The sequence below is a fragment of the Spea bombifrons genome, chromosome 7, assembly GCF_027358695.1.
Source record: "Spea bombifrons isolate aSpeBom1 chromosome 7, aSpeBom1.2.pri, whole genome shotgun sequence".
Classification (NCBI taxonomy): Eukaryota; Metazoa; Chordata; class Amphibia; order Anura; family Pelobatidae; genus Spea; species Spea bombifrons.
The window spans coordinates 13790423-14059384 of NC_071093.1; the positions used below are offsets into that span (position 1 = coordinate 13790423).

The 268962-nt window shown below is 38.3% G+C and overlaps 2 protein-coding genes and 2 long non-coding RNA genes across 6 annotated transcripts; 1 reads left to right on the forward strand and 3 right to left on the reverse strand.

Annotated features, from left to right (window-relative positions):
• Positions 1-1913: 1913 nt before the first annotated feature.
• SESTD1 (SEC14 and spectrin domain containing 1) lies at positions 1914-63873 on the reverse strand. Of its 2 annotated transcripts, none has more exons than XM_053470967.1 (18): positions 63800-63873; positions 51817-51893; positions 38026-38134; positions 34209-34299; positions 28734-28847; positions 17923-18036; positions 17263-17360; positions 15539-15594; positions 12503-12705; positions 11551-11673; positions 9814-10008; positions 8826-8940; positions 8493-8652; positions 8088-8169; positions 7068-7190; positions 6298-6489; positions 3418-3539; positions 1914-2713 (listed from the first exon to the last, which is right to left on the reverse strand). In XM_053470967.1, the coding sequence occupies exons 2-18, from the start codon at positions 51878-51880 to the stop codon at positions 2584-2586; spliced, it is 2091 nt and encodes a 696-aa protein (XP_053326942.1). In that variant the 5' UTR covers positions 51881-51893; positions 63800-63873; the 3' UTR covers positions 1914-2583. The 2 variants fall into 2 exon arrangements, with proteins under 2 accessions (XP_053326942.1, XP_053326941.1); XM_053470966.1 differs by having other exon boundaries at positions 12494-12705.
• A 19338-nt stretch (positions 63874-83211) lies between these two features.
• Positions 83212-239019, reverse strand: ZNF385B (zinc finger protein 385B). Of its 2 annotated transcripts, XM_053471017.1 has the most exons (9): positions 238911-239019; positions 190766-191062; positions 128531-128673; positions 119651-119761; positions 100390-100531; positions 89267-89506; positions 87246-87424; positions 86498-86599; positions 83212-84585 (listed from the first exon to the last, which is right to left on the reverse strand). In XM_053471017.1, the coding sequence occupies exons 2-9, from the start codon at positions 191058-191060 to the stop codon at positions 84373-84375; spliced, it is 1425 nt and encodes a 474-aa protein (XP_053326992.1). In that variant the 5' UTR covers positions 191061-191062; positions 238911-239019; the 3' UTR covers positions 83212-84372. The 2 variants fall into 2 exon arrangements, with proteins under 2 accessions (XP_053326992.1, XP_053326994.1); XM_053471019.1 differs by lacking the exons at positions 190766-191062; positions 238911-239019 and adding an exon at positions 183312-183618.
• LOC128501515 (uncharacterized) lies at positions 145594-146294 on the forward strand. Its single transcript, XR_008355042.1, has 2 exons — positions 145594-145986; positions 146240-146294. It is a non-coding gene; the product is annotated as an uncharacterized LOC128501515 (long non-coding RNA).
• Positions 239020-259870: 20851 nt separating the features above from the next.
• LOC128501107 (uncharacterized) lies at positions 259871-261208 on the reverse strand. The gene is made up of 4 exons (XR_008355021.1): positions 261158-261208; positions 260988-261069; positions 260379-260407; positions 259871-259951 (listed from the first exon to the last, which is right to left on the reverse strand). It is a non-coding gene; the product is annotated as an uncharacterized LOC128501107 (long non-coding RNA).
• Positions 261209-268962: the final 7754 nt, after the last annotated feature.

Genomic DNA, 268962 nt, shown 5'->3' on the forward strand with positions numbered 1-268962 from the left:
AGACAATTTGTTAATGATGAAAACACCAATTACACATATACATTCATGCTTACCCTATACACTTACCCACACACACTCATGCTATCACCATACAGTACCAAGCTCACACATCTCTCTCCCTGCCCTGGAATAAGCCAAAGGGTCAGGCCAGTAATGGTACCTTTTTGTTTTTCCCCAATAATTTGAAGACTTTTGTCAATGCTTTTGACTAGCTTCTTACATTTTCTTAATTGAAATACTGTTCGTTCAATAATTATATGGACGTGTTAAAACATTTCAATGGAACCAGATCCTCCAATAATCCACGACTCAAAATCCTAACCATTTCCCTGGACTTTTAGCCAAAAAGCTAGGGGTAGTGGGCCAGTTGAACAAGGGCCCACGGAGCCAAAGCTACTCATGGGAAAGTTATACCTACAATGTTTATTAGACCTCACCTAGTTTGGCACAACCACAATTTATTAAAGTTGCATAGTTTACATATCCGTGTTTATTTTAACTCCTTCAGTCCCAGGGGTTTCTGGCAACATCCCCTGTTTATAGACATACCCCACATACATTTTTATTTTTTTTATGTAACATAGTTCCCTATAGGGTAGTCATACCTTTTTTTAGTTATGGCTTAATGGGTTTAGGTAGTGAATGGAGACTGGAGGTTATACTTTTTACATGTAGAGCTATGGCAATTGGATGTAAAGTTTTTTTAATTTTCGCACCGTTATCGTCACTTAGCTCACTTTATTTTGCATTTATTTTATTATTTTTAGTGATTCTACAAGGTATTGAATCATAAGGTGTACTTAGTTCTTCACACATGGCTTCTTCATTCCGGCTTTATTTTTGTTGAATAAACCATGACATGGCGTAAAATGTCATGTGTTGTTGTTCATCTGATGCTGTATTTACCTAATTTTTAGACCTGCTAAGGAACAGATTGTTATTATGTCCTGATATGTAAAACCATAGAGGGTGTACTTTCTTCTTCACACTACTGTATGTCCATAGGGGACTGAACGACAAAAAAGTCCTAGTGTGTCCATAACCGTGGAAGAGCATCCTGACCCTCTTCTCCATCCCGAAGAGAAAAATGGAGCCTGGAAGATGCGAGTAGTTAGTCCACCAAAGGGCTGTAAAAAATGCCAGCGTTCTCCCCAACAATACTGCCCCTAGTGCCTGGTGGTTGTCTGGTCCATAAACTTCTCAGAGTGGGGTACTTAGCCAGGGAACACAGTTCTCCCATGAGCTCTACAAAACAAAACAAAAAAAAAACCAGGAAGATAACTCACCTAGCCATGATAGGGCAAGATCAAAACACAGAGGGTAAGAGGGAGGTTTCATAATTTTCTGCCCTATCTGGATAGGTGGCGCTTTCTTTCCTCTATTCAATGACATAGACATCTTGGTTCTACTGCAAGACTGGCTTAAATGACAAATGTCAACTTTTGAATAAAGTAGCTTGCCTTATGGTCACTGAAGAAGATGGATCCATTTGGGCACCATGGCCATTTATGATGCATCTGTATCTAGCTAGTGGTTTAAATACATTTCTCAGTTGTTGTATGCATGCCTATATTGTTTTTGCTAGCAATTTTGTAAAGTAATCTCAGAATTTATATTTGTGCTCTCCTCATTGTCTGAGTTTAGTATACAATAGTTGATGTTGCCCTAAGAGCAAAACATTATATTTGCAGTATGAGCTCCAGAGAAGATGCTTCAAAGGAGTTTGTGACACATTTGACTGGACCAATGTTTATACAGTAAGATGTAGGTCACATAAGCTTCAAAGAGCTCAAGGGTATCATAAACCTATTTGAACTACATAAGAGCAGAAACTGACAAGTTTGAGCTGATGGGGTTTCATTATATTTACAATTTAATTGCAAGTCATCGTGACATTTGACACACACACAATGTCCAGCTTTACAAAGATGGTTTTATTCAGCACAAACAGATTTAAATACATTGTCCCATACAAGTAAGAAAACATCTGCGCATGGACCATGATATATCAGATTTCTAATGGACAGGTTGCATAATGCCACAATAAAAAAAAATGAATATCATCAGATAAGACAGAAGTAGGAGTACACTACAGCCTAAAAACAGGTAGTTTACCCACGTCCTAAAAATACTACAGCACTTGTCAAATTCCTTTTCTTCATATTATGTTTTATTATTATTATGGACACCTCCTTCACTTTTGGTAGCACCATTAAAAGCGTTTGTCAACTAAGAAATACCGCCGTGTAGGGTAAAGCTTTTCACCCATCTGCTATGAGAGGCACTTGTAACACATTATCCTGCCATGTGTTGAAGTTACCTTATGACTGCTAATGGGCTAAGAAAGGCTTCAGTGCAACGATTACACTTTTATGATATTTTGAGTTTATGTTTTCACAGCACAGTATATAAGTAAGGCTCTTAATCGGAAGTGTTACAATACACAGAGAACATTTAGCTTGAGAAGATGCAGCTTGGGCTGGTTGTGAAATGCGTTTCAATGGATTATACTGAACGATGTATTATGCCGATGACATGTCGTCCTAAAACCGCAGCCTTTAAAAGGGGCGAACCCACAGTCTATTAGCTTTCCCTTGTGGATCCATTGGTTTCCAGTAGCTGCTGTTTTTTTAGGCAAATCATCCTGATTCGTTCCCTTATGTGTTCTGCTGAAGAGGCCATATCACTAGGGGTTCCAAAATACTGCTCGGTTCTGTGAATGGAAATAGACAAAAGACGCATCAGAACAATAATCCCCACAGCTCCTAATGTGGAGTCGTAATTCTCAGTGGTGCAAATTCATCACAATACTATTATTTAACACAGGAGAAACAGGGGAAATGCAAGTAATTGCACGCAAAGCTCAAAGTGAAAAAATGTAAAAAATTAAGGAACTACGGTATTTAACTGGAGTATTAACTGCATAGGAATAATTATGTACCATCCAGTGTGTCTTGTTAAACTGAGAGTATAGTAAATTATGAAATAGTGTTTTATAGGTAAAGATTTAACCCTCGATACAGATACTGTAAACTTCTTCAAGCAGCAAAGACTGGATGATGTCTGTTTAATGTGCTAGTTAGCTCTGTGTGTTGTTGAGGTTTGTGTAACAATTGTGTATAAATACACAATCGTAACTAAATGGTGTTTTAGAGCGGGCATTAGCCTTGCTCCAAGGTAGTATATCAGCAAAGGCTGATTTGTAACAGTAAAATTATTGGCGCTCGGATTTTTTTTTAGTTTGCCTGGTCCTGTGTGAATCACTGATGGCTACTTCTCTGATGAGCTGTGTTCCTACAGCCAGTGAAGAATGAGCAGGCAGGGTCTGTAGGGCATGAGAGGATGGGGGGCATTTTCCATCATCATTGTGGGTATAATGGTACCACTGACTACCTTGTACACAAAAGAGGGACATACCCATCGGGATAAATAACAGGCACTGTTAATCTGTCCAGAAGCGATTTCCCAACTGCTTCGACTTCATCAAACTGTTCAAAATCCATAACAGATTCTGCGAGGTCTGGACATTCCTGTAAAATCTGTTAAGAGAAAAATAAAACACATGCACTTGCGGTGGGGGGTCGTATTTCACTGCCCTCACTATGAACAAATTACTTGTGTGCCCTAACAGAAATGGAAGCAATCTACTAAACACATATAATACAAATTATAATCACTATAGCCCAGTATTTTAGTAATTCAGCCTAAATATTTTAGTCTAGATACAAATTTGCATTTTTACACTTTATACATTATCACATTGCTGGCTCATTTCACCTTTTAAGTAAATTTGTATATTTTACCAGCTTTTCAATATTATTTTAAATGAAAAATGTAATGTCCCATGTTTTTTTTTGTCTATGTGAAGTCCAGGTTTACAAGCCCTTATTATAATTTCATCTCAAGGAAGACAAACACAGTTAATGATCTAAAATAGCAGTCTAGTTGCCGGTCACCATGGATGTGAATGTTCGGCACTCTATTATGTGTAGTTAGATTAATTATCAGAGCCGGTAATAAGTTCACAAATGCTGGCTTTTGTTTTTATGAGACTGTAGCAAAGGTATTGGCAAAGAGATTAATGGGACTTTGAATGAGAATTCCACATTGCCTATTGCAGCCTGAATGATGCTAATCATTAAAAGAGGAGGCAGACGTTAGGTCCAATGCAGCCATAATTATTGTGAAAACCAGGTAACATGAAGCGGCAAACCTTCACCAAGTTAATAAACATTTTATTTCCTTCTCTTTTAAGGCTGAAATAGTTATTACAAATAATGAAAGGCTAATTCTAGGTGTGTTTTAGCAAATCAAGTATGGACATTTAAAAAACAACATTATTTAAAATCTACATACACTGAAGAGGCTAGGGACCGAAGTTTTAAAAAGATGGAATTATGGACAATTTGGACAGTCTATGAAACAGGAAGTTGCAGGAGAGCTGGAGTTTCAACCCACTGACTTCACCATGCATTTTGGATGGGTAAACATAGGTGAGTTTCTCCAGCAAGAAGAAGACTTTCAAGAAATATCACTAATTTTACTATGGATTGCACACAACCAAGCAAGTTTTTATAAGAAATACTCACAGGGGTTTGGCTTCATAGTGAAGTCAGGGAGCTGAATCAACAACTTTTCTGCAAAATTGTAGACAGACCCTCTAGTCACACAATAGAATCTGATGTCATGTTGTGACCTAGCTTAAAACAAACTTAAGCAAAACATGTTGCTATCTTTTCTTAATTAGCATATTGAAGATGTTTTTCTAATATGTTTTTAATCAAAACATAGACTGCTTAAGCATCCAAAACTTGCTGCCAAACTGCCATTGTGCTACTATAAAAAAAAACATCAGGAGTAGTGTGTAAATTCACAGGCTATGATACTATTGTGAAGACTATTAAGATAGTACACCCTTACTAAAGTTACTAATGACCTACTCACTGCTAAATCCAAGAGCCACTACTCCATGCCAATCCTACCGGACCTTTCTGCTGCTTTTGACACTGTCGACCACCCTCTTCTCCTTCAAACTCCTCATGCTCTTGGTCTCTGTGACACTGCTCTCTCCTGGTTCACTTCCTACCTCTCTGATCGTACATTCAGTGTACTCTGTCTGTATTGGCTTTCGATACCACCTGTATACTGATGACACCCAGATCTATCTATCCTCTCCTGATCTCTCTCCTTCTGTCTTCGTGTAACTAACGGTCTCGCTTCTGTCTCTACCTGGATGTCTGCACGTTTCCTGAAACTCAATCTCTCCAAAACCGAACTGCTCATCTTCCCTCCCTCTAATGCGAACAACCCCCATCAGTTTCCCTCATTTCCCGCCTTGATTATTGTAACTCTGTCTTAGCTGGTCTTCCTCTTACCCGTCTCACCCCTCTACAATCCACCATGAATGCTGCTGCCAGACTTATCTTCCTCCCCCATCGCTTCACTAATGTCTCTCCCCTCTGTCAGTCTCTTCTCTGGCTGCCTGTGTGCTTCAGGATTCATTTCAAAATCCTCACTCTTACTTTCAAAGCCCTTCACAGCGGTTCCCCTCCCTAGATCTCCTCACTCATCTCTAAATACACTCCTAACCGGTCTCTCCGCTCATCCAATGATCTCCTTCGATCCTCTCCTCTGATTTCTAGCTCTAATGCACATTTACAAGATTTCTCAAGGGCTGCCCCAATCCTCTGGAATGCTCTCCCCCGGCCTATCCGCCTTCCCCTGGCCTTTCAAAAAATCCCTCAAGACCCACTTCTTTAAGGACGCTTACAGCATAGCATATTAACGCCCTCCCATATTCCTTTAGCTCATCTTTCCTAGTTCCTCTCCTGCAATACTTACACTAGTGTGGCTGGTCCATCCCTTACTTTTACCCTTTACCTATTGTGTAATACACCCTAACTCCCTGTAGATTGTAAGCTCCTTTGAGCAGGGCCCTCCTCACCTGTTGTTTCTGTAAGTCAAATTGTTATACGCTACTTGTTACGTCCTGTCGACCTATTGTACAGCGCTACTGAATTTGATGGTGCTATATAAAACAAGTAATAATAATAGTATGGTGCTATTATTAAGCTTTTTAAGAATGTCCTGTCAGAGAAAGTCTAGAAATATTATTAAATATCCAAATTACATTTAGTATGCAATTTACATTAAATTATATTTAGAAGAAATAATAAAAAGGGAAAAGTATTGCATTTTATTGTGACACATGCCCTAGAAATTCTATACAAAAATATGGACGTGACCTTTTAGAAGAATAGAATTATTTGGTGTGGGTTATATGCTAATATATCTAACCTTTTCTGCATTTGAGTGAAAGGCAAGAGCCATTTCTAGCCGTTGAACTCTCTCTTCTGAGGTTATCGTAAACTGTTTCCATACTCTGTTGAGTTTTGGAAGCGTGTCCCCTGATGACCTCGATGTACATCTCAGCGACTGACACAATACAACCGTGGCTTGCAGCAGCTGTCGACCGTAATCATACGTACTCTGTAATAAAGAAATCAAGAATGAATAGAAAGGAAATTATGCAGCGAGACTGTTAAATTGTAAACCAAGCCTAGTAAAGAGTCCCTGACCCTGCTTATTTTGTTTTCAATAACAATAATATAATGCAAAAGTAAAAAACACACACACAAAAAAAAAGAAATAATGTGTTAAGTAAAACGTTTTACAAACTATGGAATTTCATCAACTTGGAACATAGAGATAAATATTCTGTGTTAAATATGATAATTCACTGACCGATTTTTTTCATAATAATAATTTCTTTAAATCACAGACATTACATGAAAAATGTTAATGATTCTTCTCTAGTTAGCACAGATACGCGCTGGTGTTTCTGGGTATTATATATAAAATACACCCTTTTATTCAAACTAAATGACATCTATTGGTGAGATCCCATCTGGGGTTATTGTTTAACTCATTTGAACGTAACACTGCTTCGAAGTGGTCATCATGCAGTGTATGACAAGTTTTATAATAACTTATAACATTACACCAGCCACTTTTAATATAGAGGATGCCTATATGACAGACATATATGATGCTAAAAAACACATTACCTGGGCAACATCAACAAACTTTCTGTGCTTTTCTAACAATATTTTGGTTTCTTGAGTATCATCGCCTAATCGGATGTGCGTCTTCAGCAAGGCATCTAATAGTTCATTCAACCAATCTACTGCCTGGAAAACCATATAAACATGAGATACACCGTAAATAAAATGAGTAAATATTATGTATGAATTAAAGCAAATGCTACGAGTTGGTATTTATTAATGTTCAGAACGTAGGATACTTGTGTTAAACCTGATTTATGCTTTTGTATGCTTTTGTTCAATGTAACTTGATCCAAGTTTACCAATGTATTTTCATCTGTATACAAATAGGGCATTACTGGTAATTTTGGGTGTACTTACTATCATACATAGGTTTTAGTCTATATTCCAATGCTAGACGCACCTTTTTTAGAAACATTTGGGGTCTAAAAATTGTCTTACACAGCGGTGGTAGATGTTTTTTTTTTTTTTAATTTTTTTTTTTTACTAGAAAGGGGACCTGCTGCTTTCCTGTGTTGCTCAGCAGCGTCTCTTGATCCGTTGCAGCGACGCAGGAACACAGTGGAGTCACGTGAATGCACATCGCATCACATGACTCCGCTCAGTTCCTGTTCCTGCTCGAGCAACGTAGAGGGAAACAGCGGCCCCCACAGAAGTCTGTGAGCAGCACCAGAAGATCTGCAGTTCAGGTAAGGTGGGGGAGTAAGTGTGTGTGTGTTAGCATGGATCCGTGGGTAGGGGCACAGGGAGGCTGAAAGTGATGTGCATGTACTGGCTGCCTGAGCATGATAGGAGTGCGATTGCTAACAATTGCTAGCAGCTAACATCAATCACCCTCATATCATGCCCAGGCAGCCAGTACAATAACTACGTAATATATATTTTTTACAATTTCGGCCCCCAAAATTAAGGTGCGTCTCACACAAGGGAGCGTCTTATACTTGGGGAAATATGGTATTTGCTGCGAGAAGGACTGAGGTGGCCCTGTCTCATGCATAGATAAATGAATGGGATGACTTTCACCTGAGCTGCATCTTCTTCACACTTAAATAGCTGAACCATCTGAAGCATTTTTAACCTTCGGACATCTACCATGTCTTCACACCTAGGAGGACAATGCAAGTTATAAATATGTATTTACAGAAGCTCAAATGAAAGGCTACATATACTTGTGTAGGTTAACAGAATAGATCATCTTTATCTCAGGATACATTACACATCTATCAATTCCTCCATAAGGGTTCTCTAACTAGGTCACCAGCTTTTTCTTTAGACTTATGATATCAGAATTTACCCTTATAATTATATATGGGTATTGTGTTAGGACATTGTCACACAATGGAGGCAGCCTCTTGTTTGGCTCTTACAAGGACCTACAGCTTTCCATATGTTGTATGTATATTAGCAGAGTATAGCAAAATAACGTACCGCTGCTTCCTAAGCTGCATGTCCTCCATTACTCCTTGAACGTGGTCTACATTATCTTTGTTTTCACTGGATACATCTTTTCCGTAAGCCCAAGATGCCTGGTTTGAAATTTGATCCAACAGACTTTGACCTTTTTCACGTAAACCTTGGAGGCCTGTGTCTACGCGCATGTTGAAAAAAAAAATAGAGGGATGTTACACTGTCCCAAGCATTTCTGTTTTGTACAAAAAAAATTAGCATGTAATTACAGCTGTAGGCAGAAGAGAAATTCACATCAAGTGTTGTTTCATTGGTTTTGTTATAATCGTTAGTTTGTGGACATGTGCTTCTTACCAACACTTTTTAGCTTATCTTCTAGAAGTTTTAATGTTTGCTGGATTGCAGCTCCATCTGTAGGTGGCACATCTACACAAAGCATCCCTAGTAAGCCATCCAATTGCTGTGATAACTGGGGAAAAAATAAATTTAAAAAAAAATGTAATTGCATCAAAATTTTAAATATATCATTATTAGCATACTTGTAGTCACCTGCATTTAAGCAGGGATATCAATACTGGTAGCAAGAGCACCAATTGGGAGATTTACATAAGATTGCAGCAGCATAGAATAGGAAGGAGTCCGTTCCAGGCTGTAACCCTAAGAATCTGCCCCATCACCCTGATCTTGGGGCAAAAGCCCTAAGACACAGGGTCAAACCATGAGAGTTCCCTTGTTATGCTTATGTTTTTTATATATCAGTATATCAGAAATTTGTAACTGAAAGAAAGGTGATTTAATTTTGCTGTTCGGGTTTCATGCACATTTTATGCCCAGGCATTACACAAAGAGACCTATTCTCAATATATTAGAGATGGAACTCCTACTCCCATAATTGAAGGCTTCATCACAAGTGATGCCTGGGGAGCCGTAGTTCTCGCTTAGTCTTCTATTAAGTAGTCTTAATAAGTATTTCTTTAAAAACCCAGGGCAAATTGTTTAGCAAGATATTATTCATTGAATTAAAAAATAAATTATATATAAGAAACATCTTAAAGGTTGAAGGTGTATTCGGGACATAAGTGAACTTCCCATCAACGTGGTAGAAGTGAATTACTCCAGAATTGTGCCACATGGAACAGTTTACAAAAGACTCTGCAAGCCAGTAGGGCCTCATTGTGCCAAATTTAGGTGTAAACTCAGGTTTACTTTACTTATCACCCAACATGACAGCTCTTGTTTAATGGGAATCTATCACCTTGCAAGAGGCTTTGTATTTGGACATCAAAGTCCAAAATATATTAAGTTTTATATTATTGTACCATCCTTGCAGTGAAACACTCACGTCTTGGGCAATCCCGTGAAATTCTAGAGCGGTCTGAAGCAGATTTTGCCTGAATTCCAACTGACTGGCCTGCCGGTAGCAAACGTCACTCAGTCTCTGCTGTAGTGTTTTGAGTTCTACCAGGTCTTCTTCATCACCAGCATTCAACAGCGCAGCAATCTGCTGATTCAGTTCAACATACACAGCAAACCATTCCTATCAATACAGAATTAAATCTCATGTAAGTATTCTATGCTTTAATCTGCATGCAGCACTGTATGATTGGGCTAATCACAATTCAGAGGAGGACTGACAGCCGCTGGCATGGGGGCAATCACAAGACAGGGTGCCTTTGGGGGGGCAGAGTGGCATATAGGGGGTATAAGGCATATCTGGGGGGCAGATGTGCATACCTGGGTGGCAGGTTGGCAAATAAAAGGAATTAAAAACAAAAAATGCACTTTTCTCAGTTTTTATTAAATATGAAAAAAAAGTTTACATGTGAATTAATATTTACTAATAAAACTTTCTTCTTATATGGTAGTCTTATATTCAGGATGATTCTTTTTTTCTAAATTCATATTAAAATTTTGGGGGTCGTCTTATAAACGAGACTCTCACACACCGCACTTACGCTGCAGGAAGCCTGAAGCCATCTTAAATACAGCTCGAACTAAGCGAGCTACAGCACTACTACAACAGAGTCATGTAAGGCGATGTTACGAGACTCCGCTGAACCCGCAAGCCCAGCTGTTTGTGGGACATAAAGATATTGTCCCCAGTCAACACGGGGCAAATGGCAACCCTAATGCACACACAAATATACCTTTATCCAGTTCATATGGTGGATATTTGATATAATATGAATATGCATGTGTCCTGGATTATTTATTTTACGTATTAACACATACATACAAAATATACACACACATTCAGAGGTACTAACATATACACACGCACATCTACATTTAAGACCATCTTCGAGCTTGCCCACCATTGTAGGTAATTGCCCCCTTGGCCTAGTTCGTCCCTACTCACATTTCAACCTAAAAATAAATCTGGTACTGTTCACATTGCCAAATCTACATGTAGTCTTATGTGGTTGGGGTATAGTATTCAGGTTTATATAAATGTTTACATCCTATAAAATCAATAAAATTGTTGGTCGTCAAGCATTGCGACGTGAAACGTTTTAACCATGAACTACTAGAGGTGAAATGTTCAAGAAATGTTTGAGTGTATTTGTTTTTTGGAACAGTGGAAAGGAACTTAAAAAGAAACGACATACATAAAGTAAGGGGTACAACTACCACATATACCACAATTCTACATGTAACGTAACATTTGAATACATGACAACGTATAAGCAACACTTACAAAGTAAATACATACATTACAAATAACATGGTTTGAGATTGTGTATAGCGTAAACTACTTCAAAACTGTAAGTTCAAGTCGAAATGTTCTCCGGTTTTTCTTTTTTTTTTTTTTTTAATTCTGACGAGACTCATATTTTAAAATACCACTTTAATTTATAGATTCACATCAATAAAAGAAAAGTAAGGAAATAGTTTAATGTTAAATCCGCAGTAGAATACAGCTGCATAGTGAACTACTGAGTCAGTCGACGTTCAAAAAGCTCAATGAGGCACCAGGCGATTGTTCAGACAGATGTTGATATGTCTCGGAGATATAAATTACACAATAGGTACTACTAATTCTAAGTAAATTAGAAAACGATTGGCAATATGATCTTACGCTGTGTTGACTTTCCACCTCTTCATGCTTCTGTTGCAAGGCCTGAGAAGCCCTGATGGAATCTCCAATTCCCCACTGGGTTCTCAACTGTTCAGACCCCGGTCCTTCCAACCAATTTACTACCTATGTTTAAGAGGTAGATAGAGAAATTCATATAGCTATATAGATAATTAACAGCCGATATTCTATAGTACAAAAGACAAACAATGATATTTGCATTTCATATTAATTTACAGTTAAAAATTGAATAGTGAATAGTAGTATTGAATAGTATATATATATAAACACACACACATATATATATATATATATATATATATATATATATATATATATATATATGTATAGCTCCACTGACTGCTATAGTCACTTATATGCTTCAAAGGCTGTTTTTTTTTTCTGTGGAACATTTTCAGCTAAACCTTTGTCTGAATTGACAGACCTTGCGCTCCCTAATGCTCGGCCAGTTAGAGGGGGATTGTGATCTCCCCAACCAGCCATGCTCATCGGACAGCTCCTCCCCAGACCAGTGCTGATGGTTCCTGGGTGCGCACTGCCCACGGGGGGCGCCTGATGAGCAGGGCTGGCTGGGAAGAGCACAATCGTGCCGCTGCCTCAGCAGTCCCCTGAAGACAGGCCCAGGGGAGGTGGCCTTTCCGCTCGCCCCCTCCCCTATAGAATCGCTTCTGTTTTTAAGGGGCTTCGTGGTAAATCACATTGCTGGCAGCAATGTGATTCACCACGGGGCCCGGTTGAGCTGGTTAGGGAGATCCGTAATCTCCCCAACCAGTCCTGGAGGCTGCAGCTGCCGGTCCGGCGGCTGTGCGCACTCTCGTAGCTGCGCCCTTCCTACGGCCCTGGGAGTAAATACAAAAGTCAGTTTCTCGTGATTTTCTAAGTGATATGGCGTATTACTATGGGATTACATCAAGTTACATTTTACCTGCATCACCTTCTGTTGAATCTCATCAAGTTGCGTGCGTTTGCTTCGCTGTCGGCACACTTCTTGGTATCGGGTGTACTGTTCTCGTAGGGAATCAAGAAGCTTCATCACCTGAGGTTGTGCCAGAAGTTCATCATCCATTGGAGACCATGAAACCCCTCCATCTGATCCATTAAACCGCCGTTGCTGAAGTTCAGAAAGCAACTCATGTCCTTAAAAAAATGTATGGTTAAAAATAACTGAGTTTCTGGAAGATTAATATGTTACTCCTGCTCTGAAATAGCTAATGCTACTTACATTAAGCTGTGTTTTTGACTAGAAATATAGCACTGCAATATCCATCTTTGATAAACCATAGTGCCGAAAATCCAAGCATACGATTTAATAATCACCAACGATAAAAGAGAAATTGTTGACATTGAAATACATTAAATTATTCAGATCTGTTGACCCATATGATTTGCAGTAGGTGGTTATATCAGGCAACAGTTGACAAGGGAAATGCTACATATAGCCATAACATGTCCAGAATAAAACTATGTACCGTATTTGCTCGATTATAAGACGACCCTGATTATAAGACGACCCCCCAAAATCTGAATATTAACTTAGGAAAAAAAGAAAAAGCCTGAATATAAGACGACCCTAAAGGAAAAAAGTTTTACCAGTAAATGTTAATTCATGTAAACTATTTTTTTTAATAAAAGCTATGATTGAGAAAAATATTTTTTTTGTTTTTATTTCCTTGTATTTTCCAACCTGCCCCCAGTTACGCACATCTGCCCCCAGGCTTGCCACACCAATATGGCACTGTGGCCCATGATATGCCTTTTAACCCTCTATATGCCACTGTGCCCCATGGTATGCCTTTTGACCCCCTATGTGCCACTCTGCCTCCAGAAATGCCTTATACCCCTATATCCCATTCTGGCATTTAGGGGGTTAAAATGCATATTATGGGGCAGAGTGGCATATAGGGAGGTATAAGGCATTCCAGGAGGCAGAGTGGCATTAAGGGAGTTAAAAGGCATTATATAGAGCACTCTGCTTCCAGAAATGCCTTATACCCCTATATGCCACTCTGGCATTTAGGGGGTTAAAAGGCATATTATGGGGCAGAGTGGCATATAGGGAGGTATAAGGCATTTCAGGAGGCAGAGTGCTCTATTAAATGCCCCCTTAACGCCACTCTGCCTCCTGAAATGCCTTATACCTCCCTATATGCCACTCTGCCCCATAATATGCCTTTTAACCCCCTAAGTGCCAGAGTGGCATATAGGGGTGTAAGGCATTCCAGAAATGCCCTACACACACACACACACACACACACACACACACACACACACACACTTACTTACTTACCGGTGCTTCCAATTTCCTGCTGTATTGCCGGGGCAGCGGGTTGACGTCTCATTCCGCGGCAGCCGGAAGGAGGTGGAGTTGGCAGCGGGGGTTTGTATGCGTCCGTCGCAAATACCTTCCCCGGCTGTCAGCGATCAGGAACTCTGGAACTCTGATCTCTGACAGTCGGGGAAGGTATTTGCGACGGACGCATACAAACCCCCGCTGCCAACTTCACCTCCGGAAGCACCGGTAAGTGCGTGCGTGCGTGCGGGGGGGGGCGACGATAGGAGGATCCAGGTCCCCTGCAGCGGTGCGGGGGATCTGGATCTTAGTCTCCTAATCAGACCTCTATTTGAGGTCTGATTAGAAGACGACCCCGATTATAAGACGAGGGGTATTTTTCAGAGCATTTGCTCTGAAAAAAACCTCGTCTTATAATCGAGCAAATACGGTATTACAATATTAGCTCTATTTCCATTTTCAGTTTTAAATATGAAGCTCCTTGAGTGTTCTTGTATAGTACTAGTCAGTATACGTTCATTATACATGGTTTATGACCAATGCAGTCTGTATATTGGCTTTCTTTGTTTGTATATTGGCTTAGACTTTGCACTAGGTTACACTCTGCCACCACTTAACTGACTATATATACATATGTAATTAGAAAGGTATATACTCATATACACACATACTACACACGATTGTTTTTGAAAGACCAACAGCTGTACCATTATCAGTAAACACAGAATATTTATATAGAATTTAAAACTTCTTTAGAAAGGTCACAACAAGCATCATCACCTAGATCATCCTAAGCAGTTAATTTATTTTAAGGTTTTCCACACAAAAAATAGATCTGGTGCAAGATGGTTATAGTAATCATTGGAACGTGGAGTTCATAACACAGTATGCTTCAGTTGGCGACTGGCCCTTTGTAGCAGACGCATAAACAATCGTTTGTTGGGTGGTTAGAGGAAACGCAGCACGCAAGCCTGGTGTTGGTTTCACATCCAAAGACATTCTGTGTAGAACAGACATCCATACACAGTGCTGCATCTGTCTTTCCTGCCTTCTGCCAAATCCAGAAAACCATCGCCTTCCAGGCAACTGACATCACCGTAAAACAAATATGGCCATCCACCAAGATATATATCGTTAAGGAGATGCATTCAGAGCATTCAATAAACATATTTAACATTTATACAGATGAAAAGGAATAACAATTATTTCTTCACAAAACTGTTTTCTTGATGTGAGAGACCTTACCACAAAGATCAATACCATCTATATTACATTGCACGCGCACACAAATGGTAAATTGTTTTTCAGTCGGTCATGGATTGTCACAGTATGTGTTGGATGGTAAACAAACAACTGCCCAGGACCATGAAGGAGAATACAAAGAATCTGCTTTTTCAGGCTGTGATTTCTCATTATTTATTAAATTGAGAAATCAATGTGTAAACAGTGAAAAAGGCATCTGTTACATTTACATACAAATATTTGTATGTAAATCTAATACGTTTTTGTAAATATTTGTAAAAAAAGAAAAAGTGTATTAACTGTTGAAATGAAATTTTAGGCTGGATACCTCTAAATTAACAGGCTGTGCCACCAAGGATTTTTAGGAACTTTATTTACCAAGACGGCTTTACGATCCCTAAAAATGCCTCAATATTACAAAAGATTAAAAAAAATTACCTGTTTGTAGAACAGTTTCTGGATCGACAGAAGGAAGGAAGTTAAAATCCATAGACCTTGAAATGAAAATAAAATGCATGTTTAATTTTAATTATTTAAAAAAAAAGAAAGCTGCTCCAAACCGAGGTATTTCCTAAGAATTAAACATATTTAAAACCCACGTCTCTTGATGACTTTTTTGAAATTTAGGGAACCGTGATGATATGAGGCATTTTTTTTTTTAATAACCTAAACCTGTCAATTTTCTATAATTAAATGGGAGTTTTGTCAACTTGGACAGATGAGTCAATATCAAAGACGACAACATTTTATAGACAGAAGTGCCGTTAAAGAGCTTTTCCAAGAGGATTTTAAATGTCATGTGAATGTTAATATACAATGAGAAGAATTATATTTTACAAAAATATAAAATTCAAGCCTAAAGAGTGAAGGTGCACATGTGAAAGATAAAATGCGCCCAGGGAAAATATTAACCAATATATCCAAATATTAACCAATATATGACAATATTAACCAATAATAAGGTGAATCAAATTAGTTGCTACGCTCCTTGTGTTAAGAGCAAATCTCACGTAAAATAAACTCCAATGTTTTTACTTTAACTGGAAGGTATTACAAACTCGAGTGCACGCCTGTCACATAATATCTTTAACATGGTAACAGGTGTGCCGAGGGATTGGTATTCATCGCTGCTCAGTGTTGACGGCTAATTAGAGACAATGGAAGTGAGAATCCATATACAAGGTGTTGGGCGACGTGATAATAAAGACACCGCAGCATTTTATTTAGGACGGAGAGGACAATGTATTTTCTTGTATTGTTTCTAGGGTAGATTTCAGTTAACCTCTCAACAAAAGTTCTATATCTGTTTGGCATCCTCACTAAATTAAATAAATAATCCCTAACATTCTAAAAAGACTTTTCACGTGACTTTGTAAAATACTGGCATTGATGGACTTTTGTAGAATATTTTTTTTTTAAAGTATGTATTTGTGACACTTCAAAACATACAAAAGAGGGACATTAGAGGAGGAGAGAGGGTTTTAAGTCCTATAAAGGAACCCTTGATGTTAATAAACCCAGCTTGGCAGCTATTACAGGTGACGGCAAATTCTGATGCCACTGGAAATGGATGTTCGGCCTTTAAAGTATCTGGTATACGTCTTCTGGCACCAGCTTGTACGGCGTAAACCAGAAAGCATTGGTACATAAGCTTCAAGCGCTCCAGTTGAAGTCACGGAAACGCAGCCAAACGTATGTTTGCTCACAAAACATTAGCGTTCAGATCCACAACTAGAGAATGTCGGCACTGGTTCATGCATACTGGTTCGGCATGCAGTAAAATGGCCCCAATATGCATTCAACATGAAAATGGCCCTTGTTTAAATAATTTACTTGATGACAAAAATTGCTATTATTTGTTCATGAAAAAAGTAAACAGTAAAATGAAAAATGTCAAACAAAAATATGCCTCTTTGGCTTAGCATCTGGAGGCTATTAAGATTAGAAAAGTGTTGGTTAATCATGAAATGGCCCAATATACAAGAATCCGGTGGCATATTTTTAACGAAGCAAATTTGCTTGTAACTACTGTTGGTTTTAGACCTCCTCTTCTTTCAGCTACAGGGAAAGGCAGCACAAAAGGAGCTGCATAATAGAACTGCAATTTACAGCTAGTGAGGCCGGCAGAGGCAAAAATCAGGTAATTTCCCCAAATCACATACCTCTCCTTGTCATTCTGGTTTCCCTTATCGCATCCATTGTTGATAACAGCCAGCTCATCCAGCAACGATGTTGATTCTTTTGTGAATTTTTCAAATACCTAGGATCCAGAAGCAAAAACATTATTACTAGTCCATGCCAAAGAGTGACAAAGTGTACTAGACAGCACAGAGGGAATACTATTTTTTTTAAATGGTATATATATATATATATATATATATATATATATATATATATATATACATATATATATATATATATATACATATATATATATATATATATATACATATATATATATATATATATATATATATATATGGAATGGGAAGCTGTTGGGAAAAAGCAGTATGTGTTGTCATATTAGACAAAGGAGAAACTGGCAGACCCTTGAGCTATGACCCATTTGTAATGCATTGTGTGTTTTCATACATGTTTAACCTCTTAATGACAAAGCTCGTACATATACGTGCTCAAAATGCAATGTTTTATGAATCTTAACTTAACCCCTTAAGGACTGCCCATTGTCCTTAAGGGGTTAAGTTAAGATTCATAAAAACAGGACACAGGTCTGGAAGATGTATTAACATTTAAGGATATCATGTGTAACACCAAGAGTTAAGCGCAAAGGCTTAATACAAACCAGAATAAGTAATACTTACTAGTCTTTTATTCAGCCAGTCCATGTGATCGTAGGTGAGACTGCCACCAAACTCTTCTGTCAGTTGGTTTGGTTCTATGTATCTTGTTAGTTTGTTTCCAGAAACTAATATAACCTATAAGGAGAGACCCATTATCATCACCGCTCATTTAAACAACACACATATTCCTACAATGCTTGAAACACTACATGCAACGTACACCATGTTCACAGTTCACCATGAAAATGTTTCAAAAAGAGCAGACCAAACTATCGGGTCTGGAACCTGCAGAGTCTTGGCAGAATTAGTGGAACAGTAAAGATGGATCAAAAAAGATAGCAGATGACGTGACTTTAATTCAGGCAACAGCTAACGGGTTAGAGTTAACCAACAGGCCATCTTGATGTGACCATATATAGATTCTGCTTGGCATCAACCTCCAAGACAATTGTATATATTTTTGTATATTCTTATGCTAACAGATATACTTAGTGCTTTACAGTATCATAAAGGGACGGGACAACAAAAGTAGTCAAAAGTACAGTATTCATACAGGTATTTTCTTTAGGGTACAATCGCACAAAGCAAGCCCTTGACTCCTAGAGCTCTCTATGTTCAGTAAATAAATTAATCCTTAATGTAGCTGTGGCCTCCCATAACTATTAAAAACTGACAAGAGCCAAGACAAAATAAGGAGGGAAAAAAATAGAAAAAAACACAGCGGTAATGAAATAACAGCTCCACAGTATGTAACGTTTCACTAAAAAAAAAAAATAACTGGTAATTAAAGCAAACAACTTTATTGTGTACGGGTGTAAAAATCCAAAATAAAGTCCCGCCGATTGGCATGGCTTCCTTTGTATGATAAGCACAAAGCGAACACAACATGATTAGCTTCTCTAAAAGCAAATCAACACACAAGCAATCATGTTGGGCCTGACAGATTTGCTCTTCTCTTATAATGATCGAGCAACGCTTTGCCAAAGCCTACGGCATCCCCAGGAATTCTGACAGGTGACAATAGGTGCTACAAAATCACAAAATTATTATGATTTTTTCGGCAACACACGGTGTTCCATGGACAGCAAAAGTAAGAACACCCCTTGCATTTTTGTAAATATTTTATTATATCTTTCCATGTGACAACACTGAAAAAAATGACACTCTGCTACAATGTAAAGTAGTGAGTGTACAGCCTGTATAATGGTGTAAATTTGCTGTCCCCTCAAAATAACACACAGCCATTATTGTCTAAACCTTGGCAACAAAAGTGAGTACACCCTTAAGTGGAAAGGTCCAAATTAGCCCCAATTAGCCATTATCCATCCCCGTTGCCTTGTGACAAGGTCTCAGGTGTGATTGGGGAGCAGGTGTGTTAAATTTGGAGTTATCGCTCTCACACTCTCTCATACTGGTCACTGGAGGTTCAACATGGCACCGCATGGCAAAGAATTCTCTGAGGATCTGAAAAAAGGAATTGTTGCTCTACACAAAGATGGCCTAGGCTATAAGAAGATTGCCAAGACCCTGAAACTGAGCTGCAGAACGGTGGGCAAGACCATACAGCGGTTTCACGGGACAGGTTCCACTCAGAACACGTGCTCAGCGTCATATCCAGAGGTTGTCTTTCGGAAATAGACGTATGAGTGCTGCCAGCATTGCTTCAGAGTTTGAAGGGGTGGGGGGTCAGCCTGTCAGTGATCAGACCATACGCCGCACACTGCATCAAATTTGTCTGCATGGCTGTCGTCCCAGAAGGAAGCCTCTTCTAAAGATTATGCACAAGAAAGCCCGCAAACCAGCACACACAAGGGTTAAAGGCCAACATCTAGGGTTGCCAAGCTGTCAGCATTTGACTGGCTTGACCGCAAATGGTTAAGTTTTAATGGAACTCAAGAAACAGGCAGCCTTGGCCTCCCCTCAGTCAGCCAACTGGACAGTTAAACACTAGCCACTGCCTTTTCAGTCTGCTCTTGGATATGGTTAAAAAATGTATGTATATAGTTATATATTTATGTGAATTTGTCACCCTAGCAATTCCTGCATGTCTTGAAGCTATGAGAGTAGCGACAAGATTTTAGGTCACTTGCATGTTTATTACTCTCTGTATTTTTGTTGTTTGGGTGGTGGATTCAACTTGTTTTTTTTCCCCCCAGGAGTCCTCTTGCTCGGCATCAATAATTTTGATTTAAAGTAAACTGAATCATTAGTAAGGTGACTCAAGGTTAACCATACCCCAAGACAAGTATTTGTCAGGCCTAGTGTCATGAAAACAGCCAATGCAATGTGAATAGTAGTAAGAAAAAGAATGAAGTCCTTGCGAAAGGTTTGTGGTCACCCTGTCACTACTGGTATAGTAGTTCTACCACAAATAGAATGAGAATGGTAATAAACTAATAACATAACTATAAATATGATCAAGGCTGCACCTTGACAAGCAACATGTACAGTGAAGAGATCCAGCTGCTTTAAAAAAAAAAAAATGAGGGAATATATACTGCTTAGTACACAAAGATTTTTAAAAGAGCTAGCGTACTTTCAAATCCCAATCAAGGATTTATGTCTACAATTTTTCTGCTTCTTAGTGCCATGAAAATCAAAAGCAATTACTGTCAATTTTGTTTTATAACTGATTTGCGAGCAGGGCTCTCTCCACTTAATGTATCGGTTTGTCTTAGTCTGTCAATTCTAGTCTTGTCATACCGCTTGAATATATGTATTGCAAGAAGCGCTGCGTAAATTGTTGGCGTTATATAAATAAAAGATACTAATAAATAATAAAGTTAATAATCATTTATTAAATATATATATATACACATACACATATACTGTATACATATACACTCACATGGGTTAGTGTCTCAAATCACTTCACAAGGCCGATCCACTTCAGCACTTTTTACTTTAGAGTCAAGGAGCGATTAAGACCTGAGTCTTTAAATCAGGAAAAAGGGGGAGCCTAGATAGGCCGAATGGTCTGTCATTAAATTCTATGTTTCTATTTAGATCTATGTGTGTCTTTAAATATCTGCACGTTATTAAAAAGGAAAAAAGGAAAACTCTTGGGGGAAATGGCTGGAGGCTTACCTACAGGGTTACTAATGTAAACAAGTAAGGAATTGAAATACTATATTTTTTTATACAATTAACTTATAAACACACTTTTGGTAATTTATATACAAAGAAGTTGTTTAGGGCTGTAGAACATGGCGATGCACTGAAACCCACCAACAATTCAGATCTCCTAAAATTGGATTGTCCCTCTTAAGCACAAAAACCAATATGGATGTATTGGTCCAAAAAGTCATTGGGTCTTCAGTCAAGGCTTTTTTAATTGGACCAGCAGAAAAAGTTGTAGTCACATAAGAACCTCAAATAGAAAACCTCATCTCAAAAGAGAGGCCTCTGAAGTCCTGAAAGCATCTTCTTTGTGTTGACCTAATAAAACGTGATATTCCATCCCTTCTAAACAGACACACTTGGGAGCTATGTTTTGAATTAAAACAACTTTTCATTTGAGGGCTATAGTTGTGCAGGCCAGACAAGCGAGTGCTGGCAAGGGAGGGTATGCTGGCAATTGTCCCCTTATATTCTTTAGTATTCTCTGCCATTGGGGCACTGCCTGAAGCTTTGTGTGTTTTACTTGCAATTCCATATATAACTGTGAGTCAAGGGCTCTAACAACGGCCCTATGAAGTATTTACTTATTAACGGAATCCTTCCTATGTTCCCTTTATATATTCCCTTTAGTCTTCCAAATGCTCTTTAGACTGCTGCATTAATGGGCCTGGCTGGGATTATCCTCCAGACGGATTGCTGCCAGCCCTCCCCTGAGGCAAGAGTATCGTACCGCACATGGCTAATAATGACTTGCCAGAACAATGTTAAGGATTAGTCAATATAATTTATGTAGAATGTATAAATATTTCATAAACATGCATATTCAGAAGAGCAATGCATAAAGTGTGATATAAGAAATTTCTATCCATAAAACGATGGATTTTGATTACTACAAAAATATTGGATATGCCTAGAAAGTTCATGATTTCTGCACAGACACATTATCTATATTCTAATCAATTTCACACTTTAGTAAGTTTACCTTATTTTTAAGTCACACTTAACTGATAATGTCATTTATCCATGAAGAACCATTTACATGTCTGATAGGCATATGCATTTTAATAAAATTACTCTCCCCCAAAAAATAAATTATAAATAAACTAAATAATTAGTACTTGCAGGGTGCTTGTGATAAAGTAAAGCTGCTTGTGGCAAAATAATATTATTAGAGTGTGTTTTACTTGATCAGTGCTTTAGTGCGAGGAAGAAGATCACAATTGACACGGAGCCACAATAGTTTATTATAGGACAGTGCATTCAGGTTGCTGTATTTGGTGCTCATAACCGGTAAGGCAAACATTCTGTATTGAGAAACCCTGCTAAACGGAACATAACAATCAGAAAAGGAAATGAAAGGATCCCACAGAGGGAAATAAAGGTTAATATCACAGTCCTACATTCATTTCATTGTCCTGACTAGAGCAGCACTGCTGGACTAGGGCCAGCAATATCCGTATTCAACATATTGCTTTTTCCAGCTATGTATCTCTTCTAAATTCCCTTTAAACTAACAACAGCCAGCACCAAAAAGTAAAGGATTAGTGCAGTATGTTGTCAATGCCAAACATGTATTTGGCTCCTCACTATGTATTTGGCAGATAAGAGTATAGTGTTAAATTGTAAGGACTAAACATGTGAAAACCATAGGCAGGTCCACCATGTTTGTTTTTGAGGCAGGAGGAAGCAGGCAAGAACCAGCGAAGCATGGCTAAATTGCACCTGGGGCAGGGTAGCCCAAAATAGAAAAGAAAGAGGAAAAAAGAAGAGCCAATAGAGGTTCGGTAATTTGTTGTTTCTTCTCCTTTGTGGAGAATTTCTGTATATAAGGTTACAGGGGATTTTAGTCGCATGCTAAGGATTGATATAGAGTTGAAAGGCAGAATTTTGGATTAGAGAGTAAAGATGTAAAAAACAGACATACACAAAACACTTTATTCTATTAAAGTCCAGAATTATTTTAAAAACAGACCTTACTAGCATATGAGCAGCATGCCATCTGGTACTGGTTACAAAAACCAATAGGTAGGACTGGTGATTAATGTCTAGAGAAATTCCTCTGAATGCATAATTTTCCAATGGAAAAAAAAAAAGTCTATAAAATGTATTCTGCAAAGCTGCAGTTCAGAAAACTTGGAATCCAAGTAAAATGAAACCATTACTCAGGCACAAAAACTTGAGACAATTTCTTCTCCCAAGAGCAAATGACAAAGTTAATTTTATAATGCCGCAAACTATTACAGATACATTAAAGGGATACTCCAGTTTACAGAGCACCCTCAAACATAAATGCATATAAAAGTAGATTGTAAGTCATTTTATAAAACACCAGCTCCTGTTTCACCTGTGATGGGAATGGCCAAACTCCTAAAGCATTATAGACATTGCAGTACTTTGCCACTTACTTAGAGAGCCTTTGGTATTGTCACATTGTGATAAATGGTCTTTTATCCATTTCATTCTAGACACATAATATTACTGCATTTTTTTCCTACAGCAGTATATGACTGGGCAGTAAACTTTCATGGTTTCTGGGAATTTTCTGTCCTGCACAATTCCACATTACGAGATAATGTTAAGGAATACATTTTGTCCATTAATATCATTAGTAAGAGTAAAATGATCATGTTTTACCATGTCAGACCAACATAAATTCCTTCTATGAAGATGTGAGTAAAAATGTGTCAGCGTGATTAATTTAGATTTTCGTAAAAGCATGTGATATAGCTTCACATAAAAACTTACTGTTCAAATTGAAAGAGAAAGGCTTATGCTATATTGCTTACACTTGGATTGATAACCGCCTGAAAGATAAAGTTCTGAGAGCAGTAGTTAATGAAAAATTCTGTCCTACACCTCCTCTTATTTAATGTTTTAATTAAAGATGTTGCAGTGGGTTATTAAAAGCCATGCATCTCTGCTGGCAGATTACACACAATTTGGTAAGGTAACTAGATGAACTAGATGTTACTTCCCTGTAAGGAGATTTGGTCAATTTGGAGGACTGGACAGCCAAGTGGCAGATGAGACTTAATGTTGGCAAACTCAATATTATCCAATCTGGGAAAATTATACCTTATATGGAGGGTTGTGTTAGAAATCTTTAAATGAGAAGGATTTGGGAACAACTGGACAATCCAGCAGTTGCAAAGAAGATATTGTTATGTTTAAAAGGGGGTATTGAGTAGACTTGTGCATTCTCTGAAAACAAGGCAAGACCCCCATGAAAGAACAAAAACAAAGCAAAAAAGCTCAGACTTTTTGTTGGAATTTCATGGACTCATTCACTCACACGCTATGTTCTCTTATTCTCTCATTCACTCTCTGAATTTCACCATACCTTCTCCACCCACCATCTTCCTTCTTCGTCTGCATCTCTGAGGACATCCCTGTGAAATTCCGCAAAAATGGCGGTGTTTCCGGGGAGGTCATGTCTGCAGAGATGCTGACAAACAAAGAAGAGGGAAGATAGAAGAGAGAAGAACAAGAAGATGAAGAACAACAAGAGAATGTTAGAGAAGAAGTAGAGCTGCGAGACACGGAACCAGTCAGCGCATAAGGTAGGGAGACATTCAGAGTGTGTGAGAGAGTGAATGAGAGCGAGTTACTGAGAATGTGAGAAAGTAATAGTGAACAAGTGTCAGACAACAGATTTCGTTTCAGAATTTAAAAAGCCAGATTTTTGTCTGAAACAAATGAGCAAAAACAGAATTCCTTGGCTGAAAATGAATGGGCCAACAAAAAAAACCTGAAACATTTGCCTGAATTGTTTTTGGCCCATTTGAACAGGTCTAGTATTGAGTCACATGAAGGAAATATCATTTTGCCCGGTATAAGAACTCACTTTGAATATGCAGTGCAAGTCTGTTCTTAAAAATAAAAAAGTGCAGAGGTGGCTACAAACTTAATATAAGGACATGATTAGTTATAGTATATGATCTAGTGTCACTTTGAAGTCAAGAAGGCATTTTCACCATTTTGATGGATGTAGGATTATAAATATATATATATATATATATATATTATACACACACACACAAAAGGAGAATGTACTTTGATTTAAGAAAGCGTGAGTTAAGTGGTAGACTGACCCAAAAAAAATAACAAACCACAAAACACATTTTTAAAAGCAGTTGCTAGAACGTGTGACAGTAGGAGCGGAAATCTTGTGGACTATAGATCATCATTTCATCCAGATAGCTCTATTACTTCTAATATTACTCATCACACTGGGTTATAAACTATATTTCTGAAATTGGACTGATCACACGTAGCTAGAAGAGGATTACACTTTGAATTAAGCTTAAACATGTTTTATTTACAGCATGAAGAACAGGAACATATATTGAGAAGTATTTTAATTTTAAGCTCAGCCGATGTCGTTCCTGGCATCATGCGGGTTGTCAAAATTCACAATATATGCCAGAAGCTTTTCCCAGACATGCTCGCATTAGTGTGTTGGTTCTTATTCGTTTACACTGTTGTAACTGTGATCCTTGTGAAAACACAGATCAGTCACAGGATGAGTTATTAAAGCTCTGGAGAATGTATTTCCAATTTGTGTTTCTTTGCTGCTGGTAACAAACGTTATTAAAAGACCATCCCTGCTACTTCGGCAAGCAGAGATGACATTAAAATCAGCTCAACGGCACAACACAAGATTGGACTTTAAAGCTAAGTAGAGCTGAAACAACGAATCGATAAAATCGATAATAATCGATAACGGAAATCATCGATAACGATTTCCGTTATCGATTAATCGAGTGATCAATTCGTTGTTGGAGCACTCGGCTCCTTTTACTTACCTCCGCGAGCGTTCCCCGCTTCTGCTACACGCTCTGCAGTCTCCGCCTTCTAGCTACGTGACGGATGTGACGCGTTCCGGAGGTAAGTATTCTTCGTGTCTATGTGCACGGATCGCACAGAGCCACTCGCACAGAGCGAATCGCTCTGTGCGAATGGAGCCACTCGCACAGAGCGGTTCGCTCTGTGCGAGTGGCTCCACTCGCACAGAGCGGTTCGCTCTGTGCGAGTGGCTCCACTCGCACAGAGCGGTTCGCTCTGTGCGAGTGGCTCCACTCGCACAGAGCGGTTCGCTCTGTGCGAGTGGCTCCATTCGCACAGAGCGGTTCGCTCTGTGCGAGTGGCTCCACTCGCACAGAGCGGTTCGCTCTGTGCGAGTGGCTCCATTCGCACAGAGCGGTTCGCTCTGTGCGAGTGGCTCCATTCGCACAGAGCGGTTCGCTCTGTGCGAGTGGCTCCATTCGCACAGAGCGGTTCGCTCTGTGCGAGTGGCTCCATTCGCACAGAGCGGTTCGCTCTGTGCGAGTGGCTCCATTCGCACAGAGCGGTTCGCTCTGTGCGAGTGGCTCCATTCGCACAGAGCGGTTCGCTCTGTGCGAGTGGCTCCATTCGCACAGAGCGGTTCGCTCTGTGCGAGTGGCTCCATTCGCACAGAGCGGTTCGCTCTGTGCGAGTGGCTCCATTCGCACAGAGCGGTTCGCTCTGTGCGAGTGGCTCCATTCGCACAGAGCGGTTCGCTCTGTGCGAGTGGCTCCATTCGCACAGAGCGGTTCGTGAGTGTGGGTGCAGGGCAGAGTGGGGGTGGGGGTGCAGGGCAGAGTGGGGGTGGGGGTGCAGGGCAGAGTGGGGGTGGGGGTGCAGGGCAGGAGACTGGGTGCAGGGCAGAGTGGGGGTGGGGATGCAGGGTGTGAGTGTGGGTGCAGAGCAGAGTGGGAGACTGGGTGCAGGGCAGAGTGGGGGTGGGGATGCAGGGCAGGGTGTGAGTGTGGGTGCAGGGCAGAGTGGGTGCAGGGCAGAGTGTGAGTGTGGGGGCAGGGCAGAATGTGGGGGCAGGGCTGGGTGCAGGGCAGAGTTAGAGACTGGGTGCAGGGGCACAGTGCAAAGTGCTGGGTGCAAAGTGCCAGTGCTGGGTGCAAAGTGCCAGGGCTGGGTGCAAAGTGCTGGGTGCAAAGTGCCAGGGCTGGGTGCAAAGTGCAAAGTGCTGGTGCAAAGTGCTGAATGCTGGGTGCAAAGTGCTGGATGCAAAGTGCCAGGGCTGGGGCAAAGTGCTGGGTGCAAAGTGCTGGGTGCAAAGTGCCAGGGCTGGGTGCAAAGTGCTGGGTGCAAAGTGCTGGGTGCAAAGTGCTGGGTGCAAAGTGCTGGGTGCAAAGTGCTGGGTGCAAAGTGCAAAGTGCTGGGGCAAAGTTTCTTGAACAGTAATAGTCCACCTCTTTTCAGAATGTTTGGGGTTATTTTGTTTCATAAATATTGTGTTTGGGTTCTTGTACTTTGAAAATATTGTTTTTTATTACATCATAACAAAATAAGAATGTTAATGTAAATTTTAAGTTGTTTTTTAACATCCAGTTCATTAAATTCTTTTAAATAAACGAAAAATTTGCATATTGTTTTTTTTATCCGATTAATCGATTAATCGAAAAAATAATCGGCCGATTAATCGATTATTAAAATAATCGTTAGTTGCAGCCCTAAAGCTAAGCATTTACATTAAACGGTTTCACAAACAACAATACCTTTAATTCAAGATTAAGCTTACTACTTAAACTGGTTGCTTCTATAATTTACATAACAATAATATGATACAAGTTTTCTTAGAACTTGCATCAGCTGAACATACAATACAAGTAGTAATATTAAATAAAGGAACAAAGAGTAATATTATAAATTGGAGTTATCGGAGAACATATCATGTGCTTTCATATCACAGCACATTGGTAATGTGACTCACAGGCTGATACTAATAGGTGTTAAACTGGAACCTATGGACAGGCAGCTTTATGGGCCATTTAGTAGATATGGAATTTGAAACATCATATTTGATGGCACATAAGAACCATTTGGCCCATCTACCCTGCTTATTGTTCCTGATGTAAAGACTCAGACCTTAATCAGTCCTTTGTCTACTCTTCAGGACAGCTTTATGACTATACCAGCATGTTTAAATTCCATCACTTCATTACCCACTACAACTTCTGATGGGAGGCTGCTCCATTTATCTAATGTCCTATTGGTGAAATAAAACTTTCTTACAATAAATGTAAACCTCTTTACAGTTTTAAATTACGACCTCTTGCTGTAAATCTCTGAAATAAACTTCCCTTCCTTAAAGTATTTAAATGTTTCTATCACATTTCTTCACTTTCTTGGTAGTCATCCTCTGAACTCTCTTCAATGTGTCTATATCCTTCTGGAGATGGGGTCTCCATAACTGTCCACAAGTTAACAAGTTAACCTACTGATGTGCTCATCCATTCCATGATGCAAAAACTACCAATTCCAGTTTAGTAAATAACCAAAGGGATTTCAGCTTATGTTTACCACCTTCACCGGTAGTACATTCTTTAGTCAGCCTCATCAGAAGGGTATCAGAAGTGAAGGTATCAGAAGTGAAGAGGGGTAAATATCGTTCCCTGTCTCAGAATATATCATCTGTTACCGGTTCCTTCTGGAATAATGTGGGTGAATAACAAGTTCCTTTACCGATGATGCTAAGGCAAAGACACACGGGTCCAGACTACAGCCCATGGTGGATATGGCTCAAACGTGTTGTGGTATGCCAATTCTAGCATTAACACACAAAGCCATGTATAAACAAACAAGATAATCATGTAACCTACATGTTGTCATACGTCAGCCTGGTGAAGGCCTGCATGAGAAAATAATTAAAACAAAATATTTATCTTGCTTACCTCAAATCCAAGTCTGTCCTTCTCTTTCCAAAAACAAAAATGCGTAACTTTCTTATCCCAAAACTCATCTGGTTTCACTACACAAACCAAAGACACTTCGGCTGGAACAACATTCTGGAAATGAATAAGAAAGAGAGTTAAACTGGTTTAAACACATGCTAGTGCTGAAGAATGGAAAAGGTAGAATGAATTTTAATCAACATATTTTAACATACCCAGTTCTTATCTCAACTGATCCCAAACTACGGCAGATGCACAGGATTTAACAGCAAAAATTACAGGAAAAATACACAAATACCCCTTAGCTATAATGTATCAAAACACAATGTAGCTTCTGCATCAAAACTATTTGTACAAATAAATCTAAGTATATTTTAAAATGTAAAACTGGCTGAAACTTTTTTTCCCCTTTAATGAATGCCCAATCCCTCCATATAAACATAATTTGTAATCTACAAACATAACAGATTTAGAAAGTATGTGAATGTAGGACTAGGAATTGTAATGTGTATATGAACCAGCTGAATTCTTTACTTTCATGGAACCCTGAAAATAGTTGGCTCGCTTTCATAATAACAATTACATGCTGAGGCTACCCACCAGCCAATAGGAACTCTCGGGTCACTGCCGAGAACCAGTAAGAATTTAGAAGAGACTATGTTTCAAAAGGAAACAATTAAAAAACATTATAATTTTATCACATCCACACACATACACATTTAACAAGTCTTGACAGAGCATATAATGGATAATTCAATTTTATCTAAACAAACGAATCGACAATCTGGAGATAATCCATTTAATTGTTAAAACGTCAACTACTTACATAAAGATTATATTATGCAATTGTAATCAAAGAAAGTTTGGCAATTATATGAGAAAGCGAAAGGACTAAGATTTTGTTTCTAGTAAATGAATGTAAAAAAAAGAAAAAGAATGAAAGAAAGAAAGGAAAAATTGGATTAGTAAGAGGCAAACAAAGTTCTGACTGTTCTCAGCAGTTCAAATTTCAGTCCATTATTCAACCCCTCCAGCTGGTAACAAAATACTTAGCTGAACTTTAAACCAACGTGTTTCAATCATTGCTGTACCAAGGAACTGAACCACACGCTGCCAAAAACCATACATTTAGCAGGATTTTTTGCCATTTAAACTTTATCACGGATAAAATGATTATGTAATCAGCCCCTGACAACTGCTTCAATCGTAAAGAAACGAAATATATATTTAATGCCCAGCAGATTACTGCCTTTTTCTACCAGTCCACCTTGTAACTCATTGTGATCAATACCGCTTTTATGTTGCCCCCCACTATGTATTAAGTCAAAAGCATAAGCAATGTTATACAAGGTTTTTCGTTATCACATCAACTAGTGACATGTTGATCCTATTTGACCTTTCTCTAGCCCAACTTGTTTTATGACAAACTTTACTTTGTATAAAATGTAAGATTTTTTGATAAGCAATATAAAATATGTATAATATAGTTTATCTAAGTAGATATTTTTTTTACAATGATATTTATTGTATATATATATATATATATATATATATATATATATAGCGTAGTACATCATTTTAAAAGTAATGTTACTGAACCATTGCTATTCCGTCATAGTCTAACATATTATCATACTAACACTGTAAATACCTTTTCACATCACCTCAATCTATACTAACGTTACCAGTTTCCTGAACTTAAGGTTTATTAAGCTAATAAAAATGAAAACTCAGCATGTTAGTATATTGTACAGTGTTGAGGAATATAAATTAATAATCATAATACGAAATTGAAAAACCAACCCCCAAAGGGTATTCTAGCTCAAACTCTTGTATGGCTCGTTAGTAAAAAGAAAAAGTAAACTGGCATTATTTCCTGGATAACTGTATAGAATGAACTACAACTGAAGCATTTACATGCATTTATCATGTTAACAACCCAATTAAAGCAAGTCTTTAATCTGTTCAACGTAAAAGCATGTTCCTGCTTTTCTCTCTCTAAATGATCATAAATATTTCATAACTGGTAATGAGAATTAATAGCGATCATTAAAAAATATTAAATTGTTTTGTTCATTTTCACTGAAACTGCAAAGTAATCAAAGAACTGTAGAGCATTTTAATATGTTCATACTGGAAGAATTGGGAGAATATGGTTACCAGAAAGTTGGATCTCCTCGTGATTAGAAATCAGTGATTTGCTGTTCAAAAAGACACATTCTTCGAATAAATAAATAGACTTTCATTTGGAAATGGCATCTACTGATCAGTCTAATTTTAACGGTAGGTTTATTTGAGCACTGAGATACAGAATAACACATTTCAAAAAGGTTATAAATTGATTTGCATTTTACTCAATAAGTGAAATAAGTATTTGATCCCCTATCAATCAGCAAGATGTTTGGCTCGCAGGTGACTTTTATACAGGTAACAAGCTGAGATTAGGAGCACTCTCTTAAATGGCTTGTAACCTGTATAAAAGACACCTGTCCACAGAAGCAATAAATCAATCAGATTCCAAACTCTCCACCATGGTCAAGTCCAAAGAGCTGTCCAAGGATGTCAGGGACAAGATTGTAGACCTACACAAGGCTGGAATGGGCTACAAGACCATCGCCAAGCAGCTTGGTGAGAAGGTTGGTGTGATTATTCACAAATGGAAGAAACACAAAATAACTGCCAATCTCCCTCGGTCTGGGGCTCCATGCAAGATCCCACCTCGTGAAGTTTCAATGATCATGAGAACAGTGAGGAATCAGCCCAGAATTACATGGGAGGATCTTGTCAATGATCTCAAGGCACCTGGGACCATAGTGACCAAGAAAACAACTGGTAAAACAGTATGCCATGAAGGACTAAAATCCTGCAGCCTGCAAGGTCCCCTTGCTCAAGAATGCACATGTACAGACCCGTCTGAAGTTTGCCAATGAACATCTGAATGATTTAGAGGAGAACTGGATGCAAGTGTTGTGGTCAGATGAGACCAAAATCTTGTCATCAATGCAACTCGCCGTGTTTGGAGGGGGAGGAATGCTGCCTATGACCCCAAGAACATCTGTGGAAGGAGCTGAAGGTTCGAGTTGCCAAACGTCAGCCTCGAAACCTTAATGACTTGGAGAGGATCTGCTAAGAGGAGTGGGACAAAATCCCTCCTTAGATGTGTGCAAACCTGGTGGCAAACTACAAGAAACGTGTGACCTCTGATACAAATACTTATTTCACTGAGTAAAATGCAAATCTATTTATTTGAAATGCATTATTCTGGATTTTTTGTTGCTTTTCTGTCTCTCACTGTATAAATAAACATATCATTAAAATTATGATCATGTCTTTGTCAGTGGGCAAACAAAATCAGCAGGGGATCAGTTAATTTTTTCCTACACTGTATGTATATAAATATATAGCGAATGCTCATCAGTGGACAGACGGTGGATACACGGTGTACCGTGTATAATTGCAAGGATCTTTGAATGATGAACAGCGGTACGGATGGTAGTTTTCTGGGTCTTGGAAAAGCGACACCAGGCAGCATCAAACGTGGTTCAATCGCACAACACGTTTCGCCAGATGGCTTCTTCAAGGTGTATATTAATGAGTGGGCCTCCTTTTATACGCAATGTTTCTTTTTATCCCAAAAAAAACTTTTTTAACCCTTACAGTGCCCATTTTTAATCCATCAATAAGCCTAGTAAAGTCTTACGTTAAAAAAGTATGTGGTTTGATCGATACTTCAGACAGCCGGCGTACGTTTTACAAATATAGAAGCCACCCTTTGTGATTAGAAGTGGAGCAGGTTTAATACAGTAAAGGGATTTAAACGTGCATGGCAGAGGCATATGACTATCCTGAAGTCAAAGGACTGACACCTAAGGTGCGATTCTTTACATCAGGAAAAACAAGCAGACTGGAAGGGCAGAATGGTTCTTAGCTATCATCAAACTTTATGTTTCTTTGTGGCAAAGAAGTGCCAAAAAACCTCCCTGCAGAGTGTATTCAAAATTCTACGGTAGCTGAGAGGGACCCAAGATCCGAGCTACTTCTAGATTGATGATTACTAGAGTGTTCTGTGGATCTGGTAGATATTTGCTTAACCTCATATGTTTATTAACATATAAATACAGGCTCATGTGGGTCAAACAAGCTGTTACTGATTAAAATCAGTTGTTGAGAAAACACAAATTATATATAATTAGAAAAGAAGATCAAATATCGAGCAGTAAACGGCACATAGAGGGGAACGTTACAGATCATATTAAGGAAGGAGAGGAATAATCACAAATAGCGTGATAAAGTTCTAAGTGCTGCGGGTCTTTGCTTGAAGGATCAGATCAAGGTCAGTTTTAATATAATCTCAAAAAAGAATCCTGCAGTTCCCATAAATCTCCAAATATTAGATAACCGATTGAGAATATTGACTTCTGTAACTTCTTTGAGGTGAGAGACTTTCAAAGCAAGCGTTGGTCCTGGAAACCGAACACTAAAACAGCAGCCTGAGGCCAGGGAAAACGCACTTTATCTTAATTGCTTTTGCTGCTCAAGACTTCTGAGTGGCAGGCATGGTGGGAACAGCAACAGCGCATGCATTACGCCAACTCCATTATTCACCTCTAGCATCACTCAAAGCTTGCAGCTACCCTGGTGGCCGTACTCGTTCATGTTGCCAGGGTGGCTATTAATATAAATACTGATCCTCTTGCAAGAGATGCAGATAATAAAATAAAAGTGGATTACAGCAGGACTACACATACATTTTATCTATAGAAGAAAACAAATGTAGGTAGAAAGCAAATATGCCAAGTAGAGATATGCTGGCATGGGGCATAAGACCTCTATTCCACCCCAATTCCAAATATGTCCACAGGGACTCCCTGAGAGAATATACAGCCATTTCTCTAATATGTATCCTTTCTGAGCTTATTCTACAGGCAATTTAAGTAGACATTTTTTTTACAATGATATTAATTGTGTATATATATATATACACACACACACACACACACACACACACACACACACAAGCAAACAAGGACATTTCTAGATGTACTAACACAATTGCAAAAGGGGTTTTCTAATGATCTAATTTGCCTTTTAAAGTGAACTTGGATTAGCCAACACAACGTGCCACTGGAACACAGGAGTGATGGGAGTGATAAAGAGCCTCTGTACATTTATGAAGATATTCCAATAAAAATACAGCTGCAATAGTCATTAACAACATTAACATTGTCTGCGCTGTATTTCCAATCCCTTTGATGTAATTTTAATGGACACAATTTGCTTTTCTTTCAAAAAAACAAAGGACAATTGTAAGTGACCCCAAACTTTTTAACGGCACTGTGTATGTTTGTATATATGAAGTAGACAGTGCCTTAAGATCTCCTATTTGAGCACATAAGTATTATTCTCATGGGAGGGAAACATCACTAAGACAAAAAAGAAAACAAGGCGTGAAGAGCCGGTAAGGAAAGGGTTTACCTGAAGCATGAGGACCACTGTTTTTACTACATTCCACTGGGATTTCCTCCCATCTACAATCACTGTAAATCCTCTTGCCTTGCATTTCTCACTAAAAAGTAAAAACAGGTCAATCAGTATAATATATAATATACACACACATGCATACTGTACATACACACTACTAGATCTATAAAAACAGAAGCAAGCAAGGGTCTTAAAAAACAAGGGATGCGGTGAAATCTGTAAATAAATTAAAAACATCCACATCAAATATCTATAGTCGATGGATTACAGCATATTTCACCATTATAAATATGAGAAATCTCATTTTATAGAGCATTTACTTATTTGATTGTCTCTGTAGCATATCAGATTTGATTAAGATACATTCTTGTCCTTTCTCTTGATATAGTTAATGGTTAGTTACCACTAAGACATGATTGTTTGGGACATGGTTGCTGGTAACACTATGCACTTTGCAGATACAGTTGGATGTCCCTTTCCAGCGATACATCAAGAATTGATGAATTGATGGACCAAATCAGCCATTGGGAGACACTCGCCATTAATTCATTTCCACTGAGGTTTTTTGAGTTTTTAAGGATTAAACAAATGGAAAACTCATTAAAACTCTGAAGAGGCATACTTACCACTGACCTTAGCTAATGTAAAATATCTAGTTTTATTCTGCTGTTTTAGCTAGTATTTCAGAGTTTTGTAAACATTGAACTTCAAAATAATTTAAAATATAAAGTGTGTAAGTGGCAGGAGACAGACGGTCTTATTAGTGGCGGGTATCTCCCGAATATGTATTATGTCTAATACTTCTTAATATTTCTATTAGTCATATAACAAAAAGATCTTAATGCTAAGTCTATTTGCAAAGGCCTGCAACAGCTGAGACATTTCTGGTGGAACAAAGCGAATCACAAGTGATTAGCAGAATAGTCAAAAGTATGGCAGCTGTGGTTTAATGTTGATAAAAGTAAAATAACGCACTTGGGATGTAAAAATCCCAAGGCAAAGTATAGCATTAGGGGGAACTGTTCTGTCAGTAACAACACAAGAGACATACTTGGCAATAAAGCATCCCAAAAAGCAAACAGGCTGCAGGATTAGTAGTGGTAACATTAGTAGCCAGAAGAGGGGCTTGGTTCTGCCACTTTACAGATCTCTGGTCCATGCCTCACCTACGTTATTGTGTATAGTTCTGGCAACTCTATCTCCAGAAGGATATTGAAATGTTGGAGAGAGTTCAGAAGAGGGCTACCAAAATGATGAAGAGGTCATAATCTGGAGAGTTAGGTTTAGATGTTCACTGGGAGGGTGGTAGATAAATGGAACAGCCTCCTAACAGAAGTGGTGGAGGCTAATAGAATACAAGAATTTAAACATGCATGGGATAGTCATAAAGCTATCATATCAGAACTGATTAAGGCCTGAGTCTTACAACAGGAAAATTGGCAAAATAGATGGACTGAATGGTTCTTATCTGCCATCAAATTTTATGTCTATGACACTAACACATAACAGGCACTTTAATAAAAGTTTTTTATAATGTTTTACGATGTCACTTTCTTTAATGAAAGAGGCTACTTTGCTCAGTGATAGACCAAGTTATGCTATTTTGAGATAATTTGGGCGGGGGGATTAAAAATTACATTATAAATTGTCAATATTGCCTATAGAATTGTGTTATTCTAGTAATACTGCATTCTTTAGTAACATGATGTTCTCTCATTCTTTATATAACCTCTTAACACTCTTTAACCTATTCTTTTTTTCCCTCTCTCTAAGCAACATACATTAAGCTCCATCATTCAATTGAAGCAATGCAAACAGTAGTTGAAAGTTACTGAACAAGCTGTACTTTTTCAAAATGAACATAAACTGCGGGCAGGTACAGGATTACTTAATGTAATGGAGTGATGTTAATGCCAAAACACTCTCCAAACATTACTTTCAAGATTTAGATAAGGCTTAATGGTCTCACATGTTAAGACTTAAAACATCTGGCTGCGTCTCTCACAATGTGAATTATTTCCCCGGCAAAGTAATCCGAAGATCTTTGAGATGTAGTTCTTTTGTTAGATAAAAGCTTAAAAATCCACCTCCAGCATTTGCCATGCATTCAGTTAAAAATATGTATGTGCCAGATCTCATGGTCTTCACATTAACATATATGTCCTTACTAAGGGCAGCTAATGTTAGTTTTTTAAATCTGTAAACCCATTAGATTTTATTAGCACCAGCCTATTGCTTTTACATCAATGTGTGAAGTTAACCAGCTTTTCACTCCGCATTTACATCTGAAATTCAGTCTGATGGGTGTTTTTTTATAAGGCTCTTTAGAGCTCATGCAGGTGTCCTTTCTCCTTTTTGTTTTATCTTTTCCATTCTTTTACTAGGTTTTTGGCGCATGACCATGGTGTTACAGACTGTGGCGCTACTGCCCTAGAGGGTATAAACTGATCTGTTGCTCAGTTAAGTTGAAGCTCTACTGGAACATCTGACTGTGTATTCATGTCCAGCCATTATATATACTTGGCCACAGGCGTTGGCTGAAGCTGACAAGAGGGTTTCCTCCACGCTTATTGCACTAACCCAAGTACTTTGGATATCTTTGGTACAATAAATCACATTTAATTGCATGAACAAGATTCTGGTGTTATGTTATTTCAGGATCTAAATTAGCTTGCTAAAGTAAAAGTATTTTCAGTAGCTTAATCTGAGTGTAACACAATTGGATGCTCTCAATATTTTAGAATGACTTAAGAAAAACGAAGCAAATAACAGAAGACCATGCTGCCGATAAAAGCCATTACCGCCTACCACTGGACTAAACCCTTGACAAGACCATGTACCACAGAAGAGATGGTACAAGGGTCATGCAGACCTGACTATGGGATGCAAGTCATAACTAAATGTTAGACCAACTCAGCTCCAAATCTGGTCTTCCTCATCTTGTATATGCCATTTCCATGGACTTCACGCTTATCTATGCCCCATTCACAGTGTGAATGGAATTTTATGTAAGGATGTCTATAAATCAGGTCCTGGAAGATGGCACTCAATGCCACCTTCACTGAACAAAATCAATATTTCTAAAATCAAATACTTCTGGTACCTGGTCTTTCATTGGCTGCATCTACACAATTACACAAGTGGGGCATATTATCTAGGGTTAATTGACAGTTACTTTAAGGTTGTGAACAGGGAGATCACTGCTTGATTCTGGCTACAAGTAAGTTACAGACCTAAATCTTCCAGTTATTATCCCAGGAACACTTATAATTAAAGGTAGTCAAGCCATTGCACGGAAGGAGGCAGCTACCAGGTAACTCTCTGTTGTGGAATTACAACTCCTATGATAACCGGGCGTTCTAGTTCCAACGAAAGAAAAAAAATATCAGTCCACGGCAATGGTACACATTACACAACAGTGAAAGATTATTCACAATACTGGTGTTAATTTGTGATTTTGCAAATTAGATGTTAAATTTGTTTGCGCCTAATAGGATGTACGGAAAGCTGTCTGTATAAACAAGAATTGGTACAGTTCCATTGTTTTATGGAATGCGTGACTGTATGATTAATTTGGACCCGTAACAGCAGACGAGAGGTTTGTTTTTATTTTATTTTTTTGTAATAAGTAAAACAGAATTTCCGTTTACCGCATAAAACACTAATTTATCAGCATTTCAAATACAAGTTTAACAAAAGAAGACCGGAGCACAATATAGAGAATAAAGAATCTGAGAATGCACCTTTTGAAGAGGTACATATGGCCAAGTGTGGTTCGCATTAGTTTATTCATGCAAGACGTAAAAGTCACCTTGGGATGCTAAGCAAGTAGTCCAGAGTAGCGCTGAGCTCATCCATATTAGTCTGTTCCGAACACAATGGGATTGTCAGAATGAGGCCACTTCTTCTATCCTTTCCTCCTGGACAAAAAAAAGCATGACAAATTATTAATGACAGGGTTGGAGTCCTCTGACATCGCCAAATACATCAAATTATTTTTAACCTTAAGTTTTCTATATACTTCCACATTTAAACACAGGCTTCAGTAGGGTAATTTTGCACACATTTCCGGGTTTACAGCTGTATTTCTGAATTTTCTGAAAGTTTCCGTTTGGCTGAGGTTCTATACCTCTCACACATATATTTATTTATTAGAAAGGATTTTGGGAGACGCTTGGAACTTCAACAGGTGTTTCCCCAGACTGGCAAGTCATTGGGTTTCTTTCCAAAGAGTTCATGAATAATGTCTACTTGAGATTTTATGCCCTGGCTCCAGAAATAGAAAAACGATCTTGTGAAACAAATTGCAGGTGCAATCGGGAAAGTGCAGACAGAAACATGGCATCCAGCCTTGGACAGTGTGAAGTCACGGTCAATGCCAACTCTTGCTCTTTTGTTATGTTGCCAAGTTCAACTTCTAAAGGCAACAGGACTTTTGGATTTGTTTCACAGAGATTTCATTGTTGCCAGTGCTGTATATAAGAGATGAAGGTGTAATAAATGTATGGTAGGCATATCACAACGGGTAGGGGAGCTATGCATTCTACCAGGAGTAACAAGCGCAAAGGGTGTCACTGGTTTCAGCTGTAATTCAATCTATAATTATTGATTTGTATAGAACCATCATGTGAAATGGGTAAATAGAACGTAACAAGTCACGTGTCACACAACATATTGGATTTCCAAAATCAAAATGTGATTAGAGCCCTTGCTCAAGTGAGCTTACACGCTAGAATATTTTAAAAGCATCTTCTTCTTTTGCATGTTGATATGAATGCCACCGGATACCTTCCTAATTTATCTATCCTCCTTGTCTCCTATTAGCAGCAGAATCATATAAAACAAGAACACTAAACTAGGGCTGCAACTAACGATTATTTTAATAATCGATTAGTTGGCCGATTATTTTTTCGATTAATCGATTAATCGGATAAAAAAAATGAATGTAAATTTTTCATTTATTTAAAATAATTTACTAAACAAATGATGTTAAATACAAACAGCAGAATAAAAAAACTTTGATAATACATTTCTTGTCTTTATTTCCCAACCAGCCCCCCAATATATGCACATTTGAGCCCAGGCTTACTACGCTGCCTCCCAGACATGCCATGCTGCCCCCCCACATATGCCACGCTGCCTACCACAGCACTCCACGCTGCCTCCCACATATACCACGCCACGCTGCCTCCCACATCTGCCACGCCACGCTGCCTCCCACATCTGCCACGCCACGCTGCCTCCCACATCTGCCACGCCACTCTACCCCCCACATGCCACTGTGCCTGATACGCCTTATACCCCTGATACACCACTCCATCCTCCCCAGACATGCCACCCTGCCCTCCCCACATATGCCACGCCATGCTGCCTCCCACATCTGCCACTCCACAATGCCTCCCACATATGCCACGCTGCCTCCCACATCTGCCACTCCACGCTGCCTCCCACATCTGCCACTGTGCCTGATACGCCTTATATCCCCACTCCATCCTCCCCAGACATGCCACCCTGCCTCCCAGACATGCCACTTCTCTACCCCCAGATATGCCACTTCTCTACCCCCAGATATGCCTTATACACCCTGATACACCACTCCGTCCTCCCCAGACATGCCACACTGCCCTCCCCACATATGCCTTATATACTGTATATGCCTTATACCCCCAGATATGTCACTTCACTGCCCCCAGGATTTAGATTCCCCTAAATTAACCCTAAACTCCCCATTAACCATAACTGCCCCTAAATTAACCCTTAACACCCCCTTAACCACAGCATCCCCTAAATTAACCCTAAACACACCATTAACCACAACTGCCTCAAATTAACCCCAAACACCCCATTAACCACAGCTGCTCCTAAGTTAACCCTAAACACCCTATTAACATAACTGCCCCTAAATTAACCCTAAACACCCAATTAACCATAACTGCCCCTAAATTAACCCTAAACACCCCACTAACCATAACTGCCCCTAAATTAACCCCCACCTCCCCTAACTTTCAGTAGCCCAAATATATGTACACATTATATGTATATATATATATATATATATATATATATATATATATATATATATATACATATACTTACAGTTAGATGAGTGTCACAGCCATGTGGTTCTGGCCTGGAGAAGGAAGGGGCGGGGCCAGTTGTCACAGTGATTACAGGGAGGGGGAGTAAGTAGGAGCTGCTGCTGTGAGACGGTGAGTCAGACTAAACGGATTATATAATGAGGGGGATTTTTCAGAGCGTTTGGTCTGAAAAAACCCTCATTTTATAATCGATAATAATCGATTCAACTAATCGATAATGAAATTCGTTGCCAACGAATTTCATTATCGATTATTATCGATTTTATCGATTAGTTGTTGCAGCCCTACACTAAACCATATCTATAAAACAGAAATGTTTGGTCAATCAACTAGAACATATACTGACTGACATTATTATAACTTATATTTTGTTGGTAAAGTGCTCAGTTTATATGAGATTACATTTCTAGCCAGTAAGAACTAGTAGAACCAGATATATCAATGTTATATTTGTACTGACACAAAACCAATCGTTTGATACACTTTTTTTTTAATTAACACAATAATTTTTTCAGATAATACAACAGAAACATAGAATTCGACAGTCGATAAGACCCATTCGCTCTATCCAGTCCTTGGTCTTGTCTTAGATTCAAGGTTGCTTTATCTTGTTCTGTTTTCTTTTAAACTGAGCTCAATCAATCTCTACTAAATATACGTATTATAAGTCCTTTATATACTGTCTTTAGCTAAACAATAGAATGTTTTAGTCTTAATCGTCCATAAAAACCTCTGAGTAATAAACGATCCATGGAACAAAGGACTTCATTAACTCTATTGTAAGTCATCATTTCAGTGTGCTTTTTGGGACGATAGGTATAACATAATTGCCTACAATGACAACGTGCAGAGTCTACACATAAAGTATACTGAAACAGTATGAAAAACAAAAACGTATCCCTGCAATGGTACAGCACACTACTGTATAAAACACTTTTATTCTCGGACATTTTGTTTTTCTATTTTGACAATCCAATTTATTATATTCTTGTGAATGTTCCAGGAATATTAACTTTGGATATTTAATATTATACCAAACATGATCCCTTTAAATATATCTGGATATTGTTTTCATGTAGTGGTGACAGGAGCAACTTCAACCTTAATGCTTTACCATTACTGTACTTCAAAGTAGGTCATATTTAGCAGCACATCATTGGTGCCGACATGGAATAAATGGCTTTTTCCATATTAATTAATGATAAAACAGATTGTGTCTTGTTGATTATTCTATATTGAGAGCTGCCTTATTTAAGTTAGACAATCTCACCATCTATGAAGGAGAGCTTTCAGGAATATGAAGTCTCTCTTACAACGATTCGGTGAGAATCCTAGATGCACCCAAAACTTCAGAACTATCAAGTGTTAAACAGCAGCTTCACCTCATCAGTTAAAAGGAAAAATCTAAACACTATCTCATTAATTGTCCTTCAATTACCCTTAATGCAAGTCTCAAGACTTGGAAAAATGAATTATGTATCATTGCTTGTCAGGAAGATATCTTTGGAGCAGAACGGTTTGACTAATAACAGAATATTAATTACTTTAAAGGAAAAAAAAATCCTTGATGAACAGCAAACAGCCTTATCCCCAAAATACATTGTAAAACGGCACTGAAGAACATACTGAATAAACAGTATAAATGGCTTGAAGTGCTCCTATTAAAATAATAAAATTGGAGCGCTTTCTGTGCATGTAGATCTGAAGAGAACCCCGTTGGCAGCGTTCGCCGAGCCGTCTGGTGGAAAGCATGAAATACCCGAAGGTGGTAAATGCACATGGGGAGAGTCAGCAGAATCCCCCATGCATTTCCAAGAGGGGCATCACACAGAAATATATGCATTTAAGTGCATACAATCTCCAGAGTATCTCTTCAACAAGAAAACAGAGGTCAAACAGCCCACCAGCTGCATGCATTTATATAAAAAGTCTGAAATTTGAGTTGACAAGCCATCAGACTTTCCAAGTGAAGCCTTTGCTGAATTCTAAACATATGTACAATGGATAAGGCATTTTCACACACTTACTGCACTTTAATGGAAAGACAGTTTCTGGAAACGCATTCAAAACAATTACAGTAAGTTTCGGGAGACTGTTTGTCCTGGAAAAAGCAACTCAGGAAATGGCTCTGCTTTATAGTCGACAGGGAAAAGCATCAAATCCAATAACTTTCACTGGAGGGGGGGTGTGTAATTTTCTAACAAACATAAAATACAGCGGGGACTTACGCAGCTTGGCTGATGGAAGATAAGACAATAGAGTGTTGGGTTAAAATAACCAATTACCTGGCTAGGACCACCACTGGCCAATCAACTCTGCTAAATCCAGCAAAGCGCCAGGAGATCACTCAATATTTCTCTACTTGATAACATGCCAGAAGCTATTCACACTTATTAACACAAAGCATCGTCTCAGCATTTCTCAGTATTTGTTTAAAAAAAGATAATTATGACTAACAAAATGAGTTAGTTTCAGTGTACCAAGACTTCTGTTCAAAGTTATGGCAATAAGTAGTTATGGTTATTAGTTTTGTACTAATATTAATATCATGTTAACAAAATGATGATGTAACAGAATACAGTAATTCTTAAACATTCAAAATGCTACTAATTTAAAGTATACTTTATCTGTTATGTTATATCAAAGCTATGTCATCGACTTTATCCATATTACATTAGGATACTAGGCTTGATGGTGCTCATGTTAACAGTTAATTTTAAGACTTCGCATTATTTAGACTTCGGCATGTACTTCATAGGTGTCTGTAGAAGCTCAATTTCATATTGGGCCTCATGGAGACATTGAATATGTATGGAACCTAAACAAACATAACATTGTTCTCCAAAAATAAAAATAATACAAAAGAAAAGATGACAAGAATGAAAATATAATAAGTATAAAGAAAGTGGAGAAGCTCTATGATATGTTATGTCACGCCTACTCATATTTATCAACTTTTCTTCAATACACAAAAAGCATATTTTTTGCAATTGTATATCATGTGGCAGGGCACAGGTCCGGCCGAATATATCTGTTGAAGGACAAAAAGCCGGTGGGAACGGGGCAAATGCATAAGGGATGATTCCTACCTGGAAATCATAACTTTACGGAAAATGCTCTGCAGAGGTCTTCCCTACACGGATGACGACTAAAGTCCTCCAATGGAGATTAATTACTCCAAAGCATTAATAAATAAAAAAATCTTGGTCATCTATAAACTACATATTGACAGCTGCTTAGTGAAACATTGTAGGTGATTCTGATAAACGTATACATTTGTCATGTAATCTGGAATTTAATCTATATAAAGAAGTTAAGCAAAAAATCGATCTCTTACGTTCTGTGAATGTGCTTGGCTGTTTTGCTAATTATGCAGCGTCTGGAAAAAAGAACTCTGCTGCTTCATCAACAATCTGGTATTTTCCTTTCTTCGATCTCCTGTAATTCACTGTCTGAACCACCTGAGACACCTAACAGTCTCCATCCAGATGTACAATATTGTCCATCATACACTACCTGTTTTTCCACTTACATATTAATTCCGTCTCCTTATGGTACGTGATGAGAAACTACAGCAAATCCTTGTGTTCTACTTAGTAGAATATACTAAAATAATATATAAAACATATATATATATATATATATATATATTACACCGAAATAACCATGCCATGGCATGCAATTGTAATGTGAATCATTGGCGAGTCAGAAAGTAAAAGGTACATCGCCTCCCAACAAATAAGTCCCCATAGGTGGGTGTATATGGTTAAGCTGATTCAAATAAAAAAATGCTAGCAAAAGGCAGAGATTTAATTTTACCTGCTACAGAGTTCCCAACATATTTCCCCATTCATTTCCAAGGGGCTCTGCTCAAAGTGCGGCCCACGTTCCGGACTGAAAAGGCCCCACAGATAAGTTGCCCAAATATAGATCTGTTTTTTTATATTAAAGGCAGAGTGATTTAACACCTGTTTAGATTTGTCATCCAAGTCACAAAATGAAAAGTATGCCGTTTTTTTAATCTTTGCATAAAATAGTTAATTTTCATTTAATTTTAATGGTTCAAAGAATGTCAGGCAAAATGGTCGGCCCTCGCACATGTTCACTTCATCAAATCTGCCACTCTTCGAGAAAAGTTTGGACATGCCTGGTGTAGGGGGTTGTATGGAGACATGTCCACCCACTGTACAACCTTCCAAATATGGGGAAATAGAAGTATTATATTTCAGGTTTTACACCAAATACAATTCACATGATTGACGATTTCTGGCACCAGTAGGGTAGGGAGAGGGGAGATTATTGTGAAAATCTATTAGATAATGGTTGGCAGATCTAAATATTAATCTGGAGAGCTTTTAAACTAGATCGCTCCACAACAAGCCTACACTTCTAAGTAATGAATATAGTGGCACTAAAAGACGAGACCGTTCTTGAAATGTTTAGTCAGGAGACATGAGCTTTCGACTTGTTCGGACCGAATCAATACATTGAAATGATAGTAGTCTATGTGCTTATATAGTGTTGATTTGAGTAAATGAAACTCCCTCTATTCACTTGTAGAAGGATTTAGGTTCCTGTAATTAAATTTGCTTGTACTGTCAATTCTCATTTTAAGATGAATGCACTTGCTTTCTAACTAAAATAAATAGAATGAAATACAGACATGTCAAACAAAATGATATAATCAACACTGCCTAGTAGTATACAAACTGACATTTCAAAACATGCACAGGCCAAGTTCAGCCTTCCCCACATCCTTATTCTGATTACACGAAAGCTGCCAGAACATTTCCAGATTCTACTGCATCCAGAGATGTATTTTCCTTCTTTTATACCCCTTTTATTAATAAATAAATTCATGTTGAAAATGTAAAGGGAGCTCAAAGTACTCCCAAAGTGAGTGTTTTCATGCCAATGTACAAAATGCACCAAATTGTAGACAGCTGAGACAGCTTATTTATTACAGATAAAGAGTGAGTTATATGAATTATCACTGCACGTAAAGTCATTTCATATTACATTCTTCGTTGACGGGGTTGCAAGGGCTGCTTTTCGGGACAGAGGTAGAGCTCGGCAGGACAGTGAGTTTCTGGACCACGTTCCTGCGGTCCCAATTTCATTCTCCAATATAGTAGGTTTTTTTTGGAATTTTTGAGATACTCTCAATAGGTGTATGCAGCTCTAAATACAGCAAAGTCATCTAATGCCTAATGCCAGAATTCACTCTGGGTAAAATATGACAAAATACAGTAATTGAGTCTCTCTACACAACTCTAAAACTATGTTGTTCAAACCCTGTTTCTTGAGGGTTTCCATATTTCTTTACCAAGGAAATCCAAGTCAACAAACTACGATTTAAAACTTTCTCTAGCAATAACCTGCTGCATGATACAAAAAAATAAAATGCTCTTTCTAAATAAGCACTGATTTCCACATATTGAGCCAATTAAATTGCACTTTAAAGTAATAACAACAGGATGCGTATCTCCTAAAGGAAACATTCTATCAGAAAGGAAATAACACAAAATGAAACTTTACCAAAAAATAAAAATCTAAAGTTTGCTTTAAAAGAACACTCCAGCTAGTATAGGCAATTCAGTAGCCTGAATGGGATATTCTTAGCACCGGTCAGCTCCTGCTCTGGCTTGGTGACTGCTACAGGGGTCATTTTAAGTGCTTTCCGGCCACTGATTGGCTGCTTTAAGCATCCAATCAGTGAGAAAAGTCAAAACATTGAGGTGATGGGGAGCTGCAGCCTCTCCCTAAAAACAGCAGCATCTTAGAGGAGATGTTATAACATTGTATAAATATGTGCAGGTCCAATAGTAAGAGCTCTCCAGTGACCTTTTCTTTAACAGAAATGTACAAAGAACAAGAGGTCCTCCTCTGAGACTGGAAGAGCGATTTATTAGAAGGACAATAAAGGTATGGAATTCAACGCCAAGGTGAGTGGTTTTATCAAATACAATGGATGCCTTCAACCAGGGTATGAATATTTTTTTTTTTTTTTTTTTAGAAAAGAGTTCTAAGTAAAAGAATAAACATTAAGTATTTAGAGCTGCTTGATCCGATGAGAAATCTTATTGCCTTTTGAAGTCTTAAGTGCCTTAAGTGGCAAAATGGGGTGGGTTTTTTGCCTTCTTTTGGATCAAAAGCAGGAACGATAGGTAGAAGGGATGAACATGGTGGACTTAGGTCTTCCGCCTGCCCCATTTGTGAAGGAGTAAGAGTTTACGATTGGTTCCCTGAAACATATAGTTATGGTTGTATAGTGCAGGAGGAGTTGTAGTAGGATGTCATGTGCCTCAGGTAACAAGTTACCCACCAATAAACTAGGGATGACGACTATAGTTTAGGCAAATATAATAAAAAGAAATATAGATAGCTTAAGGTTTATACCATATGTAGAAAATGTTATGCAGCATGCACTTTGTTGGCTCTAGTTTGAGGTGATCAGATGAAGCCTTTAACAAAAGGTGATACCTACGTTGGGCAAACATAGAAAAAGCATAATCTTTTGGGACCTCATAACTCTAAGGTCACGTCTCCATCAGAAGCCCTGAGTTTATGTGAATGCTTCTCTGTTGTGGAACTGGCAGTATTCTTCAACAAATATAGGTCTCCATTTTTGAAAATTAATATTCCTTTCATGGAGAAGCACCTCTACTGAATGAAAATCCACGCTTATAGGACAATATAGGTTCACCCCTTTGGATCTACGTAGATCAGCCTACATTTGCAAAACCCATGACAGGAATTAAATGTAATCACCGTTTACCGAGTGTCTAGTTTCTTCTTATTAGAAACATATCAGAAGAAACAAAGATCTGAGGGCTTCCCTGATGACACCAATAAAGTCACCTGTTGTGAATGGGAGTTCATCAGTGCATTTAAATACATTCATCTTTTATTTTACTGTTCCGTTTTCCTTTAACAATTATTTTAAATGAAAGGAAGCAATGAGACAAAACAATCTTTCCGATTTCTTAGGTCAGCCTTTTTGTAACCAGGAGTCTACTGAAACAATAGTGCTATAAATCAGCAGAGCTGACGGATTAACCGTTTACATGTCCGAGGCGTGTAGAATATTTGTTGACTTCTCTTGTAGGGAAAGATTTAGCTATATTACTCCCTTTTAAGGGAGAAGAGCACTTGAGATTTACAGCTAGGAAGCTTGGCTCCTTGAATAGCTTTTTGTTTGTGGTGTTATGACACAGTGATTTTGGAAGTTGTACAGCATCATAAAATAATGTTTCATTTTTTAGCTATTTTAGGCTATTCCTCGTATACTAAGCTTTCATGGATCCCTTGCCTTAAATGTTATAAACAAAAGTAAAATATGGAGAACGGAGAACAGTACAGTGCATCAAGGTTAATGTCTATCCTGTAACCTCCAATAGTCCTCTCCTGCTATTAAAGAACCCAAGTAACTAGCATTTTTTATTATTTTGGATTTCTGAAATATACATCGCTAGGGCTGCAACAACTAATCGATAAAATCGATAATAATCGATAATGAAATTCGTTGGCAACGAATTTCATTATCGATTAGTTGAATCGATTATTATCGATTATAAAATGAGGGTTTTTTCAGAGCAAACGCTCTGAAAAATCCCCCTCATTATATAATAGTTTAGTCTGACTCACCGTCTCACAGCAGCAGCTCCTACTTACTCCCCCTCCCTGTAATCACTGTGACAACTGGCCCCGCCCCTTCCTTCTCCAGGCCAGAACCACATGGCTGTGACACTCATCTAACTGTAAGTATATGTGTATATATATATATATATATATATATATATATATATATATATATATATATATATATATATATATATGTGTATGTGTGTGTATATATATATATATATATATATATATATATATGTATATATGTATGTAATATATATATATATATATTTGGGCTACTGAAAGTTAGGGGAGGTGGGGGTTAATTTAGGGGCAGTTATGGTTAGTGGGGTGTTTAGGGTTAATTTAGGGGCAGTTATGGTTAATTGGGTGTTTAGGGTTAATTTAGGGGCAGTTATGTTAATAGGGTGTTTAGGGTTAATTTAGGAGCAGCTGTGGTTAATGGGGTGTTTGGGGTTAATTTGAGGCAGTTGTGGTTAATGGTGTGTTTAGGGTTAATTTAGGGGATGCTGTGGTTGATGGGGTCTTTAGGGTTAATTTAGGGGATTCTGTGGTTAAGGGGGTGTTAAGGGTTAATTTAGGGGCAGTTATGGTTAATGGGGAGTTTAGGGTTAATTTAGGGGAATCTAAATCCTGGGGGCAGTGAAGTGACATATCTGGGGGTATAAGGCATATACAGTATATAAGGCATATGTGGGGAGGGCAGTGTGGCATGTCTGGGGAGGACGGAGTGGTGTATCAGGGTGTATAAGGCATATCTGGGGGTAGAGTGGCATATCTGGGGGTAGAGAAGTGGCATGTCTGGGAGGCAGGGTGGCATGTCTGGGGAGGATGGAGTGGGGTATCGGGATATAAGGCGTATCAGGCACAGTGGCAGATGTGGGAGGCAGCGTGGAGTGGCAGATGTGGGAGGCAGCGTGGCATATGTGGGAGGCATTGTGGAGTGGCAGATGTGGGAGGCAGCATGGCGTGGCATATGTGGGGAGGGCAGGGTGGCATGTCTGGGGAGGATGGAGTGGTGTTTCAGGGGGTATAAGGCGTATCAGGCACAGTGGCATGTGGGAGGCAGCATGGAGTGGCATATGTGGGAGGCAGCGTGGAGTGGCAGATGTGGGAGGCAGCGTGGAGTGGCATATGTGGGAGGCAGCGTGGAGTGGCATATGTGGGAGGCAGCGTGGAGTGGCAGATGTGGGAGGCAGCGTGGAGTGGCAGATGTGGGAGGCAGCGTGGAGTGGCAGATGTGGGAGGCAGCGTGGAGTGGCATATGTGGGAGGCAGCGTGGAGTGGCATATGTGGGAGGCAGCGTGGAGTGGCAGATGTGGGAGGCAGCGTGGTGTGGCATATGTGGGAGGCAGCGTGGAGTGCTGTGGTAGGCAGCGTGGCATATGTGGGGAGGCAGCGTTGCATGTCTGGGAGGCAGCGTAGCAAGCCTGGGCTCAAATGTGCATAAATTGGGGGGCTGGTTGGGAAATAAAGACAAGAAATGTATTATCAAAGTTTTTTTATTCTGCTGTTTGTATTTAACATCATTTGTTTAGTAAATTATTTTAAATAAATTAAAAATTTACATTCATTTTTTTTATCCGATTAATCGATTAATCGAAAAAATAATCGGCCAACTAATCGATTATTAAAATAATCGTTAGTTGCAGCCCTATACATCGCACATTTTAACAATCTAGATTAAAAACGTACGTGTCATACCGACAAAGGAAAAAGAGAGGACTAGAAGAAACTGACACCACAGCAGTAATACTGCTCAGGAACAAAAAAGGAGCGTTTAAAACCCACAATGAATGCATCTTAAAAAAATAATATAATAAACAATATTGAGTCATTTATTTCATTTACAACTACACTGGTGGCACAAACAATTGCCGTTAATTTGTTTTAATGTTAAGAAAAAGATGTATCTGCCCAAAAATTGTGTTTCCTCAGCTGCACATCTGGTTCTAATAAAGACCACATGGCGTTACTAAAGTAATATAAGGAAGTTTTACTTTGCTGAGAGGGTGGTGGATACGTGAAGCAGCCTCCTAGCAGAATTTGACAATGTATTTACTGAAAAGAGAATATCATACATCTTATTCTACCTCTCATTGTGGCAGTATATGACCTACACAGTACAACAATTCACATATATTACCAGGTATATTCATATATGGTGTCACAATATTATGGAAACTGATCATTAGATCCAGTGACTAAAGAGCTAAAGCAAGACACCAGATATATTAATTACAAATCGTATTAATACAACATATCTTAATTTAGTTTAGGATATATTTTTAGTGGAGGGGTATATTTACCAAATGTAAACAAAACAGTACATTAAGTTTGAGGCCAATGGTCCAATCTTAGGAAGCTCACAGACATTGGCTCCCACTTGGGTCTGGTTTACCAAGTGACCTAGGGTATGAGCCCCACTAGAGGGGCCATATTAGCGTTTCAAAATAGTTACTTAATAGCCTGAGGATCAAGTGTCCCATAGCGTGTAATGTGAACTCAAGTGTTTCAATCAGACCCATTGCCACAGGTGTATAAAATCAAGCACCTAGCCGTGCACTCTGCATTTGCAAACATTTGTGAAAAAAGCGAAGTACTGTGATAGGATGCCACCTCTGCAATAAGTTCATGAAATTTCATCTCTCCTAGATATTGCACAGTTAATTATAAGTGGTATTACTGGAAAGTGGAAGCGTTTAGGAAAAGCATTAACTTGGTAACGAAGAGGAAGACCACGTAAAGTCACAGAGAGGGATCATCCAGTGCGTAAAGGTTGCCAACGCTCTGTTGATTCCACAGCTGAATATATCGAAACTGTGCGGAGGGAGCTTCATGGAACAGGTTTCCATCGCCAAGCATCTGATCGAGTGGCGTAAAGGAAGCCGCCACTGGACTCTGGAGCAGTGGAAACGTGTTGAATCATGCTTCTCTTTTTGGCGAGTCTGATGGACAAGTCTGGGTTTTGCGGATGCCAGGAGAACGTCACCTGTCTGACTGCATTGTGCCAACTGTAAGATTTGGTGGAGGATGGATAATGATACGGGGCTATTTTTCAGGAGTTGGGGCCCTTACGGGAAATCTTATTGCTTTAGCATACGAAGACAATTGTACCCTTCTAACTTTGTGGGGACAGTTTGGGGAAGGCCCTTTTCCAGCATGACTGTGCCCCAGTGCACAAAGCAAGGTCCATAAAGACATGGTTGGAGGAGTTTGGCGTGGAAGAAGTTGAATGGCCTGCGCAGAGCCCTGACCTCAAACCATCAAACACCATTGGATTGAACTGGAACGGAGATTGTGAGCCTGGCCTTCTCGTCCAAAATCAGTGTCTGATCTCACAAATGTTCTACAGGATGATTAGGCAACTATTCCCAAAGAAAACCCTCCAAAATCTTCCGAAGAGTTCCAAGATTCCCAGAAGAGTGGAAACTGTTATAGCTGCAAAGGGGGGACCAACTACATATTAAAAGCCCCTGTTGGTGTAATGGTCAGGTGTCCCAATACTTCTGGCCATATAGTGTATGTTGTACTTCCACTGCTATTTTTTTGGCTACTAAAATCAGGAAACATCTAATTAAACATTTTTTATCCTAAAATCAGAAAATATAAATACAGGAACAAGTAGAAGAAGATGGCCAGTTACTTTAAGAAGAGAAGGCCAACAAATCAAAATATTACCAATCTGCTTAAAAGAAAGTATCATATTAGTAAAAATCCTTCAAAGCACCTACTTGGTACCTACTAGCTCTGTGTTACAATTCTATAAAGTCCTACAAATAAATCCTTTTACTACTGGAAACACATGATCTGGGGATAAAGTGATGGCTTGGTAATAAAAATTAAAGTGAAAATACCTGAAAGGAAGGCAAGTTTTTTCTTCAGTATCGGCAAAATGACGGTGGCATCCATGTTCTGCATATTTTTAGCTGATCTATAGGAAAGAAAATATTAGGGATAAGCATGTTAATATTTCACGCTTGTGTCGCCAAAGTGCATGCAAGGATTTGACAATTTTATGAAGCAGTGGAGACCCAAATAGGACATTAAAAGTGGACATCCCATGGAACTATTTTTTTTGTACTTAAGAGCATAAAATGTATTGCTATATACGGTGATGTAGATCGGCCATGACAAAAACTAGGGTTTCATTTATTTTGCTCCAATAAACAGACCCGGAGGCTGCCATTGTTGTCAGTCATGATATTTTGGTTGACTTTCCTCTTCAAACACCACACCGAGCTGACTCGTTATGACAATGCTAATGCAATTCAATCGTTTATAGTCTTCCGGGCTGAGTGACTAAGACTGGGTCATTCAATTGTTTACCAGAAGGCAGTATGATAAGGAATCAGGGTGTACAGCAGATTAGACTAAGATAACAGCTAGAACACATACAATAATAATAAATAGTTAATAATGCAATGGGTAATAGAGAGCTGTCTGAAAACACATTATGCAAAAACTTTAAAAAAGAAAAAGGGCACAATACTTTTGAAAAAAAATGATTATTGTGGTTTTAAGGCTTTTTTTAAAGGCTAGGGAATTGTTTTTTGGATAAAGGAAAAAAATCAATCTAGAACACCACAAAAAAGACAGGTGTTAGCAGTGAAATCTTAAGATACACGGCTACCTTGCATCTGGGACCTGCTTAGGACAGCGGTTGACGCACATTTCAACAATTTAGCGGACAAAATAACCATCTGACAATACGTACGTCATTCCCTAATGTGTCTGTTACTAAATCCACCACTTGGCATAGAAACGCACTCCCTAATGCTTTCTGCTTGTAGAGGAGAAGGTTTAGTTTTTAATACATTGATACGACCCTTGTACATTTAGAACTTCAAAGTAATTCGACAGTAAAGCTGCCGTGATGCCAACGCGTTCAAAACTGATTTATCATTGAAAAAGAACCCACGGAATCGAAATATTTGTCAAGTCTAAATTTCATAGCAAGAAGAAAATCTAAAATCCGAGAGCACAGTCTCCATGCTGCAGAGTCCATAAACTGTTCATAGATTTGAGGTTTGTGTTGATGCTTCTTGGCAAATGTGCATTATGTGGTTGCTAACAATCCTATAGAATGTAGATCATAATACTGTTTTGATTCTGTACCAGAGGTACTTTTCCGTAAAGTAAATTGAAAACATCCATCTGGACTCTAATTTTGTTCGTACGCGTAAATAAAACAAAGCACAACTGGCTGAAGGGTGTATTCAGTAACCCAGGCCAAGCCCAATGACATATTCCTTCCAGGGCCCCTCATCATCATACTTGGTGACATCACAATTCTCTCCATCGCAAACTTGAGTGCTTTGGGGTCCAGTATAAAGACGTTTGACACGTAGGATTTAACAAGCTTAAGTGTTTATGATTCTAATCACATGGCTGTATATACAATAATACTTTTTTATTCAGTGCTAACACTCCCTATAATGAAGGAGATATCTCCAGGGATAGTAAACTAGGGATATGAAATATTAATTTAATAAATAGGTCACATTAAATGGTGCCAATTATGCTTAAATCCACTGAAACGCATGTCACTGCCAATAAAAGAAGTCCCGAGAACATAGAGAATTTTATGGCCTGGATCAAGTATCTTCTGCCAGCTCTGCAGATGTCTGCCGTGGTGCAGCAGGACCTCTATCACTTCCAGAGTAACAAAACCTAAAGCGCCGCTCCCATCCTCTGCTTCCGCATGTGTCGGTCTATCATTCAGTACAAACAGCTGAGGGAAACAATTCAATTTAACAATTCAATGCCTTATTGTGTAATTGTTAATGGAGGTGGGGCGGGGGTTACAAGAAACACAATGTTGTTAATCTTGTAATGTGTAAGTAAATCATCATAGGACATTAATTTTTTAGTCTGGACTTGTGATGCGAACGCACTGCATGGTTTCTAAAACGGAAATATTGTCCTCTCCTATACTATAAAATGAATGGTTCTTTATCTGTCACTTTAAAAGATGAACCCAAGCATTTTACACAACATCCCAACCTGAATATATCCTTAGCTCCGGGGCTAACTGCCCGCTTTCAGACCTGTTGGTAAAGGAGGGGTAAACCAAGCTCAATGGAAAACCCAACACCATCTTCCTAATAAACATCCACCAAAAATGATACCAAAGAAACTGTTCTAGTGCATTATACGATTTAATTAATTATATCAGGCCTATTCCTACCAATTCCCTCTATATTAAAAAAAGTTAGACTTTTAACAGCTATGACATAACAGGAAAATGGTTTTCTTAAAGACCATCAAAATGAAATCACTGTAAAAAAAAAAAATAGTAAAAAAAAAAATAATAATGAGATATATATATATATATATATATATATATATATATATATATATATATATATATAACTAAAATTTAATCAGGATTGCCATTTTATGTTGTTTTTCCAATACCAGCTTTTTTAATGTAACTACACCTAAAGTTTAGCTTTATAGAAGCAGCCTGGGGAAGCACAAACTTGTGTTTTGGGGCACTGTATATACAATGCAATCTGATTATGATATATTTTGTTGACATCCCAACCTTTGATGACATACATCCAAATCTATAGAAGCCATGGGAACCGCGCTGCTTATGAAGTAGCACAAATATAACTGTAAAGATCTTAGAGGCTCCTGCACTCCGACAAATAGAAGTTCAACAGCATTTAAATCTATGCTTCAGCATAATTACGGGGCCTTTATCCTGCAAGGCTTTATCAGCTAAATATACCTTTTTTTGTTGTATTATTGTAAAAGATAATTGCGCTGGTAGTAAATCAGCTCAGATACCACCGACTTAGATTAGTTATCTTGCATACTATAAAACATTGACATTTTTTCTTTACTTAGGATATCTTAAAAGTTAAAAATGTATTTCAAACTAGACTTAATTGCATCAGTGACAATAAACCTACTAATAAAGCTACTATGGTTAATACCTGTTTGCTTACACGTAAAATATATGACATCATCATGAGTTGTAATGAGGCTACTACCCCAATACACTCAGCTGACTGGTGGGGTTTAGGGGTCAGAAGGTTTCTCAAAGTCCTGAATGTACTTCAGTGACAGCATTTTGTATCCAAACACTAACCTAGATCTGTAATTAAAAGGAAGGTGCATTTTCCAACAAAGAGACTTCCCCTCCTCAATATTAGTACTTTATCTTTCTAGCATTTAAAAAAAACAAACAATATGGCAAATTTATATACAGGAATATGCAAGAAAAACAGCGCTACGGAATATTATGGCGCTATATAAAACAATAATTAATAATACACGTTCGGGTCCCGAGTTGGTGCAATCAAGGCATGAGGGATGTTTTATTTGTAAGAAATGGCTTCTTTCGTATGTATCAACAAGATGCAATAACAAAACATTTACAAAATACATCAAACTTTTTTCTTCTCTACAATTTGCTACTTTTCTAACGCAATTCAATCGTTTATAGTCTTCCGGGCTGAGTGACTAAGACTGGGTCATTCTATTGTTTACCAGAAGGCAGTATGATAAGGAATCAGGGTGTACAGCAGATTAGACTAAGATAACAGCTAGAACACATACAATAATAATAAATAGTTAATAATGCAATGGGTAATAGAGAGCTGTCTGAAAACATATTATGCAAAAACTTTAAAAAAGAAAAAGGCCACAATACTTTTGAAAAAAATGATTATTGTGGTTTTAAGGCTTTTTTTTAAGGCTAAGGAATTGTGGTTTTAAGGTTTTTTGGATAAAGAAAAAAAATCAATCTAGAACACCACAAAAAAGACAGGTGTTAGCAGTGAAATCTTAAGATACACGGCTACCTTGCATCTGGGACCTGCTTAGGACAGCGGTTGACGCACATTTCAACAATTTAGCGGACAAAATAACCATCTGACAATACGTACGTCATTCCCTAATGTGTCCGTTACTAAATCCACCACTTGGCATAGAAACGCACTCCCTAATGCTTTCTGCTTGTAGAGGAGAAGGTTTCGTTTTTAATACATTGATACGACCCTTGTCCATTTAGAACTTCAAAGTAATTTGACAGTAAAGCTGCCATGATCCTAACACATTCAAAAGTGATTTATCATTGAGAAAACGTATGAAAAAGAACCCACGGAATCTAAATATTTGTCAAGTCTAAATTTCATAGCAAAAAGAAAATCTAAAATCCGAGAGCACAGTCTCCATGCTGCAGAGTCCATAAACTGTTCATAGATTTGAGGTTTGTGTTGATGCTTTTTGGCAAATGTGCATTATGTGGTTGCTAACAATCGTATAGAATGTAGATCATAATACTGTTTTGATTCTGTACCAGAGGTACTTTTCCGTAAAGTAAATTGAAAACATCCATCTGGACTCTAATTTTGTTCGTACGCGTAAATAAAACAAAGCACATCTGGCTGAAGGGTGTATTCAGTAACCCAGGCCAAGCCCAATGACATATTCCTTCCAGGGCCCCTCATCATCATATTTGGTGACATCACAATTCTCTCCATCGCAAACTTGAATGCTTTGGGGTCCGGTATAAAGACGTTTGACACGTAGGATTTAACAAGCTTAAGTGTTTATGATTCTAATCACATGGCTGTATATACAATAATACTTTTTTATTCAGTGCTAACACTCCCTATAATGAAGGAGATATCTCCAGGGATAGTAAACTAGGGATATGAAATATTAATTTAATAAATAGGTCACATTAAATGGTGCCAATTATGCTTAAATCCACTGAAACGCATGTCACTGCCAATAAAAGAAGTCCCGAGAACATAGAGAATTTTATGGCCTGGATCAAGTATCTTCTGCCAGCTCTGCAGATGTCTGCCGTGGTGCAGCAGGACCTCTATCACTTCCAGAGTAACAAAACCCTAAAGCGCCGCTCCCATCCTCTGCTTCCGCATGTGTCGGTCTATCATTCAGTACAAACAGCTGAGGGAAACAATTCAATTTAACAATTCAATGCCTTATTGTGTAATTGTTAATGGAGGTGGGGCGGGGGTTACAAGAAACACAATGATGTTAATCTTGTAATGTGTAAGTAAATCATCATAGGACATTAATTTTTTAGTTTGGACTTGTGATGCGAACGCACTGCATGGTTTCTAAAACGGAAATATTGTCCTCTCCTATACTATAAAATGAATGGTTCTTTATTTGTCACTTTAAAAGATGAACCCAAGCATTTTACACAACCTCCCAACCTGAATATATCCTTAGCTCCGGGGCTAACTGCCCGCTTTCAGACCTGTTGGTAAAGGAGGGGTAAACCAAGCTCAATGGAAAACCCAACACCTTCTTCCTAATAAACATCCACCAAAAATGATACCAAAGAAACTGTTCTAGTGCATTATACGATTTAATTAATTATATCAGGCCTATTCCTACCAATTCCCTCTATATTAAAAAAGTTAGACTTTTAACAGCTATGACATAACAGGAAAATGGTTTTCTTAAAGACCACCAAAATGAAATCACTGTAAAAAAAATAGCACAAAAGAATTATATAACAAAAATTTAATCAGGATTGCCATTTTATGTTGTTTTTCCAATACCAGCTTTTTTAATGTAACTACACCTAAAGTTTAGCTTTATAGAAGCAGCCTGGGGAAGCACAAACTTGTGTTTTGGGGCACTGTATACAATGCAATCTGATTATGATATATATATCTTAGAGGCTCCTGCACTCCGACAAATAGAAGTTCAACAGCATTTAAATCTATGCTTCAGCATAATTACGGGGCCTTTATCCTGCAAGGCTTTATCAGCTAAATATACCTTTTTTAGTTGTATTATTGTAAAAGATAATTGCGCTGGTAGTAAATCAGCTCAGAAACCACCGACATAGATTAGTTATCTTGCATACTATAAAACATTGACATTTTTTCTTTACTTAGGATATCTTAAAAGTTAAAAATGTATTTCAAACTAGACTTAATTGCATCAGTGACAATAAACCTACTAATAAAGCTACTATGCTTAATACCTGTTTGCTTACACGTAAAATATATGACATCATCATGAGTTGTAATGAGGCTACTACCTCAATACACTCAGCTGACTGGTGGGGTTTAGGGGTCAGAAGGTTTCTCAAAGTCCTGAATGTACTTCAGTGACAGCATTTTGTATCCAAACACTAACCTAGATCTGTAATTAAAAGGAAGGTGCATTTTCCAACAAAGAGACTTCCCCTCCTCAATATTAGTACTTTATCTTTCTAGCATTTAAAAAAAACAAACAATATGGCAAATTTATATACAGGAATATGCAAGAAAAACAGCGCTACGGAATATTATGGCGCTATATAAAACAATAATTAATAATACACGTTCGGGTCCCGAGTTGGTGCAATCAAGGCATGAGGGATGTTTTATTTGTAAGAAATGGCTTCTTTCGTATGTATCAACAAGATGCAATAACAAAACATTTACAAAATACATCAAACTTTTTTCTTCTCTACAATTTGCTACTTTTCGAACTTGATCTGAGAATGGCATAAAGCGTCTCTGGCCCTCTTAACAATTCCCGACCACCATGTGTTCAGCCACTATTTCGGATTCCTTCTGGTTAGTTTGCAACTACAGAGCCACGGGGCAAATTATCCACAGAAGAACAAATCGCATGGACTGATACAATTGCTTTGGAGTTTGTTCACTTAAGGAAAGTTTGCAGGCAAGTTGCAGTTTCACTTCAACTGACCTCACTACGTTATCCAGGGCCAGTTGCAGCTTCAGCTGCAGGAATAGTTTGGATGTCGCTGTGTAAAGCAGATTTAAATCAGTAAGATTTCTTAAAAGTCACCTCACTGATTGAACTATGCATTATGCAGGACAGATCGGCCCCTTCTTGCGGATACATTTCTAATGTATCGTGAATACAGGGATTTCAAAACAGCAACCCTCCTGCCAACTCGGCTTTAGTGAACAAATCCCTTTGCCGTACGAGAAAAAGAAGCCTTTGTCTGACTTGTTACAACACTTCTCCACCTTAGCTGAACCCAATTCCAATCATTTATTCAAAGAGCCATATTGCTTGCTTCAATGAAGATGACGGATATAATTGGTGTTGGATTAAAATATGCATGCGGTACAAAACTAGACATTCACCGGTATAATTAGCTGTCATGTTTGCAGATGGTCTAGATAATTTTGCATAGAAACCGAGGCTGGATTTACATTATCATAAATATGTAGCTGCCGACACACAGCGAGGCCTCTGGAGCAACAGTCAGGTCATTTTGACATGAATTTAATTCTAGTATTCACGTGCCCCGGAGAGGGGGTCTGAATGTCTAGGCCTTGCTTCTTCTGGTAGCCCAGTCGCACACATACACATTTTCCATTGCAGCGCAGCATATGTAAAGCGTGTCCAACGTTTAACTAAGGAACCGATTCCCTCCTTATATTCATCATTGGTGACCACATTAATCGACATTTCACAACAAAATCCTTCCTTTACGCCCCACAGACTGCGGGGTGTCCCTGTACTTTTGTGGGGAAGCCATATTGTAAATGTATTGTGTCCAGGCCTATGTGAAGATATTCAGTCATGTATTTACGTTCGGAGACACCCTACTGATGCCTCCTGATGCCTCTCTGCTCCAAATCGCTCAATTTTAGGCCTGGGGGATATGACCTCATATCATGGCGTCCCACTTTTACTGGAAGTGCTGCACGGAGGGAAACTATGCAGGATTGTGCCAATGTGGTGTGCTCACAAATCAACAAAATAAAATCGGAGTAATATGAGGTATTTTGTATTAACAAAATGGGAACAAATAGTCGTGCAGCACACTTAAGTGAAAAAGCTTCCTAGTGCTATTTGAACAATCACTTAGAGCCCTGCGCCGGACTGCTTTTTTAATCCCGCTCCTGCTGATTTTTTGCCCAATCCCGCCCGCTCCCGCAATGTGGGTGTTCCACTCCCACCTGCTCCCGCGACATTTGTGGTCAATCCGGCCTGCTCCTGCCACATGTGTACCAAATCCCGTCCACCTACTTACCTGAACTGCAGATTTCCCGCGCAGTCCCAGAATGCTGCCCTCGAGTTGCTCCCTCACAGCGTCTCTTGTCTTGCTCCGCCCAGGAACAAGGCGGAGTCACGGGAAGTGACGTCACATCACGTGGACGTTTTGTTCCTGGGCGGAGCAAGAGAAGAGACACTGTAAGGGAGCAGCGCGAAGGCAGCCTTGCAGGATTACCGGGACCCGCAGGTACAGTGCCTGACCGCCCGCTCCCACCCGCAATCCCAGCAAGACCGCCCGCTCCCGCATGTTTTTTGGCGGGTCCCGCCTCACAATGCAGTCCTCCTTCTAGTGCGATTGGAAAAATCACTGATTCATTTGGCTGGCATTTTTATAAATGAGTTACTCATAGTAACAAAATGCTTTTGAAAATGTGGTCCAAGAAATGTACTAAAGTCATTAGATTCTAAAACCAACAGAACAAATCAAGTATATCATATAAAGATAGAGAGATAGCAAAAAAGAAAACATGTATGTATAATAGTTATACTTAAAGACACGTATCAGAGAGCGACGCAATCTGTAAATCAATTTACAGTCTTCAAAACTAACTGGTTAGAATTGATAAAATATGACCGTCTCTTTTCATTGTAACATCGATTATTTTAAAGATAACCTTAAATCAACTACAAGTGTGAATAGCATGCTGTTCTACAAAGGGTTAAACCCTCAAATATTAGCGTTATTTAAGGACACCGACCCCCCATAAAATACCAAAATGTTACAGTCTAAAAAGGTACTATGACTCTCTCTAAAAAGCAGTCATTAATCTCAGACGTCTACGTCTTGCTATATAAATACCGTTGATGTCTCGAAGTACGTGCCCCGCTGTGTCTAGACCGTGCGCCCGCGATGGATTTCAGAGGCCATTATATAATTGACTCTCTCCAAAGGACTTTAAGGATCAATATTATCCAATTACGAGTGGACATCACACAACGGAGAGGCAACGTAATTTGGCCATGATTACACCTCGGACAGAGACGCTGCGGGATCTCAACTAAAACAGCTACTCTGAAACCCATACCAATGCTTCAACCGTTCCACCAGGTCCCCCCCCTATCAACATACTATTCATTTAGACTTTAATCACGAAAGGCGAGCAAGCAAGTACGTGGCATCAACCACAACAACACAAGAAATTAATCAAAAAAGGAAATTTCCACCCAATTCATTAGCAATTAATTTAATGGAAGGATCACAATTCTGGCTGGGAAAAAAATAGCTGATGACAGGCAATGTTGGGCTCGGCAGATGATGTAATCCAAAAAGTTACTGCTGACTTTTTTTGGTATTATTATTGTTTTATTTATATAGCACCAAAAATGTACGCAGCGCTCCATGAAACGGAGTAAGGATCCGGCCCCTCTGTGGACCGCTTTTCCAGTTGAACACATATAAGCAGTTATACGGTATATGCGTAATATGCTGCCGTGTGTAATATACCGGCACATTCTAAATGGGTAATAATAAGAGCAACAATGGGTGGCAAAACACAATGAAGCGTCCCAAAAACAGGAAGCACCGCCAACGATGAAAGTAACCGGGAAACAAAGACACCGGCTTTACATTTCAACGCAGACGCTGTGTATCAGTATTAACCTCTCAAACGCTGCTCTGACATAAAGTATCCATTATCCCGGGGAACTTCTCAATCACTTCAACGATACTGGTTACTCTGACACTAATGGCAGCAAAAGTCCGGCCCAAACTGCTGTGTTGACAGCTGGGAGAAGTTTCTATAACTCAGCCTCATTTACCAAACACGTCTCCCAAGCGGGCCCTTCGCCTGTCTCAAAAAGCACATCTATTTCGTCTGGTTTGTTATTGGGGGGGGATTTACAGAAAATGTAAGTTTGCTTCATTTATTCAGATCAATGACAACCTGCGGTCAAGATGAAATAAACAATATTCTCTCATTGAAATATGACATCACTATGACCTAAGCATTATACTAGGTGAATGGAGAGCAAATGTATAGACGTACGTATACACTAACGAACGCTGCACTCATCAGTTAATTTGCATTACAGACCCTTTTCACCAGGAATACAAAGCCTACGGAACTATAATATAAAAATATACTTTGATACATCACTTGAAATGTATAAGTTGGAGGAAAGAAGAGAGGGAGGATATGACAGAAGCATTTAAATACTTAAAGTGATTCAAAAAAGTACAGGAGAGAAGCTTAAGTTCAAGAGGAGAAATGCTAGAATCTAAAACTAGGGTTGGAGGCTTGATAGAGGGTGGTAGATAAGCGAAACAGCCTCCCAGCAGAAGCGGTAGAGGCTAATACAATGAGGAAATTTAAACATGCATGGCGTACGGGCACACTCAATGGGCAAATAGATTATCCATCAAATTCTATGTTTCTATTAACTTGTTTGGGATTCTCTGGAAAAGCATCAAAGTCACAAAGAACCACAGAGTTCAGCGTTAAAGGAGTAGCCTTTATATTATATTTATACAATAAAAAAATATATATAATATATTTATATTAAATATAATATGAAAAAGGACCAAATAAACCTGGCACATACAGACACCACTCATCAAGTTTAATAATGTAGGCCCACGTATTATCATCTTAAATGGGATAGAAGATAAATAATAGTATATCATTTCTGCAAAAACAGAAACACAAAACATAAAAAAGAATTTTGTTTCTTCATTCACAAAAATATGAAAACACGGATTTCGGGAGATAACGTTCAGGAACTCTGTAAATAAAGTTATCAGGGTCCTCTATATGTAACGTATCGACCTGTCAGTCTGTCAGACCCTTCGTAATTAAACATCATATTTACACTTTTCACGTGTCACACGTATGCTCGAAGCATATGCTCAAGCATACCAAATGCCGACGTCTTTGGATCATGCGCTGACAAACATACAACCTCTGCTTCAGCGGGAGCGATGACATAGGAATTAGTGAACCTTGTTAGTGAATTCTTAAGACACCTTAATTCTGTGAATGGTTATTCTACAACAAATCATAGCAGCCTTACATATGAACAGGACATAGTAAACAAACGCAATACTAAATCAGAAAAAAAAAGCCAGTACAAATGTAAACAGAAATCATGTGATGACATCAGTGATGATGTCACTGGAAGACAAGCAATAACAAACAGAATTGGTTACAAAAACAAAAAAACAACTACCAGACATGACAAATTCTGGTTCTAAATATAAGTGCAGCACCCACACTATATTCCATATATTAATATACTGATGATGTCATCACACAGGATCAGCTAACTCATGGTGGGAAATGTGCGGCACAATTCAGATCAGTCATCACGGACGCAGACGGCGACAATTAAAACAGATGTCAACAAGACCCAGAAGCAACATCATGACACATTCTGCCAGACTCATCACACGAACACCCGGTAACGCGATCCCTGCGTGCTTCATTGTCTCAATCAGGGCTGCACGGATTTACGGAGATTTCGGAGCCAGCGTGCTCCTGGAAGGATTATGCCAATGGGAGTCCATGTGAAATAGAACATTTATAAGCCACACATGAAAATCTGAGCCATGGCTACCCAGCTCATGGATTCCCGCAGCCCTCTGCACGGCCAGTGCGCGGCTCGCTCAGCAGGTATTACTATACAAAGGCTGACTGTGAAGAGAGCAATATCCCGATCCCGCAGATCCCATGCCCGATCAGCCGTCCCCGCGGCCCCGATCTATCAGAACCCCTATAGCATGAGCCCCTCTGGCCGTAACGGACCCATCACGGGACCCGTTACTGGACCCGAATATTAACTCTCACACACATACATCCCAACGCAAGCGTCAATATTTACATGATGAGCTACAGCAGCAACCACGGCGCCTCCGGCTCACGCTCCACACTTCCTGTTGCGTCCCCTCCCCACTACACGCCAGCCCCCTCTGCACAAGCCCCGCCCACTACGGGGGGTGTGTGGTGCAGAGTGAAGGCCGATGCCGGAGCGCCGACTGGCTGCTCACTATCCACGTGCGCAATTCTGCTGCGCGTCCGACCCTCCCCGCCGGGCCGCTGGGGACCTCGATTCCTTGGCGACCGCAGACATGGAAACAATGAAAGTGATGCGGTCGGGAGGAAAGAGGGGTGTGTCAGACAGGGCATCATCTAGCGCTGTGTGTGTGTGGCGTGTGTAGTGACAGGCGCAGTGTGCTGGAAAAGCGTGCGGTGTGTGTGTGGATTGTATTGTATTCTGTTGTGTGTGTGGTGTTTGTGTTGTGACAGCGTCAGTGTAAAATGGAAAAGATGCAAATGTCTTGGCATCGAGGCTTCTATAATGTAATGTGATCGGCACCGTGGAAGGGAGGATCCCGGCTCCATGCGGGACACATATCTGACGCAACTGCATCCATAGCTCGGCTCAGAGCTTGCCCGCCGGGACAGACGTTCTATGCACGTGCTGGAATATCTTGGAAACATATAAAAGCGGGACTGTTGGGGAGTGTGACGGGGAGCGTCACGGTTTCCAGATCTAGCTCGTTACTCGCTTACTCTGTCGTGTTTTTCCACGCAAGAATCCTGCGCTAGCCGTGGGGCCCATGGGTGGGGGAGGGAAGCAAATGCCATTATTTATATATTATGGGGATCCGCGCTGCAGTGTGCCAGGAGTCAAATGATACCGCAGAGCAACCAAGAACCCATCGCAGAGCAAAGCGAAATGTGATATAAAATGATATTAATCACACTGTATTATTATTTATTAATAATCACTGACTTCCTAAAGCTATTCATGTGGATCACTGAATGTATACACACTACATGTGTGTAAAGCAATTGTGAATGAAAGGTTGAAAGTAGTCTAGTCACCATAGCAACCAATGGCATGGTCTAATCAGCACTATACCTCCAGTGGTTGCTATGGTGATAAGTGCAACTTTTCTTCAGAATCTCTCTATATATATATATATATAACCGGTATAGCTGCCATACAGTATCTGTGAAATGTGTATAAGGACAGAAGAGCCTAACTGGCCACTAGCCCCATCTGTTAAAAATATATACATATACTCTTATGTATGCTTAACATCCTTAATTTGTTAAAATTCATCTTTGAACAGAATCACAAACAATCCATGGAGTGACATCATACATAGCCAGAAGCACATGACCACATACCTTAACCCTTGTTCCTGTTAGTCGAATTATGTAGTTTTCTAGTTGTTATGTCATGTTTACCCATTGTACAGCGCTGTGGAATGTGATGGCGCTATATAAAACAATAGATGATGATAATTGCCTATGCAGTATCTTGTTCTATTCAAAACCTGTTATCCAGAAGCACACTACAGAAAAACCTAGAAGAAGAGAAAGGAATCGATCATGGTGGACGTGCCGGCCAGGGACTTGTGAACTTTTTCTATCTTTCATGTTTTTTTCCATGAATCAAATCATCTTAAGAATTCCCGTCAGGCAGAGATATGATTGATGTATTGATGCAGGACACTTAAGGATTGCAAAAGAATTGCACACGTGAACCTCACGTGTCCGCATCTCCATTGATTACATGTATTGTATGACTTGCTCCATGGAATATTACGCTTCGACTTATACAGCTTCTCTTGGTTCACCCAAAAAGCACAAGATTATCTTGTTGAACTACTTAACGCTAAGAAAGATCTGTCGAGCTGGCTGTACGGTTTCTGCACACAGGATTTTTTTTTAAACCATTTGTCTCGGCACCGCTTTCTTTACATGACACTCCTTGATCGAGGTCGCACAGATTTGATGGTAACTACTTTGTAAATTGGAATGCTTAATGTGCTTGAGAAAAAATGCTGTTTCTTTCTCACTGCAAGACGCGTGGGCCACATGACATTATCTTATAGGGGTACTTATAGGCTGATGTGGACCCTTGTATCTTTCACAACCTCAAATTGCGTGGTCTTCGAGTTCCATTTTACACGTTGGATAAACAGATGGTCACTCGAGATCCGATTTAATATCTAAACTGTACAGTAAAATAATGCACACCTTAGGAGGTCTAAGCCAATGAATCTAACTAGAGCTGTCATTTTATTCTTTCCATGGTGGATCAATACCAAAGCTAAGAGCCTTTTCCAGATTTCTTAACAGCCACGCTAACCAATCAATGCCCGCTTCTGTGTCATATAACGATTAAGCATTTACTGGTAAAATATCAATTGGTCAATATTTCACATGATTAAAAAAATATTTCATTAAAAGGGTTAATTGTAAATTATGTTTATAGTTCTGTATGTAGGTATAAAAGTGTTAAATGGACCAAAGAATAGAGCATCTAAACATTCTTTAAACATTTTCAAAAAAAGTCCTTCCATAACAGAGAAGCTGCAGTTCCTTGGCCTCCTCCCTAGTCTTTTGCCACCGATTGGCTGAAATCAATTGGAGCGCTTTCCATGCCGCCACACAGGGTGTTAGACCTCCACAATGTTTACCAAGCCGGCACTGACACCGGTGGTAGATAAACCACGTGTCGGGAGAGATGTGTTTAGCTGAACGCATCTCCTGCATGGAAAAAAGCTGGGGATTGGGAAAGTGAGAAATGCATATGGGAAAATTCTGCAGATTTCCCTCCCTCCCATACATTTGCAAGGGGGGTCTCCATGTCAATTTAAGGGGACCTGTCAGCTGCCCCGCATGACAGTTTTATTTGTAAATGATCACAATTAAAGTTGACTGATCAACTGGTGAGTATAATACATTGGGCAAAAACAGAACAAATGAATAATTCTAAAAGCATCCAATTGTCTGGCATTCTTTGAAATATTGAAATACACACTATTTTTAAACAATAGCAAAACCTGGACAATGAGCATCTTTCTAAAACTGCTTATATATTTAAATTATATATATATATATATATATACTAATGAAGATGAAATGTCATATTACTTAATGAAGGAGAGATCATCCCTTGTGGGCAAACAGTTTTTCTTCTTCATTGCCTTCCCTTATGAATGTGATCAGATGCAGAATCGGAAGCATTACTCGGTCCGTTGCTATGGCAGCCGCTACAAACTCCATGTTCCCGGTTCTTTATACGCCTATCAAAGCTGTTACTATTGTACAATGTTACTATTACACTTAGCTCCAGTAATTCTATGATTTGAATTTGCTGCATAAGAAAAGCTTGAACCACGTGCACATATTTTGTATCAACCATTTGTATGGATATAAGAAACATCTCATTGTAATTAGATATGGGATCGAGGGACATAAATCTATCTTGGAATTATTTTATCTATTCTATTTACAGCCCACAATGTATGGGGTGGGGGTACTAGATCTACCCCTATTGTCTCCCATATATTTAACCCTACACGAGTCTGTAAAAAGTGATCAGTGCCATGTTCTTTTTATTGTGACGCAGCATTTTATTTCTCATTAAAATTATTTTAGTTGATATTTTTTCTGGCCAAGACATCATAAATATCTTTGATCCTAGAGCATTTAAATGTAAGTCCTAGAAATCACAACTGCCCATTATTTAAAATAAGGAATATTTTATGAGAATAAAGTTTTTTGCAGATTTACAGATTTGTTGATTAATACACATAGAGAAAAAAATAGTACTGCAATATAGAATTCATCGGACTAACATTCCATTTTAGATTGTAAGCTTGCAAGAGCAGGGCCTGCTTCTCCGTTTGTACATGTTTGTTATTGTGTGTGGTTTTAAATTATTATTGTAACAGCGCTACGAAATCTACTGGCGCTATATAAATAAATGTAATTTTAATGATGAGCTTTTCAGAGCATCAACCCCCCTTTATCAAGTCATAAGCAATACTAACCACAAAACATCTAAGTGAGACATGAGCAGCAGTATAGGGGTAAAGGAGCAAGATAGACACTGATAAGGTACAGGTCACAGCAGTTTAAGGTGGCCGTAAATAAGTTTAGCCAGTGTGAGAAGAATTTGGACAGGTAGAGTGTTAAATGAAGAGAATGTATCAATTAGAATAAAAACCACAGAAATTATAATTATATGTTTAATAAAAAAGGTAAGGACATAGAGATGTTGGATTGATATATATGTTGGTAGGCTATACTTACAGCTATACCCATACTTGGGAACTTGTGGGCCCTGGCTACCCAAAGCCTACCCTTGCGAGATTCGTCCGGGACTGCCTGCTGACGCCAGTTAGCGGTCCTGCTGATATCAGTTAGTGGTTCCAAAGTTAGACAATTCTTGTTCAAGGAAGCAAATATGTAGGAGATGAGGTATTTCCAATGCATGCTTTGGGAGCCCAGAGAGTAGACAGTGAAAATAACTTTCCACCTCTTTGGCACCTTAGAAGGCACAGTCAGTAAAAAAAACTTTTGTTACACGGTCCCTGGTTGGAGTAGTAGTCGTTGTAGGATTCATCATATCCTCTATTGATTGTATTGGAAGTTTACTTAAGGCAGGAGATGACGTTGATAAGGAGTCCCTATGACCCCTGTATTTTAAAAAATATGTATTTTTGAAACGTTCTCAATATCAGCGATTCCGCAACTTTAAGTCTAATTTGCAATTAGAAATTAATTTGCATGAACTTCACTGCAACTCACAAAACAAATCTGTGTCATATGTTGTCAAACAGCTGCATGTTAGCCATTTGTATGTGTTCTAGCTCTGTTATCTGCGAGTCTTCATCATATTGCCTGCAGTAAACAATACAATGGCTAATTGTTAATCACCCAGCTGGACACTAATGAAAGTCTATGGAGGAAAGAACTACTTAGCATTGCCATAAAGAATGAGTTCAGCGTGGTGTTTGAGCAGGGGAATCTCCCAGCCTCCAGTCCACAGAAAAAAAGTCTATTGCTACAAAATGAGAACAGCTACTATACAGTTATGGACTAGGAAAATCAGCCAAAATTCAGCAAAGAAAAAAAAAGGGGTAATTTTATGGTATATCTCAGAGGTCAACTTCACTCAACCTGGAGAGAACACGAGCGTGAGGAAGAGGGGTGCGCAACACAACTGTGGGGTCCTCTGCCAAAGTCCTACTTGACCCTGACTTATTAACTATTATTATAGTTGAACATTTTTGATCTGGGAGCTTTTCCTCTGATTCGAATCATGCCATGAGTGCAAATCTTTACTCTTTAGGTTTGTATAATATTTGTTAATGGAGTGACAGTTAATGGAGAAACAGTGATTTACGCTAATAGTAAGAATCAACTCAAATTTCCAGGATGAGGAACTCTCTCTGAACACTCTTGCTGGAATGGAAAACACATTAGAGGTCTGAAATAATGACAGGGCACTCTCGTGGTTAGCCGTAAGTATGGGTAGACACACATGATGAAATGAGGCTTGAGTCAGAGTTCACAGGAACTTAAAACAGCCAGGAACAGGATATCAGAAGTCCCAGATAACTGTATAAACACCATGGCTCAGGATACCATAAGTCACAGATAAATGTTTAACATGCTGTGAGAGATGCAGGTGCATCCACTAGTGAAACACAGAGCACAGAGCACCGGCATCAATAGCTTCCTGGAGCCATCCTAAGTGTCAATGGTGTGGCCACCTCCTCCGTCACCATAGACACACTGCCGAGTCGATGACGACGTCCGTCTTATAAATATTCAGGCATCGCGTGTTCCTTCACTGCCCAGAGACCGGCGGTGGGTGGAAGAGGCGGATGCCGGCGGGGAACTCCACTTCACGGAGATAGGCACCTTACAATAATGCATTTTGTACTGATTTAATTGAAAACGATTTCAAAACATGTGAGGCATATTCAATACAATTAAGATGTTTGCATATTAAACAATGACATCCATTTCATATCACAGCGTGAGATGATTTGAAATTATAATCGGCCATTTCAATTGCAAGCTCTTATATTTCATTATCATTAATGTATAATTAATGTATTTAATTACCACTTTGTACGGTTCCTCAGTGGTGTAGGTATGCGATGAAAATAATTCATACATTTGAATGCATGTAATTAACATTTGGTGTGGATCATCCATAGAGGATGGATTTCAGTAAATATTGTCCTTATGTGAGCATTGGAAATACATTTAGGAGATACAATTCTAAAAACTATTTAAAACAGATTCTGGGTTATACAGCCTCTCAAAGCATGTAAAACAACATTCATTTTATGATGGAGGACATTAAGTCATTACGCTGATGATGAGCAGGACATTGTTTTACATTAGAGATATTTCAAACTGTTGTCCGTATAAGCAAGATTGGTATAGTCTTCCGATAGTAGCATGTTAAACCACGGTTCGTGGAATGAGTGCTCTACCAAAGCCAGATTACTACAACTTTATTTTATCAAGCAACAAAGTGTTATTTATTTTAACCCAAGTGGCCAGGACTAGACTGGCCTACTGGGATACCCCAAAAATATCTGGTAGGCTGCCTCCCCAGGGCTGGGGGTCAGCCACCGCCTTTGTGTAGCAGGCAGCTTTAGAGATTTATGAGTGGCTGGGGTCTTCTTAAGACACACACACGTCTAGCCGTAGGCAGCATGTGACAGAAACATAGAACATAGAAACATACAATTTCATGGCAGATGAGAACATTTAGCCCATCTATTTTTTCTAGCCTGTTTCTTTCCTGCTGACTTAATCAGTCCTTCTCGTGTCTTAGATTCAGGATAGTGATAGGCCTGGCCCACACATGTTTAAATTCCCTTACTGTAGCTATGGCGGTGCATGCATAGAATTGTCCTGCCACATTTTGATCTATGAACAGTGGCGTCGCTACAGGGGGGCAAGGGGGGGCAATTGCCCCCCCTAGGTTATTCCTTGCCCCCCCTGTTGCCCCCCCGCTGAATTTGTAACCCCTTGACTGCTAACGACGGCATGGTGCCGTCGCTAGCAGTCCCAGTCAGGTGCTAACGACGGCACCATGCCGTCACTAGCACTACCTTACCTTGATGGAGGTCTGTGGGCCTCCATCACCACCTACCCCGGTGATCTGCCCCTCAAACTGAAGGGCATCACCGGAGCCACCCGATCTTCCCGGTGACATCTCGCGCAATGACGCGATGACGTCACCGCGCAACTTTATTAACAACTGACAATTGTCAGTTAAAGAGGTATGGGGGCATGCTGCTTAGATGCCTGTATCTCAGGCATCTAAGCAGCTACATACCCCCAACATATACCATTGGAAAGGTAATCGCCTCGCCTTTCCAACGGTATATAGCTTGTAAAAAAATAATAAAAAATATTAAGTTAAAAAAATAAAAATGAAAAATAAATGATTTGGGGGTCTCTAAAGGCAGATAAAAAAGATCAAAATTGCCTAGAGACCCCCAAATAAAATTATTTAAACAAAGTAGTTTAACTTTAAAAAAAAAAAAAAAGTTTAAGTATTCTAGCTAAATGATCACTGTGGTAGCCAATGTTACCACAGCGATCATATAGCTATAAAAAGTCACATTCCCTTTTTAAAAATGGCCGATACTAATTTTTAATCCTATGATCCCTTTGATCATGGGGTTAAATTTAGCCAACGGTAGAGGGAGGCAATTTTTGAAATCCTGATGAACTGCAAATATTATTAAAATCAGCCATTTAGCCTGTGCGGTACGTGAGTAACCATCTCATCGCTGGAGCGCCTTGCATTTTTACTGCAAAACATATTTTTGCTGTAAAAGTGATTTTTTTTTCTCCCTTTACCATCATTTCTTTGGGATTGTAAGGGGAAAGAATGGTGTGTGCGTCTGTGAGTGAATGTATTTAAAGTATGGTGTGTGCTTCTGCGAGTGAATGGAGATATGAAAGGCGTGTGAATGATCAGTAATTAGGGTTGAAGCCTTGACATAGCATTACTGCTCACGTAGGAAGTTGAATTATGGCACAAAAAGTACACATTTGCAAGAACTACACGCCTTGGCGCATCAAATGAGGGGCTGCATGTGTTTCTAGTACACACCTGGAGTGCGCAAGACACAAATGAACATGTCGCTATGGATAGAAAAAAACATATTTTCTAGCCAAAGCGACATATTCCATCATTATTTGTGCACTCAACTTTTGTCCTAGAAATACATGTAGCCCCTCATTTGAAGCTCCAAGGGGTGTAGTTTCTTAAAATGGATGAATTGTCTGAATGAGGGAGAGCATGCGTTAATATGTGGATGAATTGTCTGAATGAGGGAGAGCATGAGTTAATATGTGGATGATTTGTCTGAATGAGGGAGAGCATGAGTTAATATGTGGATGATTTGTCTGAATGAGGGAGAACATGAGTTAATATGTGGATGAATTGTCTGAATGAGGAAGAGCATGCGTTAATATGTGGATGATTTGTCTGAATGAGGGAGAGCATGAGTTAATGTGATTGTGCGTATCATAGATGTATAATTGTGGAAGGGCAAAGATGGCACTAGCAGGATGTTTGAGCCTTGGGGACCAAGATGGCACAGGCAGGGTGTATATGGGACAGAGATGGCAAATCGTATGTGTGTTATCTGGGTGTGCAACCTGTGATCTATCCCTGTAATTTAGGGGGTTTTAAATATACTATTAATGCCGTGTTTTTATGTGAATTCCAATTGATCTTTACCTGCAAAGCTGGGTTTCTGTGTTATTCTGTAGATCCATATCTGCTATGCTATGTTTCCATACATTATTTATGTATACCTGCAAATACAGGGTTTGTATGTCTTGTTCAGTTGATTAATACCTGCAATGCTGTTTCCATGTATTTATTTGATCTATACCTGCGATGCTACGTTTCATATATTATTATTATTGTATACCTGCAAATACAGCATTTGTATGTCTGATTCTGTTTATTTGATATATACCTTCGGTGCTGAGATCACAAGTGAATTTCAATTGATCTATACATGCAAAGCTGGGTTTGTGTGTTAATGTGTTGATCTATACCTGCTATCAGCAGCAGGGTCTAATATTTATATATATATCGACAGCAGGGACTAATATTAATATATATATCGGCAACTGGGGTAATATTAATATATTTGGGCAGCAGGGGGTAATATATATATATATCTATCGGCAGCAGGGGATAATATATATATACATCGGCAGCAGGATCTAATATTAGGCCCTTAAATCATTTAGTGCAAAAGTTAAGGTATTGTGTTGTTTAAAGGATTTCAAGGATTAGTTGTACTAAATTGTGGCTTCAGGCTTCCCATGTTGAATGATCAAGTATTGTATTGTCCAATAACAAAAGTATCATTCCATAGCACATTACTTTTGGCAATTAATATATATATATATATATATATATATGTATATGTGTGTTTTTTCAGTGGTATGATTTAATGGTGGAAATTATTAATGCCCCCCCAGTTTGACTGTGGTATCTTGTGTGCCCCCCCTATATATTGTTTCTAGAGTCGCCACTGTCTATGAAGGAACTGCCTGTGTGTGCTAAGAGAGTGATATATTTCAAATAAGAAAAGTTGCATTATATCCAGATTTCTCCAACGTAAATATTGTTGGGAATTTTTAATAGGGGGTTTATTGTATGACTTAAGTTTGGGGCCAAAGAAACTAATAAGATAACAGAAGTTAGAACCTGAGATTTTTTTTTTAAAGAAAGCCTGGTTTACAGGCATAAAAGGAAATCCCTGGCATATTCAACATTATATAGAACATGTTATATACAGAAGGGCTTATTTATATATATACCTGGGAAGCACCTCTTCTCCGGGTCAACGCCCTGCCCCCCCTCCATTTTCCCTTTAAATGGGGGTGTTTCCCGCTACCGTCAGTGGGAACGCCCTCGACGTCAGCGGGAACGCCACGATGTCAGCGGGAACTCCCACTGATGTAACCAGGAATGCCCCCGACGTCAGCGAGAACTCTCTAAGTGTGTGCTATTTATATTGCTTTTTATTATTATATCCGAAGAATCCATATTAAGGTATTCACAGAGTACTTTAATATGCATTCTTCTTTAATAGAGCTGCCGAGGTCACTAAACTGTCCTTTTGAACAACTTTCTACTTTGTTGCCCATAATAGGTGAGCACTATATTTATAAAGTCCCAAGTATCAAAGTTTTGCCATAAGGTAAACTCTACTTGTAAAGTAGAATATACATTAAACAATTGTACATATAAGACTAGTAGCTGCATTATTTTATGTATAGTATTTGATTTGTTGAGCATTAATATAAGGGTATGTGGCAAATATACAGTAGAATAGTTAATGTGTTTCTGGTCCTTTCCTGGTCAGCTATTTCTCTCCCACCTTTCAAACTCACATTTGCTTTACACTTAAAGAGCTTGTTCCCCACAGAATTAAAGGATATTTCTTCATGCGCTAAACTAGAGCTTATATACATTAAATAAAGGCAAATGGAAGTTTTGAGAACAACACTTTCTGTACTCAAATAAGTCTCATTTATCTAAATATCTATCTAAATATGTACCTACAATTATACTATATGACCACTCCAGCCACTGTTTGGCTTTACGCATAGTGATTTTTTGGCTTGTGTCAAAGGGGGCGTCCTGAAATGATAGCGGAACATTTAAAGCCCCTGACCTCTTCAGTATGACCATTTTTTGGCTCATAAGTTTTTGGGCAAAGAAATTCATTCCCTGCCCATTCGTTTCAGACGGAAATTGGGGGGCATTTGTAATTCAGGAATGAACTTTGTTGTCTGGTACTCACACGCTCTCACCCTCTCATTCTCGTTTACTCTCTCTCTCTCTCACTCTCTCTCTCTCTCTCTCTCTCTCTCTCACTCTCTCTCTCTCACGTTCTCTAAATGTTTCCCTACCTTCTCTGCAGACCACCTCCACTTCTGCTGACCACTTCTGCATCTTATTGATCTTTCTCTTCTCTCTTCTTCCTTCTGTCTTTTATCTTCTCTTTTTTATCTTTTCTCTTTCATCTTCGTCTGCATCTTTGCGGACATAACCTGGCACAAAATTCCACCAAAACCGCAAAGCTTTACAGATTGGAGGACGGACGGAGATGCCATTTTGCCCTAAGGTGAACTTCCACCTAAATCATTGTGCTTTTGCTGATGTCCTCTCCCCGATTTTGGTGAAAGTTCATCTTATGGCAAAATTTCCATCATGTGTACATTTTGTTAATCCTTTTTTTAATACTTTTCATGAGTATTCCACTAAAGAAAACCCTAAAGAGACTTAGATGCCATTGTGATGTATGGTTGAGATTACCAAGGGGGAAATTCCCCTTTAAATAATGCCAAGACTCCTTAGCATACTTCATTCAATACTTTCATTACATCTTTCTAGCCCCATTAAGAACAGATCACTGTGTTTCCTAATTACAAAAGCAGAGCTAAAATCCCCAAACTACATAGCTAGCAGGTCAATTCACAATATAATATGTTATGATATGAGAACATTTTAATTAAACAGGAGTAGTATAAGCCACATCGAGATTTCTATGCCAATAAATATGTATAATAAAGCTGATTATTTTAACAAAATGAAACACAGCCCCTATCGTTTCTACTATTTTTTTCTTAAGTCACTTTTTATCCCAGAGTTATTATTTTCTTTATCTCCAAGGAAGGAAGATATATAATAAAGAGACAATCATAAAGTATAGGAGAAAAGAAAGATTGGTATGTTCTTTAAGAACAATATCCCTGGCCCGGGTGATAATAAGTAGCTTTGCTCTGTGTAACAAAATGAAGCTGCCTGTATGATAAGGCCAGTGGACATCCAGAAACAACAGTAATGCCTTTAATGTCAATTGGGATTGCAGTACATTTGCTCTGACTATCCTCCCCACAGGAGCAGTAATATATTATTTTGATAGTTATCTCCTTATTAAGATTACATTAGCGCACTGGTGGGCAGCAGTGTTATATAGCTTAAGGGAAGCAGAATATATCGGTTTCCCTTGGCAATAACTCAAATGTCGCTTATGATCAGAGAGGAATAACAGGCAATTCAGAACAGACAGTATTATTCAGGTGAATTGCTACAGAAACGTTAGACGAACACTTCATCCCTATATACATTCCTTTTTGGTGAATTCCAATATATTTTACTGAATTTAAATAACTTAAGTATGCATGTCTGGTGTGTGAATAGTATTTACCCTGTTTATTAAAATTATGTTTTCAACGTATTGATTTGTGGACCATAATTCTTTGTCATTGTCCCATAAACTTATGGAGGAAGAATCAATAAATCCATTCACTTAAATGTTGGTCCCAGTCTGGTTGCAGCTTGCTGTCCAGGGGTTAATGGGGAGGAGGTTTAATTGCACCTCCCCCAACACATTAATAAGGTTTTGGTAGCAGTATAAACTGCTTTGTGTGCCCACTATGTAGGAGGTGAGAGTAGGTTCTCACCCTATTGAGAGTGTGCCTTGACGTGGCGGGTGAGCTTAATTATGCTTTGGCCAATTCATATAACCAAAACCTCTCATTTATATTATGATTATATATTTGTTGCCAACTTTATTAGGGTAAGAAGCGCAGACAGTTTTTGTTTCTTGTATACATTGTACAGCCAATACACTGTTTCTTGCAGCATTCTTACACCTGTTTGGTAGGCCTCGTATTATACATTTGTATTATTTGAGCCTGTGACTAGCTTAGCGCACCAACATTTTTTCTTTTCCATGTAAAATGTTAAGTTCATGACAGTACAATTAGAAAAAGACTTAATACGTATGGTTTATTTGGAAGGATTGCCAGGAGAAAGCCTCTTCTCTCTCAAAAGAACATTGCAGCATGGCTTAGGAAGAATGTCCTTTGGACAAATAAGTTAGAGATGTTTGGCCATAATGCACAGCTGCACGTTTAGCGAAAACCAAACACAACGGATCAGCACCAAACACCTCACCAACTGTCAAACACGGTGGTGGAGGGAGGAAATATATTGGAATCCTTGAGAGATGCCAACAGAAAGTGAAAGAGATGAAGATGTCTTGCCAGAGAAAGTGATCCACAGCAGCAGAGAGATCCAGGAGTAATTGGCAGAGACCAAGTCATTGGATACTTTTGTTACAGCCATTTCAGTAGAGTGAAGGGACTGAAGAAAGGAGGGAATTAGAGGAGAGAAAGTTTCTTAATTGATTGTAAACAATTCACTCTAGCAAGTTAGAGGCAGAAAAGAAGGAGAGAGATATGGCGGCAGATAAGTGGAATCTAAGAAAGGATTTTTTTTTAAATGAATGTGATTAGAGTATTGTTTTCAATGGGTTTAGGGACCACCCATTGTCCTTAAGGGGTTAAATATTGTTAGTACAGTTCCAGAGGATAGGGAAAGGTTGAAGTGCAGGGTGTAAGTAATAGACAAAAGGAGGGGATGAGAGACCTAGCACGGTGTGATAGAATACGATCAAGGAAGCGGATTGCTTGATGGGAGGAAGTAATAAGCGTGGCGAGTTCTTCATTTGTTGAGGAAAAATCATTTAGTGTGGGGTAAGTAGAGAATGTACCAATATCCCTTCATGCAACCATGTAAACTACCCAGACACAATTTCATTTGATACATTGCAGAAAGTTACAGAAAGATGCATTGTAGCCAAAAGATCAACGTGCAGTGCCAGATTACTCATTAGGCACACAAAGCTTTTGTCTAGTGGCCCCCAAGAGTAATGTGTACTAGCATAGCAGCTCCCTACATCTGAAAGGAGGTCACGCACCTGAGAGTTAAGAAAACATTTTTGTGCTTTTGTGTATGCACACAGACAAGCATGCATACTCCTAGGGGCTCCAAACATTCTTAATCTATAACTCCTGCGTGTGCACTGGCGATGACGACTCATTTAAGTATGTAAAACATAATGTAAAAGAGTACCTCATGGCCGTGCAGATCCAGCTGGTGACTGCACGTAAGTCATTTACTCTTCATTCACCATAAAGTGCCAGCGACGCATCTCTTCTCAGTCTGGCCCTGATACCTAATTAGTTGCAACAAACCGTGCTAATCTTACATCAAAATAAAACTTTCAAAATGCTTCAAAATAGCAGACTCTATAAATGTAAAAAATAATTTCACTAAGGCTATTAGCGATCATAAATATAGACGCTACAGGATGCTGTTAAGCTCTTTGTCGGTATAATATTGACTCTGAAATTCGAGCATATTGTAAATCTACAACTATCTGCGTGATCTATGAATTTGAGATGCCTTTATTATAATCATCTTATCATCAGAGTGGATTGAAGATGATTAATGAGCTAAAGTCAACAAAACCAATTTGTAGTATCAGAATTAGATGGAAAGACTAGTATTTATTAGGACATAGTGATGAATCCAGTACTATACTATTGTCAGGCTCATCATATCTCGGCCCTTACTGGATGTTTATCATATATTCTGATATTTTTAAAGTTTTAATAGCGTCATTTGATCTTTTTAGGGGCTAGTTCCCCCAATACATTTGTATTCTATATAAATTTGAAGTCTATATATATTTAATCTGGTTGGAAGAAGCTGCAGTACACTTCTGGAAACCCTACATTGGCAAGACCACTCCTGGACGTCCCTGAATGTCCCTTCCGTGAATGCATTTTGCACATATATGGATCTGCATGGAATCCTGTGAGTGCAATCTGTTTCTCAGCTTACAAGCTTTTACTTTAAAATATTATATATATATTTTCAGCTATAACACATTTTTTAAGAAACACTAAAATAGTTTTGGCACTTCTGGAACAACGGCCTTAATGCACAGCGCCACGTTTGGCGAAAACCAAACACAACATATCAGCACAAACACCTCATACCAACTGTCAAGCACGGTGGTGAAGTGATGATGATTTGGACTTGTTTTGCGGCCACAGAACTTGTGAAACTTGCAGTCATTGAGTGGACCATGAACTCCTCTGTATACTAAAGTATTGTGGAGAGAAATGTGAGGCCATCTCACAAATGTGAGGACTGCAAGTAACACTATTTCGGCAGAAGTTCCCACTGGGTACTCCACTAGACCTCTGAAGGTGTGCTGTGGTATCTGGCACAAAGACGTTAGCAGCAGATTATTTAAGCCCCGTAAATTGTGAGGTGGGGCCTCGATGGATCCATCCTGGTGCCATGTATTCTCCAGGTAAGCAACCTAACGGGCAGCCTTCACCCCCCACACGTGCATCAATCAGCCTTGGCCGCCCGTGACCCTGTCACTAGTTTACCGCTTTTCCTTTCTTGGACCACTTTTGATAGGTCCTGACCACTGCAGACTGGGAACACCACGCAAGAGCTGCAGCTTTGTAGATGCTCTGACCTAGTCGCCATTTTTCCTGCGTCTAACACATCAACTTTGCCCATTTTTCCTGCTTCCAACACATCAACACTTGCTGACTAGTATGTCTCATCCACTGTCATAATGTTATGGCCGATACGTGTATATATATTAAGATTAAATAGTTTTAGTGTTTGTTGAGTCTGGCATGTAACTAACCAGAGGATAAATCTTGTTACTGGGATGAGTTTTTGTGTATCCATAAAACCTTTGAGTTGAGCAATATTAGGGGCATATGTCCTCACTGTATGCTGCAAACAGATTGTGTTATTTATTGGAAACTGGTAGCAAATTAAAGTAATTTTCGGATGTATTCTCTTCTGTTTAGATATTCATTATAATTATTATCTGTGCTTATTATTTACTTGATATTTGGTAGTGAATATATATTAATAGTGCGTGCATGTGTGCGCATGCTCAGATACATGGGGCTCAGACAGGGTTCATTCACTGAGCTTGCGAGACTAGCATTTTTCCCAGAAACACTGCACGACTATCAGAAATACAGTAAAGCATCTGTCCTTTTAATAGGATTATTTAAATCATGCATGAGCTACAATCATCTGAAATTAATAGAGATGGAGCTTTATATATGATGTTTATATATGAAGTCCCTTGAAGTGCTGTTTTCCTATTCACGTGGTATATTATTTTTTGTGGTCTGTGTTAATCATTCACATGTTAAATCTGCAGTCAATAGATTTATAAATATAAATAAGTTGCATAATTAATATTTTACTATGTCCATTCTCCTAGAAAAGCATGGGCGACCTGGAGATATCATGGGGCGGCTTGTTTTTGGAAATGTATTTTTTTAATGCAAGTTTTATTCTTTCAATAGAAAATAATAAAGTACTCTACCACATACAAAGGTATATAATTAGACAAAAGGTGAAGTGAAAAAAAGGTCAGTGAACAAAACAGACTCATGAATTATGTGTTAAATAATAAATACATTAATAATAAATATGAATCATATTCTTTCTTCATATTCTAAAGTAGTATATAATGTATTAATGTAACATTGTATATTAAATAATTAACATTTCTTCACAAAAATATAATGTTATTTCATATTTGAATGAATATGTGTCAAACTCCTAAACAGTTTTATATAAATATTAATTTTCTCTGTTTTGCACATGACATTTCATAAAATATCACTGTGCAACGTTGAGATGACCAAGGCAGTGTTATTCATTTTGTGATGTTTTAGTTAAACATTAGTCCTTTTGTGCAATTAAATCCATGAACTTTAGAACCAGCTGTCTCCATCTCAAGAGAGATTCCTTTGGCAACTGAAGTTCAGTATAATGTAATATTGTGTGTTAATCAAGCACATCTGAATCGGGTTATTGAAATCCAGTTAATAGAATTCAGAATTCTAGTGCCATAAGTGAGGCTTTTGATGATGCAGTCGCCATTTATTATGCAAGCATTACAGACCTACATGTGTGTCTTGCATTTCAATCTAGTACGAGTTGCTACTATAGTTCTTTCTAAAGTGTTCACAACTAACCTTGGCGCAATCTGCCAGACTGATCTGGAGCTAAGGTCTTTAAAGCAAATGTATCTGATGATTGGGAACACAGCGAGCTTGTATCAATCTATTTGTTCCTACTTTGTGTTTGTCTTCCATGATTTAAAAAGTATTCTTTGGCCTCTTACAACATTTAGAACTCAACGTCATTTTAGCAAGCCTCTTGAAGTCTACCAGGATAGAGGGAATTTCTATGCATCTGGAACATCAAATACAATGATTTTTAGGAAGATGACAGGGTATTAATCATTCAGTACATTGGTTTTATGCTTTATAGAGGTAATCGAGGCTCTTTCAGGTTTTTTTTTTAAATGTGATTTTTTTTAATGGGATTTTTTCCTTTTTCATTGTTTTCCATATAGCGTACAATTCAACAATTTCAATTTTGTTGTACAAATTACTCTTTTATATCGATATTTTCCAACATTTACAATTACTGTCATGAAACCTAATAATAGGTCAAAACTAAATTAGGCATTGTTGTTCACAAATAGTCAAAGCAATTGTGAATTAATAGTGACTTTTCAGGAGTGAAACACGAGGAGACTGGAGTTGGTCAGTGACAAAGATAAATTACATATATAAATAAAAAATAAAGAACTCCAATGAGGCCATGGCTCTAGCCCCATACTCTGCTTACTAGAATCATTAAGCTAAAACGCTATATGAAAACCTGAAGCATGAAGTGATACACACATCTTAATCTTTGGAAATATCAGCTGTAGCACACAAACAAGCCTAAAGCAAATATATTTTGAGATCAACATAACCTTCATCATATTCTCAAAATATATTCTCAAAAATGCTATTCTGCTTTTGTGACAAACCAGCTCAAATCTTTAAAGAATTATTTGAGATTATTAAAGATAGTCTTTAAATGTCAGAAGAATATTTGATCTTTAAAAAGACTGAAACGCTCTACAGGAAGTACAAACAACAACTGACAATGTCTTAAATGCCAATTCCAAAAGAACCAACTAAATAGGAATTATATACTGCTTGCATGGCACCAGGACGTTTTGCATAATTAGATATAGAAGCATATACAGATCTGGTGGTGGCACTGGGGCATAGAGTGCGGTGGCACACCCTGAACTGCTTATAAGTGAGGCAATCCATGTAACGATTGTAATTTCTCAGCCTTTGTAAAGTCTTCATTTTTTATTACACAACAAGGCAAAAACCCCATTGTTGAAATATGTTCCAGTTATTGGAAAACAAATCGTACTTCCTGATGTCTCACTGGATAAAAAATCTACAACTAATTCTATCCGTATAGCCAATTATATCCCCGTGTATTGTTTTTTGCCAATAAGTCATCAAACCCATAGTTAAAGGCATCTACACATAAAGGTGCTTATGTGCATAAGTATGTGAGTGTGTGTGTACATGTACAGTATGTACAATTTGTCCAAGAGAATTTGTGTACATGTAATGTGTTTGTGTCTGGGGAGCATATTGAGCAGGACTGTTTGACTGTTCTCATTTGGGACCCTTGTCCCATAATCCTAGTATACTTTTCCTTCTTGATGATTTATTGTAAAACTGAGAAATTAGAAAATGCAGACTTCATGCAATGTATGGAGAGGTACAAACTATTTTCTTGATTTAAATATGCCTACACCACATTGAATCCTGATGCCTATACCACTAAAGCCACAACCACATTAAGGTACACCCTACCTTAAAGGGACTCTTCAGTGCCTAAATTGGAAGTCAACTTGTATGTTTGCAAAATAAGCTGGAATAAGCCCCAGTCGTTAGTAATATTAACTGTGCTTGTGAAATATGACTCTAAAATTAAATGTCAGGTCTAGTATAATCAAGCTTCTAATCTATAGGAACATCCAAATTAGACACATGATCTTCCTGTTCCCTCTACGGCATTACAGTTTTATACTTTATTTATTAGTACCTATAGATTTGTTGAGGAACCTAGAATTGATGACCTACTAGAATTCTTATATTTAACTAGGTGTTTTCATCTGCCATCTGGGTTCTCGTTGAAGCCAGCCATTTATAATACATAGTGAAATTGTTGACCAGATTTTCCCATAACAAAAAACATACAAAAAAACTAGGTCTAATGAATTGGCCTTGCAAAGCACTTCTTTCTATGTCTGTTTCAATGTTAATATGTGTTGCTTGGTGCTTGCAAGCCTGCATATTTTATAGCGTATCCAATTTTAAATCACCTTCAACTGCTCTTCCTCATGGCAACATCATACTATAATACAAATTATTTTTTTAGACCAAAGACAGTTAATATTTTTAGGTCTATTGAATTTTTATGATTTTGAGGCCAATATGGGTCTTTTCTGCAAATTTAAAATAACCGTGTAATTGCACATTTGTAACTACCTATTGATATTTCATTTTGTTGTATTTTGTATTTTTCAGAAGCACATTAAAATGTCTATTAATGGCTAAACTCATGTTTGTGCTATGTCTACTGCCCCCTAGTGGTTATTTCTTTGAACTACCAGCATTACAATAAACACAGAGATATATGGCATTTTTGTGGAGTTTTATTGGAAAGGTACATTACAAAAGTACACAGAAATTGAAACCATGAAACGATTGCAGAATAAAACGATTTAAGTAAATGTGCTTCAAAAAACTTTATTTTGTGCTCCATTGTTTTATGTGCTGTAACAATCAAATATTCAACACTGCAATATGCATCCTTATAAATTAACACATCTTGAGTAAATTGCCAGTGTTATGACTTGTTTTCCCAATTGAAAACACACAAATATTCATATATAAGTATATATACATATATTTTACCTCTGTACATTATTGCATTCAGAGCCACAAAAATAATACTTTGTTAGTGTAAACCAAAAAAACAACCTTTTGTATGAACAATGTTGTCACCTTATCTGGCATATGGTGGTATTTATCTTGTAATAATAAATTAAGTCTTAAGGAAGCTAAAATCAAAGCTATAAGTTAGACAAAAAAAATAAATATATCATGACAATTTGATATTATATGGCTTTTCTATAGGTTTCCCATCTATTAGAACAAAGTCATTGAACAATTCATCAATGCAGAGCTGCTTTTTACCTGTAACACAGCAATTTAATGCCATAACAGCATCTAAATTCTATAACAGTACAAGACAAAAACAATATTTGGGTCTAAAACAATGTTACACAATCTTTGTTAACTATATCACACTTAGGAATACTTCATGTCATCCATAGATTTGGTGTTATCCACAATAAAGCACTTATTAGTCTATATATCCCACGCTTCAAAATGGACATTTGGATTCCAAACATCTATATGTACATCAAAGGTCTAAAGGACCCTTGTTTTCAAGTTGGCCAGTAGTAAAAAAAAAATGAAAGAACTTTCATATTTGTTGTCACCAAGAAATGATGACAAGAAAAACACGGATACAGCGCTATGTGAGCTTATGAAAAGCTTTCTTCACATCCCATGGCCCATAATTATTTGTAGAGTAACGGTTATGGAGCTTTTGATTGCAAATCTGCATGAAAATTATGTTTATGAAGCTTTTGAGAGAAGAACTGAGTGGCAAGATCTATATAATCTTTAGATATAATTCCCAGATAGTCCCATCAAAACAGACCAGGCATTTATGGAACACAAGATCCTATGCATTTGTCTCTTGCTGTCGTTTCCGTCGGATTATAGTCAATAAGGGGCGAAGAGAATGGATGCGGTTGTTGCTCGAATTGAACCGTGCCCTGCTCTTAGAAATGTTGGAGCTAAACTGTGTCCCTGAAACAGAGAACTTGGGGGACGAGGTGGCAAGGAAAATGTAGAAGACATAGCTGCTGCAATAGGCGATGAAAGAAATGTTGGTGCTAGAGGTTTGATCATGTCTTTTTGGAATGCAAGCTTTGCCTAAAAGAAAAGAAAGAAGAAGAAAAAATATTAACTTTGAGAATATTGATATCGTATGCAGTTCAATATGAATCAGCTGACATGTACAAACTCACATAGACACAAATATAATGGGAAAACAAATTTTAAAAACATTAGCTGTGGGTGACCCACGAGTCAATTAATACACCATTAATACACCAAATAATAATTGTTAAACTACAATGTTTAATCACACAGTGTTTGAAGTGAAAGTAATTATCACTTCTACTAAATATTCAACTGAAAATAACACAATCACGGCATTTACTCATAATTCAAATTCACAGCACCGGGTTTGCAGATCCGCATTTTTCTTTCCTTTTAATATGAAGCATTGCATTTTTGCTTGGGACTTGGTTATGCACTTTAAGACTCCAACACTCTCCCGTGTTTTAGAGCTTTACAGCCTGAATCTAAACGGCTGTCCTCTTTTGTTTTTTAAACATATCTGTCCTATCCAACAAGTCTAATGAACATGACAATAGAACGGCCTTGACCAACATTTCAATAATAAGAAATTACATAGCTCTTTCCAATTTTGCACTAACCAGGGAAAAAAATTCCTTCTTGACCCCAAAATGGCAGTCAGATTTCTCCTTGGATCAATAAGCTGTTTCCCCATAATTAAAGATTATATCCCCGAATATTATGTTTTTCCAGGTATCCATCCAGTTGCAGTTTAAACGTCTGTACAGACTCTGATAAAACTACATCTGCAGGCAGAGAAATCCACATCCTTACTGTCCTTACTGTAAAAAACCCTTTCCTCTGCTTTAGTCTAAATCTCCTTTCTTCCAGTCTAAATGCATGACCACGTGTCCTATGCATAGTCCTGTTTATGAACAGATTTCCACACAATGGTTTGTATTGGCCCCGAATATATTTATATAACGTTATCATATCCCCTCTGAGGCGATGATTTTCTAAACTAAACAGATTTAAATTAGTTAACCTTTCTTCATAACTATAGTGCTCCATTCCTTTTATTAATTTTGTAGCCCGCCTCTGCACCCTTTCTAGTGCTATGATATCCTTCTTTAGAAAAGGTGTCCAAAATTGCACAGCATATTCAGGGTGCGGTCTTACCATTGATTTATACAGAGGCAAAATTATATCTTTATCCCGCGACTTGATGCCCCTTTTTATACACGACAATACCTTACTGGCCTTAGCAACCGCAGACTGACATTGCACATTGTTGCCTAGTTTGTTGTCTATAACAATTCCCAAATCCTTCTCATTTGTCGTTACCCCTAAATGTAAAGAATTAAGTATGGGTTGGGTTGCTTGCCTTTAACCTACAATACCTCTAAAACCCAGGATGAGCTTGAAGTTTCCACTTTTTTTTAATTAAAGCAATGAGAGCAGGAGAAAGTCAGCGGAAAGATAAAAGGACTGTTGGATGTAAAACAGGGCTACGGCTGAGCAGAACCTCATTTACATCACCCAAATACTTACCTCCCTTTGCAATGGAATATATATTCTATGCGTGCCTCAGCTCCAAATTTGTTGAAAACCTACCCAAACTATATTTAATTGTATTTGTTGCATTTAATTGTATTAAATTGTCAAAATATTGTCAACATGCTGGAATCTGTGGAATCTACTTTATTTGCATCATCCTTTGTTACCTCTATAAATAGAAAACAGTGAGGAGGAGTATAGGTAAACTCCTTGTGAACATAACTTTCAAATTATTCATATTTTGGTGTAACTCAGGTACATTTAACAAAATAATAGACAGACAGACCACTTAGAGACACTTGGCGAAAATATTTCCTGCAACTTCTTGTCCAAAGCTATAAAAAGTCAGAAGCACTCAATATGTTTGTACAGAAGTAAAGCTACCATTAATTGATATGACCTCATTGAACATTGCATATGTACTCACCGCTAAAATACTAGGACTTCGCTGAAGTTTGTTGTATGGGCTATATTTAGGCTTTGTTGGCTTTCCTGCTACTCTGTCCTTGTGTCTTCTGCTGGAAATGTGCTAAAGTAATCATAAAATACTTTGTTAGTTTCACAAAAAAATTGGCTATTTTTATATCTACAGAAATGTCAAGACACAATAGGCCTTTACATCTTCTGAAAAGCAAGCAGGTATTTTCAACTATGTTTTGTAACTGTGGGTCGTTAGGAACATTTTGCACAAAGTTCTGGACACATAAAGTAGTCATTTTATAAAATAATATAAAATGTGAAGCAAAAGACCATGCAATCAATTTAAATGAATTTTGGAAGTATAATTATTGAGAATCACTTCTGAAGATGTTGTAGAGACTTCTTAAAGAAGATAACAAAATAGTACCAAAAGGATACTTTCACAAAAAAAATGCATATTATATAAACATAGTTCACATACAGTTTATGAATTAATGTTGATGTTTCCAATCAAAATCAAAAGGCTATAAAATGGGCTATTTACCTCAACCAATTCCGACTTTGTTTTCACGTGGAGCAAAACATCATTACACGAAACTCACCTCCCTCATTCAAACTCATTTTTTAAAAGGATATTTTTCAGTAGAAAACCAACCCTGTAATATGTTTTTAATATAGCTGTTCTCACTAACATATTGTGATTATTCCAATCGATTAAAGTCTTGTTTGATCAGAGTCTTATTTGATGACATTACCTGCTTTAGTTGAATTTCCGAGTTCACATGCACATCACAGATCTCACAATGAAATGTTTTGTTCTGTAAACCTGACCCTTTGCTACCGTTTTGAAGTTTTAGTCTGGATCCGGATCTGGGATAGGATTTTATGGGACCTGCACCATTTCGTGCTTCAAGCATTGTCTTGTGTTTAGAACCTTAAGACAAAAACAAAAGAAAGAAAATAAGGATGCACCGATAAAAGATTTTATTCATTTTCCTGCTAATTTAAAATATTGTTTTGTGGTTCCGTTGCATTGATAAATTCAGAGAAGGTAAGATATTTTAAATAACATTGCTGCCCTTTTTGCAACTCTGCATCATGACATCAGAAAAAGTATTTTTCACCATTTTTCCATCAGGGATGCAGTTTTAGATTTTCTACCAGCAGATCCCGAAGTATTATTTTAACCTCTTACGGATCAGATTTTCCACTACTGAACATTATAATATGACATATATATATATATATATATATATATATATATATATACACATACACAGGGCCGGCCCAAGACAAAATGCCTCCTGGGGTGAAGTTTAAAATGCCGCCCCCCCCCATTATCTACCCTGCCGCCCCCCCATTATCTACCCTTCCTCTCCCTCCCTCCCTATTATCTACCCTACCCCCCCTTGTACTTACCTTTCAGCAGTACTGCGACGAGTCCCCCTGCTTGGTCCCGGTGCCGGCTTGCACCGAGACCGAGCTAGATGGCTCGCAGAGGAGAGAGAGAGGGGCACAGAGCGGGTACTGGCAACTGGTAAGTAAAAACCACTTGGTGCCCCTCTCTCTCTCTTCCGCTTAAAAAAAAAAAAGGGCTCTTTGCTGCCCCTTCAAAAGTGCCTGGAGCAGTTGCCCCACTCGGCTCCATTGTCGGGCCGGCTCTGTACATACATATCACACTTTAATCATAACATTTCCCAAAGTTAACTCTTCCAACTTGGAATTGTATCAGGGACTCAATCTTGTTGGGCTGCTCGGGGGGGGGGGGCTGTCATTGCATGTGATCCTTTTAATTGGGTAAGTAACCCCTACCAGATTTCACTTGGGGATTATCACATTCTGGTCCAACTCTGGATTGAGTGGGGGTTTAATGCCTTCCACAAGTTGGATCCCAGGTTAATTTGAACTGCTACTGTTTATTTGTAGAAGTGCCCCCTTCTATGTGATTAAGTCACATTTGTAACATATTTGATTTGAATAGTCAAATACAGCTAGCAGACAAGTAACACAATTACTTTTTAATTACTTTTGCCCATCTTAGTAATTATTATAATCGTTTGCATCAGCAGCAATTTTTAAAGTGTTTTTTTGGATTAAGTAGTAAAATAAGGTACAGCTTAATTAAATGTTTCACGTTTCTAATTTTTGTTGAGAATATGCTGTAATAGTTTGTCCACAGCGTTCTTGAATTCGTTTAAGTGGGTCATATTAAATTAGAGTAATTATTCTGTATTAAATGTTACAGTAATTATTCTTTTCTTGGAAGGTATACCAACTTAATAATAAAACAAACTTTTAAGAAGCCTTATATGTTTCTATAGCAACAAACTATAAGGGTCTGCTTTTGTGTCTCATGACAATGAAGCATTTTCTTTCAAATTTTAACTTTTTACAAGATTAAAGAGATATTTTGAAAATTGTGTGGCCATTCAGTAGTACTAGAATTTGTTCTAATGCTACAATTAATTAACCCCTTAAGGACAATGGGCGGTCCCTAAACCCATTGAAAACAATGCATTTTGAGCCCGTACATGTACGGGCTTTGTCATTAAGGGTTTATAGAAAGTTAAATTTATCAGATTTGGTGGAACAGCACCTTTAATAAATATATATCCATCTTCTGGATCTGCCCTCCTGTTCCGACACATTTAACACACTGTCCCGCCACTAGAAAGTTTATGGGATCCATTGGATCCTTTTTTTCAATGTCAACATTTTTTTTAATGAAAGTTCATTTTCACATAAAAATAGATACTATCTTTTAACAGTGTGTTACCTGTGTTGTGTGCTTCTAGTTGTGACAAGGAATTGACTGCTACTTTGCATAGTGAACAGTACAGTAGCTTCTTGGCTTTTTCCTCTTCAGATTCAGAAACGTTTGTGGTTCCGTTTGCATTCTTGATGAGCGTTGCTGGTATCATCGCAGTTACTGCAACCTCGGACTTGGCAATGAATGTTCGAATCTCTGCCATCCCATGACCTACCAAACTGATGGCTTTTAATTTCTCCTCCTCATCTACAAAAAAAAAAAAAAAAGCAGAGGAGAAATTCACCAAATGTGCAGAAAGTATGACATTTGCATAAAGTTAGTGGCAGAAATAAATTATCTGTAAAGAAGGTTCGGCATCCATGCTTAACGATCAGTCTGTAGAAAATACGTACACCACTATAATTTACTGATTTTCTTTCTTTTGTATTGAAATGTGCAGGCAAGATTGTCAGATAGCTTAGATTTTTTAAATCTTCCTACGCAAAAAGATGTGATGTATTAGGCAGACATCAGAGAACAAGTAGGGACAGACCACATAAATGAGACCATGAGTGTCTTCAAAAGGATAACCAATTGTGTGACACCATTCAAAATCAAAACTAACAAACAAGCCACAAAGCCAGTACAACATGTAGGATCGACTAGTACATTGCACCCAAGAGCAGAGGGTCTGGCTTATAGAACTGCTTCTGAAAGTTTATATGTAATTATGCCAACTAGGTTTACAATTTGTGTAACAAACACTGTTATTGGCATTAGTGAATATACAAGTTGGGCACTTAGTCCAACGCATATAAGTTTGCCCCTGCAAATTAGCCTCCGCTGAAAGGATTCAAATGCCTTTTAGTAAACCGACCGAAAAGTTAAAAAAAAAAAGTCCACTTCAAATATCATCAACGTCCATTAATATCAGGTGCCAAATTATACATGTTTTAATGTCCACTTGAAACCTTTTATCACTTAGGATACAAAATACATATTTTTTTCCCTCAAATTACACTATGATCAAACGTTTGGGGTCACTTTCATGGAAAACAAAGACTTTTCTAGCTGTGCTAACATAATTTGAAAAGATCAATTAGCCTTTTCAACATACACTTGGATTAGCAAATACAACATGCCACTGGAACAGAGGAGAGATGGTTGCCGATAAATATATTCAATTATAAATCAGACATTTCCGCCTACAATAGCCATTTACAACATTAACAATATCTATGCTGTATTTATGATATATTTGATGTTATTTTTTACAAAAGCAAGGAAACTTCAAGTGACTTCAAACTTTTGAATGGTTGTGTTTTTGGAGAATGGTGAGGAGGTCAGGGAGGAGCCTTGCTGCAAGGGATACATTATGTATACTCCATAACGCATGACTGATGATTAGATGGTCCTATGGGCTAAGATTGAGGTCTGAGAACTAAGACAGGGTTGGAACAAGACAGGGCTGAGACAAAACAGGACCGAGACTTTGACCAAACCGGGAGGAGGGGGTCTGAGGCTGGACTGTGAGTAAGAGTGTGACATCAATGAAAGCAACACAATGCAAATAAAAATTCCCTCTGCTTCCCTCCATCCTCGTTTTCGGACATTTGCATGAATTAACGAAATTGGTACATTTTATTAACATTAAAGTTTGCAAAATAGTATTTGGTACCATTATGATAAAGCATACTTGTGGAACATCTTATCTCTACCTGTACTAAAGGTGAGTCTTATTCACAGGGATGGTTTTGTGAAGAACAGATCATGTCAGACCAATCTAATTGCAATTTATGTTGTGAGTAAATGTATAGATCAAGGTGTTGCTGTAGATGTTGTCTATTTAGATTTTGCAAAAGCATTTGACACTGTTCCACACCAGCGGAAATTGCCTTAGTGACAGGGTGCAAAGAGTTGTTGTTAACGGTGAATTCTCAAGCTGGACAACTGTGGTAAGTGGGGTGCCTCAGGGTCCTGTCTTGGGTCCAGTTCTCTTTAACTTATTTATTAATGATCTTGAAATAGATATTGGAAGTCACGTGTCTGTGTTTGCTGATGACACAAAATTAGGTAAGGTTATAAAGTCTGACCAGGTTGTAGCTTCTCTTCAGAATGATTTGGATAAACTAGGGGACTGGTCAAATAAGTGACAGATGAGATTCAATATATATAAGTGTAAGGTAATGCACTTTGGTACCAAAAATAAGCATGCAACTTATACTCTTAAGGGCACTGCACAGGGAAAAGCAGAAAATGAGAAGGACTTAGGTATAATTGCAGACCATAGACTTAGGAACAAAGTGCAGTGCCAGTCAGTGGTTGCAAAAGCCAGAAAGGTATTGGCATGGTATTAAGTCAGGAGATGAAAGTATAATTTTACCTCTTTATAAAGCAATGGTGAGGCCTCACCTTGAATATGCAGTGCAATTTTGGGCACCAGCTTTTAAGAAGGATGTTATAGAGCCGGAGAAAGTGCAGAGGGTGGGCTACAAAGTAATTAGAGGAATGAAGAATTTTACTTATGAAGAAAGACTAGAAAAACGTAACTTGTTTTCACTTGAAAAGAGACGTCTAAGAGGGGATCTGATCACATCGTACAAATACATACAAGGTCAGTATAAACAGCTCTCTAGTGATCTATTCACCAAGAGGTCTCTACAAAAGACACGGGGTCATCAGTTGAGACTTGAGGAAAGGAGATTTCCGCATCAGCATAGGAAAGGGTTCTTCACAGTAAGAACAATAAGAATATGGAATTCTCTGCCTAAGGATGTTGTATTATGTAACTCCGGATGGTCTGGAATCTGGATGCTTTTCTGGTTAAGCATAACATAAAGGACTACAACTGTTAAAAGGACAGTAGTATTAGAAAGTTGATCCAGGGAGTAATCTGATCAAATAACTTTGTAAGCAAAACTCAAAATAATGTGGACATTTGTTTCGCCTTTCTTTAGCCTTTAAACAAACATTATTGTTTTATTTTGAATTAAAATGCACATCAGCCCTCAGTGCATTTTTTATTGCATAAGGGATTGTGGGAACTAAATGAAAATGTACGTATAGTGTCCTGGCTGTGCTGTTAGCTAGCGTAAGCAACTATTATTTCAGCATTAAAATATAAAACGGAACAATTTAAAAGCGAAAATGATAAATGCTTTTTAGTGCTGGATTCAATAAATCTTTTGTTGTTATCTAAGGACAGATAAGTAAATCAGCATTTCCTTTTGGATAATAAACAGTCACATTAATGTTATGGTAAGCACATGCAAAAACTAAAGTAACATCTTATCCTTTTAAAGGAAGAAAAGTCTACTGAAATTCTTTCAAATGCATAAGGGTTAAAAATAAATTCTGTTTAGTTATCACCATGAATTCACAAGAGGGTGTTATCATTTAGACTATTAACTGCTTGAGCTGTGCTATTTCTACCAGAAATGGAGCTTCTTCTAAGCTCAGACAGTAAACTTGTCACTCTTAAATACGTCTCAGGGCTTCATGCATGGATTGTAGTTAACACTATGCTTCCTTTTGCAATAAACTTGCTTTGCTCAAATTAGTTGCTAAGAGCCTATATCGTGACTAATACACGTTTCATTGATACTGATCAATGCTTTAAGGTGGCGTCCAGAATAGTACTAAAATAAAGCTTTTCTTTTTTACTACACATGGACCAAAAAAATGGTCTTTGGTCCACTGGTTTTCAGAAAACCAATTTGGAGGTGAAGTGGATGGTTTGTCCAGCTGCCTTGAACAGCTCGGCTTTCAACAATGATACGCAAGACTGGTAAAGGGAGGGCAGGTGGACTGTACAAGAGGGCTACCCTCAATCATGGAGGAGGACGCACTTCCAGCAGTGATAAGCTGACCAAGCAGTCGTGTTAGCTTCTTTGACTGGCTAGGCTGGTGCAGTGGATGTCTGTGCCCAACCTGTCTCTGGGAATCAGACACACTCCTCGAGAAGGTTGAGGCCTTGTGATAGTAATGGTAGTAGTGCTGGAAGTTCATGAAGGGGAACCTGTGATACAATGCTACTTCACAGTGGAAGGAAGAACATATTTAACAGAGAAATTGGAATATGTGTCGCCTGACTCCTCCATATCTGGCTCATAATGTAAATCAATTATGCAAATAATAGTCATCAACTATGACCATATCCTTTTTCACATGGGCAGAAGGCGGAGTAAGGTCCACTCCGGTTGCAAGAGACACCTGACAGTGCCACTCAAAGTTGAGATTGAGTAAACAGACCCCATAGAGTCAATCACCTTCACACATTCACATTGTATGATTCATAACAATTGGTATGAACAGAAAAATATTTGAAATGTCTGCCCTATAGCTCCAAGACAACGGAACATGGAATTCTTGCTTACTGAGGGTGAGTTGATTGAAAGCTATAAAAACGTACTTATTGAGTGAGAGCAAGTTGTCACGTGGTACATTCAATGATATTAAATACACGCTTGGCAATATAGCATGTCTAAAACATTCCTGATCTCAATCCAATAGGTGCAATGTACCGTACCCATCCTAAGCAAAGATATATAAAAATAAGTACATAGGGTGTTACTTTTGAACCTTATCCATGTGACATGTGCAATGTACATAATAACATAAACCCTCAAAAAATCACCACTATATTGTATATGTAAGAAAAAAAAAAAACTGCTTTTAGCGTAAGCAAAAAAATAAAAGAAAAAGGAAAAAGAAAAAGAATTGTTGTGACTGTAAAATCTCAAATAGGAAATCACTTTTATTTACTGCACTAGGGTTACTTATGTGACCTTGCGAGGATGAATGGAGCTCTATAACCTTCTCTAACCTTTTCATAGGCACAAAACAGGATGCAATTACGCCATAGCAACAGAAACTCCAGAACAAAGTGAAGTACGTGTTTGCTACCCTTTCTGTACTGTCACCTACAATCCATATGAAACGCAATTTCTCATTCTCTTTTCATTTCACACTCTGGATTTAGAAGAAAGCCAGCAAGTTTTTTTTCCAAAAAAACAAAAGATTATGGACAGCTACGTTATTTAAGGCGTTGAACACACTTTTCATTGGTATTTTTGTGCTATTTGAACGACGCATCAGAAAAACATAATAATCTTTAATAGAATTAATTTTATTCTAGTATGGACTCATCATAGTTTGAGAGGAATATCCCTAACTTTTAAATAATTATATGCTTTTTAGGGTGTGCTTCCCCATGGTTGAGATTTTGGGGGAGTATTCCAAACACCAATCCAACCAAAGTGTCACTCAACTTTTAAGAAGAAAGTTATTTCTAGGATTCACATGTACCAGTTTGGTATCAAATTAGTGTTTCTCACTGCAGGAGCAGAAAAAGCAAATTAGATGGCAGGCAAATAAAACGTAAGTAGCCGGGTTGCTAGTTGTTACAGGGATAACATCTGGGTGCAATAATGTTCAGTTAATTAGCTGCTCAGTAGCGCATAGTAGTGTAAGAGTTAGGGTGTGTACACCCTTCTAGCAGGTACATTTTAAGTTGTTTGGACTGCATACAATTAAAAAGGAGATTTAAGTTTTCTGCAAGAAGCTGTAATTGGTTTGGCTTCCAATCTCCTTACATTATACACTCATATATATATATATATATATATATATATACACACCGATCAGCAAGTGAACATTTCATCCTCAAAGTTGATTAGAAGCAGGAAAAATGGGCAACTGTAAGGATCTGAGCGAGTTTGACAAGGGCCAAATTGTGATGGCTAGACGGCTGGGTCAGAGCATCTCCAAAACTGCACCTCTTGTGGGGTGTTCCCAGTCTGCAGTGGTCAGTGCCTATCAAAGGTGGTCCAAGCAAGGAACCAGCGACAGGGTCATGGACAGCCAAGGCTCATTGATGCAAAAGGGGGCGAAGGCTGCTCGTGTGGTCAAATCCAACAGACAAGTTACTGTAGCTGAAACAGACAGACAAGTTACTGTCAAATTGCTGAAAAAGTTAATGCTGGTTCTGATAGAAAGGTGTCAGAACACACAGCACATCACAGTTTGTTGTGTATGAGGCTGTGCAGCCGCAGACCACTCAGACTGCCTATGCTGTGCTTTCAGTGATGTCCTCTCACTGGATCCTTCAATCCATTTAGGGTTCATGCCATGTTATGTTCGCAGAGATGTGGACAAAGATAGAACATAAAAGATAGAAGATTAAGAACAAGAAGATTTGGAAGTGGTCGGCAGAAGCGGAAATAGTCGGCAGAGAAGGTAGGGAAACATTTAGAGAGCGTGAGAGAGTGAATTAGAATAATAGCGTGAGTGTGAGAGAGTGAGAGGGTGAGAATGTAAATGACTGTTGGAACCGGGCAATGAATTTCGCTCCCAAATTAAAAATGCACACCGATTTTTGTCTAAACCGTATGGGCAGGAAAACGAATGGGATAAAACAAAGACAATCTTGTTTATCTATGTTTGATATACTTTATATTATATAATCGTGCCAATGAGATATTAATAAGGTATATCTCAGTTATATATTTTGTCTTTGATCAAATATATTTATATAGTCATCAAGGATTATAAGAATAATTGAGCAAAACAAAGTGAAATAATGGGAAAAGTACTGCACAAACAGGTCAGTTGCTGTCATTGAGAAATTCGGCATAGACCTGCGCCAGTGAAATAATGGAAAAGAAAAAAAGGAGGAAAATAAATAGTGAAAAAGAAAAACGGAGCTGCTATAATCATCAAGGAAAAGGCCGTTCCTAACGAGTGCAGTAAGATAAAGACAAACTGGTGACAGCGTTACTGAAATTAGTAGACTAAGAGACTGGAATTAAATTGATATAAAATGCAGTTTCAATATAAAATATATATAAATAAAAAATAAATATATTATATCGACATCAAATATAAATAAATAAAAAAAATGACCAACTGAGGACTGTTGGAATTTCCAATTTCATTACGGATGGTAATATGTGGAGCCGACTGAATGTCAATGCACATGAATATCCCCTTTTATGGAACAAACATCTCCCCAAAGGTTTTGGGTGTTCACAAAAGGAATAGCCTGCTTTGTTTCATTTTTACCATCAACAAATAACTAATAGAATATAATTCGAAAGATAAAAAATAATTCACAAACGAATGTAATATAAAAAATGTGTATAAGATGTATCTTTTCAAAATGTTCATTTTGTAAGTGAAGCTACAGAAATAAAAGCTTGACTGGAGTCTCAATAAACGGCACACATATAATTTGCCTCCCCCTGTTCAGAAGCAAACTGTTTCCAATTATGCTTAATGGTTTTTGAAGTGCAAAAATTCCTTGCAAAAACACAAATGTTTCCTCCAGAAAACTGCCTTGTTGGATTACATCATTTTTAATGTGGTAGTGCTGGCTGGCCGCTGTCATGAACACTATGTACCAGTAGAACCCAGCGTTAGAAGACCAGCAGCACTGGGTCACTCTGTCTCCAGCAGCTATAGCAGGCCAACTATCGGCTCACGTGCAGAGTAAGGGATTCCTAAAACAGGCAATTTTGGAGTCATGTGTTCTGTCTACTTAAACAGCTAACACCTGTGCTCAGTTGTGCCAGCTCTACAAGAGACAGTCTTTCCTTCAGACCCTTGTCCTGATCCCACTGACTGCCCTCATGTTGCTGAACATTAGCTTGTTTTAACCACAGATTCCTGAGACCTTGTCAGACATATGGCTCGTGATTAGCTTGCATATTGTCTCTGTTCCTGGTTACAGTCCATTTTTACATCGTGTCCAGTAGTTGACCAATCCCGGTTTGATCTATTGGCTTTCCAGACTACACTTCTGTCTCTTGTATGTGATATCAGGTATTTGCCTTTCAATCTTGGTCTGTCTAATGCTGGGTTCTCTCAGTGCTACCCTCTGTCAGGCTATGTGTCCTGCTGTATCTTGTTGCCCATCTGAAGTGTTCATGAACTCTTGCTGTGTTACCAGTTACATTCCTATACACCTGCAGTGTCCCTTTACTCGTCTAGTGTTCTCATTTTCATTAGACCTAGGTGTGCAAGTGCATGGTCGATACAGTTTTCAGAGCCATTTTCTGGACAATCTTTGAAAGGTTGCTCTTGGGGGTGCAATCAGGGCCATGGTTTAATAATTGGCAGCAAAAATATTTTGTGCTTCATTAGAGAAAGAAACAAAAAAATCACAGACAAACGGCAGGAGAGAGGGGGACACGAAAAGTAGAGATAAAAAGAGAGAGAAAAGTAGATGAAAGAAAAGAGGCAAGTGGGGACAAGACAAAGGAGGGAGATAAGAGAAAGGAGGAAGAGATTGAAGAGAAATAAGAAAAGAGAAAAAGAAAAGAAATAAGGGTTTTACACGCTCTCTCACTTTTGTGTTCTGTCTTACTCTCTGCTTCAAGCTCTTCCTTCTCTCTTAATGCCTTTGTCAATCCCACACAAAATAATATATTATACTAACAGGGAATAACCACATTAACCCTCTGTTTCTACAACCAGTATGGGTATGGCATATTTAGCTAAATGTGTATGTGTGTCATACCAACATTATATGAACATACATATAAACACATATATGTTACAGATACAGATAGTAAAGGATCTGTCAGGTTAACATTGAGCAAATTGGGGAGAGTTATCTAAAAGGTATGTTATATGTTCAATAAGAATTATGATTCTGACAAACCGATAAAGAATCTTTGAATATGCTATATACAGTAACACAAACGTACAATCACAAGTTAATTCATTTTGGAAAATCTAGATGCTGCTTTAACTGAGAAACATTGATTATTATTTTTTTTTATAGTGCCATCATATTCTGTAGCGCTGTACAATGGGTAGACAGGACATAACAAGTAGTGCATAACAGACTAATTTGACTTACAGAACAACAGGTGAGGAGGGCTCTGACCAGACAAGCTTACAATCTAGAGATCTAACATATTGCCTGCTGGTGATCAAGTATTGATAGATAAAATCTGCATGTTTGCAATTGTATATTGGTAAATAATAAACATGCACAAATGGGACAAAAAATAATGCAGACAAATTTTTCGGTCCGTATTTGGCCGATTTTCTTTCGGGCAACGCATTTCATTCCTCGATTGGATGATCCGGGAGGACGTCACAGCAGCGGCACCATTTTGGCAGGAAGTTGCTGCCGGGTTATGTCCATGGAGATGCGGATAAAGAAAGAATATAGCAGATAGAAGATAGAATAGAGAAGATGAAAAAGATGCGGAAGTGGTCGGCAGAGAAGGTAGGGAAACATTTAGAGAGCTTGAGAAAGAGTGAACGAGAAGTAGAGTGAGTGCTGCAGGTGGTCACATATGCACCAAAGGGACACATGGGAGAACGGCTACTGGGTAGGGGGATAACTACAACCAACTATATGAATAGACAGTAACTATACATAAAAACATACAGTATCAATAACCTGAACAAAATAGAGAAAATATAATAACACGGGTATCAGAGTAAGCATATATTAACAGGTCTGTGTCGCATTACAGATGGCATTCAACAGTACTACGGATGCTGCATTTAGTTACAAAAGTGTTTTTACCAGAGGAGGTGAAACACCAGTTGAGATGTGTTCCATGTTTATAAAGACATAATTGCTTACAGCTTTGAACTGCATTTCCCAATTTTCTCTAACCAGTACGTGACAAGCAATCACCTACTGATTGAGCTAGGACCTTGTATAGACTGTGCCCATGCCTGGTGGGAAAATAAGCCAGTGCGTGGTGTCATTCTTTGCAAAGACACATTATCCGCACAGGGCAATGTCTAATTTTCTCCAACAGAGAAGAGTAAAGTAATATTTTATTACTTGCTTGATATTCCATTTGGCATTGAAGCATGACAGTAAAATCATGTTGAAATGTTTTTTTCCCCTGGAAACAGATAAACTGTGATGATCTATATGAAATTCATCCACAAAGGATGCTACTGCATCAGCATGTAGCCCTTGAACACTGAATGACAGAAAACATAACATCAGATAAGGAACAGTTTTGGGCTGATATTGTTTTCAATTTAGTAAAAAATGAATATTCCACAACTTTCACATCAATGGGAACTGCACCAAATTCTGCAGCACTACTGTACCAATTACGACAAAAGCCACCTGCTGTCCGACCACTGTGTTATACATACATATATACAAACTATTATTATTATATTTTATTTATATAGTGCCAACAATTTACACACCGCTTAATACAATACATATGTATGACAAGACTAGAATTGACAGACAGACAAACCGATACATTAGGTGGAGAGGGCCCTGCTCGCAAGCTTACAACTAAAACATTGGTGACCTTTTAGTTACTGATCTAAACAGCATTGCTAATGCCACAACACATCCAATTTTTCTTAATCTGAGGTAGCACATTTGTATCTTCACCAGTTCTTCACCACTCATAAATACTGTTAAATATTTACCTTTAGAACATTGCAATGATTAAATTGAGTTGAAATAAAGGATAATTTGCACTTGACATGCCCCTACCCCAGACTGAATTGAGTAAATGTGGTTTTTGCATTTCTGTTAAAATGCTATTTTATGACATATGGTCTAAAATACTAAGTAAACTATGTAATCTCTAAACAACAGTGTTGTGTGCCTAAGAGAGCGAGAGAGGGAGAGAGAGCGAGAGAGGAGAAGAGGAAGAAACAACAAGTAGAAGAGAGAGCTAAAGAGAGTAGCGAGAGTGAGAGATAGGAAAGTAGAAGAGAGTGTAAGGGAGAGGAGGAAGTAGAGAGAATAAGAACAGTGAAAGAGAGTGATAAAAGGAAGACTTGTGAAAGAGAAGAGGAAAAAAGAAGACAGAGAGATGGGAGAAGAAGTAGAAAGAGGGGAAGAGGAACTAGAGAAAGATGAGGAAGAGGAAGCTGATTTTGATTCCAGTTGTCCCCATACTAGGACCTCTAACCAAATGGCTATTGACGTTACATTTTTTACAATATGTTTCCGAAGTGGAGATTACCCATTTTCATGTATTGCATACTAAATCTGCCTGATACGCCTGCAATACATGCATACTGTGTGTAATCATGTTACTCTTGCAGATCATGCTTCTTCATGCATTACAATGGTATGTATGTATTTTCACCAGCATCATGATATCACATTATCAATGAAAAGAACCAAAACTTTTATTGACCTGATTTGTGGTTCGCAGATGAGCTCATAACTGCCTTTGCACTGTCCTTGGAGGAAGCAGTTTTCCGCTTATTTTTTGTTGTCTCTAGTGCTTTGAGCTTCTTGGCATGTTTACTGCCTTTGTAATGGGCCTCGGCTTGGCTCTACAAAGGAAAACAAATCAGGCTTATTCTGGTGTTTTAACACACAAAAAAATGATGGGGTGTATGATAAATGACAATAACACAAAATTCACAATCTACAAAATCAACAATATCTCTGTAGTCTTTTGTACTTTTAATATTCAATGATATATGGAAATATCTGTATCTGAAATACCAACTTAAATCTCTATAAATTATATAATCTATAGGTCATTGACTGTAAATGGAGTAAGTAATGCTTTTGAGTGCCACTCAAATAGTTAAAAAACACAAAAATATCTGTGGTTTCCTGACACACATTAAAGTGTTAGTGTTAGCTCAGGATATATATGTCCCTATTTTGTAAATAATAATTAACCCATATCCCCTTTATATCATTCCTTGTTGGAACTAGAGTTACAGCCCAGAAGCACAATGAGGAGCACTAAGTAGTTGCTAGAGGACTAATTTTGTAAGAATTGCCTCAACCCATGACGGACTATGGGATACTGCATATACATAGATATTATCTGATCATTAATTACTAATTTACAGAACAAAGCTTAATGGAGTCACAATAATATCATGATGCACAAGAGTACAAAAGTGATTATAGGAAACAATGTGTCCTACAAAAGCTGCTACAAGAAATGTGACACTGCTTTTAGAATTCTAAACAAATGTTTATACTATACTAAAAAATGTATGAAAACATTCAAAATATCCAGTGATATCCTTTTGAGAATAGTCACCGACTCCCAGAGGCGTCAGAAAGAAAGTATCACCCATATCACCAATATGCAGGTGTTATATTTAAAACTTAATTTGCGCAAACAGAAGCACATGAACAACTGCTTCTACCATAACAATCTCCTAAGAGTCTCTACATTCATTTAACCCCTTAAGAACTAAGGCTGTCACAGCTTCGGGTCCTGGGAGACGGCTGGCAGAGGAACTGGCAGACAGCAGAGTCTGGACTGAGGACACCGGCAGCGGAGTCTGTGAAGACTGGCAGACGAGTTTAGGCACGCCAAGGTCATACACATCAAGGTCAAACTGTGGTACACTGGGATGAGATGGAGGCATAAACCAAGAAGAGTCCAAGGTCGAATAGCCAGGGATGGGAAACGGAGTCCAGAGCCAGGGGTTGAAAACCAGAATGCATGGATCAGGCAACAACACAAACAATACTGCAGGACCAGGACGTGTAATATTCCAGCAAGGGAAGCTGGGAGGAACACTGGCATATTAAACTGTGATTTTGCTAAGGAACATCCCACATACAGTTTTCTTTTTTTTGTTTTAGAGGACAATAAAAGACCAGAACAATCCCTTACACACAATTTTTTTAATATCTTGGGCTGTGGGCAGAGAAGTAGGCTTCTTAATTTGTTTTTTTTTTATATTTTTTTATTGTCCCTTGGAAGAGGCATGATGTCTTGGCACACTGTACATATACCCCCTTCTGTGAATCAGAACAGTCCCAGAACAACAGGGACACCTGGGAGGTATGCTGTTTTTAAGAGTGCTACAGAACCTGTTGGGAAATTGTAATGTAAGTATAATGTAATAAATCACATATGGGAACAAACCCCAGGCAATTGCGACAAAACTTTATTCTAATTTTAATAATTAAAGATGACAGCTAACTATTCCCTTGCTTACTAACCATTTATAGCATATCAATGTCACAAGCATTACAAGCAAATTTTAAACTCAAATAAAATAAATTATGCCTATGAATAGTGTCGTATTTAACAATGATCAATGCAGTCATGAGTATTTGTGGAATACCAATCGTGCTGTGATATAAAGATCTAATCTAATGAGAGATAAATATAAAAAGTTCAAGGAAAACAAATGTTCAAAATGTACTGTAGTGGTGAGGAGAAGGTAGAGGTTAATAGAACAGGAAAATAACTGGTATAGTTGACAAATAAATAAATATTGGACAACAGGCCATAATCTAAAACCAGGAGGTGAGAGATGCGGTTGGGATGTTTGAAATCATTTCTTTACTGAGAGGATGTGGAAGAAGTGGAAGAGGTTAATACAGTGAGCGGATTTAAGCATGCATGGAATGGACAGAAAGCTGTTGTGAACACAAGATCAAAGATAGACTAAGGTTGGAGGTTTTTGCAGCAGCAAAAATGTGCAGACTGGGTCGAATGGTTCAAATCAGCGCACAAATTCAATGTTTTGCAACAGATCCAGGGTACCCTGAGGTAATAAGGAAACATAAGCTATAGAGTTAAGTTTAAAAAAGTATTTTAGTTATAAGTTAGTTAGTGTAGTTATACTAAAAGCTATGAAAGGGACAGCACTTGGTATTTAAGGAGAATGATTCCAAAACATTTAGGACCAATTTAGGACCAGTAGCGTACCTAGCCAGGGGCGGGCAGTCCGCACCGGGTGCCGCTCATCAGGGGGGTGCCACCAGGGCGGCACCCCACCAGAGGCGGACGGTAGAGGAGCAGGGCTCGGTCTGGGAGATCAAAGATCTCCCTGCAACGGCTTAAAGTCAATCAAGAGAGCGGGAGGTCTGTTAATGCAGACCTCCGATCCTGCTCCCTTGCGACGCGCGCGGCAACTGATGATGTGCGTCGGGATTTGATGTCATATCCCGGCGCACAACACTGAAGCCACGCCCACCGCCTTCCGCACTCACTGCACCGGAAGGACAGGACAGAGAAGAAGAGGAAGAAGAGCCAAGAGGAAGAACGAAGAGCAGGAGGTAAAGTGACAGTGACAGAGAAAAGGTAGGAAAGCATTCAGTGAGAGTGGATTAGTAAGTGTCTGAGAGTGTTATGCTGTAGTTTATGCTGAATGTTTGTGAATGAATGTTTGTGAATGAGTATGTGTGTGATAGCATGGATGTGTAAGTGTGTGTGTTGGGGGGTAGGAAGGCTGTAATCACAGGGGTGTGTCACGCACAGCGTAATGTAGAACCTGTAATCAGGTAGAACAGCGTGTGCAAGTCCCAAAGACAGAACACCAGAGTCCAGTATAGAATAGCCAATGAGCAAGCCAGGGTCAGGAAGCCAGAAGTCAGGATCGTTGCAGGGTAAGCCGAGGTCAGGAAGCCAGAAGTCAGAATAGTCGTAATGTAAGCCGGAGTCAGATGCCAGGAATCAATAACAGGAACGCGTACTGAGATGACACTATACAAGATAGGTACAACCATCAGAAGGCAAGGTGAATGGTTTCTGAGGCTCTTAAATAGAAAGAGGAAGTGCAGACTTCAATTAGCATTTTCCCGCCATAAATTCAAAATGCCGTTACGTCACTTCCGGTCCGCGGCCATCTTGGGGTTGGCGAGACCTCAAATTACTAAAAGGACCGGTAGTACCGGCTGGCGCCACTAGGTGGCGTGCGGAAGAGCGCGTACGCGCGGCAGGACCAGACCAGGATTCAGAAGGCGGCGGCTGCCGTGTGGAGTTGCGGGGTCTTCCCCGTCCTCGCGGCGGCAGAAGCTGTCTTGCGGAGGAGGGGGGGTCTTCCTCTCCTCCGCGGCGGTTGAAGCTGCTGTGGTAGGGCGGGGGGTCTCCCCCTTCTCCTCGGCGGCTGCGGCTGTTGCGGTAAGGTGGGGGGTCTCCCCCTCCTCCGTGGCGGCTGAGGTTGCTGCGGCAAGGTGGGGGGTCTCCCCCTCTTCCGTGGCGGCTGAAGATCCGCGGACCCGGAGGGACCGGCAGCCAGGTACGTTACAGGTGTGATTGCTTTTAGCGATTATATATATAATTATTATTATTGATTTCTTTGTTGTGGATTTCTTTGTCCAATTTTGGTCCAACCATACTTTTTTTAAAAGTAAGTAACACACCAAAATTGGACAGAACAATAAAAAAATATATATATACGTATGTATATATATATATATATATATATATATATATATACATATATATATATATATATATATATATATATATATATATATATATATACATATATAATTGCTAACAGCAATTACACTCCTATCATGCCCAGGCAGCCAGTATTGATTTCAAAGAGAGCATAGATTTTCATAATATATCATTTTCTGTCTGAAAAAATGTAACAATAATGTTATAACACCATGTATATGGAAGTATAAACAAAGGTATGCCTTTGAATGGCACAATTATAGGGAATTAATTGATTTTATTTTAATTATTTTTCCTGTAGAGAATATACTTCATTTTCTACTCTAGCCTTTTTTAAATTTAAAAACAAAGAGCTCTTGCACAGTGAGTCATCATATTATTGTGCATTAAAAGGTTAATTGTGCGCACGAATATCGCTGAAATCAATAGACGTGACAGGCACAACAGCTGTGTTTACACATAAAGCTCTGATGAATCTTTCTCAGACAGCATCACGTTTTGGTGTTTATGTAGCTTACTTGTATATTATTACCCAGAATGCCAAGCAGTTCCGAAAGTACATCATGTTATGCACTAAAGCAGGTGTCAGACCCCCAGATATCACCGCGCCCTTTGCAATCTGTATTGTAATAAGATCTAGCACCATAATCATTTCCTATTATAGCATTCATGTGATATTGCTTTGATAAAATACTTATGCGTAACTTGGTTACGGTAAACATTTTAGTTATCATTACGTCAAAAAGTCACATAAAAAATCTTGATTAAGTACTTACCCTATTCAAGCCTCTAACCACACTCTCTAAAACAAGTATATGTCTTTTGAAATCAATACAACTGTTAATAAAATGTTCACCCACATGAATTGATAGGGGGCAGGATTTATTTCGACCTTGGCCCCCCCTTAAAATAAAGTATTTTATGTACAACTGGCTGCTTTGAGTACTTAGAAAAAACTGCTACATTTATTTATATTTATTATTTAAAATATAAATACTATATATTATGAATTTTCTGCAGGAATGATCTGCACTAAGATTAGTCCCCCTGAGCTCTCATAAGTATAAAAATGGGGGGGTTTACCATTTAGGGTTAAATAAAGCAAAACAAAAAACAACAGGTCGCTGAATAAAGACTGCTGATAACTCTAAAATCGAGCAATCAAGCATCTAAAAATCCAAATTATAAAAAATAAATGTTTTTGTACTCACCCCAGTTGTCTTGCATCCCTCTGTGAAGCAGAGAGAGGCAGTGATCACTGCCAGTGGCAATATTGATAAACATTGGAGTTGGTTATGTGCATGTGATTAGCAACGTGCAGGGAATTGGCTCTTACTGGCTCCTGCTTGTCTGTCTAGGTCCCTATCAGTGACAGTAGTGGAGGACTTAATATTACGCCCTTAGTCTTAAGAAGTTCAAGTGAAACAGCAAAAGCTATAGGTCACTTAAATAAAGGAACTGCACTGTATAGTCTTTAGCAAATGCTGTTTGACACGGAAACTCATACACTATTTAATCATGTGAAGTTGTAGAATTTATGGACGGTCAGTAGCTGTGGCAACCCTAGTCTTAATTAATTTACTAACTTGACCTTTTAGAATAATGAAATTCTATGCAGATGGCATGGCAGAAATTGTAAAATGTTGGCATTGATTTTGAAAATATGACAAAATCATGAAAAAAAAAGCCTCTTTTATTTAAGGCTAGTGATCATATGAAGCCATTTATTATCACATAGCTTGGCTCCTTTTTAAATCATAATGATAACAGATATCACCCAAATGACCCTGATCAAAAGTTTACATACCCTTGAATGTTTGACCTGGTTACAGACACACAAGGTGACACCCACAGGTTAAAATGGCAGTTAAAGGTTAATTTCCCATACCTGTGGCTTTTTAAATTGCAATGTAATTGAACTTTATGGTCACAACCATAAGCGCTATGTTTGGAGAGGGGTCAACAAGGCCTATAGCGAAAAGAATACCATCCCCACTGTGAAGGATGGTGGTGGCTCACTGATGTTTTGGGGTGTGTGAGCTCTAAAGGTATAGGGAACCTTGTGAAAATTGATGTCAAGATGACTGCAGTATGTTATCAGAAAATACTGGCAGACAATTTGCATTCTTCCGCATGAAAGCTGCACATGGGACACTCTAGGACTTTCCAGCACAACAATGACCCCAAGCACAAGGCCACCTTGTCCCTCAAGTAGTTACAGCAGAAAAAGGTGAAGGTTCTGGATTGACCATCACAGTCCCCTCACCTTAATATCATCGAGCCACTCTGGAGAGATCTCAAACGTACGGTTCATGCAAGACGACCAAAGACTTTGCATGACTTGGAGGAATTTTGCCATGATGAATGGGCAGCTATACCACCTGCAAGAATTTGGGGCCTCATAGACAACTATTATAAAGAGAGACTGCACGCTCTCATTGATGCTAAAGGGGGCAATACACAATAGTAAGAACTAAGGGTATGCAGACTTTTGAACGGGGGGTCATTTCATTTTATTCTTGGTTGCCATGTTTTGTTTTATGTACCATTCTGTTATAACCTACAGTTGGATTTAACCCCTTCGAGACAAAGGCTGATTTTACTTTTTGTACCCTTTGTGACAATGGCCTTTTTAACATTTCTGCGCTGCTTGTGTTTAGCTGTAATTTTCTTCTTTCCCGTTTACTGAACCCACACACATTAGATATTGTTTTTTTCAGGACAAGAAGGGCTTTCTTTAGATGACATTGTTTTGATTGTATCATATTATTTACTATTAAAAAAATTATAAAATATGGTGAAAAATTTAGAAAAAAATGACTGTTTCTAACTTTTAGTTGAAAAATCTTTTACTCATCTATAAAAGGTAATGAAAAAACCTGCTAAATAGATTCTACTATTTGTCCTGAGTTTAGAAATACCCAATGTTTTTATGTTTTTTTGCTTTTTTCTACCCATTATGGGGCAATAAGTACAGGTAGCGTTTTGCTATTTCAAAGCCATTTTTTCCAAATCTGGTAATTCTTCCCCCCTTGTGCCATTTCGGGTATCTTTGAACCCGGCCAATGCAATTTACCCCATCAAGTCATATATTTTTGAAAACTAGACAGCCCAGGGTATTCCAAATGCTAGTATTTTAACTCTTTCCATGCACCATATCTACCACCAGTCTTTGTCAAACTTTATGGTAGTCATTTTTTTGCATTTGTTTTGTCATACACATTTTACTTCAGGTATGAATTAAAATGTTCTCGTTTATGTCACTATCACAAAACACCCCAATATGTGTTCAGCAACATCTCCTGAGTACAGAGATACCTCACATGAATGATTTTGCCTGGCTGTTTTGGGGCAAAAGGGCCACATTTGGGGCATGCGCTTTTTTCATTGTTGAACTTTGGCATTTGGATCCACTGCCCATGCCCTATTTGGTACATCTTTGAGCCAGGCCATTTCAGTGTGCCCAACAAAACCATATATTTTTCAAAACTAGACACCACAGGGTATTTTAAATGCTGGTATTTTAACTCTTTGCATGCACACATTTTACCACCAGCATTTTTTCAAAGTTTGCAGTAATATTTTTGTGTGTGTATTTTTCCCCCACACACCTACTTTATGTATGAATTTACAGCTCCTGGTATATGCCGCTGTCACACGACACCCCATAATGTGTTCAGCAACATCTCCTGAGTGCAGTGATACCCCACATGCATGGGTGTGTCATTTTTTGGGGGAACTAAAAGGCCACATTTGGTACGTGTGCATTTTTCTAATTGGAAATTAGATGTGTGGCCATCCTTCCCCCCGTGTTAATTGGGACGTTGTTGAACCTGGCCCATTCAATTTACCCCATCAAATCATACATTTTTTAAAAGTAGACACCCCACGGGCATTTAATATGCCAGTATTTTAACTCTTTCCATGCGAGAATTGTTTTAAGCTAATATGCTAATTTTAGGACTTGCTCACAAAAATATATTTTTTATATATATATATTTTTTTTTTATTATTATTTTTTTTAAAAAAAAATTTTAACATTTTTTTTCAACTTGGAGGTTCCCCTGATAGTGACATCAGTGGGAAATGATTTTTACATTTTACTGTTTTTTTACTATTTTTTTCTAATTATTATTAATTTTATTTTTTAATTTATTTTTACTAATCACACTGTGATTAGAAAGCTGGGCTCCATTGACTTGTATGGTGAATGCAGTACCTGTATTCAACCTGCAAGTGGAGCCAAAGTTCTCTAGATGGTCTGGACCATCTAGCTAAATTTTAAAATTTGTTGGTTCCTGTTACAGGGCAGCGGCCATCTTCCTTGATGGCGAAGATTGCCGGCAGCTGCGGCTGTGACCGCTCTCCGGAGCGGTCACAGCCCATCAAAAGGTTAGTGTTTGGTGTCGCTGGATGCCTCCTGATCGAGGCATTCCAGCGACACCATTTAAGTTTAGGAGGCGATCATCGATCGCCTCCTAAACGCTTTTAAAACGGGCGTCCGCCGCCATACAAAGTATGGCGGATGTTGACGCCCCGTGGAGGGGCCAGAGATGGCCCCTTCGTGCCGATCGCGGCGTTGCTGAATGCCTCGAGGTCGAGGCATTCAGCAACGCTTTTTGGGTGCAGAAAGCGATAGTAGATCGCTTTCTGCACCCGTTTAAAGACGTGCCGGTCCTGGCACGTCAATTGTCGTAAAGCACATGCTTTTCCGTGCCGTGCCAGGACCGGCAATTGTCATTAAGGGGATAAATCCCATAAGAAATAAAAGAAATGCTCTTTGCTTGCTCACTCAAGTTTACGGTACATATATTAGCAGAGATAAAGCAGACACTGTTCACTTGACAGCAGGTAAGAAAACAAGTGTGAAGTGAACACAATGATTTATGTTTTTAACCACCACACAACGCTAGATAACATTTGCGTGTATAATAAAAGCACTGGCTTGTGTATTGACTCAAAGCAGTACATTGTGTATTTTACATTTCACTTTTATTAAATAGTAAGAGGACCTTGCAGCTTATTAGCTTAGTGCAATAATAGGCAGAAATCGACAATTATTAGAAATATATTTCCTAGTTACATGCTACAACTCAGAAGTTCATAAGAAGAATTAGTAGCATAGATGAGCTCTTTCGGACTGCCAACAATTCCACTCGATGTACTTCTAGCTATAAATACACTGCGTACATATAGTGTATACACCAACCTTTCTCTCCTTTGAACACAATGTAACATACTGTGGGTCTATATATATACATATGTATTCACATTTCGCTGCATGCCTTTTTCAATTGCCTCCTGCTTCACATATTAAGCAGCTCTTTATACATCATTAACACAACAATACGCGGCACTGCAGTGGCTCTTCACAATAAAGCCCCTGTGATGTTAAGTTATTTCATGGGGTGAACGCTGTTAGTGTGTAATGTGCCTCGCAAATAACATATGAGCCTAGTGTGTTCTGTTTTATATAGAAATATCCCGCAGTGCCTTTAAGCCTTACACATGCATGTAGCATCCAGTAACAATCTATGGCATGTGACGTTATTTGTTTGAGCAACACAATTACCTGCATTCAAAGCCTTGGATGAAAAAGTCTTGTCAAGGCTGACAGTCAGTAACGCGATTTTAAATTTAAATTGCGGTTCCTAATCAAATGAAAGAACTAAATTCCACAGGGCTCCTGAAATCCGCGTCACTGCAAAGAAGAGCAGGGGCGTGTAATGCCAATCACCATTCTGTCTTTCACAGCCCGTCTTTTCATTACTTCAACTTAACTGTAAAATGCGACACTTCATAAATGAATAACTATAAGGGGGCGCATCTGCTGTGCCCAATACACGTGTCAATAGAAGGGCTCTGATACATTTTGATGTTATTTATTGTGTTTTAAGTGCATTTTATGTAACTGAGTTGTGTGACTAAACTTGACAGGGTGTCGAGCAGAGGACAGATAGCAGTGATCATGATTCTCAATTACATTTTATAGTTGCACACAACAAGGTAATGCTCAGTGCCATCTAATTTAATCCACCATGTTGGGCTCTCACCAACGGGCAAGATATGAAGCTTTGCCTGAACTGAGATGATCAGCTAAAGGCACCGTCCAATGCACCCCTATCAATAAATAATGTACTTTGTGAGTATTTTAACCCCTTAAGGACAATCGGCGCTCCCTAAACCCATTGAAAACAATGCATTTTGTACAGACTTTGTCATTAAGGGGTTAAAATGCATTTTGTTTGCAAAAAATAAATAAATAAACCTTTTACCTTTTAGGGGAAGCTGCAGCACCTGTGCAAGAGTGTACCCTACCCATCGTCTGGCTTTCAGACCATTCTCTGTGCCTGTCAACACTGACAGTAACATGATTTTAAATTTAAATTTCGATTCCTACGAAAATGAAAGAACTAAATTCCAGAGGGTTCCTGAAATTCACATCATTGTAAAGAAAAGCAGGGGCGTGTAATGCCAATCACGATTCTGTCTTTTCCAGCCCGTCTTTTCATTGCTTCAGCTAAACTGTACAGTTCTGTAAAATACGACACTTCAAAAATGAATAACTATAAGGGGGAGCTGTCACATTCCAGATTTCCAATGTTACCTTTTTGACACCTATCTCTGACATATTAATTATGTTAATAAATTATTTTAATTGAGGATACTTTTGGACCCACGACTCTACAGCCCACCATTCCAGCATCAGATAAGGGCAGACAGCCTTGCACAACAGATACAATCAAAAAGGACAGTTTAATGTCCCTGGCACACTCCCCAAAGATGAACACATGTTACACATCACTATATATTCTATAAAATGTAAAAAAAAAAAAGAAAAAAAAAAGCTGCCCACCTCTTCTGCAGTCGGATGATGATTGCCATTTTATTTCAGCGGCCGGAAAGCACAACAACTGAAATCAATGGGGTCACTTTCTGTGCATGAGCAAGGGGGGTGTCTCATTAGACCTCCCAACAACATCACCTTCATGGCAACTAGGAAAGGGATAGGGAATGGGGCAAATGCATAAGGGGGTTTCTGCAGTTCTATAGATGATGACTGGAGTAGAGTGTACCTTTAATTTGTAGATATTACTTGTACTGATGCTAATCACTTGCTAAATAAAACTCTATTTAAAAAAAACCTATTGCCATCTTTTGTTCTGATACTGGTTTGCATCTCTATGCTTTTTTTAATCTGTATTTATTTTGGAAAATATTACTATTTACTAATTCAAAAGCATGTTTCCCTCGTGCTGAAAATGGACGAAACGCGCCAGATACGGACTGAGAGTTGTTTGTGTTTTGTCCATTGTTTTTTTTACTTTTTATAAATATTATGTATGGTCCCGCTCACTGCCTTTTAGCTGGTATAGGCAATACCTAGAAGCCTGCATGAGATTTTTGTTGGTTTTCTTTGATCAGTATGAAAGCTTGAGACATCGTACCCAGGAGGCAAGATAGATGGCAGGAGATGTTACAGTGGAGTTGCAGCACTTTGTGCATTCTTCGTGCTTTCTTCGTGCTGAGTCTGCCACATGACCTCAACAGCCTTCAAAAGTCTTAAGGACTAGGGCTTTTTTACACTACATGTCAGAAGCAATTATTCATATTTTTACTACGTCTCAGTTCCCTTTTCTCAGTTAGTGTGCCCACACAAATTATATATTGTTTTTTTTTTCAGCACAAGTAGGTCATTCTTTAGAAACTATATTCATAAGTATAAAACATTATTTTGATCAAGAAAAAAAGCAAAACGTTTTAGATGTATAGCCAGTTCCAATGAGGAAGTTAATATTCATTAACTTGCCCTGAATATCATCTATTTTGTCCATGATAGGGCATCATCTTTTCCGACATCTTTTCCGACCATTCCGATAATGGTCAAATATCCCCAAACCACTTACAACCCAGGGTATTTAACTAGGGCTATTTTGACACTTTTCAGGAGGCTATAACAAATCTGTTCCAAAGTTGTTGGTAACTAGTTTTTACCAGTTTTCATGCAATATCTCCTTCAAAAGTTACTTCAAAATACACCATTTTGTGTGTTTTTTTTTAAAGTCCAACAGTCTTTGTTGATAACTGGACAACTTTATCTATTGGAATACTTTAATAATCATTGATCAGATAAGTAGGCCACAAGCCAATGCGGTAGGAAAACATTCATTGATTTGCCAACTGATGACAGACATGCCTGGAAGAATACATTTAGGATATAAGTAAGATTATTCAATTACTTTCGAAAGTTTCTTTGTCCCAAATGGGGAAACTTCATTTCCTGAAGAACCATAACTTTCACTAGGCACATTTTAGCTAAAATGTTCTCATAACCTCTGCAAAGTAAGATATCTATATACTTCTGCAAATAGAACTTCAAATAGAGGTTCTACTGTCAACCTTCATCATATTCATTACTGATATATTTTTGCTCCCATACATAGATTATAAGATATTCTTAGAACAGTAAGTGGTCTAGGTAATATACATTTAAGGAATTTTATTTGAGATCTGTTATACATAATAACAGGCTCCGGCCTGTAGTAAAGTTAGAGGATTTTGCTAAAGCAAATGTTATGTGAAGTCGGAATTTTATTAGATAGGTGGCAAGTATATGTTTTTTGTTATTATGGATGTTGGTTTTTTATTCAGGTTGATTTTTTTCACTTTCTTTTTATGTTTCTTGGGTTGTCAGGTTAAAGATACAAGCTGATAACCAGAACCAGGGGTCTACCGGGTTGTCCTTGGTGGTGGTTGCTGCTCTGGAGAAACAAATTACAAACAAACCACCAATGACCAATTGAGTAATGACACAACAGGGAACCAGATGAAAAATGGCTAATGTTTATTGGGGAGGGGGCATGGGTAAATAGACAAGACACAAATAGATTTGGTTATTATTATCTTCAGTCAATGGGCTGTCAAAGGCGACAGGCGAGTGTCCCTTCAAAGTAGTCAATAGACAAAAAGTGGGAAAATAAATATATAGACTCTGTTTCAAGTGGATTAAATTAAAAAAGGGGTTTTGAATGTAATGATAACTATTTAAATTCCTTATGTTCTCAAATGACTGAATGTTTATTTAATACAATAATAAAATAGGAGGGTTAATTTTCCTTTGTCTGTCAATTCTAGTTTTATCATACCCCTTGAATATACTATATCCATGTATATATTGTAAGATGGGCTGCATAATTATTGGAGCTATATAAATAAAACATAATAACAACAACATGAAGGATATTGACAGGTGAAAACTCCACTTCAATGCAGAAATAGTCCCGTGAAATCATGAGATTTCAAGTAATTTAGTTTATTTAAAATTAAAGGGGCATAAATTGAATTCCACTCATCAAAGTGACATCTCTAAGAGCCAACTTGTGTTATCAAATTAGCCATTTGGTATAATAATAAATTGATCTCTGTAGTTCTTCCTCTTTTATTTCCTATGTGATAACTATAACCATTCATCCTCCCATGCCAACTCCTTTTCTTATTGAATCTATTTTATTATTAAAAAAAACTGTATATATATATATATATATATATATATATATATATATATATATATATATATATAAATAGACTTTAAGGTGGATCAAGGAAACTTATTGGCTGTAACATGAATTTGACTGCGATTCTGCTTCAACTGATGTATCTTATACAAAAGTTAGGTTTAACAAATCACAGAAACCTATATGATAAGCCCTTAACATCATTAAAACCTTTATCTGATTGCCTTATGATTGCCTTGTGCACATATAAGGTATTTCCGAAATCTGAACTTATTAGAAGTATTTTCCCCCACACTTTCTATTGCGATGGTAGTTTCGGGTGTAGTTGGAGGTATTGTTGCTATAAACTCTTGAAGAAGATTTCTAAAGTAACCACAGCCAATTAAAAATAACAACGGTTAGGGCAACTTGATACTAGAAACAAAAGCCATTAATATTAATTTACAGGCAATCAGGTAAAAAAAAGCATGTGTTGGCATCCCGCTGTCAATTTACGACGTATGGGCTAATCACACGGAGTTTTATTGTTTTGGATTGATGGTACTTGCGCCTTCCATATTATAACGTAATTCTGGATTATTATTGCAGCTCCTGCGATCACAGTCTGGTTCATGTTAGCAGGTAGCTAATACAACAGAAAGGACATCTCACTATTATTTAACTGAACCCTGGGAATAAATCTTCCATTATGTGATACCCCCAAGGAGTGATTACTGAGTACATTTCCAAGGCTATGTGAGAACTTTTTATCTTGTTGCGTAGATGTGATAATTGCTGAAAAGAGCACAGGGCAATGAACCAAGAGACGTTGCTGTGAAAGACATAGACAAGCTGTAATATCTTTCTGGTGTTAGTTTGCAGATGTGTGGAATCTGACCTGGCTAGTAATTAATTTTCCAGCAAACTCAAATCTGTAACATCACAAAATAAAAATGTTATCTATTATTGCAATAGACCCTGAAGCAAAAAAAAAGCCCCCTTCTATTTATGTGTCCTCGTTAAGATGGTTTTGATTTGTAAACGTAGCACTTATTTAAATGCAGTTATATAATGGAGCAAGTAAGCACAATAATTTCACGCAAAAAAGTCAGTGACATGATAATAAAAAATGACACTGCCAGACCACACACAACCCTGCCACAGATAGGGTTAATAAAAATGGAGCGAAGAGGACAGAATTATGTAAATTGCTTATAATATGATAGCATTTAATATAAACAGGGTGTGACATCACGAAGGAATTTGCAATAAACTCTTTTTTTTGTTTTATTTTGCATTATGTTTTATTTGCATTGACGTGGAATCATAGTTGGGCACAAGAAAAGGGGGGCCTTTTTTGTATAAGTGCCCCAGGGCCCCAAACTCCTTAATCTGGCATTGTCCCATGAAGGCAGGAGTGAAGTGGGGTCACCTAATGCAACCGTAAGGTTGTAAGGGGTGTAATGGAGTATACGTGTACATGTGTGTTATAGTGAATGTGTAAAAACAAACTTGCCCTCTCTTTTGATGAGTGGCTTGTGTTGGTTTTTATAGACTAATTATCCACAAGGCAACCTAGGCTACATTTTGGGGCTGCAGCTCTCACTTTGGCAAAGTTTAATGCAAGCATGGGTACCACCGTACCTACAGTGCCATGGCATCTTGGGTTCTAAGTTTTCTAACCAGCCAGGAGCCACGGGTCTTGCCTGCGTACACATCTGGATGTACTAAAATAAAAAGTGATTCTCGAGCTAGGCACAACTTGAATCGTGCATTATTCTCTAGGATGAATGATCTGATGATTGAAAGCAATCAGTCGGTTTAGCATAAATAATCTCTAGGTGCCAATGTTAAGACCAACGATTTGGAGAGGTTTATGCAGAATAAGAAGTGTTGCATGGCTGCAAATAAAAAAATAAAAAATATCGTACTGCATTGTAATGATCCAATCTGTACTAACAATACAGTAGACAGAACATCACAGGATCAGAAAGGTTCATCATTTTGTCAGCCCATGTCTCCAAGATGGGTATTACCTCCTCGGCCTTGAGAGATTTATGCTTTTAATTACCTTCTGTCTGCCTCACTAGTCACCAAAGCAAACAATCAATATAAATACTCTTATTTACAGGATCTGTGTAAACCCTTTGACAAATGGAAAGCTATTGATTAATGCACTTTTTTTTCCATTTAACCTCTACAATACATATCCAGTGTTTCTTTGCCACCATCAAATCAATAAGGGCTTGATGCCCAGATGATGTGTGGGAGCAGACAACAAATATGGGGATTAATGCATTTTTAGACATAAAATATTTTTAGAGAGGGACAAGTCTTAAAGCAGACATTCTAGTGGGTGTGGAGGCAGGATGGCCACATCAGCCATGTTTTCCAGGATACACAGCATTTTTGCATATCGCTGATCATGACAGTTAAAGGGCTCTGCTACAGTATACATCGCTTTCCTGATGGTCAAATTTATTTTCATCACATTACACAATGTGAAAGTGGTAGGTGCCTCATATATAACTAAATACCAAATGTATACGCACATTTTAACCCCTTTAACCATGTACGGGCTCCAAATGCATTGTTTTCAATGGGTTCAGGGACCGCCCATTGTCCTTAAGGGGTTAAATATTATTTTACTCGAAAAATAAACATGGCCCCATAAGCAATTTACATAATTCTGTCTCTTTTCTTCACCCCTATTTTATTAACTCTATCAGTGTCAGGATTGTGTAGTGGAGGTGTGTTCTGGCTTCTAAAGGGTTAAAGAAGCCAGGTCCGTCATGTGTAAAAGGTGCTTACTACAATCAACCTATCCATGTAATCTTCTCCCTCGGGGAACGTCAACTGAGTCATGCTAGAATTAGCTGTTGCAGTTAACTTTAAGTAACTTTTAAAGTTTGATTTTCTTTATAACCGCAGACAATGTTTCACTTTCTGTCTCTTAATAGTCTCATAATAGTTTTTAATACATATTCATGTTTTGTGTAAGATAACTAGAACTTGTCTCAGAAAATAATGTTGACTGGGGACTTTATGTTAAACCTCCTGAATGTGTTCTTGCAGGTCATCAGATGAAAAAAAGGAATTATTGCATTCTGTACAATGCTAATAAATATTTAATGGCCCCCAACTTTTAATGACAGCAAACTTCAGAGATGATTCATTCAACCTGACATGAGGCGGCGGACAATCTTTCTTAGATTACTTTGCTTCAAGGGGAAAAGAAAAACTATATCTAATTGTGTTTCTTTTCTTGCATGAGCCATACCCTATATTTTATTTATCTTGCTTTAAGTATATGTTATCCTTTATATACTTTGAGTGAGGAACAACCCAGCAAGCAGAGAAGAGGAAATTATTGGTTGACCTTGTTTTGAGGACCTTCAGTACTTGCAGATATTTCTGTAATGTTTACTTACATTTCCATATACATTAGGAATGGAGTGCCTGGAGTAATACCGGCTTTACAACTGTATGCTTTCTGTGCTCCTTTCACTTTGGGCCAGATACTTCTAGAGATGGTGTCACTGCCCCCCCTTTAATCTCCATGCACCCTTATGTGCTAACACAACTTGCAGTGATGTGGTCATCAGCGTAATTAAGTTGCCCTCTTGTAATAAAATGATCCTTGTTGATTGCACACAGCTCTGTCATTACTGTATATACCTGTACCCTCTTAAATATTCATTCACCAATAATCTTTTTTTTTAATGATCTGCTACAAAACTGGTAAAATATATATATATATATATTTTTTTTTTTCACTCAGTATTGCTGTCAACATGATATCAACGTTCATAACCAATGGTTAAAACCAATTTAGACACCTCACATTCCAGCTTTCACAACAATGTTCTGCGTGTCTGTCTTATAACAGAGCAGAGAATAATTCACGGGCTAAATATGCAGGCATCGGTCCATAACCCTTGTCACAACAGAATATTTTCCATGCCCCGCAGATTCCTAATGCCATTAAAAATAATCCTTATGGTCATTTGGTACTAATGACATGATAAAACTGGCACTTATATGAGTGCCGGTCTATAAACTGGCATTAGATAAACAGCTGATAAACCAGGGATAACATGCCATCACAGATTCCTAGATTCTTGCAAAGACTGTTAAACACACTAGGATACTAAGCAATTCCACATGTGCCTTTGTTGTTTTGTTGTTGTACTATTTTTGTTATTATTTTGTCATTTCAAATGTTATTTTTTCTGTTTTATACTGCTTTTAGTACACAGATTTCACACAATGGTTAAAGAACAGCACACAGCATTGCTGAAAGCCAGGACAGAAGACCCATAACAATCATTCTCATGGTGTACTGACTATGTTGTAGTGGATATGTGAAGAAAGGACACGGTTATGAACACAGTGATCAACTAAAGGTGTCATGAAGCCCAGCCACCCTAAACATGGCAGACCATGCACCTAATGGTCTCACCAACAGAGGGTTCCATGGTCCCTAGGATTCCTGTTTCCCGTATGTCACTATCCAGTTGTCAATGGTTCCTGACACACCTGAAACCCATCAGGAAATTAAAGGACTTTATATATCAGGAGTGCTCCCAGGCTTCCTTGCTGGGGCATTGCACTTCCTGGCCCAGCAGAACTGTTAGTGTGTTGATCTCTGTATTCTAGTTGTGAACCTTGGCCTTAGGTTTTGACTATGTTCCTGTTTTTCCCTTTGTACCTCGCTTGGTTGTGATTATTCTAAGTTTATTCAGAAGTTTAGCTGGACTGTGATTATGCTTTGGATTATCATTTGGTACTGTTCTATTGTTTCTTCTGTGTATGACCTCTGCTTGCCTGACCTCGCCTGCCACTCTCCCCAGACTCCGCTGCCGCCTGCCAGTCTCCCCAGACTCCGCTCCCTCCTGGCAGTCTCCCCAGACTCCGCTGCCTCCTGGCAGTCTCCCCAGACTCTGCAGCCACCTGCCAGTCTCCCCAGACTCCGCTGCCGCCTGCCAGTCTCCCCAGACTCCGCAGCCCCCTGCCAGTCTCCCCAGACTCCGCTGCCGCCTGCCAGTCTCCACAGACTACGTTGCGGCCTGGCAGTCTCCCCAGACTCCGCTGCCGCCTGCCACTCTCCCCAGACTCCGCTGCCGCCTGCCAGTCTCCCCAGACTCCGCTCCCTCCTGGCAGTCTCCCCAGACTCCGCTGCCTCCTGGCAGTCTCCCCAGACTCTGCAGCCACCTGCCAGTCTCCCCAGACTCCGCTGCCGCCTGCCAGTCTCCCCAGACTCCGCAGCCCCCTGCCAGTCTCCCCAGACTCCGCTGCCGCCTGCCAGTCTCCACAGACTACGTTGCCGCCTGGCAGTCTCCACAGACTCCGCTGCCGCCTGGCAGTCTCCACAGACTACGCTGCCGCCTGGCAGTCTCCACAGACTCCCCTGCCGCCTGGCAGTCTTCCCAGACTCTGCTGCTGGCTGACAGCAGTTTTTAGCCATCTGCATCCAGGTGCATCTGTACCTGCCTGCCCCACGCACGGTCCCTGCACAAAGACTCCTACCAGACCAGTTTCCCACAGTCATGACAAAAGGTATTGCTAACTAATACAAGTGCTGCCTGTTCCTTGACCAACATGATATCCCCACACATATAAATTAAGTCAGAAATATCTAGGGCATCAAATTTCCCAGGCAGGGTGAGAAAACCTCTAGAATTTATTAGATACCCATTGAAATGATGCATGAGAAATGGAAAACAGGCAGTATACCAATTCCAGTAAAAAATGTAAATAGTAAAAATAGGAAATATACTCACATCAGAATTAAAGCGCAGTTGGCAGACATTGCAAGAGATAACCTGTTTTTTCTTTGGTGGTATAGATACGCCAAATGTGTGGTTTATTACTGCTTTCTGTACAGGGTCCATCTAAAACACAATAACGATACATTAGTTAAAAAAAATCAAAAAAACTTATAATCTTATAATACTAACATGCACAATTAAGTTACTTGATAATATATTTGTGATTCCCAGCAGGCAGCGATCTGATGATATCTTCGGAACATAGAACATGAAAATGGTTCTCCTGCACGGTTGGAAATTTCAATACAACTTAATGCTCTTATGTTTTGTCGTATTAAAACATTTAAGCAAGCATGTTACACTCACATTACCCTTTCAAAAAAGCTATGACATTGGGGGGGATGTAAGAGTGGCAGTACCTGGGCAAGGCATTACTATGACAATTAGCCATAGCTACTAGCTCCAAAGATGCCCCATAGTTCCATAATTAGAAATAACTAAATAGGATAATATAGCTGAAACTGCAAACACCGCATACGTTAAGATTCACCATAAAATCAGTACTTGGACTTTTTGTCTTGTGTAATCAAAGAGGTCTGTGATCCCTTTTAGTGGACCAAAATTCATAGATGTAGAGTGATGTAAGATATTACAACTTCAATGGTCCCTTCTCCTTCATCTGTAGAAAGAACCTCTGAGGTCTGAAACCCTTTTACTCTGAGGACATTATAAACTGAATGATATCATGGACATCTTTCATATTTCTTCACTTCCACTAATATACTGTAGCCGTATCCATTTTTTGATGTGTAATATAGAAATTCAGCAATCCAGTGTGTTTCAGCTTCCTGATTTCACTGTGTATATTAAAGGTCCAATTCACTATCCTCCACATAATAAACATAATAAAGTAGGGATATTACTAATTACAATACAATAAACTGCCTGGCTGTCTCACTTTACATCTCATGAAAAGGCAAGAACTATTTTCTACACAGATCACAATACTAATAAAAGACTATGTATGACACAACACACTAAACAATATCACTATGACTCAAACAATATACTATTAAGCTAATAATAATAATAATACCGTAATAATAATAATAATGTATTAACAATACAATTTTAACAATATTATAGCGTAACCACAAATTACTTTTGTCATAATTGCTATTCAATGCTATTTCTGATACAACACTATCCAGTGCAAGACTAAATGTAATTTAAGTGAAATGTATAACTATTTTACATTTTAAATATATAATGTATATTTATTGTTTTAACATGTAAACATGACATTTACGGTTCTAGTGTTTAAATCTAAAAAAGTATAACCTTGGTAAAATACTACAAACAAATGAAAAAGAAATAAAGAACTTAAAGAGAGGCCAATCACATTTGAAAATATGCGTGGAGAATTGAGTCTTACAGCTGCTGGAAGTGAGTGAGCCGCTGGTAGCCTCGACTATTCGCAAGAAAGAAATAAAACTGCATGGATAAATGTTCGTGTATCGTGCTAGCAGAGAACCTGGGACGATTCCCCTTCGTTGTTCAGATAATAATCCATTATATGGTCTTGAGCAATTGGCAGGTGATGGGTTTCGAACAGTCAAAGCACAATTGTACTGTTCCTGTGAGCAGATGCAAGACAGCAATGACAACACACAGCGAACAATGCTCAGTAAGCCTCCTGGGGGTTAAAGTGTAAGATCCCCTTCCAAACAAATGACAACGTTTCCTAAACAAGCAATCTAAAGTAAACCATTGGTCATTATCAGAATCCGGGGAGTTGCAGCATTAACAATTAATTGGATTTTTTCGAAACTCAGGTGGATTACACGTTTTGGAATAGAAGGTGTGTGACTCATGTAACCTGATCGCCGAAACAATATTAAATACAGATATCGGCTTAGCCAATGAGCATAGTGCTCATTACACGTTTTATAACATATTCCATGATTTAATATAGGACCAACGTTACATTAATATGTTGAGCACATATTTGTTTTGCAGTTTTTCTGTGCAGTCAACTAATTGTCCTTAAACTAATCTAGCTAGGTTTCCAGAACCAAAATAAATTAAATAAAATAATAATAATAATAATAATAATAATAATAATATATGTAGACAAATAAACAATGCAGTCTTTTAATTTACCCTCTTTTATTCCCCTCTTCATACTTCTTCTTTCTCTTAAAGACTAAACATTTAAAGTTCTTTCCTCCCAAGTGATATATATATATATATATATATATATATATATATATATATATACGGTATATATAATTGATAATAAAATGTTTATGAACTTACATATCTCATTGAATAATTAATATTAGATTATAAATAAATCAAATTTAACTATATCAACATGACTTAAAGCACATGACTTAAATTATCTTTATAATAAATTAATCATGAATTTTGTATGTGACAATACTAAAAACGATATCACTGAGGGGATAGAATGACAGCCCCAGTATGTAGGCCTAGTTAACCAGGGGCAAACTTATGTCCGGTGTTCAAAGAGTTAATAGTTTAAGCATCAAGGCAAAAGCAGAGTCCACCAGAACCTGTCTGTTTGTATTATTATACATATCGCATTAAAAACATTTACAGTGCCTGTTAAATGTGGCATTATATGGTATATACTCTTAAAACATCACAAGATAAAGAATGCTAAATATATCAATATTATTGTATAACTTTTTCTATGTTGGATAACGTGTAGGACTGCAACAGGCCAGAATCCAAGAAATGCTACTCAACTGTATGCCTGCTAGGATATGACTTATACTTTCTCCTTTTCATGTATGTAAAATCACAAAAATATTGATAAATCTTATATTTATGTCCATTGCAAAACATGCATGCAAACAATCTCAATATAACTTAACAAAGATGATTTAATTCTACAACCCAAATGACAGTAAGCAGCATCAAATGGGATAACATGTTAATTTTAGGAATAGGATAATTCTTCTAAGATGATGACATTAGAGGTAAAATGCTAGAGCACTAATTCTTTATTAAAAACTTAACTTATATGACTTCATATGCTTTAGTTAAATTATTAAGTGTGTGTCCAGCTGGAAAGGAGGTGGTGTATGGTCCACAAAGCAGAAGCAGGAATGCAATACATTTGGGTATAATGCAAGAAAAGTATTGGAAAGGCGATACTCCATTGTCTCAGTTGACTGCTAAATATGAGATCTTGAGGCTTTACGTCACTAAGGTCCCTCCTTGAAACAAACATCCAAAGAGTACAACAGACTGATCTTTAGGGTATTATGTCTAAAGGAGAAACATAAGCATTTTAAGAAGTATACTCTATCTTCCTACCTACAGGTAACTGTCTCAAAGTGTCTTAGTATTCACCAATAAAGAAAAGAATCAACTTTGATACAAGAGAGGAGATTAGATAATTAGCTATTTTTTAAAGGTCAATGATGAATGGGCATACTATTTTAAGACACACGTACAACTATGCCAAATATTGTCATATGAGTGCTATATGATGTCATATAATTCCTTGATTGTTTCAATGTCATTAGGAAACAAGGGGACTTTTCTATCCATCTGTTGTTACTTTGATCACTCAACCATTTAGTCTTTCAACGCCCGCTCTTTGTGTTACATGAAGATAAAATATGAATAGATCAATAATTAACATTATGAATAAGGAATTGGGCATTAAATGGTAATTATAATACTTGATGTAACACTATATTTAGTTGTAAAGGTGCTGTGTTCGGCAGAGTAAACAGAATGGGATATCAACTTGAAAAAACTTTAAGTAACTTTTCATGGATGTAAAAAAAAATCATAAATGTATGAGGTCCCACAAGCGCTTCTATGGGAGTTATCACTGAGTAATCAAAGCAGAAAACCTGAGAAAAATCTTAAAATTCTATACAAAGAATATGGTATTCTTGTTTAGATCATGTTCTACTTTCTTTCTGGAATGAAATACTCCCTCTGTATTATTTTATCTCCCTGTCCAACAACAACCTCTTCAACCTCTTTCACAGACCTTATCTGACTATGCTGCAAACAAAACTCATGTAAGAATATAAAGCTCACAAAAACACAATTTATACTGCAGAGAATGTATCTGAGTAAAATATATATCGCCAACCATTGGCTAAGTATAGTGCTTTCATGATGATGGAGAAGAGTACAATTTAGATATATAAATATATATATATATATATATCTTGGCTATGCTACATTGAGACACATTTGTGGGTAAAAAACATCAGCAAGCCTCTGTAAATGTCAAAAATATCACAGCATCCATTATAAATACATCCACTGTCAGAAACTAAACTGAAAAAATAAAAACACACATTTCAGGAATATATTACCGGTATCAGCAGCTGCAATAACTTACAATAACAGCTAAATGTATTTTTATATTTTATCCCATAGGTATAAAATAATGTTTTTGGAACATTCTTTTGAATGTTATTAAATCCTACTACTTTAGGTCAGATGATACATTTAACAAATACCATGTTTTCATGAAAACATTTTCTTAAAATACGCCATTAAAAAGAAAAAAAAGCGACTCACAAATTTCCTGGCTCATTTTCTCTGTACTAACATCTAGCCACACCCCTGCGGAGCTAACCACACCTCTCACAACCTGGACTTTTTCTTCCTGACTGCTATATAGACAGGGCTTTTCCAGTTAGACCAGTGAGACCTGGAAAGGTTATGAGTGCGATGCACGTAAACAACCTCCGCTGCCGGCACGTCTGCACGATGTACGTGCACGTGGGAATTCCCGGCAAGGGAGATTGTTAAAGCACATTGTGCAGACGTGCCAGCAGCGGAGGTTGTTAACGCGCGCATCGCCGCAGCCGGTGAACGTCTGCGCGATGCGCTTAGACAACCTCCCGTGCCGGCACCCCCTCCGTGGGAAGTGCTGGCAGGGGAGGCTGTCTGACCGTATCGGAGAGTAGGATGCAGATCCCCTGCACCGCTGCGGGGGATCTGTATCCTAACCCTGCTGCCTGCCCGGCGCCTGGAACTGCATGTCCCGGGTGTCGGGCGCTAGACCCCGAATATAGGCCGCACCCCCACTTTAAAGACTTAAAGTGGGGGGGGGAGTGTGGCCTATATTCGTGCCAATACGGTATTGTATGCCAGCCACTACATGTCTGCTATATAAAATGCTACCCATGCAAATTATTATTGTCTCAGGTTTATAATATATAAAATCTTGGAGTATTTGTTGCTGATACCATTTTTATCGTAATAATATGTTGCAACTGAATAAACATGTTTATATTTTAATAAGCCGGCGTGTGTCACTGAGTTAGTTATATGCCATAAAATGTGACTTCTTAAGATAGAAATCTGCCAAAAGACCAGTTTCCCTGCATTGTGTTTCATTATCGCAATATCTTACAGGTCAATCATAGAAATATTTATTGCCTTGTCAGCAAAGCACAAATTACAATGCAGAATCCGACCGCAAAATAAATTATATAATATAAAAGTGTCTCATTATGGTAACAAACTGTTGAAATCAACCTGAAATTTCTATTTCAGAACTGTGACATCAACATCAAAAAAATGAAACGATAAGTGGTGACATTGCTGTCTGGCTACTGTTTAAATGCACTATTTGGGTATTTGGTAGTTCTTTCAAACCAATGTAATTTGATAATCTATATATGCAACTCACACACACACACACACACACACACACACACACACACACACACACACACACACACACACACACACACACACACACACACACACACGGTGTGAAACAACACCCCAGTTTCACTGGCTGCTCCTAAGGATATGATATGGAATGATGGCACTATATAAAACAATAAATAATAAGATTTGCAGTCTGTATGTAGCCTGAAATGTGCTATAAATACACATACAAATGGCATAGTTATATGGACCAAAACGATTCAGACACATTTTTCATTTTGTTGACACGAAATTTTGTTTCCTGCCCTTTCCGTTCAGATGTGAACAAAGAAATATGACACGCGGAAAGGTAGACGAAGAAGACCTTTTTTTGCGGAAGTGCACTGAGAAGCCAGAATAATAAAAACAGATATGTGGAAAAAGAGAAGCATTTCTGCAACTATCTTTTCTCCGCAAATCTATCTGCGTTCTATGCATTATTATTCTATAGGCAACATTATTACTCTATAAGAAGCGGAGCTGAAGGAAATGAGACAGGGACACAGAAGTGGTCAACAGAGAAGGTAGGGAGACATTCAGACAGAGCGTGAGTGAGAGCATAAGTGTGAGTGAAACAAACAATACATTTGCTTGATTTTCATTTGTTTCATTGAGGATCTCTCCTTGTTTTCGGACATTTATACAAAATTTGAATGCACAAGTCTTATATATATTTTGAAAAACATGATTTGGTTGCATGGAAGCATATATATTGTGTAAAGTAGGGATCTGAGCCATGCAAGTTTACAGAAAGTAAAGATCTATTATTTCATAACTTGTAGGATGAGAGATCCAAACATGTACTGTCTGAGTTTTTTGAGTATACACTCACAAGTCATTTTTACAATGCTACTTAAAAGAAAACAACTTTGTTTCTGATTATTTTATTTCTGATCATAAACTAAACTAACAGCAGTGGAAAGTTTGGTTTCAATAGAAAGAGTTTTAACAGTCACTGAAGAAATTGCAAGTGATGATATGACTCCTGTGTTAGACATGACAGCTTTTCTGGTATAAGAACAGACTCGAGTTAGAAATTACAATAAAATGAATTCCCCTTGCAAACAAGAAATTCATAAAGTAGATATGTGGAACTTTGATTAATTGTACCAAATCAATGCTCTTGAAAAAGAAAATGATGTCATAAAATGTAATGCCCCTTGGAGGAGTAATGTTCTTCTAGATTGTTCTACATCTTTCTGCCATAGAAGCAAAAAACAGCCCCTCCATCTTTTCCACGAGCTGTATTTTTTAACTATAGTGAAGCCCTAAAACCTGACCGTGTTATGCTTTCAAGGACAGAAGTGTCTTAACCTTTACCTAGTTCAATAATGTAGTATTCAGAGTTTGAGGGGTTTCCAAGAACATATTTAAAGAGACAAAGAGGAAAGAGTTCACTCATATAACCAAGGTAAAATCTGAAAAGTCCATAGAAAAAATGAGTTAATTTTAGATTAAATTTTAGATACATTTTTAGTTGGTCTAGTATGTATGAAACACTTCATTCTTTGAAGGACCGTCTTAGCATCTCCATTTTCTACAGAGATTTGATAATGAGAGTCATTCTATGACAGTAACTTTTTCTGCATTTTAGTTTTAGGTCAGTGGGCTGCAGGATAATGGAACAAAAATCCATGAGCTACTCTCAGGGGAAATGGTGTAATGGCTTCTTCCAAACAATTTTTCCTATCAGGAGATCTCTTCTACTAATCTTCCGTGTTATACTGTACATGAGACATTCGCTGACTGACTTAAGAGTGTCTTTCTTTGTGAAAGAGTGTAATGTATATTATTCCAAATAATAAAGCAGCAAATATTTTGATGGCATATTTGGCAATCTGAAAAGTAGCTGGCAGAAATCTGGACATGTGCAAATATATTTTAAATACAGGTATCATTTCAACCAGGGGTGGCTTTGGGGGAATAATCTGTAGTGGCAGCACCAACCAACAGTTTAGTGCCCTTGGCAGCTTGGTCGCTGACAGGATATTTGGGGACAGTTAATAATTTAGATTTCTTCTTTGAACTACCTACTTTACCAATTTCTGCCCCACATTTCTGGGAAGACAATGCATTCTGCAATACAGATGACCACACTATGCTGTTCTCGTTTTGAGTCATTCAATGACTGCATAAGCATGAGAGTAATAATATTCACTGAACACTTGCCTGTCAAATAAGTTACAAAGATAGTGAGGAAATAGCCCTTCAGCTCTGATTAAAGATGTTCCTTCAACTTGTTGAGTAGATTTTGACTTATCTATAAAACAGTAAATCAATTGTTCTCTCTCCACAAAAATCAATGTAGCTAACTCTACTCTTCTCTTAGAAAGGATTACAATGACTGGAAAGAAACCATATTTTAAAGGGGATGTCCCTTAGAAAACATATGTTTCTCCTTGAGCATAAAATACGGTGCTGTATATAGTAATGTAGGTTAGCATTGGCTAGTTAGTGCCAATCAGGAGACCAGGAGACCCCAATTGTTGTCGGTCATGCGACAATTTGGGTTACTTTCCCTGCTCAAACACCACAACCCCCCAATTCTTTATGGCGATGCTAACATAGTATGTTCTTCCATAGACTTTATCAGTCTATTATTTGATAAGGATTCAGGGTGTTCGTCTACAGATAGCAAAGCTGGACCACATCCAAATGGCTTATATGCAGCTGCCTGAAAACATCTGGTGTAGAAACTTCTTGTCAAAACGTGTTTTTAATCTGATACTAGTAATGCAAATGTGGCGAGAGTAAATGAAAAAATTGTTGATGTTAGCAACATTAAATAGACCTGTTACGTTTCACAATGCACTACAAGAAATAAGTTCATGCCGTGGTGTTTATAGATAAAAATGAGCAATAAATAAAATTTAGAGCCCCACTCATCTTAACTTATTCTTCTCAGTATTTTCATAACTATTGTTTATCATTGTTACACCTGACTGATTGTTAAGTTGCTAATTGTTGTTGATTGATTTAGGCAGCCTTTACAGGGAATGTAAAAACATATCCTTCCTTGGGATAATATATCATTATATAAAAGGCTGTATGGAGGAAAAGGGTACAGGTAGTTTTGATAAATGAATTTAGTCTCGCCTAAAGGTGGCTGTGACTATGAATAGTACCCGTTTAAATGCAGAAAGAGGGTGATATGACATTTGTACTCACTGTGTTGAAATTTGGGAATAGACCAACAGGGGGACTATTGTCCAATGGGAATGGCATAAATGGTTTCATATCCAGAGAAGGCTGCATCAACAGACTGGGAGTCCGGACTAGTGCTGGTAATGTGGTGGTGTGACATGTGCTACCTGGTAAAACAAGGAAAATTGCAGTTAGTCTTACGTATGTAGCTTTAACCATTTAATGTTAAATGTTTACTTGTGAATTCAGTAAGTACATGGAATGTATTTGGGCTGGGGACTAAACTCCATGATGTCTGAAAAGGTTTATTCACGTAACTATTGGTTGAACATTTAAACAACCTCACTAAACATGATGAACAAATATGAGTTGGTAATACAGGTAATCCCATATACCATCTTTTCCCCATCCCTTCTTTTCCTCTACCTCCCACTTTCTTCTCTTTTTCTTATTTCCTTCTTCTTTAATACCTTTTTTTTCACCAACCCGCACACACTGTCCAGCATCCCTTCCCACACAATGCACAAAAAACTATCCAGCAGCTCCTCCCCATCCCTCACACAGTACCACCAGCAAGGTTACCTCCCTGCATACAACAGATTAGGCAGGTCCTACTCCCTACACAATCATGCAGAACGTTAGGATGAATTGTGGCGAATACAGTGAAGGTCAAACCATAATGCACTTTACTTTAAGCCCTGCCAATGGTGACTTGGCCAGTATTTAAATATATATATATATACAATCAAATATTTAATTTTAATCTAAATCTTAATTTTAAAAGACAGATAGGTAGGCAGAGATATACTGTTTAAATCCTAATCCCTAATTGCATCATCTGTTTGTATAGATGTATATACAAATCATTATATGTGAAACAATGTAACAGGATAATTACAAGTTTCTATATGACTTTTAACTTGAAGATGTGGTGTTACAGAGAACACATTGTGTGCTTTTGGGATTTTAGAAATTGCCAATGGAATGTGTTAAAACTGTATGAAGCTGTCGGTTGGCTTATTCTGGGGAAATAAATTTATCTCTACTTCCTCAAGCCTCACACGTGGAAAGCAGTATTTTCAACGCTGCTCGCTACTTTAATTATAAGCAACTACTGGAATAAAACATAAGTAATCAAAAATATAATAGAACCGAAACATTCATTACAGAGAAAGAATTGCATTACAACGGAAAATAACAGCATCTAATCTGTTTTCGTGCGAAGGTTTGATACTCTTAAAGTAAGATCATTATTAAGAAAAATACATTTTAATTTTCATCTTGAACAAGACACAAGAGATACCAAATGTTCTTCATAATAACTTATGTTATATGTAATAATTATTTCATGATTATTTTATACGTATATAGAATATATGATTATTCCATAACTTCTTTTCAAATAGAGGAAGAATAAGTAAGAAGAATGAGATTGTTTTTCTTTTACATAATTACCAGTTGTCAAGCTAATGGGATAAGCAACAAGTGGGAAGTTTAAGACATTGTCGCACCTGCTCAGCCCTATTTACCACTTTTGTATCTACTTGGAGCCTTAGAAAATTTAGATGTACAGCTGGATTATTTAGTCATGTACAATTTTGCCAGAAACACTTAACTGGCATGAGATTTCTTTTAGGTTTCTGTTAAACGTTTAGAGGAAATATCAAAATACATTTTTTGCTCAGTTTTATTTGCTTTGCCCACTGGAGGGTGCAACTTTTGTCTAAGTGGAACAGAACCTTTAGATAAGTAAAAATGTTACTGTTTTGGGGAAGTATTGTATTTTTATCTAAAATGTGATATAGGTTTGTTGTTCATTTTTATTTTGTGGATGGCAGACCTGTAAAAAATGCCATCCAAAATGTAAACAAGGTCACAGCTTGAGATTAATGATTCTGATTTTGACTGCTCATTAACCCTTGCCGATCAACTCATTTGTCCAACTCATCATAGACTTAGCCTTATACTGAACTGCCATGGGTTCTGTTGAGAATGAGAGACAATTGTCCACCAACTACTTTAGATGGTTGGAAGAGCAAAGTACCGTTCTGTACAAGATCATTTTGTGTCTTAGACATCAACCTACATTAACCTTTTTTTTACACCGTTTAACATGAGCAATCTACAGAATATGCTGAAAGTATATGTGAGACTGGCATAACCAAATATACAATGCTAGAAAGGTGTAAATTATCCATACCCTAAAAATGTGATCACAAAAGAAAATAGAGCTGCAGTTGACAATATTCTTCACTCGCTGTGCCAAGGAAGCATTGTCGGAAGGTAAGAGCCATTCGGCCCTCTAGTCTGCTTAAGTTGTTATATCTAGGAAAGCCTTCTGCTTATCCCATGCATGCTTAAACCCCTTCAGTGTATTAACAACTACTAGTTTTGCTGGGAGGCTATCCCTTACATTCATTCTCTCTCAGTAAAGTAATACTTCCCGATATTACTTTCAAACCTATGTCCTCTTGCTGCTGTAGAGATGCATTTGCCCCATCTGTTTATGACAAATTATTTTGTTGCTTTTGAATGAAAACAGGATGCTATTGTACAGACTTTGCTATTATTATCTATTCCTAATGACACATATATTCCATTATAACCTATAACCTTAACAAGTTTGTATTGAAATGTAAAACCACGTAAGTTATCTGTGAAGCCAGGTAACAAATGCACCAAAAATGTGCGAACGATCAAAGTAACTGTAAACTGTCACGTATCATGTGTCTAAAAGTGTTGTTGCCTTTTGACAAAAAAAAAAAACAAACGGGGGGGGCACCTTTCATATTCTTGTTTGCTTTACCTGATTAGTAACTTCATTATAGTGTTCTACTTAATTACACAGTGGCTCTCTAATTAGGAGATAAAGCTTCCCTTTCTAACCTATGACCCCCGAGGCCATGCTGATGGCCTGTAAGCACATATCTCATTACAATACAAGTGAAATATTTATTTCAAAAGCATGGGTGTATTATAAGACGATCCTGTACAATATGTCACCTGATGATTCACAAGGCTAACTTTTAATTGCGCCTGGATGAAAGGTTTCAGAACGTAAAACATCTTGTCCTTCCGACAAAAGACCAGTAGGCACCTTGATCCAGAGAACCGTAGAGGCTTTCATTTTCTTACATAAAATCAATCATTAAAAATAATTTGAATCACACTTAAAAGAGTTAGGAATGATATAAATTAAGCACCACGCACCATTTCACTGCCACAGCCCTCTGAACTTATTGTTTCACAACTGCACAAGACCATCACTACTTTGTCTCCTTGTGGGGGGCTTATTGAAGGCTGTAAAGAGGGGTCTTACACTTCCTATGAGCGACACATAAAAAATAAGATCCTTTCTCTCCTCCATTGGGATGCAGAGAAGTTTGACAAGGAGACAATGTAGCAGTAGAACAGCATAAGCTGCAGCTTCAAAATGGTAGAAAGCAAGGTAATTGTATCATTTAATATCTTATCTGATCTTATCGGATAGGTTACCTTTATAATAGAATTGTCACTTTTCTAAAATCCTACATTTTACTGTTCTATACTCAAAATAAATGTATGTAATATGGTTAACTGGTTAAAATATTATATTTTAAAGCCCATCTCGTGTGTATATAGTGGGAAAGGTATCTTAGGTTCCTGTTCTTTGGATCTATGTGATTATCCATCAGTCATGTAATTATGTATCCTCTGTTGTTGCTGACTATTTTTGACTGGTTCAGGTAGCCTATGTAAATGTGTGAAATAAAATAAAACTTAAAACTTAAAACAGGAAAATAATTCATGCTGCCTGTGCCAAATCTTGCCTGAGATCCCAGCTTCGATGGAGTGAACATTTAAAGTAAATACATCCAAAACAGTTACCCTGTTTGACAAATACAAAACCAACGTTTAAATCAGTGAATTTAGTTATGCAAGACGCTATAAAAGTTATTTTGCCCTTTTAAGTACTTTTTCGCAAAGCAGTATCCTGTACCATTGCACTAGATGTGCTTTTCAATATGCCGTCGAGAGCACATAACTGTTGCTGTAGCTCACCTATTTGAAAGCCACACCACTTACTATTACAAACCGTTTTGCTTAGTTTATTTGAGCAAAGTTGAGATACAGTATAAATCTAAAATTCTTTGGTAAAAGGTATCAGACTGCAACTGTACAATTGGCCCCCGCTATTTAAAGCTAGGAACGAGCAAATCTCTTATGTGTGACTTGCATGTGCTCACCTCCATGTAAGTGCAGGAAAGTAGTAATAGAAATTATAAATAGAGTGTACTACTGGGTATTGGCCATCAGGGCATATTCTTTGTGTGCCTGATAGCCAGACCAAGCCTGCAAGGGACCATATTCAGTAATTATCTTTCAGGAATTATCTTTCTCTGTTGAATCATGCATACAAATATCTATATACGAAAATAAACGTGAATCCAATGACATAAGGACTACTTATATATATAACCTTATCAAATAAGGTACCTTTAACCTAGTTACTTGAGATGTCATACCATGTGTGAAAGGCTGAACACGATGATCTATGATTGTTATAGAATATAATAAAGTTTAAATTACAATATCAATATGTAAAATACACCAGGGGTTATGTCTAGAATGTCATTCTGGTACAAAATTGGAAAAGTTATCATAGCATCATAGCAACCAAGAGAATAATTCTGCTAACTCTACAATCCCATTGATTGCTAAAGTGATAAGACAACTTTCCAAAATTTGCACTACAATAATTTTGACGCATGACCCCTCATGTAACATATGTCAGTTGATTGCTTATTAGTTTGATCTATGATTCAGTCCACTGAGGAAGCCATGTAGTAAAAGAGTATGCTACATTGTTTCTTTCACTTAGTTTGGAATGCAAAGAAAAGAACATCTATATAATAAAACAGACTTGGGTAACTGGGTTAGTAAAGCAGCATGTCATTACATTGTTTTCAAACTGAGGAGCTAAGTTATAAGCAAAATCCCCACTGAACATTAAAGTAAAATACACTGTTGAATATAATTGATTGATAACCAGTGTCACCCCCTAAAGGCAATTTTATCCTGTCCCCTGTGTCTGTGGTACCACAGGCTTTATTTTGTAGTAATGTATATGTTGTATATATTGTAACAGAGTATGTGGTAAAATGATTGATGGGATATATAACATACCTACTTTGATGGATTATATGTATCTTTTGCAGGGAAGGTAAATAGCCCCAAGATAAGACGTTTGCTGGGCAACCCATCTGCTGACAATTTGGGTTTTTTTTTTTTTGCTTTGTTATACTGCATTCAATTTGTTGGAAAATAAGTATACCTCCCAAAGACATTTATTTATATAGAGGCTTACAAAGAAATGTGTTTAGAACAGAGCAGAGATGTTGTTTTGGTCATTCTGGTTGTTTTGTGTTACTAAATGCACTGAAAACTAGACTTGATCTACAAAGTGATTTTCTTACCCTAGGAAACAGTTGCTTGTCTCCCTTTTTAACAGGAGATGCTACAGACAAGAACTTCTAAGCTAGAGAGACAAGAGCCTGTTAATGAAAGCTCACAAATCCAGGAGATAACATATTAAATGTTATCGGACACTTGGCTTTTTTTGCCCTCTGTTCACAAGATGCCAGCCCCCATCTGGTATCTGTAATGAGCAAAACTGGATCCCACACTCTACAAACAAACTGACTTTGTTAAAATAAAATCCTGAGATTTTAAATAGATGTTTAATATTTATTTAGCTCTTTCTATAAATCTTTGGTAAACCTGTTGGTAATAATATATAAAAAAAATATTTTTATTTCGTTGTGTTTTATTACAGCACATGTAATTTATAAGCCTATCTATTTGTTTTTCTCTGTCTTCTATGAACAATTGGCACTCTCTTTTAAATCATTCTAGAGTCACTTTGTCTTTGTTTCCCATTTATCTTCTGTCAAAGCCTGTTCTGTTTATTAGTGACAAGAAAAACTGTTATACCAGTTTGACTTGATTAATTGTAAAGTTACTGTTAATGTTTGACATCCCTTTAATTTCCACTATGATTGGATTTTGATGCTAAATAGTTGCTACACCACCCCTTTAAGTGTGTCTGTGGGAATATGTGCCTATGTGGCCAAAAGAGCATTTGTGAGGTCTGGCATTAATGTTGGATGAGAAAGCTTGGTTCACAATTCATCTCACAGGTGTTCAATGGGATTGAGGACAGGGCTCTGTGCGGGCCACTCAACTTCCTCCTCACCAAACTTGTCAAGTAACATGTTTGTGGACCTTGCTTTGTGAACAGGGGCACAGTCATGCTGGAACAAGAAAGCACCTTCCCCAAACTGGTGCCACAAAGTTAGAAGCATTTAATTGTCTACAATGTCTGTAGCATTAATGTTACCTTTCACTGGAACCAAGAGTCCCAAACCCTGAGAAATAGCCCCAGACCGTTATCCCTCCTCCATAAAACTTTACAGTTACCAAACACAGATGCATTCATCAGATTTCCAGCTAGTAAAGTGTGATTTATACATACAGTGCCCTTGACTGATATTGTCATCCTTGATAAATATGAGCAAAGAATGCAGTGAAAAATTGTCTTTATTGTTTCACCCTTTGATCTTTTATTCAAAAACTACACAAAAATACTCTGCTCTCATGGATATCAATTACCGTATTTGCTCGATTATAAGACGACCCTGATTATAAGACGACCCCCCAAAATCTGAATATTAACTTAGGAAAAAAAGAAAAAGCCTGAATATAAGACGACCCCAAAGGAAAAAAGTTTTACCAGTAAATGTTAATTCATGTAAACTATTTTTTTTAATAAAAGCTATGATTGAGAAAAAGATTTTTTTTGTTTTTATTTCTTGTATTTTCCAACCTGTCCCCCAGTTACGCACATCTGCCCCCAGGCTTGCCACTCCAATATGGCACTGTGGCCCATGATATGCCTTTTAACCCTCTATATGCCACTGTGCCCCATGGTATGCCTTTTGACCCCCCTATGTTCCACTCTGCCTCCAGAAATGCCTTATACCCCTATATCCCATTCTGGCATTTAGGGGGTTAAAATGCATATTATGGGGCAGAGTGGCATATAGGGAGGTATAAGGCATTTCAGGAGGCAGAGTGGCATTAAGGGAGTTAAAAGGCATTGTATAGAGCACTCTGCCTCCAGAAATGCCTTATACCCCTATATGCCACTCTGCCAATTAGGGGGTTAAAAGGCATATTATGGGGCAGAGTGGCATATAGGGAGGTATAAGGCATTTCAGGAGGCAGAATGCTCTATTAAATGCCCCCTTAACGCCACTCCAGAAATGCCCTATGCCCATTTAACACACACACACACACCCTATACCCCCATTTAACTAACTAACACACACACACACACACACACACTCTCTCTCTCTCTCCCCCCCTCTCTCACCCCCCTTCCCCCGCTCTCCCCCCTCTCTTACCGGTGCTTCCAGCCGGGGCAGCGGGTTGACGTCGCCTTCTGCTGCAGCCGGAAGGAGGTGTGGCTAGCAGCGGGGGTTTGTATGCGTCCGTCGCGTATACTTTCCCCGGCTGTCAGAGATCAGAGTTCCCCGCACCGGTGCCGCACCGGTGCGGGGAAGTCTGATCTCTGACAGTCGGGGAAGGTGTATGCGACGGACGCAGACAACCCCCGCTGCTAGCCACACCTCCTTCCGGCTGCAGCGGACGTTGTCTACGTGGATCGCGTAGACGTCAACCCGCTGCCCCGGCAACACATCAGGAAGCACCGGTAAGTGTGTATGATGGGGGGGGTCGGGTGAGACAGGAGGATCCAGGTCCCCTGCAGCGGTGCGGGGGATCTGGATCTTAGTCTCCTAATCAGACCTCTATTTGAGGTCTGATTAGAAGACGACCCCGATTAGAAGACGAGGGGTATTTTTCAGAGCATTTGCTCTGAAAAAAACCTCGTCTTATAATCGAGCAAATACGGTAATTGCAAACACAATGAAGGTTTATCCAAAAACCATTGTATTGTGCTGTGGACTATGATGATGCTATATAAAATAATAAATGTCATATGAAACAGGCCATGCACATTTAAGTATAATTAAGTATAAAGTGCATTTCTTCCTGTATAATTCTGTTGTAAGGATAAGACAGTAATCCTTTTTTAAACCCTTGGATGACAAAGGATATTAATTTTGCAATCTGATGGATTGCCATATTGGAAGAACCTGTGAATGCTCAATGGGTCCCAGTCTACATTATTGGGCAGAGATCTCTCTCCACCTCACAACACAGGTTGAAGAACCAATGGATGCACTTTAATTTTCAACATTCTGGTGCTTTTCTGAAACAAAACCTCCATAACAGAACTGTAACATAATAGGGACTTGCTTTAGTACCTGTTTTGCCATTATGATATCACAAAAAAATCCAGAGTTTAGAGATAATGGGGCATGTTAAAATTTCAGGAAAACAACCTAAGACTGAAAATTACAGAAATCCGTGAGTTGCCCCAGATATGAGGAGTTGTGTAGGCTTCCCATTTTATATAAATACACAAGCAATGTATCGTTTCTGACGATCCTGTTTTTAATGAGTCACTATAAATAGAAAAAGAACATTGTTTATAAATCAATACACTAAACCTAACTGTTTTGATTTTCTGAATTGTTTATTACTGCCCATTTTCATTTTTCTGCAAACTCCATTGCATGCCAATAAATGTTTTAAATAGGATATCTTAAAAAAAAAAAGAAAAAAGCCTACTCCTTAAAATGTAGCACTTCTGAAGACAATTGGGTCAGATAGCATCCACCAGACTGTCACCACACTCAAATAAATCTGTCACCCCTCTGTAATGATCTTCCTTTGTCGAGGTAATGGGAATGAATGCGGCAAGTCTGGTCATGACTCCAGCGTACAGTATTACGAAAACCCATTAACTCCTAATGTCATTGAGACAAATAAAAATCCACGGCCATATACATTACAAAACATACTTTCATTGTACCAAAAGAAAACATCAATGAAATGTAGTTAATGTATATATGTATAAGGAACCAAATTCAATGTAAGGAACTCTAATATACTACTCTGTCTCAGATACTCCCACAACAACTAGTAACATACCGGTAACGTTCTAATATGCTTCACAACTTCTAAATAAAGATGCGTTACTGTCATTTTATACCTCCAGCCCATTAGGCCACAGATACAATAGACTCTCAAAATATATATATATATATATATATATATTGGACCAGGACCATGTTCTTTTCCTGTCTACTATTCTTGGGGTAATTAAATCTTTTTTAAGGAGTGTGACAGGAGCTCCCTTGTCCTGGTAGGACATTTTTATGACATTAGCAGTTATTTGCGTTTTAGTTCACTGCCTTGGGACACAATGTATAGTAATCACTTGATTGCAATAAAATTAACATTAACACCAAATCACATACAGTATTGCTTAAAATTGTTGATGCACCACTTTATTGTGAATAATTACTATACAGTCTTAAGGGCTTTTTTACTTAATGAGAGGGCTACCTCCCTGAGGTACAACCTCCCAACAGAAGTGGTAAAGGCATGCATAGTATTATCAGCATAGATTTATCCTGAATTTAAGATGGGAATCATTAAGGTTCGAGTTGGAAAATTGGGCAGACAAGATGGGCTGAATGATTCTTATGTGCAGCCTACAGATTGTTTAGCTTTATTGTAGGAGCTGCCCTGAATATAAAACATATTTTATTGGTGGTCAAAGAAGGATTACATTTTAAATTGTTCTAGCAAACGTGATAGAATGTGTGCTTTAGTTATTTGGTTTGGGTTACGGCCAAGCTTTGATTGTTTGTTGTGGGTGTAGCTGTATTAAACAGTATACTGTTGGGTTGAAATAAAGCCAAGACACGCAGGGCCTTTATGGAAAAACGACATGCTGGCACAGTGCACAAGAGCTGCATCCCAGATGACACACACTGCATAAAACATTGTATTTGCTTGAATATAAGTAGACACATTATAAAGTAACACCAAATGAATAATATATATAATAGAAAAAGTAGAGATCATAGCAAAACACAGTGTATATTATTTTAATAATCCTTTACTTGCTTTAGATATTGCAGTCTCTAAAGATGCTGCCTACTATGCTAAGCAAATAAACCTTAGCAGATCTGCCATTATATTATTTTTTATTATTTCATCTGGTGGTTTAATCACAAAAAACACAGCCTAGAATATCTGGAGATGTTTCAGTTTCAATGACAACAACCTACCAGTGACTGCTAAGGTATCATGTGATGACAAAGCGTTCCCAGCAAAGGTATTTAATACAATAAAATGCTATATGTTTTTGGGCAATCAACAGTAATATACATTCTTCCAATCATATATTTTTTACAAAGGTGCTAAATGTAGGAAGACTTTATGACTTTGAACTGACTTCACAGATATGACATTGCCTGCATAACTTTTTGCTGTAGCGTATCCTTTCTAATGCATCTAATTGACATCCTGAGATAAATTCTTGACACTCAGTTAAAGTATCTGTAAAGTCTTCTGTGGTAGAACGTGCATTCATTGTGAGCAGGTCGTAGAAAGGCACCCATTGTACTTGAGGAGGCTCTGGGTAGAACAGTCAATCCTCCGCTAGCAGAGGAGACCGCAAAATCCCAGAAAATACATTATGGTACATAAATTGGCCTCAAACATAAGGTGAGATTAGGAATTTAGTTTGCTTTTCTGAAGAAACGTAGTCATACTGTATCAGGACTGTCTTTAATATTGATTGGACCCTGGGCAACCATTTGCTTGGCCCCATCACTGCGCTCCAGTCCAGTAGCAGTGGCGGAACGCGCCCTTTTGTCTGCACTGCTCCCCGCCGCCGACACCTACCTCAGCGCTGCCCCGACTGGAGTGGTGGGAGCGTGAGGCGTCTGTCTCGGGTGCCGGCTATTCATGCTGAGCGCTGGCATATGACATCATATGCCGGCGCTCAGCAATGAAGCCGCGCACACCGCGGCAGAGCAGCGAGACAGAGGCCTCGCACCCCCACCACAGGACTGCACGGTAAGTGACCTACAAAGGGGGGTAGGGAGAGGGTAGATAGTGAGAAGGGGGGATAGGGAGAGGGTAGATAGTGAGAATGGGGGGTAGGGAGAGGGGGTAGATAGTGTGAGAGGGGGAGAGGGTAGATAGTGAGAAGGGGGTAGGGAGAGGGTAGATACTGAGAAGGGAGGGAGAGGGGGTAGATAGCCTGAGAAGGGGGGATAGGGGGTAGATGGTGTGAGAGGGGGGTAGATTGGGTTGGGGATGGGGGGCCCTTAACAGATTCTCACACCGGGGCCCTGAGGCTTCTAGTTACGCCCCTGTCCAGTAGGTAACGAATAGGTTGGAGGACACCATCAATTGTGGGTGGGGGACTCAAAGGCACCCACCAAAACCTCAGTCAAACCCGGGCAGCTGCCCCTTTTGCCCTGTGTTTAACACAGCCGTGTACTGTATGTTCAAGCTCTTCTCCCAGCCCAGTTTTTACAATGTTATAGAACCTACTGCCGTAACATTTAAAATATAGTTCCTCAATCAGTAGGTAAATAGAAATAAAAGGGATCATTTGTGTGCCATTTATTTATATATAAATATATTTTTTATGCTCTATAAAGTACACTATACTTTTACATTTGCACAAATTACCTAAAGAGGTTTGAACTATTTTACAACCATAAAGCTATACTTTTCCGATTCATTATGTGAACTAACATGTGGATGCAGAGAATGGCATATTTCTTTTAGAAGTCATTTAGTGGTTTTGCTGTACATTAAACTGTTTCCAATGCAATTTAAGTAAAAGGAAGTATTTTTTGCTTTATTTTACTTCGCTTTATGTTCCTGTTGAACATCAACAAAGAACACAGACACAGGTGAACTACTATTAAAGTTAAAAGCCAAATGTGTGTATGTGAGTTAAACTTCTACTTCAAAACGCACTCCAATAAACATCTTAAACATCCACTGAAACATTGACTCCAATATGCATTCGACATGGAAATAGGGCTGTAATTTGGCCCTTTCATCTTAGGCAGTCGAGAACAGCCAAAGTGTGAAATTATTTGGTAAATATCATCAAGTCAACTGCCCCTCCATAAGTAACACCCCTACACCCCCTCTCTCCCCATCTCAACAGGTCAAAAACCTAGGAGCATTAATGGACAACAAGCTTTTATGAACATCTCAAATTGAGACAACGACAAAAGCTGCTCTGAAATCAATACACATAATTCGCAGAGAAGCCCTGTAACTTTTAAAATCCTCACAATGGCACACCAGCCACTGTACAAAAGTGGACTATTATATTTACAGGAGATGTTCACCCCATGCCGTTCCCTCAGAGACCTTCACTCCTCAACTGTTATCACAAAAAACAAAGGCAAACTGCAAAGAAAAATGTGAAAGCTGCTCCCCTTCCGTACTAGGTGCAAGACGCTGGAACAACCTCCCCCCACCTATCAGGATAATAGAAGACCACTCCAGATTCAGGCACAGATGAAAAATGTGGCTTCTAGACAAGGCATTCCCAACCACCACCTCCTAATCTCTTTTGCCTTTCCAGGACCATTCATCTCTTACTGTATTAATATTTCTGCCTCCCTTAAGCACATGGGTTTATCCTGTTCATGCACTATATAAACTCATACCTAGAAAGAATATAGAAATATCAGCTTTCTAAACCTGCAAATAATCACGGTGTAAATGTCTAGCCCCCTACCACCCCTAACTCTTCAGAAAAGGTACAATAATCATACTTCTCAGTTGACAACATTTGCTTATTACTCTTATATGTGTATGAAAGCATAGCACATGCAGTAACGGGCATGGGATGGAATAAAAACCTCATTGTTTTATCTAAACACAAAGATTGCAACTAAACCGCTTTTTAGAAGGAAAACAGTCAATGTTACATTTTCAGTGACCTTTTCATTTCGTGTTCTTAGTGTAAAGGTTAATCTGCCTAAATATTAACTAGCTTAACAAAACAAAAAAAATCTTGAAATAGGTGACAGTGTTTTCCTTTCACATGCAGCTTAAAATCCTTTAATTCTCTAAGCATTTAATGTAATTGTACTTGTATGGGAAGATATTCTCATATTATTATTGGTTTGTTTACACATTTTTATAACACGTAAAGTTAACCCTTTCAGTAGTGGTACTCCTCTGCAGTGGTGAAAAGGTTAAGTAATTGATCACTATTGGTCTGTTCATGGCACACCAGGCCAGCTCACCAACCTTTACTAATACGTGCACCTAAAACAGACCAATACAAATCTAACAGATAACGTGCTCCATGTTCATTATCTATCCCTGTCCAAACATAATTACATTTTACATCATTTTGTCTGTATGTAGAACACCTATAGAAAGTTTTAGGACGTAGCCTGAAGTGTTTAAATCAGATTAAACCCCCAAAGCTCTTCCTTAGTTTCCTCTCACATTTCCCATCCAGGATTTCCATTGCTTCTTCTCCCTCTAGCAAAGAAATAACAAAACCGCACAGTATAACCGATACTGTATGTATAGTATAGTTAGTACGTCCCTTACATTATTTTTACAATATATCGAGTAGCTACTCACGGCTGTATTAAATGGATAATTTAGTGTATCATGCAGCTTCACCAACAAAGATTGTATATTAAAAAGGACCTTGTAAGTGCTTTAATATTCATTCACTAAGCCTGCTAAAGAAACTACGGAGAAACTACGGCTCCGGAACTTGCCTCACATCACGGCCATGTTTTCAAGCCATTCAGTAGTTGGAAAGCACTCCCATTGAAATCATATATGCACCCCCTGAACCCTTGGTGAGCCGCCACCAAGAGACATATTCAGCTGAACTTATCCAATGCAAGCCAAGGAGCTGGCACATACATATGGGGGCATTCTGCAGAATCCCCCAACAAATTTACAAGAGACACCAAAGGGACCCCTTTGCTGTTGTATGCATTAAAGTACATATGATGGATGGAGTGCACCTTTACATTTTGTATTGTAAATCCTGTATTTCATAAGAATGTATCTTGTTTAAACGTCCTGTGTGCTTAATATTCTCTTATCATACATATCAGCATAGTTTACTATATTCTATATCAGTAAAATACAATTTAAACATTCTTATTTTATTGCCATCAGGGCCATTTTAGCTATAACTGAGCTGCCCTCCTACGCTAGTAGTTTCAAACACCTACACAACAGCTCCACTGAGTGAGCGAAAATCAGTCACAAATTACCTTAAAAACCAGACAAAATAATTAGCAGGGTTGCAACAGGGATGAAAATCAACAGTGCTGTGAATTTATTCAAACTGTCTAACTGCTTGTTACTTACCAGTCGCTAGCCGGGTATTAAATCGACTCTCGTACAGGGAAAATGTTTCAGGTCAGTGTCCAGTTTGTGACACGCTTTAGGTCAGTGAACTGAAGTAGTGTTATCGTGGAGATATTTGGTTTAGCAGGAGTTGATAAATCTTATTGAAGCCGAGATCTGTGGCTAGGTAGGATAACTAGCAATTATTTTCTAATCCTGATTTTATCTCTCCTACCCTCCAATCAGCTTCCACCACAGAGAGGCAGTAGCATAACAAACACTGCAGAGGAACGGGAAGCTAATCTATCTTATCCAATGATATACATATAAGGTGAGTTATAATGCAGCACAGTACATTGGTAATGATGGGTAAAGATTAATAAAGGGAACATCAGTGGAGGGCTTGCACATTCAGACTTGTGGATCAAGTAAAGTCGAGTGACCTTAAGGACCCTACCCCTCCCCTGTAACTAACACACAGACTAATACCGTCGCTCTAACATACACACAATCACCCTAACACACACTTACCTGGACTAAAGCCTGTATTCAATGCTGCTTACATACAGTGCAAGATTTCACATTATTACTCCAGGGTCACATGTTGATTTTCATGGCCCCACTGTGTTGCCTCCTCCACAAGCATGAAGGCCACTGCTGGACTGGACTTGTTTTATAGATTTTCACCAGCTCAGGACCAGTTGTCTATTGTTCTATCTAGAAATTTCATAGGATCTATTATACTACATCACCAATTTAATAACCAGCTCAACTAATGATAACAAAAATCCTAAATGATAAATGGTTTTCATGGGTGGATTACGTTATGGCTTTTATCTCAAATGAGATAGGTTCCCTTTAAAAAGTTGGACATGCAGATGTAGATTATAAACATAACAGTGCTGGCAGAAATATAGTAACTAACTACAGAATATGCAGTGAATTCTGTTTAGTATATCTTGGCACCTACGACAAAGGTCAATCGGAGACGTTACCAGAATAAACCTTGAAAGGCCTTTTCAACATTGTCACATCTTATTATTAGAGGCAGAGTGTAATGTGCTCAGTCAGGCACATGGCACATCGGATAACAATGGTGTCACTTATCCTGCATTCTTGGAAGTTAAGAAATTAAACACTAGTTCAGCTACTCCACTCAACACAGTAACTGAACACAGTAATGACAATCAAAGACTAAGTCTACGTGACATGGATACTTGTGTTACATTTGTTAAATGGTTTATACTCTGTAGCTTGTATTCTTACAATAAGAAACTGATATAAAGGCGAGCATCAATTATTTAGTTAAAGGGGAATTGTTGCCAGCACAGTGTTTAGCATAAACAAATACAATTATTGAAACTACCAATAACTTTTTGCATTTTTTACATAATCGATATGGAAATATGTTAATGAAACTTTATCTAGAAGAAGTTGAAACAGGAGCCTATCTTCTCAATTTCCTCTCCTAAAGATATTGCACCTTCTTCTCCTTCCAAACGTTTACAAAATTTTCAGAACTACAATCAGCAACTTCACAAACAGGCAAAGATGATTTAATGAGAGCACTAAACATAAAGGTAATGCGAAAAGGAAGTCGCCATTTTTTTATTACTAAATTAAAATCATCATTTAAATCATATGTTTAACACTAAAAATTAGCTAGTTGCCGAAAAGGTGAATAAAAACTTCAGGTATTTACTACACCAAAATGAGGCATGGAGTGATTTATTTTTTTTAATTTTTTTTTACTTGCCATGCACCAGGGCCGTAGGAAGGGTGAGGCGAGTAAGACACTCGCCTCAGGCGCAGCTGCAAAGGGGCGCACAGCCGATCAGCAGCTGCAGCCTCCAGGACTGGTTGAGTAGATCACAGATCTCCCTAACCAGCTCAATTGTGCTCTCCCCAACCAACCCTGCTCATCGGGCGCCCCCATGGGCAGTGCGCGCCCAGGTACCATCAGCACTGGTCTAAGGGGGGAGGTGCCCGATGAGCAGGGCTGGTTGGGGATATCACAATCCCCCTTTAACCAGCCCAACATTAATGGACCGCTTCCATTCTCCCTAATCACTACGCGCGGGCAAATGATGCAGAGCGCCAGTATATGACATCACCGGGCGCTCTGCATCAATAGCCGGTGCATAGTGATGAGGGAGCACTAAAGCAGAGGCCTGGAGTGACAGCCCTCGCACTCCCACCACAGGATGGAAGATAGAAGATGATGGAAGATGAGAAAAGTAAGAGATGGGGAGAAAGGGGTGTAAGGGCTGTGTGTATGTGTCTGTTTATAAGCTGGTGTGCGTGTAAGGGCTGTGTATATGTGTGTGTTTGTAAGCTTGTGTGTGTATGGGCAGTGTGTGTGTGTGAATCGGCAGTGTGTATGGGCAGTGTGTGTGTGTATGGGCAGTGTGTGTGTGTATGGGCAATGTGTGTGTGCATGAGCAGTGTGTGTGTGTATGGGCAGTGTGTGTGTGCATGAGCAGTGTTTGTGTGTATGAGCAGTGTGTGTGTGTATGGGCAGTGTGTGTGTGTGCATGGGCAGTGTGTGTGTGTGTATGTGCAGTGTGTGTGTGTGCGGGCAGTGTGTGTGTATGGTCATTGTGTGTGTATGGCCAGTGTGTGTGTGTACATGGGCAGTGTGTGTGTATGGGCAGTGCGTGTGTATGGGCAGTGTAGGCATTTGTGTGTTTGTAAGCTGGTGTGTGTATATATGTATGTGTGTAAAGGCAGTGGAGTATAAGGGCAGTGTATGTGTATATATATATATGTGTGTGTGTTTGTAAGCTGGTGTGTATGGGCAGTGTGTGTGTGTGTGTGTGTGTGTGAGGGCAGTGTAGGTATTTGTATGTTTGTAAGCTGGTGTGTGTGTATATATGTGTGTAAAGGCAGTTGTGTGTAAGGGCAGTGTATGTGTATATGTGCATTAATGGGCAGGTGTGTGTAGAGGTAGTCATGTGTGGGCAGTTTATGTGTATATGTGTGTTTATGGGCAGTCATGTGTAAGGGCAGTGTATGCATATATGCGCGTTAATGGGCAGGTGTGTGTAAAGGCAGTGCAGGTATTTGTATGTTTGTAAGCTGGTGTGTGTATATGTGTGTAAAGGCAGTCGTGTGTAAGGGCAGTGTATGTGTATATGCGTATTAATGGGCAGGTATGTGTAAGAGAAGTCGTGTATAAGGGCAGTGTATGTGTATATGCGTATTAATGGGCAGGTATGTGTAAGAGAAGTCGTGTGTAAGGGCAGTGAATGTGTAAATTCATAATAATGGGCAGGTGTGTGTAAGGGCAGTCGTGTGTAAGGGCAGTGTATGTGTATATGTGTGTTTATGGGCAGTTGTGTGTAAGGGCAGTGTACAGGTGTGTGTAAAGGCAACGTGTATGTGTCTTTGTGTGTTTATGGACAGGTGTGTATAAGGGCAGTGTAAATAAAACAACCTCTGTAAAAAAAAAAAAAAAAAATAGCTGGGGTGCACAATTTTCCATTCTTGCCTCGGGTGAAAAAGGAGCTAGCTCCGGCCCTGATGCGCACCGTATACGAGAATTTAAAGACTGCGTTTAGTGTTGCCTCTAATGGAATAAAATGTTTATTTAAAATCTTGGCATTACATGGAGTTATATTAGGTCAGTTTTGTAAAAGTGAGTAAATTTACCTGCAAATGAACATGATTTATTCAGAATGTGCTTTACTTGCCTAGTACTAAGAAAACCATCCTCAGAGATGATAGCGGTGAAATTCACACAGTAATCTTTGCATTAACTCTGCAGGTCATATAATTCAGTGCTTTTACTGATTCTCCGCTGCTCAACTTAAAAAGTTCCTGGTTTGCCGGCTCTGTACATCTCAGAAAAGATATCCAATTCCTAAATATTAAATACATATTTATGGCTAAAATTATACCTTTGCCATTTTATTCTTTATCTAAAGAATATAGTATAGTATACAGAGTAAAGAAAAATTTTAGGGAAACACTATGGTCGGGCAACATACAGCCCACATCAAATGCCTATGGCTGTTAATAAATACAGATGCAATAAACAAATCATTAATGCAGTATATATTTTTTAAATCTATTTAAGTAAAATTCCTACATAAATGTTCCATTATATGTTTATAATTTGAATCACAGTAAACCTTGAAGTAAAATTTTAATATTAGGAATCCAGTTACTCAAATAATTGTTTGTATATGCATCAATAATATGGAAGCCATTGTTCTACCCAGAACCAATGATGACTCATAAAAAAATAGAAAATAATCATTGTTTTATAGATCTTGATAAACAAATAAGCTTCAGGAAACGGAAGAAATACACCCGTTAATACATTGCCTTTTTGGGAGATATAAAAAAAGTTTTCAGTGTATTCATTGTAATTGTGCTTGTATTAATATTCTAGCAGGCGGAATGGAAAGAGCACAGAAGGTGCTATGCAATGAATGGCAACCAATGCTTACTTGGGCTTATAAGCTTACACTTTACGTTCCCTTTTGGGTGTTAAAGCGTTTTATGTGATGTTAAATTTAGACATAATCAGGCCCTTCATTTCTGCACTGTGCCTTTGTGATGCTGGGTGCTAGGAAACCATACCCCGCCGATGAGTCTGAATAAATCATATGTAATTGCTGCATAGCTATAATTACTGGTAGGATTGTGTGTGCAGCTTTATTCCAGAGGGATGACAACCTGCTTTCTAACACTGTAGCTTCAAATACACACTAAATGATGGGAAAGTGTTGTTAAAAATAGAATCGTATTAAAAGAACATGATTTAGATCTCTAGCTGTAGTAATGGTTTATCTTTAGACTTGCAATGTGTTTTCTGAAATGGTTTACTTTGTGTCTTGAAAGAGTCCTTGAAAAATAATAATCAAGGCACTGAGACACAGACATTATGTTTGGCAATTGAAACGGTGACATGCACTAGGTGTGAGTGCTTAACAGTGCAGTTCCACTGCGATCAATAATAGTCGCAATTTGGAGGCCAATAATAAAGAAATACATAGCAATACGCGTACAATTTGACACTAATGTTAGGGTACAAAGCTGGACAAGCTGGATGTATCATATTAAACAGTGTCCGCACACCCAATAGTGAAAAACAAAAAAATCACCTATATATGTGCCCTTATGTAGTCATTCAGAGTAGTCTTGCATTTATAGAGAATGGCTCATGTATAAAGAAAAATAAAACATACAAAACAAAATATAGTGTAATATATCTGAATATATGTAAAATCAACCAATGTAAAGAGAGACCCTTACAATATAAAGGGCATCAACTTGCCCATGTGTAGACCAATAGTAGGACCCCAGGCAAAGCTCAAGGTATCTTACAATATATCCCACAAATGAGTCTTCAGAAGGCAGAAAACGGAAGGTAAGTAAATGTAATTAAACTTTAATATAAGAAATAATATACAATCTTACATCAAAGTGTCTTGTAGATGTTGACAATGTTCACTGACTGTCCAGTATACGTGAGCGCGGCTGCAGACTTTCATGTCCAGTGCTCTTTGTGACCTTCCGTGTGTAAATGTCCTCCTTCTAGTGACGTCAACACGTATGAAGCATACAATACATTTTGCTTTTTGCTTCGTCAGGTACGTGAATTTTGGTTCTGCCTTTACATATTATAAATCCACTGCACACATATGTGAATATACCTTTACTACATTTATAAAGTGCTCCACCTAGCAGTTATTTCAGTAACAGATTAATGACTGCCTCTAGAAGGTGGGAATAATAATACATATATACTGGATGACCAAAAATATGTGGACACCTATATGTTTGTATTGGACATCCCATTTCAAAACCATGGGCATTAATGTAAAGTCAGTCCCCCTTTGTGGCAATAACAACCTCTATATTTCTGGGAAGGCTTTCCACTATATTTTTGGAGTATGATGTTGGACTATAAGGCCTGGCTCACAATTAGCATCCAAAGGTGTTCAATTGGGTTGAGGTCAGGGCTCTGTGCGGTCAACTTCTTCCACAACAAACTCATCCAACCATGTCTTTATGGACCTTGCTTTGTGCACAGGGGCACAGTCATGCTGGAACAGTAAAGGTCCTTCCCCAAACTGTTTCCACAAAGGTGGAAGCATAGAATTGTCCAAAATGTCTTGGCATGCTGAAGCATTAAAGATTCCCCTTTGCTGGAATTAAGGGACCCAACCCCTGAAAAACAGCATCCGCCAAGCCCAGACTGCCAGAGAAGAGTGATCTGTCACCTCACAGAATAGGTTTCCACTGCTGCAGAGTTGAGTAGCGTGCATTTTTACCACTCGATCTGACGCTTGGCATTGTACTTGGTGATGTGAGGCTTGCATGCAGCTGCTCGACCATGGAAACCCATTCGATGAAGCTTTTGCCGTACAGTTTTAGTGCCGATATTAATGCCAGTTGGAAGTTTGGAACTCTTCAGCTATACAATCAGCAGAGCGTTGGTGACTTTTACGCACCATGCGCCTCAGCACTCGGTGACCCCACTCTGTGACTTTAGGTGGTCTTCCATTTTTTTGAATTGTTGCTGTTCCTAAACATTTCCACTTTCCAAAAATTCCACTTATCGTTAACTGTGGAATATCAAGCAGAAATGAAATTTCATGAGGAGCGGAGGTTGTGCACAGACGTCCACCGGCTGCCCCCCACTTGACACCAGGGAGTCTGGAGCACGCAGGACAAGTCTACGGATGCATCGGTAAGTCAAAGGGTGCATATAGGGGGTATATGGCATATCAGGGAGGCAGAGTGGGATATTGGGGGGCAGAGTGGCATATATGGGGGTATAAGGCATATTTGGGGGCAGAGTAGCAAGCTTATAATCAAGCAAATATGATTCATATGTTTACAGAAAGCTAATTTATTATATCGACACAATGTTACTTTTTTAAAGGACAACTTGTCCTTGAGCATCACTCAAATCATGTATGTCTTGCCAAAAGGAAAGGAAACTGTTTTATAATGTTCAGCTTCTAATAACTCTAATATATGTTACTATTGAAGCTGCACAAAGAACCTCTTAAAACTCATCATCTGTGTAGGAGGTGTCAAAAGGGCACGAGTAATTGAATTAACAATGCACAATACTGTCGGCTAGATGACTGAAGTGGCTCTAATGCAGGTTAAATGTCTGCCACTAAGAGTCATTTTATTAAAATGCTTCAACTGCTGTTCTTCTGCTATTTAAAATAATGTTTTGCATGCTGTTACTGTGAAGTAATGTATTTGGCAAAATGCAGTAAAAGTATAATATGTATTTAAAAACCCAAAAGGAAAATGAAACGAGGCATTATCCCGAGTGACACTGAAGCAGTAATAGAGTACATGGTTACAAGTGCAGTGCCCTCTTCTCCTCTTTTTTAAACATATGATAATATACACATTAGTTAATTGGACTTTCCAGCTGTGCTAACTTAATTGCAAAAATGGTTTCTAATGATCAGTCAGCCTTCTAAATTTAAACTTGGATTAGTGAACACAACGTGCCATTGGAACACAGGAGTGATGGTTGCTGATAAAGGGGCCTCTGTTCACCTATATAGATATTCCATTCAAAATCAGCTGTTCCCAGCTACAATAGTCATTTACAATGTTAACAATGTCTACAATGTATTTCTGATCCATTGCATTTTACTTTAATGGACAAAATTAGTTTTTCTTTAATTAACAAAGATGTTTCCAAGTGACCCCAAACATTTAGTAGTGTGATGTATATCCCTCACTTCCCTAAAACACAACACCTAAAATAACTACATGTTGTCTTGTTCTACAAAAACTTCTTCAATAACAATATCCATACTATCTCACTTTTTGACTTGCTTTACAATGTCTATAATGTATCACCCTTTTCATTCAGTTTTCCCTCAAGTCCTTGATTGCCTCTACTTACTTACATGGCCTGTCTATTCCTAAGAAACATTTTTTTAGTCTGTTTAATTTAACCAGGGCTAAAATCTTAAAATAGCCCACTATTACTTATGTTTTATTATGACAACTTGGTGGGGTGTTTTTTAAAAATGCAAAAACACCCTAAGAAAAAATCATGAAAACAAGAACAGATGCACTGTGCCATCCTTTGAACTTCAGTCTGGGCTGTGTTTTCCCCTCTGATCCTATTGATACCTGCCGAAAGCAAGCAGAGGTGATTGCAATAATTCTGTTCTGGCCCAGACATCTGTGATTTCTGCTTTTGAAGAGTCTTTCAGCTCCATTACCTAGGAGCTTCCTCTCTTGGCGGCCCTTCTGTCTCAAGGCAGTGCTTCATCAGGCTCCGGAATCTCTACATGTGATGACTTAGAAGCTGAGAGGAGCACATTGTTAGCCAAGAGTTTCTCGTCCTTAGTCGCAGATACCCTGCAAACTGCAAGGAAGCAGTCTAGCTCTGCCACTCATTGCTGGATCTTGAAGGCAATTTTTGAATGGCCTGTGAGTTGAGCCGTTTCCATAGAATCTCTTTCTTCTTCTTGTTTATTGGATTCCCCCCCGGTCAGGTCAAGATAAAGGTTTTTCTCAGCTCATTGGAGGTCCAGGATTCTCCTATTTCTGCACTGATGGGCGTTAGATGGGCATTGGATGTGGATGCCTTCAGATTTTTAAAGGCAGTCCACAAGATCAGACCTCCTTTCTGCCCTGCATGCCTCCTTGGCATCTTCCTTTGGTCCTCCAGGGCTTCTTCTCCTCTTCCTTTGAGCCACTAGAGGGAGGTTGTCTTTAATAACCCTGAAGACTCTTCTTCTCATGGCAATCGCATCAGCTAGGAGGATCTCCAAAATTCAGTCCTTCTTGTGGAAGAAGCCTTGACTTGTTTTTCAGCAAGACTGGGTAATTCTCAGATCTCTGGTGCACTTTCAACCTAAAGTTGTTTTGGATTTACACAAAAACCAGGAAGTGATTCTGCATACATTCCCTGGATTTGGTTATATGACTCAAGACTTATATTCGCAGGACAGCTGACTGAAAAAAGTCTCATAGACTGATCTGCCAACCGGTTTCTCTAAGGATCATGCTACTGCTTCCTCCACTCTTACCAGCTGGTTGTTTCGGGTATCTCTAAAGCCTCTGACTCCCAAGGTGTTCCTATTCCTTCAGGATTGACAGCTCTTTCTACTAGGGCCTTGTCATCTTCCTGGGCAGCAGTGACATGTGTCCGCTAATTTAATTTAATTTGTAAGGTCTTCGATGCTCGATGTTCGTGCAGTTTTTGTGGTTGTGTGGTTTTATTCTCTCTCTCTGGACCCCCTTGTTTTTTTTACTGCTTGGGTATTTCCCATTTTTTCATCCTGCCATGAATAGCCAGAAAAAGGGAACATTTATTCCACACTTACTGTACTAAGCTCTGACTAAGCATGTTACTTGACTCACTAGCTAGGTGTGCATGGGTCATATCTGTGTTTTCCTGTCTTATCAGCTGAGAGAAGAAGAGCTTCCCATTGATCAAGCTGCCATGGAGTTTAGCCAGGAAAAGAAAATTACAGTAAGTATGGAATAAATGTTACCTTTTTTAGAGTTGTTTTAAAGTGAATTCTGATGAAAAAATATTACTTTTAAAATGCCAAGAAATTGCAACTGAACTGAAAGTAAAATTTTCACATAAAAAGTACAAAATACACATTATTACGTACTGAATCTCTGTATGTTTCTTATGCAAGAGGTTAAAATTGAAATGTAATAAAATGACATTACGCCATAATATGATCACATTGTGTACATTTTTCTTAAATGTATAAATAATATCCAGATCTTGAATTGTTACTGCTCTTCAAGGAAGAGAATGGAAATAACATGCAGCCGTTAAAATGTAATCAGTACAGAAAAGTGCATGAAAATGATATCTAATCTATTTCTTTTATAACTAAACAGAAATGTGTTCTTTTGTGATGAAAGGAAGCTTTCACTTGACTAAAAGCATTTCCATGGTGCTCAGCATCTTGTAATGAAGTGAAGTAAAACGTAACAGACTTCATTTTTTTAAATAACCTGAATAAGTATAACCATAGAATGCATAAATTAGCAGAACAGTGTATCATTGTACAAAAGAGAACATAATCAAGTGCAATCGGGCCTCATAACTGTGAAGAGCTGAATGTAACTATAATCTGTTCTTACACTGTATGTTGCTCCTCATAATCCTTCTTGAGTATGGCCTACTGATATCACAAAAGCCAGTATTTCTGCCATTGAAATGTTAGTTAAAGCGGCTTTATTCTGCTAGTTTGTTTGTTTTTTAACCATTCTGATCTATAAGCTCTGCTTTAACAAACTTAGTGATATCCCCAATGTACTGTGTGGAATGTAGTCTTTAGGGGAGAGACCTACACATCAGGTACAAGAACATAAAGTATAGAGCTTGCACAAACACTTCATACCAACTGTCAAGCACGGTGGTGAAGGGGTGGTGATTTGGGCTTATTTTGCAGGGACAGGACTTGGGAACTTTGCAGTCATTGAGTTGACCACAAGCTCCTCTGTTGCAATGGCCCAGTCAGAGTCCAGACCTCAAACCTATTGAGATGCTGTGGTGGGACCTTAAGAGAGCTGTGCATAAACAAATGCCTGCAAACCTCAATGAACTGAAGCAACATTGTAAAGAGGAGTGGGTCAAAATTCCTCCACAACGATGTGAGACTGATAAAGTCATACAGAAAACTATTACTTTAAGTTATTGCTGCTAAAGGTGATTCTACATGCTATTGAATCATAATGTGCACTTAGTTTTTCACACATGGCTTCTCCATTTTGGCTTTATTTTTGTTGAATAAATAATATGTCATGTGTTGTCCATCTGAGGTTGTTTTACCTAATTTTTAGACCTGCTAAGGAACAGCTAATTAGCATAGGGTGCCTTAATATCTGTTTTTTCCAAACCTCAGTCCTAATTGGTTAAGGATCAGTTACTCTTTGGAAATCTATTGAATGAAAAAAAGTTGTTGAGAGTACATTATAAATGAACTATATTTAGCCAAAGGATATACTAACTTACCTAGCACAGGCCTTGAATTTAAGATAGCAGAAAAGTCTAACCCTGTTATGTGTTTATGCTACAAACTGTTTAATTTCAGGATACAAAATATTACAAATATTTAATACTGAGTAATAAAGCTTGCTTGATAAATAAAACAAAATCAGCTATAAAACGTGTTGGGAAAAAATTCATTTTATTTTCTTCTTATGGGAATGACAAGGTTCTAATTTTAGTTTTATATCCTACATAGGATCCTAAAATAAACCCTGTGAAAAGATGCCTTTGCAATTACTAAAATAGAAATCTCTAGGAACCTAAGTTACTATGCGGTATATCTACGAGCATTGTGTGTAATTGTAACTATGTATCAGATAAATACATATTCTTTACATTCTATTTGAAGAAGTGACCTCTGAGCTTCTGAAGGTTTTTTTTTACTTGGACAATGTACATGCAAAATATAACAGACTATGAATGCATATGGTGGGCAAAAAATAGAATGGAGTATTAATCCAGTTTCAAAAATAATACTTCTAAAGAGTTCATGGCTAAAGAGTGACAGATGTGGAAACAAATATTTTGCATATTACAATATAACTGCCTGAACTGGTTACTTTGTCAACAGTGCTAATAATATAAAAAAGACTGATTTCCATTGTATTTAACTCTTAAGTAAGTGCTCTTAAGCAGAAATGGCCTAAAACTGTTCCAAGGCACATCTTGTTATTTGCAAGGCAGTCCTCACTAGATACTAAAGCCTACGGTGTTAACCAATTTGCTATAGTGCACTGCACTATAGACCTCTTGGCAGCCAAGATGTTATAAGATAATGATGCAATTTTCTCTGATGTATCTAAGGACGAAAATGAGATCTTGTCACAATAACATGAAGGATTAAAAACAAGAAAAAAGTAAGTGTACATTACAGCATTCACAACATACGCAAAATACAGCATATGTCACTGGAATTGAGTTATTATTTCAGACTCAAAATTGGCTGCTTGGTTTACTTTTCCCCATGTCCACAGTAACTGAAAAGGACATGCAACCTAATGCATACCGTATTTTATCTCAGTGCTTCAACATATACGAACTGTGAAATGAGCATCATAAACCGCAAGTTTATACGTCCTGAAAACCACACAACAGAAAAATGACAAGATTTCCATTTAAACGCAGTATTAGATAACAAGGCAGAGTTATTAAATACCTGAACATAGTTATTATGGAAGCCAATGATAAAGAAGGCAGTGACACTTACCAAATATTCCTGGTCAAGCATTAAAATAAAAAAGCATAGATCAAAATATAAAAAAAAAATGTTCAACACAATAATGATTAAGTAACATAGGATGACATGTTAAATAGCCAGCCAAGTTATGTTAAAATTAAGCTTTCCATTTTATACACAAAGAGGTGTCATTCATTAACATACCGAAGTCACAAGTTTTCTGAAAGCTTAGTAATTTGGAATTGAATTCAATTTTAGAAGAAATTGGCACGGTCTGAGGTTGAAGTTGATTACACTGAATTTTTAGAGTGGAAATGACCAAGTTGGTCCGTTAAAACCATCAAGGAGAGCTCAGCCTTGTGAACTTACTGAATAAATCCAGCCAGAAGGGCTAAGCTATGTATAATTTAATAGTTGAAGAGACAGAAGAAATCTCACTGACATAACTATATGTTATAAAGGGCCAGCCAAGTTCCACTTGCAGCAGAAGTTTGTTGGGGTTAGTGAATAAATCCCATAGCCTTTATGTATCAATATGGCATGCTCAAAGCTACTATAACCCCTTATATAATACATCAATGCAGTAATTCTATTTGGCCCCACACATACTTCTTTTCATTGTATAGAAAGTAGTGTACATCAAGTTGCATACAGTATTTTATATAAAAACATTCATACACAAAATGCAAGCTTCATCTATTGCCACTCTCTCTTTAAACAACTCTATTCCTTCTGCCAGTTTTATTATTTATTACATTATATCTGTTACACAGTATATGTCCTTTATGTCACTTGAAAAATAATTACCGGTAATACATGAATAGAGTTATAATTGTGTAAACACTTGGGACCAATGCAGACAAAATACAACCCCTCCTTTAAGTTAAACAGATTATTTTTTTGGTTTATATATATATATATTAGCTTGTTTTCACATGTGTGTAATCTAATGTGAAACTTAATCAATGTTACAGTTTCTACAAATAAACAACCCTTACCTCTCATGCGATTTCTGAAATAAATGGATGGAATAATTAAAATAGCTTTAACATTCTATTGGTTGCTATGGCGATAAGTCCACTTTTCAAACTTTGCACCAGAAACACTTTTACATATTACACATAACAACCCCAGTATAAACAGTTTTAGCAAGCTCCATAACTTTCCTGGACCATCTAGCGAAGTCATTCTCTAAACGCTCATATGCCAACATATCATTAATTGTCCTCAAACTGCCTAGAAGTACATGATATGATACCATAGATATGACTTGTCTGTAGTCAAGGTTAGAGACCATTCAATACATTATGATGTGGCCAATTAGGATCTCCCAAATTAGTTTTAGATGGTGGAGGGATCTATTGACTTTTTATGAGTTTCTTACAAGTTTTCTTTATTTTGATTCAACCATACACAATGTTTTTCAATTCCAGTTGCTTTTCTCTCTTTAGAAAAGAAATACCATTTGTTATTCACGATATACGATATTATTCATTTTCTCATGCAGTCTCAACGCCCAATGGTTACACAAAAAAAATAAATAAAAAAGAATGACATATGCATTATTCATTGGTGGAACCAAAAACCTTCTTAGAGTTGAGAAAAATGCCAATGCTCTTCTGTATATGAAAAGCAGTGATTATTCCTAATTCTGTCTCTGTGTATTCAAAGTCAGATAAATTGGTCTCACAAACCCGTGCCCCCACATAGAATTTCTCAAAGCTCCCTTCGGTATTCAACTTGTTTAAGAAATGTTGCATCAATGATAGGTGAATTGTCGATTTCCATCTCAGCCCAAGTGTCCAGTCCGTCTATTCTATTGCCAAGAATAATCTGCTTGTATTTAAGATTTCTTTGGTTTTAAAATCAGCAAGCTATTCTTTTGTTACTTTTTTTTTGTTGTCATGGAAACAAAAGCTTATACGTCCTCCACAGAAAGAAAAAACTGAGTGGCAGGCATTATTTGAAGAAAAAGGCTTTCAATGTTGCAATCTGAAAATCAGCCATGAAAAACAGAGTGATAAAACATCAGAAAGATCAATATCCCACCAGGAATATGGAAATGTAGCCATAAGGTTGCAATAAATAAAAATAAAAAACCCTTGCAGTTAATTAGGCTTTCTTGAAATGGTCCACAATGCAGAGCTTAAGTCATCATCTGTCAAAAGGTCCTAAGCATCTCTAGACCACACAGTAAATAACTATACTGATTTTGATGCTTTATTTTATTGAGACTCTCACTCACACCCTTTTCTCTAACACTTATTACACCCTCACCTTGCCAAGACCGTTTCCTTCATAGCTGATTTCACATTGGGAGAGCAACTCGATTTTCTTTTGGGGTCATATGACATCCCGTTACATGACCCCACTGCACTCTCACATTGAAGAATTTTCCAGCTCCTGACCAGTCCAGTTCCGGACGTAAAATTGTGGTTATAAGGGCTAGTCATGTGTCTTTACATAACTCTGGTGAAGTAGTGTTTCCGGAGTATGTTCTGACTTGGGCCAAAGATCCACATCAGCACAATTGTGGTGTCTTTCATCAACGTTAATATCTTTTATTCGACCACTCGTCAAGCTTTCAGGACCTCAGAGGTCTCTTCTTTTTTCTATGTTCGCCCAACAAAAAGGTATTCATTTGTTTGACTATGATATCATAACATTCAGATTTTCCTCTCATATTTATTAGCCCCTGGACCATATACTGGTTGAAATACTTCTCCCCCCAGAGAGAAAAAGAAATTTTTTTACGACCAACGAGTAAGATTGTATTTATTTAGTTATTTTTTGTTTTTCCATCATTGTAATTTGTTATATGTTTTTTTGCTGTATTGTACTTGTCGTTATCTGTTAAATCTGTCGACGCTTTATAAATAAAGTATAATAATAATAAATAATAATAATAATAATTACAGAAAAACATTCTCAAAAACAGCAAAAGTGATTTGATTCAAAGCTTTATTTAAAATTGTATGGGATTTAATAGACAAAGCTTCACAGAGTCATAGTATGAACCGCTTAACAGCTCATAGATTACGATTTAAGCATTTGTAAGATAATATATTTTGTATTTTTACCTAATTTACAGTCTAAGTTAAGTATAAATGACTTCTTGTTTCAGTAGTGTTAACGCTAGACTAATCAGGGCTGCTATTTTGACAAGCTATTTAAAACACCATTCCACAGGTTCTATTTATATACTTTCGAATGCATAACATGGTAAAAAAAAATAGGTTTGAGAAATGTCAGACAGCTCCTAAATGCAGAAGTGTTGAAACTTTAACCCATCCTGAACCGGAGTGTTGTCACTTGTCAGTAGTTTATAGCCCTATTTTCCAGACCATCCCGTCTAAATGACAATTTAATGTCTCTAGTAAAAACGTCAGCTATAATCATTTTCTTCTAGAGAAATGTTTTGCTTTGATGAAGGAATCTGTGTAATAAATTTGTGTTTTTCATCTTTAGATGACTTGTGGGCTTTTTTTTTTAAAGGTTGTGAAGAGGAGATATCATTTAGGGCAGGAATACTAAAAGGTTATTCAAATTGACAATGACCGAATGAGCCAAATTTAAATTCCTTTAACAGACACTTCATTATTTAAGGGTTTAGAAAGTAGATTTGTTATAGCTTCACATGAAAACAGTGAAAAAATAGTAAATATATTTTAGTAAATATCTGTTGATGAGATGAAAACCACTAATGATGCATGAAATTAAAAGCCTTGTAGTGGGAAAATTATACTTATTGTAGTAATATCTTTGCTGATTACATTGGTTCTTTCAAGACATAAAAAAAAGATTACCCAGGTATCACATACATTATCAAACTGATCAACATATTGGATTCTTGGTGGAAAGTCTGATTTTAAAAAAAATGTATACAACATACAATAAACACACACGCCAGATTGTCCATTTATGGTTGTAATTCATATGGAGAATAGGTTCTTATAGATTTGGTTGATCAAGGACAGTACTCTAGCTATTTGTACACTACAAGTCCCATTATCTTTGAAAGACTGTGGATTAAAATGTAGGATAATGGTTAAGTGAACGCACCTAGTTTTGTTTGTATAGTGTTTTTTTTACACCTTAAAATGCATCCTTTCATGTAGCCATGTTAATTTTGTAGTAAGATCTTGCATAATATTTCAAAGGGAAAAAAAAAGAATGTGTCTTTTGTGCACATGCACCAAAAAAGTAAGTTAAATGAAAAATAAAATTAATTATAGCTTCAAGGGTTAAAAAATACATAGTATACTATACATATATTTTCCATGTGTTGGGAGGCTGCTTTAATAGAGGTATCCTTGGATGCCTCCATGGAGGTGAAACAACACTTCCACTGTGCTGAATTTAACACTCATTATATCTAAATACAACTTTAGAAACATCATTCCTTCCGCTGCTTAATGCACAAACCTGTCAGAGAGATAATTCATTTATAGACCACGGAGCAAGCTGACCTTATATATGGTTACCGGATGCTATATTCAATTAGAAAATTCAATTAATGTATTGTTCAAATGAAACAGTGCCTTTAATTAATATGATCAGCATGAATAAAGATTATAGCAGTTATTCATAGCTGATTGCAATTAACATATATGCCCTGAGTAAATGAATAGATTTTGAATGTCACAAAGATTAAATGTTAGAGGGTTGCTTAGAAGACAGCGAGACGGGTAGGAAGATGACTGATAAATAGATCAACAGACAGACAATGGATATTCTAAAATATCAAAAACTAAAAAAGTGAGTCATATTCTCAATAAATGCAGCTGAACATATACATGCCAGTTTAGCCATATACAAACAATTATCCCAGTGAGTATATGCTAATGTTGAATATATCATGAGTGGCAGGCATTTAGTGTAAGCAGCTGTGTGACTGATTACCTGCTTATATTATGTGTCCAAATTTTGATCATGTGTGATTTACTTATCCATCATATTTATGTGCACAGTGGTGCGGATAAATGTTTTTATCTAAATGAAGCAAGTAGCTTCACAAAAAGTAAAGAAACTATCATGTCTGCTTTATCGCAACAGATGAAAGTAAACCTCAAAACGTACATCATGTTTTATAGGGGACAGATAAGAATGCAATCAAACCTTTTAATTTCATAATTATTTTTATTGTTTCAAATGTAGGACAAATGAGAGAGAAAAACCTATCAATTCGACATAACCTTCCAACTTTGTCAACTATGATAAGTCCCTTTATCATGCGTGGCTTTTGGTTTGACACAAAGAACAATTTGCACTTCAGCATTATTGATGTGGGTGAAGGTTTTGTGAATTAACACCACAAGGCAATGGAGAGAGATAAATACAATTTTGTATTTTGCAAATGGGCAATTCTGCACAATCCCCCCCAAATGCATTTGCCCCATTCCCCACTCCCCAGCTAAATGCCTACAGGAGATGCACTCAGCTGAATGTATCTCTCTGCAGGTGATACCGTGTTTCCCCGATAGTAAGACACCCCCGATTGTAAGACGTATCGGGAGTTTCAGAGGGGTCGGCTAATATAAGCCGTACCCCGAAAGTAAGACATATGTCTTACTTTCGGGGAAACACGGGGGATTTGCCTACGGCCTACGGCCGCATTAACGCAGGGCATAAGGGGCGCCTGCCCCTTAGGCCCGCCGCACCTGCGACCGGGTCCGCCACTCTAAGGGGCCGGGAAGTCCCCACCAAGGCCGGCCTTACGTGTCTGCGGCCGCACAGGATTTAAATTAAAACATCGGGGCGTTTTTTTAACTTTATTTAACATCCTCCATGTTAAATAAAGTTAAAAAAAACTTTATTTAACATGGAGGATGTTAAATAAAGTTTTTTTAACTTTATTTAACATGGAGGATGTTAAATAAAGTTGAAAAAAACCCCCGATGTTTTTATTTAAACCCTGTGCGGCCGCAGACCCCTAAGGCCGGCCCCTTAGAGCAGGGCCGACCTTTGGGGTGTGCGACCGCACAGGGCGCCACACTCCAGGGGGTGCCAACCTGCGGCACCCGGCACCCCTCCAGAGACGGACAGTAATGTCCGCCGCTGGAGGAGCAGGCTCGCAAGGGAGCGGTATCGGAGGTCTTTAACAGACCTCCGGCTCCCTTGAGTGATTTTAAGCCGGGTTCAACCCGGCTTAAGATCACTCAAGGGAGCCGGAGGTCTGTTAATGACCTCCGATACCGCTCCCTTGTGATCCCCGCGGCAACAGCTGTTGTGCGCCGGGGTTTCTTGTCAGATCCCGGCGCACAACACTGAAGCCACGCCCACCGCTGTCCGTGCCCTCTGACCCGGAAGGAGACAAGAACTGAAGAAGAGGAGCGAAGAGGAGGAAAAGAAGCTGAAAGAAGAAAGGAAAGGTAGGAAAGCATTAAGTGAGAGTGGATTGGTGTATATGTGTGTGGATTAGTGTATATGTGTGTGGATTTGTGTATACGTGTGGATTGGTGTATATTGGACAATTTTTTCCCAATATAAGACATACCCCGAAAGTAAGACATAGTGGGGCTTTTAGGGATAAAAAGAAAGTAAGACACTGTCTTACTTTCGGGGAAACACGGTATACTCACTTCAAGTCAGCTCCAGCACAACTCTGCATTCTGGAGTCTGTTTGGATCCCAGAGCACACATGTAAAGTCAATCTGAGCACTTTCCTTCTACCTTCCACTGTACTGCCACTGATTGGCTGCTTCAGCTGCCAATCAGTAGCAAGAAATTTCAGATGGCTTCAAATTCTGTCAGGTAAGGCCATAAACCCACGCTTTACTCTTAAAGTATTAAAAGTTTCAAAGTCTTCATCCTATACACAAGGATATATAAGAGGCAATTTGTCATTCACCTATGCAATAGCATTATTGGATGTAACAGTGAAACAGAATTCAAGTGGGGATTAATCAAGAAGAAGACAGTTTTGTTCGTAAACATTTACCTCCTGGGGAAGAAATAAAAATGTTACTAGATGCCGACAAGGGCGTAAATCTATGTCAAGGCGAACCACTGTGTTTCTGCTAAAAACCGTAATGGAATCACTGTGTTTCTGCTAAAAACCGGAATGGAATCACTGTGTTTCTGCTAAAAACCGGAATGGAATCACTGTGTTTCTGCTGAAATCCGGAAAGCAACCACTGTGCTTCTGGATCTAGAAAGGAAATGCCAAATTATTTTTAGCAATTTTAATTAATCTGCAATTGTCTAGAGACTGCCATTGTTTTAGTCTTGATGTGACTAAAATCTGTTAAGCTTTGTAAAAACAAGTGCTCATATACATGTCTTGGGAACAGTCCATGTTTTTTCCTATGGATGTGGGCATTTAGCTCTTTGATGTGGGCCTGAAGCCCAAAGGAGTAACTGCATATATTAATGAAATAACATCAAAGGGGGAAGAACATATAATGCTTCAAATATATAAAATTGATACATTTGTAGCAAGTAGTTCAACTGAACCCCTTTTGGATGTGCTTCTGCTAATTGAGAACTGGAATTAAACCAGACATGTTACAATGAGACTTTTGTTTTACAACAATCTAAGCACAGTTTAGATATAAGAAAATGAAAACAATAACCTACATGCGTGTATAGCTTATTAAACATTTAATTGACTTAATTTGCAATTAAAAGGGTTAAACTGTCTCTGTTATACTAGATTGTAACATCTCTGCATACATGCTAGGAAAATGTGTCAATTTTCTCTGGTGCCTTCACCAGAGTCTAAAGAGTTCTAGACGAAGTACTTGATTATCTAAAAAAATATATATCAATTTTAGACACACCAATAACTATCGCTCAAGAGTTGTGATTTTGCTTTCAATGTAGCAATTTATCAGAGATGGCAGTCTAGAATTTTAAACTCCATATTTGAGTTTAGGCAAAGTAGAACTGCAATCCATGCCCTTGTAACCACAGTTCACACCAATTCAGTTTCAGATGACTCGGTGGAAATGTAAAAATATCTAAATCATTTTATAAGAATGTCTAAAAATATATGTATCAATGAAATTGCTTTATAAGCTTATTGTTAACAGCAAAACAGACTTATTGACAAAATTATTGTTAAAAGCTATAGCGCTAAAACTACTTAAAATGTATAATTATAAATTACAGAGTACCAATGCTTGATTATATTAGCCAATAATAACAACACTTAAAAGGGCCTTTCTAATATCTGACACAAGTACCATAAGAAACAGAAGCTGTGTAATTATAACAATAATTGCAGTGTGTAAGAGTGCTAATAGAGGAGCAAAAGGTGAGTGCAATTCCTTATTGTAAATATATATTCCTGTTGCACTTACAGGAGATGCAAGAGACAATCGTTTTAAGTCAACATAAAAGTGGGAAAACTGTGTAAACACAGTAGAAATATACATAATGGACACCAGTCAATACTGCATAGATCAAAACGTTTTTTAACCCCTTAAGGACAATGGGCGGTCCCTAAACCCATGGAAAACAATGCATTTTGAGCCCGTACAAGTATGGGCTTTGTAATTAAGGGGTTAAGGATAGTAGGACAAAATAAGAGCAACGGCTTTTGAAAAAACAGATGATCAAGGCAAATCTTTGTTATTCAGGTATGTCCAAGACATATTATATATTTTATAATCTTTATTTAGCGAGTTAAGCTCCCCCTTGATTGTATGTTAGAAAATGTCCTAAAAAAGTGGACATATAAGTTTCTTTCATCACTTTCACTGGTATTTATGTACATTGCCAGTATGTATTCGGTCTTACGCTACAAGCACAATTAGTGATGTTTATTTCTACTTCTAACAATTATCTGTCAGACTATCCATCTCACATCCCAATGGCCTCCACGCACTCAGAGCACTGATAAAAGAAGTCATTTAAAAAACATATGTTTTCAGTTTTTTGTTGATCCGTCACAGGTTACTCTAAAGGGGTTGGACAATACAATTTTGGGTTGGACTTGTCTAATATATTGAATGAGGAGTGTTCTACTGTAACATGCGAGGAGAACATCCTGTTCCCTTTTCCAAAAGCCTACATTTCACAGATCTACACTATAAATAAACCCTGCGTAATGATGTTCACAGATTAAAATAAGCAATATTTAAAATGTAATCTATTAATACTATGGTGGAATGTAACTTAACTTCCTTTTCTCAATAACTGCACCCCCTATTAAATTATCTCTTCTCTGTTAAGCTGCGGATTGCTGTTAACTGGGAAAGAAGAAAATGGAAAGAACTTCAAGAAACAGCTTTATCACAGCAAATTTAGTAGATAACCTTGACATTATGTCCCCAATTCTAGCTTTGAAGAGGAGAAGCTTTAACCTGTTCATGACCTGTATATTTTAATGTCTTATAGAGTGTGGTCTGGATGACCATGAGGATGTAATACATGTCATGGTTGTTGCACTGGTGTTTCTCCAGCAATACACAAAAGACAGATAAAGTACAACAATGCTTCGCACAAGTGTCTGTCACACCTTAATAACAGAGAATGTCTGAACTTCAATTCGGGTATTCTGCGCCGGTGGTGTCAGTGCTGACACTGCCAGGAACGAGAGTTCCCAGGTCTGTCAAGGAATAATTGAAAAACTTTTTTTTTCCTGTTTTTGTGATATCTAAATGATGGACTGTGCGTAAAAATAGGATAAATTGTGTGGGTACATGAAATATAGAAAAAGAGGAAACCCAACTGAAAAAAGATATGATAAAAAGGCAGGAATAGTCTGGTCACTAAGGGGTTAAACTAAATATCTCATTTTCACATTGCACCGATGGATAAACAAAAATCACAAGCTATAGGTAGTTTTAATAAATGAATTTGGTTTTGCTCAGAGTTGGGACAGTGATGGCTCGCGATAGGTGTTGCCAGCTCCCCCTTACGAAAAAATTACTGCAGTTTTTCTGAAGTAATACTGCAGTTTTTTGGACATGAAAAAACTGCAATACTGCACTTTTACTGCAGTTTTACTGCATTTGTACTTCACTGTACTGCAGTTTTACTGCAGTTATTTTTGTACGGAAGTACAAATGCCATAAAGCTGCAGTATATTGAAGTACAACTGTAGGTTTGCAATATAAAAAAAAAGTGCGGCAAATGTGCAGTAAAACTGCAGTACAGTGAAGTACAAATGCAGTAAAACTGCAGTAAATGTGCAGTATTGCAGTTTTTTCATGTCCAAAAAACTGCAGTATTACTTCAGAAAAACTGCCAGTTTAAGCTATTTACAGACTAATTTGCATCGTTGAGGTATCGAAGGCAATTACTAAACATCATATGAACTAGCAAATACATATTTAAAATGTAATGACTCATTTAGGCTTTCTTCCATACAATTCATTGTCGGTATTTATTCCCTCATCACTGACAACAAATGACCATTATCTCTGACATCAGCTGATTACAAAGAAAAACCATCTCCGGTTTGCATTATGGAGAATATTGGTAAAATAAATAGACACTCGCAGAGGTCAATAAGTTCACGAAATGTTTTAAAATATTGTATCTCATTCTGTTTCCAACATTCAGCTAAAAGCACCATAATTAAATGTGCCCTGAGGACGAGACTTGTCATTTTATATATAGGGTCATTAAATGAGATTTGTATTCCACTGTACTGACATTTACTATCAAATAACCCTTTTATTGTTAAAAGTAAATATGTTTTGGATTTTTTTTAAGGTTTTCAAATATCATAATAATTATAATGACGCCCATTTGTGATAAAATAATTATATCTGGTGCTGCTATAAACATTCCAAACATATGTCATAAAAAAGTTAACTGCAACAATGTGTTAATCTTTTAAGGCTTAATCAATAGTAGCACATCCACATTTAATTTGTCTATAAAACCAATTGAAATATTACTTAATTTACCCAAATAACCTGCGGTTAACGTAAATGGACCTTGGGCTTCAAAAGACAGCAGAGATCAGGTTAACTATGGTTAACAGATGTGTGCACGGCAAGCAGAATCGTTTTTCATTTAAATTTTTTAGCATTTATTTTTGGCCAATGTATTTTGCTTCTTGGCCTTTTGGTTTGGACAAAATTTTGAGGGTTTTTTTTCGTTAAAAAAATGTGGTGCAATATTTTCAATGGGCTCCCATTTCAACAACATTCGGCAGCGTTGGAGGAAGGATGGTGATCGTACACCAGCAACAGTAGGCTAATGGGCAGGCACTGGCAGATAGACACATCCAGGCACATGGTACGGGCGTTAAAGTCCCCCAGAATTGGACCAATTTTTATGAATTCCTCCTTTAGAGGTTGTGCATCAACAGCACTAAACCTAACTTGGTTTAATTATTAAGTGCTGGGTAACATAATGTGGGCAGATTCACTTTTACAAAAGGGGTAGAAAATCAGGTTTAACGAGGGGATTATGAGGAACCCATTTTTAATGTATTTATTTTTTTGCACTCCTTATTTTACTGTAGGGCGGCATTAGGCTAACTTAGTCATGTCATTCATAACACCATAGAAACAATCAAGATGCAAACTGTGATTGTGTACAAGAGAATCAACAGCATTGAGCACATCTTATAAGAGGCAAGCTATCAAGTTTCATTGAGCAGGTTCCAGAAACAACTCTGGTAGTCAGCTTTCTTGAAATCAGTTTTATCTTGGGTCAGCCATATATACAGGCTTTCCCCTTTGGATTAACAGACCTCAGTACAGTTAAATCAAGTTTCACCTGCATTTCCTCTTGAACACTGATGACAATTAACTTTACAATGAATCAGCTTCTATAATACAGGCCAGTAATAAGGTGTCGCTGTTCCGTTCAGCTTGGTTTTTCTGCGGGAGGAGTCAGAACCCAAGAAGAACACTCTTTGATTTCTACAAGATTAGGAAGCATAATAAAGTAGGAACATCAGCTCCTGGATCCGTCTGTTTTTCAATCTAATTATTCAGTTTACTGAGACTGACAAAAAGGATCAGGGGCTCAGTGTCACTTATCTTGTCTTGCCACTTGTTGAAGGAATAAGTAGGTTAATTAGATACCTGATAAATATCTGGCCCATTAAAACAGATTGCAAATAACACGTGCTTCTATTTCTGACTTTATTTCCTATCTACAGCAACTCCAAAATGCCATGTTTTCTTAACAGCAAGATGAAATTAATAAACAATGGTTCGGTTCCATCAACCAGACCAGACCAGAGCACTGAGTAGTGGGTAAGCACATTGTGCTTGCACAGGCACTGGGCAAGCATAATGTGGTTGCACAGGCACTGGGGACACAGCTCTACACACTCCCAGTGGTTTCCCACATTGCATCTGGTTTCTTAAATACTAGACACTGAAAGGGTCATCAAGGACAGAATTATATGGGTTATTTTTTTTTTTTAAATAAACAAGCTTTAATATAGTTTTACAAAAACAGCTTTTTAATTAGACTACACTAAGAAATGATTAGAAATCATTAACACATTATTTATTTCAAAACCTAAGAATGTCCAATATGTACCACATAAGGTTGTGGAAAAGTATATAAACCAAGAAGCTCATGTTCTCATAGCTGTCTCGAAAAGTAAAATTCTACATTAATTACTAGATTAATTTATTCTAGAAATTAAATAGGCACCAGAATTACAGGGCTCAAATCTGAAACTCTTATTATTATTATTATTATTATTATTATTATTATTATGGCAGTAATAATAATATTATTAATATAATTATGAATTTAAGTCAGTGTGAATTAAATTATCATAATGTAATGAATTAAAACATTCTGAATAAGGCAGTACTTGCTTAATATATGTATGTATCGTAAATAGTCTATGTGTTTGAAGACGGAAATTATGTTTACTAAATACCTCCATGGCAGTGAACACAACAACCCACTCACCAAGTGCCGTCCAACTCAGTGACTTGTTTTATAGAAATAAAAATGCAAAGAGAAATGCAGTGTTGTCTGAAGCTAACATCTTGAGAAACACCAAGCGTATAGAACCAGATTATTGATAGTTAGGGATGTAGCAAGGAACACTAACTAAATAAATTGAAATGGATACTATAAACAAAGCAATACATTGATATAACTTACAAACACTCCAAAGCACATAAAACTTTCAAGAAAATGAAAACTTTCACAAAAATATTTTAATGCCTACTTGAAGTAAATAATAAAAAAAGTGATCAATGCCATTCTTTCACAGGTAGCGATCATTACCAATCCAATGCTCAGGAAACAGAAAAAAACAATATATTAGGTCATGTATAAAAAGGAGGTCTGGTGCAAGAGGACAAAAGTGGTGCCATCACAATAGCATCCAATGGAACACTCCTGCTGACTGCTTTACCTTTACTACCAGAATTGTTCCTTTTACATCAAACATATTGAATTTGCTCTGATCAGACCTATGTCAATTACAATGCTTACTTTAAAGTAAATCTAAACAGCCTAATGGTTTGATTCTCAGAAAGCCAAGAGTGGCCCTAGGGTTTCTAGCAGCCTAAAGAGGCAAGCGGCACACTTAAGCATGACCAGCTCTGTGTCTTTCCGTATTTTGTACTAATAATAAAAGAGATTTATACCTTCTTCACTGTCTGACGGATGGTCTGGACCCGACCTTGGAGTTTGCCGAGCACATCCGCTATGGATTTTACACCTGGTCTGGATAAGCCTGGTGTTTTTTTTCTAGCACCCACCACAAACCATATCTCCAGCCTGTATGCAGTTACTCGCTATTGTAGGGGAAGGCACGGTACCAGCACCTTCTCCCTGGACTGGCACCCTAGGCATCTGTCTAACCACATTGGGTTATGCAGAAACCTCCATCACCCATAAATTCAAATAATAGCAGTTTCCCTCTGATCAGAATTTGAATAAAAAATACTGCTTGATTACTTATCAGTTGCCACCTGACATTCTCTCTCTTTCAGGAGCATGGGACATCTGCACACGCGTGTCTCTACGTAAATACTGGGAGGGCATGTTAATGTGCTGTGGGTTCCAAGAGCTCAATTTGAGTTTTAGATCATTGAACAGCCTTTGCTTAATTTTCAGTTATTTATTTATATTGATATATTTATATATTAGAATGATGCCTTAGACAGGATTTATACAGTCGAATGTCTCCACATGATTGTTATGAAATGGTGTGACTATATTTTCAAAGGTATTGTTTGGTAACATTTAGAACAGAAGAGCAAAGTGACAATTTGAATACTAATTTAAAGATGAAATGTTTACTTGAACAGTTGTAACTTCTACTATCTAATACATAATACATACAAAAATTCACGAGTATTATAATTTGGTTTATAATCATACATGCAAACTAACTCTACATAAACTTGTATATAATGAAGACAAATATCTATATGATTTCCACGTTAAAATACTGAAAAAAATATAAATAAAAGATAATAAAAGACAGTCAATAAAGACATGAGAACTGGATGAACAAACAGGTGCTGGTAGCGCATGCTGACTATGCTGCAGAGGGTTACCTTTTTGTGCTGCCTGCATGTCACAGGCAATCCAATAATTGTATTCTTTCAGCTTGGAGAACATGAGTGACAACTCTGAAGGACTGTCTTCTCTGCAGAGTGAAAGCATGAAGTTCAGTGCTTGAGGGTCTCTAGCTGCCCTCATAAGTTGTTTCTTAACTTAGACGAAATGGATGCATGCTATGACATCACATGGATTAGACGTAGGCATGTTTCTAGGTTTAGGCACGCTGTGTGCTCAATCAGTCACCAACTCTTAATGCCACCACTCTGATGCAAGTATCTCTTCATCTGTTCCTCTAATAAATGTTTCATCTGAATCTATCTTCCACGTCTGCAGTTTAGCATAAGATGACTTAATAATTATTCCCTAAAAGTGTCCACCATCTAACTGTGAGCCAAACTAAATCCTTCCATTTTAGTTTCAAGGAACTCGCATGGTCTCTAGTTCCCTGCATCACTTTGAAATTGTCTGCTACGGTTTCTTTAAAATGTAGCACTAGAAATGACCTCAACTCACTGAGCAGAGATTTTATATCATGTAAAAAAATAGGGTGGTAGCCCTCATATAGACACCGTCCTTGTCACTCTCCAGTGTACCTTATTTGTCTGTAGTGAGACAGCTTGTGGATTGCTGTCATCTTGGCAATGCCCTCTTTTGCGGTGACTTATCCTAAAAGTGTTTTCATCTCTGTGATGCCATATAGAGATGAAATATTAGGAGCAGTACACACAAATGAAAAATAGTTAAGCCAATGTAGTTTTTTTCACTATAAAAATGTTGCTTTTATCCTACTACTCCATGCCTCTACCGCTTCAAGGGTTCAGCTATTCTCCCAATACAATTACGTTTTAACAAACCATCTGGGCTAGCATATGTTTGTTTGAATATATACAACCACATTTGTGCCTCCATTCAAGGACAGTCTATGGACTAAACCTGCTGGGACTTTCTATACCAGAACAATTTAATGACTACAGTCAGCTAGGGACCCCTCAGAAACCTAATTTAAATATACCTGTTGCCACTTAGGATATTTAGTGTGCTGTCTGGCAACAAAGTATGATGAAATGATTTGTAGATCAATACCGTTCACAGTATTCCTAAGCATATACTGAATAATAGGGACGTTATACACAACTCAGCTGTAGAGGGTTAATCATTTGGAGACCAATCTTTTATGACAACTATATTATACATGTGCATGTCTTAGCACAATGCTATTTGCAATTTCTATATACCGGTATATACTTCATATAATTCACCCTTGTTTGTCTTTTTCAGAGCCCTTGATAAGTAAAAAAAATGTACTTAAGAAGCCCATAGAGACTAATTGAACTATTCTGGAATTTGCAATATATCCAAAGATCAAAGACAAATAAAAAGGAATAGAGCTAGTCACACCAAAACAAGGTTTGATGTGTCGGCTTTGTGTATGCATCTTTGGTAGTTGATTATGAAGCTGACTCACAGCTCTCTCACGTCTACAGTACATAAAAGCATTAGATGCATGTTTCTACACAAGATATAATAGCATGCGCCACTATGTGATAGGTTAGCGGCTGCATGGACAACAGAGATAATATGAAAATGTGCTGAAATATTGCTGAACGTTGGGAAAACGGGGGCCGCGACAGATAGTAAACCAATTTGCATGGATTATGAATTTCACTGTGTCTATTTACATTTAAGGCTGAGTGAATCATAATTGACTGCACTCTTACCAACGGCATACCGTGGATGTAATTAGTGGCGTTCTAGCCTCATCTGTTTGGCTCATACCACTTTTTCCATCAAAATACTGGACAATTCTATAATTGTGACGGAATCATCAGATTATGGAAATTCTTGCTGAAAGAATGGAGATGTGCTTTAAGAGTATTTAGTGATTTGAAACAGAATATGTTATTGTTCCATTAGTAAACGGTGTATTATAATATAAAAAATATATTATGCACAGAAATAACAAAGCCAATGGCTGATTAGTGAAATACCCTACTGGTAGGTGTTTTTAAAAGGAGCCTACTGCATTAAAAGCATCATCATGAACACAATGTTAACGATTAGAGACATATATAGATCTCACATTTACACACAAAGAAGCAAGGTCTGCAACAAATAAATGGAGTGGAGTGAAATGGGGGGCAAACAATTCTACTTTTAAAAGAAAACGCTGTGTTAACAGTTACTTATAAAGAGGTTGTTTCATATAAGAATAATATAAAGTAGCTTTCCTTTAATTTGGTAGGGAATAAAATTCTCCATGCTAGGCAAGGAGAGAACTCTCCAAGGTGCTAGAGGGATTGTGTAGGAATGGTCCACAACACTTGCTCTGACATATTACACCACTGTTTACATTTGAGCATTAAGTATAAATCCCGTGAAGATTACAAGCTTGGAAAATCACATCATCGCAAAGTTCACACTGACAGAAAAGGCACTAGTGATATACCGTATGACATATTCCATCATATTACAGAATGCTAATTATGTAATGGTGCTGGAAGACCATAGCGATATATACGGGTTGGTGAGAAATTCATTGGAACAAGAAGAGGACACTTTAAATCAACATCTTCTGAGATTTCATTCTGCCGACTATCCTAAGAGGAAGCGCAGGCATTTGGTTTCCGTTTTAATCCCATGTCAGTTGAAAATGTTGCATTTCTAAATTCATATCTAAGCATGTAATGGAAAAATGATGTTCATGCTATGTTTAATAACCTTGCTTGGTTAATTAGGCTTCATTCTTGGCAGTGCTTATGTGGGTCATTGTTGAGTCATGGTCATCAGTAGTCATGATAAATGAGCTAAAATCTATAATCAATAGAATGGATAGCGCTTGAAAGTGATAGTAAGGAACATTCAAACACATCTAGTCTAATTATTAAGATCTGCAACAGTAAATGTGCTTCTTCTGGTTAATTATAATATCCATGATGATATTTGAAAAGCATAGTGTAAATTCTCTTAAATATTACTCATTTGTCCATTTTGTAGGACACTTTGTAGCCCAAACACTTCCATCCTCCCTAATAATAAATTTATAATAATAAACAGAAATAATAAAATAGGAAAAAAACAATACCAAAACATAACAAGCATATATAATAAGAAAAAAAACACTATAGCATGTCCTTTACTTTGTTCTCTATACCACTTTGTTCTGTGCTATTTTAGATGCTGTATTTTTCATTCATTTGTGTTTAAAAAAGAAAAAAAAACAACTGCATGGAACAGAAATATAAAAATGGATAAAACACAAACTACACACTGAGATGACTAAAAATATTTCAAATATGAATTCACTTAATATGAGTATGTTAACACCATTTGCAGGCATTGCTATCCAAGTCAACAATACTAATAACTGGCTAAATAAATCTCTATAATCACATATGAAAAGGAAGTTTGCTACCACAATATCATGTTCTTGATATATCTCGCAAGACATATCCTCAATTACTTTTGAATCATTGAGGTTAGCAGTGGGTCAAAAGGACGTAGAAAGCCGTACATTGTGCATTATTTCAAAAGCGCTGTAAGAAGAACTCCCTATACATAAAGAGTTCAAGGAAGGAAAGGGTAATGCATCAGTCATACTTGAACTATACTTAAGAAGTGAATTATGAAGAAACCACAGCATAGATTTGGCACAGCATAGACAAGTGGATCAATTAGTGTCTTGGTCTGACAGATCCACTTGTACTAATGAGACATCCACACATTCACTAAAGGAAATCCTGGAAATGTTACATTACATTGATCTTAGAGTATGGTATCCATCTATAAATACAATTAAACGGCATATGTGGAGGATAAAAGCATGATGATTTATAGACACCCTGTAGGTTAAGTGAAATGTGTAACATGAAATAATGTTTGGAGAAGATTAATGTTGTGTACAAATTGAATCCCATACCTACTTATGCATCTCTGGTACTACATTCATTGAAATCAAGGTTCACACGTTTTATAATGTAGCTTTATGAAAGAAATAGTCATCCTTTCTATCAATTAAAGTGATCTTAAATGACGTAATGTGCCAGGTATAAGGCATAGGGGGGTGTATGCTATAAAAGATTTGAATGCTAATAACAAATGCATAGTAATACATATTATGTATGAAGAAAACAAAGGATGGAAACATTCCACGTTACACACAAAATGTAATTTGTTTAGAAGATCCACAAGATGATCCACATTTCATTGACACAGATGGATCGCATTGGGGTAGTATAACTGTGGCAGATATATTAAACAATAATATACAGTAAAATAATGTATGCAACAAAAATGTAAAAGGAAGGTATGGAAAGAGTAAATTGATATGCGGCGTTGTAACAAAACATGTCCTCTTACAACGAAGCTTCAAGAACATGGGAATTCATCTTTGGTTTAAATATTAACCATGCAAAAAGTGCTCAGTTATCCAACTTAGAACAGTACTTATAGGCACTGTATGTGGAATTAAAGGCTATAAGAGCAAGCTGTCACTAAACAGCATTGCGGTGCTACAGACACTGATCATTGGCAAGAGAAGGCTGACAGCTTGATACATACAACTGGCGATGTTATACTCGTCAGCTACAGTGTCCTGTGAGAAAGAAAGTATCATTCAGTGTAATAAAGGGATAGCTGCACGAATCAACATGTAATTCTAAAGCCATATAACGATCATGGGAAAATACTTATATTGCTTTTGAACGTTATTCAGTAACACGATTCAATGTCTACTTAATACCGAGAAATGTAGACATATATAGAAACATAATAAATACATCATGTGGATAATCTTAAAATCATTCTCGGCTATTTATCCAATTCTGTTATATTCTATCTATATAATTTATTTGTTCGTTCATTGCTTTGCTCTGGTATTTCAGCAGTTAAATCCATACTAATATTAATAAAGAGCTAGCATAGGATAAGGAACAGTGTATTTCTCCATTAGTGCACATACTGAGTTTATACTGAACCGGTTTTGGTACTTAGAATACTCATGCATTTACAATGAAAGCTCCTAATAAATATTGTGCTGTAAGAGAGTAATGGTGTTACCAAAGAGACAGAGAATACGATGGTCGAGAATCATGTAGCCAAACTAGGTGCTCGTATGTTACATTACCTAAACCAACATCTATAAAATTATATATAGATGACCAGTGTATTCATAAAAAATACAATATTTTCAGGACAGTACAAAATTATCATGTAAAATGTATTGCATTCAATTTGTACAAATAAATTATTATTTTTTATATAGCCTAGTTTTTAAAATCACACTGAGATCACACTAGAGCAAATCAAGTTAAATAATATTGTTACAGAAACCTTTTAATGAGAATTTTTGTTTAAATGAAGTATTTGAGAGGCTAGCCAGATTTCAATTAACTTGAAGGCATAGACAGTCCATAGGGCATTGAGGGCATATACCCTCTGGGTCTGGCCTATTTTTCAATTGCAGAGAAGATGTAGTGAGTGTCTATTTGCCCACAAGTTAAGCTGAATTACATTATTGGTTGTACATAAGACTAATTGATTTATTCACTAAAAGGAGAGTCGGCAGGAGCTGTGGTTTGAACTCCCTCACTTCATTATGCATTATGAAGAGCCAACACTGTCCAATTTCACTGCGAGAAAGACTGAACCTGGTCCTTCATAATACATAATTCAGTGGGTGGCTCTTATAGATTTGAGCATACAGCCAAACTTATGGAAATAAGGTCACTTAATGAAAACTAAGCTTAAATCCTTTCAAATATCAAGTTTATAAGAACCCAGGCTAAGGAACAGTCATATCATACTGTCCTTATGGATAGACTATCTCCAGTGCAAGGTTCTTAGTGCTCAAATTAGCTGGTTCTACCAGGCAACGTCAATCAATAAACCAACCACATCTTTCTTCAAGGAGACATAGGCTCGGCTACACTGATGTTTCTCCAGGGACCAACATCCCTTATGATTGCACTTATTGTAGCAGATTTCAATTAAAAGATTAACATTTGTTGCATCTGAAAATCCGCGGAGCTTAGAAGTATTAGACAACAGCCCCTCGTAAGAAAATATTAAAGCAATAACTGCGTTTTCTAGTAGAACGGCTGTCGCACTATCCCATCTGTTTTGTGATACACCAACCAGCGTGTATGAAAACAAACGAGTCCTAGAGGGCATATCATCTCGCAAATTAAAATCTTAATTGTTTTGCAAGGGAGGAAAGTATTTAATCTATTTAGAATATTGTGAGTATAGAATTATCGCCTCATTCGGTAGAATTACTTTAATTGCTTTATTTTTCTTACTGAAGCATAGAAACTCTTTTCCCTACTCTTAGAATAAATATATACTGATGTATAACAATATACTTTGTTCAAAGTGGGTAATTTACTTTTGCTTGAGGGTGAACTACTTTGCATTCTCTCCTTGACACAGTCTTTCCTTCAGAAAGGCCCATAGGTAAGAAAGATGAAATTATATTAACATTGTCTTCTTCTATTAATGTCAGCATAAAAATCTGAATCTCAAAGGTACTAAGTGTCAAGAGGTTGTAAAATTAAAAATTTTATGTTCGGAAGGAAAACTGTGCAGTAGGTTGTCCACAGATTTTTTTCTAGGGAGGGGCAAAATATCCTCCCCACTTTTGACCTTTTCCACCCCAAAACCGCCTTACCTCCTCCTTATTGCCTAGGAGAGGGGGTTTCAGTCAACATCAAAAAGGTTAGTAGTGTAGGCCATCGTAATCCCAGTTTATAATTACAATTGGCGTTAAGTTTAGCTAGTAATGTGGCTGGCTAAATATTATTGTAGATGAAGTAAACACAAGTTAGTGTTTGTGCTAAGTGGAAAATGCAGTTACTAACTACTATTCCCATAATAATCAACTGGCTAGTGTGAGTGTCTGTTACTGTATGGTGTTAGAGTTTGAGTGTTTATGTATTCTATTAGCATGATTGTATACGTCAAGTGTTTGATTATGTGTATGGTGTTAAATGAGTGTGTGTTATTGTATTACCTCCGTTTCCAATTTTGTATATTATTAATTTTAATTTTATTGTTTTTCACTCTTCTTAGTTGTAACAGAGCTACAGTATTTGTTGGCGCTCTATCAATAAAATGTAATGTAACATAATGTAACGATAAAATACAAAGTACTTCATTATGAAATTGAATCCTAACATTTGATTTACTTTCCATTGCACCATCATAGATTGAAATAAATGGAATCAATATTAGATTATTATACATATTTACCTTAAAAATGGTTTAGATAGGAATTTCTTGTAAAAGCAAAGATAATGTATTATTGTATGTTTTTAACCCCAAAAATGAAACATTCATACAATGAAAATAGTTAAATTAACAGAATGTGACTATAGTTCAAGTTTCCTAAATTTGGTTAGGAAGAAGAAAAGAGGGGAAAATAAAAAGTCCAATGTCTGCTGTGAAGATTGGCAACGTCCATATTTGGACACCATCTCTGGGGTTTACTTCGTTGACAATGTGTTTCCTATTTCTCATTTTCAGACAGGGCAGAAAATCAGGAAGGTGAGCAAGAATTAAAGTTAGGACATCATTTGCACTGTAGGTGAACCAAGGCACACATAATTTTGCTGCCCTGACCCACACTCTATAACATCTTAAATCAATGTAGCAAAACTGTGGCTTGCTTCAAATGGATGGTTCGTTGCTCAGGTAGGTGGCATTGCACATTTGTTTGCTGATCTGCCTTATGGAAAGTCCACCATGCCTGCTAACGGCAGTTTTACCTGGAAGGCTCTTTCCAACCACTCACATCTTTCTATAAAAGCAAGAAAAGTTGGGCACAGGCAACAGACCATGTCTTGGCCCTTTTGGAATCCAGACCTATAACACTATGTTAAAACACCTCCTGGTAATAGTACTGCTAGATAATTATCATGGGAGGTATTGCTCAAATTAAACTATGGTAAAATGTACAAACCTTTAAATTAATATAAAAACAAAATACAAAAAAAAACACTTATTTGTAATTCAATCAGATTTGCTGCAAAATATGTTCAATATAAGATTCTACTTCTTTCCTGCTTTATATGCAGTATCTCAGCAAGGAGTCAATTTACTTCTCTTTGATGTGAGCATATTACAGGATTTGCTAAATCTCTCGCTTACGATATGTTACATGGGACACTGCATGCAGAATCAAACATTACAAGCACGTACAGGGAAATCAATGGATTCCTTAAAAAGCCAGGGGGGAAAAAGCAGAAAGAAGCTTTGCCGTGTAAGTAAAATTATTTATATCATGCTATAAATATATATATATATATATATATATATATAAAACAAAAATGTTTTAAAAGCTTGTTACCTTTCTGAAAATGGCTACAGAAAATTACTTATTTAACCATACATACTCAGTTGTACTATTTTTTTAATGAAAGAAGTTCAAGAAGGGGCACCTTCACTTTTGAGCAGGCCATACTGCTCTGCTAATTGTTTTTCAAGGAAAATGCATAGAAACCCAAAAAAGATCAATATGCAGATGTATTCCCTTTGTAATAGCCATGTTCCCATGCCTGTTCTACACAAAACTGTTTCCTCAACATTAATAACGTCCCAGTAGTCTGTATTCACTACAGTTTTCCTACAATGGCGGCACTTTTTCAAGATGTACACTCTAGCTAACCAAACATCACTAGGGTTAATTACTAAGTAGCGCTTTGGGTTACACTGGAACAGTAACTATCAAAAGCAACCTTTAAGAATCGAATTCTTCAAGTATAGAATTTTCTGTTGTACAATCCTGAGGATTTTTTATTTTGTAGAAAGTGACTTCCCTTGCTCTCTCTTGTGCTTATGGTAAATAAGAAGTGTAAGAGGAAAACTAACAATAATATAATGATGTAAAAACTGAAAAGCCTTGAAAAAAACTGAAAAGGTTAGAAGAGCCTAACCCTTGGGGAATGTGACCATTCCCCAGCTCTAGCCCTTTACTAGGCTTGGATCCCAAGAGGCTAGGAGTCCCTAGCGCCACAATGCATGTGTTAATCACCCAAAACATGGAAATAAGAATTAAATTAGTAAAGTGAAGTAAATTAAGGATTTTTATGTAAGAAAGTTTTTTTAATAATTAAAGCAGAAAATACTATTATATGATATCACAGAGCTATCCTTTTCTAGAGCACATTTCCCTATAACTACAGCATCATAGTGGATTCTGTCAAAAGTCTATATTAAGTACTCTTAAGCAATCCTGAAATAATGTTCATTCAAACATCTCACATTTCCTTATAGAAGGGACCACCAGGCAGAGGTTCATAAAACGGGGGAATGTACTTGGCAGACAGGAGAAAGTAGACGTGAATGTAAACAGAACTGAATATGTTATGACCTGGAGGGAGATCAGTAGCATATTCAACTTCCAACCACCCCCGGTGTCATTGCCTGTCTCGCTGTCTTTTAAGGACACGCAGCGCTGGGCTGAAATGAACTATGGCGGTTGTGATCTTCCTTTTAAGCCTGATATTCAGAAGAGCCGCTACAGGGTGCCTCATCACCGAAGAGTGTGATTGGCTCCTGTAATGCAGCAAAGGAGTCCCCAGGACCTGCCACCTTAGGCCTAGACCGAGTCAGCCTAGGCCACAATATGCCACTGGGTGAAACCGAAAGGGATCTGTCTAAACCAGGAAAACATTTCCCCGACACTGTTCCATTTTGAAAAGATATTGCTCTCTAGCAGATTGGTGATTTGATTGTTTCCCTTGAAGATTTAATCTCATTAAAAGAACTTTTGGTTAAGAAGCCTTTACAGTTTTTCTGGGACCAGCTCATCATTGCTTGCTTTGTTTCTCATGGCATTTAATTATGTGAAGAGCTTATGCATTCAACAGTACTAGGAATTATAGTGGTAAAATAAGCCGTTTAGGTAGCGCATCACCTTAAATGTATCATTTTAAGCCCCGGTTGTTGTTTTTACAAAGCTCCTGGATAAACATAGAGCTGCTGTTTGGATTTTCTTTACATAAAGAGGCAAAAGTCATCATATTTTCAGCGTCAGTAGCTAATAGCGATCAAGAGGAAGATCCATATAAATATGACTGGAGGGCAGACATAACTTCACTGCAAATCATTTGATGTATTTCGCAAAGATAATCTTGTAGCTAAACCCTCTCTGTGTGATATCCAGATCTGAGTGTGATCAGATTAACTTCCTTTTATCAAATTACACAATCTCGACAGCCTACTGAAACATACCATAAAATGCAAACCAGAAAAAATACTTCTCCGCATATTTAATACAGTAAAAGAGCCTTCCATTGACCAACACATTACATCTAATAAACATGTTTTAACTGTATCGTTCTCTAGGGGATTTGGTCCAATTACTCATGCCGGGTAATAAAAGGCTACAATGCTTTGATATTTGATGCTTAAATGCTTTGGTATTTGATGGGGGTAAAAACAGCTTACTCTGATACACGTATAATAAGGGATCGCTCTTCTGCTAGGAATATGTAGCTTATAAAAGTACCCACTATATATCCATGTAGTCTAGGGCCATGACACAAAGAACACAATAGCAAATAAGAGAAATACTACAGAGGAGACAAATATAAAGAGTAGACTTCTGGTGCAAAGGCGTTAAAGCTGAGAAGCTAGCAGCAACATTGCATTGGTATTTATGGTAATTGCACTATTTTGTTTCTTTGCTCCAAAAACTGCCTTTTTTAAAGAATGCAGGTAAAGTTACTTTATTATTTTCTTTTACCTCACCCGTCCTCTCCTAAAAAGTAATCGCTTGGAACCTGATCCATATTTTCTGGTATGTCATCCAACAGCCAACTACCATCATGTTGCTAAAGTTATATTGTTGTAAAATCTATGATTTGGGAGAAATGACAGATTCACTTTAAGGGATTACTCAGTGGGTACCTGCAGGACTTAAGTACCATCCACTGATGTCACAAATCAAATAGAAGATTGGCTCCAAAATATTATGATTACAATTGCGCAATAACGTCATTACATCTTGATGCTACAAACAGTACATCAATTTATATAAGTTAAATCTTAGATTAAGACCTAAATGAGAATGCAAGTGCTCCTGTTTCTATGTGACAACCCATTATAGAAAGGACGTCTTGATGGGAGCATTTAAAGTGTCACAGCAATTTCAGCTGTCATGCTTCGCCCGCTCTGTAATTAATGAGTGATAAGCATCCTACACGATCTGCATAGAACTAATGCATGCAAAACAATGGGGATGCATTATTTAACTGCTTACACTGTACATTGATGTTAGATGGGTGTTAAAGGGACATTATAGACAACACATATATGCTATTCATAACGGAATGCAAGTCTATTTCATATCCACACTACAAAAATAAGTCATTGTTTTACCGTTCAGAATGTTGGGAGGTATGACAAGGTATAACTGCAACATGACCCCCTCTGTGACACATCTATCTGTGTTGTTATGAGCACATTGCTCTCCCTTTTCTTAGGTTAAGAGCCATATTCCTGACACTTCACCTTTAATTTCCACCAGCCGTATGAGAGAGCCTTCTCTTAGATTGGATACTTGGTAAAGAAAAATTATAAGAACAAAGTATCTCCTTCTGTCTCCCCATTTAACAAAGTACTCAACAAAGAAATATATTTTACTATACGGTACTAATTTGAGGCTGTAAACCAAGCATTATTAATATATTACTACATTTCCCCTAACAAAGTTGTTTGCTGACATCTGTTATGCTGGAATTCTATTATAGTCATCTACTAACCTTTATCAAAAGTACGGATACCGTATTTACTATTCAGTCTTACAACACATATCATGGTTGTGCAAAAAGATAAATCCAGGTTTGACGTCTTTGTCACGAACCATTATAACCCAGAAGTGAACAACATATCACATTACAGAACACCCTGATATTCATACTATATAATATATAAGCCATTTCTATAGCTTCAAACACCAGCGCGCAATGTCTACTTGCAAAGGACCTGCCAGGTGGCTTTCTCTAAAACACTGAACATTAATAATACATTTTGTCCCCAAAGGCTTGTGGATATAATAAGCAATGTACATGCCATTAATCGTTCCTGCAACGTATCTCCGGGGACTGGTCAGTGCAACTAAAAACTGTCTCTATAGGATCCAGACCCCTCTGCCATCCTTTCCTCTGGAATTAAATTGTATGAATAACATATGATATTATATTAAATGCCTTAATTGGTTACATCAATACTGTATTTATTGATAGGTCTCAAATACACATACAAAGTTTGGGTAAAGCCTTGCCTTCTAGTCATACCTCTAACTACACCGCCTAAAGCAAAAATGGGCATCTTGGGACATTTGAAATGTTGGGAGGTACGCTCTTCTCAGGATTGAATGCAATTAATATGTATTCCCATGTAAAGCTATGGTGTAGTGTTGTTCATATGACACCAAAACATGAGCAATACATGACATTTTAAGCCTGTCATATACCACATGCACCAAAAGAGAGAGAGTTAGATTATCTGTTGCAAAGAACTGATTTCAAAGGATTTCCATTTAGGTAGTGATTTTTAGCGGTGCCAAGGTTTCTCAGGGAGTGCAGAACAATTTAGACTACTAGGAACAGATGCCATGTCATAATTACCTTGGTTTACCTTGCTGTATTATATACACATGACACACGACACATGACAACATTTGTAATGCGCTCCTTCAAGGTTGTTGTTTAAGAGATTGTGTTGAGTGTTCATGGTTATTATGGATAAAGGCATCTGCAAAGATGATTGAAAAACCGCTTGTTGATTTGGTGGGGAAATGATTGGTTCTCAAGGGGACAATTAGGATTTCTTGTTTAATCTCTGAGATACTATTGCAGAGAAACCAGTTGCTCAGTTTAAAAACCAATTTCATGCAAAAAGCCCAAATTAGATACTAGCAAGATTGTCTCCCTGGAACTTGCCATGATGGCGCTCACTATTAATTCATCCCAATATGGCTATATATATATATATATATATATACACATTTATATAGGCATTAAACAAAAATAAACAATTTGCCGTAATAAATTATGTAACTTAATTACTGCCTAGCTAGATTGGGTCTTTAGACAGAGGAGCACGATGAAGATCAAAAAAGAACATAGCATAGTGAGCCTACAGGTTGGCTTGCAAGCGTTATCAAGGAATGAATTTAAAAGTTATATATTCTCCCAAAACAAATCATAGGCAATATATATGTATAAGGCATAGACTGTACATAGGGGCCATTATATATATCTATAAACATATTTGAATGAAGCTTCATTTTCATTTACTTGCCATCGATTCATAACATGTTTTGTGACTATGAACACATATCACATTGAAAGGCATATTATATGACAATGATACGCCAGATTACACATCACACTTTGTGCTAAAATGTTTTCGGAAAATACAGTAAGATAAAAATGTAGGGTTTCCTGTCCATTTCCAGCCCAGTACAAGCATTTATCCCAGTATATATGTTGTTTGACATGCGACTTTGACTCATGTGTCATTTTCATCCACGCAGGTGAATGTGAGTCCTGTGATAGCTCCCACTAAGCAGAGAACACTGTATGCATGTCTTCACTATGTATATAAATCATACATGTTCCAGTGGATCAATAGAACAATCAACATTGGGATTTGAGGCATCCCATTTGAATTATTAAAAGAAGAATATTTTGTACATATAGCTAAGCTGATTGGCATAAATACATTTTTCAAACCTCCATACAGAACAGCTTAAAAATCTGCTTTCATTGTATGTAACATTTAAAGAAAGCACCGAAATGAAATACAAAGATCATGCTTACCTCGATGGGTAAATCCACTCCACATTTTAGCAGGACGGAAGCTTGTGTTTAGTTAGCAGTTGGTGACCAACTTAGATAGACTTAACTTCCAATAGGTGAACAATGTGATCTATAAGACTAAAGAGGTTCGCTTTTAGCCACGACCATCGGTACGTCTGTACAGTTTCAAATCAATGCAGCTCCAGAGCCTCGCAGATGCTGGTTCATCTGACTGCTTATTGAAAATCCTTTATACGCTGGCAACATTTTTTAGGGAAGGAGAAAAGCATACTGAGTCATTTGTAAAGAAAGCGAGGCAATTATAGCGTTGTGTCTTTACGCAGCCTGAAACCAAGGGCTGTGTCACACCAGAAGCTTGATGTGAAATTATGCAGGCGAAAAAAAGCAACCTAAGCCTTCATTATCAATGCATGAAATCAACTACTGTGATCAGATTCACGCAACCCTTCGCAAGGCATGTGATTATGAAAGGTTCCACAAAACCAACACGGAACCACATACACGTTTAAAAATACCCCTTTCCTTTTCAGTAACAGATTGTAGAGGCAGACATTAATTGTTATTCTGTGCCATGAGTAACTATTTTCTAAAGTTTTTTTTTTTTTTTTAATGTTTCTTCTTTGCATTGCAAGGTAAAGAAATCAAAGCAATGAAACTGGTCTTGTGAAACACTGTATGCTTTTCCTGAACTGCCTGTGTGTGATGTATATCATACCGAGAGGATTTTCATGGCTTAATCTCATTTTCTTTGCTGTTCACTGACCATTTAGATACAGATTCAGCGAAAAATCCCTGATATTATGCTTGTGGGAAGAAAAACTACTAAACTAAATATTTATTGTAAAATAAAACATTTGAGGATGTTTACCATTAAATATGAATATTGCTGTATAATTAATGTAATATGATGCTTCCTATTGTTACTTTAGATCGTCTTACTGTATATATTTAACCACCGTAACATTGGTTTTTGGAATAGATATTTAAATACTAATTAAAAGGTTTCTTAATTCTGAAACATTTAAATGTAGTAATAACTTAGCTTATATCAGCAACAAATTCACTGCTCACACATTTAACTACATTTACTAAATAAATCAAGTACATGGGTATACAATGAAGCCCCATCAACTGGGTCACCAAAACACTGAATCCTGCAAGAAAGATACAGAATGGTAATGAGCTCATATTTGGTCTTGGCCATTGGGGGGATATGGTGAGAACGTCATGGGACATTTGGGGTTGGCTGACCCACAGTGGGAGGCAAACAAGGGGGTTCATTGCTAGCCCCTCCATTTCTTAAATATGGTTCATCCATTTTCATCCCAGGAATTCTTCTATGATTCTGTGTTTCTATGAATATGTCTACAATATACAGCCTATAATGCTAGATAGATAGATAGATAGATAGATAGATAGATAGATAGATAGATAGATAGATAGATAGATAGATAGATAGATAGACAGATAGATAGATAGATGGACCTGCACAGTTGTAAACAGTTATCACATTTTAGTCTACGAAAAATACCAGTAGGATTTTGTAGATTAAAACATTGGAGAATGTAATTGATATGTTTAATATAGGGGTATGATTACAGATGAGCGATAACCTGCCTAGATGGTATCAACTTCACAATGTGTCTGATAACCAGTTTCAATCATCACAGATGACCAGCACTTCATTTATTTTCTACAAACTTTAATATAATTGATAATAATTCATTTTAGCGATGGGAACAAAACTAGAAAGTGATTTGGTCACCCAATGAAATATTAAATATTCAGTTTGAGAAAAATAGTAGATCCTTGATTTTGAAAGCCTGTATTCTAAGGATCTAGCATGAGTATCTGTTTAAAGATTTAAACTGTATACATCACATATATGTGAGAAATATAATTTAGTGGGTCAGTTTCTCAGGTGTGATTGGTAAAGTGTGCAAAAGAATTCCATAAGGTTGCAGTATAAATTCATGCATGAAATTGCAGTCACGTGTGCACTTGTAGACATATGGACTAGATAAAAGACCAAGCTGAGGCTGATTAAATACTGACCACATATTTAAAACAAAGATATAGTACGCTAGGACCGGGTAGTTGAGCATTGTCCTCATAATCCTTATTGCTTGATTTGCCAGCTTTGGTAGAACTGGATCTGTGGCGTATTTTTGCAGGTAATGTGACCTAGGAGAGACGGATGAAGACATTCGAACAGAAACTCATATGAGGTGTGACTTTAACACTGAGATCCAATTCCGTTGTCAGTTGTCTCCGCTGTGCTGTCTTTCGGCTTCCAAAGTAACAAAAAATATGGTCTTTTGGGGGTGCCCAAATATTCCCCTGTGATACATGACATCTGATTCTAAATTCCATTGTAACATAATGTATTTAAAAGCCAAGACACCTGATAATAATTGAAATAAGCAAAAAGGGTATGTTTCAATTGACTTTAAGCAGGGCTTGTCAGAAACACATACTCGTAGTGGACTTTTGAATTGACATTAGTCAGTGTCAGTCTTGTGAAAAAAAAACAATGCATACAAAAAAGTTATCCTCCTTGTTTCTTTGTTCCAACTTTTGCTGTCAGCCCGATTTGAAGTTTGATCCGGATGGTAAATTTATCATAGCACCTTCTCTTAATGAGGTCTTGGCCATACAGTTCAGCACACTCAGGAAACATTACACTACAGCAGTTCATTAAGAACAATGATTATGTGGTTTTTGATCTTAAAAAAAAAATCTGCTGATTGACAGCTGCAAAAATAAACATTATACATCGATATGAGATGATACAGAGGAAAGTTAGGTACCAGCTGTAAAGAAAATAGGAAAACCTTCAAAAACAGAAAAAAATAATGTATGCAAACAAAAAGAAAACACAAAATAAGATAATAAGCAAAGGCATAGGCCAGGGGGATACCCAACGGTCCACTATCTTATGATCAGAGTAAATGTACAGGGCATGGAGCACTCCAACATACACGCTACCGTTTCATAATTTTTGTGATATAAATATGCCTATGACTCCATCTAGTGGTTATTATAGATAAAGTGTTCTCCTCCAATTCCATGCATGTCATGTATTATAGATGGTATAATGAGAGGTTCATAAAAACAAACCACACATTCCCATAGCAGTGAAACGATGGAATCCAGACTACACTCCAATAACAGGTAACACTCCTTAGCCACATAGACTGCAGGATTAAAAGGATTTTGCATTGCCATGTTTGCATTTGACTAAACTTAATTCAATTCACTATAAAATGAGCTGTCAGTTGAGTTGGAGGATAATTCAACTGACATAACTTGACTTAATTCCCAAACACTTGGAAAAAAGTAACTTGAATATTCATGGTCATTCAAATGGGTTTTCAGCTGATGTGAGTGGTTGCAACTTGCAGTTTTAAAACATGAAGCCATGTTGATCTCTGCTTCCAATTTACCTGCCATTGACTGCAATTTGCAATTTCCATCAGACAAACTAAGTTTATATATATTTATATATACACATGAACATATACCTACACACACACAATTAGCATGCAGTAAAATGGAAATGGAATAAGCTGCCTTAACCGGATATATTGTTTGTGCTTAATAATTACAACTGGAACCAACATATGTGCTTCTTTTTCCAAATACAAGACTAAGAACATCATGGATGGTTTTCTGGTGGGACAGAGATAGATATACTAGGTGACATCTTATTATAAAGAGTGACAATATTCCCTGAACATATACTTCACTTTAGTTTTTGATTTCTGTCACATTAAGTGACCTTAAGAACTTATTCTATTTCATTCTGTACTTGATAAAAATCACATTGTTAAGGTCCTGTACATTCTCTTGGTTTTCAAGTGCCTTTTTCCCATGAGTTGAGAAAAGTTGGATAAGAAATGCAATTGACGTTCTCTTCAAGATAAGGAAGAAGGAAGGCCGAAAACAGCCCTGTGGCTTCAACTCTGTTATCTCTGAATCCTCCAACTTTTTCTACAATCTAGCTATTCAAGCACCTTTTTCAACTCTACTTGGCTGAAGAATAGAAAGAAGTAGCTGGAAATGAAAACCTAAGCATATGAAAGAATCGATAAATAAGAGGTGGAACAGAGTGACTAAAATCTTCAGTGGGGAGCAGTGTGGTGACAGCTATTTAGCTTCTCTCACTTCCATTGGTAACCTTTTGGAAGCTCTCCTAGCCACTTTCCACCATACAGAGCAATAAGCTTCTGGCCTAGGGCATTGGTTCCAGGCTTTCGCCTTGTCTATTTCCTGGAAAGGGCAGGTGTGCTTGCTGTTTTCTGCAAGTGCCGCATTAACCCCCTAAGGACAATGAGTGGTCCCTAAACCCATTGAAAACAATGTATTTTGAGCCCGTAGATGTACGGGCTTTGTCATCAGACAAATGTGTAGTTTCAGCATGTTTGTGTTATCATATACTCCTTTCTCCTTCTGATTTTTTAGGAGAGAAGAAAATTGTGAAATAATTGTTTATAGAATGTTATCTCTTTTCCTGATGCATGTAACCTTAGTAATTAGTCTGAATTAACTCTCACAAAGGTAAGGGGATTGTTAATTGGTAATCTTGGTAAATCAAAGCACATGCTCATTTTAAGCTCAGCATTGGCAAACTACACAAAATGCAACTGGTAGTGTGCGGCCACAGAAACGCACATCACTCCAGTCTGTCTGTCCATCCTGTACAAGCACTAACAGAGATCACAGAAACGAGACGCGTCAGGATTAGTACTATGGGTCTTCATTTGGGTATAGTTCATTTGAAGGACACGGGGTAGGTCCCCTAAACTTTTACATAAAGATATAAATCACTCTTCAATTAACATGTTTTTTTCTGGAAAAACTTCAACTAAACACCCAACTTTCTCTTAGGTTATTTATATTTTTCTTGCATATTGCTAAAAGAATTATATTGTGTTTAATTTGGAATATATCAATTACTATTTTGGAGCATTATGAAATCAAAGCACCAGAACTCACATATGTGAATATGAATCTAAAAAAGCAGTCCCTCTCCCTCCCTGCGCACAACAGTATTTAGCACCCCTCTCTTTTCTGGCTACAACACCAACAGTCAAACCTTTGACAGCAGGGCCGGACTGGTGATAAGGTAGCCCTGGTAATTTAAAGATGGCGGTCGCCTACTGACATGAGTGAAAGCTACTGCTGGATATGTCTGTTACTTGTTTTGCTTGTGCAGGGTGTGGCCGGTAGCTGAGCACTACAACTGAATATTGAGCGCTGTAGGCCTGCCCATTTCCACTTTATATGAGGATGTTTCCCGCGATGTCAGCGGGAACGCCCACTGACATCAGCGGGAACTTCTCTGACGTCACGGGGACTGCCCCACAGACATCAGCAGGACTGTCCACAGAGGTCAGTGTGCAGTCCTGGCCGCATCCCGCAAGGGTAGGCTCCAGGTAGCCGGAGTACACAAGTTCCCTGGTATGCAGATGGCCGGTCCTAGCCTGCTTGACAGCAAGCAAAGCCTTGGTGATACTGGATACGTATTCTTCACAGGTCTAATCACATTTGACCCTGGCCCACAACAGGACTGACAATTTTATGACAAGGCTTTTATATGTATATAATACAGACTGAGTTATAAATCCACCTACAAAACACCAAGTATGGGAAAAGTAAAATATACTGAAATTAAGTCATTCTAAGTAATACCAAAGTTTAAACAGTATTTTGTACCTATACGTTAAATGACAGCTACGTGAGCTGCCAGCCTTCAGCATGTATTTTTCATTTAATCTCTGTATGGCACACGGCTGCCTTTTGCTATGACCTACATATGGAATCTACTCCTGCACGGCAAACATTTTTACTGCTGATTTTGATTTTGCTGAGACGACATCTCTTGTGTATCAGTTATCTAAAGTAATACAGATCATTCAAGGGCAAATGCAAGACTAGTACATTTCACATAATATGATCCATCGTACAGCCAGCACCAAATATTTCATCTCACATTGTCTTCAGTTAAAAAAAAAAGTGTTCATATCAATCAAACAGAAGCCACGGTGACTACTACATTACATTAATATTGGGTCATTTAAAACATCTATCAGGTTCAATATTCCTTACCTTGCCTTATTTAATAGGAGCCATATATCAGACAGTCTGAAAGGTTTAATGCTTTGGGTATAAGAGGGGAAGCAATACTTTTTCAGGCATTCAGAAGGGTAGATTTATGAAGCCTAAATAGAAATAGGGGGTTGCAAGGCCCACTGGTGTTCTGGAGTATGTGATCCCTTCATTATAATACTTTGATGGGAATTTAACTGCTCTAGAGAGAAAGCACATACGGTCCATTCTACTGTAGTTTCTCATTAAAGAAGAACTCTTGTCTTCTTATTGTGATCATCATATGGTTTTTACATATGTTTTGAAACAGATCCATGTGTATGTCATGGTGTCAAGTGCTTCATATGTTCTAGCTGTGTGACAAACACATTGGTACCTTGTCATACTGCCTAATGGTAAGTAACAAAATGGCACTGTCCTAATCACCCATAAGACCCCCTTTTCGCATAAAAGTCTATGGTGAAAAGGAATAAGAAGAAGACATCACATCACTGCCAACAAGGTCAACCCCAGAGAGCTTCTTCTGCGAGAATAGTTTGTCTGGCCCTGTATAATGCATGGTTTTATTGTGTTTTTTTCAGTAATCTCACACATTAAATAGTGCATTATGCAGGGCCAGGTAAGACCTTCTTGCTGAGGAATTCTGCCAATAATTACCCTTCATGATAATAATAATGGATTGAGGGAGTTGAAAGCATCCTGCAAACTCTTCTGACCATTCTACCTTTGGTGAATAATACCCTCATAGGAAACTCTAATTCACAATGCTATCTTAGATACGACACCTTTTATTGTATCCCTGCTACTCCTGTTCTATGTCCACTGAGGTACCTGCAAATTACCTTTTCTATATTTCCCTCAGTTCTCTGCTTAACATTTTGGCCACATTACTATAAGAACCTTTTGCAACTAGTTTCTAACTCCAGATTCCCAGCTAATTAAGAGCTGGAGGAGGGTTAGGATTTGCTATCCAAGTAGCCCCCTTGACACTGTTGAGCTCTGGCCATCAGAGAGACTTTCTTCAGTATCTACTTTGTGGAATACTCTTTTCCTCCATACAGAGCAATTACCTAACTTTTATTACATTACTCTTTCTCATAATCTCTGAGGAGTTGACACTAGAAGATGTTATACTGCAGTGAGTGGAAAAGTAGAAAACAGAAAACGTGTCCAGCATAGAAAGCGATGGTGGAAAGGAATATTTATTTATATATATATTGTAATTAGATATAGCTCTGTTCATTGTATTTTGGCAGCAGCATATAACACAGAATACGATGGGAGTCCAATAGCATCGGACGTTATATATACCGGTATGTATTTATATAGAGCATATCCCTTACCTGTGCTGTTGCTTACAAGTAATGAACCCGATGATGTGTTTGTGGGATTTTTGCCCTTGTTAAGTTGCTTTACTCTTTTAAGGTGTGATTTTCCATTGTAGTGGATCTGGGCCTGTGCAGCCGAGTTCAGCTGGATGTTACATACTTCACACAATGAAAATTCAAACTTCTTTTTTTCATTAATAAAGTCTGTCTGTTCTTCCCAAGTGAGCTTTTCTTCAAAGCAGCGCAAAAACATGGCGGTACTCATTTTCCCATTTTCATGTATGTTGTCGGGGCTTAAAGGGCGCTTCATACCTAAAGAAAAAAATACAAAAAAAGTTTTGAAGATGACGTGCCCTGTTAGGAGGATACATGGTGCATACACGTCTACAGAAAATAGATGCTAATCATTAACGCGTATCATGACTGTGTGGTCTCTTTTGATTTTCATGTTTTTCATTCTGCTGAATCCCCCAGCGAGTTGTCGTGCAGGAGATGTGTTTGGCCAAACATATCTTCTGACACGTGAGATACTCCAGTGCTGGCTCTGCAAATGCTGCAGGTAGGAGAATATCCAGAACCCCCTTTTACAGTTCATAGCAATATCTTGATGCTTCTTTAGGAGAAACTATACCCTCACTGCTGAGCAATGGGTTATAACATCATATCCTATGTTCCATGTCTCAAAGGGATACAGTGCATTTGACTGCATCATATGAATGCAGTCTTTATAGTGTAGGTTGGCCCATTGGGGAAATCAGAGATCTCCCTTGTAAGCAGGGGAGGGCTGGCAGCCTATGGGCTGGGGGGCAAGTCTAGTCAAGTGGCCCGTTGCGCCACCGAATCAGCCCACTATACATGCCCATCTTTTCCCGATTTTCTAACGCATATTGATGTCATGTGATGGGACTGGGAGTAAAAAAAAAAAATGTTTAAATTAATACATTTAAAAACAGCTAATCTTTGTGACAAAATAACATTTAAATATGGAAGAATTGGCATTTCCTTGGGCCCCTGCCTGTAATTATCCCCAGAGTCCCTTTGTCCCTCGTTCACTAAGCCACACCTCTGTTTTACTTACTCCCGGTAGTTCAGGTATAGATCAAATAAACAACACATGTAAACAGCACGTGCATGTATAGACCAACTGAATAAGAAATACAAACTCTGTATTTGCAGGTATACATAAACAATGTATGCAAACATAGCATAGTAGAATAACACACAAATCCAGCTTTGCAGGTAAAGATCAACTGGAAATCACATAACAACTAAGCATTAAAGGTATAGATAAAAACCCTTAAATTACAGGCATAGATCACAGGATGCACACCCCCAAAGCCAGCCCTGGTGTCCACACTGCCCACATAGAACTCGACCAGCACCAAGATAACATTAACAAATTACAGTCCAGAGTGAGCCAACTTTATCCCCAAACAGCCCAGGGTGAGCCAATTTTGTCCCCAAACAGCCTGCCCTGACACCAGTAGAAGCTCTGCAACACCGACACCCAAACACACACACCAGTACAAGCTCTGCAACACCGACACCCAGACACACACACCAGGACAGGCTCTGCCACACCGACACCCAGGCACACACACCAGGACAGGCTCTGCCACACTGACACCCAAACACACACACACCATGACAGGCCCTGCCACACAGACAGCCAAACACACAGACACCAGGACAGGCTCTGCCACATCAACATCCAAACACACACCAGGACAGGCTCTGCCACACCGACACCCAAACACACACACACACACACACACACACACACCAGGACAGGCTCTGCCACACAGACAGCCAAACAAACAGACACCAGGACAGGCTCTGCCACACCGATATCCAAACACACACACACCAGGACAGGCTCTGCGACACTGACACCCACATCCAAAATGCAACCAGTGTGTTGTTTGTTTTTCCCCCTTGTGTATTGATGCCCAGCCAGCCCCCCCTTTGGTTTTAATGTATTTCCCCCCACACCCTTCTGTATTGCCCCATGTGGATTTGTGCCCCCAGCCAGACCCCTTTGTACATTATGCCCCTTGTGTATTGCCCCATGTGGATTTGTGCCCACAGCCAGCCCCCTTTGTCCATTATGCCCCAACACCCTTGTGTATTGATTTATGTGATGTCCCCAGCCAGCCCCCTCCCTTGTGTATTGATGCCCCCCTTTGCATTGTTAATGACTGACCTATGTAATTTGAACCCAGCCCCCCACCTTTGTGTATTGATTTATGTGGTGCCCCAACCACCCTTTTGTGTACATATACCCCCTAGCCACCCCATTTTGCATTTAATTGTTGTCCCAATGCAGCCCCCCCTTTGAATATGGCTCCCCTTCCGCCTATTACCCCAACTATTTATGTTTTATTTTTTTTTAATTGGCAGAAATGATATGGTTAAGTATCCTTTTCATTAGCTGCAGCAGCAAAAGTGTATATTTTTATTTTTTTAATACTTACGTTTTTTGCCGCATCCTTCACTGCTGCTGTGCTCCAACGTGCTCTTCTAGCTGTCATGAGGAGCTGTTCCGTGTGACTCCGCCCCCTTGAGCTCAATGGGGCGGAGTCACACAGGACACTGGGCGGCACTGTGCAGGCACGCTGGCCGCTTGATGATTTACGGCCGCTTAATGATTAACCATTGCAGCCGATGTGGCTGTGACTCTTAAAGCGTCCGTAAGACACGCTGGCCGCTTTAAGAGTCACAGCCACATCGGCTGCAATGGCATTTCGGTGTGCCGGCCAGTTCGGCCGGCCTACCGCGGATGCTGCAGTCGTTAAAGACGGCCCTGGTGTGGCCGGATCAGCCGCTCAAATGGGCGGCCGCGCGGCCGTTTAATGTAGATTCAGGGCGGCCTGGGGGGCAATTGCCCCCCGGCCCAGCCCGCCCCTGCTTGTAAGTAGCAATACACTGGGGGACCTCTTTGGGTGGTGTCTTCCAGCAGAGGGGTTTATCTCTGATCATCTGTTGACAGTGATTAAAGGTGGAACAGACCTGGAAGGATGCATAGAATTAGTAATAACTATCTTCCACTTTCTACATTTTTCCACTCACCATTTTTGCTGTCCCATCTGATTTTAAACCTATTCTGAATGCCAGAAGATCATTCCTAGACCCAATGAGAGCTTTGAAACAATGATTTAAAAGGACATTCTAATGTCTGACACTATTTCTGTAGAAGAATGCATATTAAAGTTCTCTGTGATTACTTCATATGTATTCTTCCAAAATGAAAATCCCCAATGCATTTGGAAAATGGACCAAAAAAAAAATATTAAACGGACCGCACAGTTATCAGAGTATATGGTCGCTGGATTGTCCCTTTAATCGTGTAAAGTTTTGCCTCATTCATAATTTTTAAGTCATGCTTTACACACAAAACCTGCCAATTGCTGTTGCATGCAAACTGAAAAGCTTCTTAAAGTTTCTCTATTTTTTAAATGCAATTATACCATCAGTGGAAAGAACAGATGAAATAATAAAATTACATATCTGCTAGCGATTACATGCTTAACACACCAGAGAGAGAAAAGTATTGTTTTGTGTAAGTAAATCAGCACTTTTAAGCTTGTTTTACGGTTTTAGCTGTATGTTAATTCAGCACTTTTAAGCTTGTTTTACGGTTTTAGCTGTATGTAAATAAAGTAGTGAAGCAAAAATAATGCATCATAGTCTTTTATGAGTATCAACCAGTATTCGTTATCAGAGGTAAGGTCACTTATATGTGTATCGCAGTTTTGTGTACACTGTAACACTTATTAATATAACATACAATACAGAGAAGTTGTAAGTCTTCCAATTATTCAAATATCATGGCTGTGAAATCAGGCCGTTGGCTGAGAAAAATATCAGAATAAAAAAAAGTCTCTGTGTGAGCGATTTTGAAATGGAAAGCTTTGAATCTATATCGCACCAACAGGATTCATCACAGAGATTTCGGCTATATTTTGTTTATTCGTTTTATATTACCTTTATGTTTTAAACTCTTCTCTTTCTGTGTTAGTTATTGGGTGACCACAGATTTGTGTGGTACTATCCAAAGTACCGTATTTGCTCGATTATAAGACGACCCTGATTATAAGACGACCCCCCAAAATCTGAATATTAACTTAGGAAAAAAAGAAAAAGCCTGAATATAAGACGACCCCAAAGGAAAAAAGTTTTACCAGTAAATGTTAATTCATGTAAACAATTTTTTTTAATAAAAGCTATGATTGAGAAAAATATTTTTTTGTTTTTATTTCTTGTATTTTCCAACCTGTCCCCCAGTTACGCACATCTGCCCCCAGGCTTGCCACCCCAATATGGCACTGTGGCCCATGATATGCCTTTTAACCCTCTATATGCCACTGTGCCCCATGGTATGCCTTTTGACCCCCTATGTGCCACTCTGCCTCCAGAAATGCCTTATACCCCTATATCCCATTCTGGCATTTAGGGGGTTAAAATGCATATTATGGGGCAGAGTGGCATATAGGGAGGTATAAGGCATTTCAGGAGGCAGAGTGGCATTAAGGGAGTTAAAAGGCATTGTATAGAGCACTCTGCCTCCAGAAATGCCTTATACCCCTATATGCCACTCTGGCATTTAGGGGGTTAAAAGGCATATTATGGGGCAGAATGGCATATAGGGAGGTATAAGGCATTTCAGGAGGCAGAGTGCTCTATTAAATGCCCCCTTAACGCCACTCCAGAAATGCCCTATGCCCCCATTTAACACACACACATACACACACACACACACACACACCCTATACCCCCATTTAACTAACACACACACACACACACAAACACACACACTCTCTCTCCCCCCCCCTTCCCCCTCTCTCACCCCCCTTCCCCCTCTCTCACCCCCCTCTCACCCCTCTCTCCCCCCTCTCTCCCCTCTCAGCCCTCTCTTACCGGTGCTTCCAGCCGGGGCAGCAGGTTGACGTCGCCTTCCGCTGCAGCCGCAAGGAGGTGGAGTTGGCAGCGGGGGTTTGTATGCGTCCGTCGCGTATACTTTCCCCGGCTGTCAGAGGTCAGAGATCAGAGTTCCCCGCACCGGTGCGAAGGACGCAGTAGACGTCAACCCGCTGCCCCGCCAATACAGCAGGAAGCACCGGTAAGTGTGTGTATGATGGGGGGGGTGAGACAGGAGGATCCAGGTCCCCTGCAGCGGTGCGGGGGATCTGGATCTTAGTCTCCTAATCAGACCTCTATTTGAGGTCTGATTAGAAGACGACCCCGATTAGAAGACGAGGGGTATTTTTCAGAGCATTTGCTCTGAAAAAAACCTCGTCTTATAATCGAGCAAATACGGTAGATCTGAAGATAGAAATCCTGATTTTGAATGTACTTTCTTTCACCTTACCACCATAACCACAGGTTGATCTAATACCACTTAGAGTATGCCACAAGTAGTTTATGAAAAATCCCCTTCTTAATTCAATTTGATTTATGAAAATATATGTGTTTTTTGTCTGTAAAACAAAAATGGCTTAACATATCTTGACCACATAATTTAATAAACACACAAAATGTGTAAACTGAATACAATGTTTTACTATTCATATAGCATATTTTCCAACGATGAAAAGTTACGCTAGAGAATATAGAAAATGAGAACTGAATGAGGTAGAATCCGCTGCTACTCCACTAAAGTGGAATCAAAAATGCAAAAATTCACTAATAAATATTTGTAATCTAATTTGGAGTTTAAGAAATATTAATTCAAATCTATGCCTAGTTCTTTTTTGGCTTACAAATTCTGAAAGTAATATTTATCATGGTACAATAAAAGGCTTTGATCATAGTAGATGTAAGTAGTTATGAGGGGCTGTTATATATTTTGTACAAATATTCCCTATTTTGTATACTTATTCTGCCACTGAGTCGTGTGGCTCTTTATCAGTAACACGTAATGATAACAATGGGCCTAATTCAGTGACCTCTCTTAAAACCAATTAAGGTTAGGTAGGTGGTTAATGCATGGTTTGCGATTTAATGAGCTACCTGAAATCAAAACCTCAAGCTTAGAAGCCAGCCAGGGGGAAAAAAGCTACACTTAAAGCTCATGTGAACATCTGTGCCTAATTGATTCAATGGGGCCCACAGAACAATAGCTCATATTAATATGAAACGCATTCGATTCTCTAAATGACCATAAAGCAAGCCTAGTGATTTCTAGACAGCTTGATTAATGCACAAAAAGGTAAAACTTACTCTCAACACATGCGCATGTTTCTAAATACACTTTAACATACAAAATAACACCCTCACTTGACAGATGAAAAGTAATGTGAGGGGCTGGGCCCTCCTTTTTTGTCTTAGAGAAGTGAGTCCTCTGTGGGCCCCTAGTACCAGCTCTACCCGCACCAGACATAGCACAAGACCCCCATGTGTCCCTACAACTACCCCCCCCCCCTTGCCAGACATACCGATGGCCCTCTGGGGTCCTTCCAGCAGCACCCACCCTCTGGACAAACCACTAGGTCCCCAAGCTCCCAGATACACCCCTCATCGTACATACAGCTAGACCCCCGCAGACCCCTTACACAAGCTCCCACCATCACTCATACATAGTGTGTGAGGACCTTGAAGGAGCAGAAGAGCACCAGCCTACAATCTTCTGAGCCAACAAAGGTAGGGTGTGTGTGTAAGTATAAATAAATACTGAGCGATGTTACAAAAGACTGGTGATTTTTATGCATTACGCTCTTCAGCACTCAACAGCCCCACTCTGTGTGTGTGGTCTACCACTTGGTGGCTGAGCTGGATACTTCCACTTCACAATAATAGCTCTAACAGGGCAGAAGTTCTGACTTGTGGTTAAGGTGGCATCCTATGACAGTGCCTCCTTTATAGTCACTCAACTCTTCAGTACAACCCTACTGCCAATGTTTGTCTTTGGAGATCGCTGCCTATGTGCTTGACTTTATACACCCTGTTAGCAATAGGTGTGGCGGAAACATCTCAACTCAATAATTAGGGGGGTCTCTACAACGCTACATACTTTTGGTCATATAGTCTATGTATGCAGAAAAGTTTCAAAGTACATATGTTGCCAGTGTTTAAAAAAAAAAAATTCTCAGTCGTCTACCCAGATATTTGTTTTGGTCTGCTTAGACTATCAATTACTTTTTAAATTGAAAATAGAATTAATTGTGAGAAAATACGATTAGCATACATTAAAATGCACACCTGTTGAGCAGTTAGCACGTGTTACTTGCTTGAATGTACGGCCTTGTTGAATCGCTGACTACTTCCAACATAATGGGGTTTATTTGGCCACTTGCATCACACTAATACACTTGTCTCTAGGTTTCTCATCAGAAAGATAAAATTATCAAGTTTGCGTTTCTCTGGAAAAACGGTTTAATCTTTCCAGACGGGAAACAAATTATAAGGCACCGTTGATGCTGAGAAAAGTCAAAACGCTCTCTAACAAATGATAAAGCTTGGAAGCGTCTGCTAAAAATAAGAAATTGAAGAGGCCATCAAACACATGTTCCAAATTTTTAATAACTGCAATGCGACTATAAGGTTTTTTTAAAACTCATATTTATACTGAAAGTGACTCTTTTACGACTAATATTGCACTGCCATCTCAACCCACAGCACATTGATGAGTACTTTAGCTAAATTGCTTGACACATCACCGTGATGGCTTTTCAAATGCTCTTCCCTAGATCACAAACTGAGCTCAGAAGTAACAGACTGAAAGGGATGTTTGCATTTCTTTTTTAATTAGTGCTGCACTTTATTATATGAATAAGAAGGGAAAAAGGATTTCTTTGCCAAGCTGATAGCAGTGTTGTTTTCCACATTTCCACAATATCACAAAAGTTGTGTTTTTGAGTAAATGTCCCCACAAAATACCATGTTAAAGAAACCTGGGTTTGATGGAATTTGCACACATCTAGAAGACAAGCTACATAATAGATGGCCCCATGGGAAATCTAAACTGAACAAGAATATGCTCCACTTATTAGAACGTGTGTGACAGAACCCTCCATCACTGGGACCACTGGAGATGCCTGACAGCCAGCTTCCTCCCTATGGACTATGGGCCCTGGCTTTGTAAAGACTTCTGTGTCTTCCTCCAGAAGTATATCATCTCATCACTTGCTGAGGGGAATATCTCTGGCAGACAGCCATGATCTGCAACCAGGGAGTGACCACCATTGTTTTAGTTTAATGTCAGACTCCCCCACCCCATGGTGCATTAATGTGTTGTCAGTCTCTTCCCCCCATCTCAGTTCCACCACTACAGACATTTACCCCGGTTGGGACCATTGTATTGTTAATCCCTTTACTGCCCCTGTTGTCTCAGGGAGGCAGATTAAGGGGGCGGTTTGTATCACAATATTTTGTTTTATGTTAATGTGTGCTTTGCTGGCTATATATCCATCCATGTGTGTGAAAAATAAGTTTTGGTTATACCCTACATGGAGTCTCAGCTAGTGACTGGGAAACTGGGAAAAAGTGTGTTGTCCAGGCTAAGAGAGCACAAGTCAGCGGAGGTAGTCAGTCGGACTATCCAGCTCCGTAATCAACAAACTACTGGGTTACAATTATTCAAAAGCTGCAGGAAGACAACCGATACCAGAAACCGACACACAATGCAATCTAGACTCTAAAGGGTCAAACATCCTTTGATTTCAGCATGCAGGAAGAAGTTCAAATAAGTATTTCAAAGTTATGAGACTTCACCAGTAGTTGGAGAAACACAACAAACATGGATTTGAAATTAAAGATGACCTCTGACTGATGTCTTAGTGTGTTATGGAACCATTATATATATCAGCAAGAAACGCTTATTGCTTTAATGAATATAAGCTGGCCTCGACCAATAAAGGGTTACACCTCACGCAGATACGTGAGAGACGCAAGTAGCAGTGTATTCAGTTATCTATATTTTACTAACCGCAAGCGCCATTCTGGCTATATCTTGTTGCAGGAAAGTATCTAATATTTGTTTCTAACGGTTTTCTGCCTTTCTGCCTATTTCCGCATAGTTTCAGGATTAACCAATTAATAAGCTTTACGTAACCTGACGTCCCTTTTTGACGTCCCTATATAATCTATAATATAAACAAAATAAAGCAGAGTGATTTTGGACCTGACCCAGAGTGTGTCGTGTGTCTTATTTTTCTCTCCGTGCACGTACATTTATATTCACATAATTTGGAGCAGTTCAACAATTGAAGAAAGGCTTTATTGGAAAGCATCCAAAACAGTTGGCGCCCAACGTGGGGCTCGAGGAAGCCGTACCTGTCGGAGGTCCCTCCCGGGGAGAGTTCACGCCGTGAGCTGACGATTAGACCCTGGGACTGCAGCCCAGTTACAAGGTAAGATCGTTTCTGATCTACCTTGTGTGTCTCTCGTTACTCACGTGTGTATTCGGAGGAGGGAACTCAGGTGGTTGACGCACCCTCGAGAGGCAATAAAAGAACCCCATGTAAATCTACTGTATAATCACTTGTTGAACTGTGGTGCCTCCCTTTTGCTGGCGAGCACACTGTTTCGGAAAGGTTTCGGAAAGTGTTTCAAGTCTACACCGGATCAACCCAGTTGCTCTGATCCCCAGACGGTGCTGTAAGACTAACACTAATTTGGACAGCCCAGTCGCCTGTCCCTAGCACACTGTAGAAATCGGTAAAGTGTTTCAAGTCTACACCTGATCAACCCAGTTGCTCTGATCCCAGACGGTGCCGTAAGACTAACACTATTTTGGACAGCCCAGTCGCCTGTCCCCAGTGCATAATATTACTACAGTGTGTGTGTGCCTCGCTCGTATCAGAAGGTTTCGGACGGTTGCGGACAAGGTTACGATACCGCTGCGGAATGGGGAACGATAACAGCGTTCCAAGTGGGTTCTGTACTCCCTCCCAATTAGTTGCTGACAGACGAGGGAAAAGATACATTAAGCAATTATCTAAGTTGGAAAAACGATATAAAGTACCCAGAGGAGGAACCTTATCAATTTGCACCTGGCAAAACCTCCTAAATGAAAAAGCAGGAAAATTAGACGACGACGGATTGAAAGATACTGTTAAAATCTGGCTAGATTGTAGCAAAGAATTTAAATCGTTAGATGGCGAAGAAATGTATGATGAAAAGCACTCAAGATATCTGTGTAAAATTCCAATGTCTTATACGCCACAGCTCTATAATGGCGCCGAGTCGTCGGACAAGGGGTGGAGCTGCCCAGCCTGTAATGCAATGACGTCAGGAAGCCGTCGCTCTTGTCTGTACTGTGAGGCCCCCCGCCCCCCGTCTACTCCGGCTACTGTGTCGTGTCTGACACAGACACCAGCGCCATCTTGTGACGCACTTCACCAACTGTCTTCAGTGGAAAATCCCCACCAATTGCCTGCCCCGCCTTCCATGTTAAATCCGGTACAGGCATCAAGGCCATCTTTGTTAACTGACAACGCCCAAAATTCTGGCCTACCTCCAGCTCCATTATCTTCTATGTCTATTCCCACAGTGTCATTGTACCCAGTAGTTAATCCGGATGGCACATTTGTATTACCTACCCAGATTACAGCACCCAGACATATGGTCCCAATCATGATAATGGCAAGCGGTGAGGAAACAAAGAAGGAAAATATATCTACTAGTGCTGTTATGCTTCCGGCCCAACACCAGGCTGAGGAAGGCCTACTACTCCAGGAAGGCAAAACACTAGAAAAACCTCAAACAGTACTATTTCCACCCACTCCTCCCGTAGTTACACCCCCGGTACCTACACCCAGCACTACTGTCCCGTTAATGATGATGGGCCCAGGCGACAGTCCAGAAGGGGAGGAAATAGATACGACCGAGGGCACAACAGCTGCCCCAACCCAATCCGATGCCGACAGCAGTATGATACTTAAAAAGGGAAAAAGGTTACCTAGACCGAAACCAATAACTAAACCCCAAAGAAGAACTAAGCCCAAACACACACAGTCCCCCTTGGTGGGTTTTGACCCACCTGTTCTCCATGCTGAGGAGATGGGAGCTAGGCCTAAGCACCAACCTATTTTCACTGATGAAGAAATAGGCATCCAAAACAGTTGGCGCCCAACTCATGACAGTCTATCAGAAGAAGAGGGCTCAGAGGAGGGGGAGGAATCCCAAAGTATTTACCAGAGCTTACCTTTTGTACGTTCTCCTATAGGCCATCGCCGTATAAGATATACTCGACAATCTGATACCGAACAGCCCTCAAGTACGTCAGCCCCTCAGCCACCATCCATGGGGAATACAAATCCCAATAATCCGTTTTCTTCTCAATTCGCTGAAATTATGTCTGCAGCTATAGTACAAGCCACCCGACTCGCCACAGAAAATGCTACTCCACGAGATGGTCTCGCTTCCACGGAGCCGCGTTCCAAGTATGTAGCATTCAATCCGCAACAACTGTATACAATCGTCAAAGATCTCCCTGAACCTGATACACATCCAATGCCATTTTATCGAAAAGTTTCACAGGCCTGGACTACCTATGGATGTACCTGGTCTGACCTTGTTAGTATTGTCCAAGCCAAAGCAGGAGACTACGCAGATCTTATTCTCAACCAAATTATACGAGACCCATCTTATCTACCTTGCGATCCCAGATCCACTGAATCAGGTCAACAGTTTATCAAGCAATTGGAAATCTGGGCGAAGGACAGATTGTCCGAACAAACAGTATCTCTACAGGATATAACTCAAGAAAAAGGAGAGTCAGTGGAGAAATATGCCTACAGAATCAAACGACATTTTCGTGATCTAGGATTCTCACTCCAAGAAGTGGCACATATTCGTATGTTGGGTCGTGCCTTTGTAGACGGCCTCCATTCTGATCTCAACAAAGTACTCACTACCTGCCGCCCGGAATGGAGGTCAATGGATCTTGAAGTCCTTATACAGGTTGCTAAAGGATTGGAGGCAGGAAACAGCAAGAAAAAGTCCGCCATCATGGCGGTAATGACCGGAGCCGACGCCACTAATGAAGCCACGGACAGACAGCGACAACCTCGTAAATGTTTTGGATGCGGAAAAGTCGGTCATCTTAAAAGAGTATGCCGTAGTCGCCATCTGTGGGCCGCTTATCAAGCCCAGAACCAAAACCAGAACCAGAACACTCTTCCTCCACCTCCTCCTCCTCAGCCATAGGAAATAGGCGAGCAAATGGAGGAGGGGGACTCTATTTGCATGGCCGTCTCCGCCCCTCCTTCCGGCCCTTCCCCTAAGATCACTCTTGATGTAGCCGGAAAACCTTGCTCATTTCTTGTTGACACTGGCGCTGCTCGTAGCGTGCTTTGTGAGACGGATGCATTACCATCCTGGCTATCTGATATACAACTCCCCTGTAGTGGGTTAGAAGGCGTGGTTCAACACAACCCACTCACACGCCCCTTACCCGTCACAAGCTCTTCAATACATCTGCCTTCATCTACTCTAGCTCAATTTGTGGTCAGTGCCACTTGCCCTTTCAATCTTCTAGGAGCGGATTTTCTCAGCAAAATCCAAGCCAATATTACCTTCACTGACAAAGGAACTGTCACTCTCAACACTGCTCTTGCCCCTGAAGAAACCTGTATGCTTATGGCAGTAGTACATGATCCTGGTGCCGAAACCTGGGATAATCTATTTAATTCTTTGAATACCATGCTAGACCATCTTCCAGCTACCCTATGGGCCTCTGGACCTATGGACATTGGACGTCTCAATGTCCCACCGGTACAAGTTGTGCTTAAGGATCCTAATGTTCTTCCATACAAGGCCCAATATCCTTTATCAGTGGCCCAACTAGATGCAATATCTATTCAAGTAGCTGCACTCCTAGAATCCGGTGCAATAATACCTACTACCTCTCCTTGCAATACTCCGCTGTATCCAGTCAAAAAGAAGCAGATAAAAGGCCAACCTCCAGTGTACAGGATGGTACAAGATTTACGCGCTGTCAACGAAGCCACGGTTCTGGATACCCCTATTGTGCCAAATCCACATACTCTTCTATCCAGTATTCCACCTACGGCATCCTGGTTCACTGTAATTGATCTTGCTAATGCCTTTTTCTCCATTCCATTACACCCTTCGTGTCAATATCTTTTTGCATTCACACATGCTGGTCGGCAATACACCTGGACGGTGATGCCACAAGGAGCTCAAAACAGCCCGTCCAGTTTCAGCAAAGCTATGTCTTCTGTGCTTTCTTCATGGCAAGACGCTCACCCGGAAGTTGAGCTCCTGCAATACGTGGATGACCTACTTCTTTGTGCTCCAGACCCATCCACGTGTCAAGAAACTACCCTGGACCTACTCTATTTTCTAGCTACAGCTGGCTGTAAGGTCTCCAAATCGAAACTACAGTTATGCCTTCAAAAAGTGATTTTTCTGGGACACTGTATTACCAAAGGCCGTAAACACCTTACAATGGCACGAAAAAAGGCCATCCTGGAGTTGGCTCCGCCAGAAACTCCACATCAGCTACAGACCTTTCTGGGTCTCATTTCATACTGTCGTCCCTGGATTCCCGACGCTTCTGTGCTAATGCAACCACTCTATGACTGTATACCTCGAGAACTACCAGCAATTTTTTATTTAACACCAGAGGCACTGGACTCATTCGACGCTCTACAACAAATGATTGCCTCATCTCCAGCTTTAGGAATTCCGAACTATTCTCTGCCGTTCCGTCTCTATGTTATGGAACGGCAAGGCCATGCCACAGGTGTTCTCACTCAGATGCACGGTGGTCGACATCGTCCCCTCGGATTCTACTCCAAACGATTGGACCCAGTTGCTCGCGCGACACCTTCCTGTGTAAGGGCTATTCACGCTGCCAGCTGTCTTCTGGACGTCACTTCAGATATTGTCCTCGGACATCCCTTGACAATTCTAGCTCCACATGACATCTCAGCTATTTTACAACAGACTCAACCCAGACATCTCACTGCTCAGCGTCATCTTCGTCTCCAAGGGAGTTTGTTGTTGCCCGACAATGTTACTATTCAACGATGCAATGTTCTCAATCCGGCTGCCCTCCTTCCACTTCCAAGGGGGGAGTATACTGATATTCCGTCTACGGATTTTATTGATCTAGCCACAGAAGAAGATCTTCAGGAACAGCTATTGTGGCATACACAGTCATCAAATGTCGATTTTCCAGATGTACCACCCGAGGACGATCCACATGATTGTCTGACCATGATGCAAGCGGAAGTCGGTTCGCCTCCGAATATACAGGATACCCCACTCTCAAACCCAGAATGGACCCTATTTGTGGACGGCTCCAGATATGCCGATGACAAGGGTCATTTCCATACGGGAATGGCGGTTACGACTGACACGACTGTACTCTGTGCAAAAGCTCTACGACCGGATCAGTCGGCTCAGGAGGCTGAACTAGCTGCCCTCACCGAGGCCTGCATTATGGCTAAAGATTCTACCGCGAATATCTATACGGATTCCAGGTACGCCTTTGGAGTTGTACATGATTTTGGAGTCATCTGGAAGGCAAGAGATTATATCACCGCAGCAGGGACTCCAATCAAGAACGGGAAAGCAGTTGAAGCTTTGATGACTGCGGCCCTACTCCCGAAACAAGTTGCAGTGATCAAAGTCAAGGCACACTCACGGGCTGACACTATGGAAGCAAAAGGAAATGCCTTAGCAGATAGTGCAGCCAAGCAAGCAGCTCTCGATGAAGACTCAGTGGTCCCTTTAATGACGGTGACCAAGAAAGCACCAATGGAATTAGACTGGGATATTTTAATTCGATTACAACAACAAGCTTCAACCAAGGAACAAAATCAATGGATACAAGAAGGAGCATTCGAGGATGAGCGGGGAGCCTGGGCCAGAGGCCAATATCTTTGTTTACCCCGGACTTTATATCCTTTAGTCGCATCACTAGCTCATGGACCGACGCATCAGTCTAAAACCATTATGAAGGAGATTATCGACAAAATCTGGATCGCACCAGGAATCACCCCAATGCTAGCACGAACCACCGAATCATGTTTAATCTGTGCTCAGTGCAATACCGGAAGGACAGAACCTACACCATCCAAATGTTTACCGAATGCTCAATACCCTTTCCAACGGATTCAAATTGACCATATTCAAATGCCGATGTGTCAGACATTTCAGTATGTACTGGTAGTGGTAGATGTGTTTTCCGGATGGCCAGAAGCCTATCCAGTACGAAACCAAACCGCACCCACTACCGCAAAGAAGCTTATTCAGGAACTCATTTGCCGGTTCGGTGTCCCAGAAGTCATAGAAAGTGATCAGGGACCTGCATTTACGGCAAACGTCACTCAAGAAGTGTGGAAAATTATAGGTTCACATCTTGCTTTCCATACTCCCTACAGACCGCAGAGTAGCGGGAAAGTGGAAAGATTAAATGGCATAATCAAATCAAAGATATTGAAAATGACACAAGAGACTGGTCTAAATTGGGTACAGTGCCTACCCATCGTACTTTTTGCTATCAGACATACGCCAAAGGCGTCACACAAACTGACCCCACACGAAATACTTTTTGGAAGTAGCCCTAGGTTAGGACAATACTTCCCACAACAGTTGCAAATGAATTATGAAACAATGGCAAAATATGTTATTGCTTTGACTACTCAATTATCTAATATATATACCCAAGTTTTCTCTTCTATTCCAGATCCCAATATCCTCGAAGGTACTCACTCTCTATTGCCTGGAGAGTGGGTGGTCGTGAAGAAACACGTCCGATCTACTTTGGAACCGAGATTCGAGGGCCCTTTTCAAGTGCTACTAACGACTCCTACCTCAATAAAAGTTGAAGGGAAACCCACGTGGATACACGCATCGCATTGCAAGAGAGTCAAAGGATACGATCCTCCAATCAATGACTCCTAGAATGCATATCCTTTGCAAAAGAGTGGGCATCCCACTATTATTATCATTCATTTTCCAACATACATGGGGAAAACCAGCCCAAGCTATCAGTCACCAGGGGGGTCGGGTAGCCATTACAAGAGATGCAAAACAAGCAGGTCCTCCCATTTTTTGGTACAACTCCAGTAGCACAACAGTAGCCACATACTCATTCCAATTTTGTCACATTATAGATTGTGTTTCTAAACGCTACACCAATGTATATACCGGGGTGATGACACAAGAAGGGGATACCACCGACAATTTTGACCCCGGGTATTGTGATGTTCAAATAGGAGAATGTGTTGGGTACATATGCTATGTTGGAGGGCAATGGGGGGACGACTGCAGGTATTGGGGCTCTGTTATAACTAATTCAGGAACCAAATGGGGATATAAGCCCCCTGAAGCCCTAGCCCTCAAAGATCAATATGGTAAATCATTGCTCTCACGAATGACTCTCATATCCACCGGAACTGGTGATAACCAATCCCCGGCCAACTGATGCTCGAAAATATATTTTCGGGATTTACAAATATGGTTTCATGAGCGGCAAGGCCCCCTTCTATCTTAAAGATATGTACAATAGTTTAGAATGGGAAGAGCCACAAGGTAAACCATCAAACCAACCAGTTTCGAAACCACCGGAAATTCCATATGCTGTTCTGCGCGCCATTCAAAGTATGATAGCTATAGCGAATCCCACTTATGATGATACTTTAGCCATAGAAACTGGATATAATGATATTAATCTATGGCTCGAGTGGATGCAATATTCTGCTATTAAGCACAATAAGTCCAATTGCTATGTGTGTGGTAAAGCCCGTCCACATCTGGGTACAGTACCCCTACAGTTGCCCTATCAGTCACTACTATGTCTGTTGAGTCTTTATACCAATACCAGTAACAAATTCACCGAATGTGAGAAATGGAAAAGAGAATATCCTCTACTAATCGAGGCTCCCAAGCTCAACGGAGGAATTACTATATATTCTGGCACTTATATTTGTATTTCAAACACCAAAGGAACAGGCAAATTTCTTGGTAAATTCTCTAATGGTAATTGTGCTGAATACAGCAATTTGACCGGTCCCCCCACACAGAATCAAGTATATTCTCTGGGAGACATCTATTGGCTATGTGGAGATATGAAATTGCGCACCAGATTAGAAGGTAGTTGGACTGGTGAATGCGCACTGGCCAAAGTTATAATGCCGTTATTTATAATGTCGGAAGAGCCAGAAGCTGTTGAGGCCCAGTCTACCCTGTTCCGTAAAAAACGAAGTGTCTCAAAAGCCCCCGAAGGAAGTTTCGACCCCCATGTGTATATAGATGCAATAGGAGTTCCTAGGGGGGTCCCAGATGAGTATAAAGCCCGAGATCAAGTAGCCGCTGGTTTCGAATCCATTTTTCCCATTGTTACAATAAATAAAAATGTTGACTGGATTAACTATATCTATTATAATCAGCAGAGATTTGTCAACTATACCCGAGATGCACTCCAAGGACTTTCGGATCAATTGGAGGCTGCAACCCAGATGACTTTTCAGAATCGTATGGCATTAGATATGATTCTGGCAGAAAGAGGCGGGGTCTGTCGAATAATTAGAGAAACTTGTTGTACTTTCATCCCAGATAATACAGGCCCCGACGGAAAAGTGACCATGGCTATTAAAAAGTTAAATTCTCTAGGAGACGAATTAAAGCGCAACTCCGGAATCGATCATCCATGGGCCGAATGGTTTGGCTGGCTCAAAGGATGGAAACAAGCTCTGGTCCAGCTGGGAATAATTTTACTGATTATTGTGATTATTGTTGCTTTTATGCTATTCTGTGTAGTCCCTTGTCTTCAACGCCTATGCGATAAAATGTTTGCAGTAGGCGAGACTATCCCGTTAATGCTTATGTACGATGACACGATGCCAAGCTTTGCATCTTCTTATGAAACACCATCTAGTTCGATAGTTCCCCCTGACAGTAATCCCCGCCCCGTGTAGGGACATATAGATCCGAGGGACATGTCCAAGACCTGAAACCGGGATTTTATCCAATAGGGATAATTTGTCGCCACTGCAGGTGAAGAGGATGCGGGATCATGTCCGGTAGGATCTGTCAGGATTAGGGACAGTCGGCCATCGTATATTCAAGGGGGGACTGTTATGGAACCATTATATATATCAGCAAGAAACGCTTATTGCTTTAATGAATATAAGCTGGCCTCGACCAATAAAGGGTTACACCTCACGCAGATACGTGAGAGACGCAAGTAGCAGTGTATTCAGTTATCTATATTTTACTAACCGCAAGCGCCATTCTGGCTATATCTTGTTGCAGGAAAGTATCTAATATTTGTTTCTAACGGTTTTCTGCCTTTCTGCCTATTTCCGCATAGTTTCAGGATTAACCAATTAATAAGCTTTACGTAACCTGACGTCCCTTTTTGACGTCCCTATATAATCTATAATATAAACAAAATAAAGCAGAGTGATTTTGGACCTGACCCAGAGTGTGTCGTGTGTCTTATTTTTCTCTCCGTGCACGTACATTTATATTCACATAATTTGGAGCAGTTCAACAATTGAAGAAAGGCTTTATTGGAAAGCATCCAAAACAAGTGTTGTCAGATATGTAATTTTCCAGTTATGGTCACTGGCGAGAAATTATATGGTTGAAAAGAAATGATGGACCCCAGTAAGCTATAAAATGAAGTTATGTAACCCTTGAGAGATTTGAGAGAGTTGTGGTCCTGCCTTGCTAGTCAGAAGTAAATGAGCCGGGACAAAACACAAGCCCCCCTCCCTTGCTTTGCATTATTTTTATCTACTGGCGAGTCTGGCGTGGCTCATGGTTAAGCTTGTGACCTGTTCCAGGGTCTGGCTGTGCCCTTTTAACTAATGCCCCACCAAAAGCCCACCTTTAATCTCACAAAATTCCCATATAATGATAAGGACACAGCTGTTTAGAATAAGTGGTATATATTTTTTGTATACTGTAACACTGTGGCTTTATATTAATACGTCTTTTGTCTCAAAATCGTTTTACAGATTTTTTTTTCCACATAACTGAATTTCCCAGTGACAACCTGAAAAACTAAAGATTTCCTCTGAGGGAGACCAAACTCAAACATCTAATCAAGTTCACAGGTGACACTAAACTAATGTAAGTGTGATGTATTGTGCAGCCTCTTTCCATCAATATAGTTTTTTAATGTTTGCAGATAAATATCTCTCTCTCTCTCTCTCTGTTTGCTTTCATGCATTCACAAACTTGTTTTGTTTTTGGCAAGCCAAAGAGTTGCTACAACAAATTACAAATAGGGCTTAAAGTTAAAAAAAATCAGTAATTATCTTTATGCACAATTCATTACTTTTACGAAGAAAGAGGTGACTGGCAGATAATAAATTACAGCCCTGCCAGCCAACCTAAGAACAAACTCATTTGAAAGCTACAGCTGTTGTGTTTTAGGGATTTGGCCTAATACCACCATTATCTCTCAGTTAATACTCTTTCACGGACCAATCAGTAGTCATATGGTGTTTACAGAACCTGGTCACTTAACCCACTTTAAAGGCGTTCATGCTGTAAATTGTACCTCCATACAATCAGATTATGTCTAATCTACTTGATTTGTGTCCTTTATGGGACAAGTAAAGCATAAATCTTCAGGTTTCTGGAGCACTTGTGCAGTCAACTTCTCCTCACTAGTGGGTATTATTTTTTTATTTGCATTATGAATGAAATTATTATAATTAAAGGAGATTACTAAAGATTTTAGAGGACCTATAATAACCTTATAACTATAACCATCCAGTGACTTTAAGTACATCCAGGCTGTTTGTATCATGAATAGTCATATTAGAAGAGACGCAGATTATATACAAACTCTCCGGATCTGTACTCATTACAAAGACGATATCAGGGGATATGTTTAGAACAGGATTTATGTGCAGTATGACTTCACATTAATACCGTAGTGATCATTTGCCTGACCACTTACGCATCATGAAACAGCTCAGGTAAACCATCCACAGCTGTAGGGGTATTTGTATTTATTGAGTATGAGATTTGAAAACAAAAATTGACTACATAAAACAGATATCATGATACATTTCAAGACTTTGAGGGGTTTAGATACATTAGAGTCACAATGAGAGACACTTGTTTCCATGTCACACAGGATTCATATTAATTTCAGTAAAAAGCACATTGTGTATATATATATATCTATATCTATATATATATAGATAGATAGATATAGATAGATATAGATATATATCTATCTATATAGATAGATAGATAGATAGATAGATAGATAGATAGATAGATAGATAGATAGATAGATAGATAGATATTATACTTAAAGCCATTAAAAACAAACAATAAGTAAAATATGTAGAAAACAAAACATACCATGTTGGTGAAATAGAAACACAAATACAATCAAGCTTGCCTGAAAGGATGCATTCGGGCATCTGGTGCAAATAAAATGCCTATGGTCTAGTGGCCCCTGCTACTTATATGACTTCTCCATGCTGGACAAGATGATTGTTGAGAAGCCCACTAGTCTGCTACTGTTAGGACCTACTCAGTCCGGGGAAAGAACTGGGAACCCTTATGCAGAAGATAGAATAGAAGTCACAGCCAGAATCTGGCCCAGAAAACCACCAGTGGAAACCAGAGAAAGGAATGTTAGCAAGAGGACAAGGCAGGGTCAGCAATGATGGATGAACAGCAAAAGTCACTTGCAAGCCAAGATCAGCAACAATGGTTAACAGGTAGCTTAACTTGTAGACCAGTAGACAAGCCAAGGTCAGCAACAAAGTAACAGGTAACATACTCATTGTCCAGTAGCTAAGCTCAGCTAGAAGGTAACAGGTAATGTATTTGCAGTCCAGTAGGTAAGCCAAGGTCAGCAACAAGATAACACACTCATAGTCCAGTAGGTAAGCCAATGTCAACAACAAAGGTAGGCAGCCTAACTAGCTTAAAATGAGGAGGCTGGCCCAGAGAAACAAAGAAAATGAAGGAGAAAGTTTCAAATTTTTGTCTCAAATTTGCTTGGTTTCCCTTACCTTCTCCAATAACTGCTACCATGTCTCTGGTTACCTGGTTCTGTTACTGCGCTCTCCCAGAGTACTTCGACAACAGGGAAGAATGTCCGCACACACCATGGGAAAACCTCTTCCTCATCCAATGAAGAGAATTCAGACAGAGAATTGCAAGAAGCAAGAAGTGGAAACAAGGAGAAGAGGCGACAGGAAACAGAGACACAGAAGCGGTAGAGAACGTAGGTAGAGAGTGCGTGAGAAAATAAAGCTTTGAATTTCATCTCAGCTGAAAGTTGAGGAAAACAAAATTTGTTGTCCAAAAATGATTGGACCAAAAACGAAATAAAAAAAATTTATCCAAGTTGTTTTTGGTCCATGTGCACATATTGACGATATAGCATCAGATGTCATTAGTATCCACTTCAAAATGCCCAGTTGTGCACAGATATTTTGTAACTTTGTCAAGGGCCAACTTTACACCCCTGGTATAAATAAATAAAGAATATTTCTGTGCATATATTTAAATAATATTTTTTTTCCTGGACTATAACAACTTCACTTCTGGGGTTAAGACCTAAAAATGATGTAGGTTTTATATATAAAATAGCTGGTAAATTACATTTTCTCTAAATGTTTGTTATTAAAATGTAGTTGCATCTTATTGGGCGCCTGTTATATCATGAAAAACAAGATATAATAGCTGATATGCTGCTCTTGGGGGGAAATAAATAACTAGGCCATTATGCCATGCGGAATATAACAAGCCTCTCGGATAGATTGATGCCGCAATGTGTTGATCAGAGTTTATGCTTGCAGACTGTGACCTCATATTGAAAATCAATACATTTCAGTTACCATCAACCCGTTTGTTCTTCTCATTTTAACACAAAACATGTAAATCCTGTATTTAATCCTGGAAATAAATTCAGGATAAAAAAAAAATAAGACACGTTCATTGCTAGTTAACAACTATGATGAGCTTGCTTCTTTTTCAGTTTTAAATATCAATAATAAAATTTATATCCCATTCTATAAACTAAAGGCACAGTAGGGCGGTGTTTAATTCTTCCTGAGACAAACCCAGTGCAGGCATTCTTAGAAGCAATAAAACATATGGCACAGAGCTTAGCTTCAAAGGATATTATGCAATCCCTTTGCAAAGGAATACTCTGCTTATTTTTAGTAGCTGTATTTGTCAGGAAGATTTTGTTGAAGGTCTCACTGTATTTTAATGGAGTATAATTTGCGCAGTATATCAGGAGAACAGACTGTGATTACATCATTATAATACATAATGTTGGTTTAATGAATGATTTAACCGCGTGCATAGATGTACAGGAATAAAACAGGATTATTTACAACCACCAGCAGCTGACTGGTTGGTTGCTTTTTTTGGCTGGGAGCCATATAAGCCTTGCTGACCCAGATATCAGGCCATCAGTAGCCATCCCACTGTCAAAGTATTACGGTATATGCAGAGCTAGCGAACTCAATAGTGTGCATGCGTTTTCATTAAACAGAACTGCCGAAAACACATCCCAGGAACTACACACAGAAGTATGCTTTAACTCTCTAGACTCCTTGTAGTACTTGGTCTGTTTGATTATCTATAACTAAAATACCAGTTAGGGTAGCCTGTGTGAGATTTGTGTGCATTCTAATAAGACCTCTATTGTACGCATGCAAATGTATTTCTCCTACTACTTTCTATGGGAGCACGTTCCTGCTAATGATTGATTGTTTCAAGTAGTCAAAGAAAAACTGATAGCACAAAAAGTGGAGTGCTACAGCCTTTTAGGAATGTGTTTTTGCAGAAAAGTAGAAAATATACTATATACTATATAAAAGTACTTTCTAAGTAAGTTATTATGTATTCTTCATTGCCAGGACTTTATGGGACATTAAAGAAGTACATTATTATCCACTATTTAAATGTTATGTAAATATCACAAAGAAACAAAAAACAAAAACACTCTTTTCCCTGCTATTGCCACTCATATTCTTTTGTTTTACCTAATTTAGGGTTCAGCTAGGTAAACTGGATGAAGAATTTCCATAAATGTGCTATGGCATTCTAAAGGGTGTACAAACAATTGCACTGCTATTTCTTATCAAGGAAGACATTACCAGTGCAGGACTCAGGGGTAACACAAAATGTTAACCTGCATATGTGGCACCAATTGCATTTACATGTGTGTCAATGCAGGTACAAAAAGGGTTAACCCCTTTAAAAAGGATAATGAAACAGACATTTGTTTCACTGTTGTAGTTTCCATTTTATAATTTAGAATTCCAAATAATGCCATAATTTCATCCATAATGTTCATCTCATGATTTCACTTGACAGTGCATGAATGAGGGAACACACATGAGCACAACAAGATTTTTGCAACGCGGAATAATAATCTGTTCTGACCTAGTCCTGGTTTACTGAGTCATCTATCTGACTGTTCTGTTTAGACACTATCTAGACAGATTAGACGAGAGCCACAGCCTCAATATAAATTGCAAATGCTTCATTTATCCCTGATACCAGCCGCAATGAACACACAAACATCACAAGAGATTATCCTCAGACAAAACAGCTATGTATTTAGAGAAATTGAGAAAAATCGTCCTGCTTGCAAAAGTTCCCAAACAGTGGCTGAGACCAAACATTTCATTTTAAGATTTTGAAGTTATAATGCCAATGATTTTTTTCAATGATTAAAAACGACATACTCCACAAATGAAGAAGGTTCTTCAAAGGCTAACCCTTACATATGGGGCATTTAAAGGTACTTAAAAAGGCTGAAAACCGCTGAAGAACACAGGCTAGAGGTTCATTAAAAAGTAATATAACACTACCCATGGAACTTTCAGGCAGATTCCACAACCACTTTAGGGTTACATTTGGTATGAGGCCACCACTAAGGTTCGCTGTCATACACTATATGGATGAAAGTATTGAAGCACCTGGCCATTACACCAACAGAGACTTCTATTTGCAGCTATAACAGCCTCTACTCTTCTAGGAAGGCTTTCCACAATATTTTGTGGTGTTTCTGGACAAGGCACTATCCTTATAGACATGGATGGTCCTGCTATTTTTGGGACAATGCCTAGTCCTATCATACAACTCTCCAAAAACATCCCCACCACTTTTCCACAGAGAAAAAAGTGGGAGGATAGAGGCTACCTACAAGTGTGCTGTAAGGAGGGCAAACTCAACTCCTAACTAACCTTATACATTGCGAATTTAATAAAATCTAATTCAGTCAGAATATTTTAGAAAATCTAAAATTAATTTAGCCAAATACTAAAACTGCTGCTGCTGCCAAAGCTCAATTCCCTCACAGTAATTGTGCATCTATAATAACTACCATACACTTTTCAGGTAGGCACAAAGACCCCTTGAAGAGACACCACCTGTTCAACAGATTATTATCCGGATAACGGAAAATCAAAGCCAGACTTCAGACTGTCAGCATTGCAATTTCCTTATCAATTAGTAGTCTCTGAGTTAAACTCTCTGACACATTTCTCCAAAAAGTTAGTTTTATTCTCTAAATATCAACAAATTATAATCTAGGACATACACCCAAGAAAAAGTAATTTATTATTAAATTAACCATGTGACCCATCTAATGGCTTTGTTCTGCGAATAAGCAAGATAGCATGTTGCTATTAACAGGACGGATGAATAAATTATGATCTTTTAGTTTTCATATCCTGTTTAGATTTGATCTGCAACACAAAACCTACTTCAAACATTTAATCAATTGATCATACTTTTTCTTCACAAACAATTTGTACAATATTTTTAATGCATACATTTGGGCTTACTTGCCATTCTATAGGTATAGGCCAATTGGTTTTAATTTACCTTAAATTCAGTCAGCATTGAAAAAAGTAGAGTCATGTGCACTTTGGGACCTCAGAAGTTGCTTCTGATCACCTCTTCCAAAAGATTATCGGTTGGCCCGTGTTCTGGCCTTTAGCAACCTTAAATATTATTTTTCATATTTACCAAAGTAAAAAAAAAAATCTTTCTAAACTCTGTCTACTTTTTGTTTTAATATAGAATTAGGGCTGTTAAAAATCCATTAAAAACCTATTATCTGTAAAAATGAAGTGATTTAATGCAGTCATGCAGAGGACTAAATGAACCTAATGACAGTGATATTTTAATGTTTTGTTTTTTTCCGTTTTTAGATTTATAAGTATGCTTTGATCTTGTGACAAAAGGGTATACAATTTACTTGTTTTATTTTACTCTTTTTCTCAGTCAGTATTTTACTATAATTAGCATCATGGGGGTTTGGCTTTATTTTTTGGCTTTATATTATTTTCATCAATATTCACATTTCTAAAGGTCTTTCCAATACTGCAACAGATTTACTGCTACTATTCATTTAAAGGGGCATGGTTGTTTATTATTCACTTTAAAACTGTTGCTATATTTGCTATATGTTTCCCCTGTTAGTTGTGTTATATATCTCTGTTCTACATGAAATTTCTTTAAAAACATTTTAAGTTCAATTCAGAAAATGCAGGTTTGCTCATCTTCTACTGCCGACTCGCATTATTATTCAGCTCCCACCTACTTGACTGGTGGTTACTGGATCTGCAAGATGCTTCTGAGGTGCAAATGCGATCTCTGTTCCAACTCAAAAATGTCACCTAAGGCAGAATGCAAGCCCGACCCCCTCACACACACATATTCAATTAAAAACAAGAGGATAATAAATGTATACAGATCCTACCACACACTGTTAAGTGCCCCAGGTTGGGGGGCAGTATAATGAGCTCATGTAGGGGACTTAGAGGTGACAGAGGTGTAGGTGTAGCAATCATTAATTATATTTATTGTAATATACAGCACTCAAGCCCCACCATCATACATCACAGAGGATGGAGAGAGGGGAAAACACTGAGGCTTTGTGCATCCCAAATGGGGGCATGGTAGGAGGTACAGGATGGACTCTATGCCTCCCATACATTCATTTTATTATATTTTACCCCTGCCATCCCACAGAATAGGGCACTCTACGTACGCCTACCACAAAGCAATGAGGTCACCTCTTCTATTTAAGAAGGGATCCAGGGTCTTATTAAAAGAACTTTTTTGGAAGTGGTAATTTAACTTGCCTGTACCTTTTAATTTAAGTTCAACAAGCACAGAGTTGGTTTGCAGAAAATGCAACTGCAGCCAAGAATACTCTGTTAAGTTAACCCTTATCTCGAATGAACACCCAACTTTTTAGTGGATAGATGCATTGGTATTAAGACCTCTTGAACACAAATCAAACCGTCTGCATTATATTTTTAAGTAAGGAACTTGTATCCTAAATTAAACTACAGGAGGAGCTCTGTTTTTATATGAGATCAAGAATTTGGCTGATAATAAGCAAAACCCTAGTTGCATGATTATCTAAAACGCAAGCAGCAAAGCTATGATTTGAGTCATTCCAAAAACATTAATGGAAAAAATACATAACTTTTTATAATTTGTCTCTTTGATAGCTATTCACAGTGAGTGCTGATTGCTGCAGCTGAAGATTGTTAGATATTTATTTTTTAATACTAATGCTTATTTTATTTTTATTTCATCTGTTATTAGGAACTCATTAATTTTATTGCGCGAACATTCTGTGGGCTATTACAACAAGCAAATGAAAGTCAATATTTTTTACATTTCTATTGAGCTTGGCATTTTAACAGTCATATATGTAGTAATAATCGGTAAAAATGGCACAGGATCCGTCAGCCCTTGGGTTGTTACACTTCCAAAGTCACAGCTCATGCATGTATAACCCATGGGTATAGGATTTCAATATATTGACTGCATTGTGGACAAGTTCCTGAACATTTTCAATTATTATTACAATTTTAAAATGTGCATACACTTTTTATGAAATCAATAAAGCAAGTAAACATACCTTGCTGACATAGCAGAAATCTGAATGAAGCACATTTAGGATGTTAAATATTTATTGGAACAATACGCTTTGCCAGCTAGAGGTAAAAATATAGTCTAGATATACTATGGAAGGTTATTTTTAAGGCAAGGGTTCCTTTAGAAAACATTTGATCATTGATGTTAGAGGAAGTTTCAGTCACCCCTTACATCATTTGCTTTCCAATGATGCAATCTAGAATGGTTAGACTGTTGAATACTACAGAAAATTCATCTAGCCTACATATAGTAATGTATAAAACTAAAAGGTGCTAAATCAGCCTAACACATTTCCTGCAGACCAAGAAGACGGGGGCAACAAAAAAGGCCGAATGTATGCAGGCAGTGGCGGAACTACCGGGGTCGCAGGGGTCGCGACTGCGACTGGGCCAGTCAGTTCTGCCAGTCAGGGGGGCCCAAGGGGTGCCGAGCGGTTGCTGAAAACGACCGCTTGGCAACTCTTGGGCCCCCCTGACTGACAGAAATCCAGGATGCCTCCGCTCCCCGTCACTGCTGCCGCCGTCGCCGCTCCGCCATCGCCGCTGCTCCCGCAGCCGCCGCCTGCCTCAGCGCTGCCCAGAGTGCAGTGTTGGGAGTGTGAGGCGTTTGTCTCGGGTGCCGGCGCTGCACGCTGAGCGCCGGCATATGATGTCATATGCCAGCGCTCAGCAGTGAAGCGCCGGCACCCGAGACAAACGCCTCACGCTCCCAACACAGGAGTTGACGGTAAGTGACCTACAAAGGGGGGTAGGGAGGGAGTGGGTAGATCGTGAGAAGGGGGGGTAGGGAGGGAGTGGGTAGATCGTGAGAAGGGGGGTAGGGAGGGAGTGGGTAGATTGTGAGAAGGGGGTAGGGAGGGAGTGGGTAGATTGTGAGAAGGGGGGGTAGGGAGGGAGTGGGTAGATCGTGAGAAGGGGGGTAGGGAGGGAGTGGGTAGATCGTGAGAAGGGGGTAGGGAGGGAGAGGGTAGATCGTGAGAAGGGGGGGTAGGGAGGGAGAGGGTAGATCATGAGAAGGGGGGGTAGGGAGGGAGAGGGTAGATCGTGAGAAAGGGATAGATGGGTTGGGGGTGGGGGGGCCTTAACAGATTCTCGCACCAGGGCCCTGAGGTTTCTAGTTACGCCCCTGTATGCAGGGTTTCTGCTGATGTTCTCCATGCATTTGCAAGGGAGTCAGAATGTTGAGTTATAGGGGACACCAGCTATCACATGCATTAAAGTGCACCCCCTTTAGACTGTAAGTCCCCTCTAGATTGTAAGCTTGTGAACAGGGCCTTCTTTACCAAATGTATTGGTTTATCTTAGTTCTTAGTTAATTGAAAATTGTCTCCAGCACCTTTTATATATTTTTTAAAGAAAATTATGTATTAAAGAAACGCTACAAGCTTGGAACAAAATTATTGAAACTCAAGAAATGTGTTTTTCATCCCCCGTGTCCTGAGCCACCCCTAATAAATCCAGGCCTTTTTTTCTCTGTATAGTTTTATGACACAACTGCATAATGTTACTAATGGCATTATGTCTTTATATTTATTTGGATAACAGGTTAAATTATACGGAAAATTATTTTTACTTCAGTGCGATTAGCCAGCCTTATAATGAATAGCATTTGAAGCAGTTTTAATTATCAGTACCTAATTATTTAACACTCATGTGATTTACAGTATGCGACACCGAAATGTCATTAATGAGGACTATTAAGCAATTAGCAGTGATTGGCCATGAACATATTTTTTCCATCCTTTAAGAATTACTTCTTTAAAGAGTTCTATCACAACATTCTTCCTACTGGGTTACAAAGATAGAGAATGTCATCACAGCGACGAGTCTGATTTATTTCTCTTTATTTGATTTATTTTATTTTTAAATCTAAGGATCAAGCTTACTCCCCGTTGGTTCATTTTGTTGGCCAATCACAGCTTATTCCTTAATAGTTCTCTTGACATTTTTGTATCAAATCAAAGCATTACAGGTCACAGAATGTCCCCAGTTAGTGGCTTTCCGTAAAAGAAACAACTACATTTTGATCTGACGTTACATTTTTAATAACAGCAATTTTCCTGTGATACATTCAGCATATATGAATGTAAATATTTATATTTGAACAATTGTGATCCACCATCGCATAGGTTCTACTTTTATTGAAAAAATGACATATCGTCCACTTTGATTTTTTGACTTCAACTATTAACAGGCCGACTATTTGTAACCTAGTTTCCTAGCTGTTATTTATAACATTCCACTGAGAATAGAGGACATGAGCCCAATTTATTTTTCTGTTACATCCACAGAGTTAAGAACTGTTGCCTCAAGTCATAAAAATAATTGAGGGAACCTAAACACATCAGGATCTGTAAGAGAAATTGATTGAGTACTTCCCATTTTAATGGAGCTAAGCAAATTTTGAAAATTGGCTTTTTGGCATCGAGCAGATGATGTTGCCTGGATTACTTTTACATTCACTTACACAAATTAAAATAATTATTAATTCATGTAATTACAAAAACTCAAACTGAGCATATTTTGTATAGCTAGTCTCATAAAAAGAAGATATTACTTGATGTATTTACAATAAGACTAATCATGTATTTATCAGCAGAGGCAGACTAACTATACCTATGGACTAGGCAGACTAGCAATATTTACTTAAAAAGACAGTAAATTAATCACTACACTATATAGACCATTCAGTTGTAGTCAAAATAAGTCATGTTGACAACAGAAAGGAAAAATAAGTAAACATGGTAAATATTAGACATCTGTAAATGGGCCAAACACTATTTGTTTTCGGTTTGGGGGGATTTTTCATTCGGGAACAGAAAATGCAGAAGGGGAAGTAGTTGCCGGAGAAGGTAGGGAAACATTTAGAGAGCGTGACAGAGAGAGAGTGAATGAGAATGACAGTGTGAGAGAGTGTGAGTGAAAGGGCCCACAAATTTCGTACAGAAATCCGGAGCTGCTTCGTTTTTATCCAATCTGTATGGGGTTTGGCCTCATTTTCGGTCTAGTCTAGTCACGTGAACCCTGAGTGAGGGAAGAAGGGAAAGTGTGTAAGTGCTTGTGAGCATCCATGCATGCATGTATTTATGTATATATGTTTGTGTGTGAGCATGGATGTGTAAGTGTGTGTGAGCATGGATGTGTGTGAGCATGGATGTGTATATGGGTATGTGACCATGGATGAGTAAATGTTTGTGTGCGAGCACGGATGTGTAAGGGTGTGTGAGCATGTATAAGTGTGTGTGACCTTGGATGTATATATGTAAGTGCGTGTTGGTGAGTATGTGTGCATGTGTTGGCGTGAGTGTGTTAATCTTTGCATATGCGAGAGTGTGTGTGAAAATGTGTACTGCCACCGAGTACGTAACCTACTGGGGGAGTGACAAGAGAAGATGTGGAAAAAGATGCCAAATAAAGTAATGAATAAGAGTAGAGAAAGAAATAATGACATGGGGGACATATGAAGACAAAAGGAAGATATATGTAAAGAAAAAGAAGAGAGACTGAGATAAAGGAGAGGAGAGAGATAACGAGAGATGATTAGAAAGGAGAGAGGTGGGGAGAAATGGGTGACATAAGAAGTGGGGACGATAGTGAGAGATAAAGTGAAATCAGAGGAGAGATAAAGACAAATGACAGAGATGAGATTAATAAACTGAGGAGATATAATGAGAATGTGGGATCAAATGAAAGAAGGAGAGATAAAATACAAAGGGGAAAGGTAGGGATAAAAGGGAGAGAGAAAGAGGAGGGGAGGTATACATAAAGAAGAGAGAGAGGAAGAGAATGAGAGATAAGCAGAAAGGAAAGAAAGACAAGAGATAGAAAGATGAAATAAAAAGAAAGAAGAGGAGAGATAATGAGAAGGGAGATCAGTCCTGTGGGTGCAATCTGGCTGCTGGGGCAAATCTTATGGGTGCAAGCCGGGTGCTGGAGCAAGTCCTTGTGTACATATTATATAATTAAAATTGGATCTCTAAAGCAGATACATTTAGTTGCATATTTCACAGTGGTTGCTGGAAGTGAATAAATCCGAATTTTGTTAATTTAGAAATGTTTCACAAATATGTGTGTGTGTGTGTGTGCAGTGTGTGCAGTACGCAGTGACTACTCCCAAAGGTGGACATTGCTATTACATTTGCTGGGGACTATAGCCCCAGATCTTTTGGAGACCTAGCAACACCTCTGGTCATAGCGCAGAAGAAAAACATAGATAAATACTACCAGTATTTAAAAAACAACACAATAAAAGTACTAGCTGTATAGTCACACATAAGCTATAAACTATTTAAAGCCATTTCTTCACTTAACTGTTTGCAGATCCTTTACTTTTATTTATTTTTTGCTGTGCAGCTCCATTAAATAGGTTGTAAATTGTAAATACCAATTAAAAGAGTGTCAAGAGGATGATAGGTTTGCCATTGCTAAATCAACCCCATTTTTACTCCTTGCCCCTGTTCTAAATAACAGAAAATAACAGAAAATACCAACATTCTTAGACAAAAGCATCTTCCTCTCTGGGATTCACAGATCATTGAATCAGAGACCGGTGACAAGGGACATTTAAAATGATGCTATACAGTTTGAACAGCTCTTTGCCTGCAAAATGGTGCAGAACATAATGCTGCGATCACCACATTCTGTTTATGTTATGGCCGTTAATTGATTCCAGTTGTCTGTAAGTACTTAGGCTAAAGCAGAAAATACATAATGTAATATTACTTAGATGCATCTTTTCTGTTTACATCCTTGCAAATAGATGCATTTGTTCAATATCCCTCTGAAATGTGTCAAATTAACTGGACAGTTAGGTTAATTAATTGGTGAAAAGACAAGCACTTTGTTTTCAGAAAAGTGCTGGATAAGTAAGGAAGCAAGATCGAAATTTGCTTCTCAAAGCCGAGGTGACAGCAGGTGATAATTATCTAAAAAAAAAAAAAGCTTCATGAAATGTACCGTGTAGTGTAGAATGGGGAGAACTGGTATAGAAGCTTTAGTTCAGCGGCTGGTGGTCTTCAGATTGCTGAACTATGATCATCTTTACAGCTCTGACGGTTAGGACTTTGTTCAGTGTCTCACCTCCCCACCACCTCAATACCAAAGAAGTGCATGTCTAAAATGGTATATTACCTGATTCCTTCTATAAACAATAACTAGGGGTGAGCCTAGCATCTCCCGACTCCTAGGTGTACTGTTTGGGAAGGTTAATTCGTTCAATTTAATGATATTTCCGCTACGATGAGCTGAGGTGGACAGGACACGATCACACCATTCATAATCTGCACAGTGTGCATTATGTTGAAGGTTATACCCATGTAACAATTCCAAAAATAGGTTTATTGTAAAAAAAAAAAAAGTATGAATATTCAGACAAATAATTACAGTTGGGGGTTGAAAAATAATTTTTAAATATACATACTAAATAAAAGACCAAGGACAAATATTTTATCAAAGACACATGTAGTAGGTAGCCATTACTATTTTTATTGGTCACCCTTGTTACTAATCAATGATTTAACTCGGAGACACTAGATCCTTAGTCTGGGTGCTACATCTAATAAATGTTCATGGGGTACATGCCTGTACAGTGAGAAAAACATTGAGGAAGCCATTTCAACCCTTCTTGGTCTGTTTCAAGCAGTGTTTTTATTTTAGTTTTGTTTATAATGGTCTTTTATCTTCTATTTTCATTACATTTCTAAAAATAAATTCTGTTTAATGGTTGATCTTTCCAGACCTTGCTGTGATAAATGGATAAGCAGCCGCCTTCAACCTTTTATTTCTCCTTCAGCACTCAAAGTGATACAGAGACTATACCATTAAACACAAAGCTTTCCACTTTTGGTCATATTTCATTTTTAAACAAACTGGAGAATGATCCATCATTTAAATTGTACATCTTATTAAAAGGTGGTGTGAGCAAAGTACGCTCTGCCAAAGAAATCTGAACAAAGTCAGGCAAGTAGTAAATGAAGTAAAAATCAGATTTAACTAATTGAAAATATGTACATAACAAAGTCCTTGTTCCTTATCCTACTATATGGCGCAAAATTGATTTATTTTCTTAATGCAAATGCATTGTACATAAATATTTGATTGAATGGACTCTAATAGAAGGATGATATCATAGAGAAACACATATTGGATACTGGAAATAAATAATGATTTTCATGGGTACTAGAGCTTCCTCAGCAGAAATAACCATTAGACTTATGCATTTGGATTTGTATGAATTTAAATTTTAACAAAAATTACCAATTTTGTCAATTCGTACAAATCTCTAAAAATGAGGAAGGACCACCAAAGAAATAAACCAAGACAAAGCAAAGAGTTCCAAGTTTTTGTTTGAATTTTGTAGTTTTATTCACTCGCACAAATTTTTCTTACCCACATTCTCTCACACTGTCATTCACCCTTTCTCCGAAGGTCTCCCTACCTTCTCCTCTGACCTCTTCCCTGTCACTCTGTCCTTGCCCCACAACCCCACTTCCTCTCTTGCATATTTCTACTCTTCTGCCTTCCTTCTTCTGCCTTATTTCTTTGTCCCGTGCTCCTCGTGTCTTCTCTCTTTCTCTGCTTCTGAATGTAGCCTCCAATCGATGGAGAAGGTTTGCCCTTCAAATTTCATCTGGACCGAAACGGCAGGAAACGAAATTTGTTGTCCAAAAATGATTGAACCAAAAACAAAACAAAAAATTCTCTATCATTTTTGGTCCATTTGCACAAGTCTAATACCCATTATTTCAAATATTTAGGCAAAGTGAGGAAGGTTCCAACAACATCTTTGAGCATTTGGCCAGGTTCAGAGACAATCATTTAGGAAAGGGAGGAACCACACTTAGACAGTAATTTGTTTTGTTTATGGATGCAGTGCACAGGTGAAATATTTTGTGGTATATTTCTTAGGTTTAACAAAAAAGAGTGCTTTGCCCAAATTTGAGGAAATTATTTTCAATATAGAGGTAGAGCTTGTCAGCTGGATTTGGGACTGCAGGATAACCAAAGAGGCTTATATTTGTGCTCCATATGTTTGTGGTGGAGTCAAATCCTTACTGCGTTACCCTGGTTATCTATCCATTTAGCTTGACACCCTTGACAACTTCCGCTTCAGCCGGGAGGAGGTGCGGTAAGCAGCGGGGGTTGTCTGTGTCCATCGCGCAGACCTTCCCCAGCTGTCAGAGATCAAAGTTCCCCGCACCGGGGCGGCCAGGGAACTCTGACAGCCGGGGAAGGTCTGCGAGATAACAAAACCCCTTTAAAGTAAAATTGCTTGGAACAAGTAGTGGTGGGCCTTTGGAATCTACCTGCTCTGAGCTTGTCTGCCTCACCTCAACAATAAGTATACCTGAGAAATCTCTGAATTTCACCTGCTCTAGAATCAGAGCTCATTACCCGGTTCCTGGGTCCGTATGTAACCTCATGATCCCACACTTATCAAGCCTTTAAATAAGCCAGCACTGACTAATGCATGATTATCTGTGCCCTTTCGAAAAGACCACTACTTCTTGTCAGGAAATTTCCCAATTATAAGCATGTCTACCAACTGTCTCGCTTTGCAAAGAACAGTCCCGATTTTCGCAGTACAGTACTGATTTTGCCACTCTATACAGGTCTCCCACCGAGCACTACCTCTGTCTCAATTTTTGGATTCGTGACCACGGTCCTGCAATGCTGATTTTGTTTTCCGGTGCATGCACAGAATTGTGTGCATGCACAGTAGTGCTACCAGTTTGAGTCTCTACCTTCGGCACCCTGGCGCCCCGATTTGCCGGGGGTTGAAGTTGGGAGGTATGCCCAGGAGCTTAGGATGTTTGCTGGGTATGATTGTAGCACGTTGTTGTATATCAAATATGACAATAATCTGTACTAAAATGGAAGGGAAGGTATACATAAATGTAATTGTGTAAATAAGATACCTTATTCTTCTTCTAAATGCCTTAGTTACATCAGTAGGTCACATAAAAAGACTCTGTACAGACTCACTTTTTATTTTTGACAGGCTAGGAGGTATGCATACAGTACATAGATATTAATCATCAAGTATAAATCCTAAAATGATATTGCAATACCAGAATGTGACATGCACAGATATAGGGCCATATTTGCATTTGTCTTGCAACTTCCACCCTGTTTCCTCCAAAAGTCACTCCCTACATCTCTGCACTTCTGTGCCTTTTTTATCATTTTACATCTACGTTTCTCTATTGGGAAGAACAAAAAATGTAGTAGATGCTGAACACATAGATGATCTTTCTTCGGGCCCCACAGCCAGAGCCGGACGGGAAATAAAAAGCAGCCCTTTAAGCCCAGCAGCTGCTAAATAATGTAAGCTGCACATTATGTTTCTGCAAACATGGGAACCTACAGGGTCTGGGCAGCTGCTTCTTCTTTTACTCCGATCATTAGTTGTAGCCTGTTAAAAAATATTACTAGTCTATTAAATATAACGTAACAAACTACCAGCAAAAACATAACAGCTCACACCTTGTTTCAGGTTCCAAGATACAAGCCCCCTGTTGGACTCCCACCGGCCAGGATATGACTCGCTGGGCAACTAGAGGCTTATGCAAAAAGGGCATTTATTTCCTTGTCCTCGTGGAAACAAAAAAGAAACAATGCCGTCCATGTTTCACACCCTTAGGCACTTAATCATATGCTCCCCACTTGTAAGTACCGAAAATAACTGCACTTTTTTTCTATTAGCCTCTAGTTCCCCATCATTTCATTTATTGTTGGCGTGAAGTCATATACGGTTCCTTTTTTTTTTTTTTTTGTTTTTACCAACAAACCAGCGGCTGGTAACTCTTAGACATGCAGGCTACATATTATTGTCTGCAGCCACACACTGTGGCATGTGGGTGACAAGGTTGCCTGGTTTTCCCAATGACCAGTCTGGGTCTGTTCATGTTCTGTAGCCATAAACAGCTACGCGTCAGGTCATCTTTCACATGTTTAAAACAACAAATAAGATATACATTTTAAAGATGATGTCACTTTTAACTGATCCTTCAGAAAAATCACAGTTCAGTCTTGAATTTGTAGCGTCTTTGTGAAGTGCGACTGCAAACTTCATCGTTAACTGTACAGCTGATAAAACAAATGGAAAGAAGTAATTTGTTGACGTCTTAGTAAAAACTAGGAACGTGCAATAAATATTGAAGCCACTAATGTGTATGATTCTGCAAAGTACACAATATGTATATGTATGCATAGGAATGTATATGATGTTGGCAGCTATTGGTTTGAAGTAGAATGGATGACTGTATCATTTACCATTCCCCGCTGTGAGCATGTTATACAAAGATCAATCCTGTACTATTCACCAGCACATTAAAAAACAGATACATATCAAATATGAACATTCTCTATAAATAAAACAACATTGTAGGAACATTTATATTGTCATTATGAATTACTATGAATACATATAAAATATAATATATATATACAATTCTCTATATATGCAGCAGCGTACAATAGGCAAACAGGAGAACAGCAAACGATGGTTATCATTGTTAAGGGATCTAATATTTACGTAGCTTGTATTTTAGGAGCATGTCGTAGACATGTCCATATTGGCATACGCATTTTAATATTTTATTATACTATAACGGTAACATATATGTTAATAACATATTAATAATTTGGAGGACTATAACATATCAGCACAGCCTTAATGGATCATCTCCACCAGGGCAGGCCCGACAATGGAGCTGAGTGGGGCAGCCGCTCCAGGCAGCACTTTTGAAGGGGCGGCACTTTGCCGCCCCAAGCCCTTTTTTTTTTTTTTTTTTAAAGCAAAGGAGAGAGAAAGGGGCGCAGAGTGGTTTTCGCTTACCAAGCTGTTAGTACCCGCTCGGCGCCCCTCTCTCTCTCCTCTGCGGTGAGTCTCCCTGTTCGGTCTCGGTGCCGGCTTGTAATGGGGGGGGTTAAGGGTAGATAATAGGGAGGGAGGGAGAGGAAGGGTAGATAATGGGGGAGGGGCGGCAGGGACGGAGGGAGAGGAAGGGTAGATAAGGGGGGGGGCGGCATTTTAAAATTCGCCCCAGGCGGCATTTTGCCTTGGGCCGGCCCTGATCTCCACCCAGAGCCGCACATCCTTTAAAAGTGGCAAAGTGCCAGGATATGACATCATATCTCAGCGTTCTGTAGTAAGGATAGCGATGCAGAGGGGGAGGCTTAGGCCTAGGCAGTGCCAAACTTGGTAGACCACTGATAATTAGCTTTTATCTCTGATGGGGGGAAAACATATATCTTGTATTCAAACAATATCTAGTACAAAACATGACCTAACCAATATCCACCATGCTATATCCCAACTCACTGAGAAGCCACCACCCTTTCAGACAGTCTACATGCTTCTCCACCATAGTACACTCTCCATCTCCTTCTAAATAAAAATGTCTTCTTAGTCTCCTACTTAATGCATCCCAGAACCTTATCTCTGCCCACTGGAAACAGATCTCAGTCCCGACAGTGACAGATTGGATCTCCAGGTTGGAAAAAATTAGAAAATTGGAAGATTTATCCTCCAACTCAACAAAGGACAGGGAGAGATGCGAACACTTGGTACCACTGGTTGGAGTTCACAACGAAACACATCCCCATAACGACTTACTGAGTACCTTGACTAGACCCACCTGCAATCCGCCTTGTGTATCTCCCCCCACACATACTTTCAGATGGGTGATCTACCTTTGTATATAAATTTTTTTGTATCAATGTTTTCTGCATGTGATTTATTTTTTGGTATAAGTACAGATGATTGTTGATATTCTATCATGTTTTACATTCCAAACCTTTCCTCTAAACCAAAGCTATGTGAATCAAGGGTTATTGACCTGTTGTTTCAGTGAATGACGATAATTATTGTATTGATGGCTGTTGGCCCTTCTTTTTTTCTGTACCTTCTCCCTTCCCCTCTTTGATCTACCTTAAATTTAAAAAAATCACCTTACCAAACCCTGCATAAAACACATAAAATTGAGCTCTAATTATGACAAAAAACCCAATAACTAGCATCATATTATTTTAATAGCTATATAAACACATGCTTTAGTTATTTTTTTCCTCTAACAGCACAGTACGTACAGAACAAATGTTTTGAGTCAGGCAATTAGCACCAGAAGGTTAGTAGGGTCCTAAAATGTATTATTTTTTTGCCTAACAGGAGTTATCAATTATTTCCAATCTATTACAGAATGGTGTTGGAAAAGATATGCCTAAATGACTCATTTTAAATTAAACTTCATATCTCTGGTTCTAAACAATCTGTTCACTTGCAAATAATTAGGATAATAAGGAGTACTAAAATATAAAATGTAAAACCAGCCATGGTTATCACATTTCAATCAGTTTTATGTTGTAACATTCAGCAGGATAATACTCAGAGTATTAAAACACACTAGAGACCACATAAAAAGGTTATATATACAGACTTTTATGCCACTTATTTTTATTTTCTTGTAGGTTTGATTTATACTTGTGAATATGTTTGCAGTTTATATGCTGTACTCTGTACATTAATGTAACAATAAATCAATAACTGCTTTTGTATGCAATAAAAATATAGAGATGGCAAGTGAATTTTCAATTCATGAAAATAAGCATCAACCAAATCATACATTGAACTAAAATTTATAATGTTTACCCAAAAGATGAGAAGTAAAAAAAATTGCCTTAATCTGAGCATTGCCATCATCTCGTGCTTGCTGAATAAACTTTTTTTTTTTGGATCTCTATATCATCTGTCATTGTGAAATGAAAATAAAAAGAACTGCCAGTATAGCCATCCATTAACTGACAAATTACAAAAAGGGCAATACGTTTTTGTTTTTTTGTAAACGAAAATTACTCGGTGTCGCATACGTATATATAATTTACCCATGGTACATTTCCATAGCTGGATCATTTGTATATCATGTTACTGGTGTTTCATGTTCGCATTGATATGTCAAATAAAAAAAATAAAAAAATTGCTCCTTGATCGATTTCAAAAGCCCCCCCCCCCCGTGAAACACAGCAGGAGGTAAATAGTGGAACCCAAAATGTTAAACAGCAGCCTGTTGGAAATAGTTGATGAAAATGTTCATTTTAATTTCCAAGTAAGAACGCTTTCTATTTGTTCAGCCATGACCTTTTTGAGAAAAAGTAAATATATGACACAAAAGCAAAAGTGGTATCAAATGTAAATAAACAACAGGGACTACCATCTGGTCACTACATGCCCAATTATCTATATATATATATATCTCTATAACAGGTCCCAAAGTCACAGCAAAAAATAAAAAAAAGTCTTAGTAAAGCCCCACACTCTTAGACAAACCTAATCAAACACCCTGAAAGAGAATTGTCTTTAGAAATGATAATAGATATGCAACTGATTGTGGCAATGAACACATGGGTATGTGAGCACATGCGTGTGTATGTATTTGTACTTTCTATAAAGTTCCAACATATTAGTTATAACCAACCTTGGAAAAAACAGTCATTCCTCCCTCTTAATGCTGCTTAGATCTACATTAATATAGCAGTGCTGACATTAATCATTGGCCAAATGCTATCATCGTCATTAAGATCAAAAGGAGAGGTTTGTCAGCGAGACACTTCCAAATTAGCGGACTGAGGATTCAAAGACTGTAATCGATTAGGTATCCCCTCTAATAATTAGGATATTCCAGAGGACACTGTAAGGCAAACCCAACTAATGCATCATTTAATTTTCATTCTCCCCAATAACAATTTTTTTTAGGAGATCATATTCAGTAGAGTTAATGGTGGATCTACAAACCAAATGGTGTCAAATGTCCTGTTAATGAATGTTTAATAAAATACATTTTGCATGAAACAGTTTTGTAGTATTTATTTATATTTTTTCACAAACTATATTGCGTTATTTGTTTTAATTAAAAATAAACTTGGCCACAATGAACCATTATGTTATGTGTGGACAACTGTACATGTAGAACTGAACATTTATGCCAGTTGTGACCTAAACTCGTATTACTGCTAAGGTCTGGTAAACAAAACCAGTACCTTTTATTGGCAAGTAAATATTTGCTTGAAGTTCACAAACAAAGGCAAACAAAGTTAGCACTCAAACATGATTAATACTCAGCATGCAGCATACACGTTTCGCAGTCTCTCTAAATAGCAAAGTGATTAGACGTCTTCTTCAGTTACTTGTTAAGCTTCGACAAGGTAATGAGAAGCTTAACTAGGTTCTCCCAGATGTGCTTTCAGAAACCACAGTATGTTTTCTGTTGTGTGTGAATAAATTAGGAGACTTACTTTCTTTTTTGTAAGCTTGCAGTATATGAACACTATGATACAGCCAATTACTAAATGTATGTAGTGTTTCAAGAAATAACCCATGCAATATCAGCAATACAATGTAGTTGGTTCATAATAGAACTTGCGAATCCAGAAAGAATCTTGATTAAAAAAAAACATATATGTTATACATATAAAATACAACAGAAATCCCAAAATGAAAGAATGCTGCTCCATTACAAAGTTACATTTTTTTATACAATTTATCACATGCCTAGAGCTAAAAAGTTGGACAACATACTATCTGGAAATGAGTTACACTTCCCTTTATCAAAAAAATACTATAAAATAATTCATATTAAAGTATCACCTGCCAGACACAGAATTTGCAGCTAAAATCTTCTGTCTTACTCCGTGAACTGAAATTTCTGGCATTGATTGGCAGCTCAAGCTGTCAATCAGTGGCAGTAACACATTGCACACGCTGATAACGTTTTTGAGGTGGGACATAGGCTTGAACAGTAAAGTAGAATTTAAAGTAGAAATGTTTCATTATGAAAAAAAGGAAATATCTTGCAAAAAAACCCAACAACAAATAGGTAACCTTTATGATCCCGCGCTTCAAAAAAGAAAATATTTACAGAACAAAAAAGAAAACATTAAATATATTTTTTGTAAATATTAACCGTTCCTTGTGTTGCTTGACCTAAGGCTGAAAAAAGAACACATAAAGTAAAGTTGGTAAGGCGGGTGAGGAGAAGCGCTGCCCTACATCAACCTAGGGCACCAACCCCCTTAAATGCATCACTGCTGGGAACCACTTTAACAAAGCAGGCAAACTACACATTTTGTTGATGATGATGATAAAACAAATAGAAATTGCACACCCTAAAATACTGTCAGATTTCTTAAATTCTGCTTGTTGTTTAAACTCTAGAAAAGCTTATGGAAATACATTACCACCTCAAGGTATCCAGAATCTCACTATTTTAACCCCTTAATGACAAAGCCCGTACATGTACGGGCTCAAAATGCATTGTTTTCAATGGGTTTAGGAACTGCCCATTGTCCTTAAGGGGTTAAGTAAATTGCAGCTCTACTCCACAAACAAAAATGCCTTGTCCACTGTCCAGTATATAGCTTATTATTTCGTTATGCTTTGATATTGCGCATGATGTGGTTATAAATCACAAGTGTCTGCCATAGAAAATATATTCTTTTGAATGCTTAGAACTACTCAATACATTACTAAGGGAAGTACTTTATCTTACTTAGTGATGGACATTAATAATGCAGATTGAAAAAAATGAAATAGTCTTAATACCTGCATTCACTACTCCAAAGGAAACATTTATTGACTATATGCAAATATGTATGGGCTTGTGTCATCAGAAACCTTTAGCAGTTGTTATGCTTTTTAAATAACTGAATCTAATATAGTTCACAATTCATATTGATTCTTGTATTTGTTAATTAACCATTTTGATAGCTACGAGGCAAATTCCAGTTGTGTGCACAATTCAATTACCCATGCTATATAACACAATCGGTTTCAAATACACGCCATCTGTTAATTTAAAATAAATGTGTTTGGTATTAAATTATCTGAGGTGAGGTCTACATCAACAAAGGGGTTTATTGTGTGGTGTGGTTTATTTCAGATACTGAGCTAGGAACGCGTTACAAAATAAAGCATTATCCGGTAGGATGAAAGGCCAGCATACAATGGTCAAGTGCCCTTTACTAATTCAATGATCCACAAATAATCCCAGGGTGTGCGTAATCTTTTAAGGGCTACACTCGAAACTGCACAGTGTTTACTGTGCCGAACTCCAAGCTTAGAAGGCTGCAAAAAGGCCAAGAGAAACTCAATCAAAATGGTTAAAATTGATTAAAACATATGTGTTCAAGTAGATATATACTTAATATCTAGTGTAACCTTGAAATTTGGAGTTTGATACCTTATACTAGAGTGAGGATAATTAACCTGCTCTAGAATGAGACAGGGTACAAGTAAACCACATCAATCTGCCAAACCAGAATTCAGACCCATGCTATATAAACAGGGTGTCCAACGACCCCCTTAATAGGTTTGCTTCTAAACAAATGCTGGATAGCTACAATAACATTTCCAAAAAAGTGAATTGTAGATAAACCTCATTATCAGAATTGAATGAGCCCTTTAGCAATGGTTGTAGGTACACAAAGCTAAAAAATGCATTCCTCATCACCATTAATAATGTAAACAATTCAAAAAAACTAAAAGATGCTACTTCATCTTATACTAGGCTATAATACATCATACAACAACAGTATCATATATGTAGCAAACCGGTTTCTTTTTGACATTGCCGAAACAGAAGAATGTTCTGATGTCTGCTTGAAAGGGCATGTGGATGACCTCATCAATCTTTCTTTTCATGTTTTTATTCATAAGTATCAAAATATCAAGGTTACAACTGCATCCATGAACAAATTGCAAATATTTCCCTATTTTAAAATGCTAATGTTGCTTCTACACTTTTGCTGGATGAGTTCCCTTTAATCTCCAACAAAGTTAAATGCAGTATTAAGTAGAGGCAGTGCATTTTGGACGCTTTCAGTATCATATAGTCCTCCATTAATATAATTATCTTCTCCTCAATGTCATTTTTATAAAAGGTGAAAAATCCACAAAGTCTTTTTGAACTGGAAACGACTGGAGTGTGGTGTATGTAAACATGTTTGCAATAATGGAAGTGTAGTTGGCAAATAAAAAAAAGCTGAATATATATATATATATACACATACATACAAAGACAGTGTGTGGGGGTTGGACAGATGTTTGGCCAGACAACGACTTAAAAAAGAATGGCAGTGGTATCTTGGGGAGTAGCTTACAGCAAACCTGTTGTCATTGTTGAGCAGTCCCCGTGGCTTTATCAAGTTGATTCTCTGGAATTCCCTACCCTGTTCCATCAGACTTTTCCCACGTACTCAAATTGCAAAAGATCTCTGAAAACCCAGCTTTTTCGAGAAGCATACATTTCCAACATCATATCCAATCCATCTGAATGACCAACAACGTCTACAGATCATCCAGACTTTATCAATTCATCACCATCCAAGCGGTCCTCTGCTACCATTTCACTCCCCCCTCAACCACTGAATAGATTGTAAGCTATTTTTACTGCTCCTTACTGTAAAAGCGCTATGGAATCTGCTGGCGCAATATAAATAAATGTAATGTATATTGGAACTACTTACTGCCTTGCAAAATATCAAGGATGTACTATTGTGAAAGCTAAACTCTATAGCTTTTGCTGCTCGCTAACTTGCGCAACTAAGTTCAAGACTGCACTTTTATTAAAGGCAATCAGGAATTATTGACAGGTACATCGGCTGACGGCTAATGACCATATTTCTCTCAGGCTGCAATGTACTTGCCCAGATTTGTTAATGCCTAATTCAGTAGCTAATATTTGTGGTTGTAAAACTCTAATCAACTGTTTTAAGCAGAAGAATTACATTTCTATGGATAGCTAATGGCTGTCACTTTAGAGAGGGCTAGTCCAAGTTCGGCAGCCAGGTGGCTATGATTATTATTGCTAGTGTCTAAATCTCTTTTATAGGGAAATCTATGGATGAATGCCCTCCTGGCTCCAAAAAAGAAAGGCTGTCTCTTAAAATCCTAAATACATAGCCGACCAGCCTTGCAGTACTCGAGCTCTCACACACGAGTGATCGCCACCAGGGTGCCTTTACATTTAGATCCGTACTAAAATAGCTCCCACAATTTACGTGTATTGTTATGCAAATTAAGAAAATATGATTTTTTTATTAAATTGAACATATTAAATATTAAAAATGAAACAAATTAAAATGAAACTAATAATGAGTTAGGAAGGAGAGAGGTTTTAATTCCTGCACAGCCGGTTATTATAACTGAAATATCTCTTTATATATAAAACTAAAAACAACAATAATAATACGAAATTAAGACTTACTGATACATAGTGTTATATCATCTGTATGGACCAGCTTAGTCACTCTCCATTTCTAATGAATCCATCTGGTGCACGCAAGGAAGATCAGCAAGTGCCAACAAAGGGCTCACAATTACAGTTGTACGTTATCCAAAACTAGCAGTGACCTTCTTGTGGAGTTCCTGTGCAATGTTTTGTGCGAATTTTGTCTAATCTCCTCGGGACCATGTTAATATGAGACTATAAAACACAGGAGTGACGTGCAGAAGCCTGCTTCTAAGCCATTTCTGACATATGCTGCTCATGTGTGAAAAAGGAACAATGGTCCAAACTACAGAAATAATTGCGCAATACTTTTTTTTGCTAGAGGACTGAATAAATCTACGGACCCCCTTTGTGCATCTGGATATGTGCAGTATATTGGAGTAGACAGCTAACGCTGTTGTAATGTAGGGGTTTAGCATTGCATTATGGAGACATCATTAGAAATCAATTATTTTTTTTTAAATGTAGCATGAAGGTTACCAGAAGGCAACCTAGCCTACTGTATAGGATCTCCAACCAAGTGGAAGACGGTTCTTAGGGCCAGAGCAACCGGACTGTACAGTGAATACGGTATACGGCTTATTAGGTGTAATGTTACAAACACACGGGGGTAAATATGGGGACACTCATTTAGTACCATGGCTATTGCCTTGTCCATAGTACAGGTCAAGATATCACAGACCTCCATGATGCTGGCCTTATTATAAGGTTGGCCTGTTACTAGGCCATAACACATGATGGCAGGGAGGTAGTTACCCCTTATAGCCTTGCACACCCGTAACCAGGTTTTTTAGTTTAAAAGACAAGCTAGGTGCCCATTGCCCCGCTCCGCAAGCAAGAACGTGCTTGATAACGCTGGAGAAAATTTGGTTGCATATCCCCACCTCAATAGGACTCCTATATTTTCATATTTTCCACATATATATTTATTATCAAAGTTGGATGAGTTAATTATCTCGATGCACAATGTATAATTTAAATAACTCACTAGCACTGTTACCAACGGGCCTGGATATTTTCTTACTAGAAGTGATTGTTGCGTACAGAATATGCCTGTGATTAAAGTGTCATTAGTAATAAAGCCGCCTACCATGTAAGTGAGATATATGAATTCTATCAAATCCAATCATCACATCTGTGAGATAATAATCACTTCACTGGATAGATAATTAATAACTTGCTCACTGATGTGTTATGAGATGTTATGATCTGTCAGAAAATATGTCTGTGAAAAAAATATCCAGGAGAAGGCTGGGGAGGGGGGGAGAAGCCAAACGCATGGCTACAAACACACACGTCATCAATACAACACATCGAACAAATTTAATAGCACCCCAGACAAGGACGGTCAACCTAGCACTGAATATAGCAGAAGACTCTCTGACCTTAATTAATCACAGATACATTTTCTATAAATATCCAACTTTCTACTGGATCAAATTCTAAAATCAGTAACCAAAACGCCTAGGGTAAACATCAAGCACGTATTTCGTGCCACAAAACGGGAATCGATGTGACATTGGAAGGAAAGTCATTACTAAGTCAAAATATATAGGAGCGGAAGCAGTTACTATGAATTTGGTCTTTCCACGGCCAAACCGATGTTTTTGTTTCCAGCATTATCAACAGGGAGAACGTAAAACAACTATGGGCATTGTTCTCACCAATTTTGTAATGAAACGTATATTATTATTATTATGATCTTTTATTTATATAGCGCCAACAGTTTATGCAGCGCTTAATACAATACATATTAGCTACAATATATTAGCTTTCTTATTAACCCCTTGAGTACAAGAGCAGTTTGGGACTCTTTAGCAAAAGTAAGTACAGTAGCATTATTCTGAAACTGCATTGTATTGTACTAACTTTTAGGGAAAACATTCAAATCAGACATTTCTATTTTCTATTTTCCGAAATCATATATGTTATTCTTTCCTGAAATTATTGTTTTACAATATATATATATATATATATATATATATATATATATATATATATAATGTATAATGTATATATATAGGATGTATATATAAGCAAATGTGGCAGTTCAGGTTTTGTCTTTTGTATTTGCCCTTGGCTCAGATACTTGCCCTTGGTTATCCTGCTTAAAGGTATACCTTGCTGTTTTAAATCTTTATCTTTGCACAGAAGCCTATTCACCAGCTAAAAGGAGCAAACTTCAAATAGCACGGTACCACGACACGGTTATTGCTGAAGTATTTTAAGGTTCAAAACGAGTCTCCCTGAAGCACACAGCAAATGTCTCACTTTGAATCTAGATCACACGCAGTCCTAGAAATCTAATTCCAGCCTCAGTCGCTAAATGTGCAATGTCAGTCCCAGTATTTTAAAGGTTACACAGCTCAGCAGGATTCATCAAATTGTGCTTAACGCTTTATTCAATATACAGTAACTTCACTACCTGTACCGAAACCTGTGTGTGTGTGTATCTACCTGTGTGTATCTACCTGTGTGTGTATCCACATAGGTGTGTGTGCTTGTGTGTATCTACCTGTGTGTGTATCCACATAGGTGTGTGTGCTTGTGTGTATCTACCTGTGTGTGTCTCTACCCGGGTACATCTACATGCTTTGTACCTGTATGTGCTTCTTTAAGAGACATAATTGTCTATCTTATTTATTTGAGTCACATTATACCTTGGTCAATCTATTTTCCGTGTATATAACTAATTGTTTAAGCCATTCCTTTTTAAGTGAAATCTCTTTACACTATTCTAAGACAAAAGGAATGCCTTAAAATGATTTTACTTTAAATGATCAATCAATCAAATATTTACATGGATTGAAACAAAACACCAGCACCTACCAAAAATATTTCTATGTGAAACACTTGCAGTGTATTTGCAAGAACAAAAAAATCAAGAACTTTTTATTTGCCCAAACAGGACTGTGTATTACATTCATGTAGATTCTAGTGTCAGAAAGTGTTTCTATCTGATTAAATCTCACCCTTTTAACACAGATTACAGAATGTGAAGCTTTGTTTGTATGTATATAAAGCCACCACAAAAAAACTAAATGTATCCAGTTCCAACACTGGAAAATCCCATCATACACAACAGTGCAAATCCACACATACATAACAACACAAACCTCATGGACATGCCATGGAAAAGGATTTGTGTTCTCTCACTATAACTCCACTCTACATTTCATAATATAATGTACCTTGCAATGTAATCTCATGTACATTACAGTTTGTGCCTATATATATATATATATATATATATATATATATATATATATATATATATAGTGATATATATAGTGTATATATAATGAAGATTATCCCACATTAACCCACTGTATTGTGAATCCAGATATGCACATTGCACTGCAAATCTCCAATGATATACAGCACACAATAACCATGCAAATAGCACAAATCCAGCAGTGTCAATGTGTGTGCCATGCAAATTCACTAATATTACAACACAAAGCAATCCCAGACCTAGTTTCCATCCTGCAACAGCACTACTGTCTGTTACAATGCAGTCTTAACCTATTTCTAAGAGGAATCTAGGTTGTGGTCAGTGCACTAAGCACAGGGCATTCAAAGGGACAAACTCTTATTGCACCTGACAGATCCCATATAGTACTTTTCTCCCTAGCCCATGTCACACAGCATGTGACTCACAACAGCCACAGGATTGATTCCCCCATCTGCCAGGGATCCCTGCTATGTTATACATACACAGGGTTCCACACACTGAGCTTGGTAAACCAGGAGCAATTATACACACATACATAGGCACTGAATATTAAAGCTGGAATTCTGCAACTCACGCTCAATGGCTGAGGGAGATGGGAGTTGCAGTCCACCAATGGCTGTAGGTAGCCATGCTGTCAGCCAGCCCTTTAACTCTGTTTAATGTATATTTAGAAGACATGCATCAAACCACCTGAAAAGCACCACAATTAACTTATTCCACAAGTACTGAGGTGGCTATAAGAGGATGAGGGGGGCTCTTCCTACCTTGGCCAGTTAAAGATCAGTGCCGGTGGGGTGAGACAGTGCAGAGGCAGGTGTCTTTCCAGTTGCAGCCTCTCTGGCAGTTGATGCTGTATCCTTTGCCCCGCTGAGCCGAGTATCTTTCTTTCCCTCTTTCACAACGTTGCATCGCAAGAGCTCATGATCCAGTTGAGTGAGGCGCATGCGCAGTGGCGACAGGTGATGGGCTAGAGAGAGCAGCTCCAGCTGTCTCCTGCAGAGGCTCCTACTGATGAATTCAGTAAAAGTAATGCTACCTCGTGAACTGCGTGGAAATCGCACATTTCAAGTGCTTTTGGAAGTAAAGTAGCACATGTTTTTATGCTTTGGACATGAAATAAATAATATCACATTATTTTGTAAGGTAGGATAGTTAGGTTTTTTACATAAAATAATTGTAATTTGTATAGTTGACTTAATGCATGTCATTTTTAATCTTGAAACTATTCTGGAATAATGTGTACTCATCAGACAGTAGAAATAAGCAAATAAGGACAGTCCTGGTCAGTGTTACAATTCTGCTCTTCAGTGAAGCCTTGTCTTAGTACAAAGATTGCTGTTTGCCAAGAAAACTTTCAAACCAATGGTACCTGATTGAAGATAAACTTTACTTAGATTAAAGAAAGCTAATTATGAACTGTGTGGTGCTTACATGGATCAGCCTCCCAGGCTGGAGGAATAGGAAGTAAACACCTAAAATACCAATGAGATTGTCTTAGATAAGAATACATAAGAATTCTTCCACCATTTCCTCCCCTGATTCCCCTTTTTTTCTAGAAACTCAGAATGATTTCTGGGTGTAATTATATTTCTGTGTTCTGACACAATAATATTTCTATAAATATCTGTGTTTACAAATGTAATTGTGTAAATACTTAAATATGCACTCTTGAAGCCTGGGGGGGGTCATTCAGTAGAAGCTGCAGCTCCAGAGCTTTACAGGTACAGCACTCTTATCATATGATAAGGGTCCAGTGTCCCTTTTAAGCATGCAAAGTTTATTTGTATTTTCAAGACTGTTTCAGTATATACATGTAAAGCATCGCAAACATACAAACCATTTATAACAGTAATCACAGGAAGAATTCTAGGGGCATGTTAAGAGTCAAGTAGCAAGGGTGCAGATTTTATTGAGCAAGGAAACAAGGGAAAATAGGAATGCAGCAGAACATTAGACATATTACAATACTATGGAAAAAACTGATTGCAAAGGTAACATTTCAGACTGGCCTTGAGGAATAAGTGAAATAATAACACAAATAATAATAAGAAAAATCCTTGAGAAAAAAAAAAGCACAAGTAAAATAGATAATAGCTGGTAAACAGGAAAAATGCATCAATTCTATGTAAAATTAAAATCAGATAAGTACTGCTGTAAGAAGTCCACAAGAATTAACACGTTCAGTGTCAGATGGGAAGGCGCATTTTGTTTCAATGTCATTCTCCCTTGCTCCAGAATTTAAATGGTTAAACACATCTGATCCTGGCAAAAATTGTAAAAAGTGCAAAGTTCTGCACTTACACATATTTCTATCTTATAAAGATTTACGCAAATGAAATATAAAACATGAAAACTTTTAAGAAGCCATTTCCATTTCTTTGAGTACATGCCTTTGTGTTATAAAAGGGTTAAAATGAGCAGAGTAGGTGGAACAGCAGCGTTAAATTAGTATGCAAGCAAAGTGTGTGTAAGGTGGTAAGGTGAGATCGCAGTGATCACAGAAAGGAGGCAATGCCCTTCTACTGTTGCTCCTGCAAACCTTGCCAGTGAGAGTGTGCATTTCAGGCAGTTCAAAAAATGTGATATAAGTCAAATTGAAGCAGTTAAAAACCGTGATGTAAGTCATAGCTTTATGTTTTACGGACATTTAACATATTAACTGTAAATTATATGAAGTGAATCATTTCTAATCTAGTGACTTTGTAACCTCTAGATTGTTGCTATATGTATATATATATATATATATATATATATATATATATATATATATATATATATATATATATATATATATAGTAGCTATCTCTAAGGTAAGCATTAGGCCATAAATCTTACTGAATCAGACAGAAACAAATGATTTTGCTGTGTGTGCAAATATGTTGCATCTGCTACCTATTTATATAAAAACACATTTTGATATGTATAGTATTATTTGCTATTTTAGTAGCACAAGGTACTATCATGGAATATTGTATTAAATATGTTTTTTTTTTATTACACCTCAAGCTGATTTCAATCAGTACACCTGAAATTTGTTATAAGTGCATCATATTCGGCTTTTCTTAGCTCTCACACCAGAATTGTGTTGGCATCAAATAATTACTCCCTTGAGGACATTCACACACTGCTGATATAAAGAGAGCAACACAGAAGTCGGTTGTGGCGCTGAAGAAGTGTTGCCACCTTTGGATATTTTTAGCTAAGTCATTTTAAGTGAAGGTAACAAATAGCTTTACTGTGGAAACCAGGCTGATGCCGCCTATGTTTTAATACTGTATGATATTGTTTTCCAAAAGGTTTCCCTCAAGTCTTCGTTTATTGACTCTATACCCTTCATAAAACACTTTATCCAGTAGATTATTATGTAACATATCATACAGGCAATCACACTACGTTTCTAAATGCAAGACAAATATTGAGTTATAGCTTTTGAATTTAAAGGAACTGGTTGTTATTATTTGTTAGCTTTTTATTGACTTATTTTGAACAATCGTAAATATTCTCAGTTATTTATCATTAACTGACATACAAATAAATCTGTGAGCACAAAGACAAAGTACAAGAAACATTGAGATAAAACAGGTTAGAGAAGAGTGTATATTTTGGGAAGTATAGTATAAGCTAGAATCGTAATATACTGAGACACAGCCGTGTGGTTTGGTAAACACAACCTCAGATGAACAACAACACAAGACCTATTACACCGTGTCACAATTTATTCAACAAAAATAAAGCCAAATTTCCTTGATGCACCTGAATGCCCTGGACCAGCAAACTGCTAAAACTTTGGCTTTTATAGAGGTGGTCACGCGTGCTGATGATCAATTAATCAAAGGCATTTGATAAGCAGCACCTGTCTGTTACTTAGCATCTTAATTCCTATGGCAGTAGTAAGGGTGTACTTAGTTTTTTACACATGGCTTCTCCATTTTGGCTTTATTTTTTAAAGTATCATGTTAAAAATAAAAGTATAAAAATATGGTATCCTTTACAGTTTTAAAACAATTCTAGTTTTTAGATTACACTACTCAAGCACTGTATTGCCCACTAAAAATAAGATACATATATATTTATGTAGAAGACTGGGACTGGACAATTCTGCTCCACAAAGGTAAAGTTAGCATTTAGCACCTTTAACAATTTTTTGCTCTTGATCATAAATCATATATCAGAACAAAACTTATATATATATATATATTTGTATATTCTCTCTATAAAAAAAGAAAGTCAGAATATGCTCACAAATACAGTCACCTAGTTATTCATCTATATAACAAAACAAGAATACAATTGAGAGGGATTTAGAAACCCATACTACTTGGATCCAAAAATTATCAAAAAAACATCATCATAAAAGGAAAAGACAAATTAGATGTAAAAGCCATCAATCTTTATAACAAAAAAAATAACTGACGGAAGTTGCTAGACAAAAGCAAAAAGACTAATTCATCACTCACGTCACTTTTACCATTACTAAATGGTAAAAGCACAAATATATTCTTTCGTTAAGCAAATTCTAATTCTCCTTTACAGAAATCTTAAATGTGAAGAGTTGTGAAAATAAGCAATCAAGAAGATAAAGAATGGCATGTTATTTTACCAATCTGAGATTCCTGATAGCTCAGATACTTTCACATGCTACAATGGTCCTATGGGTCTAAGACAAGATGAACCTTGTGGAGTAAGGGTTTTTAAAATTAGACAGTTACCTGACAAATTGCATTACCAAATAGAGTTTTATTTTAAAAAATGCCTAAGTCCTTTTTTACATGTTTAAACATGTGTGTTCAGTTACTAAATCATGCCCCTAATGATATGCATAGGGACAAAAGCATACTATCATTTCATAAAAGTAATTGTACAAAAGTAATGTTTAAGGTGTTGTTCACCCATGATATCATGAGAAATGCGGTTGTCTTGTGTTATAACAATATTTATCATTCAGATCATTATTATGTTGACTATTACATTTAAATTAGCTGGGAGTAGGAGGGGCAATGGGCAGGTTGTAGGCATGGTCATACCTGGACACCCTGGAAAGGACTCCTTCATCCAGACTCAAACTCATATTCATGTATGTGTGTGTTTATATATAAATATTGTGAGACTGTGAACCCCAGGGAGTTGATTGCCATGGCATCTGGGTACAGCTGCTATGCAGATCATACATATGGGTTCCTGGGGTGGAGCAATTGGAGAGCAGGGTGGGCCAATGCTCCGTTCCCCCATTCTGTGGAAATTCCATGCCGGCTTAACCCATTCCATTCCATCAGAACCAGCATTACCTTTTTAGCAATTTGAACTACATTAGCTACTCTGTTGGATTTGACCACACGGGCCAGCCTTCGCCCTCCACGTGCATCAATGAGCCTTGGTCGCCCATGACCCTGTTGCAGGTTCACTGCTTTTCCTTTTTTGGACCACTTTTTATAGGTACAGACCACTGCAGACCAGGAACACCCCACAAGAGCTGCAGTTTTGGAGATGCTCCGACCCAGTCATCTAGCCATCACGATTTGGTCCTTCTCAAAGTGGCTGGAAAATGTTATGCATTAGTTGTAGGAGGTGTGTAATGAAACTAGAAATATGTTATAAAAAAATGTTAAGCCAATAAAAACAATGGTTAACACCAATGCGTATCTTTAATGATTGCTTGCTGTGGAAACAGAAAAAGAAGAGGAAGAAATTGCATTACATTTTCTGTGCAATTTGGTAGCCCTGTCACAATGCATGAATGTGATGGAAACAATTAATGGAATAAAGGATGTCAAGGACCCAAATATGGGCTAATGCATTACATTATAAAAAGCAGAACATAGTGATCGTAGTAATATCCACAGCAGACAATTGATCAGGGTCAGGGTTATGCAGTTTAAAGAGTAAAATAAATTACTGATTCCAATGAACTTCTGGTGAGCCGGCTGATATTTGTTTTTTTCAATGGGTACACAGGACATAAGAAGAAGTACATCACAGAACGACGTGGACTCACAGAAACTAAAGTTGAGTAGGGTGGCGGGTCTGGTGGATGAAAACCAAAACTTGGTCCTCAACCAGTCTGTCAGTTGAGCCTTGGCCAAATCCACAAGAAGAAAGAGCAGAGTGTGTAGAATGGCAGTGTGTCGAACAGATGGCAATCAAAATTAATAAAAATCACTATAACCAATTTATTTTCTTTAACATATTTTGATTATTCTGGGAGCACTTGTGTCTTTTTAAATTGCAGTTAAAGCTAGAGAATGTTTCAAATGTTTGATATTATTTCCTATGTAGATGTTTCTAAGAGCATTATCAGGAACACACTGAATAGTATATTTTTCTAACAGCTCTAGGCTATAATATTTTGCAGCGTTCAGTCCTTGTATCTCAGAGGAGCAACCTATATAAGGGAAACTATATTACGGAAGGTGAAAGAACCAATATATTTATATATTCAGTACAATCCTATGTCATTAAAGGTCATTGTGTGCATATTGCAAAGTGAAAGTCTTGGGGCAACATCAAATTACCGTACTGCTATGATTCAGTGTCCTGCAGGTGAACAAAGCAATATAATATTAGTTTCCACCTGTCACAATCCATCGCAGGCTCTACTCTCGAGACTAGGAGTCTAGCTTTATGGAAAAACATTTTCTATGCTAAAACCTTTGACGTCCTTGAGTGTTAAAAGAACACTCACCTGTTACCTTTGTCCCCATTGGCCAAAGATAACGTGACCTTTGTGTACACACAGAGTCACTCTTATCCTCTGGTGTGTCGTGTTGTTACAGGTGGTAAAGGGTACATTAGGGAGACTTTTCCCTGAGGGAGCACACTTACTCTGAGACCTGGAGTGGCTACCCACCTGTAGCCAGCTCACACTACAATGAAGGCAGCAGCAAAAACCAGAGATCCCACTATTTACCCCTGGTTCACACTACAACTACAACTCTGGGAGAACAAAGTTATGATAAGATATATTATTTACATGGGTCTATAATCTGAGATTTGATATAAAACATGTCTGTTAACATTAATTCTCATATATATGCCCTACCTCCATTTTATTTGTGTTTTGACCTCCAGCCACCAGTGCTGAACTACCATTTTACGACGCTGTTTGCCTCTCTCAATTATTATTGATACTTAATATCGTATTTAGCGATATTTAAATAGTGCAGTGTTAAGGTATGTCTTTCTGCAGTCTTTCTACAACAGGGTAGATTTTCCTGGTGAGGCAAGCATAATGGCAAGTGATAAGTAAATGAGTCATATAGCTGCGGTTTAACATTGCTAAATGTAAAGCAATGCACTTTGGATGTAAAAATATACATTGTCAGTGACAACAGAAACGTGCTCTTGGGAATCATTATTTCAGAGGAATTACAGAAACATTAGTAGCAGAAAAGGAGGAAGCTCTGCAGATATTTGGTCAGACCCCAGCTAGAGTATTGTGTAATTGGTTTGCAGGATAAAAACATTTAGGAAAGACTAAGAGATCTCAATGTGTTTAGCTTATTTCCAGTCATATTCTATGTTTCTATGTTTTGTTAATCAACCTTTTCATTCATGCTTATATAGACAGTACATTTGCCAGAGCGGCAATTGCACTCACACAGCCACTCAGCTTGTTAACTGATCCATGTGACCTGAGTAAGAATAAACTTTATGGAAGAAGGTCAACTATGAGTAAAGGGCAACATGAGGAACTGAGATTTCTGGCAAAAAGTTAGGAAAAAAATTGTAACGCACGGAGTAGTCAGACAGTATGTCAGAGAAGCTAAAAAAGTAACATCAAATTTTCATTTAAAAATAAATCGTCATGACACAAACAAGAGGTAAGGTGGGAAAATAAATGGCGCCTAACCCAGCAGCGCCCACCCCTTAAATACCCTCCAGTAACCTTGACTCTAACTTTCAAAAAATGCCACCAGGCCATTTCTCATCACCCTAACCTGACTCTTGCTTCCTTTTCCAAACTTTATGTTCTGTTTTCTACCCGACACCCCAGTCAGGGCCCACTCCGGCCCATTCTGACCCACGTGGGCTTCAACATTGTACCTTGTACAGAACAGAACATAAAGTCTGGAAAGGAAGCAAGCATGTTAAGGTGATGGGAAATGTTCCGTGCTGCAAATAACAGGTTAATATAAACGTTTTTGTTTTTGATCCAGCTCATTAAAAATGATGAGGCAATCGGGAAATGTCTCTTACCTGATTCAAATTTTCTGTGACTTAACTGTAAATAAAAATTGAAAAAACCCAAACATCGTATGCAGGTTTAATGAAAGGTACAGTGCATCATTTAATTTTCCTTATATAAGGGAAATGAATCTCCATGTCTTGCAAAAGACATTTAATTTGCCAATAGCTTTCACAAGCATTGCCATTAACCACTGTAAGTTTGTGTTTGAGTTTCTTCTTTCTCTCCTTTTTCGTCCAGAAGACAGAGCCTACCATTGTTGCCTCAATTACAACTTTATATACTTCATAATGTCCCATGAGTAAAATAAATACAGTAGATTGCCAGCTCAAAACCTAGCTTTGAGATCATACATTTTTCATTATTTATCTTTTTTTCATCTTTCTAAGAAGATTATGAACTGTTTATTACAAACATTCATTAAAAGTCCATGACAGGTAGACCATTACATAAAGATACGGGATAAGGATGACTTATGCTACACATATGAAGAGCTGTATGATTGATTTATGTTAATATAAATTTACACATAATTAAATTAATTGTTTAATTACATGGAATGTCCTCAAAATAAAATTGTTGTAATAAGCCCATAGCAATGTTTTTTTTGGTGATGTAATAAAGATGTTATTCATGTGGGTAAAGTTTTATGAGGAGCGATGTTAATGCATTAAAACACAAGATGCCTACATATTCGTTCAAGATCATGTGGATCTCGACTATATATTTCAAAATTAGCATGTGTGTATATGTATAATTAAAGGGAACACTGCTGCCAATTATTGAATTTGAGTGTTTTAGCCACACCCATTGCTAATGGGTAAAAAATGGTAAAAAAATCAAGCACATAGCCACCCATTTCCATAGATAAACATTGGCAGTAGAATGGGTTATACTAAAGAGCTGAGAGACTTTAAGCCACTGGCATACGATGCCACCTATGCCACAAGTCAGTCTGCCCCGGTCCATTGTGAGTGCTAAAATGTCAATGTGGACTTGCCTAGAAGTGACAGTTCACGCACACTCACAGAACAGAGCTGCTTAGTGCTTAATCATGTAGTGCATAAAAATTGCCTATCCCATGTTGTACTCACTACAGAGTTCCAAACTCAAGCCCAAGCACTGTGCATTGGGAGCTTCATGGAATGGGTTTTCATGGCCAAGCAGCTGCACACAATGCCAAGTAAAAGATCATGCATACAAGAACATGACAAATGGGCCCTTTGTTGTCAACAACAACATTGACTGACCTCACAAACACTCTTTTGGCAGGATGGATACAAATTTCTATAGACACAAAATCTAGCCGCAAAAGGGGATGAGTCAATATTCATGTCGGTGTTTTTGGTATGGGATGTCCTACAAGCTCATTTAGGTGTGATGGTCAGGTGTCGTAATACTCTCCGCCACAGCCTACATCCTTCCGAGGCAAAGATCTAGGATATGGCTCTCATAACAAAGGCCACTGGTTTTGGGGTTGGACCATAGGAGGGGGGGTGGAAGGGCTGCCCTGGACCAGGCCTAGGTCACCCACTTCCTTAAATACATCACTGAGAATATGCACGGTTGGTGCAAACCTTAACAATGCATATAAGTGACGTAGTTTGGCCTAAGCACAATTGAACAAAAAGTCAAGAAAGGGTAATAGCATATCCACCTTCTGGCGAAGACAAAAGAAGAAAAGGGTGAGGAGAAGGAAGATTAGGAGGAGGAGATTTAGGATGGGAGACAAGGGCACAGGATGGGTAGAGAGACATTGAGAGAGAGTGTTAGTAAGTGTGTGAGTCTGATGTGAGTTATGCTGTACCCCGTCAATGTCTGGCTCAGTATATAGTGATGGGAGTTATGCTGTACAGCCATGAATGTCTGCCTTAGTATTTTGTGATGGGAATTATGGTGTATCATCATCAATGCCTGGCTCAGTATATTGAGATGGTGTCACAACGTACCTTTCCTGGGAAGCTTCGTCCAGACGCCGTCCCTCCTGCTCACGGCAAAGCAGCAGACCATGAGTCTCTGCTCCACGCTGGCTGTCAGGAGACAGACAGGTGACTCACAGGAGGGGGCGCGTCCGTTCTGAGACTTTTGGCTTGGTTTACTACCCTCTCTGTGTACCAAATCCGGGCATGGCTTACTACCCTCTCCATGTACCGTATACTGGCTTGTGTGACTACCTCCTCCGTGTACCGACCTGGCTTGCTTTCGACGCTCCATTTAGCAGATCCTGCCCTACCTCTACTATCAACACTACTGCCATTATTTCCTCAGAGACTGCCTGTACACACATATATATATATATATATATATATATATATATATTGCCTATACCCTGCCTGTTCGCTGAAAAAAGAATTTCTCCTGCCCTGGGTGTCCCTTTGGGGCCCTCCCCATTCGGGTGAAGCTGCGGCTGAACGGGTTACTGGGTACAGGTGCGTGACAGATGGGAGTCATGCTGTAGCACCATCTGTGTCTGGCTCCCTATATAAAAGCTAATTTATCTTAGTATCTTAATGTTTAAAAAAATAAGCTTACTATTTTACAATTCTGTTTTTTTGTTTTACGAAATAACAGTGGAGAAGGGCTCCCGTTTTTCTTCTTTTTTCTTCATTATATTCATTTTAATTTTTGCTCTTGTTATACTTGAGGGCCTCTGGCCTAGACACAGATTAAAATTAAAACAGTGGTACATATCAAGGGGAGCGCTTTAAACTGTTTTGAACTCACGGATATGGTATATTAAGAAGGTTTTACGTTATAAAACACGTTATAATCCAAAGGCTGTTTTTTTGATGTCTATCTTTTTGTCTAATGACTTTTTAAAGAGGTAAGGATTATAAAAGTGTGAATTTTAAATATTTTATTAAATTTAACTGTGTGTGTGAGCATCGATGTGTATTTTTAAGTGTGTGTGCAAGCAAGAAAGTGGATGTATACATGTGTGTATACATGGGTCTGTATGTGCAAATCTGTATGTATAAGCATTATTGTGTATATGTGAGCATGGAAGTGTGTGTGAGCATGGATGTGTGTATGTTAGTGCATGAGAGTGAGGGTGTGAGTGTGTGTTGTAAAGGTGAGTGTAAGAATGTATACCATTGTATATGTGAGTTACTTATCCTACTTAAAACTGCAAAATCAAGAAATACATCCCTTCAGTATCAAGTGTACTGAATACAGGCTCTACAGCCACACATTCTAGATCAATTTTACCCATCTTCTGTATTACAAAGGACTGGGTAACATTATTAACCCCTTAATGACAAAGCCCGTACATGTACGGGCTAAAAATGCATTGTTTTCAATGGGTTTAGGGACCGCCCATTGTCCTTAAGGGGTTAAATATTTAAAAGATTACTAGATTTTTATATTAGAGACCCTTTATGGTATTTTATCTGTTAAATACAATTGATATAAGCCTTGATACACAGAACTGTTTAAAATAATTCTAAAATTCAAATGTTTTTGTAAAACATTGTCCATCTATATCCGGTCAGTGCATTTGGAGGTCCTTATAAGGTCCTTTAGACTTTGGTACTTGCAAATTAAAACCCGATACATCACATAAACCCAAGAAAGTTAATGCTACAACATCCAGTGACACTAATCAGTTATCTGCATTTTGAATTCAATTTAATTTTGTAAATAGGATTTTCGCATTTAATACAGCTTCAGTGAAAGATTACTTGAAGCGAAGTGAGGTCAAGGTAAATATATTAATATTGTATACTGGCTAGCAAAAAACTATAACCTTGAGAACGATATCTTACAAACATAGTATAAGTGATATTTTACCATTACGTTTCTTGACATTATACAGCAGCTGTCTGTTTTGATTTATAGTGTCTCAACACTATAAAAGTAAAACTGATAGTACACAGTGTAAATTTATTTTATAAAAGTATGAGTCATAAAAATGCATGTGTATTATTTCCAATTAAATTGGAGAGGGTGCAGTTTGATTTTAAACACTAACCCAAATTACTTTTTGGGCGACAAAACAGATGTTGTTATGTCACATCAGATTCCAATTTCATAGGTTGGCACACATAAAACTTTGCAAATGTTTTGCGAAATACTTGTTTTTAATTCTGGTCATTATGTACTGTGATTGAGTCTCCAATGTTAAGGTGAAGTCATAGAAAATGCCCTTGATTCATAAATGAACCATAGGTGTGCAGTTGTGGTGATCCTGGGCTATTTTAAGAATGGTGATAGTTTAGGTGCTATATGCCCCACAACCCATTTTGTTGTCTGCTTGTTTTTGATCTGTACAGAATAAATAGCTTTGTTTTCCTCTTATAAATGGTTCCTCTTGTTATATTCCTTAACCAGATATAGGCTAGTTCTTGGTGGGAAACAAAGGCCCACACAAAGCTGTAATATGTCCTCACTGCAGGCAGAGGGCAGCAGCAGAGATTCTGCCGGAAGCCTGGGAGAAGAGGACTGCATTGGGATGCAGGTCCGGCAGGTCCTGCGGGATCCGCCAAAAAACTTGCTGGCGCGGCTGGGAGCGGGCAGTCAGACACTTTACCTGCAGGTCCCGTTAATCCTGCTCAGTCCCGCAAGGCTGCCTTCGCGTTGTTCCTTCACAGTGTCTCTTCTCTTGTTCCTCCCAGGAACACAGCGGAGTCACATGATTTTACGTCACCTCCCATGACTCCACTGTGTTCCTGGGCGGAACAAGAGAAGAGACACTGCAAAGGCAGCCTTGCGGGGGTGGGCATGATTGACCACATATTTGGCGGGAGCAGGTGGGATTGACCACACATGTGGCGGGAGCGAGCAGGAGTGGAACACACACATTGCGGGATCGGGCGGTAATGGTCACAAAATCAGAGGGAGCGGGCAGGAGTGGGATTAAAAAAACAGTCCAGCGCAGGGCTCTGCCTGGAAGGATAGTTGGCGATCGAAGAGGGCCAGAGTTTAACATATTCTGCCCTGGTTCTGGTATTTGTGACCATTGATGTACATACCTGGGATCTTCTTCACCTTCTTGAGACTCCAGGTCAAAGCAGTCAAGTTCTCATGTATTTTGGTTGGGTGTTACCATAGACTTGACCCAAAGCAGCATCCCAGACATCCTGTAGCACTTCTGTGGCATGCTAAGAACGTTAAATAGAAATTTAAATTATCCATGCTTTCTCATAAAACTTGAAGTCCTACTTCCAGCCTAACACACATACTGGATTCTACCTACAGCCATTGAGGATAATTCATATCTTCAGATCAGTAAGCAATTAAAAAAAGTGGCATTGTTGCAAGACACATAACAATGTAAACACATTTAGAATGGAAAAAATCTGTAATCTTGAAAACTTCCCTACATATTATATCAAGATACCTTTTGTTTTATCTTTAATACTAAATTCCTGGAAATCACACCAAAATGTATAATTCAACATGGGATATTATACCACAATGATCGTCACTAAAGATTTAATTTATTGTGAAAACAACAATCTATAAAGTTTGTATATGATCTGTGCAGTACGAAATACAAAACACGTACAAATATATCATGAGATAGAATACAGTGCATGATTGATGAGTTATCAGGTATGAAGTACTGGCTTATGGAAAAAACACACACAATGATGCAACAAATGAAACATTGGATAAACATCCCATCATCTCAAAATGATAAAACCTTATGTAAACAGCATGTGCTCGTAGTATCCAACATTTCCACCATGGCACCAGACCAGTTAAATTGTTCCACTCCACTCAACAACAACAAAACAACATACAACAAACAAAGCTAAAAATTCCAAACTGACGAACGCATAGAGTTAATCATTGTATCTCACTGTACTAGCCTGTTGCAATGTTACAAATAACAATTTAAAAAGACAAGTAGACACAGAAGAAAATATGTAAATTGGACTTCGGCTGATCCGCAAGGAGAGCACAGCCTGGAGTCTTCAATGCTAAAACATAGCTTTTATCCAACGTTAAAACCATAACAGTAAATACATTATATCATTCAGTCCACGTCTACTGAGCAACCAGCTTTCACCCCTGTGTTTAGACTCCTTAAATCACAAGCATTGGCAGTGAAATAGATTATACCCATGGAAGGAATAACCTCCACTATTTGTGTTTAAATCCAAACATGACAAATAGGAGATTACTTATTGGTATCACATAAACCGCTGAAGAAGCCACAAGTCAAACACGTTAGGTCACTTGCTGCAGATTGACACTCTCATTGTGGACGATAATTGGAATTTATTTTACAATTGTGTCTTGTATTTATTGTACTATCTGTATTTCAAATACATTATAACTTTGTAATTCAAATTAAAAAGATCTTTACCTATCCTAGGTGCTAGCACCTACCATGTCCATTATCCTCTTGGAGGCATCTGGGGACTACTCCAATTAGGTGTCTCTAGCAGCCAGCACTACAGCATTTTTTTTTTTTATTCCCCTCTTTCAACCTTTCTTTCCCTTCCCTCTACCATTCACTATATCTACCCCGGGTGGAGGTATAATTGAGTTTTCATTATAAACTACCAGCTTGATAAGCATTAGTCTAACTAAAAGCTGAATTTTCTATATAGTTTCTATGATAAATAATAGGTGTAGGAAGAAAACTACCATGCTAGGCTGTTTAGTGAAGGCTTTTCTTATTAACTGTAGTTCTTGTCTGTAATTCTCTTAGGTGCTGAGTCTATCCAAAAAAAAGAAGGTGTATAAATAATAGAGAGAGAAGAACAAGGAGAAGCAAGACAAGAAGCAGAGGCAGGGACACTGTAGGGGTTGGTGGAGGACATAGGCAAACATCGTGAGAGAGAGGGTGTGAGAATGTAAGAGAGAGAAAACAATGAAACATTAACAAAAGTTTTCATTTGTTTTGTTTGGTACCCTCTTAGTTTTCAGACACGAATAAACAAAATTACCCAATCAGAATGCACAAGTCTAATATATACTACTTTTTATATCCTGTCATTATAATGATGCTAGGGTATCTGCCTGTTCCCTCTCTGGGATTCCGAAATTCATACTACCTTACTTCTCTTCTTTTTCAAGTTCAAAGTCACTTAAATCCTCTTTCTTCCCCATTGTGATGCTCGGTTTGAACTTAAGCAAGTTGTCTTGACCACGTCTATATTCCTAAATGCATTGAGTGGCTGCCATGTGATTGGCTGATTAGCTATTTGTGTTAAATTGAACAGATGTACCTAATAAAGTGGTCAGTGAGTGTATATTAATATGTTATTTTATTAATTTAATTGGGTACACAATATTTTGCTGTTTCAATATTTCATAAGCCTGTCATTTTGCATAAGAAAGAAAAAGTGCTTTCTTATGGCAGTTCTTCCAAACAATACTCACCTGAGCTTTTGCACGCATAAAGCAGTAATAAATATGCAATAGGTATTTCTCCCCCAGGTCATATTGAACATAAAAACACAATTTCAATTATGAAACATTTAAATCTGCTCTGTGTGTAGCAATAAATAGAATCTGTTTATAAAGCAGTTTAAAAAAGTGTTGAGAGTTAATGTAGAAGAAAAATAAAGAAAACAAATTTCTTTCTGCACAAGGAAAGATCTCCAGTGTTGGCTCCTTTTCAGGGCTGCAGATGTGAAATGCTGCAATGGCATAGCATAATGGTGTTTTTTGGCATCCACGGTTCTAGCTTACAATGGTCTTTAAGTGTTGTTTGCATGCTTTAGGTTTAGTGATGTCAGATTTTGGTACACGTTCCTTTCTGACTGGCGCCGCAACTAAAACGGCTAGATGGGGCTTAGGTCCGGAGTCAATTAAGAAGATTGCACTGGGAGTTAGCTAGACCACCAGATGAGGTCTAGGTTTTGTCTCCCTTAGCCGTTCCAGGGGAAGAGGTATTGTTTGTGTCAATGGGATTCCCCATAATGTTCTTCTGCATGCGGGGGATAATGTTTTGAGTCATGTTCCGTTATGGGTTTCGAAAGTAGCGGAAATAGACACTTTTTCCCCAAGCAAGGGGGATGGGGGTAGTTGACTGCATAGCACTCCTGAGCTGAGCACCAGGTGTAAACAGTTCTGGCATCCAAGGAAACCCATACTCACCACTGGTAGGAAACTCCACCCCCAGAATCCCTACTCTCGTTGGCGAATGTTTCTTATCTGCTGTCAAATTCTATGTTTCTTTGATTTTGATGATCCGTTTGTTACTGGACTGTGCTTGTCTGTTAAATATTAGACTTATGCATGAGGCCCAAAATAATTTTGTTCACTTTTCGCTCATTCTTTCCCTTTTGGCTTGGATGAAATGTAGATGACTTTATTCGGAAACTTAATCTGTTGCCCAAAAATTAGTCTCTCTTCTCTCTCTTCCTGTGTGCCCACTGCCTTATGACCCAGCCCTGTATCAGCCCACCCACCTGCTCACTCACCTTTTCCAGCCATTCTCTGGTCTCCTCTGATCTCTGTGCAGCTGCAGAGATGATACTGACAGGAGAGAGGGGAGGGAGTGTGTAGTGTACACAATGCCTGCAATAAAAGTTGCCCTAAATTATAATATAATCCTTGGTTGTCTGGAGAGGTTGTTTAATGCACAACCTTCCTTACATGTGCTTAAATGGTTAATTGTCACTTGAAAATTAAATATGCTCTTACATAATAAGATTAATTACTTTGATACCATTTGTTTTCCGGTCCATAAAATGTATGTTTTACTCCAGTACTCAGTATTATGGAAATGTGTGCCTATTTGTTGGCAAAGTATCCCTGGAATTTTTCCTTTTATATAGAGGTACAAAAAAACACAATTTCAAAGCAGATAAGACCCACTTGGCTCCTCTAGGCTGCCTGTTTTATCTGCTGTAAAGGCTGAAACATGAATCAGTCTTGGATTTTGTCTCATATTCGGGAGCCAAATGCCTATCCCATGCATGTTTAAATTAGTTACTTCTGCTGGGAGGCTGTTCCACTTTTCTACCACTCTCTCAGTAAAATATCTTTCTGATGTTAAGTATAGCTTCCTTTCATTAAATATAATCAAAAATCCCAAGAGTTCTCTGGACCTGAAGCTTCTAGTTTTGAAATTGGAAGCAGCACAAGATTCACCAAAAACAAGAAACAGTGGCTTGAAAAGAAAACTAATATTGCCTCTCCCAACTCCTATAGAATATAATATTATCCTCTATTATAGTTTTCTATTCAAGCCAGTGTTGTTAATGTTGGGGAATCGTGTGCCACCCCCACAGCAGTAGTACAGACTAATACTTCATTGTAGTAGCTTGAGGTCCACATAACCCCTGATATTTTTACTTTCATTTAATTAATTAATTTAATTTAATTAAGAAAGATTTACTTTACTTAGAGAGTGGTGGATATTTGGAACACCCTTCCAGTATAAGTAGTTTTAGGTCCACGGAACTCCTATTTTCCTCTTCTCACCTCTCTAATAGAAGTTGATGTTTTGTTTGACATTTTTAAAGATATAATTAATAAGTTGAGTTTTAGAGTGGTCTAAAGTAGCTTTTTTCAATGTAGATATCTGTTGCATTGCAAAGGTCATCTATAGCCTTTTTTTCTTTTGCTGTATGTAACCTCTTGAACATCCTATCCTTGATTGTTTCCTGGAGTGTTTGCATTTTCAGCACCTGTTAGATTTGTGAATGCTTATCAACTTTAAACCTTAACCACATTTTCTGGGAATACTGCCAAAATGGTAATCCTAGCTTGTTTAAGCCTGTCTGACTCCGCTGTTGCAGACAAACGAATTAATTCATGTTAATGCAATTACAGAGGATTTGTTTTTTATTGTTTTTGTTGGAGCCCTCCTAGGCTTGGCAAAAAGTGTTAAATATAAAGTTCGGGTGAATCTGAATGCACAAGTCTATTAAAAATACATATAGTAGAAATATTATGCGTATCTGCTCAGTGGAACTATAATGCTTACTCAAATAAAAACTGGATAAAAAGTCTGTTTTACAAAGATACCCAATACATTTCAGAATGTTTCAGAAAAGACATTTTTCAAAGTTATGATACATGGCACAAATATTGCAAGGTATCAGCATAATGCACATGGCCATTTTACAAATCCCTGTTTGGTTTTTTTGTTATATTTTTCTTATACATTCAGTTGTCTTTATAAAAATTAAAAAACAAAATGTTTACTTCCCAGTTTGTTACTCTTATCCATTTTGAATAAGTGTGTGAATTTATGACAGCTCAGTGGGTGGTAAGGAAGAATTCTGTTTCTGGCAGACAGATCCTATACATAATAAATGTCTGTTGGGCTAAAGATCTGTGCTGTAAACCAAGGCATGTAACTGTTCAGCCTGCAGCACCTGTTATAACAATTTCAGTCAATGATATTTTGTTTGCTTCTAAATGATAGGTCTGGAGCAATTTACTTTATGCTGAAGAATATTTATGGAACGATGTACTTTACCAACAAGAAAATAAGCATGTTTGTGCTATGGCAAAAATATATATGCAACGTACAGTAATGTTTCGGAAATGATCGCTATGCCAAGAGATCGATAAGAAGCATTTTAAGAAGACCAGTCATAGGATTGGCAATTTGTAGGTCAATGTGAAATAACCTATCCATACACAACAATCTTTCCCTTTGCACAACCTCATAGCAAATACCCCCTGCATCCTAAGTGTATATGGACTGTGGAAATTATGGGGTTTTTTTATAAATACATTCTTCTTAAACTATTTTTATGCACTGTAGCAAGGTCAAAAAAATGTTGGTACAAATGTACAGGAGAGTTAAATACATGGACAATTTAATGGGATAGACTAATGGTTCTGACACGTAGAAGGATGCATAGTGAAGGACTCTTCCATAATGCAACATTTCTTGTGGCTGATTGGTTGCTAGAATGTTGTCAATCAGAGGCAGGAAAGCGATCCCATTTAAATCAATAGGAAAACTTTACACAAATGCAATTTTTCGATTAAATTAGTTATATATTCCTTCTGCATTTGTTATTTAAAACTTGTATAGAGATAGTGTATTGCTTGAAGCAATTTAACTAAATATCTGAAATGGTAAATTGACTAACAATAATATGTAACTATATATATATATATATATATATATATATATATATATATATATGTTCCAGTAACGAAGCTGAACTGAAGTGAATAACATAATTCATATTTGATGTCATTGAATTAACCATGTAAATTCTGCAAGGTCTTATATCACATGTAGCTGATTTAAAGTAAAATTTGTGCTTGTAAAATGCATTGTGTTTCCTACAAACACATGTGAAGTATTATTTTAAATCGAATGCTGAAACATTCAGTGCAATGTAATGTGACCTTGGCATAACTGACATCATTTGTCATCTGTTATCACTGTCTTAAGCAGACTAGAATAATTTTTAGCAGGTTATTGCATCAGCATGTGGAGTAAAACTATAAAACGTTTACATTTTCATGAAGATCAGTAAAAGTGTGCAGACTTGTAACACAATTACATAATTTAAACTTTTCCAATAAAGAAGCTGTAATATACATATTTATCTAACGAAATAAAAAAAACATTATTGCTAAAATGTCGGTTTTAGTAAATTGGAGCCACAAAAGAGGATCTCACACATTTGACATGAAAGTATATCTGCATCTGGCACTGCATTTATTGTGTTGTTTATCACTTGTGTTATTGTTTTAATTGTGTGTATTTAAATTGATATGTTACCCTCTTAGTCTTTAACATAATATTTTTTTTAAAACAACCTATAAATATTTTTTTTATTATTTTTTCAACATTATAACCAGGGTTAAAAGGGCTAAACCCAGGCTGTCATTGCTGGCTATCCCTCTTTCAGAGGCGCAAAGAAGCTGAGTAGATGTAGCAACAGAGCTCATTGTAAAGCTTTGTATTCTACAGAGACTCTCCATATTATTCAGTGGGGACCAACACAGGCAGCCATTATATCCCCTCCTGTTCCTGGCTGATCCATCACTAGGCAGTCATGGGGCAATCCACACTCTTTGTGAAATAGTGCATGGGAGGGCAATGAACAATTATAGAGTTATATATTTGCGCTATAGAGCCCTCTCGTCCCTTAGTTACATGTCATCTGATAACCCATGTAAACTATTTTTTCATATTTAATAAAATCTGTGATTGAGAAAAGATTTTTTTTGTTTTTATTTCCTTTAATTTGCCAAACTGCTCCCCAGTTATGCACATCTGCCTCCAGGCTTGCCACTCTGCCCCCAGAAATGCCTTATACCCCCCTATATGCCACTCTACCTCCCTGATATGCCTTATACCCTCCTATATGCCACTCTGCCTCGTGATATGCCATTTAACCCCCTTTATGCCACTCTTCCTCCAGAAATGCCTTTTGACCCCCTATATGCCACTCTGCCTCCAGAAATGCCTTATACCCCTAATGCCACTCTGCCTCCAGAAATGCCTTATACCCCTATATGCCACTCTGGCTATATCATGGTCTGAGCACTGACAAGCTGACCCCCACCCCTTCAACCTCTGCAGCAATGCTGGCAGCACTCATACGTCTATTATCTGGATATGACGCTGAGCGTGTGCACTCAAATTATTTGGTCGACCATGGCGAGGCCTGTTCTGAGTGGAACCTGTCCTGTGAAACTTCTGTTTGGTCTTGCCCACCGTGCTGCAGCTCAGTTTCAGGGTCTTGGCAATCTTCTTATAGCCTGGGCCATCTTTATGTAGAGCAACAATTCTTTTTTCAGATCCTCAGAGAGTTCATTGCCATGAGGTGCCATGTTGAACTTCCAGTGACCAGTATAAGAGTGTGCTCCCCATTCACACCTGAGACCTTGTAACACTAACGAGTCACATGACACCGGGGAGGGTAAATGGCTAATTGGGCCCAATTTGGACATTTCCACTTAGGGATGTACTTTTGTTGCCAAGGTTTAGCCATTAATGGCTGTGTGTTGAGCTATTTTGAGGGGAAAACCAAATTTACCCTATTATACAGGCTGTACACTACTTTACATTGTAGCAGAGTGTCATTTCTTCAGTGTTGTCACATGAAAATATATAATAAAATATTTACAAAAATGTGAGGGGTGTACTCACTTTTGTGAGATACTCTACATATATACTCTAGAGAAGTGGCTGAAAGGAAGGGTCAAATCAGCTTTTAAACAAACTGCATGGTACGGTACGCAGGTGCTGCAAGCTCTGACTCCAATTCAAACTAAAGTGGGGGACCATGATGTGGCCTTCAAGAACCTGACTACTGAGGGAAGGGAACCATAAAATTCAAGGAGTGGGTTCTTATGGATAAAAATCTACATGCTGTTATTAGCTTCCAAGCAGAGGACTTTTTAATGTTCTAAATGTGTTTATATGACATCAGCATGGGAGCTGTAGAAGAATGTGAACAAACTCTGGAACATCTCAGGGACTCTAGAACAACATTCACGGCTCCCGGACACATCAGACAAAGTGATTATGGTTTTGTTTGTAAAATAAATGACACTAATCAGCAGTATTTTCTACATTTTATTTCTTATCTAATGGCAGGTAGGCAGGTTAAACAGAAAGAGACACAATTCACTAGCAGATGTCCAGATGTCTGTAGTTGTCATCTGCAATGGTCTTCAAGATAATTGTGCGATCATTTCTTCTGTACCTGCGAGTACAATCATCTTCTGCATCTGCAAAACATTCAATAAAAAATGTATGGTTACACACTGGCAATATACACGAAACGGATTGGGCAATAACATTAACACACGTTAATAGATTGCAAGCTCACAAGAGCAAGGTCTTCTTGTTAAATTGTATATTGTCAGTTTTAATGTTGGTCATTTTTACTCTCCCACAGGTATGATTTGGGGGATCTGCTGGTGCAGATGAAGAGGAGAACCCTGCTCTTGCAAGCTTATTAGCTAGAATAATTAATATTGGGTAATAATCAGGAACGTGACAGTTCCCCTTTAAGATTTTTTTATTTTCTTGAGGGCCCCCTTGAATCTATGCTGACAATCTTCCCTCGGCCTCCACCACAGCCAAGCAGAACATGATACTTCTTTTTCTCTGTCCCCATCCCATGGATCCCCACCACTCACCCCTTCTGCTTACCTTAACCGCTTTCGCCATCTTGCGATTTACTGAAAGAGAAATAGTGATGATTAGCACTTTGTGGGTCATATCACACAAGGTATGCAATCAAAAAGCCATTATGCAGAATAAAATAAATGATAAGCAAAGAGTCACAGAAATTACCCCACGAGGATAGGTGCACATGGTTTGTCCCAGTGAATGAGTTTCATGTTAAAAAACAAATAAGATCATTTAATCTTAATGGTTATTATTACATACAGAGATGCCCCTCTTTTTTTTACCTGGAAATCAGGTCTAGTGTACAAAACTATGCCAAAACCCAGCACATTTTATCCAGTAATGGAGTGCAATTTCATTAATTACAAGAATTGAGTGGGTAGTGGATAAGTGGAGAGGCCTCACTCCAGAAGTGGTAGAGATGAATACAGTGTGGGAATTTAGTAATGAATGTGATCTGGGATATGTTTGCTTGCACCTCCATAATAAACCTCAATGATGGCTTAGGGTCCTTTTTTTTACATGCACTTAATCTATCAAATAAATGGATGGGGACACATGAGGGTAAAAGAATCCCATGGAAATGTACCTAATGCAAATGTAGGGGACACATACGGGGGGGGTACTTACATGCATTGCTTCAAGATGGTTCTGGGGTGGAAACATTTGTAAATCAGGAAAATGAGGATCGGCAGGCTGACCGCAGCAATCACTGTAAGAAACGCACACAGGCCGGTTATTGGGGTTCTGGCAGCACCGGGGTCGGTATTGGATGAGAACGGCCGGAAAGGCTCACTTACCTATGGCATACCACGGGAACGCTTTTCTGGACTCCTGCTGGTTTCCAGAGGGCATCACGGGCCGAGCCTGTCCGGTTCCTGGAGATAAAACGGGGGTGGCAGAGTTTAAATGTTACTTATTTGACTTCAGGATAGCACTTCCCCATTCACATGATCATCCGGTGCAAAAATCCTAAACACGTTATTGAACCGATCACTATAGTTATTCACAATATGAGAATGATGAGAACCTACCTATGAAGTTTAGGAGTAAGAACGCAAATAATCCAAGCAGTAGCTTTGGACGTCTCATCTTGCGACTTGCTTCGTCAAATCCGTATAGAATCTGATGGCAGATAAATAGCTTTTGGACAATTTCTGCTGCTTTAGCGTTATGTATTCTGATGCTATAGAGCCTCGGAGTGCTATGATGTCATACTGTGTTCTAGTTATGCAAATCCTGGTCTTGGCTGGTGGAAACAAGGAATGTCTTTTGGACATATTTTAACCAAATATAACCAATATATATCTTATTGGGTTTGTTATATTGATGATGTAATTTTGATTTGGGTTGGGACACATAATGAATTTAATCAGGTTATGGTTTATTTCAATAACACCAACAAATGAGATTTGAAGCTCACATCAGCGATCAATGACCTGGAACTTGTGTTTCTCAATTTAAAAATGATCAATTAAGAAAATGTTGTCATTAAAATATCAGGGAGACAGTTATCATCCTACTCCCCTCGGTCAATACCTCCGTTTGGGGAGGAATACAGTAGCTCCACTGTTTCAGATTTTGTTCAAAAAGCTAAGGTTATTAAAGAACAGTTTCAAGTTTAGGGCTACTCAAACAACTGGTTAAAACACACCTATAAGAGAGCATTAATGGGCAATCTTTAAATTATTTTCAATTATTAATGTAATTATCTGATGGCAGATTTTTTAGGAATTCTTATTAGAGTTAGAATAAATAGCAATTGATGCTGGATGATTTCTAGCCATTTCTGCGTTAAGTTCATTGTCTGCAGTAGCTTCTCATCCTGATTTTAATTGAAAAATGGTCTGATTTTTAACCATTGAATTCCAGTTTCTGGTAATTAATAATTTTGCTGTCAATGAGATATGTATTATGACATCTCTGTCAGAGACTGACCATTCTTGCTTAAATAAATGAAGTAAGTAGACTCCAGGGCGAAACGGGATATCTATAGATGTAAGATGTTTAAGAGTGTCACCTATCATATTCCAGAATCCCTGGATTTCCTCACACTGCCACCACACATGCAGGAGGTCCCCCTTGTTCTGTCCACATCGCCTACACTGGTCAGATCTTCCCAGTCTACTAGGTACTAAGTACCAGCATTTCATAATTTTAAAATGTATCTCTGTCAAGTTCAGAAAAATATCCATCAACTATACTTCCAAAATATTCCAGGGGTAATTTAGTAAATCAGTACAGATCTCAAAAACTTGAAGTCTCTAGATCCCTCCTTTACAGGTAAAGTGCACCTTACTAAAACGCGTAGATGATAAACGGCTACAATTTCATTTTCAGAAACTAAAAGAAGGTATCACATTTTACAAACCCTGAAACAACAATTGGGTCTGAATCTCCTGTTTCTAAATGATTATAATGATTGTCTCCCTTCTTCATCCCGCAATCAATTGGCTCACAATCCAGAATCCAGCACAAGGCAATAAAAAGCAGCAAAGCCTGAGGTTGTAAGGGACATAACCAACCTTCTTACGCTGTACCCAATACATATATATATATATATATATATATATATATATATATATACCATAAATAAATAGAACACCAGACACAAATTGGATGAAACAGGCAGTGGTCCTTTATTTAGTTTACAATTCAAACAATAACCGTCAACAGTAACATTCATAACTTAATAAACAAATATAACGTAACCATATATACCAGCCCTTGGCCCAAGCCCAGAGCATACCAGACTAGATTATATAACCTTGCCAACTGCCCTAAAAGCCAGAAGGCATAACTTAAACCTGAAAGTTCACCCAATGATATAGGGCAACCAGACCCTGATAAAAGACCACGAGAAATGCAGGTAATAAATACACAAATTTAAGGATGGGTGGGAGGTCGCATTTTCAGCAATTCCTCCATGGCGTCTTCAGCTCACCAGACTCAAGGTCAGTGCAAACAGCTGTGCAGTTCGCCAGGTAAGTAATCCGTCCTCGTACCTCCCAACATTTCAAAATGTGAAAGAGGGACACCGTTTTTATTTTTTTTATCTCGCGGAACTCACCGAGACAAGCAATTGCACTTGAATCACCACTTAAAACACGCTTCATTTTTGTCAGCACAGTGCTTGACCAGAGTACCAAGTACACAGTAACTATCTGAATAAAAGTGCAATTTGTATCTATTGTAGGGTATGAATATATAACTTTTCAGAGTAACACTGTAGCTACATGATATCTAGATTCATTACACTCCATAGCATTTGTTATCATTTCAAATAGTAGCATTTTTATACAGCTCGTCCTCTATCTAGAATTACTGCTATCTATACACGCATTGCTGAAAAGTGCCTTATTTCTCCTGGCTTGTCTTGCACCTGGTTGATGGATTACATGTCAGTTTGGATTACAGCTGTGACAGTATGCGGTGACATCACACCTGCAGATGTCACGAACCTTTTGCATGCATTTTGCAGATAGCTAAGACTACGACAGGGTCTTATTGTCCTTCTGCTGAGAATGAACAGTGATTATAATAATTACCTAGGTGTAAATTCTGATTAAGAGAAAAATACAAATAAAGACATTGCAGTGATATTGTCACTTTCCTTATATGTGTTTTTTGTATGATTGATTAATATTGGAAATAACACTATGCTTCCCTATTACACCTGCATGGAGGGTACATCAAGTAAGTGCGCATCCATTAAAACATACAGTAGATTGGGAAAACAAACCTCCCTGTTTTTGAAAATATCACTTTATTTTGAAAATTCGTATGGTTGTGCTAAACGATGGGTTGTTGAACTTCCTACTCCATATAGTTAAGACATTCTTAACCCCTTAAGGACAATGGGCAGTCCCTAAACCCATTGAAAACAATGCATTTTAAGCCCGTACATATACAGGCTTTGTCATTAAGGGGTTAAAGAGGCTGCCATGGGTTTTAATCTTGCAGATAGGTTATTAGGTCAGTTTTCAAAACTGACTTTGTTTTACGTGGAAGGTGAACATTCAAGGTTAATATGCTTCAAACTGAAAATGTACACCTGACTTTGGAACGTTCCTTGATGGGATTTCATGTGCAGCACAGACAATTATATATTTCTTTATATTTTTTCAAATGGGTCTCGTAGTTTGAATTCCCTCACTTTACTATACATTACAAAGGGCCAACTCTAGATTCCGCTGCTTCTCCCTTAGCGGCCATTGTCCTCATTGCTAAGTGCCGGGATATGATCTCAACACTCATTTAAAGCGGTGTCGTGGCTGGTACTGTATTCTATACAGGCTGTCCTCTATAGTGTAAAAGGGATTGTTTGGGAGATCCCCCTTGTAACCATTCCATATAGCAGCGGCACACCAGGGGTCCTGATCACCTAATAGAGCGACCTGTCCCTAGTTTTACGGCAGAGGGATTGCTGCCCCCCTGGATCTGTCACCCTAAGGCTAGTCAGCCTAAACAGAATATACAATTGGCTGGCCCTATATAATGTACAGTTAAATAAATTATATTTTATTTCAGTCTCCTTCAGTTATGTAATTCAGTTATGCATTATATAGGCCCAGCTCGGCCCCTCTTGCTTTAGAAACCTTATGGTGTTGCTCCTTTATAGTGAACCAAGGAGGCTGAAACAAGTATTCCCTTTAGTGAATAAACTCCAGTAACGACAGCTAATACGTGGAATTTATTGCCAACTCTATTAACTTTGTAACAAATTTCAAAAAGATGAAAGACAAGGTCTTTTTTCCCTGTAAATTTTATTTAACATACCCATAGTCACACAAGAACAGGCTTCCTTTTGAGACTTTTTAAGATATGAATAATACATGATAAATGGCAATATTTTAGACGGTGGTAAAGATCCTTACAGTGCAGAAACGGTAACTCCCAAACCTCCATGCAAAAAATGAATGAGCTATGGCCAGAATTTAGAATCATTGTTATATATTCTTTTTCTTATATGGGAAAAGAGAAGGGGTAATATAATTACGCATATGACATTGGAGAGAACAAAACAAATATACCCTTTGTAAATTACCGAACGACTAGGGCATACAACAAAAGCTGCTTAGATGTAATGTTTTCATGATTCTCCAGTGCATATAATTAGTTGGTCTACCATTCTTCATCCCAGAATTGTTGTCCTGAATGTTCAGCAGACTTCTTATTTCCAGTATTCACAAAGTGGTTGAAAATCTATTTGTGGCATTGAAACAACACCCCACCCAGTGTAATGTATGCTCACGTTGCAAAAATACCAAGGAACTCTGCCATAAACATAATTATGGTTTAAACTATATTTAGTGTGTGACTAAAATGCCAAACTCCTTTTCTATATTTAACCTTTACAAATCATATATAAGGATCTAATTACTAAATACATGTTATGCACATCACATATACCATATTTGCTCGATTATAAGATGGTGCATTTCTGGGAGACAGAGTGGCATATAAGGGGGTATAAGGCATGTTTGGAGGGCAGATGTGCATAACGGGGCAGGTTGGCAAATAAAAGGAAATAAAACAAAAAATGTGTTTTTCTCAATCATAGTTTTTATTAAAAATAGTTTACATGTAAATTAATATTCTCTAGTAAAAAAAATTATAGGGTAGTCTTATATTCAGGCTTTTTCTTTTTTTAGTCCCTTAATGACAAGACTGTTTCTTTTTCGTAGTACCCTTTGATACAAAGGCTTTTTTAACACTTTTCAATGTTGCTGTTTAGCTGTAATTTTCTTCTTTCTTATTTTGTGCATCGACGCATATTATATTTTTTTTTCAGAACTAGCAGGGCTTTCTTTAGATACCATTATTTTTATCATATCATCTAATTTACTATAAAAAAGATAAAATATGGGATTTTTTTGTTAAAAAGGGGACTTTTTCTCATTTTTATTTGAAAAATCTTTTACTCATCTGCAAAAACTAATGAAAAAAACCTGCTAAATAGATTCTACTATTTGTCCTGAGTTTAGAAATACCCACATTTTTTTTTTTTGCTTTTTTCTGCAAGTTATTGGACTTTTTGGCCATAATTCCAAAATGTATGTTTGGTGCAAAAACAACACTGCACATCACCCAAAGAACACCATACCCACAGTGAAGGATGGTGGTGCCAGCATCATGCTTTCGGGGTGTTTTTCTTCAGCTGGGACCAGGCCTTAGTCAGGGTGGAGGGAATTATGAACAGTTCCAAATACCAGGCAATTTTGGCACAAAACCTTCAGGCATCTGTTAGGAAGCTGAAGATAAAAAGGAAGTACAGCTTTCAACACAACAACGACCCAAAGCACACATCCAAATCCACAAAAGCATGGCTTCACCAGAAGAAGATGAACGTTTTGGAATGGCCCAGCCAGAGCCCAGACCTGAATCCAATTGAACATCTGTGGGGTGGTCTGAAGAGGGCTGTGCACAGGAGATGTCCTCGCAATCTGACAGATTTGGAGTACTTTTGCAAAGAAGAGTGGGCAAATATTGCCACGTCAAGATGTGCCATGCTAATAGACTCCTACCCAAAATGACTGATTCCTGTAATAAAATGAAAAGGTGCTTCAACAAAGTATTAGTTTAAGGGTGTGCACACTTATGCAACCAGGTTATTGTGTCTCCTCCCCCTCAAAGATTTCAGTTTGTTTTGCAAATAAATTGTTCACGTTATAGGTCACATTAAAGGTGGAAAAAGTTCTGACATGATTTATCTTTGTCTCATTCTTTAAAATCACAGGAACCTGGCATTTTAACAGGGGTGTGTAGACTTTTTATATCCACTATATCTCAACACGCTCTCCTTTATTATACTCGTGCTGCATAGCATGAGTTAACACAGAGGTTTGTATCAGGTAACACACAGATCTCTATTGACGTATGTGTACCATTAATAAGAAATAGGTTCCCTCTACTTAGGAAAGGTAGGCACACAAATGGTTTTTATTTAATCCCCCCAAAAAACAGGCTAATGGAGCGATAGGGACTATAGGAAGTGCCAGCTGTTACCTCCGCTGAACATTAGACTAGAGTCACACCACTCAACAGGGAAGCATAGTCCATACCCTCATTCACATTGTGCCACTGTTCTCATCCTAAGCATAAAATGCAACAAACATTTTTCCTTTTACTTGGTATATCAGTGTTGTTATTCTTCTGTAATAACAAATCTATCAATTAACACGGTGCAAATAGCTCTCTGGCGCAGAAACAGCCCGTATCGCCCTTACCAGGAAGATATAAGTGGATAATTAAATGGATACATTACAAAAATTACCGTCATTAACTATGCAGCACAGGTTGTCAATATTCTAAAGACTCAAGTGTTTTAGCTTTTGAGGGCAGTTACTGATGCTCACACATCTGCTATATTGTTTCATCTTAATCCAATTAAAACACATATTCACTGGATTTTAGAGTAGTGTAACTTGAACATTCTCTTTGTAATAAGATATTGTACATGCTGTGAAGGATTTACAGCTTCTGTAAGGATCCGCTGCAGGTTTGTGGTTCATTTCAAGACTTGTTGAAATAACAAGATTATAAACATTTTATACGAGATGACTTTTTTCTTTTAGCAAGACTAATTTTCAGTATATTTTTACCTCTACCCAGGAACATCTAAAACAGCCACTGGAGAATGAAGTTTAAAAGTGAATGCAATGGGCTTTTTTTTTTATTATTTACACGGAATATAAGTAACTAAAAATCTAACACGCATTTGCATAATGTAAAATCAAAAGAATTAAAAAGTGGAGGTGTTATGGATGCTGTCCACCTCTAGTTGCTTACATAAAGATTTGCCCAACTGTTGCAGAAGCTTAATGACAAAGCTCGTACATGTACGGGCTCAAAATTAATTGTTTTCAATGGGTTTAGGGGCCGCCCCTTGTCCTTAAGGGGTTAACATTAATTACATTCAGCAACATCAAGCTATAAGGTGTTATTGATGTTGTTTATTAGCTTTAAAACATAAATCAAATATATATAAGAGGCATGAAAACTAAAATCTCAGAGCCAGAGAATGTGGGCTAAAGCGCATTAAAATATGTAGGAATGAAGATCTAGAAAGGAGAAGCAGACATCTTCTGGCCCAAGAAGAGGGCCTGAAACATATAAAACAGGTCATGAAGTTCCCCCCAAGCTGAAATGTAGCCTGAATTATCCAACACAGGGACATGTGAAAATTATCATACCTTTAATACTGCCAGAAAATGCTGCAAATACACTACTCTTCAAAAGTTTGGGGTCACAAATCTGCTTTAATGGGGGGGATTTCTAGCTGTGCTGAGTGATGGTTGCTGATATTGGGCCTCTGCACACCTATGAAGGTATTCAACTAAGATCAGCCGTTTCCAGCTACAACAGTCATTTACAACATTAACAACGCCTATACGGTGTTTCTGATCAAGGTTATCGTACTTAACTTTAATCTTGCGTTCCTTTCAAAACAAAGGTGACTTCTAAGAGACCCCAAACTTTTGAATGGTATTGTACACAGATGATTTTACTATCTATTTGTATATAAAGAGGCAGGTAAATATATCTTAGGTCAGGATTTGTTTCCTCCCTTGTCACCAATTAGAACAAAAGTTACATTTTTAGT

Bases quoted from the DNA above. Each gene is read 5' to 3' on its own strand.
- SESTD1 (XM_053470966.1), bottom strand. From the start codon at position 51,880: ATGCAGAACATGGATGCCACCGTCATTTTGCCGATACTGAAGAAAAAA. The intron at 6,490-7,067 runs GTAATGTGTTTT...TCTTTATTACAG, and splicing joins AGTTTGTTGATGTTGCCCAG to AGTACGTATGATTACGGTCG. The intron at 2,714-3,417 runs GTATGTCCCTCT...TTCCATTCACAG, and splicing joins CCTGTTATTTATCCCGATGG to AACCGAGCAGTATTTTGGAA.
- ZNF385B (XM_053471017.1), bottom strand. From the start codon at position 191,060: ATGAAGCGCCCTTTAAGCCCCGACAACATACATGAAAATGGGAAAATG. The intron at 86,600-87,245 runs GTAATGTCATCA...TGATTACTTTAG, and splicing joins CGGAAATTCAACTAAAGCAG to CACATTTCCAGCAGAAGACA. The intron at 84,586-86,497 runs GTGAGTACATAT...CTTTTCTTTTAG, and splicing joins GAAGTCCTAGTATTTTAGCG to GCAAAGCTTGCATTCCAAAA.